Below are 288358 nucleotides of genomic sequence, written 5' to 3'. Positions count from 1 at the left end.
AAAGGAGAACATGCTTGCTTCTAACCCGGAGTGCTGCCTTAATGCTGATTAAACATGGCCTGCGCCTGTGAGTACAGGCAATACCGAGCAATGTTAGTGTCCCCCCGATCGGACAGGTTAAGCCCTGCCCACAACTTGGCGTAGTCAGCAGAATACGCCCTCTGCATGCACCAAACAACCTGTTAGCAAGGAGACCATGGCTTACAGAGAAGGACTTGCCTGACCATGAAGAAGTGTGATCAGCTCTTGATCACAGCCATCAGAGTGTGTGCTGCTTCTGTGGTTAGCTGCTGCAACATTGGGGGGCAGGCTAAATAAAGCCCCTGGGCAGGCCATCATGTCGCTGCAGGTGAAATTTCTGCCCTATATGTTTCTCGGGAAGAACTAGGTCGTCCGGACCAGAGTGGAGCATCCTACCTTGGACATTGGCCGTTGGTTTGAACTCTGCTTGGGACTGACTCATTGTCACTGCCAGAGAAATTACAGAGATCAGATTCAATGGCCTACCCAAGCCTTTGCTGTTGGATTCCTGCTACCATACCGAGCAAAGAGAAGACATGCATACCACTCCCTATGGCCCCAACCCAAACAAGTTGGCACAGTGGAGCTTGGATTCCCCTATGTTACCTGGGGTTGAGTCTGCTCATGAGGATTCTTTGTGGAGGGCTTTAAATACACATGGAGGCAACCTGGCTGGATCCCTGGGGTTTTATTTGGGAAAGTACAAGAGGGACTACAGTCACATGTAACTGGACTCTACTCTATGGTGGGTGCCCAATCAGGGTACCGAAGTTAGATTTTATTAAATAAATAAAGCTGGGTACATGCACTCAGTTTTTTTTTTTCGTTTAATCCAGTGGACTGAACTAAAAAGAACCGACTGATTGCCGTACTAACAAAACGATGCTAGTGCTATGATCTGCTCCACTGTGCTATTGTGTTGTAAAAGGGGGACTGTACTCCATCCCCCACTAGAACACACTGATTGGCTGCTGGTGAAATGCTGGTTTTCCAGCATGCCCGTTCGACAGATGTCAGTCATGAGACTGGCGTCTGTCAGACAGGCAGTTGTACACACATACCGAATGTTGGCATGCTGAATCGGCCAATATTTGGATTGTATATACCCAGTTTTAGGCTGCAGGTTTCGACTTACCTCTTGATGTAGTACACCACTTTCCTCAGAGAGACTGAGGAGCCTAAAGAGCAAAAGGCTGGCCAGAAGTACATAATAATCGAGTCAACTTGAGTCAACTCCCTGAACAGGGAAGGTCTATTGACTTTTTGCCCCTGTTTGGCAGCTAATAAGATTTTCTACTAAGTCTACCACTGAGGCCCTGTACACACGGTTGGACAAAACCGATGAGAATGGACCGAGTTTCAGTTTCATCGGTCCAAACCGACCATGTATATAGCCCATCGGTCTGTTTTCCTTCGGTCCAAAATGTTAAAACATGCTTCAAAACCGAACCGATGGACCGCTGCCCGATCGGTCCAAACCGATGGTTAGCACAGAAAAGCATCGGTTCAAAACCTGCGCATGCTCAGAATCAAGTCGACGCATGCTTGGAAGCATTGAACTTCGTTTTTTTCAGCACGTCGTGTGTTTTATGTCGCCGCGTTCTGACCCGATCGGTTTTTGAACTGATGGTGTGTACACACCATCAGGCCACTTCAGCGGTGAACCGATGAAAACGGTCCGTCGGACCATTCTCATCAGTTTTGTCCGACCGTGTGTACGGGGCCTCAAGGTTTGTTATTAATTGTCTGTGAGATATGAATAGTTTGGTGCATGTCTATTGTTGCAGAAAACCCCATTCTGCAAAGGATGTTTCCTCCAATGAGCTCACTTTAATATAGGGACAGAAAGTGTCCATAGTCCAAGACCACGGTCCTGGTTAGTATCAGGCATTCAGACACTTACAGGTTAACAAAGCAAAGCCAAGACAAACCAGCACCTTACCACTGGTATATCCTCTAGCAGCAGAAATAGCATCTTCTGAAATGTGCTGAATTGGACTGCCATATACACAAGAATTTGTGCATCAGCTACTAATCTGCGTCATAGCATAGATGGATTAGACTGCTGGCTGCACAAGACCTGTTGCAGTAAAAAAATGAATCCCCGCCAAACAGAGGTACTGAGCAAATTTAAGGAAGAACTCCACATTGTTAAGAAAAATAATATAACCTATTCACTTGCTACTCAGACCATCAATAAATTGAAAGATACTAAAAATTACATTTCTACTTCAAACTGCAGCCACTGAAGTTTTCCAAAGCAGTCAAAAACTTCAGAGCAATAAAAAATTTGCTTGTATGGTATGGAACTCCTAAAGGGTTAACTACTGCTAATAGGATGACAACACTGCAGCCTCCCATATCGGAGCTCTAAACTTTCACCAGATGGGTAATAAATCAGAACCTGTCATACAGAAAACAGGGCCTGCATGCTCAGAGGTTATAAAAGACATTCAAATTGGGCAGAATATGCCATAAAGCTGCACAGCCACCCTTGGAAACAGACCTGAATTTATTAGCAAGGGAATAACCCCAAACGCAAGCCACAACACCCATGCAAAGAGCATTACTTAGGGTTCCAGAAAGTAGGGTTTTCCACCAAGAGTAAGAGGCGGTCGGCTACAAGTCCATTGCAGCCAGGCAGGGGGGAGCTGTTTGCACATCTTGATCCTACAAGGTGAGGAGGACAAACTAAGAACATATGGACTGGATCAGCCCTAAAATTTATGGGAGAAGTATCGTATGGGTAGGAGAGAAGGCAAAGTCTACCCAAAATTATGCTGCCATGGAGTTAGTCTAGAAAATAAAACCACTGTTATTGGCTGCAACATTTACTGGAATATGAAACTTTCACAATGAGGACACAGTTATCAAAATAATCTGACAGAGGTTCTAAGGCCTCGTACACACGGCCGAGGAACTCGATGTGCCAAACACATCGAGTTCCTCGGCCAGTTCAGCCCTGAAGCCGCCGAGGAGCTCGGCGGGACGAGAGCTCCCATAGAACAACGAGGAAATAGAGAACATGTTCTCTATTTCCTCGTCGAGCTCCTCGTCGGCTTCCTCGGCCGAAAGTGTACACACGGCCGGGTTTCTCGGCAGAAATCAGCCAGAAACTCGGTCGCAAGCTGAATTCTGCCGAGGAAACTGGTCGTGTGTACGAGGCCTAACTCTTCCTCATACTATCAAAAACTATTTAAAAATGTTTTTGTTGGAACTGGGCTTTAAGTGAATTTACAGAGCTTCCCGTAATTAACTTTGTGTTCAGCTTCTGAAAGGGTCAGTGCTGAATGAAAAATGTTTCATAACTTTGTTTAGAACATACAATCTTTCACACCATCTCTCAATTTGTGTCTGAAGTTAGTAATTCAATATTGCAATAAAATAATTTACATCTAAAGTTCATTTTTCTTTATGGCCTCGTACACACGACAGAGTTTCTCGGCAGAATTCACTGAGAAACTCGGTCAAACCCGGATTCAGCCGAGAAACTCTGTCGTCTGTACACTTTTGGCCCGATGGAGCCGCCGAGGAACTCGTTGAGAAAATAGAGAACATTTTCTCTATTTTCTCGTTGTTCTATGGGAGAAGGCGGCACGCCGAGCTCCTCGGCGGCTTCATCCCTGAACTCACCGAGGAACTCGATGTGTTTGGCACGTCGAGTTCCTCGGCCGTGTGTACGGGGCCTAAGGCTCACGTTTGGACTTTTGGGATCTCGGGAGGAATCGCTGCGATTTTTCCCGCCATCTCAAATCACTCTTTTTTTTGTTCAATATATTTTTATTAGAAAATAAAAAATAATTGACAAACATAAATCAAGAAGATCAGCATGACCACATACAGTATTACAACAAAAATGCACACATCAGAATAGTTATACCGCTCAAATAACAAGCTTATCAGCATGGAACGGCTACGGCCCGGGAGCCCCCGGGTCCCACTGCCCCCAGCTCCGAGACGGAGTGAGCGGAATGGGCGGCTGATCCTCAACACATGCCTCTCAGTCATATGGGAACACTCAAATCACTCTTTAATCACAAAATGCAGGTCCGGGTGCCATTTATTTTCAATCGCACCTAAAACGCTCTGCGGTATTGCCACGATTATTGCATTTCCATCGCACGAAGCTTGTCGCCCAAAATAAGCTCCTGCTCTTTTTGCCACAAGAACCCAAAATGCCAAATGTGACTAGAGCCTAAAGATAAAACATTCCACGGCCTTTTATGCATTTTCTATTTTATACTTTGCTTTGATTACTAAAACTGGAGAAAAGAAAAAGCAAACATTAAAAAAAAGACGGAAGGTGAAAAAAAAAAAGTGGAGCGGTTGTCCACATCAACCAGTAAAAATTCTTAAATGAGAACATAACCGATAATTCCTAAACTTTTGTGTTTATTTTCTTTTCTCAGGTTTTAATAAATATGGAAGTTATTCAAAAACTTTGAAAGGTATTTAAAGTTTGGATGTTTCTGCTGTGCATCTTTCAATGATTCACAGACTTCTAAAATTATAAGCACAGTTCTAAAAAAAAAAGTTGGCTCGCTTACACATGAACTTTGAAACTGAAGATGTTTAAAAAAAAAAAAAGAGCCCTAAGATAAACCCTACGCATTGACTATCACATGAAAATTTCACGTGTGCTGTTAAGGTCAGAATTTTGACATCTAATCCCCAAGTAAGATGGCAATAATCAAGGTATGATATAATTCTTTTTTTGGAACTAATTAACCATGTATCCTTACAGACTCAAATGACTTAAAAAATAACATGCTTTGGTTGTTGTTGTCAAAGCATCTTGTGTTAAATTATGTTTGCATGATCCATTTTAACATGCATGGTTTATTCCACTAGTATAATGCTGGATATTGTTTTCACTGGGTGAAATCTTTCTAAAAGAGAGAGAAGGGCACAGACATTTCTCCACTTAGATAAAGGAGTAGCACTGAAGCGACACTGGCCCCAGCTATGGAATATCAGCCTTTGATACACAAGAGAAGTGGAAGCCGGGTAAGTGACAAATTATACTGTATAAGAGATGAGAATGAATGAGCGATGGTTGATCACAAGGAACTATTTACAGCTATAGCTGGGAGTCGAGTTGTGTTCATGGTAGACACTTGTTTATCTCATACACATGGATTGCTGAAAGTCTAGTCTTTAATACATTAGAGGAGAGGAAGCCGGGTAAGTGGTGGATATATACTGTATAAGAAATATGGATGAATGAATAATGGTTAATCACAAGGAACCATTTATAGCTATAGCTGGAAGTCAGATTGTATGTATTCTTTACCCGTGTTTATGTCACAATGTGGATTTCTGTCTTGTTCTTATTTTGTGTCTGGAATACGTATCCAAAACACGGTCATCAGTTGTTTTATAGGAAATCGGGGCAATATAGTTAAGGACTGTATGTAAGACCTTTGTTTCCAGTAGTGCTTTGAACAAGCAGAATGGAGTACACCTCCAAAAGCTTGTCACACAAAAATGTACTTATTCGGCTAACTACAATCACCTTACCCATAATAGTTTTGGAATGTCTGCAATGTCCTTACTCACTTGCTTACTGGGCACATATACCCCCCTCCTGCCCAGGTGAAATTTCAGCTTCCAGGACTGCGTCGCTTTAACTGACAATTGCGCGGTCGTGCGACGTGGCTCCCAAACAAAATTGACGTCCTTTTTTCCCCACAAGTAGAGCTTTCTTTTGGTGGTATTTGATCGCCTGTGCGGTTTAAGCGCAAAAGTTATAGCGCCTACAAAATAGGGGACAGACTTATTATTTTTTATTATTTTTTTTTTACTAGAAATGGCGGCGATCTGCGATTTTTATTGGGACTGCGACGTTATGGCGGACACATCGGACACTTTTGACAAATTTTTGGCGCCATTCACATTTATACTGCGATCAGTGCTATAAATATGCACTAATTACTGTATAAATGTGACTGGCATTGAAGGGGTTAACACTAGGGGGTGAGGAAGGGGTTAAATGTGTATACTGCTTAGTGTTCTAACTGTGGGGGGAGGGGGGTGACTGGGGGAGGTGACCGATCTGTGTCCCTATGTACAAGGGACACAGATCGGTCTCCTCTCCAGAGACAGGACGCTGTCTCTGTGTGAGCCGGCAATAAGAGATGATCTCATATGTTTACATATGAGATCATCTCTCATTGGCAGCACAGATCGCATCGCAAACGGCCACTCTGATTGGCCGTTCGCGGCGATCTGTAATTGGCTGTGTCCAAGGGACACGGCCAACACCAAAGGGGCGGACGTCAATTGACGTCTAGTTGGATATTCAGATCCGCACTGTAGCCGTCATTCGGCTATAGCGCGGGTCTCAAGCAGTTAAGAATCAGATTCAAGCTGTCATTTTCAATCTCAGGATAGAAAATGATAGCTGATGTTGGATTGGTAGCTACAGGTAACACAGGCACTATGGGGGGAGATTTACTAAAACTGGCGCAGCAGTGCATAGTAACCAATCAGCCTCTAAGTTTTATTGTCAAATCGTAATTGAACAAGCTAAAGTAAGAAACTGATTGGTTACTATGCACAGCTGCACCAGATTCTGTGTGCACCAATTTTAGTAAATCTTCCCCAATTATACATATTTTATTATGAACAATTTATATAGAACCACCATCTACTATGAAATCCTGCAAATCTGTGTAGCAAACACAAACAAAAAAACTGGGATACATTGGAGAATCTGTTTTTTTTTTTTTTTTATTGTAACTTTTATGTTAAAACCCATGCATTATATTCCATACTTGTATTTTGTGTAGGAATCATGTCAGCTTTTTTGGTGCATATATTAAAGCGGGGGTTCCGCGGGTTTTCGTTTTTTTTTTTTTGGGTGCTTCTGCCGCGCTTACCTTGTTCAAATAAGCACTCGTGTCTCCCAGTCTTTCAGCCCGCTGCATTGCATTTCTCCCGAAAACGATATGTTTTAAAATCCCGAGATGGACGTTTCCATCTTTACTGTGGGCACTGTGAGGCCCAGCAGCTTGTCCTTCCGGGATACGGTGAAAGAAATGGAGAATTCTCGTCGCCGCCCACGTCACATGACCCGCTTGCTGAGTCACGTGACCCGCGAGATATCGCGGGATTACAGCACAGCGCGTCTCCTGGGATTCTCATAACTCATTCCCAGGAGACAGCGCTGGTCGGGGGAAATTGTGATACACGCCCACTCCCGCGGGGAAAAGTGATTGACAGGACCCAACATGCTGCATTACAAAGGTAAGGATCGCGATTAAAAAAAAAAAAAAAACGGATCAGTTATTGTCGATGGCTGGTGGTTTAATACAGCCATAGTCAAAATTCAGGGTGAACCACCGCTTTAAGGAAAGTTCTTAAATTGTAATACATTCAAAGATGATCTTTTATTGCATACACTGCCTAGGTGTTAATTGTGTTTACAAGTGCTCATTGTGTAGAGATGTATATATTTCTAACTGAACAACTGACCTTTACAAAATAGAGAATTAATCAGCTGTTGCTTGGAGACTGGTTCACAGTTAAAATTAATTTCCTAGAAACTTAAAGCGGAGGTTCACCCAAAAAACAAGTATATAACATTACATTCTGTATACTTTAAACATGTACAGTATGCTGTTTTTTTTTGGGGGGGGGTGTACATACGGTATTATCGCTATTTTTCACCTGGCTTCCGGGTACTAGCTCCCGCGGGAGTAGGCGTTCCTATGCAGTGGCGCAGTGTCCTCTGGGACTTCGCCCAGATGATTGATGTGCCTGACAAAAACTACCCCCCGGCGGATAAGGCGCGTCACGAGTTTCCGAAACTAGCCGAACTGCGAGTCAGCTCTATACGGCGCTATACGGAGGCCTGTGCACCGACTAGAAGCCGTGTAGAGCTGACTGCGCAGGCGCCGTATAGAGCAGTTCGGCTAGTTACGGAAATTTGTGACGCGCCTTATTTGCCGGAGGGAAGTTGTGTAAAGCCCCGTACATACGGGCCAAATGCCAGACAGCATGGGCCAGTTCAATAAAAACTGGTCGAGATTCAGCCTGTGTGTAAGGCAGCCAGTCCCACAGAAGCCAGCTTCTGTTGGACGAGCGTGAAACCAGCAGCCGACCGCCTCCCAATCAGTGTTCTCAGCCATTGGAACGGAGTGTTCTGGATGGAGGGCCATCCCCCAGTCAGAGCACAAGAGCTCAACAGGGGAGATCGCTTTACTAACATTGGATCATTAGTACAGCGGCTCCGACCAGAGCTGACAGCTCACAGTGTACCAGGCTTTAATCTTCAATAAATGGGGATAAAACTAAAACTGGTGCACACAAAATCTGGTGGAGCTGTGCATAGTAATCGATCAGCTTCTAGGTTTTATTGTCAAAGCTTAATTGAAAAAGCTATGTGACAACCATAGCTCTCTCCATAGGTACAATGAAAACATGCGTGTAGGCATGAAGGGAAAGAAAGTGTGGTATTTTTAACCACTTGCTTACTGGGCACATATACCCCCTTCCTGCCCAGGCGAAATTTCAGCTTTCGGCACTGCGCCGCTTTAACTGACAATTGCGCGGTCGTACTACGTGGTTTCCAAACAAAATTGACGTCCTTTTTTTCCCACAAATAAAGCTTTCTTTTGGTGGTATTTGATCATCTCTGTGGTTTATATTTTTTGCGCTATAAACAAAAAAAGAGCAACAATTTTGAAAAAAACTACTACTTTTTAAAAATTAAAAAAATTCTCAGTTTAGGCCGAAACGTATTCTTCTACATACAAGTTGTAGCGCCTACAAAATAGGAGACAGAATTATAAAAAAAAAAAAGTTTATTTTTTTACTAGTAATGGCGGCGATCTGTGATTTTTATTGGGACTGTGACATTATGGCGGACACATCGGACACTTTTGACACATTTTTGGGACCATTCACATTTATACAGCGATCGGTGCTATAAATATGCACTGATTACTGTATAAATGTGACTGGCAGGGAAGGGGTTAACACTAGGGGGCGAGGAAGGGGTTAAATGTGTTCCTTAGGAGTGATTCTAACTGTGGGGGGAGGGGACTGACTGGGGGAGGTGACCGATCTGTGTCCCTATGTACAAGGGACATAGCATCGGTCTCCTCTCCCTGACAGGACGTGGATCTGTGTGTTTACACGCATCGGTACCTCAGTGACGCGGCAGGCACGCGCGTGCGTCTCAGGCGGCGATCGCGCGCCCCCCAGTGGCCGGAGGAGCCGAGGACGTCAATAGACATACTCCCGGCATTGTAGAGCCACCTTGTGGCCGTAATTTTCCAATGGCCGGGGCTCCAAGTGGTTAAGTTAATATAACCAGTTTTAGTAAATTCCCCCTGAACAATATCATCTGAACAATACAAACTGAACAACAAAATCAGCAGTCACATTTGCTGAAGTAAAACATTATTCCACTACTTACCTCCTTTTAGCATTTTAGTCATAATGTTGTGCTTCTAATGCTAGCAATATACTGTATGAAGTTATACTGTATATCTGTCACATACAGTTCTGCAGGTGAATTTCAGAGTCCTAACTTACTCTTACTTTAGCTAAAACACATGACACTGCATGCCCCTGCCCAGGAAATGCATAACAATAGTATACCAGTGGGTATGGCTCTTGAATTTGTATATGTTTACCTCTTGTTCAAGTTCTTGTGTCCCCAACAAACTGCCCTTATCGATATACAGCCCAAAAGGCAGCACACAGAATATAAAGGGGAAAAGCTGATATATATATATATATATATATATATATATATATATATATATATATATACACTGAGAAAAATTATAAACTTAACACATAGTTTGCCCCTATTTATCATGAGCTGAATGTAAAGATCTATGACTTTTTCTGTGTACACAAAAAGCCTATTTCTCTCAAATATTGTTCACAAATCTGTCTAAATCTGTGTTAGTGAGCACTTCTCCTTTGCCAAGATAATCCATCCACCTCACAGGTGTGGTCTATAAAGATGCTTCAATAAATGTAACCATATTGCTACACTTATGCCACGTACACACGATCCGAAAATCGGACAACAGATCGTCCAACTTTTTTCGTTTACTAGTCGCAAGTAGAAATTGAATAGGTTACTAAAGTCACAAAACTTCTCGTACGACAGAAAAAAAAAGTGATGTCATGTGTTGTAATGTATTTGTGTAGTATTTTCGGACGACAACTGTACTGACCAAATGAAAATTGTACGATCTGGTATCGTACGAGGAAAATTTTAGTGCATGTCCGATAAAATAATAATATCGGATGAACTAAAATGATCGGCTCGTCCAGCCCTGTACTAACGATCCGATTATCGGACGATTCTTCCTCGGACGACATTTTTCGTACAATATTCAGATTCGTGTGTACGTGGCATTAGAGGCGCCTCTCTTCTCTTTCATACTCACATTACTCAGTTGTGACATGACGCTACTCTTATATCAAGACGTGGCTTGTATATCAAGTCAAAATTTATATAAAAAAAAATAGCTTGTCTTGCAAAACGCTCTCAAACCAAGGTTTTACTGTAAATCTGCTTTTCGTGTTCCTCTAGACCTAAATGAGCATTTAAACCTAGGAGAGAAGGGGCAGGGAGCATTTTTACTTTCCCTGGAGTTCAACTTTAACTTTAAATGGGTATTTACAGTTCTGTGTAATATATCTTGCAATGGCAAACCATACACATGGGGCAAGGATTTTTTTTTTGGGGGGGGATCAAAGCAGGCCCCAGGCTGTAGTATTCAAAATACCTTTTAGTGCTGTAAAGTAAGTCCAATATAACAGACATTAGTCATTTTTGTTTTCTAAGTATGCGTGGTAGCTCTGCAATGAAAGCAGGAATTGTATTAGAATATTCACCATGGCCTTTTCCCTTCTGTACATGCAAAGGAAATGTTTCATTTTCACAGCAATTTAACTAATGTTATCTAACAAATAAAGTTCCCCGGTGATAGTTTAGCTAATCTGCCATAACACAGCCAGTAATTTCCTTGGAAAATACAATTAATTGAACTTACTAATATTTCACTGAAGTGATAGATTATTAGACGGTGTAAAATCTTTTTCTGTACCTCTACTTGCTGGTTTATATAACTGCAGTGAGTAATCCGTCAGGAATGTAGACATTACTTTTCATTTCTGAAATTAGACCAAGATCCTAGGATTAATTGCTTGAAACTATCACACGAGCGACTAGCCAGATGGAAAATGAATTGACCCTGAAGAAATATTGCTTTCTGTGTGTGTGCTTGAGGGATTGAGCTCCTTTGATAACCTCCATTTGAAATATAGAATGGGCTCATTAATAAGGGACCTGTCTGGATTAATGAATGCCAGTGTTTGTTGTTCAGTCCTTCAGAAGGAGGGATCCTGGCTTTCATTCAGATAACAGAAACATTCTTTGATACTCCCAATTCTACATCTGACATATGATGGTCACATTACTGTCATTGCCAGCTGCCTGGCAGTCACCGAACACTTACAAAATACCTCTAGTATGATGAAGCAGTCTTAAACGGCCTGTAAAGTGCAAATCCAGAAGATTTACCCACTGCTGAATCTTTACCTACCACTGAACATAGTGTCTATCATGCTGTGTGCCCAGATGTTCTGTGCACATGTAGCCAAATTCCATAAAACAGTGCTGCATATTGCATCCCGGGTGGTGACTGTCAGTCAAGTTGAACACCTTGGCCCAGATTCAGAAAGCACTTACGCCGACGTATCTCGAGATACGCCGCGTAAGTGTAAATTTGCACCGTCGTATCTGTGCGCCATACCAACAGAACTAGATACGTCTGAAAATAGGCTTCTTCCGACCGACGTAAATATGCTCCCACGATACGCCGGCGTATCGTGGGAGCATATTTACGCTGGACGCATCTGGCGCTCCCATTGATTTCCTATTCAAATATGCAAATGAGGGAGATACGCCGATTCACGAACGTACGTGCGCCCGGCGCAGGCTACGCGCGGTGCGCATAAGTTGTACGTCCGGCCTAAAGTTACCCCTCATAAAGCAGGTGTAACTCAGCAACAGACATGCACACGTCAGCTGGAGTGTAGCTGCAGCAGCACCGTTACGGACTAGCTGAGCAACCACACTTGCAGGACAACACATCCGCATGCCAACATGCCAGGGGCAGCCATGGTCATAGCATTACTTCGTCTACAGGCACGGAGGAGGGTACGGGAGAGGATATACCGAACGCACATGAACGTCTTTGGTATGGGGGAATCGGAGGTGTATCGCATCTTCAGATTCAGCCCTGATGTCATCCTGGAATTAGCCACAGCCCTGCATGATGAAATCACCAGACAGACACAACGCGCACATGCAGTGCAGCCACTGGTCAAGGTACTGGCAACACTGCATTTCCTTGTATATATATGTTAATTTGCGCTGAATATTAACTTAGAAAATGCAAATCGTGCTAATAAGTGATTTAAAAGAAACTATCAAGTGTCAAATTAATAGGCAAAAAACGATACAAATAAAGTCCAATTGCATAAATATACACCAGTGGTTTTCAATGAAACAACACCCAGATCAGTGTGATGATTAAAGGAAGGTGTGATGTGATCTCAAACAACGTGCTCCTGCTTCACAAGTAGAGACGCCTCTTCCACATTAACCACAGCTCATGGAAAACAAAAGAGAGATACTCTCATAGCGCAGCTGAGTGCAAAAACAATACAAAGAGGATAGATGGTCTCTAACAATGGCACACTCACGAATCCACCGATTAAAAGCCGCATATAGCAACAATACACCGATCCTTCATTAAGCCGCTCAGCTCATATGATGTTTCCTCTCCTCATTCGAATCCTAGATCGAATCCTAGATCCGTCCCGCTCGTAACTCCTCCCCCACGCGTTACGTCAATAGTCACTTGACTTAGTCATGGGTCACTCCCTGTCCGCTCTCTGCTGATGTTATTTATAGTCAGCATAGGAATCAGGCAGAGACGGGATTGGTAGTGAGGGAGTATTAGACATCTTACATCATTGCAAGCATATGGTCATGGTCATAGCATTACTTCGTCTACAGGCACGGAGGAGGGTACGGGAGAGGATATACCGAACGCACATGAACGTCTTTGGTATGGGGGAATCGGAGGTGTATCGCATCTTCAGATTCAGCCCTGATGTCATCCTGGAATTAGCCACAGCCCTGCATGATGAAATCACCAGACAGACACAACGCGCACATGCAGTGCAGCCACTGGTCAAGGTACTGGCAACACTGCATTTCCTTGCAAGTGGATCTTTTCAACGTACAAGTGGAGTCGTGGCTGGGATGTCACAATCCATTATGAGCAGATGCGTGCACCAGGTTTTCCCCGCAATCCTCACATGCATGTCCCACCACATCATCAAACCCACCCATGAGCATCTGCGGCAGAAGGCAATGCATGATTTCTACAGAATTGCAGGCTTCCCATGCACCGTGGGGGCCATTGATTGCACACATGTGGCACTACGGCCCCCCCCGTGCCACAGAGCACATATACCGCAATCGTAAGCATTGGCATTCCATCAACGTACAGGTGATAGCTGATGCCCAATGCCTCATATGGCACGTCCGTGCCAAACACCCCGGGGCCAGCCACGAGAGCTACATATACCGTCAAAGCAACATCCCAACAGAATTCAAACAGAACGTGTACAGGGACAGCTGGCTGGTTGGTGAGTGACATGGGAGTCAGGCATGACTGTCCGACCCCATTATGCAGACATCACGAGGGGCACATGCATGACTAACATCCTCCTGTCTTTTCCCTTCCAGGTGACTCTGCATATGCACTTGGGCCCCATCTCATGACTCCATACCGGAATCCCCAAACCAGAGGAGAGAGAAGATACAATGCTGCACACATACGTACCCGTGCAGTGGTGGAGCGCACATTTGGCATCCTGAAGTCCCATTTCTGATGCCTGGATAAGTCTGGGGGGACCCTGTTGTATTCCCCAAACTTTGTGTGCCAGATCATCGGTGCATGTTGCGTGCTGCACAACTACGCCATGAGAAAGGACTTGGAGATTGACATATGTGATGACCTGACCGCCGAACCAGACAGTCCCCCCCTGCCCGAGGCTACCCCGTCTGCTGAAGGAACAGCAGTCAGGAGTTGCCTCGTGGAACGTATCTTTGCACATTAAACACACACATTCATCATGGCACAAGGAGAATGCACGCATGCACACCACTGTAGTCCCTAGCTCACACACACCACTGTAGTCTCTAGCTCACACACACTACATCCACCTCACATTGGATTAGCCCAAGTCCACCATGCAGGACTTGGGAGCAGCAACACCACGTCAAGGCCCCAATGGTGTCGCTGTCCATTAATACCACATTCACACGGTCCTGGGGATAACCTCTCACCGACGACCCAGGGTGACACGACTTGCTGGCAGGTATGTCACCCCCACATTCACACACCAGTCACACTGTAGTCTGCACTACTGACCGTGTACAGTCACTACAAAAATAAAAAAAAATCATAACCTGAGCATAAAATAAAAAGGAAAAAACTCATAACCTGAGCATAAAATAAAAAGGAAAAAACTCATAACCTGAGCATAAAAAAAAGGGAAAAAGGCACTCATTTGCCCTGTCGTGGGCCAGGCATGGTGCCAGGGCTCCTGCTCCTCAGTTGCCTGGGGGGAGCCTCGGGTGGGGGGGGGCATCTGGAGGAGGATTATCCCCAGGTCTCTCCCTGGCTGGCTGCCTGCCCTCCAATGCCAGGGCAATGCGGGTGAAGACCGCATTTGTCTCCGCCTGCATCCGCAGCTGGCGGGTGGTGGTGTGCCGCTGGTGGCGCCCCCTCTGCCTCCCCTCCGCCTCGATGGCAGCTGAATTAGCCTGTATGGCCACTGCCAGGCTCCTCCCCTCCACCTCAATGGCAGCAGTGTTGGCCTGGACAGCCACTGCAAGGCTCCTGACCTCTGCCACAAGGCCTGATGTTGTGGCCTGCAGCTCCCCAAGGCAGGTCACTATAGCAGTGCAGTTGGCACTCACATCCTGCAGGCTGTCAGAGATGGAGGTACTCTGATCAGCCTGCTGTGTGAGGGCCTGCTGGACAGCCAATGTGCAGGCAGCCTGGGTCTGGGCCGAGGAGGCCTGGCTCTCTACCACACGGAGCAGGTCACCCGCTATAGCACCCATATGGTGGATCTGCCGGGCCTGATCCCTCGCCAGATTTTCCTCAAAGGCATCAGGATCACCCCTGGTCTTCCTCATAGCCTTCCTGGGGGCAGGAGAGGCTTGGGGCCGTCTGTACGGGGAGGCCCTTGAGGTGCTTTCCCTGATGGAGGAGGAGGATGAGGGGCTTCCCCTGATGGAGGAGGCCCTTGAGGGGCTTTCCCTTATGGAGGAGGCCCTTGAGGGGCTTTCCCTTATGGAGAAGGCCCTTGAGGGGCTATCCCTTATGGAGGAAGAGGTTTGGGAGGGTCCAGGGATGGGGATCTCCTCCATGAGGTATACACCTTCCTCTAGAGCACCGTGCTCCTCCTCAACTTCCTCTAGAGGAGAGGTGTGGGAACAATCCTCCTGGGATAGTGTGGGTCGCCAAGCAGCCGACGACGGCCCAGCTCCCTTCAGCCGACGACGGCCCAGCTCCCTTTAGCACATCTGTGGATGACACAAAACATTCACATGTTGGTGGACCCACACACTTGTCACATGTTCCCTTCCACCCCCTCACATGCTACACACCGGATAGGAGATAAAACACACTTACCTGTCTTCAAGGGCTGATCAATGGAGTCATAGCCCTCCAGGCCCTCTACCTGCTCCCTCTCCAGGCACCTGGCAATTACCTCCTCATCAGGAGTGAGGCTGATCTTACTGGCTGGTCGGCCTCCCGTGCCCCTGGCGTGCCTCCTCATCCTGGCCAGCTTGTCTCGGACCAGACGACGCAGGTCATTAATCTTTTTGGATATGTCCCTTGAGGTCCTAACCTCCTGGCCAAGGGCATTGACATGCATGGTTATCTCCTGCAGGATCTCCTCCTTCCGGACCTTGCTGGTCGTGCCCCTCTGTGCCCCATGGAGGCACACGTCGTACCTTGAGATGGCATTGATGATGATTGCCTTCTCCTCAGGTGTAAAGTTATTTTTCCTCCTCTTCTTCCCAGTCACCGGAGCAGACATGGCTCAGAAAACAGAAAACAAAAGTACCTACACCAAAAGCTGCTGGTGTACTTTTGCGCTCGACGGGCGCATGTCTGGGCGTATTTATGCACTGGGCGTAGGCGGTGGGCCGGCGTATCTTAGGGGTTACGCCGGGCGTAGTTGTAAACATGCGGAGAGGGGTGCGGGCCATACGTCCACGTTACAGCGCATGCGCCGTTTAAGATACGCCCGACGTAAACCACTGCGACCCGCTCGGACCATCATTTGCATGGGCTCACGCCCCTTACACTTACGCTGGCCTACGCCTTCGAAAATACGTTACGCTGGCGCATCTTGTTGAGTAATGGCTTTCTGAATACAGTGCAAGCCTCTCCGCGCTGCACCGGCATAGTGTAAAAAATATACGCTAGGCCAGGAATAAATATGCGCCGATGTATGTGAATCCGGGCCCTTGAGCCGAGCAGAATCCAAATAGATGCCAAAGGCAAATAGATCGTTTACTGAACGTAGATCGTATGACTTTTTCTATGTACACAAAGGGCCTAATTCTCTCAAATATTGTTTACAAATCTGTCCAAATCTGTGTTAGTGAGCACTTCTCCTTTGCCGAGATAATCCATCCACCTCACAGGTGTGGCATATCCAGATGCTGATTATACAGCATGATTATTGCACAGGTGTGCCTTAGGCTGGCCACAATAAAAGGCCACTCTAAAATGTGCAGTTTTATCACACAGCACAATGGAACAGATGTCACAAGTTTTGAGGGAGAGTGCAATTGGCATGCTGACTGCAGGAATGTCCACCAGAGCTGTTGCGCTTTAATTGAATGTTCATTTCTCTGCCATAAGCCATCTCCAAAGGCGTTTCATTGACAGGACACCCAGACAGCTGCTGCAACAATCGGTTTGCATAACCAAAGAATTTCTGCACAAACTGTCAGAAACCTCAAGAAAAAGCTCATCTTCAGGCTCGTCGTCCTCATTGGGGTCTCGACCTGACTGCAGTCCGTCTTCGTAACTGACTTTTGTGGGCAAATTCTCACATTCGATGGTGTTTGGCACTTTGAAGAGGTGTTCTCTTCACAGACTAATCCGGGTTAACACTGTACAGGGCAGATGGCAGACAGCATGTATGGCATTGTGTGGGTGAGCGGTTTGCTGATGTCAATGTTGTGGATCGAGTGGTCCATGGTGGCGGTGGGTTATGGTATAGACAGGGGTATGCTATGGACAACGAACACAGGTGCATTTTATTGATGGCATTTTGAATGCACAGAGATACCGTGACGAGATCCATTGTTGTGCCATTCATCCACGACCATCACCTCATGTCGCAGCATGATAATGCACGGCCCCATGTTGCAAGGATCTGTACACAATTCCTGGAAGCTGAAAACATCCCATTTCTTGCATGGCCAGCATACTTACCCATTGAGCATGCACCCATTTGGGATGCTCTGGATCGGCGTATATGACAGCATGTTCCAGTTCCTGCCAATATTCAGCAACTTCACACAGTCATTGAAGAGGAGTGGACCAACATTCCACAGGCCACAATCAACAACCTGATCAACTCTATGCGAAGGAGATGTGTTGCTCTGCGTGAGGAAAATGGTGGTCACACCAGATAGTGACTGGATTTCGGCCCCCCCCGACCCCTCCAATACAGTAAAACTGCACATTTTAGCGTGGCCTTTTATTGTGGCCAGCCTAAGGCACACCTGTGAAATAATCATGCTGTATAATCAGCATCTGAATGGTGGATGGATTATTTAGGCAAAGGAGAAGTGCTTACTAACACAGATTCAGGGCCAGATTAAGAACATCATGGGCCTGGTGCTGAGGATTTTGGTGGGGCCTTTTATAAATAATAAATAAATGCGTGGGAATGACATGAACGCAGCCCGGCCAAGGCAAGCGACCAATGGCACAGAACCCAGAAGGAAGACCGGGTGAAGATGTAAGCGCCCGGGCCCCGCCTGATTCATCACAGCGCAGCACTGGAGGGCTCAGTCTGAAAATGTAAGTGTACACTAATGTGCTAATATGCTGTGCATACTTGTACGTTGTGGCATAACCTACCCCTGGGCCTCTAAAAAGTAGTAATGTCAGGAAAGTTTACTACCGCTTTATTATCACAGGATCCCAGGAGCCTCTCATGGGGCCCCGTACTGACCCAGTGGTCCTTGGGCAGTGCCTAAGTGCACAGTTGCCAACATTTAAAAAATATTTTCAGGGACACTTTTTTATATAAGTGCTATATTTAGAGTCGCTGAGATCCCCGATGTTCCTCTATACATCATAGTAGTAATCACAAAATTAAAGGAGTACTAATAATGGGGCTGAACAAATATGAGATCTGAGATTTTCTTTAGTTGAACTAACAAAAGTGTCTCCATTCTAGAGCCGGTAACATTGAGGGTATTCAGTATAAGTTTTAAAGAACTGTTTTTGTGGGTAAGCGACATTGGGGAGGAGTATGGACGGTATATAAGTGGGAAGTATGTGCAGGTGAGGGAGAGGAATGTGGAGGGTCTAACAGTGGGCACTATGTACAGGAGAGGAGTGCAAAGGGTACGGCAAAAGGCACTATGTACAGGAGAGGAGTGTGAAGGGTATGACAATGGGTAGTATGTACAGAAAGAGTGTGGGGGTATGACAGAGGGTAGTACGTACCAGAGAGAAGTGTGGAGGGTATGATGGGGCAGTATGTACAGGAGAGGAGTGTGGAGGGTATGGCAGTGGGCAGTATGTACAGGAGAGGAGTGTGGAGGGTATGACAGTGGGCACTATGTATAGGAGAGGAGTGTGGAGGGTATGACAGTGAACGCTATGTATAGGAGAGGAGTGTGGAGGGTATGACAGTGGGCACTATGTATAGGAGAGGAGTGTGGAGGGTATGACAGTGAGCAGTATGTACAGGAGAGGAGTGTGGAGGGTGTGACAGTGGGCACTATGTACAGGAGAGAAGTGTATGACAGCAGGCACTATGTACAGGAGAGGAGTGTGGAGGGTATGACAGTGGGCACTATGTACAGGAGAGGAGTGTGTAGGGTATGACAGTGGGCAATATGTATAGGAGAGAAGTGTGGAGAGTATGACAGTGAGCACTATATACAGGAGTGAAAGGATATTTAGGGACTGCGTAGTGGTTAAGCGGGTCATACATGGATTGAAATTATGCCAATTATGCAGAGACCAGCCATAGTCGATCTATGTATGGGCTAGCTGGTTTTACACAAGTCAATCTATTAATCGACTTGAGTACAACCAGCCTGTTAGGTTTTTCCAAAAACAATCAGTGCTGCCAGCTATAGTTAGCAACACTGATCATTGTACTCACTGGCAGAACACAATAACACTGCAGGAGTGATTCCCCCATCCACAGGTCAGCAGGTGAGAGGGTGTGTGGGGACAGGCTGGGGAGAGATACTAGTCAGTGGCTGGGTAGGCACTGGTAGTATCAGAGCCAGATACACACAGGTTACATACGCCACGATTGTTAGAGCGAGAACAATAATTCAAGTACTAGACCTCCTCTGTAACTCTAAACATGTAACCTAAAAAAAATTTAAAGCATCGCTTAGGATACCAAAAAAAATTGTGCTTACTTTACATTACATTAACTAACTAGTGTTTTTTTTAATGAATAAAAAAAAAGTTTTTAAAAAAAAAAACATGTTTGAAGAATTGCTGCGCAAATACCGTGCTAGAGCTGCACAATTAATCGTTAACAAAATCGTGATCTTGATTCAACCCCCCTGACGATCTCCAATGCAGAGTTCGCCGATTCTTTCATATAACACGTGGAAAGACTTTCAGCTGTCAAAAGAAAATATCTGGGCAGTCTGCCAAGTTTTTAACAGGAAACATTGTAACTAACGCTTCCTTCTTAGATCAAAGGGATACACTTCTGTGTGTAAAGAAAAAATCTCGGCAGTCTGCGAAGTTTGTAAACAAAATGAAACATTGTAACTAACTAACATTGTAACTAAATTTAACCACTTAAAGTCCAACACTTGTTTCTTAAATTAAAAAGTTATATTATTTGCTAGAAAATTACTTGGAACCGCCAAACATTCTATATATTTTAGCAGAGACTCTAGTCTAGGCAATACAATGGCTATTGCTGCAATATTTTATGTCACACTGCATTTGCCCACTTCAATGAATAATAAAAACCATAAAAACAAAACGGTGAAGTTAGCCCATTTTTTTGTTTTAATGTGAAAGATGATGTTACGCCGCAAGAATCGTGAGAGAATCGTCATCTATCTTCTAAGCAAAAAAATTGCAATTCTCATTTTAGCCAGAATCGTGCAGCTCTATACCGTGCAACATAAAAAGACCACCATAGAGTAATTTTCTAGCAAAAAACAAATGATGATTTTTACATGTAGTAGAGAAGTGTCAGAATTGGCCTGGGTGGCAAAGGGTTAATTACCATGAGTAATATACAAATAATTATTATAAGCGCTGTGATCCTATCAGTCTGCTGTAGTGTGTCAGCTTGTATTTATATTGGCCGCTCTGAATGTAGCTTCTGACAGGCTGTGCAAGCAGGCCCGTATCTCCGGAACCATAAATGATAGCCATCCCATATTTTGACCAGTTGTGGGGTAGGTCTTCAACTGCCTATCCCCCAAATGTGGGGTTTCTGTGACCTCTGGTCGTCGAGCTACAACCCCCCAAAGTCGATCATTTTTTATTTTTGTTTCCTAATTTTTTATTTTATTTGGGCCTATCTTGAGAAAGGGGCCTGGAGCTGCAGCTCCATCAGCCCCCTTGTTAATCCGGCCCTGCACAGATTTAGACAGATTTGTGGACAATAATTGAGAGAAATGGGCCTTTTGTGTACATGGAAAAAGTCGTAGATCTTTAAGTTCAGCTCATGATAAATAGGGGCAAACACAAAAGTGTGGCGTTAATAGTTTTGCTCAGTGCAGATCTATTAATTAATGAACTACAATTCCTGTCTTCCCCCACAGCAGACACATTTTATATTTCTCATTTGGAACAAGAATGTGGTGTTCCTCCTTCCTCCAACTCTCTAGCTAAAGGCTTGTGCATTTTGCAAAATAAATACATTCACAGTATACTGTATGTGTCTTTTTTTTATGTATTTGTAAAAAATAGACCTAGCCTTTAAAAAAAAAAAAATGAGAGGTTGTCAGTTGCTTGAAAGTTAAAGCAAAATTTTTAGCTCTCCCTTCAATTTAGCACAACTGTACAGACTCCTATAATGTACTAAAGTTCCTCTAATTTCACTGCACTCTATGAGCTTCTCACAGTATGCATTAAAGCCCACAGCAAGTCAGATAGAGCCCACCTCATTTCCTGTCAGACGGACATTCATTATAATTTAGCTCTTTCCTCATTGGCCTGCCCCTTTAAATAATTGGATTTCTGTTCTTTCAATCATGGAAGCTCAGCATTACATATGGGTGTTACCAAAGCTTCCTTTTTTTATATAAAGCTATGCACAGCATTCCGTGCCCCTTTCCATCAGCAATTATCTGCTTGCATTGATAGACAAGCATAGGGAGTTAGTGAGGATATAACAAGGTCTAACATTAGGAATGTCATACAGTATGTTTGAGCATGTAGGCCCCTTACAAAATAATCTAGAGTGGGTGACTGGGGACAAAGAGAAGGCAAATTTATTAAATGTTTTCTTTAGCTCTGTGTATACAATGGAGCATGGGGGAGCTCATGTCCAAAATGGGGGTGGGAGTGACACAGCCCCAAATCCACAATGGCTCAAAAGTGATATGGTCCAGAAATATTTAGACAGAATAAAGGTGGATAAAGCACCTGGACCTGATGGCATCCATCCACGGATCCTAGGTGAGTTGAGCTCTGTCATTTCAAAGCCACTGTATCTAATATTTAGGGACTCATTAAAGACAGGAATAGTACCACTGGATTGGCGCAGGGCCAATGTGGTGCCCATATTTAAAAAGGGAACAAAGTCTTTACCAAGTAACTATAGACCTGTTAGTTTAACTTCTATAGTTGGGAAGATACTGGAACGTTTAATAAAAGACCACATGGATGAGTTCTTGCTGGAAAAAAACTATTTAAGCAGCAGACAACATGGATTCATGAAAGACAGAAGTTGTCAGACAAACCTGATTTCCTTTTATGAAGAGGTAAGTAAAACCCTGGACAGAGGCGTGGCTGTGGACGTGATATATTTGGATTTTGCAAAAGCGTTCGATACAGTTCCGCACACACGGCTCATGTGTAAGGTAAGGTCTACAGGATTGGATATATCAGTTTGTAAATGGATAGAAAACTGGCTGAAAGACAGAATTCAGAGAGTCATGGTTAATGATTCTTACTCTGAATGGTCCAATGTTATGAATGGTGTACCCCAAGGTTCATTGCTGGGACCCTTACTTTTCAATATATTTATAAATGATATTGGGTCTGAGATCAAAAGTAACATTTCTGTCTTTGCAGATGACACCAAGCTATGCAGTGGAATAACGTCCTTACAGGATGTCTCCAATTTACAAGCCGACCTCAATGCTCTGTCTGATTGGGCGACTAAGTGGCAGATGAGGTTTAATGTAGATAAATGTAAAGTTATGCACTTGGGGGCTAAGAATATGCATGCATCATACATACTAGGGGGAGTACAACTGGGGGGGTCTGTAGTGGAGAAGGATCTGGGGGTTTTAGTTGATCATAAGCTCAATAATGGCATGCAATGCCAAGCTGCGGTTTCCAAAGCGAGCAAAGTCCTTTCTTGTATTAAGAGAGGTATGGACTCCAGAGACAGAGATATAATTTTGCCCCTGTACAAATCATTAGTAAGACCTCATCTGGAATATGCAGTTCAGTTTTGGGCACCAGTTCTCAAAAAGGATATAGGAGAACTGGAGAAAGTGCAGAGAAGAGCAACCAAACTGATAAGAGGCATGGAGGAGCTCAGCTATGAGGAAAGATTAGAGGAACTAAATTTATTCACTCTTGAGAAGAGGAGAATAAGGGGGGATATGATCAACATGTACAAATATATAAGAGGTCCATACAGTGAACTTGGTGTTGAGTTATTCACTTTACGGTCATCACTGAGGACAAGGGGGCACTCTTTACGTCTAGAGGAAAAGAGATTTCACCTCCAAATACGGAAAGGTTTTTTCACAGTAAGAGCTGTGAAAATGTGGAACAGACTCCCTCCAGAGGTGGTTCTGGCCAGCTCAGTAGATTGCTTTAAGAAAGGTCTGGATTCTTTCCTAAATGTACAGAATATAACTGAGTACTAAGATTTGTAGGTATAGTTGATCCAGGGTAAATCCGATTGCCTCTCGGGGGATCAGGAAGGAATTTTTCCCCCTGCTGTAGCAAATTGGATCATGCTCCGCTGGGGTTTTTTGCCTTCCTCTGGATCAACTGTGGGTATGGAGTTGGGTGTATAGGATTTTACTGTGTTTTTTTATTTTGTTTTTTGTGGTTGAACTGGATGGACTTGTGTCTTTTTTCAACCTGACTAACTATATAATGTCATTAGCAGGGGCATACATACAGGGGGAGAAACTGCACCTGTGTGACCTCCTGTACATCTGGATAGGAGGGGAGGCGGGGACGGCATATAGAGGAACCAATCCCCTCCAGTTTCCTTTTACAGCTTTTTAGTGGCTGAAAATGGAGGGAATCGATTCCTCTACATCCCACTATGTCGTCCCTCCTATTCACCACCTGCTGTGATTTGGCTCCTGTGTACTCCCCCGTCCTCCCCTTATCTCCTGCAGCGCTGCCGAGTTCACCTCTCCCACCGGTTGCCGTGGGGGATGTCTAAATTAATTTGTACTGATCACTGACTCTGTTCATTCATAAGGTCAGGAGGCCCTTTATGGTTTCCTGCACTGGAGCCCTGTAGGGTCTAGTTACGCCTCTGGTCATCAGCATGTTGATCACGGGGGAAGAAGGAACCAGGGAAAACAAAATCTTTAAACTACCTAAAGGTTTATTACTACTGCCAGGGACTTTGATAGCAGGCTTCAGGTCTGCACACATGTCGCAACTGTTATAATAGGCTCCAGCTATCCCTGCTGCACTGTTAATCTATTGCATATCACAGAAAACGCTCTAAGGGGCATAAGAACACCCAAAACCTCTAATGCCCCGTACACACGGTCGGAATTTCCGACAAGAAAAGTCCTATGTCAGCTTTTGGTTGGAAATTACGACCGTGTGTAGGCTCCATCGGACTTTTCGTGTCAGAATTTCCACCAACAAAAATTTGAGAGCTGGTTTTCAAATTTTCTGATGGAAAAAAATCCAATCAGAAATTTTAATCGTCTGTAGCATGCTCGGAAACAATTCGACACATGTTCGGAAGCATTGAACTTCATTTTCTCGGCTTGTCGTAGTGTTGTATGTCACCACGTTCTTGACTGTCAAAAGTTCAGAGAACTTTTGTGTGACCATGTGACAAAAGCTTGAGCGAAAATCTGATCGTGTGTACGCGGCATAAGTGTGAGGGGTCAGCAACCATAGCAAGGAAGCACACCTCTCTTCTGTAGAGATATACAGTAAGAACCCAACAGGTGACACAATCTGCCAGGTTCCAAGCTATACCTATATTACTCTTGTGGGTTTACGTACCCTTTTAAAATATTTTCCATTTATATTATTATAGTATGAATCTTTTCCATTTCCAGTAAAGGATGGCAGAGATTGATGCAACCAAATGTGAGCAGTTCTGAGCACTCAATTAGCCTTAGGTGATTTTCTAGACACATATAACTGGTATACAATTACCAAATACAATTTATTCTATAAAATGTGGATGTTCAGACTGTAATATGACAACTGTATTTACTGGATCACTGCATTTGATGCCATTTTAATACACTAACATACAATAACACATGTGACCATGCAAGATTAGAAGTATAAAACCAAAAAAGAAAAGGGCAGCCTTTGGGTCTCCTCCAATCTGAGGATTTTACGTAATTTCTTTATGCATGCATTAGTGTTCATTCAATAATAAGAGCACAATAGCAGACATTTATATTAAAGTGTATTTAAAGCAAAAACGTTTCTTGCCGTTTTGGATAGAGTAATAGTAGGAAGGTTAGACCCTCCAGCACATTGTGCATCTACTATGATTTGCAGTTTGTCATGCTTTGCATACATTGGGAGCAGCACTATTCAAGAAAGAAATGCCCATTTACAAATTTTAGGACATATCTCCTTATGATGCCTAGGTCAGCTTTAATCCCAATCACTGTGGGGGGATTCTCCCTTGCAGTAGGGCTGCCTCATACTGCAAGGGTTAGATGCTGGCTTATGTCTAGGGCCCACGAAAAGCAATTTTTCTTACCCAACACACTGCCCCCCTGGCAGCTAATTCTTTCTTACAGTTAGGCAGTTGACATCCTTACTCCATAAATGAAGTTTGTCAAGCTTTGCATGCATCGGGAGCAGCACTGTTCAAGAAAGAAATGCCCATTTAAAAATTTTAGGACATCTCACCTTATGATGCCTAGGGCAGCTTTAAACCCAATCACTGTGGGGGGATTCTCCCTTGCAGTAGGGCTGCCTCATACTGCAAGGGTTAGATACTGGCTTATGTCTAGGGCCCACGAAAAGCAATTTTTCTTACCCAACCCACTGCCCCCCTGGCAGCTAATTCTTTCTTACAGTTAGGCAGTTGATATCCTTACTCCATAAATGAAGTTTGTCAAGCTTTGCATGCATCGGGAGCAGCACTGTTCAAGAAAGAAATGCCCATTTACTAATTTTAGAATATATCACCTTATGATACCTAGGGCAGCTTTAACCACCTAAGCCCCGGACCATTTTGCTGGTCAAAGGCCAGGCCACTTTTTGTGATTCGGCACTGCGGCGCTTTAACTGACAATTGCACGGTCGTGCAACGTGGCTCCCAAACAAAATTTACGTCCTTTTTCCCCCACAAATAGAGCTTTATTTGGTGGTATTTGATCACCTCTGCGGTTTTTATTTTTTGCGCTATAAACAAAAATAGAGCGACAATTTTGAAAAAAATCTATAATATTTACTTTTACTTCTATAATAAATATCTGTGTGCCCAAATCTATGTGAAAAAACAAACAGATTATAGTCTAAACTCTATAAGTACAATAGTGCCAAATGCCGTGGAAAAAAAAAAAAAAAAAAAAAAAAAATTTAAAAGAATGTCCAGCAAATAAATAGTTAAGTGCAAAATGGATCCAGTGTTGTATCAAGTCCAGGTGCAAAATGCAAATAATCCAATCCCAAATCGCAGGGAAAAGTGCTTGTGAATCTTCAAAATAGCCAAAGTGCGAGAAAGAAGTGATCCGCCTTCACCTATAAGTCACCAGAATAATAATGGATGGCTCCTTACCACACGGTGTTGACCAGATTACTTAAAATATGGTCAATCAGGCTTGTTTTAAATGAGGATCAGCAGGGTCTCATTGGATTCCAATGTCAGCGATTGCAGCAAATGGTGTACCAAAAAGGAGAAGAGATACCACCATAGTGTAAAACCATTTAATATACAAAAGTTAAAATTACAATGCCAGATGGCCTCTTACTGTTGCTGGTGCCCGTTCCCGGCACTGAGGCTGTAGGTGGTGGGGATAGTAAGACAAGATAAGAGATGGCCGCGTCCTGGTCCACTAGCGTGCGTTCCACCGCTAGTTGTCCATCAACCAGTGAGACCGGAAGTGCGTGGCTATGCGTGCGCGCTCGGATACCGCCTCGACGTCACGTTTCAGTTAAACCGTCTTCAGGAAGCCTCGGCCATCTCTTATCTTGTCTTACTATCCCCACCACCTACAGCCTCAGTGCCGGGAACGGGCACCAGTAACAGTAAGAGGCCATCTGGCATTGTAATTTTAACTTTTGTATATTAAATGGTTTTACACTATGGTGGTATCTCTTCTCCTTTCTTGGTACACCATTTGCTGCAATCGCTGACATTGGAATCCAATGAGACCCTGCTGATCCTCATTTAAAACAAGCCTGATTGACCATATTTTAAGTAATCTGGTCAACACCGTGTGGTAAGGAGCCATCCATTATTATTCTGGTGACTTATAGGTGAAGGCGGATCACTTCTTTCTCGCACTTTGGCTATTTTGAAGATTCACAAGCACTTTTCCCTGCGATTTGGGATTGGATTATTTGCATTTTGCACCTGGACTTGATACAACACTGGATCCATTTTGCACTTAACTATTTATTTGCTGGACATTCTTTTAAATTTTTTTTTTTTTTATTTTTTTTTTTTTTCCACGGCATTTGGCACTATTGTACTTATAGAGTTTAGACTATAATCTGTTTGTTTTTTCACATAGATTTGGGCACACAGTTACACTGTGTACTACTCAAACGCACATTGTGACACGCATCCACTATTTTGATATAGCGCCCCTCACCTCACTACACAATATATGCAAGTCAGTCACCTGATTTTATTTGGGAGCAGCTTCACTCAGTTAGTCACTTGATTTATCAAGTATATAATTTAGTGTAATTCACTTGGCGCGAGATTTATTTTTCCTGTATAATAAATATCCCCCAAAAATATATAAAAAAACATATTTTTTCCTTAGTTTAGGCCGATACGTATTCTTCTACATATTTTTGGTAAAAAAATCACAATAAGCGTTTATTAATCGGTTTGTGCAAAAGTTATAGCGTCTACAAAATAGGGGATGGTTTTATGGCATTTTTATTAATATTTTTTTTTACTAGTAATGGCGGCAATCAGCGATTTTTCTCATGACTGCGACATTATGGCGGACACATTGGACACTTTTGACACATTTTTGGGACCATTGTCATTTTTACAGCGATCAATGCTATAAAAATGCACTGATTTCTGTGAAAATGACACTGGTAGTAAAGGGGTTACCACTAGGTGGCGTTGTAGGGGTTAAGTGTGCCCTAGGGAGTGCTTCTAACTGTAGGAGGGATGTTCTGTGTTTGACAGGACAGTGCTCACCACTTCTGATTACAGGAAGCTGTGGTCACTGTCCTGTCACTAGGAATACTGGGGAAATGCTTGTTTAAATAAGCATTTCCCCGTTTTCCTCAGAGTGACACGATCGCGGGTATGCCCGCGGACAATGAGTCCGCAGGACCAGCGGTCGGAGTCACGGAGCTCGTGGCGGGTGCGCGCATGCACAATGCTGGCTTCTTAAAGGGGACGTATATATACGTCCTTTTGCCTGCCCGTGCCATGCTGCAGACGTATATCTGCGTGCGGCGGGCAACAAGCGGTTAAACCCAATCACCATGAGGGGAGGGGATTCTCTGTTGCAGTGGGGCTGCCCCATACTGCAAGGGTTAGATGCTGGCTTATGTCTCGGGGACCACGAAAAGCTATTTTTCTTACCCAAACCTCTGTTCCCCTGGCAGCCAATGCATTCTTACAGTCAGGCAGTAAACGGTCTCTTGACCTTACTCCATGAATCCAATGCAGGGGTTTGGGGCTCTGTTTTGGTGTTGATATTCTCAGAGGACATCCAACCACTAGAATGTAGCGGAGAAGAGGCTACAGAGGATTGGGTAAATAAAAGTGCTTTTTACGGTCTCCTAGACCTACAGTTGTGTGAAAAAGTATTTGGCCCCTTTCAGATTTTTTTGCATATTTGTCACACTTAAATGATCCAGATCATCAAACACATTTTAATATTACACACAGATAACCCGAGTAAATACAAAATGCAGTTTTTAAATGATGGTTTCCTATATAAAGCTGTCCAAACCTGCCTGGCTTTATGTGAAAAAGTAATTGCCCCCTAAACCTAATAACTGGTTGTGCCACCCATGGCGGCAACAATTGCAATCAAGCGTTTTCAATAACTGGCAATGAGTCTTTCACATTGCTGTGGAGCAATTTTGGCCCACTCTTCTTTGTAGAATTGTTTTAATCTTGCCACGGCCTGTGTAAGGTCATGATACAGCATCTCAATTTGATTTAAATCCAGGCTTTGACTAGGCCACTCCAAAACCTAAATTTTGCTTTGTTTGAACCATTTGGAGGTGGACTTGCTGTTGTGTTTCGGAGCATTGTCCTGCTCCTTAACCCAAGTGCACTTAAGCTTGAGGTCACAAACTGATGTGCGGACATTCTCCTTTAGGATTTTCTAGTAGAGCTCAGAATTCATGGCTCCATCAACTATGGTAAGTCGTCCAGGTCCTAAAGCTGCAAAGCAGCCCCAGACCATCACGCTACTACCACCATGTCTGACTGTTGGTATGGTGTTCTTGTCATGAAATGCTGTATTAGTTTTATGCCAGATGTAACGGAACGCACACCTTTCAAAAAGTTAGATTTTTGTCTCATCTGTCCACAGAATATTTGCCTAAAAGTCTTGTGGATAATCAAAATGTTTTTTGGTAAATGTGAGATGAGCCTTTGGCCTCATACACACGACCGTTTTCCTCGGCAAAATCCATCAAAACGGTGGTGTGTATGTTTTTCGTCGAGAAAACTGTTGTGGATCTCGATGAGAAAAAAATGGAGATAGCACATTCGTCACGCTGTAACAGACTGAAAAGCGCGAATCGTCTCTCATCAAACTTTTACTTAATACGCAGTAACATGACATTAGCAAAAGCAGCCCCAAGGGTGGCGCCAGTGGAATCAAACTTCCCCTTTATAGTGCTGTCGTACGTGTTGTACGTCACCGTGTTTGAGAACGACGAGATTTTGTCTTGACAGTGTGTATGCAAAGAAAACTTGACAAGATTCACGACAAGCCTGTCAAGAAACTCGTTGAGGAAAACTACGTTTCTTTTACGACGAGATTCGTGTGTACGAGGCCTTTGTGTTCTTTTTGTTCAGCAGTGGCTTTGGCCTTGGAACTCTCCCATGGATGCCATTTTTGCCCAGTATCTTTCTTTTTGTTGAATCGTGAACAATGATCTTACCTGAGGCAAGTGAGGCCTGCAGTTCTTTAGATGTTGTTCTGGGTTCTTTTATGACCTGGATGAATCTTCGTCATGCATTTGGAGTACTTTTTGTAGGCCGGCCACTCCTGGGAAGGTTCACCACTGTTCCAAGTTATCTCCATTTGTGGATAATGGCTCTTCCCGTGGTTCACTAGAGTTCCAAAGCCTTGGAAATGGCTTTGAAACCCTTCCTAGACCGATATATGTACATTACTTTGTTTCTAATCTGTTCTTGATTCTTTTTAGATTGTGGCATGATGTGTGGCTTTCTGTGATCTGTTAGCATTGCTTCACTTTGTCAGATAGCTTCTATTTATGTGATTTCTTGATTCAACAGGTCTGGCAGTAATCAGGCCAGGGTGTGGCAAGTGAAATTTAACTCAGCTTTCCAAAAAATTGTGGTTAATTCATGATTTAGCATTGGAGGGGGCAATTACTTTTTCACATAGGGCCAGGCAGGATTAAAAAAAAACTTTTTTTCGTTAATAAATGAAATAATAATTTTAAAACTACATCTTGGATTTACTCAGGTCATCTTTGTGTAATATTAAAATGTGTTTGATGATCTGAATAATTTAAGTGTGAGAAATATGCAAAATAAAAAAAAATCAGGAAGGGGCAAATACTTTTTCACAGAACTGTAAAAAAAAGCATTTCCTTGCAGCTAGAGGGCAAAGAGGCATTTTTGTTTTCCCTGGAGTTCAGCTTTAACTCATCATAATGGTTTTCACTGAAGGATATATGGGACTGTGGTTTTTATTATTATGCTGTGCCTCAGGCTTTTTGGGAAAAGACCAATTCCACTGCATGACTCTATTTAAACACCAGTCTGTCAGCCAATAAATTAGTCATTTAGATTCATTTGTGACATTTACACTTGTCCAGGCTACTGGTTATACTATGTATTCATCATCAGAGATATCAGGTTCTTTGCCATCTGTATACCTTCCCGTACTTCTCTGTGGTGACATGTCATTCTTCTCTTCATAAAAAACATTGTGCTTTGTATCCCCACCCTTAATAACATGAAATCCCATGTATTAGTAAGCATTTTATGTCCAGAATCAGCTGTTCTAAATTACTTAAAGAAAATCTAGTGAAAATTGAAGAATCTAATTTCATCATTCTGGGAAAAAAGAAATGTGTGCATGCTGTTGTCCCTCTGTCACATTTGGCAGGCAGTAATGCAGCCAAATGCAATCAGTTCAAACAAATGGGGCTGCATCATTGCTGCCCCACAACCATGTGCAATACACATGTTTGCTGCGTTTTGGCGTGGCATTTACAGGGTTAAAGCAAGTGATGAGGTGGCGTCATATAGCCTCCTGACCAATTGTGGATCACTTTTTAGGACATGGCAGTGACAGCCACATGTGTAAACATTGCCTTACACTCTTGTGAAAATGTAAAGTGAGTGAGTGAATAACTTGTATAGCGCTGCAAATGTGAACTAAATCGCCTCAAGGCGCTTATTTCCATCCAGTGTCATCCTGATCCTTCAGAAGGGATTAGTCTTAAGTTTTTTCCTGAAGCCCCAATGGTTTTCTTCCATGCGGATGTTTGTGGGTAGAGCATTCCATAACCGCGGTCCTTGGACTGCAAATCTTCATTCTCCCTTCGATTTGTAGCGGGAATTGGGGATGTGGAGGAAGTTTTGGTTGGTTGATCGGAGAACGCGATTGGGGGTGTAATGCTTTATTTTCTCACACAAGTATTGAGGAGCGTTTCCTTGTGTGCACTTGTGGGTAAGGCAGAGGGTCTTGAATGTGACCCGATCCTTTACGGTTAGCCAATGAAGGGTCCTCAGGGAAGGGTTGATGGATTCCCAAGTTTTTTTCCCCCAAAATGTAGGTACACCCATGGAAATTGTTGACTTTTTCTACCTATTTGAACAAGCAAGAGTTAGATCTTCATTTAACCACTTCAATACCGAACAATTTCACCCCCTTCCTGCCCAGGCCAATTTCCATCTTTCAGTGCTGTAGCACTTTGAATGACAATTGCGCGGTCATGTAACACTGTACCCATATGAAATGTTTATTATTTTTTTCACAAAAATAGAGCTTTCTTTCATATATCAATTCATAGGCGACCGCTGGTGACGTCACACACCATCTCAGCAGTGATCTAGAGTTCAGGGTATGTCGAGCAGTTGGGTGAGACGCTGATATATTGGCCCACTGGGAGAGGCGGGGACGATTGTTTAATGAGGAGTGTTGCGTGATCTTAAGATGTGTCATGCCCATGTTTTTAGTTTGTTTGTGCGTAGTTTTTATATGATCAATACATTTTAATCATTTATTACGGTAATGCACTATGGAAGCTTTTTCTGACATTTGAGGAATTTATGAATGGAAAATATCTGTAGCAAATGAAACCTCCAGGAACCAGATGCAATATCGGGAGTAATGTTTAACCCAAACGCTGTTTGCCAAGCATTTTATGTAGGACAAATTTGTCTGATGAGTTATTCCCACTAAGGGGGTTCAGTGGAGCACTTTGGGTAACTTTTGATTTTGAAATGGGAGATTTGCACGTTTGGCTTTCTTTGACACCAGCTTCACCAACCTTTATTTATTTGCTGGGACTTTTTGTTACTTGTTATTGAGTCACTTGGATATCCTATGCCTCTTTTTAGATTTTTTTCAGTGTATTAAGGTATTTAAGCACTGCTGTGTTTTGCTAAATAAATAAAAAAAAACACCAGAAATTTTGAAAAAAAAACATGATTTTTTCTGGTTTCTGTTCTAACATTTTGCAAATAAATAATCTTTCTTCATAAAACTTCATGTTTGGTAAAAATCACCCAAATCAGTGTACATTTAGTGTATTTAGTCTGTAGGAAAGTTGGCACCCACAAACTATGGTATACACGTATATATACCCGAAAGTTGAATAATCCTGATGTACTGATGGCCTATCTAATTTCTTGAGGCCTGAAAATGCCAGGACAGTACAAATATCCCACAAATGACCCCTTTTTGGAAAGTAGACAGTCCAAGGTATTTTGTAAGCGCATGGCAAGTTTTTTGAAGTTGTAATTTATTGTCACAGTTTTTGTTTTTTATTTTTACATAATTTCACCAGTACGGCGTCATTATATGACTGGTGTGGTGGTGATCAAAATGAATAAAAAACATATTTTTTTTATTTTTTTCAAAAAAAAATACATTTGTTTTAATACATACAGTGACAAGAGCAATACAGTGTTGCCATAGTAACACTGTACTATTCTGGGGAGGTGATCGGGATTTTTTTTCTTTTACACACTATGACTGCTTATAACTGTGAATTTTACAGTTATAAGCAACCATTTTTTCTGAATGAACTCTATACATTCAGCGTTTACTACTGTGATTAGCTGTGATTGGCCACAGCTAATCACATGGTGCAGATGGGCTGTGATTGGCCCCGTCTGACCAATCACAGATCTCATTACAATAGTACACAATGAAAGGCATGAATCAAAGCGTTTCATTGTGTACAACTGTCATGTGATTTGCTGTGATTGGCCACAGCAGTCGCATGGTTCTGGCAGAAGGCTGGTACAGTGATCTGTCATTGGCCGTGTCCAGTGGACACAGCGGGTGACAGATCATGCCGGAACGTGGCCGGATCCTGGTCATATGACATCCTCCCAACATATTAGGGCTCCTGCCTGGTTGTCATATTAGAATAGGCCACAAGGGAAAAGGTTAAATACTGTGTACAGATAAATGTGATATACTTCAAAAAAGTCACAAGGAAATTTTTCCTGATGAATGATTTATTCAACAAAATATCAATAGATGTAATTGTCTACTGTGGAAAAAGAAAGTACATCCTTTGCCTCAGAATCTGGTATTGCCTTTAGGCAGAAAACACTTCTTGTAGGCATTCTGCATATTTATTCACCACAGTCTCTGACACTGACATTAACCGCTTGCTAGCCACCCACAGTACATTTACTGAGGACTGGCTGCAGTTGCAGGCTAGGCAACGTAACTGTACATCCCCACCAAACTTACAGGTTTGCGGCACACATGCAGGACCAGACCTGTGCTGTGATTGGACTTAGCACGAGTTTGTCAGCAGGTTAGAGCCAATGATTGACTGTGGCTAATCGCAGCATAGAGTTCTGTTTACAAACACATAGAACTCTGTACACAGACAGCGATCTGGCTGTTTCTTCTCCCTGAAATCAACTGAGTTCAGGGAGAAAAAGCAGCCAGATCTGTGAGTAAGATCAGCACACATTACACACATTATACTTGTTAGGAGCACAGTTAATTCCTTGATTTCCCCTGGATGTTAACCTCTTCCCAGCCAGTGTCATTAGTACTGTGCACAGTGTAGAGAATTATCACTTATCACTGAAATAGTGTCAGTAGCAACGTCAGGATCAGTTAGTGTCCCTCCCAGCCAGTGTATGTTAACGCCAGATTGCCTGCCACACTATAACAGTCACACTATAAGTCGCTGATCACCGTCATTATTAGTTCAGTGTCTGTATATATTAGTATATTGATCACAATCAGAACTATACTAGTATAGTGTCCCCAAAAACGCAGTTTGGTTTTAACCAAAGACATGTAGCAGAAAACATTTTTGGCCCAAGTTTCTGAAGAAATTTGAATTTATTGGATATGTTTTCTAACAGAAATTAGAAAAAAAATGTTTTCATCATTTTCAGTCTAATTTCATTCATATAATAATAAAAACTAAAAGACCCAATGGTGATAAAATACCACCAAAAGAATGTTTTTTTTTTTTTTTTTTTTTTGCTTGCACTGTCTCTTTTGAATCATTGGGATTGAAAAAGGGGCTTTGACTAGACCAAGCCATAACCCTCCATTTCTTTTGTGAGCTTTTCCTTGATAGATTGCTCATGTGCTTCAGCTCATTATCAGTTTTCTGGTATACCACATCCCACTGCTCAATAAATGCTCTCAGCTATAGAATGGTACATGGTCACAAAGTGGCTGGTGAAATTACCCCTTCAGCATCAGGGCTAGTCTTCAGCGGCGGCCTGCCAGGCATGCCTGGCATGCTCTTTATGGTGGACAGTGGACCTATCCTTGCATCGGGAGATTTTGGAGATTCAGTGGGTAGTGGGGGGTGAATGCATCCAGGGAGGATGACAGTATACTGTTGTAGACAGAAGTGACTAAGTTGGGGCACAACAAGGGTATAATTTTGTCATAGAGATTGTCAGTAGCAGAATAGAGAGGTAGGGTTAAAGTGGTGAAGGTTTCTATGGGTTTCTTTTAGGCGATTGGAAGGAGAGTTGGTAGAAGACAGGGAGAGAGTGAAACCAATCAAATAGTGATCAGAGAGAGGAAAAGGATTGTTGAAAAGGTTGCATGGAGTGCAGAGATATGAGAAAACTAGGTCAATGGTGTTGAGTGAGTAGAAGCATGTATCCATTGCTTCAGGTCAAAAGAATAAGTTAGACTGAGAAGTTTAGAAGTAACAGGAGTGTTAGGCCCCGTACTCACGACCAAACATGTCTGCTGAAACTGGTCCGCAGGCCAGTTTCAGCAGACATGTTTGGTCGTGTGTGGGCGCGAGCGGGCCAAATTCCAGCAAACATTTGCCCGCCGGGCCTTTTCCCAGCGGACAAATATTCCTGGACTTGTTTTAAAACAGTCCGCTGGAATCCTGCCCGCTCGGACATGTACGGTCGTCAGTACAGACCTACCGTACATGTCCAGGCGCCCGCCGTCCCTCGCATGCGTCGAATGACTTTGACGCATGCGTGGAAGCATTTTAAAGGCGGGCCGCCCACGTCGCTGCGTCATTGTCGCGGCGACACCGCGTCATCGACGCGGCGACACCGCGGACACGCCCCGCGTATTGTTTACGCGCGGACTTCTGTACGATGGTGTGTACAACCATCGTACAGAAGCCCTCTGGCAGACATGTATGGTGAAAACGGTCCGACGGACCGCTTTCACCATACATGTTTGGTCGTGAGTACCCGGCCTGAGTATTAATAAAGATTTTGAAATCACCAATTATGGGAATTTCAGAAGAGAGAAAGTAGGGTAGCCAGGCAGAGAAGTCAACAAGGCAGATTGATACCAGTCCAGGGGCCCAGTTGATCACAGAAATTCCTAAAGAAACTGGAGAATATAGATGAATACAATGTACTTTAAATAAGGAGAGTGACAGAGAGGGAGGTGGGTAAAGAACCTGAAATGTGCTCTGTGGGGATAGGATTCCAACTCCACTTCCCTTCCATACACTGGATTTTGGAGAGAAAATCCAGAAAAGGCCACCATGGGAGAGAGAAGCAGGGGAAGCAGAGTCTGATGCATAAATCCAGGCTTTAGTAACAGCAGGTAGATTAAAGGTGTTAATGATAAAGAGGTGAGTTTGTTACAGACAGAGCAGGCATCCCAAAGAATGCAAGATGATAATCCTAGGCTCTGAGGCAGCAAAGAAAACTGAAACCTTAACATTTCTGCCATCATGCTTCACATTTGGTATGTGGTGCTTCTCTTGCAATGGTTTCTTCAGTTTGTGGCAAACACGTCTACTGTTTGCAGCGCTGCCCCTGCGGGAACTAATTGGTAAACTGGGTTCTTTGTTCTTTGGCTCGACCAATGTCGTCAACTGCCCATATTTTTACGTGCAGCATGTAAAAACAGGGCACTTTTCTCCTGCCTGTCAATGTCCGTAATAGGGGAAAAGTGCTTGTTACAGTAGCTGTGACCAGCTAGGCTTGGAACCATGAATGCGCAGTTCGAAGACTGCCCGAGACAAACCGATCCTGTATTCAGATGGCGCCGGCAGGCTGGTGAGGCGACAGGCGATTGATGTCATGGCGTATCTCGCCATCAGCGTCAGCCTTTAAAAACACCCTGAGCTAAAGGGCTTGAATGGAGGAGCCCTCGTTGTGGTCTGTTGGAGTGTCTGGACCATCCAAATTCCATGGGGACAGAGTCACGGACCAACTTGGCATCCACAGCACTGACGGATCAACCCAGGGCACACAAGCAAGGCAAGCCTGCGTTCTCAGACTTCATTAAGATATCAAATGATGCTTTCTTCATGTAGTCTTGCTTGCAATCAATTTTATGGATTTGCTCAATCACATAACATTAGACATATTTCTATACATTGTTCCAGTTTCTAAGCCCTACCTTACTTAGTAATGACGGGATGGAGTAATAAAGAGGTGGTGGAGGGATGGAGACAGGTGATGGAGGGATGGAGTTTTGGATAAAAGGAATGATGGATCAACAAAGGACAGAAGGATGGTGGGGTAGATTGATTGAGAAATATACCAGGGAAGTGGTGGAGATAGGAGGTGGTGGCAATGGGATGGAGACAGGTGGTGGAGCAGGGATGGAGACAGGAGGTGGTGGACGAATGGAGACAGGAGGTGGTGGAGGGATGGAGACGAGAGGGATGGAGACAGGAGGTGGTGGCGGGATGGGGACAGGAGGTGGTGGCGGGATGGGGACAGGAGGTGGTGGTGGGATGGAGACTCAAAGGATGGAGACAGGAGGTGATGGAGGGATGGAGACAGGAGGTGATAGATAGGGTGATGGAGACTGGAAATGATGGAGGGATAGAGACAGGAAGTGATGGAGGAATGGTGTGATGGAGACAGGAAGTGATGGACGTATGGAGACAGGAGGTGATGGAGGGATAGAGACAGGAGGTGATGGAGGGATAGTGTGATGGAGGTATGGACACAGGAGGTGATGAAGACAGAAAGTGATGGTGTGATGAAGGTATGGTGATGGAGGGGCGGTGTGATGGAGACAGGAGGTGATGGAAGGATGGAATAAAAAAATATAAAACGCCAAATTTCCATGCAAAACAATTGTACCGCTTTCAGCATCAAAAATCTGACATAATCATCCCATCAGGGAGGTTAAGAGTGTATATCTGGGAGTTGTAGTCTATCATTCTATATACTCTTACGCAAGATCCTCTACTCACGCTACATTTCCAGAAGTTCAGTGCAGCCTGCAATAAAGTCTCTCAAGTCCTTCATGCCCATCGGCTCCCTCTGCTGGATGGATGCGGAATGGCACTGAAAACCAGCATAAGAATCTTGTAATGGCACACAAAGGAGCTGCAGGACAATGTCTTTTATAGTGGCTCTTTCTCTAGCCAAGCACCTGGCTATATTATTATGACAAAACTCTATCTTTGAATCATCAGTCCATAACTTTACTGAGTTTTCATCAGAAAAAAATGGAACATTAGCAGAGAAGATACAAACTGCATGGTACAATACAAATTACAGCAAAGTAAATGCATATTCAATTCCAGATAAATTTATTTAACAGTTATTCACATTCAAAAGACTGAATGATTTTGCTCAAAAACTGTACTCTTGCCCCTATGTTTCTCCTATGCTGTAAATTGAAATCAACTCCACTTCTAGATTATTTTCCTTACAGCAAAAGTATTGATTTTAAATCATTTGCCAATCTTTTTAAAACAGTTGCTGGACCTATTAGTCCAGTATACCACGAATGTTGGACGGCATCAGCCGTCAGTACATGACAGCGGGCAAATCCATAGCTGCTATTCAGTCCAACAGCAATTTTAGAATCTGCCCAGTGCCATCTGTGGTAAATGACATGTCGGAGCAGAGAGGGCTGCCATAGATGCCGGAACGGCGTTCCGTGGCGTTCTGTGTCGTTCCGGAAGAAAAAAAGCCCTGAGCCTGAGCCCTGATCACTGTAAATCCTTACATTTTACAACAGTCAATACCACTCATGCATGTCCTGGAGATAACAATTCTATCTCTGTGTCTAACAATGTAATTCATGAATACAACTCTAACCAAGGAACCTAATTTGATTTGAAGTCTTGCATTCAAGTAAATAGTTAGCCTGGAACACCTAACATTCAGTTTTTGTCAATTAACTGCAAGTCATCATAACAATCGTAGAATCACAATCTTCACAATTTAAAACAACCCATGGGGGGGAAATATCAGTCACATCAAAATGTATGTCACCCTAAAAAATAAAGTTGTGTTTTATATTTATAGGTCCTATTAAATGTAGCCTGTATGCTTTTTTTTTTGCTAAATAACTGGTAATTTTGCCAGTTCCTCTTGGTTGATCTTTCAAACTGACTATGCTGGGCAAGGAAGAAGATATGTCCTAGCTTGGTCAGTTGGCATCCCGTCTCCTGAGCTACGGTATGCCAAGCCAATGTCTGTAGAACCAAAGTCAGATTCAGGTGTCATGTCCCTGTCCAGCCTTCACATAGTCAGGTTGAAAAGTCCATCAAGTTCAACCATAAGAAATAAAATAATAATAATATCATACAATCACATATAACGAATTCTATACCCACAGTTGATCCAGAGGAAGGCAAAAAACCCCAGCAAAGCATGATCCAAATTGCTTCCTTCCTGATCCTCCATGAGGCAATCGGATATTCCCCAGATCAACTTTACCTAAAAATGTTAGTACCCAGTTATATTATGTACATTTAGGAAAGTATCCATGCTTTTCTTAACCACTTAAGACCCGGACCATTATGCAGGTAAAGGACCTGGCCAGTTTTTGTGAATCGGCACTGCGTCGCTTTAACTGACAATTGCGCAGTTGTGCGATGTGGCTCCCAAACAAAATTGGCGTCCTTTTTTTCCCACAAATAGAGCTTTCTTTTGGTGGTATTTGATCACCTCTGCGGTTTTTATTTTGTGTGCTATAAACAAAAATAGAGCGACAATTTAAAAAAAATATATATATTTTTTACTGTTTGCTATAATAAATATCCCCCAAAAAAGATATAAAAAAACATTTTTTTCTCAGTTTAGGCCGATACGTATTCTTCTACCTATTTTTCGTAAAAAAAAACGCAATAAGCATTTATCGATTGGTTTGCGCAAAATGTATAGCGTTTACAAAATAGGGGATAGTTTTATTGCATTTTTATTAATATTTTTTTTTTACTACTAATGGTGACGATCAGCGATTTTTTTCGTGACCGCGACATTATGGCGGACACATCGGACAATTTTGACACATTTTTGGGACCATTGTCATTTTCACAGCAAAAAAATGCTATAAAAATGCATTGTTTACTGTGAAAATGACAATTGCAGTTTGGGAGTTAACCACTAGGGGTCGCTGAAGGGGTTAAGTGTGATCTCATATTTGTTTCTAACTGTATGGGGGTGGGGCTGGACTTGTGACGTCATTGATCGTGTTTCCCTATATCAGGGAACAGACGATCAATGACACTGCCACTGTGAAGAACCGTTCTTCAGCTCCGGAGGACCGATCGCAGGACACCGGCGGCGATCGGGTCTGTGGGTCCCGCGGGCGTGGACATGGAGCTTCGACCCCACGGCTGGGCTTAACGTATATCGGCGTGAAGGGGTCCTTAAAGCGGGAGTTCAACCATTTCTTTTTTTTTTCCTTAGCTTCCTGCTCGTTCGGTCTAGGGGAATCGGCTATTTGTATTAAAATATGATCCGTACTTACCCGTTTTCGAGATGCATCTTCTTCCGTCGCTTCCGGGTATGGGTCTTCGGGAGCGGGCGTTCCTTCTTGATTGACAGTCTTCCGAGAGGCTTCCGACGGTCGCATCCATCGCGTCACTCGTAGCCGAAAGAAGCCGAACGTCGGTGCGGCTCTATACTGCGCCTGCGCACCGACGTTCGGCTTCTTTCGGAAAAATCGTGACGCGATGATGCGACCGTCGGAAGCCTCTCGGAAGACTGTCAATCAAGAAGGAACGCCCATTCCCGCAGCCCATACCCGGAAGTGGCGGAAGAAGATGCATCTCGAAAACGGGTAAGTACTGCTCATATTTTAATACAAATAGCCGATTCCCCTAGACCGAACGAGCATGAAGCGAAGGGAAAAATGTGTAGGGTATGGGTGAACCTCCGCTTTAAGTGGTTAAAACACTTTACTGAGCTGGCCAGAATCACCTCTGCAGGGAGTCTATTCCACATTTTCACAGCTCTTATTGTGAAGAAACCTTTCCGTATTTGGAGGTGAAATCTCTTTTCCTCTAGACGTTTCCTCTTCACAGTTTGGTAGAAAGCAGAAGAGCAGATTAGTATTATCATGGGGCTTCTCATATGTCTTCAGCAGAAGCCAGGAAACATCTTCTGCAGGCTCTGCCTCCAGTCTTCTGAGCTGTGGGAGCGGAGGGGGCAAGCAGTTACATGACTGTGGCAAAAAAACAACATAAAAAAGATGTCAATTTTTTTTAAGGAATAAAAAAATAAAAAATAAAAATCACATCATACTATACCATTTCCCAATATGGAGTTTTTTTTTTTAATTCTATTGTTATACACAGAGATATAATTGTTTACCTCTTGCTCTCTAGCTCCCTCGTCACCTCTTTCCATACTTGCAGGGCCGCCATCAGGAATTATGGGGCCCCTTACACAGCTTCAGGCATGGGCCCCCTGGAGCAGAGAACTGGGGGGGTGCTGCCGCCTGAAATTGAGAAACGGGGGGGGCTGCCGCGAATTGAGAAGCGGGGGGGGGGGGCCCTTTACAAAAAAAAGAAGAAGAAATAAAGAAAAATATATAAAAAAAAGGGGGGTAGCCTTGGGGACCTCTGGGCCTCTCTGGGCCCTTTAATAAAAATAATAAATATATATATATAGACCTCTGGGCCCTATATATATATATACAAATTATTATTAATATTATTTTTTATAAAAAGGAATTACAAAAAAAGTGGGGTTGCCATCCGGGACCTCTGGGCCCTTTAATAAAAAAAAAAAAGGAACCACTGGGGCCTTTAATAAAAAATAAATAAAAACAAATATATATATATAAAAAAAAAAAAAAAAACATTTATAAAGAAAAAAAAGGGGGAGTTTATATATATATATATATATATATGAAAAGAACTAGAAAGAAAGAAAATAATATAAAAAAGGGGGTTGTCATCTGGGGCCCTGGGGATCTCCGGGCCCCTGGGGACCTCCAGACCCTTAAAAACAAAAAATTGGCCCTTAATAAAAAATCAAATAAGAATATATTTTAAAAAAATTGTTTTTTATAAAAAAAAAAATTAAAAAAAGAGGGGTTGCCATCCCGGGCCCCTTACAGGTGTAATGCCTGTACCCCCCTGATGGCATGCTTGCCTCCAGGACTTCTTCTGAGCCTCTCCCATCCTTTGTAATTCCCTACCCTATCTGTCCGACTATCTCCATCTCTATCCACTTTTAGGCATTTCCTGAAAACTTTTCTCCTCAGAGAAGCCTATCCTGCCCTCACCTAGCAACTGTACTTTCATTTTCTTCATCAGCTCATCCCTCACAGTTATTACCTTTTGTATTACTTGAACCTTCCTTTTAGATTGTAATCTCTAATGAGAAGTGTTCTCTGATTCAAATTGTAACTGTACAGTTTGCCCTAATGTTGCAAAGCACTTTGCAAACTGTAGGCGCTATATAAATCCTGTATAATAATAATAATAATAATAATAATAATCTCCAGGACATGCATGAGTTGTATTGACTGTGTAGGATTTACAGATAGTGATCAGGTCTCAGAAGGTTTATTGAGGAACCCTTGATTTACAGATAAGAAGTCCTGACACACTTCTCAGTGTGAGTTAAAGTCCTTTATAATATCTATATAAAAAAAGTCTACTTTTTTTTTTATGAACATAGGCAATTTTTTTTCAAAGTGTCCTAGTATGATTTGTACTTTGTTTACACTTTAAGTAAATGATAACTAATGTGAACACAATGAAAATACAGAATGCTACAATACATATTTTACAATACATCTTCGTATATTTCAAGCATTATTCCTTGAGGAGTTTTAGATTTCTGTCCAGCATGTGACAATCATAAGATAAATGAGCAGTGCCTCTCATCTCTGCATGGCAATTTGAAAACCGAGGCATTTAATTGGAACACTTAGTTGTCTGACGTTCACTAGCCCTAGGAATCCTCTCTTTGATTTTTTCTGTTCATCGTCCATAAAATTGGAAAGAAACAAACTGTAACAGCAGACAGTGGGAAGCAGCTTCAATTGTATAATTCTTTCCTAAGTGCAGCCAGTATTGTCCATGTTAGGCCAGGCTTTCCCAGCACACGCAGAGCTGCCACAAAATAGAAAAAGCAATAACTGCTGAAACACACACAAGGCAAAAAATGATCTTTGTGTATGGATGTTGTGTTCCTATGAAAGCTGTTCATTGGAATACAATTGAAAGGTCCTTTTTTTCTATACAGGAACTTTAATCCATCATTCCCTAGCAGCACATTTTTTTCATGTTTACATTGCTTCGGCCTGCTCTGTTCTGCTGCCGTGTAAGCAGCCAATTGCAACCTACCGTTTAAATTTGGGATACATTCGCTTTAGTCTGCCATCCTTTTCCCTCGCCCATACTATTTCCAGTTATGGGGGACAGTTAAAGGGTCACTAAAGGAATTTTTTTTTGTCCTCATTGTTCGTTTTTGCTTTGATGTGGCTGTAAATCCTCTCTGTTCTGGACACTTCCTGGTTGTCTGTTTCCTGATAACCACAATACTGGGAGATTTCTCACGGTGGTGAATAATCAAGGAGGTGTGATTACTGTGTGTAAAACGAAACTGGATTGGTGCTGAGGAGTTTTAGACAAAGTATCACTGCTCTCTATTGGCTGACTGCCCTCTATTGGCTCTCTGTACATCAGAGAACCAGCAAACAACAGCAAAAACGAAACTAAACTACAGGTACATTATATGATTGTTTTTTATCTGTTTTTAATCATTTTTAAAAGGAATCAATTAACTATTATGTCTCTATACCCTGTAAACAGTCATTTCAGCTAAAACATTTTTTTCCTTTAGTGACTCTTTAACCCAGCCTGTTAATGAGCCTACGGCCTGCAAGTTCTCTATTGCTGATGTCAACCTCTTTTGGATCCTGAGAGGGCCTCGTTGCTGAGCAGACAATTGGAAGTGTCCAGGTCTTTAAGGCAGGGACATGGACAGCCACAGAAGGAACCTAATGCAATAACAATAATAAGTCGTAGTGCTAGCCTGTGTACTGGTGGGCATAGCTCCCAACTGTCCCTGATTTCGAGGGACTGTCCCTGATTTGGAGCAATGTCCCTCTGTCCCTCATGCCTCCTCATTTTGGTCTAAACTATATAAATGTATATAAAATTAACTTTTTATCATCAAAAAGTGTTTTCCAGAACTAAACCTTTCATCCAATTTCTAAATTGCTGCATTTGTAAATTCCAAGAGTCAATATAAAGGAATAGTAGTGGTAAAAAAGCACTTGTGGGTTTAACCAATCTTGTTTTTTTTTTACACCTCTCCTTTAAGGGGGCGTGGCAAGGGGTGTGTCCTATGCCTGCATACTTTTGCTGCAAGGTGTCCCTCATTCCCATCTCCAAAACATTGGGAGGTATGCTGGTGGGATGTAGATAAAAGTCCTTAACCACTTGCTTACTGGCCACATATACCCCCTTCCTGCACAGGCGAAATTGCAGCTTCCTGCACTGCGTCGCTTTAACTGACGATTGCGTGGTCGTGCGACGTGGCTCCCAAACAAAATTGACGCCCTTTTTTTCCCACAAATAGAGCTTTCTTTTGGTGGTATTTGATTGCCTGTGCGGCTTTTATTTTTTGTGCTATAAACAAAAAAAGAGCGTCAATTTTGAAAAAAAAAAACATAGTATTTTTTACTTTTTGCTGTAATAAATATCCAATTTTTTTTTTTTTTTTTTTTTTTTTTCTCAGTTTAGGCCGATACGTATTCTTCTACATATTTTTGGTAAAAAATAAAAAAAAAATCGCAATAAGCGTGTAGTGACTGGTTTACGCAAAAGTTATAGCGCCTACTAAATAGGGGACATAATTATGATTTTTTATTTATTTATTTTTTTTACTAGTAATGGCGGCGATCTGCAATTTTTATTGGGACTGCGATATTATGGCGGACACATCGGACACTTTTGACACATTTTTGGGACCATTCACATTTATACAGTGAACAGTGCTATAAATATGCACTGATTACTGGCAGGGAAGGGGTTAACACTAAGGGGCGAGGAAGGGGTTAAATGTGTAACCTGGGAGTGATTCTTACTGTGGGGGGAGGGGACAGACTAGGGGAGGTGACCGATCTGTGTCCCTATGTACAAGGGACACAGCATCGGTCTCCTCTCCCTGACAGGACGTGGATCTGTGTGTCTATCGCACCTCTTGAGGGGGGAGGGGGTGAGCAGGCAAGTCAGGATGCTCTCTACTTTGCAGATAGAGAAAGGAACTGTGTGTTAGTGGGCGTCCTGACACTCCTGCTCGCCCCCTCCCCCCTCAAGAGGTTTTCTCCACACCAGGGAGAAAGCCTTGCATTACTGTGTGTAGTTACAGACAGAAGAACAGGAAGTGATGATTTCTCAGAAGAAATAAGGACATTTAAAAGCAAAATTGAAGGATGAGGTAAGTGAAGGAGGACTGCACTAAGGTAAAGGAAGCTATTTAGGGGGGAAAAATTACCTTTACAACCCCTTTAACCACTTCCCTACGGCCGTACGACTATTGACGGCCGCAGGGTGGTTCTAAATCTCTGAGCCGCCGTCAATTGACGGCAGCTCATTTCCGCGTTCCCCGCGCGCGCTCCCGAGCGCGCAGCGGGGAACTTCTATACTGGCCGTGTCCCTTGGACACAGCCAGTCACAGATCGCCGTGAACGGCCAATCGGAGCGGCCGTTTCCTAGGCGATCTGTGCGGCCAATGAGAGATGATCTCATATGTTTACATATGAGATCATCTCTCATTCCCGGCTCTCGCAGACAGCGGTGCTGTCAGGGGAGAGAGGAGACGGATCTGTGTCTCTTGTACATAGAGACACAGATCGGTCACCCCCCCCAGTCACCCCCCTTCCCCCACAGTTAGAACACTATATAGGGAACACACATTTAACCCCTTCCTCACCCCCTAGTGTTAACCCCTTCCCTGCCAGTCACATTTATACAGTAATTAGTGCATATTTATAGCACTGATTGCAGTATAAATGTGAATGGCGCCAAAAATGTGTCCGATGTGTCCGCCATAATGTCGCAGTCGCAATAAAAATCGCAGATCGCCGCCATTACTAGTAAAAAAAATAATAATAAAAAAATAATAATTCTGTCCCTTATTTTGTAGGCGCTATAACTTTTGCGCAAACCAGTCGCTTATTGCGATTTTTTTTTTTTTTACTAAAAATATGTAGAATACGTATCGGCCTAGACTGAGGATAAAAAATGTTTTTTTTTTTTTAAATTGAGCCATTTATTACAGCAACAATTAAAAAAAATTATTTTTTTTTCAAAATTGTCGCTCTATTTTTGTTTATAGCGCAAAAAATAAAAACCGCAGAGGTGATCAAATACCACCAAAAGAAAGCTCTATTTGTGGGGAAAAAAGGACGTCAATTTTGTTTGGGAGCCACGTCGCACGACCGCGCAATTGTCAGTTAAAGCGACGCAGTGCCGAATCGCAAAAAGTCCTCTGGGCAGGAAGGGGGTTTAAGTGCCCAGTAAGGAAGTGGTTAAACCTGTGGACTCAATAGGAGTTTGAATAGTGCAATAAGAAGGAGATAAGGAGGAGGGATGATGATGCTGGAAGTTGGGATCACTCGTACATTGGACGCAGCATCTACACCAGCCTCAGAACAAGGAAAAACAAATATAGCCCGGGGCGATGTCAACAAAAACATTCCAATTTTATTAGCAATAAAAGAGCATCCACGTCCAGCGGGCTTAGAGGAATTATTTTTATCTTTCATAAAATCTTAGATATTAAGGAGAACCAACTGAGATTAAGCGTATGTGTCATTCCATCTTGACGCATACCATAAGGTATAAATCTGGACCTTGAGAGAATTTAGAATTTTATGTTTTTTCTGTGTATTTTAAAAGTATCCCTTGCACATATTTCCTGATGAAGCCAGGATAGTGAAACATGTAGAAGACTATGTGTGAAGGGTATTTTTTCAACAAACAAAATCTGTATACAGGATATTGGCAGAATCCTCACATTAATGTTTTACTGTTTTAATGTAATTTCCCAAATAAATATTATGTCATTTTAATAGTTATAGAATTGTTGATGACTTTTCACGGAAAAAATCCCATCCATATAATCCCAGTTGGTTATAACTTCATTAAAATTGAATTAAATTATTTTGCTGCAATTCTTTTAAGTTGGATCATGTTTTCAAGTGTCTTACCAGCTGATGTTCTCTTCCAACTGATTCATGGATTCATGGGGTGACTGCCTGCCATAATTACATGATCTGTGTTGTAATAAGAGAATAACAGCAGGCAAAAGCATAGAGCCAATCAGATGAAATGTAAACTCTTTCTATTGTAGAAAATATTTTTTAATTGTTTTTTATACACATGAGAAACAAAATAATTTTTTTTCCATTCCTTCTTTAAATATTAATTTTGTAAACCTTTTTTATTATTTATTTTAAATTTTATACAGTAGATAACAGTTACAGCGGAGTTCCAGGCTTTTATGTTTATTAACTACTTGAGGCCCGCGCTATAGCCGAATGACGGCTTCAGCGCAGACCTGAAAATCCAGGAGGACGTCCGCCCCTTTCCTCGTTCCCCGCGCACGCTCCCGAGCGCACAGCGGGGAAATTCTGTGCTGGCCGTGTCCCTTGGACACAGCCAATCACAGATCGCGAGAGATGATCTCAAATGTAAACATATGAGATCATCTCTCATTGCCGGCTCTCACAGAGACAGCGTCCTGTCAGGGAGAGAGGAGACCGATCTGTGTCCCTTGTACATAGGGACACAGATCGGTCACCTCCCCCAGTCACCCCCCTTCCCCCACAGTTAGAACACTATTCAGGGTACACATTTAACCCCTTCCTCACCCCCTAGTGTTAACCCATTCAATGCCATTCACATTTATACAGTAATTAGTGCATATTTATAGCACTGATCGCAGTATAAATGTGAATGGTGCCAAAAATGTGTCAAAAGTGTCCGATGTGTCCGCCATAATGTCGCAGTCCCAATAAAAATCGCAGATCTCCACCATTACTAGTAAAAAAAAAAAAAATTCTGTCCCCTATTTTGTAGGCGCTATAACTTGTGCGCAAACCAGTCGCTTATTGCGATTTTTTTTTTACCAAAAATATGTAGAAGAATACGTATCGCCTAGACTGAGAATTTTTTTTCTAAAATTGGGCTATTTATTATAGCAACAAGTAAAAAATATTGTATTTTTTTTTCAAAATTGTCGCTCTTTTTTGTTTATAGCGCAAAAAATAAAAGCCGCAGAGGTGATCAAATACCACCAAAAGAAAGCTCTACTTGTGGGGAAAAAAGGACGTCAATTTTGTTTGGGAGCCACGTCGTACGACTGCGCAATTGTCAGTTAAAGCGACGCAGTGCCGGAAGCTGAAATTTCACCTGGGCAGGAGGGGGGTATATGTGCCCAGTAAGCAAGTGGTTAAATTCAGCAGCTACAAAAAGTATAGCTGCTGACTTTTAATAAACAGACACTTACCTGTTCCATGGTTCAGTGATGCGGCCGTCTGGAGCGTCACTCCTCTCCACCGGAGCCTCCATTGACACTCGTCTCACGTGTTCTAGAAGATCACCTAGAGGGAGGGGCTGCCTAGGTGGAGAGGAGGAGTCGCCTAGGAGGCCCGTAAGCAGAAGGAGGAAGTGGGACAGGAAGTCCTACTCCAAACGAAGACCCCACGCCCCCTCCCCCAAAAAATGGCATGTCAAATGTGGCATGTAAGGCGGCGAGGAGTGTTTAAAGCAGAAGTTCCACTTTTGGGTGGAACTCCGCTTTAACTATCGTTGACATACTCCTACTTAGGACTGACCCGGCTGAGTGAATCTGCCCGGATTCATTTTGAGAATCTTGCTTGAAGTTTGTTTATGTTGCAGTGAACCCCATTAATGATTATGGGGAGTCAATCTTAATACATTCTAACCATTTGTAGGGCCAATAACAAGCTATAGTCAAACAAAAGGCTCAGAAAGCTAGGCTGTAGCGGAAAACCTAAACCTCATCCCTACTATTAATTGATCATTCATAAGTATCATAAGTACTTTCATACTTATTTCATATTTTGCATAGCCATATTCACTCAAGCAAATAACCTTGTAAAAAGATAATGTCTACAGAATGAGCAGTCCAGCATCAGGAAGGGTAATGAACATGTATGTTATTGTGGATATTGCCGGATTATTTTGTTCTTAAATTTTAATCAGAGATCACCTTTTCATGTCCAATAATCAGAGACTGTGGTAATTGAGGTAAAATTAAAATATTTGCAAAATATATATTGAAATATATTTTCTATTCATTTTTATCTACTAGTGATTGATGTAGCCTCTTCAGAGTGTCAATGACAGCCATGTATGGTGCTTTTTAGCTTGGATTTGAATGTTTATGTAATAATAACGACATTGATTTTAATTATCTATGTATGAATTATTTGCTGAGATATCATACCTTAAAGGGTCACTAAAGGATTTTTTTTTTTTTGCTAAATAGCTTCCTTTACCTTACTGCAGTCCTGGTTTCATGTCCTCATTGCTCGTTTTTGCTCTGATGTTGCTGTAATACTGCTCTGTTCTGGACACTTCCTGGTTGTCTGGCTCCATATGAAAAAAGTCATGGGAGAGTTTAGTTTCGTTTTCCTAGCCATGACTCTCTATGGCACTGTCCAGCACAGAGGCATAAAATAACACGCAATGACTAAACTACTTTCAGTTTCGTTTTTGCATCTAAGAGGCACATTATATGATTGATTTTTATCTATTTTTAATCGTTTTTAAAAGGAATCAGTTAACTATTATGTCTCTATACCCTGTAAACAGTCATTTCAGCAAAAACATTTTTTTTCCTTTAGTGATCCTTTAAAGTAGAACTACAGGCAAAACTTTTTTTTTTTTCCATTTTGAATAGAGTAAGGAAGGATTATAACCACTGTAAGGTTTATTTTTGCCATCTTTGTCCTATTGGGGAGATTTTCCTTCACTTCCTGTCCCATAGCCAAATAAGAAGTGAGAGGAAATCCCTGTAAATTAAGGGAATTCCTTGGTGACCCTCAGGTCACCTGAACTAATGTCCCCATTGGAAGATTTCCCTTCTATTACTTTTCTGGGGACAACTCTTTTACTTTCACTTTCACTTTCAATGATAACAGTAAACAGGAAAAATAGAGAAAATTCATTTCCTCAACAGGGGCACATAAAAACTGACAGATGTTCTAATCCCTCTCTACTCTATACTTTAAATGTCCTGTTCTCTAATCTTTATTTTTTTTCCAAGTTCATATTGGGATGTGGACCCTTTCCAAAAGAAATCCCCATTATTTGACTATGAGGGATTAAAAAATCGTACGTTTTTCATTGCCGTCAGTGCCCCCCGTTAGGGAGATTCACCCTCTCTATTTGTCGTGTTTTCCAAGTGCAAGAAAATCCTCATTTTTTTTTAGGGGCGTGGCCAGCAGGGAATCTGTATGGAAGCTCACTGCTAGAGCTCCATGTTCTAATACCTTCCTGAAGCGGCTAGCAGCGACGAAAAGCGCGCCCGAGGACACAGTATCGATCCGGAGAGGACAGAGAACATCTCCAGCATTATGGAGAAACGTAATTCCCGCAAGAAACCCCGCAAATTGGGGTTGTTTATCAGTCCGGCTGAATCCCCTCAGGAAAAAGATGGCGCCTCCTCCCTCACACACACAGACCAGTTGCCAGGCAACTCTGTGAGGAGAAAGACACAGGCTCTGATGCTGCAGCAGCCTGAGAAGGCACAACAAAATGAAGCCTTTGAATCAGACTTCATCAGCCCTGTAAAACAAAGGAGAAAAGTGTCATCTGGAGATAAAGTAAGTGACATTGAAATAGACTGTGATTCTGATGCTGATATTAACCCCTATGAGGTAAAATTGGACTCCTTTCCCACCTCTGGCAAAGCAATGCTTGACACTGATATGAAGGAAATGCTAAAATCATTGCATGGAGCGATCCAACATGACATGAGAGCATTTATGCAAAAATCTAAAGCGGAAATAGGAGATTTGGGTGAAAGAGTGGACTATATTGAAAACAAAATGACTGACTTCACTGACGCCCATAATGAATTAGTTGATGACCATTTTGCTCTTGAGGAAGAAGTCAGACAACTGAAGCTTAAAGTCTCAGACCTCGAGGATAGGTCTAGGCGAAACAATATTAAATTCCGCGGCATCCTGAAAACGTAAAAAATAATGACCTAAGAATCTTTTCGCAAAAAATGTTCGTGGACCTTATCCCCTCATTGCAAAAACAAGATCTAGTGATCGACAGAGCTCACAGACTTCCTAAGCCCTCGCACATCGCAGCGAAACTTCCGAGAGATGTGATCGCCAAGATCCATTTTTTTCCAGACAAAAGACATGCTAATGCATTTTGCAAGACACCATGCACCACTACCAGACCCCTACGCGGGAATTATCCTATACTCCGATCTTTCCCAAGCTACTATCTTGGCGCGGAAAAACCTGAATCCGATCACCAAAATACTTCGAAACCACAAATTAATTTATAGATGGGGTTTTCCAACCAAACTATCTGTGGAAAAAGATAACATGTCTCATACAATACACACACTGGAAGATGGCCTCAAGATTCTGAAAAAATGGAATCTACTCCCAAATGATGAAAGTACCCAGATCGATGGAACCACCAAAGAAAAACTGACCGCTCCTTGGAATGTCAGTCATGGATGACACAACCGCCGGTATAAAAATTCTTGTCTCTTTTCTCTCCAGTTTATCATGGCCTAAGTTCCTCAGGCACATGAATCCCAGGGAGCCCCTATCCTGAACCCCTGATCTATGATTAACAAAGCCCCCACAACGAGAGTGCACACATTTATGCACACAAGAGTTGCTCGACAACTCGCTTGTTTTTACATGTTATTTTTTGTTTTTGTCTCTGTTTTTGACCATGATCCTAATTTCCTTCCCTCCCCCCCTCACAAGCAATATCATACAATCTTCTTTTTTCATGGAAGTTATGTAGTCGATGGACACGCTTTGCCTTTACTACATTCGATACATATACAATTCATCTATATGAAAATTATTCGCTATGCCTAATCTAAAACTACTCTCATTAAATGTGAAGGGCCTCAACAGCCCCTTCAAAAGAAAAGCCCTATGGAATGATGCCCTAAAATTCGGATGCGACATACTCTGCATTCAAGAATCGCATTTTGCAAGAGACAACCCTCCTCAATTTTCACACCCTAAATTCCCGCATATCTTCGCATCTCACAACAGTAAGAAAAAAAAAGGAGTCCTGACGATCATCAAGGATTCAATCTCCTTTCAACTTTTGGACTCAAAAATTGACCAACAAGGTCGGTATGTAATACTGGTTGCAAAGATTGAAAATACAATACTAACATTAGTCAATATCTACGCACCAAATAGGAACCCACAACAATTCCTTCAAAAAGTTATCACAATAACAAAGAAAATACAAAAAGGCAATATTATCTTATGTGGGGACTTTAATGCAACGATGGACCCTACTCTGGACACCACTAAAGGGATCCAATCCAAACGAAGAGGTTTGAAGAACATCTTCTCACAAGAAGACCTCCATGATCCTTGGAGGTGTCTCCACGCAACAGAAAAGGACTTCACGTTTTATTCAAATGTCCATAAATCCTATTCTAGGATCGACTTCTTCATCACTGACAGAGCTCTCCTCCAGAAAACCACAGATGCCCATATACATAACATAACATGGTCTGACCATGCTCCAATCTCTTTAATTATTGATCTAGCCCAACAAAATTCGAAGCATGTTCTTTGGAACAATACATATATTTTGTCACATAGAGGAGCTCTGGCAGAGATGAAGGAAAGACTAGAAGAATATTTTAAATTTAATGACAACGACGAAGTCTCTATCTCTAGTATATGGTGTATATGGTGTGCCCACAAAGCTTTCTCCAGAGGAATGCTGATACAATTGACGTCTAGGGGAAAAAAAAGGCGGTCACAGGAGGTAAATAATCTATTAGTGAAAATAGACAAATTAGAGAAGGAACACAAGCTAGCCCCCAAACACATCCTCCTCCTCCAACAACTTAATGAAGCCAGACACGAGCTTAGAGCGACTTTGATCTCTGATCATGAAAAATACCTCAAAAAACTAAAACTAAACCACTACTCCCAAGGAAATAAAGCGGGTAAGTTACTTGCCATGCAACTACGTATTAGACAGAACAAACAGAAAATCCATGAAATTGTTCACCACAAGTCAGGAAAAGTATTGTATAACCCACAGAGTATAGCTGATGCGTTTGCAGAATACTATGAGGGCCTATATAATCTAAAAAAAGATCATACTGTCACCCAACCAACCCTAAAAGATATAACCCAATTTCTTGATAAACTTAACATCCCTACAGTAGATTCCGCTACATTAGAAAAATTAAATGATCCTATAACAGTAAATGAAATCAAAAAAGTAATCTCAATGTTACCACTAAATAAAGCGCCCGGTGCAGATGGCCTATCTAGTGAATACTTTAAGGCATTTGAAAATATGCTTTCTCCATACTTGACCAGATTGTTTAATCAAGCTGTCAACACCCGCTCATTCCCTAAGGAAATGCTTGAAGCAATTGTCATCACAATACCAAAGCAAGGGAAAGACCCGACATCTCCAACTAATTATAGACCTATCTCGCTACTTAATTCTGATTTAAAAATTTTTGCTAAGGTTCTAGCTAATCGACTATTAGAAATTACTCCTTATCTGATTGAACCAGATCAAGTTGGATTCGTGGAGGGACGTCAAGGCCCGGATAGCACCAGACGGATGATTAATCTACTTAGCCATGTAGAGCGCGGTCGGATGCCTTCTCTGCTTCTCGGACTGGATGCGGAGAAGGCATTCGACAGAGTGCACTGGGGATATGTAGCGGAAACCCTTAAGAAATTTGGTCTCACAGGATTTATTTTTGAAGCCATAATGTCTCTCTATACTACACCATCTGCTAGGGTATTTACATCGGGAAGTATATCTAAACAGTTTAGTCTCTCAAACGGTACTAGACAGGGATGCCCCTTATCACCCATTATATTCTCATTAGCAATTGAACCACTGGCGATATCTCTCAGATCTAACCCCAATATCGTAGGGTCGGTCAAATAGAACATAAATTGGGATTATTCGCGCACGACGTTCTTTTAACTTTATCCGCTACCGACACACTACTAGAAGAGGTAACCGCTATCCTAGATAAATTTGGATCAGTCTCTTATTATAAGATTAATCATAGTAAATGTTTTGCACTACCTATGAACATCCCGCCAGACCTAGTTGATAAACTAAAACAACAATCTAGCTACAATTGGGACAACCCCTCCATTACCTATCTTGGGATTCAACTTACTTACCCACCTAATAAACTGTATGAAGCAAATTATCCCTCCTTATTAACTCAAATCACTCAAAATACACAGTCTATTAAAAAGACACAACTATCTTGGATTGGAAGAATAGCAGCCTTTAAAATGAAGACGTTACCAAAAATTCTATATTACTTCCGCTCCCTCCCCATCCCATTACCGACTAAATTTTTCACACAAATTAACTCGAAATTGAGCAACTTGGTCTGGTTGGGAAAGAAACCTAGAATTGCTTTATCTACTATGTCATTGGTTAAAGCTAAAGGAGGCCTAAACCTCCCAGATTTACGCCTATATTACTTCGCCTCACTCCTTGATCAAATGAGATACTGGTTCAGATATTCAAATGATAAATTATGGTTGAACGTTGAACGAGAAGTGTCTAAAGGGAAGGATCTATTTTCCCTTTCCATGGCCTGCTATGCTCTACCAAAAATTAATACACCCAACTTCCTAACAATTAGAGCTACTCTGGCAGCATGGAAGTTTGCTCTAACAAAATTACAGCCGACATGTAACCCAGTCCTAATGCCAATACCACTAGGAGTAATCGATTACTGTAAAGTAAGAATTACTACCACACCCTGGTCCAAACAGGGAATCAATTTTTTTGATCAGCTATCACCCGATGACATACATAAAATAACGAATAAACTCATAGCCAAACCGTTCAATAAAAACTTTGACCCAAAGAAAAGTGTGGAACTCCCTAGGGCGCTGTGGGAATTCTTCACTTCCTATAAAATAAGTGGGAAGAGAGGCATATCCCATATATATAAACTACTTTCATCTTTTCCAATTCAAACCAAAACTTTAAATATGATTAAATGGGAGAAGGATCTATCACAAACTTTTACGTGGGAAGAATGGCAAAAAGCCATCCATATTAACAGTTCTTCTTCTGCATGTGTAGAACATTGGGAGAACGCCCAGAAAATACTAAACCGCTGGTATTTGACCCCTTACAGACTATCCAAAATATTCCCTAGCTCCTCCCCCATATGCTGGAGATGTGAATCCCACACTGGCAATTTGTTACATACCCTCTGGGATTGTAAAACCTTATCTAGCTTCTGGAATAATGTATCCTCCTTTATCGCATCCTTCACTGGTAATCTAAAAATACTCACACCTGAATTAGCCCTACTAGGTTTAAATCTAGATGTCTATCCTCCTTAATTTAGAACTATAGTTGCCAACTTCCTTACAGCAGCGAGACTCACCATAACAAAACTATGGAAATCTACCTTAGCACCTAACTTATCTGATGTTGTCCAGAGACTCAATACTCAGGCTCACTATGAGCTAATGTTAGCACATAGGAAAGGAACCATAAGTAAATTCATTAAAAATTGGAATGAATGGATTACTCATCCTAGGGCCTCAAATTTTCTGAAGAATTTTAATAATTATTAAGTGTGTTCCTGAACGACTACACTCCTAAACTAGACCGGATGTAAAAGATAACTTCCTACTCACATTCCCCTCCCCTCCTTCCCTTGATACCCCTTTATGTTAATTTTGATTTTATTAAATAATATAAGATAATGAGCCATAATCCCTTGTTTACAGCATGATCCCGTTGGGGTAAACAGGGATTGCTAGTTACTTGTTTAAGCATCTGACCACTATCCAACTGGACTAAGGCCCTATATGGTTACTGTTTAGTAAAATGATAATTTGAAGCCTACCCAGGCACACTGTTGAACGCATAGTATGACTAAGAAACTGTTGTATTGTTATGACTCTTATTTGTGCTTTATTGTGTATCTTTGAAAAATACAATAAAAAACATTTGAAAAGAAAATCCTCATTTTATGTTGTCCTTTACAACAGTAAGGCTTCATTTCCATGGACGTTTTTACAGCCACTTTTCTGAGCGTTTTTTGCAGCTTAAAAACAGCTCTCCATGTTAGTCTCTGCCCTCATGCCCACCATGACATTTTTGAGCTGTAGATGGCTGATCCGTTTTTAAGCTGCAAAAAAAAAACAGGACCAGTGCATTCTGAAGCTCCAGCTTTAGAGCTGTAAAAACGCCAGACGTTAAAAAACGCTCAAAAATGCTCAAAAACTTGCAAAAACGCGCAAAAACGCTACCTTTTTTTTAAAACATGGACAGGCGTTTTTAAGCTGTAAAAAAGGCTAAAAAAAGTGGCTGTAAAAACGTCCATGGAAATGAAGCCTAATAGAAGAGAAATCTTCCAGTTGGGAAACTAGTTCTGATGACCACAAGAAATTCCCTCACTTTGGAGGGATTTCCTCTCACTTCCTGCTTTGTGACAGCAAATGAAGAAAAATCTCTGCGATGGGGTACTAATGGGTTATAACCCTCCCTTATGCCCTGTACACACGATCAGTTCATCTCATGAAAACGGACCGATGGACCGTTTTCATCGGACGAACCGATCGTGTGTGGGCCCCATCATTTTTTTTCCCATCGGTGAAAAAAAATAGAACCTGTTTTAAATTTTTCTTATGGTTAAAAAAACGATCGTCTGTGGGGAAATCCATCGGTCAAAAATCCACGCATGCTCAGAATCAAGTCGACGCATGCTCAGAAGCATTGAACTTCATTTTTCTCGGCACGTCGTTGTGTTTTACGTCACCACGTTGGACACGATCAGATCTTTAACCGATGGTGTGTAGGCAAGACTGATGAAAGTCAGCTTCATCGGATATCTGATGAAAAAATCCATCGGTTCGTTTTCATCAGACGAACCGATCGTGTGTACAGGGCATAACTCTATTCAAAATGAAAAAAGTGTGTTTTGTTGTATTTTAAATGCTGCAGCACATATTTTGTAACAGAAGGCCACATTTCTACTTTAACGTAATTACTGATTTTACTGGACTTGACTCGACTTCATTCCACCTCTTTTCTTAAAGTGGAACTAAACTCCCCTCTCCTTTTCAGGCAAGAAAGTTGCCAACTTAGCCTCTGTTTGATCTGCAGTGATGTGGTGCTGCTCATGTGATTAGACATGACACTAGCCCCTTGCAGGCTATACAGTTTGGTTGACAAAACAAGAAAATGTGACAGTTCATTTTCACAGCATGTCTTAAAGGGGAACTTTAGTCTTAACAACTTTATAAAAATAATGTTCTTAAACAAGAAACCTACATTCCACATTAATCATTTTTTTATAGCTAAATTTGTGTGCTGTAAGTTGCCTCCAGCATTGTTCTTGTTTCTTCTTGCTGCCATTTTGTTGAAGCCCAGAGTCACTGAACAGCAGTTAATCTTTAGGCTGGCAGCTGATCGGCCTCTACACACAGTGGGGCAGATCCACGTACCTTTGCGCCGGGCGCAGCATATCTAAGATACACTACGCCGTCGTAACTTTGTGCTTTTTTTTTCGAATCCTGAAAGAATTTGCGCCGTACGTTACGGCGGCGTAGTGTATCTTTGGCGGCGTAATGGCGCGCCATTCAAATATCTGTGATGGGGGCGTGTTTTATGTTAATACGTCGTGACCCGACGTAAACAATGTTTTTTTTTAACTGCGCATGCGCCGTCCGTGGGGGTATCCCAGTGCGCATGCTCGAAATTAACCCGGAACAAGCCTATGCTCACGTCGGTGACGTCATTCTACGGAAATCCCTATTCGCGAACGACTTACGCAAATGACGTAAAAAATTCCAAATTGTACGCGGGAACAACGGCCATACTTAACATTGAGTACGCCTCAGAACAGCAGCTTTAACTATATGCCGGAAAAAGCCGAACGCAAACGACGGCCGGTCGTACGTTCGTGGATCGCCCTAAATAGCTAATTTGCATACTCGACGCGGAATTCAACGGAAACGCCACCTAGCGGCCGCCGAATAATTGCAGCTTAGATCCGACGGCGTACTAAGACGTACGCCTGTCGGATCTAGCTGAGATGCCGTCGTATCTTGTTTTGAGGATACAAAACAAAGATACGACGCACAAAATTTGAAATTACGCCTGCGTATCAATAGATACGCCGGCGTAATTTCTTTGTGGTTCTGCCCCAGTGCCTTTTAAAATATAGAGCAACTGAGCATGTGCAGAGCAGGGTGAGACAGTGTATTACAGTATAGACATTTATTTTTTATGTTTTGCATAGCTATACCTGCAAAAAAAAAATCTAGCAGGACTTACTTTTCTAAATAAAGTTCCACTTTGAATGCAACTTCTTTTGGGAAACCAAACCATTAAATTGAAGGGCTTAGTTTCATTTTAACAGTTGTTGAAATAGATTAGCCATTAAGGAAATGCATTATTTTCAGCGTGTCTAGTAACACATATGGTGAGAAGAAGCAGTAAAACACAGCTATAAGCTCTGCAAAGCTTTTGTACATGGCGAGCAAACATGGTTTACTCCATGTACATTTATAATTACAAATTATTCATAGAAATTTTTTATTAAAACAATAAGCGAGAGACCTGCTCACTGTCTAAAGCTGGGTATACATTAGTAGATTTTGTGAATGAAAAATCTTTTAAAAATGCTCAGTACATTCAAAGACTTAACAAATGTTGTTTGAAAGTACTTAAAGATTTTGTTTGCTTTTAAAATTACATTTTGAAGTAAATGGACTTCACTGCATGAAAACTAACATTCTGTTAGAAGTTTGCCTTTGTGAGCAGTTGCACTATCTAGCAGCGCCACCCAGTGGTAACTTTTAATACCATTTTTTAAACTGTACAGGTCTGGGAAACCAATGTTATATGGACTTTATTGACTTAAAGTTACAGTGTGTTATATTAACAAACTTTCTTAAAGTTCAATTGCCGGCCATGTAATGCGAAGCAGTGGATTGCCTTGCACTGCGCTGGAAAAAGTGCTGCATGCACTACTTTTTTCAGAGCACACCATCTGCATATGTGGTGATTTTAAGCTAGCCATACAAAGCTCATACTTTGGTTGATTTGAGCAAAATTCAAGCTGTGTATGGCCTGGTCTGCACTACCCGGCTCATTAAAGGTTGATTTAAAGTGGTTGTAATCCTCAGACATGAAATATGAACAAACTATATCTCTCTATAGTGTGTACTTGACTCAATTAGGAGCCCTAAGTGCCATGTCTGTCTGTTGCTTCGTTCCTCTGCTATCAGCATCAGTCATTTTTGACAAGTTTTCCTGACACCAAGAGGTAAAAAGGTGGCAATTGTCGGATTTTCCACCAACAATTGTTGGATAGCATGCTTTAAAAATTTCAGACAACAAATGTGTGTTGTCTGATTATGCGATCGTGTGTACAGAAGTCAATCGGACAAAACTCTGAAGTACAAACACAACACTAGCAGAAGTAGCCCAAAGGGTAACATAGAGAGCTGAAAAAACACGTAGTTTCGTGTTTGTTGGCTGACAATTCTTTGCTGTTTGTATGCAATACAAGTTCATGGCCAACGCCCTTCGGACCAAAGTCCTACGCTTTGTCCAATGAAAATCCGATTGTGTGTAGCAGGCTTAAAGAAAATCGAACAACAAAAGTTGTATAGTGTGTATCCAGCTTTAGTTGTTGTCACAAAAAGCCTTAAAATGCATAATGTTTTGCCACATCTGTTCAACTAAAAGGGTAACCAGAAAAAAAAAAAACAGATTTTAGGAACTTGGTGCTAAAGGATAAGGTCACCCTTTGGAGCATGTTACACATTACACTCATATGTAGGATATAAAATGATCCAGTGCATGTCCTCCTGACCCAGCACCCGTCGTTACATTATGAAAACTGCCCATCTCTACGGGGCTATGCCCACTCATATTCGTTCACAGGAATCTGTGAATGCAAGAACTACAAGTCCTGTGTGATCGCGTGGTAGATGGCTTGAAGCTCTCATTGAACACTGATGAGCGTGCTCATGGTTCATTCACAAGCCCTCTAACGTTCAAACTGACAACCCATACAGAGTTATACATTCTATTGGTTTCTGTCAAAAGATTATAAATACCTTTTTTTTTTTCTTATAAGTGGGGGTGCGTGAAGCTTTCTCAACCCCTGGCACACAACCACATACATGACTAGAATCTCTTCTGATGCATCATACTGGGTGGCTGTAGGCAGTGTTCCTGCACAGCTTTGATCATGTGACCACTGAGATTGGTAATGACATAATCCAATATTATAATCATTGGGGTGGATTCAGTAAGCAATTGCGTCTGCGTATCCATAGTTACGCAGCGCAATTGCTTAGTTGCGCCGGCGTATCGACTGCTCCTGATTCAGAAAGGTCGATACGCCGACTGCAGTCATATCGTAGGCTGCATTCTTACGATGGCCGCTAGGTGGCGTTCCCGTAGTGGTCAGCGTAGAGTATGCAAATTGCATACTCACGCCGATTCACAACCCTACGCGCGCCCTGCGTACGCATTTTACGTTGTTTGCGTTCGTCGGGTTCCGAGTAAGGCTGCCCATGCTATTAGCAGGGGCAGCCAATGCTAAGTATACCCGTCGTTTCCACGTCGCGATGTTTGAAAATTACGTTGTTTGCGTAAATGAATCGTGAATGGCGCTGGACGTCATTTACGTTCACGTTAAAGCAAATCACGTCCTTGCGACGTCATTTGCCGCAATGCACGTCGGGAAAGTTTCCCGACGGAGCATGCGCACTACGTTAGGCGCGGGAATGCGCCTAATTTAAATGATCAGCGCCTCCTACGGGATCATTTAAATTACGTGCGCTTACGCCGGCCATTTTTACGGAGCGCCCGCGCAAATTACTGAGCTACTGCTTCGTGAATGAAGCATAGCGCACGTGATTTACGGAGGCGTAGCGTTAAAACGGTAAGAGGGCGCAAATCTACCTGAATCTAGGCCATTATTTATAATCCTGTATCAGGAGCTTTCCACAACATTTTAGTTACTGTGGTGTGAGTGCACTATCAGCACAGTAAACCACTCCTCATGAATGCATATGGCCACTCTGTGTTAAACCCCAGTCAGGAACAGGTTAAAACATATCTGAAAAATTACATTTTGGCTGCATACCGCCATAAAAGCAGAGTCGCCATGGGCTTTAGCTCTTCAGTAACTAGTTGTTGTGCGAGGAAGCAGGGGAAAAGGGGAGAAGGTGGGACTTTAAATGAAACAAAAGTGGTTGTAAACCTTAATGCCTAGTACACACGTATGGGATTCCCGGCGGTAAAAAGTCTACCAGGAATCCTGAGGGGAAAACCGAGAACCTGCTTGGTAAGTTTTTCCCCCTACACACGAGAGGTTTTCCCGACAGGAAAACTGCGATGGAGCTTTGGTCGGGAATCCCGGCCGTGTGTATGCTCCATCGCAGTATTTCATCGCAGTATTTCACATAGGAAAACTGCCGGGAAAAAGACCGCCGGGAATCCTGGCAGGAAAAAAGAGAGCTGGTTCTCTTTTTTTTTTTTCGCCAGTTTTCCTGTCGGGAAAAGTGTGATGGAGCATACACACGTCCGGTTTTCCTGGCCAAAAGCTCTCATGGCAGTTTTTCCATCGGTAAAACAGGTCGTGTGTACGAGGCATTACAATCCACTTTTTACTACACGCAGTGCCGATCCTGACCTCCCTGGGGCCCGAAGCAAAATGACATGGCACATTAAAAATGAGAAGCGGGGGGCGATGATGACAGTGACATGTCACATTAAAGAAAGTTGAGAAGCTGGGGGAGGGGGTGTTCTGCTGTCGGAAATTACATCTTACATTAAATTGAGAAGCGGGGGGGTGCTGAATTCTTACCTCTTCTCCCATGCAGCCAGCGAGTTGAGAAGCGGAGTGAGGGGGCGAAAATGACTCCTCACCAGGCGGAGCCTCTAGAAATTTGGGGGGCCCTTCGCAGCTTTGCAGGGCCCTAAGCGCCTTGCATAGTGAGCCTATAGGGCGGATCGGCCCTGACTACACGTAAGCTTATAATAAGGCTTGAACAAGAAAGGACAAGGTTGGGACTTTAAAGGAGGCATGCATTCCCAGGAGGTTACACGATGACAATTGAATATGGCAGGTACCTGATTCAGTAGAACTAAACACATAACATGAAAGCATTGCATGACAACAAATGACAGTCAGTTATTTAATAATATAAAAATATAGCAAATACAATAATAACATAGTATATCTGGTACAATAGTCAAAAAAAATTATATTAGATTAATTATAACGATTAATGGTATCAGAATAAAATAACATAACAATTATGTACTATTAGGAGCCAACAGATGCCCCCTTGGTCAATATATGACATTTTTATCATCAACCATTTTTTCCTATACCAATTGGATTGTACCAACGTATCAAGATTATATTTATTTATCAGGGAGATACGCTCCAATGAATTGGCCTCTTTTATTGTTTCTAGTATGAACTAACCATGTTATTTTATTCTAATACCATTAATCGTTATGATTTATGTAATATCAAATTTTTTTACTATTGTACCAGATATACTATGTTATTATTGTATTTGCTATATTTTGATATGATTAAAGGGGGTGTTTTTTTTTAAATCGAAGCAGTACTTACCGTTTTAGAGATAGATGTTCTCCGCCGCTTCCGGGTATGGTCTGCGGGACTGGGTGTTCCTATTTGATTGACAGCCTTCCGACGGTCGCATACAGCGCGTCACGAGTTGCCGAACGTCGGTGCGGCTCTATATGGCGCCTGCGCACCGACGTTCGGCTACTTTCGGAAACTCGTGACGCGCTGTATGGTCGGAAGGCTGTCAATCAAATAGGAACGCCCAGTCCCGCAGACCATACCCGGAAGCGGCGGAGAACATCTATCTCTAAAACGGTAAGTACTGCATTGATTTAAAAAAAAAACACCCGATTCTGCTTCCCGTAATTAGCCTCAATTTAATGTTAAAAATAGATTTTTTTTGGGTGAACCTCCACTTTAAATAACTGACTGTCAATTGTTGTCATGCAATGCTTTCATGTTATGTGTTTAGTTCTACTGAATCAGGTACCTGCCATATTCAATTGTCATCGTGTAACCTCCTGGGATGCATGCCTCATTTAAACTCCCAACCTTGTCCTTTCTTGTTCAGAATATTGGGGATGGAAGTTCTCAGCTTTATGCCCTGTGCCTCATTTAAAGTGCCACACTCTTAGTTTATAATAAGGCTTCCATGTAGCTACCGTGGATATCTCCTAAACCTGCACAGTTCAGGAGCTATCCCCTGTATCGGCACATGCACACTGAAGCAACGGTTCGTCCATGCCATTGCTTCAGCTGACATGCAGTTACCGGTGGCTCCTGCGTCTCCAGCCAATTACAGCGCCGAAAGCCACGATACCCGGAAATATCTCCTGGAGCAATGTCGCCAGCCGGAGCAGTGTGCCGGGACTGCTGCAGGGCTTCGATCTAACATGAGCATTTCATAATGAGCTAGTATGCTATGCATACTAGCTCATTATGCCTTTGTCTTTTTTTGTGGTGGGTTTACAACCATTTTAAGCCTAGTACATAAAAGTGAATGTGTACCTCTGCGCTACCTTTGTGCTAGTGTGGTGATCCAAGTAAATGTGTTATGGTGACAATAACGTATCAAATAAATCCACAGTAGACATACAAAGTAAAATAGAGTTGCTGCAGCCTCCCAATGTGTTCCCGCCAGTAAGATAATGTAATAATAATGAAAAAGTAAGTTGCACAAACTCTATTTGCACAACTTCATTTTTCATTATTATTACTTAAGCCTAGTACACACGGGCCAAATGTCGGACGACATCGCCGGTTCAATAAAAAAACGGCCAACATTCAGCCCGCGTGTATGGCAGCCAGTCCGATCGGCTTCTGTCGGACATGCATGCTGGAAAACTAACAGCCGTCCAGCTCCTGATCAGCGCTCTCGACCAATAGCAGAGAGCACTGACCGGTGTGTTCTGGCAGGGGACACAATAGGCCCTTTGTGGGGGAAGGCCCTCCACATTCCCTATTATATTAAAACGCAAATCTACTGACAACATATTAATAATGAGAATAGTTCTAAATAAATGGACATTTGATAAGGTATTTGATTTTTGTGCAGTGCACTATGTGGTTATCAGTCATCACACTGTATACTTTTTTTTTTTTTATCTCTTTTTTTTACTGTGTCATTAAATGCCATTTCATTCAACTTTATGCACTATAGCATGTTGTAACGTTATATGCAGTGAGGTGCATTTTGCTGACTTTTTTACACCAAAGCACATGTATTATGCAATCAATGGTGTGAACAAGCCCTTAATAAATCAACCCCAATGTCTCTTTTAGTGCACGTTACTAGATAACATTTAATTTGTTTCTATGACCACCAGCCAGTCATATTTATAGATTCTTTGTCTTGATTGCACATATATTTACCAATCAATGAAATATGCAATGTTACCATTTCTGCATTACAGCAGAAGTTCCTGTTTGGAAAGATGGGAAGTGAGGAAATATCTCAGACACATGGTGCCAGATTCAGATAGATCAGTGGATCTTTAGATCCGCGTAATCTATCTGATTTAAGATCCGCCGCCGCAAGTTTTAGAGGCAAGTGGGTAATTCACAAAACACTTACCTCCAAACTTGCAGCGACGGATCGTAAATCCCCCGGCAGAATTCGAATTCCGCGTGTAGTATTTAAATCAGGCGCGTTCCCGCGCCAATTTAAATGCGCATGCGCCGTCTGCAAATTTTCCCGGCGTGGATTGCCCCCAATGACGTCGCTAGGACGTCATTGGTTTCGGCGTGAGCGTAACTTGCGTCCAGCGCTTTTGTGAATCGACGTACGCAAATGACGTTAAACAAATAAATTCAACGCGGGAACGACGGCCATACTTAACATTGGCTGCGCCTCATAGAAGCAGGGGTAAGTATACGCCGGGAAAACGCTTACGTAAACTACGTAAAGTGACTGCGTCGGGGCCCGCGTACGTTCGTGAATTGGCGTATCTCGCTGATTTACATATCCTCGCCGTAAATCAGCGAGAACGCCCCCAGCGGCCATTTTTAAATTGCAGTTAAGATCCGACGGTGTAACACAGTTACACCTGTCGGATCTTAGGCATATCTATGCGTAACTGATTCTATGAATCAGTCGCATAGATACGACCGGCCTAACTCAGAGATACGACGGTGTATCAGGAGATACACCGTCGTATCTCTTTGAGAATCTGGCCCTCGGAGTTGATTTACTAAAACTGGAGAGTGCAAAATCTGGTGCAGCTGTGCATGGCAGCCAACCAGCTTCTAACTTCAGCTTGTTAAATTAAAGTGGATGTAAACCCCAAATTAAAGTGGATGTAAACCCCAATTTTTTTTTTATGTCACAATGTAGAAAATAAGATTTTCTATCATCTGTGCCCAGTCTTGCCACACAGAGTTAATCCAGCTCTGAGCAATCCTCTTTTATTGTTCGGTGAAAATTAACAGACTTCCAGATAAAACCCTGTCTAAATAAAAAGTCCATTCCTCTCTCCTTGCTTTGAGTGACAGGTTATTTACATGTCTAGTTTGGACATGTTTATCATATGTTATGTTATGTTTATCATAATATGAGGTGATCCACAGTATAAAAAGTGAGAAATCCACCCCTCCCCCCACATAACACATCCTGGTAATATACAGTGAACTGTGAATCACCTCATATTATGATAAACATAAACATGTCCAAGCTAGATATGTAAATAACCTGTCACTCAAAGCAAGGAGAGAGGAATGGACTTTGTATTTAGACAGGGTTTTATCTGGAAGTCTGTTAATTTTCACTGAACAATAAAAGAGGATTGCTCAGAGCTGGATTAACTCTGTGTGGCAAGACTGGGCACAGATGATAGGAAATCTTATACTCTACATTGTGACATCAAAAAAAAAATTGGGGTTTACATCCACTTTAATTTGGGGTTTACATCCACTTTTAGCAAATCTCTAACTTCAGCTTGTTCAGTTAAGCTTTGACAAAAACAAAACCTGTAAGCTGATTGGTTTCTATGCAGAGCTGTACTAGATTTTGTACGCTCCAGTTTTAGCAAATCAACCCCCATACATAACAATTACAATCTGACAGAAGTTCTAATAACAAGAAGTGTAGATTGTGTACTTCTACCTTTTTTGTGCTTAAAATCATTTCTAACATTTATGCTTATGTCCTTTTATATTTACTTTGTGTCTCCATAGCTTCCAATCAGCAAACTTTTTGGGGCCATATGCGCAGTAGGAATAGGAGGAACTTTCCAGTATGGATATAATCTATCAATTATCAATGCACCTACAACAGTAAGTGAAACAAACTGCAGGTGTGTTAAATGTTTTTACATTAAAGTGGAACTTTAATTAAAAAAAAAATGTTCATGTTGTTTTTGTAATGTAGAAGAGACATACAGTACTTTGCCTTTTCTACATTTTTTTGACCTGCCTGTCCACACAGTACACTGAGCTGTACACATGCAGTGCAATGTTATATTTTGGCATCTGATGTGATGAATGCACTCCTCTCAGCTCGGCCAATGAAACGACCAAAGATCAGAACCCAGAAGAAGACAGGCCAATACTCCTGGAACGGATTATGCTCGTAATCTGAGGTTTAACTGTATTTGGTGGTCCTGCCCCCGCCCCGTGGGATTTTGGTCAAGGGTCTTCGGACTCCTGTTCACTCTCTTCCACATGTCTATCCGCAAGGATGTCAAACTAGCATTGCTCCATTGTCTGATCCCGGGCCTCTTTTCCTATCAGCAGAAATTGCCCACTTACCTATTTATTGCAGCCAAGCGTGCAATAGCTAGGGCCTGGAAAAGGCCAGCTGTTTCTTTTGCAGAGGTGAAGAGCATCCTGGCGACCCTTATGATCAATGAAAAGATGACCAGTATCCTCCACGACATTCATGCTAAGTTTCTCAAGGTGTGGGCCCTGTGGTGGTATTGCGCTTTTCCAACCTTGCACCCGACCAGCCTAGACCTCTCTAATTAACCTTCTTCACCTCCCAGCCTAGGGGAGCTTTCCTTCCTTTCCTCCTTTACTCACCCTACCCCTCCTCGCTATTTCTCACTGTCTTCTTTAATAAATTTCTCTCCCACACTTTTTTTTTCCATTTTTATTTGTGTGTTTGGTTTAGGTTTTGTTCACCCCAATTTTAAGTGGACAGGTCTAATCCTCCTCACCAGGGGTCAAGTCCTGGGGAAAAAAGTGTGGGAAGATCCACCCAAGATCCACTTCCCCTACCAAACAAAAATAAATGATACACTCATATGCATAATTACTAAACTGCAAGTTCTTTCTAAATCCCGCGATAACTAACGGCAGACCTCCGCAATGTCTCCTGGGAACAATGACAAAAGCTCCCAGGAGACATTGCGGCATCGAGGAAGTGACGGAATACCCGCACACTACCCGATGAATCCATATACAGGAAGCGGCCAGTAACATAAAGAATTACTAAGGTTCGCCTGCCCCTGACAGTGACTCAAGCTGGGCATCGCCGCTTAGTGAAGGATTGGCTTGGGCGGCTCGGCTGCTCTAGTCCTACAAAGGGAACTGAGTTCCTGCTGTGAAAAAAGTGCAGGAACTCCGTTCCCATGCGTTCCCGCAGGACTTGAGCCCTGCTCCTCACCCACCCCAGCCCCGAGTCCTAGGGCTCAGGCACTCTGTGTTGAAACCTGTTAAAACCGCTGAATTTCATAGATTTATGTAGATTTATATTGGATCCTGTCAGTACTATTGTTTTTTTGTTTGTTTTTTTACACGTGATGAACTAAGTTGGTCCAACAAGAGGTATATAATAATGTAGCCTTATTTTCACAGAGGTGGTAGGCATCCTACCATCTTTCCTGCTCTAGTCTTTAGCTTGCCTGGCTTTTCCACAAAACTGACATGCTTTTATCACATCTCTGTTAGTTTGCCTTGGCAACAGAGTGTAAAAATATTAAATTTGATTACTCTACTTAATTTGTCACAATGCTAGAAGTTTCAGGCCAGTAAGACTGGGTAGGCTTGCATACGGCTGAATAATAATTAAAAATATATATATTTATTGCATAACTGTCAATAGCTTCAGACTAAAGACTAAAACTTTTTTATAAAAAGTTGTTTAATCTTTTTACAGCATATACAAAAGTTTATCAATGATACCTGGTATGCACGGTACGAGTCCCAATTGGATGAAAGTCTGTTGACGCTTATTTGGTCAATTATTGCTTCAGTGTTTACACTTGGGGGCCTTGTTGGAACACTTGTAGGTGGACACGCAGCAGCAAAGTTTGGTAGGTAAGTAAAGCTCTCAATTGTCAATTATTAGTTCTAGTACACAGAAGCAATTGTAGCAAATAGTGAGGCCGAATCTTCTACAAATGTAGCACTGACTCCTTAAGGAGCTGCTGCTGATTTTTGGGTCCTCCTGGGTCACCTCCCTAACTGGACCTTCCAACTCAGAGACACCAGTAAAGAAAAAAAAGATTTTATTAGGCCTGGGACAAGCCCAGCATCTAAAACCAATAACACAGGTCTTATCACACGGTGACCCCCAACCCATCCAGAGCCCTCCATCATTTCAATAAATATCAAAACATTTTTTGTAATTACTTTTATTTAACCAAAAGTTGCACTATACAAACCAAGGTTGGGGTAAAGCAAGATACATTGGCATAAGTATGCTGGTACCAAACAGTAAATATCAGCATCAGGACTACAAAGGCAGCTCGACAACTCGGAGCATACACAATGTGACAAATTCCAAGTCGGGCAGGTATACTCGTAACTGAGAGGGCGTAATGGTAAATATCCCCAAAGTTTCCAGCCCATTAAGAAAAGCCCTAACGTAGTAATACAACTCTGTGGGATATAGAGTGGAGAATACCAGAGTCAGGAGAGATCACCCAGCGGCCAATTAACCCAATAGGGGAGCGAGGGCTGCTAAACAGAATTATGTACATAAGAGCAGCAAAGAAACTGCAAGGGAGAGGTAAATGTGTAAAAAACAGAAAGGGAGAGCAACAGAAAAGGAAAGTTCAGTTGTATTCCAATACTTTTATTCTGTGAGGCCCCATACACACGAGAGGATTTATCCGCAGATACGGTCCAGCGGACCGTATCCGCGGATAAATCCTCTCGAGGATTTCAGAGGATTTCTATGCGATGGCGTGTACACACCATCGCATTGAAATCCGCGCTGAAATCCTCTGGCGATGACGTGTCGCGCCGTCGCCGCTATTATGACGCGGCGACGGGCGCGACGTTGTCATATAAGGAATTCCACGCATGCGTCAAATCATTACGACGCGTGCGGGGAATCCCTTTGGACGGATGGATCCGGTAAGTCTGTACAGACGAGCGGATCCATCCGTTGGAATGGATTCCAGCAGATGGATTTGTTGTGCATGTCAGCAAATATCCGATCTGCTGGAATCCATCCCAGAGGAGATTTCTCCGCGGAAAAAGATCCGCTGGCGTGTACACACCATAGGATCTATCCGCAGAAACCCATTTGCTGGGATTTATCTGCGGATGGATTCTATCGTGTGTATGGGGCCTGAGTATAAACTGTTTTACTGTTTGGGCATCAGTTTTGAAAGAAACCACTAGCCTAGTCAACACACAGGGGGTTATTTACTAAAGGCAAATCCACTTTGCACTACACTATACTGAAAGTGCACTTGGAAGTTCAGTCACTGTAGATCCGAGGGGGACGTGCAAGGAAAATAAAAAACAGCATTTTAGCTTGCATATGATTGGATAAAAAAATCAGCAGAGATTCATTTCAGATCTACCCCTCAGATTTACAGCGACTGCACTTCCAAGTGCACTTTCAAGTGAAATTTCAATTGCACGTTGCACTTGTATTTTGCACTTGTAGTGCAAAGTGGATTTGGCTTTCGTAAATAACCCACATAGTGTATAATCTATATGTAATCAATCATATTGTTATATGTTATCACAAATTAACACAGGGAGAGGTCCAGCAATAACACTAAACTTCTTAAGCCTCGTACACACGACCAAGGAACTCGATGGGCGAAACACATCGTTTTCCTCGTCGAGTTCCTTGTTAGGCTGTCGAGGAACTCGACAAGGTAAGTTTCTCCATTCCCGTAGAGAAGACATGCTCTTTTTGGCTCGACGTGATCCCCGACAGTTTCCTCTTCAAAAAATGTACACACGACCGGTTTCCTCGACAAAAAAAAAATCCCAGCAAGTTTCTTGCTGGTTTTTGCCAAGAAACTCGGTCGTGTGTACGAGGCCTGAGTAAGTACTGCTTGCATATTAATAAGGCCGCTTTAGGAGCATACATTGTTCAGCATTAGTCAGCCTGCACTCTAGTTAGCCAGGGTGATGATCACAATCCAAGTGTAACTCATGCACTCTAGTTTGTTTTTATCGATTTTAGTTAAAAAAAAATGTTTTTATTAAAAAGCAGCAATTTATTTACTGATAGGTAATTAAGATCATTTAACTTACTGCTGTAAAGTGGGACAGGAGGCCCATCATATTTAATAAAGGTCATTTTTTTGAAACCTTAAAAAGCTATTTAGCAATTTCTAAGACAGTCAGGGGTTTTGTCTATCCCAAGACATTTTAGCAAGGCTCAGCAGCACATGTCATCATAAAGCAACTATATCTATAAAACTAAAGACAAGAAGCATATAAAAAAATATATTAGAATTTCCCATACAACAGAGAACTTGATAACAGTAATTAGATGTTTGTACATTTATTCTTGTGCAGGATTCCTTGTTTAAAATGTGTGTTCTCATTTATTGCAGGAAGCAGACTTTATTGGTGAATAATGTTGTAGCAATTCTAGCTGCTCTTTTCATGGGAATTGCAAAACCAGCCAGATTATACGAGCTTCTGATAGTTGGGAGATTCCTTATAGGATTTAATGCAGGTAAATCACATATGCATGCATGCTGAACTGGCAGTGAAGGTATTTCATACACGAAAATACATTTTGTTCATAACTATCATTATAGTTTCAATTATATTTATAATGTATTACAGCTGTAGGGTAGTATGACTACAATAATACTGCTAATATGAGTGGGTGAATCACAAGAACAAAATTGAAAAAGAAGAAACGTGTGTTGTAGGAGAGGGCCGCGTCAGCACCAACCCCCCCACCCACTTACCATCTCGAGGCAGGAGAGAGAAGAGAAGAGATGACACTTTCATTACCACAACCCCCCCCCCCCCCCGCGCGCTTATCATCTCGCGGCAGGAGAGAGGAGGGGCCACCCTCGGTTCTCCGCTCCGCTCCAGGGGGGCCCTGCCAAAAGCTGTGTAAGGGGCCCCAAAATTTGTGATGGCTGCCCCTGCACCAAACCAATCTTCACCACTGGCCATCATGCCCATTCCGAACTAGCTGCTCTTCTGCATACTGATGATACACAAGCACTTGAAACACTCTTATTTAATTACACTTTGTTCCCCTCATTACAAGCACTGTGTTGGCAAACATGGGCTAATCTTTATCAAGCGACCAGATTCGTAGAATAAACAAACTTATTTTACCGAGTGTAGTTCAGTAGGTTGCACAAAGATGTTACATAGCTCTGCATAGTAGCTGTAATTTACAGTCAATTTCTATAAACAGATGTTCCACAATGAACCCCCTAGCTGAATGTAAACCATTCCCTTGAGGTAGCCTAAGCTGGAAAATTGTTAGACTATTACATCATGAGGCTGTACAATGGTGAGGCTATACAACAGTGAGCATACATTTTGGCTCAAACACATCCCATTTATTAAACTGGTTCTTTACACTCCCTGACTTTGGGTCCTGATATGAGTGGACTCCCTTCTCCACTAATGATCACATCATAGTATGTGTGGCTTCCCTTGCCTTCCCATCAGACCAAAAGTCTCTGTGCCCCAGGGAACACTGCCATGTATACCCTAGCAATGGGAATTGACCTTGTCTACAGTTGACATCCCACTACACATAGTAAAGCCACAAATACCAGGCAAAAATGCATACACAAGTGCAGTGACAACAGTGTTACCTGCCAACACGTGAATATGCCAAGGTCCAATAACAATGATGTTCATATATAGTGTGGGTACTGATACGCTGTAGGAATTTTGTTCAAAAACCCTAAAGTGGAATGTCATTGAGGAATCATAATGATTTAACCATCAAACTGGTAAACTGGTGATGCAGTGATCACATTTGCAAGGACCATGTCCTAATCGTATAGACTTTCTCTCAGGAATCTGATAAACAGAATTCACATTAGTGTTTGAACTCTATAGACCAATTGAGCAGGGTGCAGTATGTGTATTTGAGCTCTCGAGACTAATTGAGCAGGGTGCAGTATGTGTATTTGAGCTCTCTAGACTAATTGAGCAGGGTGCAGTATGTGTATTTGAGCTCTCTAGACTAATTGAGCAGGGTGCAGTATGTGTATTTGAGCTCTCTAGACCAATTGAGCAGGGTGCAGTATGTGTATTTGAGCTCTCTAGACTAATTGAGCAGGGTGCAGTATGTGTATTTGAGCTCTCTAGACTAATTGAGCAGGGTGCATTATGTGTATTTGAGCTCTCAAGACTAATTGAGCAGGGTGCAGTATGTGTATTTGAGCTCTCTAGACTAATTGAGCAGGGTGCAGTATGTGTATTTGAGCTCTCTAGACTAATTGAGCAGGGTGCAGTATGTGTATTTGAGCTCTCGAGACTAATTGAGCAGGGTGCAGTATGTGTATTTGAGCTCTCTAGACTAATTGAGCAGGGTGCAGTATGTGTATTTGAGCTCTCTAGACTAATTGAGCAGGGTGCAGTATGTGTATTTGAGCTCTCTAGACTAATTGAGCAGGGTGCAGTATGTGTATTTGAGCTCTCTAGACTAATTGAGCAGGGTGCAGTATGTGTATTTGAGCTCTCGAGACTAATTGAGCAGGGTGCAGTATGTGTATTTGAGCTCTCGAGACTAATTGAGCAGGGTGCGGTATGTGTATTTGAGCTCTCGAGACTAATTGAGCAGGGTGCAGTATGTGTATTTGAGCTCTCTAGACTAATTGATTTATTCTTCCAAATCAAATGCACCTTTGCACACTTTTACCGACTAGTATTCCAGAGTTTCTCTCCATCACTGAGCCAATGTAAACCCCAATTCTGATGGCGAGGGGCAGGGGAGGGTCAAATAAGAATGATGTGCATTCGATCAACATCCTTCTTATCAACCAATGACATCACTGGTTGTTGGAATGCCAAAAGCAATTGAGAAGCAGCTCTTAGCAACTTAAAGGCAAATTGAAGTAACGAAGAAGCAAGTTGAAGCCAATTAGAAGCACCTAAAAGAATGCTGCATTTGAATTGTTTATAAGTCTCATGCCATGTATTACACCAACCTTTATAGTTGTACATGGCTGAATATTTAATGAACACTACTATTATCATGAGGTACAATTGCCGATTTTATCAATCACTGTAAATATATTATTTTAAGAGTCATTTACACCCAAATCTGATATTCAGATGGATGGGTGGTTATGTGGTTGCCATAAAGGTGAGTCACGTGCCTTCCTCTATCTCTCAGTTACTCCATCAGGAAGATAAACCCGTTGGAATTCCCATTCCGCCCTAATTGACGTGACAATTGCAGAGCAATTATGGTGTTCTTATCAAGAACTAGGGGAAGTTTTTTTCAGCTCTTGCCTCCAAGAGATATGAACAGCTGGTGTTTTATCCCTTAAGTACCCACTGAAAACCTAAATATGTCTTGGGTTGAACAGACATATAATATATGAATATTTATGTGGAATTTGATCTTTCAGGCACACTAGAGTTGGGCTTTTCTAATATGCCTTGAATTCAAGCTGCTTATTTACAAAACTGAGAAAATGTTATGCTGGATTCACTATAAGGTCCCTTTTCCCATCCTAAACTTCGTGCCCCTTGTTTACCATTAATAAAACAGGCAGTTTTAATAAACCTGTCACTGGCCTGATAGCTTTAACATTTCACAGGCAGATATCCATTTTCAACAAAATCGTGCAGGTAATAGCTGTTCATTCCCAGGTTAAATATCCATTCCTTTTCATTGCCTGTTATGTAATCAGGGATTTTATTAGCTTTGTAATATTCAGTAAAGAGGACCTCTCCAATCTTGTTCACTGCTTACGTTTATGAAAGTATTTGAAAGCCAAATATCATGTCCAGGTACCTCTGTGTTGTGTGTTTGTGTGCAGTCCTAATCTGTGTTGTGTGTGTGTATGTGTGCAGTCTTAATTTGTGTTGTGTGTGTGCAGTCTTAATTTGTGTTGTGTGCGTGTGTGTATTCTTAATCTGTGTTGTGTGTTTGTGTGTGTGCAGTCTTAATCTGTGCTGTGTGTGTGTGTAGTCTTAATCTGTGTTGTGTGTTTGTGTGCAGTCTTAATCTGTGTTGTATGTGTGTGTGTGTGCAGTCTTAATCTGTGCTGTGTGTGTGTGTAGTCTTAATCTGTGTTGTGTGTTTGTGTGCAGTCTTAATCTGTGTTGTATGTGTGTGTAGTCTTAATCTGTGTTGTGTGTGCAGTCTTAATCTGTGTTGTGTGTGTGTGCGGTGTTAATCTGTGTTGTGTGTGTGTGTGTGTAGTCTTAATCTGTGTTGTGTGTGTGCAGTCTTAATCTGTGTTGTGTGTGTGTGTTTGCAGTCTTAATCTGTGTTGTGTGTGCAGTCTTAATCTGTGTTGTGTGTGTGTGCGGTGTTAATCTGTGTTGTGTGTGTGTGTGTGTGTGTAGTCTTAATCTGTGTTGTGTGTGTGCAGTCTTAATCTGTGTTGTGTGTGTGTTTGCAGTCTTAATCTGTGTTGTGTGTGCAGTCTTAATCTGTGTTGTGTGTGTGTGCAGTATTAATCTGTGTTGTGTGTGTGTACAGTATTAATCTGTGTTGTGTTTGTGTGTGCAGTCTTAATCTGTCTTGCGTGTGTGTGCAGTATTAATCTGTGTTGTGTGTAGTCTTAATCTGTGTTGTGTGTGTGTGCAGTCTTAGGGGCAGATCCACAAAAGGATTACACCGGCGTATCTATTGATACGCCGGCGTAATTTAAAATTTCCCGCGTCGTATCTTTGTTTTGTATCCACAAAACAAGATACGACGGCATCTGGGATCGATCCGACAGGCGTACGTCTTAGTACGCTGTCGGATCTTAGATGCAATATTTCGGCGCCCGCTAGGTGGCTTTTCAGTCGATTTCCGCGTTGAGTATGTAAATTAGCTAGTTACGGCGATCCACAAACATACGTCCGGCCGGCGCATTTTTTAACGTCGTTTTCGTTCGGCTTTTTCCGGCGTATAGTTAAAGCTGTTGTTATGAGGCGTACTCAATGTTAAATATGGCCGTCGTTCCCGCGTACAATTTTGAAATGTTTACGTCGTTTGCGTAAGTCGTTTGCGAATAGGGATTTGCGTAGAATGACGTCGCCGTCGGAAACATTGTTTTGTTCCGGGTTAATTTCGAGCATGCGCACTGGGATACCCCCACGGACGCCGCATGCGCAGTTAAAAAAACGTTGTTTACGTCGGGTCACGACGTATTTACATAAAACACGCCCCCATCATTTCCATTTGAATTCCGCGCCCTTACACCGCAAAAGATACACTACGCCGCCGTAACTTACGGCGCAAATTCGTTGAGGATTCAAAACAAAAAAAGTAAGTTACAGCGGCGTAGTGTATCTTAGATACGCTACGCCCGGCGCAATAATGCGCCGTTGTACGTGGATCTACCCCTTAATCTGTGTTGTGTGTGTGCAGTCTTAATCTGTGTTGTGTGTGTGTGTGTCAGTCCTAATGTCTAAAATAATCAGCGCAAGACTTATAAAGCATTAAATAAATTGATGGTTGGCTTGTCTGGGTCTACCCCTGTTTTACTCTGTGATAATAAATATACTGGGGCAGATTCAGATAGGAGATACGACGGCGTATCTCCTGATACGCCGTTGTATCTCTAAGGCCGGCCGGTCGTATCTATGCGCCTGATTCAGAGAATCAGTTACGCATAGATATCCCTAAGATCCGACAGGTGTAACTGTGTTACACCGTCGGATCTTAGGCTGCAATTCCAGGCCGGCCGCTAGGTGGCGCTTTTGTATCTTTTACACGTTGAATATGCAAATGAGGAGTTACGCCGATTCAGAAACGAACGACCGCCCGGCGCATTTTTTTTACGTCGTTTGCGTTCGGCTTTTTCCGGTGGAAAGTTACCCCTGCTATATGAGGGGTATGTGCGGCGTATCCTATGTTAAGTATGGCAGTCGTTCCCGCGCCGAGTTTTGAAATTTTTACGTCGTTTGCGTAAGTCATTCACGAATACGGCCGGACGTAATTTAGGTTAACGTCGAAACCAATGACGTCCTTGCGACGTCATTTGGAGCAATGCACGCTGGGAAATTTTGCGGACTGCGCATGCGCAGTTCGTTCGGCGCGGGGACGCGCCTGATTTAAATATTACACGCCCCCTACGCGCCGAATTTTAATTCGGCCAGGGGATTTACGCTACGCCGCCGCAAATACAGGCAAGTGCTTTCTGAATAAAGCACTTGCCTCAAAAACTTGCGGCGGCGTAACATAAATCAGATAGGTTACGCGGATCTAAAGATCCGCTAACCTATCTGAATCTACCCTACTGTCTTCAATTAAAGCAACAAACAAGGTAAAACTGTTGCTTCAGAAGCAATTGGATTGCAACAGAAACAATTTTCTCGCCTGCACCGAAAAAAAAAGACACCAAAGATTTAACAAGGCCTTTTCCTTTTATCTCAGTTCATTATTATAATACTTTTTTTTTACTTCTTTAGGTGTTGGTATCTGTGTGCAGCCATTGTATCTTGGAGAAATTGCTCCCAAGAACATCAGAGGCCTTGCAACAGTGGGCATTAATATTTTCTTAACTGGTGGAATCCTGACAGGACAAGTTATTGGTTTACGGTATGTAGAGTAGCATATTACAAATGTTACATTTATGTAAGAGTATTGCACTTCCTTTAAAGCAGTTGTAAATTAAAACTAAACTTTTTTTTTTTTAATATAATAAACATGCTATATAGTACTTACCTGCCCTGTGCAATGGTATTGCACAAAGTGGCCCCAAACCTCCTCTTCTATGGTGTATGGTCCATTGACAAACACAGCCACGCTCCCCAACCCCCACCTCTGTTCCCTCATCACTGTATTCGATTGACAGTAGTAGAAGTCAATGGCTCCCACTGCTGCCTCCATGTCGTGTGAGGGGAGCAGCGCTGCAGATGGTTCGAATTAGGACTTGGGTATAGTTCCTTTTCTTCCTGGTTTTCAGGGAGAGGTGCATGCTGGGCGATTTTTAGGCACAGTAATGCCCAGAGACTCCTGGGAAATGAGTGTCATCATTTCCCAGAAGACAATGGGGTCTTAAGACATGAAGTCGAACCACCTAGGACCAGGAACTAGGCAGATTACGAAATCTGCCTGGTAACAGCCAGATAGAAGTGAGTAAAAAAAAATTGTTTTCAATTTTTTTTTACATTAAAGGCAAGCTGTTAATAGAAAGTTCATTTTTAGGGTGGAACTTCGCTTTAAGAGGAGGGGGTTTTACAAGGTTGGTGTGACATTTTTTTTCATAAAACCAAGAGGGTCTTGTTTTAGTTGAGAATTCACCCAGGTATGTCTTTCTGTCTGTGTATGGGTCTGTTCATCCAGCTGTAAAATCCTATATAATCTGCACCTCCAGCTCTCACTAGTGCACCAGGCTGGGGAGGAGGTGGGCATGGCTAGCTTTGCCTGTTGGATTTCTGAGCTCCGGCTATGCCCTATCAGTTGATGGAGGGTAATATACAGTTTTCATCTAACTCTGAATCACAACAGAACAAAAGTACATGTACTTCTGTGACTTTTAAGAAAAGTAAAGCCAAAAAAGATTTGGCAATATTTCTCCTAAAATGTGCTTTGCTGGCGGGTATATGCAGAGGGGCAAGAGCAAAAACACATCTGCCTGTCTGGAGAACCTTAGAAGTCTGCTATGCTGTAGAGTGTAGTAGGAGAATCTGCTGCCAGTGCCAGAGGACATTGCATGGAGATCTCACTGTTTAACGTAATAAAGCAATATTAAACCCAAAACCAAAAATGTAATATATTACAGCATACCAATCATTTAATGTGGTGGCTGCATTATTTTTCTTTTTAACCACTTGCCAACTGTAAAACTTAGATATACTGCGCAAAGTGGCACGCCTGCGCCAGATTACATACATAGTACGTGATCCGACACTTCTGGAGCTGGGGCGTGCATGTGTACTGCCGGCGGCCCACTCCTGCTTTGATTACACACAGCGGAGCTGATCTGCGGCACCCGCCGATCCTTTGGTACAGAGAGAGCATGGCGGTCTGCCTATGTAAACAAGGCAGATTGCCGTTCTGTCAGTACAGAAGGCATGGATTCTGTGTTCCTGCAAAGCAGGGACATAGATCCATGCCTTCCCCTAGTACAAGCACCACCCCCCCACAGTAAGAAAACACCAGCTAGGCACGCAGTTAACCCTTGGAGCGCCCCTGATGTTAACTGCTTTGCAGCTAATATAATTAGTACAGTGACCGTGCATATTTTTTAGCACTGATCAGTGTATTCGTGTCATTGGTCTCCAAAAAATGTCCAGTATCCAATTTGTCCGCCACAGTCCTGCTATATGTCGCTGATGGCCACAATTACTAGTAAAACACACACATATATATACATTTTTTTTTACCAAAAAAGTAGCAGAATACAGATTGGACTAAATTTATAAAGAAATACAATTTTTTTTTTTTTTTAAATGTTGGTCTTTTTTGTTTATACTGCAAATAAATTGTGGTGATCAAATACCACCAGAAGAAAGCTCTATATGTGGGGGGAAAAAAGGACTTTTTTGCATGACCACGCAATTGACAGTTAAAGAAGTTGTAAAGGAAAAAAAATGTTTGCCTAAAATTAATGTCTGCAAGGTAGACAGACAGAATAGTGTAATGATTCTGTTAAAAAACTAGTAAATACCTATTAAATTCCTTCATCTATATCACCTCCAGCGTTCTAGTTTCTGTTTTCTCATTCACTTCCTGGTTTGCAGCGCTCGTTCATGTAAGAACTACATTTCCCAGTATGCATTGCGGCACACCCAGTAATTCACACCTCCTTTAAGTCTCTAACACGTAGAGAGCATCCTGCCGCAAACATGTAGTTCCCAGGAGGGGGCGAGCACGTTACTGATCACCGCAGTAAAGCCTCCCTTCACGGTGGTCAGTAAAATCAGACAAGCAGGAAGTGAACAGAACAGAGAAGAAATAGAGCAACATCTGAGCAAAAACAAACAATGAGGAAGTGAAAAGAGGAATGTCTGCAGGTAAAGGATGCCTATTATGAAAAATAAATATTTACTTTACAACCCCTTTAAAGTAACGTAGTACCGTATTGCAAGAAATGGCCTGGTCATGAAGGGGGTAAACCTTCCAGCGGTCAAGTAGATCCAAACTGAGCAGCAATATTCCATTTAACGGGCCTCTGTATAACTATTGATACCATTTTGTAAAACGCATGAAGATGAATAAATAGACAGAGTTGGAGCGTAAGTAAGATAAAAGTAAAATTATCGGGTTTTTTTCACCAATAGAATGCAAATCAATGTAGGTGAGTTGAGTGCAGTGTGTACATGTCATGTGCCTTGTTCATTATCAAGTAAGCTTTAACATTTTGCAAAAAAAAAAAAAACATTTAAAAAAATTGCAAAGGGGTGAAACAAATCAACCCTTTTATCCCATAACTATCCTATAAAGAAACTAGTACTGATTACTGAATACTTTATTCATGACTGAAGATTAGTAAGCATTTATCTCCTACATGTATTCATCAGGGAAGTACTTGGCCGTGAGAACACCTGGTCTTTATTGCTGGCGTCCACTGCAATACCGGCTCTTCTACAACTAATTGTCTTGCCGTTCTTCCCGGAGAGTCCCAGATACCTTTTCATTGACAGACATGATGAATTTCAATGTCAAAAAGGTAAACTGAAAAACATGCAGTTTAGGAATGCATTATCCTTTTATTGATCATTACCTAAAAAGTTAGAAACCGTCTATATATCCCACAGTGTAGTACTCCCTCACAGTCCACATATCTTTGTATTTCCCAGCATTGAAAACCTTATATGGTTCAAACCATTATCAGATGGAGATGGATGATATACAAAAAGAATCACAAGCTTCAAATGGTGAGAAACCAAAAAAGATGCTTGAGTTGTTCTTCGATCGGACCATAAAGTGGCAGCTTATATGTGTTATCATCGTCAACATGGGACAGCAGCTTTGTGGGATCAATGCAGTAAGTATGTAGAAGGATTTTATGCCAACATCTTATTGGCACCATATAAGGTCAACTTACTAAGGAGCTGTGTGATTGGGCTTTTATTTGCTTTAGTTGGGGTTCATGGGAATGCAAAACATGCTTGAAACAGGTCGAATGGAGGTCAAATACACCTGTTAATGAATTCTGAATGATCTCAGATGTGTCCCAAACTGATATCATTGATATAGGCTTAGAGCCCATTAACACAAGCCCTAAGGCCTCGTACACACAACCGAGTTTCTCGGCAAAAACCAGCAAGAAACTTGCTGGGATTTTTTTTTTTGCCGAGGAAACCGGTCGTGTGTACATTTTTCGATGAGGAAACTGTCGAGGATCCCGTCGAGCCAAAAAGAGAGCATGTCTTCTTTTTCCTCAATGGGAATGGAGAAACTTGCCTTGTCGAGTTCCTCGACAGCCTAACAAGGAACTCGATGAGGAAAACGATGTGTTTCGCCCGTCGAGTTCCTCGGTCGTGTGTACGAAGGCTAAAGGTTTATTGCACAGTTCTCTACCTTGCCAGACACTACCAGCTACATCTCCAGCCATATTATTTTGACTCCAACTTTAAGATCCATATGGTATGTCTGGATGATGGATACAACCATCTTTAACCCATGATGTTCTGAATGATTTGAATTTTTGATATACACTCTCTTTCAATCAGACCTGTTTCGAGGGGAAAGAACTACCTCTCCTCTATAGCTATGGTCTATATAGAGTTATACCACTTAGGCCTCGTACACACGAGGGGACATGTCCGATGAAAACGATCCGTGGACCGTTTTCATCGGACATGTCCGCTCGGAGATTTCGGTCTGATGGTTGTACACACCATCAAACCGAAATCCGCGCGGACAGGATACGCGGTGACGTGGCCGCGACGATGACGCGGCGACGCGCGCGACCCTGGAAGGTCAATGCTTCCACGCATGCGTCCAATCACTTCGACGCATGCGAGGGCTTTCGGCCGAGCGGACATGTCCGGTAAGTCGTACAGACGACCGAACATGTCTGACGGACAGGCTTCCAGCGGACATGTTTCTTAGCATGCTAAGAAACATTTGTCCGCTGGAAACCTGTCCGATCTGCCGGAAAATTGTCCAGTCGGCCGTACACACGACCGAACATGTCCGCTGAAACTGGTCCGCGGACCAGTTTCAGCAGACATGTTCGGTCGTGTGTACGAGGCCTAAGTTATACAATAAGACCATTCCACATTATACGGACCTCTGGCTGATTTCATTCACGTTTTCTGTTGCTTGTGCGCTGCTCTGACGGACATTTATTTTTGAGTTATGTTCTTCGTCTTTTTGGGTGGAGAATCAACATTTGGTATATAAGCCACAGATCTGGAACCCGCAGAAGATCTGCATCTTGTTTTTCGAAAACGTGTTGAAAGTTCTGTCTGTCTGACAAAGCTCTGGGCTTTTCCTTGCAGCTGGTTTCCATTTCTGTTCCCAATATTTGTGTTTGTTGCGTATATCCCCATGTTTATATAATATCAATGTGCAATACATTTTGAATACTTTTTTACTATCAAACTGTTTGTGGCCCGGGTTTAAAGTCCCAATCTGAGGAATTCGTGTTCTGACTCTATGTATCAGGGATGTGGTCCACAATCAGTTTAAGTAATTAGTTGCAGTAGAGCAGCTTGAGCCAACCTTTTGAAGAGTGAGGGCCACTTAAGTGACTTGGTAACCGGTCGCGGGCCCCAATGAGCAGAGCGGGTGGATGGCAGCCCATTCTACACTATAGAGCGTTTGTAAATGGACACAAGTCCATTTACATCTGCCACTCCTTAGAGGTGAATGGAGGGTCCAATTGGGTTGAACTGTGTGAAAGGGGCCTACGGCTGTTTTGACAACGATGTACTACCAACACGAGTGCAGCACATTTCCCCTGTGGCTTTCCTGCAGGTTAGCTGCACTTTGCCATAGACTTCTATTATATCCTGTAGGTGTGGTGCACTTTCAGAAAGATCACCACACTCTCAGTCTATGGCTCAGTGCAGGTAACTCGCAGGTGCACTGCTCTGCACCTGTAGATCAGTTTAAAAGCAGCCCAGTAACCACTGTAGAACAGATATGCCCATATATACACAGTGATTTTAGTAATAAACGTACCTTTAATAACAGTATTCTATTCTATTCCATCCCAGAGCAAGAGGTCGCGGGCCACATGTGGCCCCCGGGCCATTGGTTGGGCACCCCTACAGTAGAGGGTCTCTTTAAGGTTTATTGCACAGGTTTCTTTGGGGCTCTGTAAATGTATAGTGATGAATAACTTTCAGTTCTCAGGAAAGGATGTAAGCTGAATAAAGTAATTGGGGAAAAAAAGAGAAAATATCACAATTTCTGTCAGTAGTGATCAGGGCTGGGACAGGGGGGGGGGGGCAGGAGTGGAGGCTGCCCCAGGCTTAGGTGTCATGTGAGGTGGGGGGGCACCACTTGGAGCAGTATTTAGTGCAGAGCAGTGCTTGAGGGATATTTTGTTGACACATAGGGGTAGATTTACTAGGCAAATAGACTGTGCAGTTGCACTCTGCAAGAGTAGTTGCTCCAAAGCTTAGTAAATGTACAGAAGCTATGCAGACTTCAATTTTGCAATCATGTGCAGGCCAAAATGCATTTTTTTTATTTATTTTTTCCTTGCACGTGATTGGGTATTCTTTGCAAAGTGAAGGTCTACCTAACTTGCTAAGCTCTGGAGCAACTGCACTTGTAGAGTGCAACTTCACTTTGCAAAGTGTACAGTCCATTTGCCTTTAGTAAATCAATCCCATAAGGCTCATAGAGGGGCACAGTTTGGCATCTTCGCCCGGGCACTAGATGACCTTGTCCCAGCACGAGTAGTGATATTCATCTTTAGGGGGAGTTCTTATGCTTTAATCTAGGCTGCTCACAAAAACAAGTCCTCCAAGAAAGACGGCTTTCATGCAAAACAGACAGATGCCAAACACAAGATCGGTGAAAAAGGTTAACATTTTTCTTTTCCTTTTTATTTGCTCAGAATCTAGATTGTATGTCTAGTCAGCTCTTTCTCCAAAGAAGCTGGCTTTTTAAAACCCCAAATATGTAGTAATGTTTTATCTTGAAGAATTTGAGCAAGTAAAAAGGAAAAGAAAAGATTTCAATGTTTGACTTCTGAACCGTTGTCTTCACCACTCCCTCCTTCCATAGAACTACTAGAAATGTACAGTTTTACTTCCTATTATTTTTCGAATTACATTAATTTAAGAGAACAAACCCACCATGCTTGGTGTATTATTAGTTTGTTTACCTAAATTACCTTCTTGATCTAAACGAAATACATACCGCAAATCTGAAAAATTCTAAATGATATATATTGGGGGTTATTTATGAAAGGCAAATCCACTTTGCACTACAAGTGCACTTGAAATTGCACTGAAAGTGCACTTGGAAGTGCAGTCGCTGTAAATCTGAGGGGTACTGTAGATCTGAAATGAGGGGAAGCTCTGCTGATTTTATCAATCATGTGCAAGTTAAAATGCTGTTTTTTATTTTCCTTGCATGTCCCCCTCGGATCTACAGCAACTGCACTTCCAGGTGCACTTTCAGTGCATTTTCACGTGCACTTGTAGTGCAAAGTGGATTCTCCTTTAGTAAATAACCCCCATTGTGTTACTCCAATGAATGTAAAAGCGGTCACACAAAAACATTATATTTTAAACATGGTTTGTGTTCCTCCTCCTATTTTTGATTATTTGTGCATGTCTGCCTACTGTTACCTATCATTATGTATGGCACATTCTCCAAGACATTACAATCCAAGGTACTATAGCTCTCTCATAGAGCGAAAAGCAAATTCAAGTATTTCCCAGCGGCAAATAAATGATGAACATTGGAATAAAATTCTTTATACTATTACTAAAAAATGTGCAGCTTTTATTATCCGGTTTGTCTTTACAGATCTATTTTTATGCAGAATACGTATTTAAAAATGCTGGGATACCCGAACAAAACATTCCATATGTTACACTGGGAACTGGAGTCTGTGAATGTATCACAGCTCTAACATGTGTAAGTCACTTGTTTTATTATACCGATTTATTCTTCAACTTTAAACATATTCAAAGGCAATTCCATCCTAAATTTATATTTAAAATACAGGTTTCCTACATCTCACAAGGACTTAAGGAACTCGGCTCACCATAATTCTCCTTGGACTTGTGTTCCTTTCTACCCTTGGGTTTTCTCACTTCTCCTCCTGCTGCATTTTTACCAAATAAAATAAATCACCAACCCAGCAAATTACCAACCTCATCTTTTACTGGTGGTTTTAGGAATTCAAGTACAGAAATCTTGACCCGGGAGTATAGAAGAGCTGTAAAAAATGTTAGCTAGTTTAACTCTACAGCATCTACAAACATCTGAACTTTGTTATGTTCTTTACTCTCTCTAACAAGACAAACCTTTTGACCATAGGCGTGCGCATTGGGGTGTGGCGGGTGTGCCTGGGCACACCCTAACCACCCTGAGCGCAATAAGCACAGTGGCAGTTGGGTGGCCAATGCAGAAAGGAGATACAAGCAGAGTGGCAGCAGGAGCGGGCTCTGGAACCCTCTCCGTGTACCAACACCTGGCACAGGATGGAGTACACTGTTGGCGGCTGTTTTTTTTTTTACCATTGGAGCCTTCCGTTCCTCTTCCTCTAGTGTCTACACACACAAATCCCTCCCTGCTCTCCTTATACAACAGAGGAGGGGGTAGGGCGGAGTATCCACTTGGCCGCTTTAGCCTCACACCCGCAGCATCAAGAGAAGCCCGTGGCGGCAGCCTGACCAGCCACAGTAAGTTTAAGATTTTGTTCTGCAGGGGAAAGGAGAGCTGCTGTGGGTATGGGACAGGAAAGGTTGATCTCTGTTCACTCCTGAACTGTGCACAATGTGTGTAGCACACATCTGAACTCCGCATTCTGTGCATAGCGCACTCCTGAACTCTGCACAATATGTGTAGCTTACATCTGAACTCTGTACATAGTACACGCATGATCTCTGCTCACTCTTGAACTGTGCACCCTGTGTGTAGCGCACACCTGAACTCTGCACTCTACATAGCGTACTTCTGAACGATGGAACTTTGTAGCACACATAGCACACGCGTGAACTTTGCACCCTGTACCTAGCTTTTTCTCCTGAACTCTGCACTCTGTACATAGCGCACTTCTGAACTCTGCACTCTGTCCAAGCATGTCTCCAGACCTAAACCCTAATTAGCATCTGTGGGTCATTCTCAAGCAGAAGGTGGAGGAGCGCAAGGTCTCTAACATCAACCAGCTCTGTGATGTCGTCATGGAGGAGTGGAAGAGGACTCCAGTGGCAACCTGTAAAGCTCTGGTGAACTCCATGCCCAAGAGGGTTAAGGCAGTGCTGGAAAATAATAGTGGCCACACAAAATTTTGTCACTTTGAGCCCAATTTGGACATTTTCACTTAGGGGTGTACTCACTTTTGTTGCCAGCGGTTTAGACATTAATGTCTCTGTGTTGAGTTATTTTGCGGGAACAGCAAATTTACACTGTAATACAAGCTGTACACTCACTGTGTTCTCCCATGAAAGGATATAATAAAATATTTACAAAAATGTGAGGGGTGTACTCACTTTTGTGAGATACTGTATGTGTGTATATATATATATATATATATATATATATATATATATATATATTGTAAGGGGTTAGCTCGGTAGCGGGGGTGTGTGACCCCCTGGATGGGTTCACTACACACTGAACGATACAGAGAAACAGCCGAAGACTGTTGAAAACATTTGGTTTATTCTTCTATCTTGCTGGAAACAAGTGCAAGCATCCAAACAGCATAAACAAAATCAAACACAAAATAAACCCTGGCCACTTGGGGCGTCTACCTTCGGCACACAGGAACCTATCTATGGAGTCTGGCACAGCCTACTGCTGGGCCGACACTGCTGGTCATACAGCAGAAAAACAATAGTCTTTTGATTTTTTTATTACACAGAAAAATCAACAGCACCTCACCTCTTCAGAAGTATTTCTGCTCACTGCTCTCCTTCACTCAAAAAGCCTCAGGATGCAGCAATCAGTAGTAATTCTCTGGATTACTTATAGAGGCCTTAATTGCCTCATTCTGAACAGCTGAAGTTTTCCAACACCCTTAAACCTTCTGCAGCCAACACCTGATAATAATTGGTGTATTGTCTAAACAAGGCAAAAATGTATCTCCCGTCTGTGACAACACCCACAGATTTACCTGACTTCCTGTCACAATATATATATATATATATATATATATATATATATATATATATATATATATACACACAAATGTGGATCTACACTATGATGGTTGCTTGGGACAGTAGAAATATTTGTCAAACTGTGGCTACCACAAACTCTGAGAAAATATAAGAAACACCCATTATATGAGTTATATGTTCCACATTTATATATTGATATGATATGATACCTTGCACACCAGGACCCCAAGTAATAAAGGAGGGCTACTAGTGTGAGACTGGCAGTGCTCTATTACTCCTAATGCTTCCTCACACAAGGGAGAGCAGGGGGTGAACTTATCAGTGTGCTGCTGCTCTTTCATTGTTCAGTCAGCAAAGCTTGTATGTGGATTTTAAACCATTCTTCCCATGTACAACAACAGTGGTTCTCAACTCTCCCTGGCCTGGATCATCCAAAGGAACACAGCGCTTAATGGAAAATTACCACACAATGGTGCTAAAATGTCTCAATATAACAGTTCTCTGTGGTAAAATTCTGCCAAATAAATCATATGTTCAAACAATCCAAAATAAAAAATGTTTTTCAATTAAAAAATGGCATCATAAGCCTTGTAGGATAAAATAATTAAGACAGTAAACTAGCATGAGCCTGTATGGTGGGGGCAAATTCATAAGATGTTGCATACCAGCCCATAAAGGTGGAGGAAACCCAGGAGGACAGTTGGTGCATGATCCAAACAGTGATATGTCCAGGGGAACTTCAAGGGTGCTCCAAGGGGGGCTCTCACAGATGGTGGCCAAACACCGACCTGCAAACTGGAAGTGATGACACAGCAGACAGGAAGTGAGCTCAAACACACTAGGAGCAAGCTACCAGCTTACCATGGCAATGCGTTTCGAGACATTTTGCCACCATTTTGTGGCAAATTTCCATATAGCGTTCCTATTTGTATGTTTCTTTGAATTTATCATTCCACAACTCAGAGTGGAATAGTCTGAGCAGCTGGGTTAATGACCTTAATTACTTCTTTTTTCATCTACATACACTCAATTACAAGCTGGTAGCGCCTGGATGTTGGTAGTTTTTGTTCCAACCTAGACTATGCCCATCGATTGTCCACCTTGCCTTTGTACTTTCCTTAAATAAGAAGCCTATAACAGTTTTTTTTTGTATTTCTCCACTGGTAAGAATGGGTTTGTGCAATTAGGGCCTTGACCTTGCTGCTTATCCTTACATATTACAGCTGCTTGGGGTCCTAACTAGTTAGTGTTCATATAGTCCAGTTTTAATATTTAGTGCAATTGAGGCCGGGTACACCATTTATACTGTGACATATGGAGCCAGTGCATTTTTTTTCGTCATTTTTGTTGTTTAGTGTTGTGTTTTTTGTTTTTTTCTTTAAGTTGCATACACATTGCCACACAAACCAACTGCTGATGTGTGCATTTTTTTGTATGTAGATTACCCTCAGAAATATAATTTCCTGTTTGTATAACTGGCAAAAGTTAGCACAGAGCTTTTAGCAAAATTAGAAAGCATTCCGTTTAAAAGGCACAGCATTTTAAGACAGCACTTACATGATTTTTTTTTTTTTTTTTTTTAAAGACCAGAAATTTTATTTTGAAATAATGTTTAATCATTTCTGTTTTTGTATACAGGTTTGATTGAATAGCTGTCTTGTTTTCTGCAGTTCACTTAAAAGATTATTTTTTCAACACAAATGAATCACAGAGCATTTATTGCTTGGGCATAGCAGCAGTTATAGGGGTAGGTTGGCAATCTTTGTACCTGCTGACACACAAGACAGATCCTAATAATGGTATAACACAAAGGTGTGTACTTACTGCCTGTGTGTAAGAAACACTTTAAAGCGTGGTGGGGGATGCCAGTGAAATGCACATACAGTGTATTATTGCTCCATGACACGTGTTTTCAGGTTGAGGTGACAACGATACAGTATTTCGGAATGTGTTGGCAATAATGAAGCGAGTTCTGTATGTATAATTTATATTATTTTTCCCCACTTTTAGGGGCTACTCATAGATAGAGCTGGAAGAAGAGTCCTTATCATTGGAGGATACACTATGATGGCATTTTGGTGTATTTTAATGACTATAACCCTGACATTTCAGGTACAGGGTTTTCCAATAATACTAAATGATTATTGTCCTTTTTCTTATTATGTTTTAATAATTTTGGTATTCAGGCTGTAATCACTCTCTCTATTGGCTATTGCAACGGAACTCACAACCGTACCCCCCCCCCCACTTCTTTGTCCTTACCTGTCTCTCAAAATGGGTAGCTGTCGGTAGGTATGTGTAAGGTGTTCAAATACTAATATTTTGTACTGGCATTTTGTCAAAATTTTACAGAGTTAACTAACCCATTTTTCTGTGTTAAAAGAGAATGTAAATGTTGAGTTGATTTTGTTTACTTCATGCCCATTGCAGTTTGCCATCACATCTTTATCTCATGAGCAGCTTCTGATGGAAAGTTCTTATTCTACCTCAGGAGATTTCTATAACTGGAAGCAAAAAAGAAAAAGGTTGATTGTGTCTTTCTCAAGAGTGTACCACGTGGTATATGATAGGATAATGCAAACGCGTGATACAATAATCCTAGTGTGTCTTTTCTAATAATTCCTACTAAATGTACTAGTAAGAGAAAACATTAATGGGGCTCCTTCCATTAGTGCACTGCGATAACACTGTCAGGGTGAATAGGGATTCACATGCTTGCAAATCACAGGAGGAGCATGTGATTCTAAAATTATCCTAGTTTTGTGTTGTGCCTAATAATGCCACGTTATAAATGTACTATTAAACATTTACGGGTACCCCTTACAATAGTGCACTGTGAAAAGTCATGGGTGGATAGCAGTAGTGTATTTAGGTTGTGTGCTGCCCTAGGCCTGATTAAACGTGTGCACCCCCTAATTTAAATATGACCCACCCCTTCCTGTCAAAGCCACCCCCATTCTGTTTAAGACCTGCTCTGAAATTTTGGAGCCGGGACACTAGTTCTGAGAGCCTGAGGCAACAGATTCCCTTAATTTGCATAGATTTCCTCTCACTTCCTGTTTGGTTATGGGACAGGAAGTGAGAGGAAATCTTTGCAATGGGACAGGATGGTAAAAAATAAACTGACAGGGGCTATAACCCTCCCTTACTCTATCCAAAATTAAAAAAAATAAAAGTGTTGCCTATAGTTCTACTTTAAGCACAAATTTCTGATAGTTTTATGGAGAGGACTAAGAAGATATAACCATGCCAATGGTGTAGCAGAAAACATATAGCACAGTGAGGAAGGTTTGTGGTTCAGGCTGATAGGACAGTCAAAATTAGAAGCAACTTGCGTTACACTAAGTGTAGCACAAGCCGTCGTGGACTCTTTCCATGCTGCCCCCCTGCAAAGTGCTGCCCAAGGCCTGGGCCTTGTTGGTCTAGGCCAGGATACAGCGTTGATGGCAGGAATGCAAAGGCTTTCAATCCTCCAAGACCTATAAAGCCATCAAAGAACTGAATTAAACTTGGGTTAATAAATGACCCTTGATTCATTTTGAAAAGAAATGTAATGACTATGTGGCTCCTATTTCCTGGACATCTTGATACCCAATTTCCCCTCTCATTCCCCATCAGTTACCTACCCTTTCCCCTCTCTTACCAGTTCACTTCCCTTCCATTCTCTCTGGGTCACCCCCTTGGAGTAGAATACCAGATAATTATCTCTTCTACCCGATACATAAGACATTTAAAGCGGAGGGTGTACCTGTATTCTCTGGACAATATTGCGTGACACAAAGATGGGCGTTTTGGAAGTGATGCATTTTTCCCCTTTCTCTCATTATCCTCTCCCACTCCTGCCCCCCTCCCCTTTTTTTTCTTTCTTGTACAGTACACTTATACTCAACCAGAGAATTTGAACAATTTTGTCTTTATGCCACTACAGGATTTGCAGAATCAAGTACATTGAAACTTTAATCCCTACATGTAATGCCCTGTACACACGATCGGTTCATCCGATGAAAACGGTCTGATGGATTTTTTCATCAGATATCCGATGAAGCTGACTTTCATCAGTCTTGCCTACACACCATCAGTTAAAAAAACAATCGTGTCAGAACTCGGTGACATTTACACACCGATGTGCTAAGAAAAATGAAGTTCAATGCTTCCGAGCATGCATCGACTTGATTCTGAGCATGTGTTGATTTCTAACCGATGGATTTCCCCACAGACGATTGTTTTTTTCTATCGGTTTTTTAACCATCAGATCATTTTAAAACAGGTTCTAAGTTTTTTCACCGATGGGAAAAAAAACATCAGACCGTTTTCATCAGACGAACCGATTGTGTGTACGCGGCATAACACTTCTGCTTCTTGTCAAATGTTTCATTATATCTAACATGCTTAACCAACTTTCATGCAAGATCTTGTATTGTTACCCTAGCTTTCACTATTCATGTGTACAAGATCTCAATTGAACTTTCATGCAAGATCTTGTATTGTTACCCTAGCTTTCACTATTCATGTGTACAAGATCTCAATTGAACTTTCTGTGATGTTTCTTCCATGTATATGAGGAGTGATATTTTTAGTTATATTTCACTGTATACACTATTTTAAAATAAATAAAGGGGTTTAAAGGGGAATAACAAAGAATACCAACAGGAAATTAAAGTGAACCTGTACTACATCTTACACTTTTAAAAGTAAAAAACAAGTCCAAAGAGCAGAGACAGCACCACATTCTTAGAGAGAAATGTTCGTTTTGTGTCCCTTTTTAGATTTACTTTCACTTTATACTGGGATATGACTATTCTCAATAGCCACTGGGGAGGTCCTACTGAATGAATGAATGAATGACTTGTATAGCGCTACTCATGCGAACTGAATCGCCTCTGGGTGCTTTTTCCAGCCAGTGTCTGCTTGGCTGGTGCGGTCATTTTACCCCGTAGGATCGTGACACGCTTGGGACACACAGTCATACACACAGATATACATATATATACTGGGCCAATTTGGACAAGATGCAATTTACCTACCAGCATGTCTTTGGAGTGTGGGAGGAAACCGGAGTACCCGGAGGAAACCCACGCAGGCACAGGGAGAACATGCAAACTCCAGGCAGATGGTGTCGTGGTCGGGATTCGAACCAGCGACCCTTTTGCTGCTAGGCGAAAGTGCTACTCACTACACCTTGGACAGTGGCATGGCAGCCAGAAGGGATCATCCATGAGGTCAGGGTAAACAAGGCCCTAGTAAGAAGGGGGAACTTATTCAGAAGAGGCTTTTCTGACTAATAAGTATATTAGGCATATTGGTGTCAGCTCTTAGACAAGATTTGTACCTGCCCTAAAACCTAGGAACCTGCCCTAAAAACCACCTAACCTATTTGCTTACCTCATTAGGACAGCCATGACTTGTTTTGAATGGTTTGATCGTATCAGATCAATAATCCTCTTCACCACAGGCAATGCCTGCACAATGAACACTAAGGCCTCGTACACACGACCGAGAAACTCGATGGGCGAAACACTTTGTTTTGCTCGTCGAGTTCCTTATGAAGCCGTCGAGAAACTCGACAAGCCAATTTTCTCCATTTCCGTCGAGGAAATAGAGAACATGCTTTCTTTTTGGCTCGTCGAGTTTCTCGACAGTTTCCTCAACGAAAATGTACACACGACCGGTTTCCTCGGCAAAAAAATATCTCCCAGCAAGTTTCTTGCTGGTTTTTGTGTACGAGGACTTACAGGCTTGTAAACAGAGCATCTTCTGAGCATCTTCACTCCAGATCAGCAGGTCATGATTGTTAAAGGAGTTAAAGCAAAACTCCAGTCAAAGCTTTTATATATATATATATATATATATATATATATATATATATATATATATATATATATATATATATATATATATATATATATATATATATATAAACAAAGTGGGTAAGGGTTAGAATCGTTATGGCTGTTTCAGTAGCCATTTCGATTTTCCATCACATTATATGGTCACTGAAACAAGAAACAAGCAAATGCTAGGCATTTTCACTTCTACCGGCCGCAGTCCAGCCTCCCTAAAGCATCAAAAGCAGAGAACTGGCCCTTTGTTAAGAAAGTTTGATGGTCCCCTGCCACAAGGGATTGGGAAAGATTTTTTTCCCCCACTGGAGCAAATTGGACCTCACTTCATAAGGGTATCTTGTATTCCTCTGGATTGAAGGTTTAGGGTTTTGAGAATACAGGTATTTAATTTTTATTGTCTTTTTTTTGTCTTTTGGTTTAATTCCATGGACGAGTAATTTTTTAACCTAACCTTGTAACTATGTAACACACAGTAATTCACCTTTTCTAAAGTAGAGTGAGGAAGAGGGGGGGGGGGGTTTGATATATATGTCCGCATTAAGGAAATTAGAAAAGAACATGTACCAATGGAAGGAGCAAAAGACTAAAATATTAAAGAGTCCAACTTGATTCATTGATTTGCACTAAAAAGCAGCCAACGTGTTTCCAGACCAAGTAATACTCCCTTTTCATCTGGGCATCAGTTTTTTTTTCTCTTTTAAGTGTATTTTTGTGCGTGTACTCGAGAGAGGAGCCGGACTGCAGGAGTTGGGAGTAGGCAGGCCTCCCCCATCTGGGCTTCAGTTAGACCCCATGCACACTAGATGCCTTTCCTCCTGGAACGTGTTTAGGCGCGTCATACGTTTGGCCATGAATTCATTTCATTGGCCAGAATAATTTACGATCGGTTAGGTTAAAAAAAAATGTGCACAGAGTTCAATATATTTTATGCAGTATTACTGTAAAGTGATACAGAGTATTTTGCTGCAGCAAATAATAATTCTTTTTTTGCATTCCCATAGGATGCCTATTCATGGGTGCCGTATTTAAGCATGTCTGCAGTGCTTGCATTTATATTGAGCTTCGGTCTAGGGCCAGGTAAGATAAGCTACACATAAATTGCACTTCTTTGTGCTCTCTCTACTAGGATGCAGCATGAGAAACAGATACAGCTTGATTTTGTGTTGATTAGAGTGGCCCATTATATTACGGTACATCATCAAGATATTGTTCGCCTTAATTTCACAGGTGGCGTTACAAATACCTTAACTGCAGAATTGTTTACACAATCAGCACGAGCTGGAGCATTCATGATTGGTGGATCTGTAAACTGGATCAGCTTTTTTGTTATAGGAATGGTGTTCCCTTTCATAGTAGTAAGTATCATTTGTATGTGTTTCTCCTACAGTCACTTAAGTGCACATAGCATCTGGATTTTAGGTTGGTTTGACAGCCCTTGACCCTAGGGCAGGATTCATATGAAAGTAGTCTTGTCAGTAAAATCTTTAGGAATGTTTTCAGGCTTTATTCCAGTGCTTATATATCAGCATGTAAGTTGATCTGCCTTCATATGATCAGCCTCACCTGTTGTATTAGGAAACACTGAACCCCCAGCATATCTTAAAGCCTAGTACACACAATGAAATTATAGAAAGAATGATCATCCGTTTTTTTTTTTTTTTTGTCTTTTTGCATGCTAGTCTCCATATTGAAAACGAATAGGTTACTAAAGTATGAAAATTCTCGTACAACAGGATAAAAATTTGGAAGTGTTGTAATCAGTGGCGGCTGGTGCTCAAAAATTTTTGGGGGGCGCAAACAAAGGAAAAAAAAACATCAATTGCAGCCTCACTGTGCCCATCAATTGTTACCACTGTGCCATCAAACGCAGCCACTGTGCTATCAATAGTCGCCACTGTGCCCATCAAACGCAGCCACTGTGCCATCAATTGTTGCCACTGTGCCATCAATTGTCGCCACTGTGCCCATCAAACGCAGCCACTGTGCCATCAATTGTTGCCACTGTGCCATCAAACGCAGCCACAGTGCCATTAATTGCAGCCACTGTGCCATTAATTGCAGCCACTGTGCCATTATCGTCGCCACTGTGCCATTAAACGCAGAGACTGTGCCATTAATTGTCGCCACTGTGCCATCAATTGTCACCACTGTGCCCATCAATTGCCGCCAGTTTTCCCCGTAAAATGCCGCCAGTTTGCCCCATAAAACGCTGCTTGATTTCCCCAAAATACCGTCAGATTGCCCCCCCCTCCCTTTCTTGGGTCAGTCATCCTCCTCCACGATCCCTCGGTCTTCTCCAGCCCTCAATGTTGCTTCAGCCAATCAGGTGACCGGTATCCAGACCTGGTGAACCTGATTGGCTGAGACGTGTGTCAGTGTTAACCAGGAAACGCACAACCTGTGCGCCCTCTGGTTAACCATTTGGAAGCCGATTAGAGCCCACAGGCTGTAATCGGGAAGCCTATCAGAGCCACTGGCCCTGATAGACACTTCCAAAACACACCCACCGCTGTTATTCAGATGGCCAGCGCTCAACAGGGGGCCGGCCACCTGAACAGTGGTTGGCAGCAGCGACAATACATAGATTCATGCATTGCATGAATCTATGTATTGTTGAGTGACGGTGCAGGAGAGAAGGGGCGGCACTCTTGCGCTCACTATGGATGCACCACCACTGGTTGTAATGTATTTGTATTGTATTTTCAGACAAAAATTGTACTGACTAAACGAAAACGTATGATCTGGTATCGTCCGAGAATTGTATTTGTGTTTGTACGATATTCTGATCGAATGTACAGGGCTTTAGTTATGCAAATATCTGATAAAAGAATAATTTCCTGGTAAACAAAATAATTAAATAAGCTTTCTATCCCACTTGCACCACTGATGCCAGATTCCAACAAGACTGCTTGCATTGTGATCTCTGACTTATTACAGGCTTTTTAGGAGAGGCAGTGAGTGAATTAGAGGAGGAGGGAAAGTAGTAAACCAGACTATAGCTTGATTCCCAAATACACTATATTACCCAAAGTATTGGGACACCTGCCTTTACACGCACATGAACTTTAATAGCATCCCAAGTTCGTAGCGTTCAATATTGCATTGGCCCAACCTTTGCAGCTATAACAGCTTCAACTCTTCTGGGAAGGCTGTCTACAAGGTTTGGGAGTGTGTCTATGGGAATGTTTGACCATTATTTTCACATTTGTGTGGTCTGGCTATGATATTGGACGAGAAGGCATGGCTCGCAGTCTCCACTCCATACACACTATTAGATTTTCTGCAGATTTGTGTCTTCAGATTTACCAAAACCATATAATATGAGGTCAAACCTTAAGAGTTTACATTTATATATGCTTAGGAGAGAACTTCTGGCTCCCAGGCTGAAGAATCCTCTTGTATCCTCCTGTAAAGGGTACCATCCTGCTAAGTGAACACATGGCATCGGGTTGGGGACTCCCCCCTGATCCTTCTATTACCACTAGAAAACTATTGGCCAAGAAGCAGCTGCCTCAGCCTCTGAGGCAGGCGGTCTGGTGCTGTGCAGAATACACTAGCATCACTGCTAATAATGGATCCTGATGGCAGGGATCCAGTACAGCCTGTGGATACAGAGTAGCACCATGATGGTGAGTCTACCAAGGCCATCCTAGGGGCCATAGAGGCCAGCAAAACATTACCGATGGGGCAGGATTGACTCCCTGTCACTGGAGTGTGGCCTGATTGGACAAGACCTGAACAAGTTCAGGAGTCGTCTAACTACTGCAGAATCCCATATCTCTTATGTGGAAGATACCACTGCTACCACTTCTCATACTTTGACAGAACTGCAGCACACTGTAAAGATTAGAGATAGAGAACAGGTTGCGCCGCAATAATGTGAGGGTGGTGGGTCTCCAAGAGGCTTCAGAGGGGCCCAATACCGCTAGCTTTGCAGAAGCCTTCTTCAAAGATGTCCTGAAATAAACCCAGGTTTCTTCTGTCTACATTGTGCAGTGTGCCCATAAGGTCCCGCCGGGTCCACGTCCACAGAGGTTGCCGCCAAGGCGGTTTCTGGTTCGCTCCTTAAACTAGTGGGATCGGGACCTTGCGCTTGCTGCAGCCAGGAAACAACCCCAGCTCTGGGATAAAAATACCACCATCCACTTCTTCCCTTCAGAGGCATCGACGCACCTTTGTGGAAGTGAGAAAACGACTCCGGGAAAAGGGGCTCACCTACAGCATGCTGTATCCTAGTAAATTGCGTGTGGAACATCGGATTACGGTGAAATTCTTTGAATCTACTTTGGATGTCTCAGAGTGGCTGGATGCTCTGATTTGATGCTCCTGCTGTGGCATTGATGTGTGCTACCTTTTTGCCTATGAGATCCTACATGCATGGTAGACCCGGATTGCCGGCTCATTGAGGCTGTAGTCTGATTTTTTAAATTTTTGTTTTTTGAAGTTTTTTATTCTCTTTTCCCTTTTTTAATCTGCTCACCAAGACAGCCTTAATGTATTCCTGTGCATAAACGGACACATTCCATATTATATCCTGACAAGATATGTGGGAATTGGAGTTCTCTGTTGGATATATATATTTTTTTCTTTTGTTTGTGGACTGGAACTTTAAGACTTGAACTGTTGTTCCCCCCCCCCCTTCTTTCGTTTACTTGGGGGGACTTCAAGGTGTAACCCCATAGTAAAGTTTATTCAAGTTGGTTGTTTTGGGAATCAAGTCCTCCAACACAGTTCTCGTTTGTTTGAGAATACTATGCTGGCGAGACAGGGATTGACTTATTATTTTTTTAATCATGGGGATTTAATGAGTTAATGTGGAGTAACCACATTTGGCAAATTTTTGGGGGGGTTTTCTTTTTTTTTTTTTGTTTGTCACCCTCCTATGAGTGAATTATTTGCACTCTCACAGTTTCCGGTCTATTTATTAGAAACGGGCGCTCAGGCCCCAAAAGTTATTTGATAACACAATTTTTTTTCTGGTATATATGTATGTCTCAGCGTTGTAAGTGGTCGTGTATGGCTCTGGGCTCCATTTCTGTAATTAGGCTCCCATCTACTGGTTGCATTTGGTTACTACAGCCATGGCATCATGTCAGGGGACTCAATTCCAAATCTAAAAGGGCCTTAGTGCTGAAATATTTACAGGCTAGACATCCCCATATAATCTTTTTACAAGAGACCCACCTGTTGGGTAATAACATTTTAGCTCTAAAACGCCCTTGGATCCAACAAGCCATATTCTCCTCTTATGCCAGAGGAGTGTCCATCCTTGTACACAAGTCTTTACCATGCTCAATTGATGTTATAATTGATCCATGGGTCGGAGATGTATAGAGCTAAAATAATGCCATTGTTTGATGCTGAATTTAAAGTGTATTCCCCAGGTCCTGCCGTATTTGCCAGTTCTAAGCCCCGGTATATCTGCACCAGGAGCCCAGGGCTTATAAATCCTCACTCCAGTCTTGTGTCTACTCCATAGCTGACAGGACGGGCTATGCGGCTGCTGATTGGTCGGCGCTGACCAATTAGAATGCTCTAAAAGTCCCCCTAGAGGATTTCTAAGCCCTGGGCTCCTGACGCGGATGTACCAGGGCTTAGAATGTGCAATACAGGTCAGCAAGCCCGGAAGGGGACCTGTGTAAGTTTGCCTTACAGAGTTTTCCCTTTAAGCACCCATGATATATACTAGTATTATGTTCTTATTTTGAGCCTCAGAGTTATGCTGCGGGCCCAATGCTGACACGTGTTCTGAGTTTTATTTTTGGAATTGTTGGAGAGTGAGGTTTGGTATCAGACTGACTCAATTGTTCTGTGTTTGTTTTTGGTATGCTGTACGAAAATGACAATAAAAATTATTTTTCAAAAAAACATTCCCATAGACACACTCCTAAACCTTGTGAACAGCCTTCCTATAAGAGTCGAAGCTGCTATAGCTGCAAAGGGTGGGCAAACTCAATATTAAACCTAAACTAAGACTGGGATGCCATTAAAGTTCTGGTGCGTTTAAGGGCAGGTGTCCCAATACATTTGGTAATATAGTGTATGTTAATATAAACTACATATTTTGCTAAAAAATGATATAGTATGATGAAGTGTATTAACTACCACATAAGAAATGTTGTAAACTAATGTCATATGTTGCTTCAAATTTCTTCCTCACTGAAAAAAAAAAGTATAAATCTGCAAAAATAATTGCAATTCAACTTGTTTCCCCAGAGGGGATTGATTTTTATTCAACAAAAATGATGTTGCACTTTATGGGTATAAGTATGCCTTTTCTTGATTAGGGAAATAGCTGAGTGTTAAACAGTTTTGGACTTCCTTTTTAAAAATTTTGATCATCTTCCTAGAAAAAAAAAAAAAAAAAAAAAAAAAATATATATATATATATATATATATATATATATATATATATATATATATATATATATATATATATATATTTTTAATAATAAAAAATAATTATATATATGAGTGTAAAGTGTATTTAACAGCAGCTAATCATAGCTAGACAAAAGTCATATCATTGTGTGATGAACTTTAACTGCATTTTACTATACTGCTTTTTTTCCTTATCTTTCTAGAAAGGGTTAAATCAGTTTTGCTTCCTGTTTTTCCTCGTGGTGTGCATCTTAATAGCCACTTTTATTTACTTCATTGTACCAGAAACCAAGAACAAATCATTCCTCGATATCAAAGATGACTTTCAGAAACTGAACTTTGGTCAGGGGCACGAGAATTCCCAAGTGATAGCAGATGCCATGATGTGACATTTGTTCTTAGATACATTAAAGAATATTAAGAAACACTCGCTGTACAGATCTCTGAAGTGCCGTGCTTAACAAAACTACGGGGTACATGGAACAACAGCTGGAAATGTGTAGATTTAAAAGGAACCTGTAGCCAGGCTTTGGACATATTCTTAAATTCATCCTTAAAGTTTACAGAAGAAGCACTATAGTCATTCCTCTTCTCTCAACAGCCCGACTCATCCGGCTACGCCTCCCAGAGCTCATGTTCTATATTTAGATTAGAAGAATGGAAATCTACTAAGTTGGACCATCTAATTCTTTTACAAGACCCATTTTATTTAATATTCGCATAAGGTTGTCATCCACATATTTTTCATTGGCAGTGGTATTTTGTTTGCCCACTCTGGTTTTGTACACCTAAAACCAAATTTCTAGCAATTTATAGGGTTAATTTGCTAAAGCAGGGGCCCCCAAACTTTATAAACAAAGGGCAAGTTTACTGTTCTTCAGACTATAGGGGCTGGTGTTCTGTCAAAATCTCCACTTAAGTCAGTTCTGGTTTCTTTCCAGCAGAAGTAATTGCACATTTTGACGACTTGCCTCTTTTCAATGAACACCGGCAGCGTATACACTACAGTAGACCATATGAGTGAGTATTAGACAGCACCCTGGACCCCTTTACATTACATAGCACCGCACCTCTGGACCCTTTTACATTACACAGCACCCTGCACCTCTGGGCCCCTTTACATTACACAGCACCCTGCACCTCTGGACCCCTTTACACAGCACCTTTGGACCCTTTTACATTACCCTGCACCCCTTTACATTACATAGCACCACACCTCTGCACCCCTTTACATTACACAGCCCCCCACAGTTTGTTACACAGACACCCCCCTAACAGTTCTGGACAGGGATGGACTGGGACAAAAATGTGGCCCTGGACTTCATCCAGACCAGCCCACTTTGTTTTTGCAAACACACACAAAACCAGTATATAAACTATACGCAATTGCGCAAAAAAACATAAGTAAAACCCCCTGCCCCAACCTCTCACAAATAAATAAATAAAATTGGCACTGTGTAGCGCTCCTCTTACCTTCACTGGGTACTGTAGCTGTGACTGGCTCCTGAGTCCTGTTGGTGGGTGGCTGGCTGGCTCCTGTTGGTGGCTGGCAGGCGCCCTGCTGTGGCTGGTTGGCTCCCTGGTGTGGGTGAGTCACCATGGGTGGCTGGCTGGCATCCTGCTGTGGAAGGTCACCGTGGCCGGTTGGCTTCTGTGGCTGGCTGACACCTTGTTGTGACTGTCTGGTTTCCTGGTGTGGGTGGGTCACCGTGGGTGGCTGGCTGGCACCCTGGCTCTGCTGTGGGTGGGTCACCATGGGTGGCTGGCACCCTAGCCCTGCTGTGGGTGGGTCACTATGGGTGGCTGTAACCCTGGCCTTGCTGTGGGTGGGTCGCTGTGAGTAACTTGCTTCTGTGGGTGGCTGCCTGGCTCCCTGCTGTGGACCAGTGGGTGAGTAGTGGGTGAGTAGCTGGCATGGTGCACTCTGCTATTGGTGGCTAGCCTGGCTCTCTGCTTTGGGTCAGTGGGTGGCTGGAATGGTGCACCCTGCTGTGGCTGACAGAGAGGGGGACTGACAGAGAGGGGTGGGCGGACAGAGGCATGGGCTGACAGAGAGGGGGGCTGACAGAGAAGGGGTGGGCTGACAGAGGGTGACAGAGAGGGGGGCTGACAGAGGGGGGACTGACAGGGGGTGGGTTGACAGAGAAGGGATGGGCTGATGGGGGGACTGACAGAGGGTGGGCTGACAGAGGGGGGGGGGTGGGCTGACAGGGGGGCTGACAGAGGAAGAGGGGGGACAGAGAGGGGGCTGACAGAGAGGGGTGGGCTAACAGAGAGGGGTGGGCTGACAGAGAAGGGGTAGGCTTACAGAGGGGGGCTGACAGAGGGTGACAGAGAGGGGGCTGACAGAGCGGGGACTGACAGGGGTGGGCTGACAGAGAAGGGGTGGGCTGATGGGGGGACTGACAGAGGGTGGGCTGACAGAGGGGGGTTGGACTGACAGAGATGGGGTGGGCTGACAGGGGGGCTGACAGAGGAAGAGGGGGGACAGAGAGGGGGCTGACAGAGAGGGGTGGGCTGACAGAATTGGTAGGCTTACAGAGGGGGGCTGACAGAGGGTGACAGAGAGGGGGCTGACAGAGCGGGGACTGACAGGGGTGGGCTGACAGAGAAGAGGTGGGCTGACAGGGGGAACTGACAGAGGGAGAGGGGGACAGAGATGGGGGCTTTCAGAGAGGGGTGGGCTGACAGAGAAAGGGGTGGGCTGACAGAGGGCAACAGAGAATGGGGGCTGACAGAGGGCGGCAGAAAGGGTGGCTGATAGAGGGGGGACTGACAGGGGGTGGGCTGACAGAGAAGGGGTGGGCTGATGGGGGGGCTGACAGAGGGGGGGGTGGGCTGACAGAGATGGGGTGGGCTGACAGGGGGGCTGACAGAGGAAGAGGGGGGACAGAGAGGGGGCTGACAGAGAGGGGTGGGCTAACAGAGGGGGGTGGGCTGACAGAGAAGGGGTAGGCTTACAGAGGGGGGCTGACAGAGGGTGACAAAGAGGGGCCTGACAGAGTGGGGACTGACAGGGGTGGGCTGACAGGGGGGACTGACAGCGGGAGAGGGGGGACAGAGGTGGGGGCTTTCAGAGAGGGGTGGGCTGACAGAGAAAGGGGTGGGCTGACAGAGGGCAACAGAGAATGGGGGCTGACAGAGGGGGGTGGGTTGACAGAGGGTGGCAGAAAGGGGGGCTGATAGAGGGGGGTGGGTTGACAGACGGCGGCAGAAAGGGGGGCTGATAGAGGGGGGACTGACAGAGGCGGTGGGCTGACAGAGAAGGTTGGGCTGACAGAGGGGAGCTGACCAAGGGGGCAGGGCTGACAGAGGGGGGCTGACCAAGGGGGCAGGGCTGACAGAGGGGGTAGATGAGAGAGACCTCGGAAAATACACAGCGCACCAGGCAGAGAGGCGGAACTCCGGCAGCAAGTGGTCACGATCACCACCAAAGACCAGCCCCGCCTGGCCGCATCCACACGTGATCAGCTCAGAGCAGGGCGCTCCGTGGACTACAATTCCCAGAATGCCACAGCATGCGGCCACACACATGCCCCCTTTCGGCCAATAACATGCTGTTTATGTGGACTACGATTCCCAGAATGCCACCGCATGCACCCAGTCGCCGCTGCTGTGCCCCTGCCCGGCTGTTCTGCATATAAATTGGGACAGCTTGGGGGGAAATTGCCACGGAGGCGTAAGGGAATTATTATGGGAGGAGGCGGCCTCCTCCCATAGTAATCCCCTCCCGCCTACGGCCGTGAGTGACGTCACGCCGCTAGGACGGGGGCAGGGCTGTAAATTTAGGAGGAGAGAAGCGTCGAGTGATGATGGCTATTGGCTGGCGCTGCCGCCGGGTGCAGGGGCATTAGCATAAATGTGACGAGGCGAGAGAGAGACACTGACAGCCGGCCCACTGGGTAACTCCCGGTAGTCCTGATGGCCAGTCCATCCCTGGTTCTGGACCCCCTGCATGTTACACAGACCTCCCTATAGTACAGACCCCCTCTACAATACAGCCCATAGACCCCTCCTACATTACAGAGACATGACCTGCGGCCCCTGGGCCGTCGCAGCCCAACATATGCCCACTATGTCCTATGGCCAGTCCAGGCCTGTTGTAACCGACGTTTCGCACTGACTTAGTGCTTATTCATGGCTATGTAGCCATGAATAAGCACTAAGTCAGTGCGAAACGTCGGTTATCCTCCTGTTTCTGTTGCTGTGATCTGGTATGTTTTTGCTGTTCGTTTAAATAAAGACAACCTGTTTGGTTTGGAGTGCGGCCATCCATCCTTCATTTTACGCCAATGCTTGCCTAGTGCACTGCCAGCACCCTTGGAATCCTACACCTGTGTATGACCCTATAGCAGACCCACCTTGAGCGGTGATTTTCCTTCTTCTGGAGATTTTGATGAGTTGGCTCTTTTGACAGAACACCGGACTGCAGCCATTGGTGAGTAGAAAAGGTCCAACAGCATTTGGAAAAAACAATGCCCCATTTATGGTGTCAGTGGGAGGAATTGTACATCATCGTTGGTATCATTAGTGTAATTGGGCCTCATTGTTGGTGTCATTGAGAGGAATTGTGCCCCATCATTGGTAGGAATTGTGTCCCATCATTGGGATTCATTGTCAGGGAAAAGTGCCCCATCATTGGTGTCATTGGGAGAAATTGTACCCCATCATTGGAATCAGAGAGGGGAATTATGCTCCATTGTTGGTATCTGCAGATGAAATGGTGCCAAGGGCCGGATAAAAACAAGCAAATGGCTGAAGTTTGGAGACCACCGTGCTAGAGGAAAATGGGCTCTTCACTATACATAGGGATTTCACTTAGCTTGGTGAATAAGGTAAAGCTAACTTCTATCATGCAATCAAAAATACAATTTTCCCTGCAGATGATTGGGTCTTCTTTGCAAAGTGAGTTCACCACCTTCACGAAGATAAAGGAAAAAGGTCCTTGAAAAGTAAACAACCTATTTGCCTTTATTAAATTAATCTCAATGGCTTCAGTACTTTGAGTCACATACCCCTAGCAAGAATGAATTTTGAGAAAACCAGAGTTTGGTCACATTAGGTGTCGCATTGGGAATTTAGCCATGGTGCAAAACCCAGCAGCAGGAATTTATCAATTCCTGCTGCTGGGATTGACAGCTGCATGTGGATAGTAGCAGCCACTTACTATGGGTACTATTACTTGTGAACGGACTGTATTTACAGTCCGTTCACAAAGCCAGTGGTCACTGATGAGATTTGCACCATGTCTACATCTCCGTACAAATGTAGCCTAAGGCTCCATTCACATCAATGCGACAACGGCGTACGCGGCATATTTTGCCGCGAGTGTGAAACTTTTTTTTTTTTTTTTGACAAAACATTCCCATTGCTGTCAATGGGCGAACGCCAATGTCGCCTGAAAAAAAGGGTCCGGGACTTTTTTTCAGGCGACAGGCGTTCGGCGTCTATGAGATGTGAACCATCTCCATAGACAGCAATGGGAATTCTCCCCTCTAGCGGCAGAAGCGTCCGGCGTCGGGCGTTTTGTCGCATAGATGTGAATGGAGCCTTAAGGCAAAAGTCATCTACCTACGTGTTCCAGGTTAGTGACTCATTTTTTTATTTTTCATTTATGTGAAAGAGTTTAATAATGATCCAAGTACACAGAAGGAACACTTCTCTACTTTATCTCCCCACCCATCTTTATTTCTTGCATTAACAATAGAAGATTTGGTTACAGTGAGGAGTAACAACAAGACATGAACCCTGTTTACTATCACTACTATACACCACTAGATGATGTGGCCCCTTTCAGGTGTAAAATGTCTTCAGCACTCTAGATGGCACGTTCACAACTGGTTGATTTAGTTAAATGAAATACAACTGTAAAGAAGACATCAGAAACTCTGTACAAGGTGCGACTTTATTGCCGACATTTATATATAAAAAAAAAACATTTTTCAATGGGAGCCACCAAACAGAAAAATAAATGTATTCTTTAAGCAGTTTATCGGCATATACAAAAGCTTCGGGAACATTTTAAACCAAATATGTATCAAAAGAAACCTGCCACAAGAAACATACCGGTGTATAATTTCCCATTTCTTCACAAACTAGTACATGTTAGGGATGACTAAGTGCTTCAAATTCCGCATCTCGCTGGACATTCAGAACAATGCATCCCTAGAATTATAAATTTTGGCCTCCTGCTCAAAATGCTATTGACCTGGCTTTAAAACTTTTGCGTCACAGACATAGAATAAGCATGTTATACATTTTCAGGAACGTGTCAGAATGACTTATGCTTGCTCAGAATCAGTGGCTCAAACTATTGAAACCATTTGATCAGGCATCTAAAATTCTTAAAGGCGAGATTGGCTATGACAGGCGTACAATAATAAATTGTGTAAGCAAAATTCAGTGTTATTATGTGAGGTTACATATGGACACACTCTCCTCCAGTCCACACATCCAAGGATTTGGAGTACTTCCCTTCACCCCAGTGACCTAGAGCCAGAAGGTTTAGTTCTGAGTGGTGATCTTTATAAGTTGCATATAACTTTCAGTGTTTACCAAGATTCTTTAAGAGACCAAACATTTACAAAACAACATAAAACATCTGTCTATAAAAAGAACCGTTACGCTATTAAAGTGCATACTTGGCAAAGCAGCCAACAACTTGTACTATCTAACATGAAGGCAGATCCATTAATTTGAAATCGCTGTCCTGGTGTGACAAGAACAATCTGCATGTTTCAAGCATATCCGAATGCAATGGAAGAATTATTTTACATCATTAAAGCTATTTTTGTCAATGTCTTTCTGACAAGAAAAAGATGTCTGAGAGAGACAAGTCACATAATAGAAACATAGTGATAGATGTCATATTACATTATCTATGTCTAGGGAGTTATTTGCTTACATTACAGAAAGTGTCTGCGGGGGTGTAAGTGTTCTGATGTTTGAGATCGCTAATGATCCTTAAAGGCTTTGTCATGCCTCCACAAAGCAATCTTACTAGCATACGGGATACAGTAAATTGCTTTTATTTTGACAGTTATCCACAGATCCCATGAATTCAAGTGTATACGGCCTTACAAACACAGGCAAAAACTGCTCTCGGGTCTCATTTACACTTGTAGTTAAGGGGTAAAAACACTTTTTATTGCCCCCTCCTTTTTAAGATGCAAAGGCATAAGACAGGAGTGTACGTAGATCATGATGCTTTGCGTCACAGCAAAATTTTTCCCAACTGTTTATGCTTGTGAGCAGAATCACTCACTGAATGTGACCCGTATTAAAAGGATGGGGCTGCAACGCAACTGTGTGCAATGCATGTGGTTGTGGTGCAGATTTTTAGGGGTTATAACAGGAGGTGAGCAGATGACATAATACCGCCTGTCAAATTATGTCTGAAGATCAATCCACCACGGATTGCTCTTTAGAAGGCAACACAAGTGTAAACAAGCCCTTAGAGGCATCTGTAAAAAAAAACGTATGCCTCCGAGCATAGCTCTATTTAAACCAAAAGTGTCCATGCACATTGTCCCCCAAACCTGCCCTTGGAAAGGAGCTTTACCGACATAAACTGGGTGTAAACATGCATAACTGCATTCTGGTGGCTACAATAAATGAATATTCTAGGCCAATAAAATGAGTTTATATGCATAAACTTTTAAAATCCCAATGCGCCTGTAGACATACATATTTCACCTGGCAGAAAAATCCAGTATAAGAGCATGTTAATGCATAAGGCCTAAAAGGTAACTTGTAAACCATAAAAAGACAGATTTGTTGGAGAACTCTAGTGCCCTGTACACATGACTGGTTTTCCAGTCCGAATTTCCGACGGAAAAAGTCCGATGGGGTATACACAGGTGAGTCAAACAGACCATAATCCTCAAAGCATGCTGCAAACGGTGGGGTGCACGCCCTGCCACTGCCAGCAGAAAAAAACATGAAACAAAGATAATTGGCTGTACTCCCACACAATGCAATGTCGGATTTATTGTGTCAAAAATAAAAAAAACAAGCAGTTACAGGCAGGGGAGAAAAAAGGTTGACGCGTTTCACACGTGATTTGGACAAAACCATAAATCTTGTTTGAAACGCATCAACCTTTTTTTCTTCCCTCCCTGTAACTGCTTGTTTTTACAATTTTTGACACAAAGCCGACATTGCATTGTGTGGGATTACAACCAATTGTCTCTTTGTTTCATGTGTTTTCTGTTGGCAGTGGCAGGGCATGCACCCGTTTGCAGCATGCTTTGAGGATTATGGTCCGTTTGACTCACCTGCGAGCAGCGGTCTTCTTGCTACTGGTGCTTTCCTTGTTATCCTTTTTGTTTCAAGGAAAGCACCACCAGGTCTGTCCATGCAGGGGCTACAACTGACAACATAAGTAAATACAAGGCTTATAGGGTGGTGCCAAAGAAAGTGGACAACAATGACCAAATGTAAGAGGAAGGATCCACATAACTGGCAGATGCAAACCTGGGCCAAGGGGAATAGAGGCTCTGTGTCAACATGGGCGTCGGTCATAGACATCCCACACTAGTTGGAGAGAGAATAGGGAAGGCATACACCAAACAAGGTTCCAAATTTAAAAAAACACTTTTAATGATAATGGTAAATAGGACAAATAGAGAGGGTGAATATCCTTAAAGTGGGAGTAAATTCTCTTTGTTGATTTTTACCTATAGGCAAGCCTATAATAAGGCTTTAACATATAGGGTACAGTAAATATCTCCTAAATGTGCACCATTCAGGAGATATTTACTTTAGAATTGGCCAGTGAGCTCACCAGTACATGTGCATTGGGCCTTGAATGGTCCATGCTGTATGGCGGAAGAAAGACCGGGTAAAGATGGTAGTGCCTACAGAGGTGACAACACGCCGCCTGAGGGCTTCGTTTTCAGGTAAGTCTGTCATAATGTGCCAGTATGCGGTGCATACTATCATATTATGACTTAAACTGCCTGGGGCCAATTTTATTTCTGTGGTTTACAACTACTTTAATGGGGCACAGACAGCAATAGACACTGACAGGTGTTCTAATCTATCTCCACTCTGTCCAAATGAAAAACAGTTTTGCCTTTAGTTATACTTTAAGTTGCAAATAACCTAGTCCACTTTACAGGGCAGCCAGAGGAGCTTGTTATCTGTATTGATGGTTACAGTGCTAAAAGTGATGGCTGCATCGGGTAGCAATTATGTCACTTTAGGCTCAATTTACAAGGCTAACATACCAGGATAAGTATACTTATTTTCAAAAAAGTTTTCAGCTGACTGCAGTTTTGAAAATTATAGTCACATGGATGAATTAGAATGCCTTCTCCTTGTTTTCAAGCTTAGAGGATTAAGCCTAATCCATTGTATTCCCTTTTAAAAGACAACTGTTCTATGGAGCTGTATTTTTATGGGCTGTCTGGGAAGCAAGTCTGCATTTCTTCTGGAAGGTGTATACTGTGTTTTGCTGTAGTGCTGCATAAAGCAAATATGGAATACGAGACATTTAAGACGGAACTAAAGTCTTTTTTTTTTTTTTTTAATTGCAAGAAGGCAGGCTGTTTATTGCAGAAGAGGATTGCAATGTCTTTTCTGCACTAAAACAGACCTTAGATTATGTGATTTTCTTTCTTGCAACGCATGGTTGCAGGAAAGAAAATCACATAATCTAAGGTCTGTTTTATTGCAGAAAAGATATTGCAATTCTCTTCTGCAATAAACAGCCTGCCTGCTTGCAATTAAAAAAAAAAAAAAGACTTTAGTTCCACCTTAAAGGTCTCGTATTCCATATTTGCTTTATGCAGCACTACAGCAAAAATCGCTTGATTCCCCCATCAGTCAGTGTTAATGGGGCAATCCTTCCCGCGGAGCTATTTTGTTCCCCTGAAGGGGGGCGTGGGGATCCATCCCTGCTGGGAGAACACAGCGATTACTGCTAGAGGCTATAGCTGCAGGCTATTCGCATACTAAAAATCAAAAAATGCTGGTTGTACCCAAGTCGATTGATGGATTGACTTGGGTACAATCAGCCTGCCCATAGATGGATTGAACCTCAGCTGGTACCTGCTGAACTGGCCGAGTTTTAATCCATCTATGACCGGCTTTAGAGTGTACACTGAGCTGTGAATATCAGTAAACATTCTACCACTGTGCCAGGATGACTGCGTGGGAATTGCGTCATCCGTGCAGGTCAATCAAGAGACCAGGAAACACCCATGGAGAAGTCGCCAATGAGGGACCTTACTAGTGTTGGACCGCTGGAAGCCAAGGTATGCATCTTGGACTATAGTTCCGCTTTAAGATTAATATTTATCTGTTGGCTGTTGAACTTCCTATTCAGACAATTAAGTAGTCAGTGGACAGAAAAAAATTATTTTCTCTGGTGACTAGATGGAACAAGGTTTGTGATAATACACCAGAGAGGTTCCAAATAATTTATTATGGGACACAACAAAAAGCTATCCTTTTTTATTTTTACCAGTTGCTGAACTCAAAACAATATTGTATAACTATTTACAGACTAGAAGTCGGAAGTGTTTCAATTTAGTCAGAACAATGAATCTGTGTGGAAATATATATATATATATATATCACACACACACACACACACACATATAGCACTGAAGTTATCAATCTACTGTAGCTGAAGTCACATGCACTGTGAACAACAATCTCTGGGGAATGCAACTGTAGTGTGCAAAGAAGGGGTCAGAAACGCACAGCACATTGAGTACTGTATGTCACAATGCATGTATATATTGCGAGTTCCTGTATGAGGTGAGCATTCACATTTTTTTTATTGTTTCCTGAAAAGTCTGGAGGTGACTTGATTAGGGAGAACTGGCAATATGTGTGCATGATGCATTTTGCTCCTAAATGCAAGTCGGGGCCAGTGTCCCAACTGCTACATGTATGGCTAGCTTTATTCTGAAAACATTAACTATTTGCAGTCAGTGAAAGACTAAATGTACACATCTTATTTACACGACAATTGCATCAAACGGCAAACTGTAGTAATCCACAGTAATTCGAGTTAAAGGGTCAAATCAATGAGAGATTTCGGATTGAGGGCATTGAGTTATAGCACTTTGTATTACTTTACTTGGCCTCTCTGAATAAGCCCAGTGGTCTGTAAAAACTAATGCCTAGAACCACATTATACACCCTGTTAGGGTATATTTGAAAACATTATAAAATGGTCATAGATAAAAAAAAATTATACAAATTATATTTTCTAATTTATGAAGACTAAAAAAAATACTGGCTGAGGTTTAACAATAGATTTCTGATAAAAGAGAATATGTAGAATGAGAACTATAAAGGCAACTACAGTGGCTGTGTTTCGATAGAGACAATGCCACTAATTTGGCCTAGTAGAAATAATCAATTCCAACAGTGAGAGCCTTGATGTAAAATGGATATAGCCAAGTCAAATGAAGAACAGATTAAAGACAACCAGCCCTACTTCTGGATGGAATATCAAGTTACACATACAAGTCTTTTAATACTATGGAATGTTAAATTAGTGTTTTCCTATATCCTGTGTTATATAACTTAAAGTGGTTCTAAAAGCCTTATGTCTTTTTACTTTAATGCATTCTCGGCATTAAGGGAAAAAAAACATCTGAGTGCATCTTTCCACCCCCTTATACTTACCTGAGCCTGATCTCGATCCAGTGGAGAGCAGCGGGAGCCATTGGGGCCAGTGAGGATGAAGGGGGTGGGGCTAAGCCACGCTGTTTGTGTCTATGGACCAGACACAGCCGGCTTGGGAGCATACCTGCACAAGTGCCCACGTAGCAAGCAGCTTGCTTTGGTGGGAACTCGGTAGGGAGGAGGAGCCAGGAGCACAGGACCTGAGAATAGGAGAATCGGGGCTACTCTGTGCAAAACCATTGCACAGAACAGGTAAGCATAACATATTTGTTATAAAAAAAAGAAAAGGTTTACAATCACATTAAAATGTGGCAAAATTGGTACACTTAATGGTTAATGTTTAAAGCAGAACTAAACACACTGATTTAACCGTTTCTTAAACCAGTTATATTCAAAGCATGCTGTTCATGATAACTGTCACTGCAGGTTCTGCTTTCAACCAAACCGTCAAGCCATCAAATTGCTGGTGTCAAAACTGATCACATTTGAAGCACCATGGAAATTGTAGATTAAGCAGAGGCTAAGGTGACAGCTTCTTGGGCTGTAAAGGATATATGGGTTTAGTTACACTTTAAGTCCACTAGCCATACCTTTTCAGCCCTAACCTTTTCTAAACCAAACCCCACCTACTTATCTCTGTGTAATATCAGTGGTCTCCTCCAATGTTTATACACTTAAGCCCTTAATCCTCATTGTTGGACGCTCCGATAAAAAAAACACCTTAAAAACTTGTATGGTCCATACCTGTAGCATCCCTAGTTTTGGCATATGGCCAATTCAAGTCTAGGGGTAGGTAGTGAGCAGGTGTGGCTGATGTCGAAGATTGCAGGCCTGAGAAGGGGATTCTAGGTTAGATTAGAAGTTCAAGCAATATAGGTCAGTGGGTTTTGGTTTAAATATAGGCTTGTACTTTGAAGCATATCTCCATCTTTCTAGGAAATTTGATTTAATAAGGCATACTATTAATAATAAGTACTTATAAATCATAACATTCATTACCTAGTTTGTTTCCTCAACCATTTTTAGGTAGCTACTGCACCTAAAGGCTAATATGTTAAAATGTTGCTCATGGGCAATTAGGAAATGTAGACCCAACTGCACAAGAAATACTCTCCAATGATTCTCAGCTGTGCATGTGACAAACCCAAAAGGGTCAAACCACCTAAAAGTGATATTTTAGTGATAGGTAGACACTGGTGGGCAGAGTCAGCCCCAAAAATAAAATACATAAAAAAAATCCAACAAACCTGGGAACTCAGTGACAGATCTCACAATCAGAGTCCCCAAGATAATAAGAAACTATTAGGTATTTTAAATCTCCATAATCTACCAAAAAACTAATTATTTTGGGCAACATTGAAATAACGGTAATCAATATTATTTTCAAAGTTTATTTTTCCTAAGCCCTGATTTACAATTTTATTCTTGCTCGAGTGACATGATTTTGAGGTGGATGTTGACTGAATAGTGTATTTACAACAAAAACATGTTGATGTTCCTGGCTTGGACAGTGAACTACAGTAAGTGCCACTAAGTAACCTGAATGTTCACAACATCTAAGCAGCATTTCTTAAGAACCATACTTGGGTTTTCCATTCTACAAGACTGTACAGTATATCCCAGGTATTACACATGCCCAGTTCTAAAAATACACAATCCTTTTCATCAGAAAATATTGTATGTCGTTATAGTAACAGCTAGAAAAAATAGAGCTGCGCCAAGAAGTAATGCATAAAAAACAGAATTTGACAGTGGTATATACAAAAACCTAAAAAAACAAAAAGGTCACAGTGTACAACAAAAAAAGTCTTATTTTTTTGTCCTCTTTTCATGCTGGGTTGTTGTCTCCGAAAATGATGAAGTACTGGCTTCCGAGTCTGCTTCATGTACACGTTTGCGACTAACAAGGCTCTATAGGATAAACACAATGAAGAAAATTATTAGGACTTCAGGAAAATGTGTACTTCCCAATATTATATCAATGGTGGAAAAGGTAAGCTGCATTATACCCTGGCATATATTCAAACTGGTAACAACCAGCAGGTACAGGCAGAAACTCTTGTGTAGTCTATGAATTCATGGAAAAGGCAGGCTCCAAAGTTGAACTTTTGGTTAAAAAATATTTTGAAATTTACCATAGATGGGTAGATAATGTAGAAGGGAATACCTCACAAGCGTTTAAATATTTCTACTGTCTACCTTAGAACAAATGCATAAAAAAAGGATTTATAATAAAAATCCTTTTCTTCGAGTACATTGGACAAATGATTAATTATTCAGGTACATTAGATTATGACACCAAGGACAGCTCAGAATAACCCCTTCCCCACTCTCAGCCTACCTCAATTTTTTAGCAAGTAGCAGCAGCAGTGTGTCATAACAGGGGGGGGAACCTAAGACCATTAATGTAATCCAAGAAAAGCATTTTACACCAAGTAAAAAAAATGTATTTATATGTTAAAAGACACAGGATCATGTATTTAGGTACACTGGGATGTCCAAAAGCAGTCCAATTGAGAGTTGGGCGATAGCACCAAAATGATAACAAACCCACAATAACCAACAGATTAACAGAGTTGGCTAAATAGAGCCTCCTATATAACCTCGCCATTAAAGCCCGAGACAGCCGAGGCCTGACAAAATTCACCTGGTAAAACCCAACATAAGTGTGAACAGAAATCCAGGTAGCAGCAGCCTTGCATTTCTTTCAAATGCAGTTTTTTGGGGAAAAATTACTTTAATATATATATAAAAAAAAACTAACCAGTAAAGTTAGCCCAATTTTTTGGTATAATATGAAAGATTTTACGCTGCGAGAATCGTGATCTTTATTCTAAGCAAAAAAATCTTGATTCTCATTTTGGCCAGAATCATGCAGCTCTAATGCACGTGACTGTCCAGGGAGCCCGCAATATCTGCACCCGAAGCCAACTCGTCCCTCGGCTCCGGGTGCAGGCGCCGGCATCCTTACTAAGGGTAACAGGAAGTGAAGCCTTATGGCTTCACAGCCTGTTTCCTACTGCGCATGCGCGAGTTGGGGAGGAGGGACAGATATTGCATAGATCGCCGAACAAGATTGCAGTGATCTTTCCCTGGAAGTGGGAGCAGATACCTCGATTTAACAATTGAAAAAAATGTTTTTTATATGCTTGCTCATTTCTTGTTAATCCTTATGCATTGTCACAGAAGCTATGGCTGCTGGGTGGGCATTCTTGTTATTTCTTCTTAAAATAATAATAAAAAAAAAAGAATTGAACAAGAAAACAGATATCTACATGTCTCACATCCTATCAAAAATAGTTTATGCTTTAAAAGGAAAACAGCCAACTGTGCATCCAGAACCGCTTGTTTACATTACAGTAGCAGCCACATATTAGACCATATTTTTTTTTTAATACATTTCTGTGTAACTTACCATAATTTAGAAAACACAATGCAATTAAAGCATTCAGCTTGTAAATCAAGGGCAACAGTTACATGGTCAAACAGCCTTAAAAGTATAGCTAAAAGTTCAACTTTTAGCTACAGAAATGTATTAAAAAAAAAAATATGGTCACCCAAGAAGCTCCAAACGTTCCCCCAGTGGACGGGTGCCTGAGAGTTTTGTGTACCGGACGGCACATTAGATTCAAGGAGATTTTTTAACTGCATGATTGTAAGTGCAATTTTACTTTTTTTAATAAATTCTTTACTCATTTAATACACTATGTGGAGCTGTTACTGTTTCTTACATGGTGGGCACTGATGCCGGTGAAATTTCTTTTGAATGAGATCCATCAGGACCGTATATGTCTGAACTGCGAGATTGGCACCTAATACATGCTGTTTTTTATCCCCTGTCATAAGGGATCGTGGAAATCTGATAAGGAGCTAATCCATATATCTGGTGGAGGACACATCACTTTTTCTTTTGGACACAATTGCAACTAATCTGAAATGTGGCACAAATGCACAGGCGTTTGACATTTCACCTGCTAAATATTTATGGACTTGGGGGTTTGGGCGGAGGGAGGAGAGGGAGGGGGAGGGTCAATCTGGGGTGGGATATACTTTAGTCAGCTCTACTATTAAACGGCTGAATGGGGACAGGAAGGAGAGTAGACGTTGCTGGCAAGGGCCGCTAAAGGGGGAGAGAGAAGTTCAATATTATGTCAATCTCTATGTTTTTGGTTTCGCACTTTCTTTTTCCTTACTGTACACCAATTATTGCTTGGAGAATTAGGTCATGGAATATAAGAGGGATGGGCGATTCAACTAAAAAAGCATTGGTTCTGGCTTCAATGGAGGGGAGGGGACCAGGGATACTTTGTCTACAGGAGACCCATTTAACGAAAGATAGTATGACCCAAGTGGGTATACGTAAGTTTCCATATAGGTACCATTCGGTACATTCTTCGTACTCACGGGGAGTTAGTATACTAGTGAGTAAGGGACTACTATTCTCCTGCGAACAGAGCTGGATAGACGAACAGGGACGCTATATCTTTTTGGCTTGCACAATAGATAATGAGCCTTATATATTGGCCAATATATATGTCCCCCCCCCCCCCCCCCCTTTAACTTTTTAGTCCTACAGAAACTAATTGAGTTCATGATGGACAGGCCGGATGTCCCCCTGATAGCAGTGGGAGATTATAACGAAGCCCCTGACAATGCGTACGATAGATTCCCCCCGAGGCTGGACTCAAAGAGCGAAAGGGGAGGTCGCTTGGTCCAGTTTATGGAGGAGGCAGGGTTAAAGGATATCTGGCGTGTCCACCATCCAACGACCAGGCAGTTTTCGTGTTTTTCCAGCTCCTATAACACATTATCCAGAATTGACTTGGCCTTGGGTAATTCACTTCTAATAAATAAGGTAAAGGAAATAGAATATGGCCCGAGAGGGGTCTCAGACCATTCACCACTAGACCTAACAATCAGAAAAAGGGAGAGATTGACTCCAAAGGGGTGGAAAATCAGTCCCTATTGGCTTGAATTGATTGGGAATTCACAAGAGCTGTTGGATGATCTGAGGGCATACACCCAGATTAATACTGGCACAGCAGATGCTGATATGGTCTGGGACTCCCTGAAGGCATATCTAAGGGGCTTGTTAATACAAAAAGTTGCAAGATTACAGTGGGAATCCAGGCAATGGGAGGAGGAAGCGAGGAATGCCGTGATGTTAGCCGAGCAACGGTACATAATAGATCCCTCTCTAAACAGACAAAGGGAATGGCTTGAAAAACAACAGGCTTATAAAATGGTAATTAGGAGAAAGACCGCGAACCGCCAAATTTTTCAAAAGCAATTTCAATTTGGTGAACGGGAAAGAGCGGGGCAGGTGCTGTCGCTCCTGATACAGACTAACTCTCCTTCTTCCAATATTGGGGCCATTAGAAACTCGACAGGCGAAATTGTAACGGATGGCAGGGGGATAAGAAGTACGTTCCACGAATTTTATAAAACCCTATACAAATCAAGGGGCGAGAATGAGAATATGGAGGCTTTTTTTCAGGGACTATCTTTTCCAACTCTGACGGACAATGAGAAAAAAAAACTAGAATCCCCACTTACGTTGGAAGAACTGAGATGTGCTGTGGTAGAGATGGCCAATCATAAATCACCAGGCCCCGATGGGCTCCCAGCAGAAATTTTTTAATAATATGGTGATATATTATTGCCTGAGCTACTACATACGCTGAACCAGGCTTTCTCTAAAGGACATCTTCCTCCCTCTATGACGGAGGCAACAATCATTATAATCCCTAAAGAGGGAAAAGATCAACTCGACCCTGCATCATACCGCCCAATTTCGCTACTTTGCACGGACGTAAAAATCCTTGCAAAAGGTGCTCGCAACAAGGTTAAAAGGGTGTATTGAGCGTCTTATCCACCCTGACCAGTCGGGATTTATTCCCAATAGGTCAACAAGCCTTAATATAAGAAGGGTTTTTTTAAACATCCAGATCCCTACTGACAACGAGACACCTCTGGCATTATTGGCTTTAGACGCTGCCAAAGCATTTGACAGCCTGGAGTGGACATATCTATGGCGGACACTAGAAGGCTTCGGGTTTGGCCCGTCCTTTACTAGGTGGGTTAAGCTCCTGTATAATAAACCTTGTGCAAAAGTTAAGATCAACGGTGAAACATCAGATCTGTTTGAGTTGGAGAGGGGAACGAGGCAGGGATGTCCCCTGTCCCCACTTTTATTTGCGTTGGCCATGGAACCCTTAGCTTTAAAAACTAGATGTAAGGAAGATATTTTGGGATTTAAAAAGGGGCCTAGATGAGGACAGAATATCATTGTTCGCAGACGACATCCTTTTTTTTATTGGAGACGTCAATAACTCATTGATCCCAGTGGTCCAGATGATTGAAGAGTTCGGCGGGTTCTCTGGATTAACCATCAATTGGGACAAGTCGGCTTTGTTACTAATGGACGCAACCCGATCTGCTGCGACAGCTGACATGCCCCAATTGAAAATCCTGAAGATATTTAAGTATTTGGGGGTTTGGATCACTCGAGACGTCAGGGACTATACCGGAATAAACCTGGCCCCTCTATTGTCTAAGCTCAAGCAAAAAAAAAGAGATCTGGAGACGCCTCCCTCTCTCCACGGCTGGGAGATGCAGTTTAATTAAAATGGTCTGGCTCCCCCAGATACTTTATATTCTCCATAATTCCCCAATTTGGATTAACCAAGGGTGGTTTAAGAAACTGGAAACGCTATTTCGCGAATTAATGTGGAAAGGCAAGCAGGCCAGAATTGGGTTGAAGACTATGCAGCTGCCGGTCGGGGGGGGAGGGATGGCGGTCCCACACCCAAGAATCTATTTTCTGGTGTCCCAGCTCCAGCATATTGCGGGTTGCGGGAGCTTGGACCCCAGAGAAGATGGCTTCAAAATAATGTTGGCAGGGGCTCCACATAGAACGTTAATAGAAGTCCTGGAAGCAAATTCATTTGCATATAAATGCCCCACTATTGACCTACTCAATAAGGTGTGGAGGACAACAAAGACATTGCTGGGATATTTTGGTATATCTGAATTCACTCCCCTTTGGCATAATAAAAACCTTCCAGAAATTGAGGGGGTGGAGAGATGCGGTATCTGGGAGAGACAGGGAATCACACGATTGGTCCATTTGTACGAGGGGAATACTATGAAGACGTTCTCAGACTTAAGACTAGAATTCAATATCCCAAATAATACTTTTTTCAATTACCTTCAGATTAGACATGCCATTCAGACCCAGTTTAAGTCCTACCCACTAATCAGGGCCCAGACCCCTGTTCTCAATAAAATAGCCCAAAAAGTTTCAACAAAAGGGTTTATTTCAGAATTATACAATAACTTGGGGGGCAGGGCTATAAATCATAAACATATCCTTAGGAGCAAAGAAAGATGGGAACGAGACTTGGGACCGATAACGCATGAGAGATGTATTTTGACCAGAGGGGTATTAGTGTCTATTGCCCCTGCACAGACTGTCTCACCTCTTTTTGCTGCATAGAGTATATTATACCCCTAAAAAAATGCACCAATTTGGTTGGAAACCGGACGATCAATGCCCTAGATGTAATGCCACAGGTGACCTTGTCCATATGTTTTGGAGATGTCCTAAACTTTTTAGATATTGGACAGAGGTCATTAATAAGCTCAATAATGTTTTTGGGTCCTCATTGGTGGTAGAGGCTAGAACCTGTCTCTTGGGAGACATGGAAGACGATAGTCTTCCTCAGGGGACAATGGAGGGTGTGCTGAGAGGCCTATTTCAGGCATGTAAATTAATCGCCCAGCGATGGGAGGCACAGGACCCTCCAAGCACCAGGCACTGGACTGAAACAATAGATAGGTTAATAGAGAGTTAGAGAGTGGTATTTATCAAGCAAGGAAACCACAAAAAGCTAGAAAAAGTGTGGGGACCTTGGTTGAAAAGCATAGGCCTCCTGACGCAGAGGTAAAACGTTTGGTGGCACTGGTAACTTCCCTCTATCCATTGAAGCCGGGAAACCCCAAATAGCTAAAAACATCAACAAGCCATACCTGATCTAGATTTCCCTCTATAAAGGGAGAAAAAAAAAAAAAAGAGAAAAAGGAAGGGGAAAAAGAGAAGAGAAAAAAAAAAAAAGAAAGAAGGGGAAAAAAATAATATGTGATTACAACTTAGATCTGTATAACGAGTCTCTCTCCCCTACTTTTTGACCGCTTTTCTTCTTCCTTCCTTTCTCTTTTTTGTCTTGTCCAAGATGTTACGGGTGCGACCTGAGGGGGGGGGGTGGCGGGGAAAGGGAGGGGGGGGGGGATGGAGGGTTGGGAGGGGGGAGGGGAGCGAGGGTAAGATACTATATATACAAGCAATAGGATAACTGTCGCTTTGGATGTATGTACTATGCACTGTTTATGTTGACGCGATGATCCTTGTTTGTAACACACCGTATTTTGGAAAGAAAGAAATACAAAATAAAAATATTTATGGACTTTCATTTTGTCAACATTCTGGACTGTTCATTAATTAATTTATTTAGAGCTATAACCTAATTTTAGTTATATGTTTTTTTCTGATCAAAGTGTTATTTGGGTTTTTCCTTCTAATCACCATAGTGCACCCTAGTGGCCATTATACTCCATTGTTTTGATTTAGTAGTGAGCTTCATATATATCACCTACGGTACTTGTAAATGTTTAAATTTGTGTTTGTCAAGAAGGGTTGTAGAGGTAGCGCGATTTATATTTTTCTTATGTCCTTTTTCTTGTATTTATTGTTTACATGGTAATCGCAGCCCAGTGAATAGGCTGACTACGTTGCAGGTCTTTTTCCTCACCTCCTTATTTTCTGTTATTTTAGCGCAGTTTCTTTCCATATATATTTCAGGTTGGCGGAAGTAGTTAACAGAATTATTTGCATTAAAAGAATGACATTCATCTATCTATACACAAAGACACAAGTTTCGCTTCAAGAATTATCTCACATGGCCATCACCATGTAATCTAACTGGCAATAAAAAAAAATATTTACCTGTGAGGGAGGAGGCATTGGGTGAGCATCATCATACATTAACCTCTCAGCAGTCCTTTTCAGGTCATCATCCTGAGGAAAAATTAACATTGCAACATCAAATAATAATTCTGCACTGAGAACACGCTAAATGTAAAAGGGAAAGTTCCAATAGCTAAAAAGCTCAAAGAAAATATTCAGAGAGATTAGACTGAAGCACAAGATCAGTGTTTTGCAAAAGCTGGTTTGAAGGGAATCTCAAAAAACTATTTACATAATAAACAAGTGATTAATTCTTTAAGGCGGTTGTAAAGGCTTTTGTTTTTCCTTCTAAAATAAAAAACATGTTATACTTAATGGCATTACACAGAGCTAACCCAAACCTCCTCTTCTGGAGTCCCCCAAAGGCACTCTAGGCTCCTCCTCTTCTTAGTACAAAAGATTATAACAGCGCCCAAGATATATATGTGATGAAAAAATATATAAAAATATGCAAGTGATATTAGTAAGTCCCAAAAAATATTAATGATGGTAAGCGAGAGGTGAAATATTTCAATGATGTGAAGGCTAACCAAGCCAACAGTGTTCAAACAGTGATTCCCTCACCAATCTCACTGAAAGACCTTATCAGCTGGGACCGTGAGCCTTCCAATAGCCTCTGCTTTGCTCTGCTGTATTCAATCATTCCGATGTGCCATGGAACAGACGATGAATGAGGTGAAAAATAAAAAATGCTTCTCATAGAGTACCACAAATTCAGACAGGCATTTGTGAAACAAAATATCCACTCACATATTCCAAGTGCCCACACGGCACTTAGGAAAACACGATCAGCTAAGTCGGTGGTGGTGCTGCGGTTTTATCACACAACATGGGCTCAAACCACTCAAAAATGCGATACCGTCAGCGTCCCTGTCTCGCTCTACATCCATTAGGTCTATCAACATCTTCATGGAGTGGCAGCAAACTTCCTTTATTTATATTTTTTTGTACTTGCACCAATTCTACAATTTTGATGATTACATTGCAATTTGTTGCACAATTTTGTATCCATAAAGATCCATATGTGGTGTTTTGCACATTGTTGCACTTTTCTTGCTATTTATTTACTAGGCTAATACCATTTATTTAATTTTGATCTTTTATAATTCATACAGCATTGACATTCATACAGCATCAACACATTGCCTGCCCCGTTTCCATACCTTTGGCTACAAGACATAAGGGGAGGTGTTCAGTAATCTAGGGCAATGCAGTAGGAGCGGAACCCAGGGAGGCCTGATAACACTGCTAGGGATTTTAGTGCAGCAGGGGCAGTGTTTGCAGCTCAAACAGGAGCACACTGGATTTCTGGTGAAATCATCAGGTATTTTTCGATACTAACAGCGTTTTTAAAGAGGTAAACCATGGGGAAATGTGTTTGTATTGAAAAGATGTAGTGCTTTTTTAGCACAGAGATCAGTAGCTCAAGCTCAATTTTACACAAACACACACGAATGAAAGCCATAACTATTGCTAAGAATGAGGCTTTAAACTAGACTCAACCCAAAAGTACACAAGCATCGGCTGTGCTAATCCATAGTGCCTTGAAAATCCTGTGTTATATATTAATACGCTGATTTGTAAAATGATTATATAGCTAACAAAATAATCTAAAACACGGTTTAAACCGTATACACCTCTTTTTTTTACTCTGGATCCGGACATTGCAGAGCACGTACCTCAGTTGTCATATGCCCACTGTGCACATATATTAGATATGGTGGGCCTGGCTGATGAAAAATGCCAACATTTTCCTCTGCTATACATAGCCACCTACTCCAGAAGAAAGTATTCCTTTGCATGTAGCTGATGAAACATGCTGACAAAGGAAATCACCCTAGTCTGCATCTAAAAATGCATATTTTTCAAATATGTAAATTGAAATAACTCATTTCATAGTAGTCTTTGAGTACAGTTAATACTTTCCCTCCCATCTTCACTTTTCAGTGTAAATTATGATTTAGCATTGGTATTCACCAAACATTATTCAGGATAGCGTGCCTCCTTGTTTATTTTAATCTACAGTGCCACCATTTTGGCTTACTTAAAATGTATGTTCTTACCTGTAGCCAAGGGTGTTCCAAGGCTTCCCTTGTTGTCAGTCTCTTCTCTGGGTCAACAACTAACAGTTTCTTCACAAGATCTAGAGCTTAAAAAATATATTGTCTGTAAGGGGTTTGAGTTATACCATGGATTAAATCAATGCGAAATTAAGAAACCAATGAATCAAATCTACAAACCAGTAGGAATGTTTGAAATGATACTGACATAGCCCACATTATTTCACTATGGAAACACTGTGTAGAGGCTGGGGTACCCATGTTCATCTTCAAATCACCCCGCTATGCTTCCCTGTCATTTAATTGTCAACTGAATTAGTCTCTACTGCACACTGAAGTTATGGTGTTTAAAAGTTTGATGATAGGGGTGGTACAGTGCCAGGAAGAAGCAGGGTTTAATCTAGACCCATCCAGAAATCTAATTTTCATGTACATTATGGACCTAGAATTAGGAAGGTGCCACAGGAAACAATCTGAAGACTAAGACACAGGTACTTGCAGGTAGAATTTTTTGCCCTTCAGGCCTCGTACACACCCGAGAATCTCGTCAGAAAAAAACCGTCGTTTTCCCTGACGAGATTCTTGGCAAGAAACTCTTGCCGCCGGAGTGTACCAACTTTTATTTCAAAAGAACCGCGGTTCTCTTTAAAGGAAAGAATGCAGTGACGTCATCGCGCATGACGAGCATGCGCTTGTCACATTCGATGCCGTCGCCGCCATCTTGCTTCACGCTACCTATGCCGTGGAAGCTACCGTCCATGCGTCAAAGTCATTTGGAGCATGCGCGGGTTTCCACGGTGACAAGTATACACACTCTTGGGTTTCTCGTCGGGAAACAGGCCCGACAAGAATCTCAAAAAAAAAAAAAAGAAAGCAGGTTCTCTTTATTTCTCGTTGAGATTCTGGCCAGATTTCCAGACGAGAAACCTGAATGCCTCGTACACACGAACGGGAATCTCGGCAAGAAGCAGTTTTCTTGCTGGTTTTTGCCGAGAAACCCGGTCGTGTGTACGAGGCCTTAGTATTGTTTTACTGAGAAAAAGTTTAGGCAAGGTTAGGCTTAATTTAAAGTGGTTGTAAACCTCAAACATTAAAATTGAACAAAGCATATCCCTCTATAGTGTGTACTTGTCTCAATTAAGAGCATTAAGTGTAATTTCTGTCTGCTGCTTCATTCCTCTGCGATCAGCATGAGTCACTTCTGACAAGTTTTCCCTGACACCAAGAGAAAAATAGCAACAGGGGAAGGAGCTCCAGCAAATTGGCAGCCTTAGATCCATTCCTGTGAGATGTGTGAAGGGGGTGTTTTTCTTCCCTCCAGATAGCTATCAGAGCTCTCCTCACTGAGCTCTGCAGAGTGTCATTTCAGCTCTCCACCCACTTTTTTTCTGAATTCTCAGCCAAGCTTTAAAGAGGAAGCAAACCCTCTCCTAAAAAACAAACACAAAAAAAAAACCTGCAAGACAAAGGCATAATGAGCTAGTATGCATATAGATCATTATGAATTACTTTCCTGCGAACGAAGCCCCCGCAGCGGTTCTCAGACACCTCCTTTGTCACCGCCATGATACCCGGAGTGACTTCCGAGTATCGCTGCTCCAGCGATGTGACTGGCCAGAGCAGCGATGATGTCACTCCCGCGCATGTGCGTGGGAGCCTCCACTAACGGCATGATCGCCGTTAGTAGCGGCACGCTCAGTGCGCCGTTGTTTACGGCGCATGCGCCGTAGACATCGGTGTAGGCTTTCTTGGAAATATTTCCTTAACCATGTAGGTTAAGGAGATATTTCTAGCACCTACAGGTAAGCCTTAATCTAGGCTTACCTGTAGGTCAAAGTGGTGTGTAAAGCCCTGTACACACGATCAGTTTGTCCGATGAAAACAGACCGATGTACTGTTTATCGGTTTGTTTTTCATCGGTGAAAAAAAATAGAACATGTTTTAAATTTTTCCTATGGATAAAAAAAAGTCCATCGTTTAAAATCCACGCATGCTCAGAATCAATGGAAAATTATTCATTTTGTTTCAATAAATCGCCTATCAGAGTGCGGCAGTCCAGGAACATTTATTTTTTCCATGCTCAGAATCAAGTCGACGCATGCTCGGAAGCATTGAATTTCATTTTTTTCAGCATGTCGTCACCGCGTTTTGGCATGGTCGGATTTTTGACTGATGGTGTGTAGGCAAGACGGATATCTGACGAAAAAATCCATCGGACTAGATTCTATCAGATATCCGATTGTGTGTACGAGGCTTTAGGGTTTACAACCACTTGCAGCACTTTGAATGGATGCAAAGAACAAAGGACAGATAAAACAGATACAACTTATGTATGAGGATTTGTTTCATATCTGTGTATCACATGAGGCCATTCACTTCACTGGGGATATCTAAGGGTTTACAACCACTTTATTGGAGCCAGGGAATATAAAGCTTCATTTATCTCAGCAGATAAGGTTCAAAATGGTTAGGCACCAGCTTTAACTTTGCGGCACAGATTTGTGACCAAACTGAGATTTTAGGTCCTGACATTTAAAAGTTGACTGTGCATGTGAGATTCTAAAAGCTAGTACATTGGCACAGTCATTCATTTCCATACCTGTTTGTGATACATTCTGCCAAGCACCAGAAATAAATGTGTAATGTCCTCCTGTGATCTGATCTTTAAGTGGCATTTTATTATGGTTCTCCGAAAATGGTGGGTATCCACTAAGGCTACAATACAAAAATATAAGGGAGAACATAAATCACATCTGTCAACTGTTATTAGTCATTACTATGCAACAATAAAAAAAATGAAATATAACATCTCATTTGTTTCTACATTCAAATAATGAATAAGCCACAACATACTTACCATACAAAAAGAATGACTCCTAAACTCCAGAAATCCACTGCACTACTGTATCCAGCTGTGCCAGCTGTGTTTAGCACTTCAGGAGCTAAATAGGTAGGGGTTCCACATAGTGTCTTCATTAATAAGGTTTCGCCAAGAATTTTGGACTGGCCAAAGTCTGTGATCTGTAGAATAGCAGTAATATATACTATAACAGGACACTAAAAGACAATAATTTCAACCTTAAGTTAACTCAATGCAGCTATAAAGGATACAAATCAGTGCAGCTCTGTAATCATTAATACATCATTACATTTTATTTTTATTCTTTTTTTAAATTTAAGCGGTGTAAGTACCTCACTATGACCTAGTATCAGTCTCTTACAATCCAGTTCTGGAGTATGAAAGAAAGAAGCAGTAAAAACAGCAAATAATTTCTTCTGCTGACAAGAAGCATGGTGATTGAAAATTCTCATTGTCCAATCACAGGCTATGGTGGGTACTGGACAACCTGGGCTAAGAGAGTGGGTTAAACTCTGCTGGTCATCAGAGGACAGTGGGGGGGGAGCCGGTTTTGCTTCTTTTAACCACTTGGCTAGTTCGGTGAGGGCATCATATAATGTCCTCGGAGATCAGATTGAGTGAATCCTCCCAGTCAGTTCAGATAGCGTCACCAACTGACAGCTTAAGCATACCTGTCATGCAGTGTGGTGACTGGATCCCCGATGGTTCGTTTGGGCCTCCTGGATAACCTCTAATTCTAGGTTCTTCCCGAGCCGATACCCATCGCACAGCTCCCAGCCTAGGATCCTCTCAGCAGAAGGTTGGGACCCAGCAAGCCGCTGGGGCCCCTCTCAATGTCAGGGCGAGGCTCCGCATGGTGCTCAACCTCGGTGAAGTAGGCCACGGTGGCGGATCCCGCACCTGGAACTCAGGCCCCACACAGAACAGAACAACTAATGACGGTTGCCACAGGTATACCCCCCCTCCCCCAGCATGCCCAATGAGGGAAACACTCCTCTGATTGGCTGCTGGGAAAAGCGAGTCTGTCAGAACCCCTCTAGCGCCAACTGTCGCCCAGGGGTGGTAACGCACCCCTGGAGCGCAGACTGACCACACAGGACAGTCCTGAAATGACAAAAGCCTAAATTTCAATGAATTGTGAATGGGAGTAAACTAACCCTCCCATTCCCCACTAACTTTAGCGTAGTGCCCATACTGAAAGTAAGGGGGCGCTACATATAATTGCCCAATTTTTGGTCAAAATATTAAAGATGAGCTTGCACTGACAAAAAAATTTCAAGCCTTAAAAATTGTGTGCACCCATGGAAGCAGAGAAACTACCCAAAAGAGGCCATGTTTTAAAAGCCTTTAGAGCTTGTCAATATAAAGTTATCCATGAATGATGGTCTTAGAATTATTGCTTTCACTCCAGCATCGGTGGCGAAACCAAATACATGTGGCACAGTTGCCCCCAACATGTGGTTTTAGGTTTGTATGTGTCTGTACATGCGGGTCTTACCAATTTTTCTTTTTAGTGATTTTATTAAATTCACTTTCTTAAAAACGTTTTTACTTAAGGAGGAACTTTGGTCATTTATACAAAAATGAAAAGTCCAGTAATGTAGCTGCTGACTTAACAAAAAGAAAACATGAGCGCAGGATTCTCATTAGCATGACAGTATACATTTATTAAAATAAAAAAATAGCACACTTATGCTGAATTGCAATAATTTTAGCTGTGAGTGATAGGAATCACCAAGATGGATACAAAGCAAGGCTGTGAGCAGGAACAGCAGGCTTCATATCCCCTGGCCAGCATCACAGGGACATGCTCCGACATCTTTAAATAGACAGCCAATAAACTGCATTGGGTGACTATCTAATGACCTAATGTGCTGGTGGAAATGCGAATGAGGATCGCACGCTCTCGTTTTGTTGTTGTTTTGAGCTGCCTTGCATCATTCCAGATCTTCTCTGGAAGTTGTAGGACCCTTTTAGATGCCCCTTGATCATCCTTCTGATTGGAATGATATTTATTGATGCTACTGACATTGGGCATTGAAAGCTGGGACTTGTAGTCCTGGTTGGTGGATTTACTCTGACCTTAAAATAAACAGGAACAGTCCAGAAGTCCTGCGCTGTCATCACCCAGGCCTGTTTGTCAGTCTTTGGTTCACGTGCCCACATCTTGCTTGTCGGAAGCCGGCTCTGAGTTCACAGTTGGCTCCCCACTGTGTATTTGCGAGATGCACTGCGCTTTATAAATGGTCCTGCCGTCTCCTGGCACATGTGACATGTCCCAAGAGGTTGCGGGCGGGGAGCAACTTTCGCTCTTCTCGCAAGAACAGTAATAAAACCCTGGAAGCATCAGAAGGCTTTCTCGGCAGAAAGAGCCACTAAAAAATATAATCAGCGAAAGGTATCTGAGATGCAGCCAGTGTCTCCGACATGCTAAACTCTGATTTAGGAGGCAAAAAGGTTCTTGCAGAGAAATGAAGAGGCATTTTCATAATTATCTGTCCGAAATGTGAGCATCAAAGTAAAGTTATGACCTTATCAGATATCTGAAGCTCACAGAAAAAAAAGTACAGAAAATGTTGGCCTTTGGGGTAATAGATAAATCTAACAGGCAGTGGTCAAGTCCCATAGTGCTTATTTCATTTCTTAGGTGGATGAGTTGATAAAAGATTGTAGATTGAACAGGACACTACAAATGGTACAAGGAAAAAACTTGCTTGGACTGTTCCTGTCCCATGCATCTATATTATATAATAATAATCGTTTTTTTTTTTAAATCGATTAATCGACTAATTTCGATTAATTATAACGCACATACAGATCCAACTACTTTTAGCTGATCTCCTTGCAGGCTGATTCCCAGTGCAGCTACCAACCACTGGAAATATGGATAGCAGGATACATAAAAACACACAAAGGCAGCGCTCGATGGGAATAGCATTAAAACTTTTATAGTCTTCAAGTAGGTAACCAAATAAATATTGCACTGGAGATAAAATCGATGTAGCTACATAAACTGTAAAAATGGTGCGAGTAATACCAAACGGTACCAAAAGCAGTCATAAAAACATGTAGCCAAGTATGATACTGGTTTAAAAATGTGTACAATGATACCACTTCTGAATCCAGATGAGGAGAGGTTAACATCAGTCCGTCGGCATGTAGATGTCCCATAAAGGGAACTATCACAACTCCCAGTGGATGGTTGTAGAATCCCAGGTTGATAGAGGGAAGTGATAGGGGGAAGTGATAGAGGGAAGTGATAGAGGGAAGTGTAACAGCCCTTGCGTGTGGCAGATAGTAAGGTCCCGCCGGCATGCAGATATGAAGGCACAGCAAAGGAGCCCTTCAGATGGACACGGCAGGCCCCGCCAGTGTCCGTGACGTTACTGGATCTCAGACGGAACTCCATGAAGGCCCAGAAGCCGGCAGAGAGGCGAGTACCAATCAAAAGAATTTTAAATCGATCAAAAAGATTTTGATCGATCAAAAAAATTAAAGATTCATCGATTAATAAAAAGTTAATTTGCACAGCCCTAATATATATATATATATATATATATATATATATATATATATATATATATATATATATATATATATATCTGTATATAATGCTTCTTGCACACTACAGCTGAACTACAACAGTGTCTTAAATAATTAAAGGACTGACAAATTAGACCACAGAATTCCTTGCATAAATACAGATTCAGATTACTGATGACCAAAAGTTTTACACAGCTTGGAGGTCTGCTATACTCAAACATAGCCAGAATACAAAAACATAAGCAGGCTGGCCATGCCCCCTGTACATACTGAAACTTAAAGTGGTACAAAACGTTTTCTATCAATATTTTTAATTCTTGTTCTTTTTTTTTTTTTTTAATGGTAGATTTATTTTAACAGTGAGAGACAGAAGAAATATATCCAGAAAAATGCATTTCGAAAAAGTTATAAATTGATTTGCATTTTATTCTTCAATTCGTTTGTTTATTAGATTTTTGTTAGCAAAACAATTGTAAACAATTGATACATCAGCCTGCATGGCTATTGATCAGAGAGTAAAAAAATTTACAATCATGGAAAAGTACCGTATTTATCGCGGTATAACGCGCTCCCGCGTATACCGCGCACCCCTAAAGTTGCCCTCAAACCTGTGGAAAAAAAGTTTTTTTTGTACTTACAGTTTTGGTGTCTTGCGCAGCGTCCATCGGCGGCCTCGTCGGGTCCGGCGTCCTTCTGCGGCTTCGGGTGTCCTCTTCGTCGGGTCCGGCGTCCTTCTGCGGCTTCGGGTGTCCTCTTCGTCGGGTCCGGCGTCCTTCTGCGGCTTCGGGTGTCCTCTTCGTCGGGTCTGGCGTCCTTCTGCGGCGTCCTCCCCGCTTGTTTCCCGCGCCGAGTTTGAATACTGCGCCGACATATACAGAGCGCAGTACACTCGTGTATTGTCGGCAACTCTCGCGCTGACGTCCTGTACTTTCAGGATGTGAGCGCGGAAGGAGCCAAGACTGCCCGACTATACCCGAGTGTACTGCGCTCGGTATATGTCGGCGCAGTATTCAAAACTCGGCGCAGGAAAGCGGGTATCGGCGTATACCGCGCACCCACGATTTTCAGGGCAAAAAAAATTGCGGTATACGCCGATAAATACGGTAAGTCAGTTGTCATTGTTACCATATCGTAAGCTAAAACACAGCATTATGCATTTAAACACTTTCAGCTTGGAGTAAAAGGCAATGCCTCTGTGTCTACCAGTGTTTCTCTTCGCTAATAATCTCGGGTCCAAAACTTCCCAAAATATTGTAAATGTCCGAGTGACCCGATAGGCTTGGCTCCTAAACCTGAGTAGGCAACAACATCCCCATCGTGGGATCAAGCTGTAGGTGTGTAGTGTCACTCGCGGAGCACGAAACCCTAAGTCACTACGCCCTAGATTCTTTCTTCATCGATGACCAAGAATCTCCAGCTCAGAACAGTAGAACTGCGGACATGTATAGCCTAGAGGAGTCTACAGTATATATTAGTTCAAAACTATGCTTTTTATAAACTTGTAATCAACTAATCAACTGGGTTAGTCTTCTGCCTCTTGAGAGGGGGGATACAAGTAGCCCCCCCCCGTTCCTAGGCAGACTGTTGACTAATAAGAAAAGAGGAAAGTAAGTAGAGGCAGGGAGTTTGAGGTATCCCTGAGAAAAAAAGAGAGAGAGAGAAGGGGAGAGGAAAAAGGGAAGAAGTGGGAGTCCAGGGGTGTCTTAAACAGCATTTGCGGGACCTGGGCCGAGGCATATGCTACTATAACTTGCCCAGGGCTCCCATATGGCGTCAAATTTTGCAAGTTTATCCTGCAGTTTAGCAACTATTTGTTCTTGTGATATGATCCATGATATTTTCCTTTTTGCTGCTAAAAATGATATAGAAGGTTTTTCCATGCCCCTTCTAGCATAATCTTGGCTCCCAGGAGAATGGAGAAGACCAGTGCCTGCATGTGTTTGGGAATCTTTGTTACTTTGTGATTCAAGAGGGCCATTATGAGATTTTTCGAGATTGCAGCCCTCGTTATTTTCCTCAACATGCAGAAGACCTTATTCCAGTTTGACCTGATTTGAGGACAGGACCACCAGATATGGAACATTGAGCCCACCATATAACATCCTCTAAAGCATAAGGGGGGAAGTGTCTGAGTAGATCATGGCCAATCGAGAAGGGAAGTAATACCAACTAGTCAACAGTTTAACATTAGCTTAAATTAAAGATACATTCAGTATACCTTTATAACAACGCTGGAAAACCCGAAACCATTCATTTTGGTTCCAAGTATGCCCTGTGTCTAGCTCCCAAGCCTGGGCATAGGCATGCAAGTCGTCTCTACGTACCAGGGAGGAATAGATCATCGAGATACCTCCCTTCTGATCCATGATATTGGAGCACCATTGTTCATAAGGTGTGGCCTTAGGGAGTTCAGTCTTATCTGACCAGATAGAATTGAGGAAATGCCTAATTTGGGAGAATCAGAATTTTTCTGAAATGGCCATTTCCAGTTTACTTAAACAACATCCCAGTGAAATCGGTTCCATTGAATTAAAGAAATGTCCTATGCGAAAAGGGCCTTTGTCCAGCCACCAGCGAAAGGCTTGAATATTAATGCTAGAAGGGAATGATGGGTTGTGAAAGATGTGTGCAGGAAACGAAGGAGTGTTGTTTGTGTAGTGCATTGCATAGTGCTACCGAGTGAGAGTAGAGGGTTTAGATTTTGGAGATAATTAAGGGTATTTAAGGGAACTGCCTGCCTTTTCATTGTGACCCAATCAGGTTTAGGTCCCCTGGAGTATACTATTGATATTTAGGCTAATTGGGCTGCCTGGTAGTACCACCAAAAGGTTAGGAAGACCTAAACCACCTTGTGTTTTCATATGAAAAAGGGCCTCTTTGGTGCATCTATAGCCTTTGTTCCCCCAGACGAAGCAAATTATTTGTGACTGGACATCCAAGAGAAGTTTTTTCCTAATGGGTATTGAGAGGGACCTGAATAAATATAACAAGCGTGGTAATAAGGTCATTTTGACAACATTGATTCTGCCCAGCCCGGATAGACTACACTTCTACCACCATGCCAAGTTCTCGCCACATTTATGAAATATAGGAGGGTAATTGGCTGTGTATAGCTTGCTTATATTTTGCGTCAACTTAATGCCCAGGTAGGGGATTGAGTCCGAGGCCCAAGTGAAAGGAAAGTTGTTTGAGTTGGTCCACCACCACAGGGTGAATCAGAAGCGATTAAGGCAACCGATTTGGCAGTGTTTACTTTCAGACCAGATACTATGCCAAATACCCAGAATACTTTGTAGACATTAGGAGTGGATGTTAACGGGGAGGTGAGAAATAGGAGCAGGTCATCAGTGAACAACCCACATGTGTGTTCCTGAGTTCCGCAGAGGACTCCTTTAATATCAGGATTAGTTCTAATCGCAAAAGCCAGAGTTTCAATTGCAATGGGGAAAATTTATGGAGAAAGGTAGCACCCCTGTCCGGTTCCTTTTCGAATGTCAGGAGATTCGGAATATCTCGCTGTCGAGTAGAGAGAGTGAATAATACCCCTAAAAGTTGGGACCGAAACCCCATCTCTTGAGGATCTCAAAAATATATGGCCAGGAAACTGAGTCGTAAGCTTTTTATAAATCAACAGGGAGAGGAGAAAACCCTTCTGAGGAGGACCTCCATCCCATTGGGAGTAAAGCAATGAATCAATATCACTCGCTCTCCTGATTTGGTCTAGGCACTGTCTCCCGGGATGAAGCCCGTCTGGTCTTTATGGACGTATTTTACGATAAAACCAGATAAGTCTGGATGCTAAGATTTTTGTCAAAATTTTAAGATCGTTGTTGATCAGAGAAATCGGTCTATAGTTACCGATTTCACTTGAATCTTTCCCTGATTTGGGCATAACAGAAATATAAGCGGTATTGAGGTCTCTACCCAAGGGGGCTCCACCCCTGAACGAATTAACAAACTGAGCCATATAGGAGGATAAACAGGGTCCAATCTTTCAATAGTAGCCGGCTGAAAATCCATCCAGTCCTGGAGAAGTACCTAATTTAAGCGACTTAATTGTCTCCATTACTTCCTCAGAGGAGAAGGGTTTCTCCAATAGGTCTCTGTGGTTCTGAGCAATTATAGGTATAGGAAGGTCATTAAGAAAAGAGTCCAAGTTTTTGGAAGCAGTTGGGAGGGTCATCACCGTATGATTTGGAATAAAACCCTAGAAAGGCGTCCATAATCTTATGCAGGTTCTGGGTCAGAACCCCAGCTGGAGTGCATATTTTTGGGAAAGCTACAGTTTAGGAGCAAGTTTGGTTGCTAGCTTAAAACCCATCTTATCTTTTTGAGAGTAAGGTTGGTTCGGACAACGTCTAGTTGGGCTAGGGATGTGGGTTTGTGTTTGCGAGTCTTGGCTAGGAAGCGGAATTCGTCCATGAGCCTTTATGTGTCAGCTCTACGTTCACGTTTCAGCTTGGAGGCGATCTGTATGAGCTTGCCCGTCATCATCGATTTGTGTGCTGCCCATAGAGTTGCGGGCGGCACTGAATCATTATCATTGTCAAGAAAGTACTCCGTCAGGGCCTTTTCTAGTATTGTACATTGTATCAGGTCGCTCAGAAAGGATTCATTAACCACTTAAAGACCACAGGTGTTTTTCAGATTTGGTGTTTGCAAGACTAAAACATTTTTTTCTGCTAGAAAATTACTTAAAACCCCCAAACATTATATATTTTTTTTTTTCTAACACCCTAGAGAATAAAATGGCGGTCATTGCAATACTTTTTGTCACACCGTATTTGCGCAGCAGTCTTACAAGCGCACTTTTTTTGGAAAAAATTCACTTTTTTGAATTAAAAAATAAGACAACAATAAATTTGGCCCAATTTTTTTATATATTGTGAAAGATAATGTTACGCCGAGTAAAATGATACCCAACATGTCACGCTTTAAAATTGCGCCCGCTCGTGGCATGGCGTCAAACTTTTACCCTTAAAAATCTAGATAGGCGACGTTTAAAAAATTCTATAAGTTGCATTTTTTGAGCTACAGAGTAGCTCTAGGGCTATAATTATTGCTCTCGCTCTAACGATCGCGGCGATACCTCACTTGTATGATTTGAACACCGTTTTCATATGCGGGCGCTACTTGCGTATGCGTTCGCTTCTGCGCGCGAGCTCGTCAGGACGGGGCGCTTTAAAAAAATTTTTTTTTTGTTTTCTCATTTAATTTTATTGATTTTATTATTTTTTACACTAAAATATAAAAAAAAAAAAAAATGATCACTTTTATTCCTATTACAAGGAATGTAAACATCCCTTGTAATAGAAAAAAGCATGACAGGTCCTCTTAAATATGAGATCTGGGGTCAAAAAGACCTCAGATCTCATATTTAGGCTTAAATGCAAAAAAAAAAAAAAAAAAAGGAAAATTTGTCATTTAAAAAAATGACAGAAAAAAAATTGTCTCTTTAAGAGGCTGGGCGGGACTGACGTTTTGACGTCACTTCCGCCCAGCAGAGCTATGAGGACGGGTGGGGGCCATCTTGCCCTCACTCAAGTCCTCACACACAAGGCGGCAGCATCGGATCTCCTCCGCCGCTACCGACGGCTCCGGTAAGCGGCGGAGGGCGCGGAAAAGCGGCGGGAGGGGGGGGGGGGCCCTCTCCCGCCACCGATAACGGCGATCTCGCGGCGAATCCGCCGCGGAGACCGCCGTTATCGTTTACCGGACTGCCCACTGAAAACATGGATATCTCAGTTGTGGCAGCAGCTGCTGCCGTTACTGAGATATCCATGTTTAAAAAGAGGACGTATATATACAGTGGGTGGTCCTTAAGTGGTTAAAGGGGTTGTAAAGGTTTGTCTTTTATTTTCTAAATAGGTTCCTTTAAGCTAGTGCATTGTTGGTTCACTAACCCTTTTCTTCCAATTCTCTTCTAAATTTGAATTTCTCACTTCCCGTTTCTCCTCAGTAAGCTTTCCACCATCATCCGAGCGGTGGAAAGTCATTTAGAACAGCTTACTGAACACCTTACTGAGGAGGAACAGGAAGTGAGAAATTCAGAAAAAGGAAAACAAAGAAAAAAAACATTTAGAAGGGAAATTAAAGGAAAAGGTAAGTGAACCAACAATGCACTAGCTTAAAGGAACCTATTTAGAAAAAAGAAAAAAAAACCCTTTACAACCCATTTAAGTTGCCATTTGAAGGGGCCCCCCTGCTCCCGATGACCTTTGGGCAAGTAACATCAACATTGAGTGGTCTGATAGGGGTGTATCCTTGACTTTGGACGTCAGTGCCATCGGTATAGAGGAAGGCTGCAAGAAAAATGTGGTCAATTCTGGCATGAGTATTGTGCAGTGCAAAGAAGAGCGTATAGTCCTTATGGGGATTAAGTTCCCCCTGGATATCTACCAGTCCCGCCAATTGCAATAACTGGGCAATTTTATTGCTTTAATGTAAGTATTAGCGATTCAAAAAACTTTGCTTGGTCCTTGTTTGTGGTGTAGCAAGAGATAAACGTATAAGTCTCACAATCTATGGTATCCACTGCCAGGATAGAGTGTTGATTGGAAGCAGGGCTGGTGCAAGGATTTTTGACACCCTAGGCAAAACCAAATTTTGCTGCCTCACCCATTCTCCACCCTGACCCCACCCCCTTTGTCCTGCCCATGTATACCCCACCTTTTTAATGAAGTGCCAATCAAATGCAGCCCTCTAGCGCCCATCAAATTCAGCCTCACCAGCGCCCATCAATGAATGTTTGCTTGTTTCCATTCATTCGGAAGTTGGGACACAGATACAGTCATCCGCTGCGCCTCTGACACTATGTGTGAACGGAGCAGCGGCTGCCTGCTGATGCTGAGACTTAGTTGCTTGCTGCAGAGAGAAGAGAGTAGGAACACCAGTGGCCTGGTGCCCTAGGCAGCAGCAGTGCACCCTAGGCGGCTGCCTAGTTTTGCTAGTGGTAGCACGGGCCCTGATTGGGAAAAGTTTGTGTTTACCGAAGCAGATGGCTACTCCTTGTTTTGTTTTCCGCTTTTGCTAAAAAGAATTGTGTGAAGTGCTGATGTATAAACGTGAGATTATATAAAATGGGAACGTATGTTTCTTGAAGTAGTAGTATGTCAGCTATCATGGTGTGGTAAAGTTGGAACATTTTTCGACATTTGATCAGCGAGTTAAGTCACTGTGTGTTATGGGATACAATTTTTAAGGTGGGATTGGGAGATTTAGATTTTGCCATGGATCAGAGGTCAAAGTAACTAGATGATATATTACAACTCACCCAATGCAGAAGTACCTGCGAACCTCGTGGCAAATCCATGTCACATCTCTCCAGAGCAGATCAAATGGTAACTCCTGGAGAATCTAAAGCACAACAAAGTAGGGAAAGAAAAAAGAGAAGGGGGAAGGAAGAGAGGTTAAAGTGAGGAGACAAACAAAAGACAGATGGAGCAGGCTATAAACCCCTAACCCCACTCGGGATAGGAAAGGACCAGTCAATTCCCACCCCATAATCTGAGAAATTCGAAGAACCCTAAACATGGGATCCTCAGACTCTGGGAGGCAAATAAGCTTTCCTCAGAGAGTAATGGAGGCGCACTGCAACCGCAACGGTCCCCCTGCTAAACATAAATGTCACAGCCTCTGCCCCTCCTTGTCCCTTACACCCCAGAGAGCTGTCCCCTTTGCTGTGATCGTTTGGAGTGTGGTTGTATTCCACTGTTTGTGTCTTTCTGCCTTGGAAGAAACTTATATTATGGGATGGATGTTCATGTGGAGGGAGGGGGGACTCCTCCAGTATCCCCCCTGCTGATAAGCTTGAATACACCTGACCTGAATAGTTTAACCAACCCTGATTCCAAGGGTGGGGGGACGTGTCTCTGAGGCATTTATCTGTTGTAACATGTTCTGGGATAGGGGCAGTTGTATGGTTTGCCATCCTGGCTCCTGCTTTCTACATTGCCAGTCCTGCAGCCTCTATTATGTGAGTGGATTATCCCTGGCTGTGTGCCATCCTGGGAGTTAGATGGCGTCGCCCCTTCTGGTCCAATTCCTTCCGCCAGGAGACCCCGTGAAAACACGGGAACCCCCCTGAGAAGATCCAGAACCGCAGAGGGAACCCCCTCCCCAAGTCCCCCAGCATCGGGTTAAGGCAACAAAAGAAAACTAGCAGTCAACATATTCCTTGAAATATAAATGGAAGCCTGGGATGCCCATTGTGGATGTGGCAATCTAATGCCGAATGATCAAAGATAGGAATCATGGCGAAGAGACTACAATACATCTCTGTAAATAAACATGTTTATGCAAGTTAAGAATACATAGCAAAACTATAGGGCTTCATAATAAGCCCTCCCCCCCCCCCCCGGGAGGCTCCCAAAAGACTGTCCCTCTAGTTGCGGAAGAGGAACATAATTTGTTTGAAGAGCATGCATTCCCTGGGAATCAATTCAGGGAGAAAAGATTCCAGTTTCTGGCAGTCTAACCCAAGTGACATCCTATCGGCGGTTGAGACCCCTTTGAATGTTGCGTAAGTCAGTCAGGTTTGAGGGGACTAGCAGGCGGTGGGCGCTTTGATGAAGCGGAGTGTCCTTTGCTGTGTGAACCCGGTTGAAGTTCCAGCGTCATCAGGCCCAGGTGAAGAAAAAGGAATAAATGACGAAAAGCTGAAGCCTTTATTGCGATAAGAAACGTTTCAAAACTTTAAGGAGTGGTTTAAATGATCTCCGTTTTTGAAGTATAGGGTGAAAGATCCACAAAGATTTGTATTAAATGGCCCTGGGTGGTGAGATTATCAGCTGCTTGAGACCTTTTCATCACTTCATCATCAGAAATAAGGTTTAACAATAATGTCCCTGGGAAGACCATCAGACCACTGTGGGGTCTGCAAAGCTCTATAAGCCCTGTCCAGTTCCAGGCGGTGTTCTGGAATATCTGGAATGAGGTCCTTAATAAGGGCTCAGACCGCTGGCTGGACTTCTTTCACTGATTCCGGGATACCTCTGATCCTAAAGTTATACCGTCTGGATCTGTTTTCAAGGTCATCGATTTTGGATAAAGTAGTCTCTAATTGATCTTATACATCTGGAATTCTGGCAGAATTTAGGAGAATCCGGGCTACAGATTGATCAGCTTTCTTTTCAATTAGCTCAAACCTTGTGCCCAGTTGTTGGAAGTCGGCATGAATTGATAAGGGTTATCTGGGCAGCATTTTGTGCTAGGCCTCTGGACAGCATATTGGAAATAGCTGCCATCGTGGAGGGGAAGTCAGTAGGGGTGAGAGGGCAGATGTAAGCTTCACTATTACATGCATTTTTGCAGGCCAGGGGGTCACTCATAGGAGTCATGAGAAGACCTTCTACTGATCTCCCCATCAGGGACTCAGTGGAGGCTGGAGAGGGTGTCATCATGTGGGCGAGACTCACTGTGCCCTGTGGATTCTGGAGGGCTGTGTCTTAATCCGCTATGGAATCCTCTGCTGTCGTCTCTCTGCCTTGAGCAGCTGCGGCCGCCATTTTGGAATGGCTGCGGGGGCCTGTAATGGAGTTCAGCTGGCGTGAGACATCTCTCCTGGCCGAGCTCGCAGTCATCAGTTGTTCCTGGGATGTTCCCCACTCAATTGCCGGGAAGCGGTCCGTGGAGGAGCGCACTGTAAGCTGCAGCGGAGAATAAGGGACCAGAGCAGTGCAGAGCTTCAGTAAATCGTGGCCATCTTGGAAGCTACCGTGTATGCGCCTCGCTTATTTTAAATTTTTTTGCTACTAGCCTTAGCAAATGGGAAAGTATTATTATGATTAGAATTTTTTTTGATTTTTCAGTTGCTTCCTAGTTACTGGCCTATGCCAAAATAATGTCATACATCTCATTAATCTTAATAGGATTTTTGTTTTCCTTTCATCTATAGGAGGGCATTAAGTGCTATGTGAACCATCTGCCCTTCTACAGTGTGGATATTTTTCAAAGTGATTCCTCAACAAAATAAAGTAGAGAGACATGAATGGATGGGCGAGTTTGCTTTGAATATTAAAAATGATTTAGCCACTTGCTTACAGGGCACGTAAACACCCTTACCGCCCAAGCCAATTTTCAGCGCTGTCACTCTGAATGACAATTGCACGGTCATGCAAGACTGTACCCAAATTAAAAAAAAAATTCTCCCCACGCTGTCAGTGGGAGGGGGGAAAAAACCCTGATTGCGTTCTTCTGCTTACATCACATGATCAGCTGTCATTGGCTGACAGCTGATCACGTTGTAAGGGCCTGAGATAAGTAAGTATTGAACAAGTCACCATTTTTCTAGATAAATATATTTCTAAAAGTACTATTGACATGAAATTTTCACCACATGTTGGTAACACAGGGAAAAAGTATAGAATACGCCAACGAAAATTCATTTAATACTTTGTTGGTAGTGACAGCTTCAAGATGCCTCCTGTATGGAGAAACTAGTCACATGCATTGCTCAGGTGTGATTTTGCCCCATTTTTACATACCAACAGTCTTTGAATCTTAAAGGTTCTGTGGGCCTATTCTATGAACTCTGGGCCAGATTCATGTAGAAATCCGGCGGCGTAACGTATCCCATTTACGTTACACCGCCGCAAGTTTTCAGCGTAAGTGATTGATTCACAAAGCACTTGCCTGTAAACTTGCGGCGGCGTAGCGTAAAGCCGTCTGGCGCAAGCCCGCCTAATTCAAATGGGGCGTGTATCATTTAAATTAGGCGCGTTCCCGCGCCGAACGTACTGCACATGCTCCGTTTTGAAATTTCCCGCTGTGCTTTGCGCGAAATGACGTCGCCCCGACGTAATGTTTTGAACGGCGACGTGCGTTACGTACTTTCGTATTCCCGGACGACTTACGCAAAAAAAAATTGAAATTCGACGTGGGAACGACGGCCATACTTTAACATGGGCTGTCTAATTTTACACCACCTAAATAGCAATCGCAACTTTACGACGGGAAAAGCCGACTACCGACGACGTAAGAGAATGCGACGAACGCGTGTACCTTCGTGGATCGGCGTAAACAGCTAATTAGCAAACCCAACGCGGGAAAACGACGCAGACTCCACCCAGCGGGCGCCGAAGTATTGCATCCTAAGATCCGAAGGCGTACGAAGCCGTACGCCTGTCGGATCTTAGCCAAATGCCGTCGTATCTTTGTTTGTGAATTCAAAATAAAGATACAACGCGGCAAATTTGAAAGTACGCCGGAGTATCAGCAGATACTCGGGCATACTTTTTCTGTGAATCTGGCCCTCTGAGCTTTAGTTCTTTCCATAGGATTCAAGTAAGGGGATTGGCTGGGCCATTCCAGAAGCTTTGTTTGCTTTCTTTGAAACCATTTGATAGTTTCCTTGGCTTTGTGTTTGGTGAAATGTCCACCCTTCATTTTCATCATCCTGGTAGATGGCAGCAGGTTTTTATCAAGAATGTGTTCTTTCCATGCATCCTTCCTTCACAAATATGAAGTTTGCCAGTACTGTATGCTGAAAAACAGCCCCACACCATGATGTTCCCACCTCCAAACATTGTGTGCATTATGGCATCCAAAGAGTTCAATTTTGGTCTCAGTTTTTCACAGACTTGTCTAAATGTTGTGCAGCAAACTTTAAACGAGCTTCAGCAATGTAGTATTGATGAGTGTGCATACACACCATGGGGGTTAAGTACATTACTTATTGTTTTATTTGAAAAAATTGTACCTGCGAATTCCAGTCTTTCTGAAGCTCTCCACAAGTGTTCCTTGGCTCTTGGACAATTCTTCTGATAATTGTTTTTACTCCTCTGCAGAAATCTTGCGAAGAGCACCTGGTTGTGGCCTGTTTATGGCGAAATTATGTTTTTCCCACTTCCCGATTATGGCCCCAAAAGTGTTTACTGGAACAATCAGAAGTTTAGAAATCCTTCTGTAACCAATGTCATCAGTATTTTTGCAACCTACCTGACTGTACTTACAGTACTGTTATGAATACAGTACTTCACTATTGGTCCCCTTTCTTTTATTCTGAATCTGGTGGACATCCCGAATTTTATCTGAGAACCAAGTTGAGGAGTTTCAATGTTGGATTCTTACAACCCACCATTCCATATCAAGTGTGTTTGACCTCCAGACTGAAAAGCTGGGGGTCCATGAATTTCTGCGAGTAGGGATCCATGAGGGGTGTGCGTCACATGACAGCATGAGCTCTTTTGGAGCACGTCAGCACTTTTTAGAAGTTTATTTTATTTGCAGGTGATTAGCACGTTGTGTACAGCAGCTACAATCTTTTCGTATATATTTACTTTTTATTTTTTTCAACAGTGCAAGTTTATCTATTTATTGTTTCACACCTAAACCTTTGCACAGTACTGTATATCAGTATATAATGACGGATTATGTATCTGTGCAAACACATGGAATATGGAATTACAAGTATCAGAATAGTCTTGCATGTTTGCAAAACCTAAAGTATCAAATCAGCTGCCGAGCCGATCTGTGACACTAACCATTCATAAATGTTGCACAGGTTTTCCCTGTTGTACAGAAATAGCAATAGCAATTGAACACTGTATGCTTCTCACAGTGTGCATTAGATGCTGCAGCAAGTCAGATAGAGCCTGCCTCATACCCTGGCTGGAGAATGCCCAGCATTATCTAGCTCTTTCATTCCTAGCATGACTGTCCCTGGCCTGCCCCTTTCATTCACTGGATTTCAGTGAGAAGCTTGATATTACATTTGGGTGTTATTGAGGCAAATGATCTTGCAAATTCAGTCTGCCTGAGAATACCCAATTCTCCAGGCTGACGTGCAGCCATTTTAATATTCGCATAACTCCTCCCAAAAGCCAGCCCACCGTTTGTATCAGGGCTGAGGGATCTGGAGAGTAGTATCAAGGAAGGGTTAAGTCATGCTTTCAGGAATGTAGAGTACCCTGCTGGCATCTCGCAAAAGGCATGATCTGCCTGCATTAGACCCAGTGATAATGTTGAGTCTAAAATAAGGTATGTAATAAAATCAAAACTATTAGCATGTAGATGAGGGGGAAAGGAGAAACTAGGTAGTGCAAAATATAAGCAAATTAAACTTAAAGCGGGGGTTAACCCGTACATAACACTTTTTACCCTTAGCTTCATGCTCATTTTGTCTAGGGGAATTGGCTAGTTGTTTTAAAATATGAGCTGTACTTACCGTTTACGAGATGCATCTTCTCCGCCGCTTCCGGGTATCGGCTGCGGGACTGGGCGTTCCTATTTTGATTGACAGTCTTCCGATGGTCGCATCCATCGCGTCACGATTTTCCGAAAGAAGCCGAACGTCGGTGCGCAGGCGCAGTATAGAGCCGCGCCGACGTTCGGCTTCTTTCGGCTACTAGTGACGCGATGGATGCGACCGTCGGAAGCCTCTCGGAAGACTGTCAATCAAGAAGGAACGCCCGCTCCCGAAGACCCATACGCGGAAGCGACGGAGAAGATGCATCTCGAAAACGGTAAGTACAGCTCATATTTTAAAACAACTAGCCGATTCCCCTAGACAAAAACGAGCATCCATCTAGCATCCATCTAAGGGGAAAAATTGTTTTATGGGTGAACTCCCACTTTAAGCTTTAAAGGGGTTGTAAAGGTTCCTTTTTTTATTTCCTAAACATTTCCTTTAAGCTAGTGCATTGTTGGTTCACTTACCTTTTCCTTCCATTTCCCTTCTATATGTTTTTTTTTCTTTGTTTTCTTTGTCTGAATTTCTCACTTCCTGTTCCTCCTCAGTAAGGTGTTCAGTAAGCTGTTCTAAATGACTTTCCACCGCTCGGATGATGGTGGAAAGCTTACTGAGGACAAACAGGAAGTGAGAAATTCAAACAAAGAAAAAAAACATTTAGAAGGGAAATCGAAGGAAAAGGTAAGTGAACCAACAATGCACTAGCTTAAAGCAACCAATTTAGAAAATAAAAGACGAACCTTTACAACCCCTTTAAGCACTTTTAGGTAGATTCAGGTACATTGGAATATCTTTAGGGCGGCGTAGCCTAGCCTGTTTAGGCTACACCGCCGTAAATTAGCTAAGGTAGTAGTGATTTTTAACCTACTTACCTGCTAATCTACGGTGGCGTAGCCTCAAACGAGCGGGCGTAAGGGGCGCCTAATTCAAATTGGTTGGAGGGGGGCGTGTTGTATGGAAATAAGGCTTGACCTCACGTTTTTTGAAGTTTTCTGCTACTGCGCATGCGCCGGGCGCCTACATTTCCCAGTGCGCATTGTGGCTTAGTACGCCGTACGGGCCTATTGATTTTGACGTGGACGTAAACGACGTAACCCCGATTGGCGGACGACTTACGCAAACGACGTAAAAAATTCGAACCTCGCGGCGGGAACGGCGGCCATACTTTAACATTGTTATTCCACCTCATAGGTGGATTAACTTTAGGCCGCCTAAGGCCTTACGGAAACAACATAATTCGACTGCGGCGGGCTGGCGTACGTTCGGGAATCGGCGTACAAGCTCATATACATAATCTACGCCGGCCGCAATGGAAGCGCCACCTAGCGGCCATCCGAAAAATTGCAAGCTAAGATAGAACAGCGCAAGCCGTCCTATCTTAGCTTTGTTTAAGCGTATCTCTGTTTGAGCATACGCTTAAACATACGGCGGCGTAGATTCGGAGTTAGGTCGGCTTATCTACTGATAAGCCGGCCTAACTCTTTGTGAATCTACCTATTTGAGTGGCAGTGAAGTACACCATGGCCTGAACATAGAAAACTGAAGGTGTTTGCCAGATTTTATGTATTACTGTGTCTCTGTGGGAGAGGACTGAAAACCAACTGACTGGTTGCAATGAACATAAACTTTATTTTTCTTCTACCTTCTAATTTACCAGAGGAAATATGGTTAATAATGCTCACCTTTATACAGCATTCTTCATTTGTGGAGGATAGCAGCACATTTTCAAGCTTTAGATCCCTATGTATGACTCCGTTGTCATGAAGGTACTAAAAAATAAGACATTATTATTATTATTATTTTTTAGGTACTTAAATAGCGCCGTAAATTTACGCAGCACTTTACATATACAATGTACATTCACATCAGTCCCTACCATCAAGGAGCTTACAACCCAAGGTCCCTAACTCACATTCATATACTAGGGCCAATTTAGGCGGAAGCCATATAACCTACCAGCATGTCTTTGGAGTGTGGGAGGAAACCGAGACATGTTAAACTTTCTACTATGCAAAAAGGTTTCTGTATATGTAGAAAGGACAAAACACATATACAGCCCTCTGTATACATATACAGAGGGCTTTCACACTGAGGTGATGCGCTGGCAAGACGTTAAAAAATGCCCTGCAAGCAGCATCTTTGGAGCGCTGCGTATACCGCTCCTGCCCATTGAAATGAATGAATTGCGAATGGTTTTAACCCTTTTTCGGCCGCTAGTGGGGGTTAAAAGCACCCCGTTAACGGCCGAATACCTTAGCAAATACTACACTAAAGCGCCTCTAAAAATAGCGCTGCTTTACCGCCGACACTGCCCCAGTGTGAAAGGGCTATTATGATTAACAATTATACTGGATACTTGATAATATGAAAACAAAAAGGATGAACGTATGACCAGGGTGAGAATTTATCATAACAAAAATGCTTTATCAGACTGACAGCTCAAAAAAAAAATATATCGATCTTCAGAGCTTTTTTTCCCACCATGGTTTCCAAATCATTCAGAAAGAATGCGGACTGTATTGTCCAATATACAAAGGAGTCACTACAGACATAGATATTTTAATCTGTGTATGAGTAACATTCATAAAAAAAAAAAGAAGGAAAGCAAAATGTGAAAATTGCATTGAAAACTCCTTTTTAGGCAAACACAGTAAGTATTCTCTAGCACTGAACAGCTTACTGTAACGTCAGTCTTTTTTCTCCAGGCTAGAACATATTACAGGTCTTAAACATAAATGAGGCAAAATATGTAACCACTGCAACCTCTCCATTTTACAATTGGCTGTCTGAAAAAAATGCTGCATGGTAATTCTATTTCAAGCCTTACTTTGGAGATTTCACCATATATGAATGATTAACATGGCAGAACAGGAAGTTACTTCTGTGTGGCTTTTAAGTGCTATGAAATGTCAAACGAGATTTATGGCTGTGTATATAATGCAGAAAAATAATGTCATCGGCTTAGACCTGTAGTAAAACATTGTTGTGATGTGCTCAAGTTTTATAAATGACCTTTGTTTTGAAATAAACAATTTAAAATTAAAATCACTGGGTTGATTAGTTTTGCATTGGGGGGGTTAATTTTTATTTTATTTTTAGAGAGAGAGTATCAAATCTTTTCTGGAAAAATGTATTTATTTTTTGAGAGCGCCTATTGAGCCTTTTCTGGAATTATTTTTAATTAAATATTTTTTTTAGTGAGTAGATCTAGTCTTTTCTGGAATATTTAAATCAGTCTTTCTCAAACTTTTAACCCCAGAGGAACCCTTAATTGTGTTTTGAAGTCTCAGGGAACCCCTGCTAAAATCTATTTATTGGGGGAAATGGAAGAATATCCCTTACAGTGGTGGTTACAATGCCATCCCTACTGACAGCTAAAGATCTTTGATATTAGGTCTAGCTCTGCTACATGGAGTTGCCAGATGTGAGGTCAATCACCCATCGCTTAAAAGAACCCCTTGCAACCTCTGGAGAAACCCTAGTTGAGAATGACTGGTTAAAGGGATTGTTGAACTAAATACAAGTTTAACATACAGTATGTTTTTACATTGGGTATGTGTAACCTGCTGTGCTCTTTATTGGGCTGTTTTGGCTTAACCAGACTTTGCCCAAATCGAGCAGCTAAAACACTGTCAGTTGAAACTGGACATGCTAAGGAAGACAGCAGGACACAACAGAGAACAAAAAAAAAATGACACAAGCTAAAATGATCAGAATCTGGTTCTTGCAATTATTAACATTTGATAATGGACAATCCAGTGCTAGCCATCAGTGAAGGACCCAATATTTTAGGTCTCTCTCTAGTTGAGGACTATCTAAATAAACTAAAACTTGTTAGTTTATAAAGACAGTCACATGATCCTCAGATCTAATGTTATCCTGTGTCCATTGGCAGCTTACATCTGTGTGTCCTACCTATATGACATGTGTGTGTGTAACGGCCCTGTGCTCCTGAGGAGTATGTCCGCTGTATGACCTTCCCTTGCCTGGTACCAGCGCGATTCAAGATCCCTCAACTCACCCAGTCAATTGTCTAAACAGCAGTGCATATTATTTTATTTTTTTATTTTTACTTCTCTCCACCTAAAAGATCTGTTTGCTGTTTAACGGAGTTGTACAGTTTATAGGTGACATTAAAGGCGGAAAAATGTGTGTTTTAAAAATGGCTGCACAAATATTGTGTAACACAAAAAATTGCAACAGCCACCATTTTAACCTACAGGGGCTTTGCTTTCAAAATAAATAGAGTTGTAGAGCTGCTGAGATCACTTGTACAGAAAAGCCCATCCCTTGCTGATAAATTTGGTACCGGGATGATGGCTGCAGTCACTTCAACCTGAGGATAAATCCTAAAGGGTTGAAGTGGTTAAACAAACATTTATATTCCTATTATTATATCAAGCTGATCCATTTTACATGCATATCCAAAATGATTAAAAAAAATATATACATTCCTTTTAAATACACTGAAGATTAAGACACTGAGAAATTAGAAAAAATAAAGTGACCATCGCTTTTTAAAAGTTACACATAAATAAATTCTGCTTATCTTCTGGCATTTTTTTTTCTTTTCTAGGTAAATCAGTTTAGTAGCTAAAGCATAAAACAAGTTTACTGTAATACATTGTAACACTTTTGCATCCTCTAGTTTGGCTGTACTTTTCCTGTGGATCAGTTCCTTCTGCACTCCTGTGACCCGTTTTCAGCAGACAGCGGGCTGAAGCGTCACTGAGCCGGTCCAGGCTTGAGCAAGATCGCGGCAAAGAACTAGGGATCTGCCCACATGCCAGGACCGGCACCCAGCTCAGCCTCTCAGAGAGCTGCTGAGAGCCTGAGCCGGCCGCTCCTGCCCCCTCCACAGCTCACTGTTCCAGTGACCGACTCTCCACTCGGGGAGCTACGAGAACTGAGCGGTCAGTGCTTTTTGATCGCTCAGTTCTCAGTGTTAGACGGTTAGAGGGGCTGGGGGACATTTTTAAGACTCATGCATCTACCTACGATTCGTATAAAAAATAAAAAAACACCACCATACATCTCTTTTAAATTTGATGTTACCTGAACAGCTAGCAGCATCTGATAAAAATAAAGTTTTGCAGTTGATTCTTTAAGCCCGGATGTTGCCAATACCCTGTCAAATAATTCTCCTCCTTCCATCCTGAAAAAAAAAAAAAGAAAAACAAGTGGATCACCAGATTACTACATTACCCATCTAAAGTGAAGAAGTACAAAGAGAACATGCAATTTTATGTTACCCCAACATTTCATATTCCTGATATGGGACTCTTACCATGTACTTGTTCTAAAATGTATCCTGTTCTCCTTGCATTGCTTCCTATGTGTGAAATTCCTGGTTATCCTACCAATCCCCCTGCTTTCCTACTTCAAATTGACCATGCTGGGCATGGAAGCTCCTGCCTGTTCTCTACTGGTCAGACTAGTGCTGAAACGCCCCCCACCTTCAGCTAATCACTGGGAAGATCAGTGTCTTGCTGTTTCTCTGTCTCCTGCTGACATCCCCCCTCCCTCCCTAAGGCCCTTATGCAGCTGAGAACAGATATCATGTGATCACTTATAATAAAAAAAAAAAAAAAAAAAAAAGGAGAGAAAAAAAATGTGAGGTATTTTAGTATTTGAAACCGAACACGGTGTTTTACAAGGTTAGGATTCACTTATACTTTAAGCCAACGGCTTTACAGAACCAATAAACAAAATCAGGATATCCTGGTTTGCTTGGAAGATAAGTAAAACTGTCTGGTGAATGTGTCTTGAATGTTTTGTTCAGAATAGTCTGAATTACAACAGTTATTTGGCTTATGTTGTTTTATTTTTACGGCAAAATACAATGTTTTTAGTAAGGCGTAAGAAACATAGCTATTGTGATTGACAGAACACTGGTCCAATGTCGGTGGCGGAGGCGGGACGTGTGTGCGATGTCAGAGCCGAGTAAACAGGACACGACGGCTCGGTGATTCAAGCGGCACTTGTCTCCCTCCTTCTCCTCCGAGGTACGCCATCGGCATATAACACGCACCCGTGATTTCCCCCCTATTTTCAGAGAGAAACGGTGCGTGTTATACGCCGATAAATACGGTATATAATTGAATGTGTGCGAAACTTATAGCCTACAAACTATGGGCTATATATGGTATCTCACAAAAGTGGGTACACCCCTCACATTTTTGTAAATATTTTATTATATCTTTTCATGTGACAACACTGAAGAAATGACACTTTGCTACAATGTAAAGTAGTGAGTGTACAGCTTGTATAACAGTGTACATTTGCTGTCCCCTAAAATAACTCCACACACAGCCATTAATGTCTAAACCACTGGCAACAAAAGTGAGTACACCACTCAGTGAAAATGTCCAAATTGGGCCCAATTAGCAATTTTCCCTTCCCAGTGTTATGCGACTCATTAGTGTTACAAGGTCTCAGGTGTGAATGGGGAGCAGGTGTGTTAAATTTGGTGTTAATCGCTCTCACTCTCTCATACTGGTCAATGAAAAATCAACATGGCACCTCATGGCAAAGAACTCTCTGAGGATCTGAAAAAAATAATTGTTGCTCTACATAAAGATGGTCTAGGCTATAAGAAGATTGTCAAGACCCTGAAACTGAGCTGCAGCACGGTGGCCAAGACTATACAGCAGTTTAGCAGGACAAATTCCACTCAGAACAGGCCTCGCCATGGTCGACCAGAGAAGTTGAGTGCACGTGCTCAGCGTCTTATCCGAGGTTGCCTTTGGGAAGTAGACGTATGAGTGCTGCCAGCATTACTGCAGAGGTTGAAGGGGGCGGGTCAGCCTGTCAGTGCTCAGACCATACGCCGCACCCTCATCAAATTGGTCTGCATGGCTGTTGATGCACAAGAAAGCCTACGAACAGTTTTCTGAACACAAGCAGACTAGTAAGGACATGGATTACTGGAACCATGTCCTGTGGTCTGACGAGACCAAGATAAACGTATTTGGTTCAGGTGGTGTCAAGCAGGTACAAAGACAAGTGTGTCTTGCTTACAGTCAAGCATGGTGGTGGGAGTGTCATGGTCTGGGGCTGTACGAGTGCTGTTGGCATTAGGGAGCTGGCAGCACTCATACAGCCCCAGTTGCGTGTAGTTATTTTGAGAGGACAGCACATTTACACTGTTATACAAAAGGCATACACTCACTACTTTACATTGTAGCAAAGTGTCATTTCTTCAGTGATATACATTTTTTTACAAAACTGAGATACTATATTTAAAACTTGTTCAGATGAGACCCTAACATGCCAGACACTAGTATGACATCTTATGTTGTAAAGCGCTGCCTAAACTGTTGGCGCTATATAAATCCTGTATAACAATAACAATAATAATCAGGGTGCTAGTATAAAGTATGGCCATGATCAGGATGCTGGTATGGCATATGGGTTGATCATTGTGAGCACAGGGACAGGTGGCAGGTGCTGACTGTATTTTTTATTATGACTACACTGGGGCAGTGATCAGGAACACTGGGGCAGGCTGGCACCGCAGACTGAGAATGAACATGCTGCCTGACAGAAGCCACCAATGCGGGGTGATGTTAACCTGCATCCGCGCTGCTTCCCGTCTACAGTTTATAGGCTATGGGTGGACAGAAAGCGGTTAAACACAGACTATAGTGAATATATTCAGTGAGCAAATATTTTGAATTATGAGAATTATTGAATTATGTCCTCCGGACCGTATCCGCGGATAAATCCTCTGGCGGATTTTGATCTCCTGGTTGTTCTAACCAAAAGATCAAAATCCCCGCGGAATTCCGCCCGCGGTGACGTGTCACGACGTCGCCGCGATGATGACGCGGCGACGCTGTCATATAAGGATATCCACGCATGCGTCGAATCATTACGACGCATGCGAGGGATGTGTTCGGACGGATCGATCCGGTGAGTCTGTACAGACCACCGGATCGATCCGCTGGAGCCGATTCCAGCGGATAGATTTCTTAGCATGCTAAGAAATTTTTATCCGCTGGAAATCGGTCGGCCCGAAATATATCCGCGGATAAATATCCGCTGGATCGTACACACCAGTGGATCTATCCGCTGAAACCGATCCGCGGATCAATTTCAGCGGATCGATCCTCTCGTGTGTACGGGGCCTTAGGCCCCGTACACACGGTCGGACAAAACCAATGAGAATGGTCCGACGGACCGTTTTCATCGGTTCACCGCTGAAGTGGCCCGACGGCCTGATATGCGTACACACCATCGTTCCAAAAACCGATCAGGTCAGAACGCGGTGACGTCAAACACACGACGTGCTGAATAAAACTAAGTTCAATGCTTCCAAGCATGCGTCGACTTGATTCTGAGCATGCGCGGGTTTTGAACCAATGCTTTTCTGTACTAACCATCGGTTTGGACCGATCGGGCAGCGGTCCATCGGTTTGGTTTTGAAGCAGGTTTTAAAATTTTGGACCGAAGGAAAACAGACCGATGGGCTATACGCACGGTCGGTTTGGACCGATGAAACTGAACCTCGGTCCATTCTCATCGGTTTTGTCCGACCGTGTGTACGCGGCCTTACATGTAATGTCATATTTTAATATTACACATGTGTGAAACAATATGTAGATTTGAAGATGGTTCCCTGTTTTTTACATCAATCATTTAGACACCTTTTTTTAAATTTACGGAGATAAAATTTGTAGAGATATGAGCAGTGTTTTGCATCCAATCAGTCCACAGACTTGTAAACAAACATTGTGAGAGAGGGATGGAAAGGCACAACCATTTGGCAGCACTACTAAGCAAGAAGCACAACCTGCAAAGTAAGCAGCCCATGTGACCAAAGCCTTTATACCAGTCAAAAATTCTCTGCTGTTTGGGCGGAACTGATTTAATCGCCAGCTCAAGTGAACAGAAATACCTTGTACTTATGGTTATGGAGAGTAGATGATTCAATCACATTCCACTCACAACGCATCACTGGGTGCATGATTAACCAATCACCAAGTAGCATCCCGATCACATGGGGGGTGTGAAGAGTCCTAAACCCTGTATAAGCTTTAACCAAAGCAATTTAGCACTACCACAGGGCATCTGCATTCCCACAGATGAAGAGAGCAGTGGGGGAGCGATGACCAAGTCATAGAGCAATCCCACTGGTGGCTAATCTATTGAGCTTTTATTTTTATCCCTGTTAAAAAAAAAACAACAACACAGCTTTTGCTGCAAAATATGGAGCTTCACTGAATTCACTTTCATTAGGCCCAGGTTGTCACCGATCCACCTCAGAGTCATCATGCAGCCTGGGCTCACAGTACTCCTTGACTGAGCACCACTCACACATAAATGCAAGGGGGAAGGACAGCCCCCCAGCTAGGAAATGACCGCTGACATTGCACCGGTCTGAAGATTGCAGGAAAAAGATGTTAAAAGGTTTTTAAAAACAAATACATCAGACGAGCAGAACCTAGAGCTGAAGTTCATGTTGATCCGCTGACACCCGCAATCTCATAGGGATCATGTATGTCCCTTTTTCATCCGTACACGGATGGATGAAAAAACGGACACACGGTCCGTCAGTGTGAAAGAGCCCGAAGGCTGCAATTGCTGACCTTCAGCTGCTCGATACTTTGTATTCCTGTTCTGAAAAATGTATGTACTATAGGACTTCTGACTTCACTAATCTGTATACTTGTTCAGAAAAGCTAGTAGCTCGGTATGACAACATGGCAATGTGCATTTTTAAAATGTGATCAGTATTGGCCCCTCATATTTCACTCATAATTGGTTTACTTCAGTACCATACCATAATTACATGAATGAGTAAGCTTGTAAATGATGTGAAAGTCAAAGTAAATACACAAAAAAACAAAACAAAAAAAAGCTCAGGGGCTCACTGAAAATTAAAGGGGTTGTAAAGCTGTGTGTTTTTTTTACCTTAATGCATCCTATGCATCAAGGTAAAAAAATACCTTGCACTCTCGGGCCCCCCAACCCCCCCCCCCCCCGTTTTACTTACCTGAGCCACGAAACTCCGTGGGCGCGATCCCGACAAGCTTTACCCCAGCTTAAGGCAGCTCTTAATTGGAGCTTTATAGCAGCGCAGCCATTGGCTCCCACTGCTGTCAATCAAATCAATGACCCGGCGTGCAGGGGGCGGGGCAGTGAGATACACTTGGCGGCTATGGCCGCCACTGTATCACATGGGAGTGCGCCCACAAGCTAACCCCCTTGGGAGAGTGCTTCCCAAAAGGGGGTTAGCTCTTGCAGGGAGGAGCCAAGACAGCCGCCCGAGGGACCCCAGAGGACAAGGATCGGGGCCACTCTGTGCAAAACGAACTGCACAGTGGAGACAAGTAGGATATGCTTGTTATTTAAAAAAAATACCTTTACAATCCCTTTAGCTATATTTTTACTTAAAATTCTTCAGATCTGGAGCATTATGGATAACATCCTTTACATAAAATGTTAGATCGCTCTAACTAAAAATGATTAAGAAATATTTAGTGCATTACTCACAACTCCAAAACGATGTAAAAATAGTCCTCTGTGTCAAAGAAGTTTTCAATCTTAATGATACAAGGCTGAAAAAGATAAAGAATTTTGTATAATGCAAACTGAATTAGCGCTTAATACATTTTTAACTTGTTTATGTCATTACATGTTTCTTCTAGATTATGGAAAACAGCATTTCCAGTCCTGGCATGTGTGCCAGCAGCCGTTCAGGTTTGTGGATAGCCACAGCAGGAGATAAATAACATTGCTAGGACAATAAGGTGTCCATTTGAACAACACCTGTACTACAGGGAGGACTTGAGGAAAAGGTTAGAAAACCTTGGTGTGAAGAATTTAGTACACCATTAGATATTTAATGATGTCACCTAAAGTTGAACTTTACCCATATAACAAGGAACATACATTCCACATTAATAATTATGCTACCAAAATGAGTGTGTGCTGTAAATTGCCTCCAGCATTGCTCCTGTTTCTTCTTGCCGGAGGCTGCCACTTTTGCTGAAGCCCAGAGCCCCTGAGCAGCAGGAAAATAATAAAGAGGAACTAAGCCCATCTATTTAACACTTTAAAAAAAAACAGTTACATTCCTGGAAGGTTGGGATTGCTAACGGGCACATTTGCTTGTGTCCTCAACCAAACAGTCAAATCATCAAATGGCTGGTGTCAGAACAGATTACATGTGCAGCACCATACAGATCAAACAGAAGCAGCTTCCTTGGCTGTAAAAGATAGGAGAGTTTAATTCCACTTTAAGGCTGTCAGCAGATCGCCTCTACAAACTTGGCAGTGTCTAAAAATGGAGAGCACCTGAGCATGTGCAGAGTAGGACGAGACTGTGTATTCCTACATTTTAAAAACAGTATTGTCATTTCTTTTTAATGTTTTACATTTGCTATACCTGCAAAATGGGGCAGCCTGAAGTGATCTAGCAGGACTTAATTTTCTGACTAAAGTTCCACTTTAAGTGTGCATTGAATATTATCACCATCATAAAACAAACAAGAAAATGTATGTCAATACGTTTACTTACATGACTAATTTTTTTTAGAATTTCAATTTCTGTGCCTGCGGAAATGGTGTGGTTCTACAGAAAAGAAGATTTACATTTTTTTTAGTTCATGTCCTAAGACAGGGGTCTCCAAACTTTTTAGCCCGAGGGCCACATTTTAGATTTTACAAATATTCGCGAGCCTAAAAAATTGGTTATTTATAAATAAATGAATAAAATCATAGCCTTTCCACTTGTCTGTTTACCCGTCAGAGTCTCATTGCACATTGTGTCCCCATCAGAGCATTTCCACACATCTGTGTCCCCATTACAGCCTTTCTGCACCTCTGTGTCCCCCATCAGAATCTCCCCAATATCAGTGTCCCCCATCAGAGTCTCCCCATATCTATGTCCTCCATCCATCAGAGTCTCCCCATATCTATGTCCTCCATCCATCAGAGTCTCCCCATATCTATGTCCTCCATCCATCAGAGTCTCCCCAGTATCAGTGTCCCCAGCAGAGTCTCCCCAGTATCAGTGTCCCCAGCAGAGTCTCCCCAGTATCAGTGTCCCCAGCAGAGTCTCCCCAGTATCAGTGTCCCCAGCAGAGTCTCCCCAGTATCAGTGTCCCCAGCAGAGTCTCCCCAGTATCAGTCTCCAAATCCTCAGTGTCCCTGTCAGCAGTGTCCCCAGCAGAGTCTCCTGTATATGTACGTTTGCCTCGAGCAGCTCTCCTGCCCGCTGCTACACACATGGAAGAATCTCTAATACAAACAGCGGGCGGGATGCCGGAAGGTGCCACCCTGATGATGTCAGTCGTCATTGGTTGCTAGGACAGGCAGTCCCAGCAGCCAATCCTCAGCGCAGCGTGGCAGTATGGGAGGGTGTGGGGGAGCGGCATTGTTTGCGGGACCTGCCAGTCATATTGACAATCTGCTGCTTTTAAAGGCAACAGATCAGCAATGCTATAAGTGTCGGTGAGCCGCGGGCCAGGGAAAAGGCACAATCAGCCAGATGTGGCCAGCGGGCCGGGGTTTGGAGATCCCTGTCCTGAGAGACCAAGTCTCCAAGCCAACCAACTGTGCAACAAATGTTGGCGAGCATAGCAGATAAAATACAAAAAGATGAAACCAACACAGCATGCTTGATTTTAACAAACTATAGCATTTTGTTTGAGGAATTAGAAAAACAAAAACAATTTTCACACAATTTCTATAAAACTAAATGCACCAGAAAACTAAATCCTACTTACCAAAGAAGCAGAACTCATCCGAAATGAGCGCTTACTTATCATTTTCACAGCCACTTTCTTGCATGTTAATTTTTCAAAGGCCAGTTTGACTTCACCACAAGCCCCGCTGAAATAACAGAAGAACGTAAAGCTGAGACCAGAGCTCCAGAATAAAGACACACATGAAACCCCTTCATAAAAACTAAAGTGCAAAAGTATAACAAAATCTTCTAAAGTCAGGTCATGCAATCACATTGCACTGCTTTCCATTTCAAAGGCTGCAGCCTAGGAGAAGGGGTTGCTGAAGAGGCTGTATTAACTTGCAATAAGTAACATATGCTATATTACCAAAAGTATTGGGACACCCACCTTTACAAGAACTTTAATGGCATGTTTTATGTTAATGTATCGTGACCCGACGTGATTGACGTTTTTAACGAACGGCGCATGCGTGCGCATGCTCAGTATCACGTAGAATTTTCAAATTAAATTACGCCCGCTCAATGCCTAGTCGACGTGAACGTAACTTGCGTCCAGCCCCATTCACAGATGACTTACGCAAACACGACGCTGTTCGTACGTTTCCGACGTCCATACCCAACATGACTTACCCCTGCTTTATGAGGGGTAACTTTACACCTGCGTATGTCTTATGTAAACGACGTATCTTGATACGCCGGGCGCACGTACGTTAATCGGTGTATCTAGCTAATTTACATATTCGACGCGGAAATCTACGGAAGCGCCACCTAGCGGCCAGCGTAAATATGCAACTAAGATACAACGGCGTAAGAGACTTATGCCGCTCAATCTTAGCCAAATTTATGCGTAACTGATTCTAAGAATCAGCCGCATAGATACGACGGTTCTCATTCGGACTTACGACGGCGTACATGGCGCTACGCCGTCGTAAGTCCTTTGAGAATCTGAGCCTATGTATCTGCAGACTTCACTTCCATTACAAGCCCAAACATAAGGAGGTTCATTTCTCATACTTGGATAGTAGGCAGAGCCATACAGATCTTACTGGGACATCCAGAACTGCTGGTTTACATGATAGATCAAGTCTATTATTTCAGAGCCACTGCTGTTTAAAGGTTGTAAACCTGTGCCAAGTGAAATCTGCCAATACACAGATATAGGAATATGCTATAAATACGCCAATCTTCTCACTTTAATACTATGAATCGCTAATCATAAACAAACATGCAACAAATTAGGTCAGTTTGTAGCCAGATTTCCTGACTTGCATGCATGCATGTTTCTGGTTAGTAATTCAAAAGCATTGAAGTCAAAGGATCGGCATAATAGAAAATGAACTGATGGCTACAGAAAAAGACATCAGTTTTTCTATCTTTGGGCTCAGGTTTACATAAAATTCCAGTTGAATACATAGTCTATTTGTCTGATGTACCGCTGTAATAATAATAATAATAATAATAATAAAAAACTAAGGCATACAAAATGCCATTGTACCCTACCTTCCTATGGTTTTTGATATGATGTATCGGTCTCTAATTTCCTTAGGATAAACAGATTGATCATCAACCAACAGGTCAGAGAACACAAAAACTGCAAAAAATAAAAAATAAACTGTTACATGCAATTAAACAGTGCTATATATGAGCAAGAGTAAACAAAACCAAAGTCCCTTATATAACACATATCGTTTACAAGCATTTTTTAATAAATGGTTTGTTAATCCATATAACTCAAACACCGCCAGACCCTCTATTAGAGCCTGGCATAGCACACTGCATTAGTCTTTTAGAAAACGAGCGTTGTAAATACCCATTTAGAGCTGTCTTCAGGTCGGTCACATGACTCGTGGCCGCTGTACAGCTCCAATGGATGGCTTCTGCAGGAGGGGCCGTGATCTTCCTATGACGTCAGCCAGGGATGATCACATGGTCGCTTAGTCTCTCCTGCAGTAGCCATGAAAACCGACCGAGAGTCACATGAATCACGCTTAATAAGTATTTACAATGCTCATTTTTATATAAGCCTAATGCAGTGTGGTATGCCAGGATATAATAGAGGGTCTGGCAGTGAGTATTTAAATTATATGGTTCATATATGAATTTCACCAATAGCGGGGGGGGGGGGGGGGTTTCAGGGGCAGAGACGGGGACATGAGCTGACAGGCAAGGAGGAGGGGGTGGCGAGGGGGAGAGAGGAGAGCAGAGAGGACAGCTGCATATGACGGAGGGCCGCACTCTGACCACGGTGGTCAGGGCTCAGTAGCCCTGATTTTCATGGTCAGTACAGAAAGGGGATAAAAGGAAGTGGCAGGTTCAGGGAGGTTTTTTAGAGGGGGACAGATTACACAGCACAAGCACTGTGCTGTTTAACCTGCTTTAAGGGACCAGGAAATCATATATATATATATATATTTTTTTTTTTTTTGGGGGGGGGGGGGTTACTTAAATCTATTTAGAAAATACTGTAAAGGAGCGGTCACTAATGAAAATCGCACCTGTTCATTCGTGCATTTGTGTACTTAGACAAACCTATGAACTCACTAAAGGGCGACTGATATTCAGGGATTATGGATTAAAGAAGACAAACCTTTTTCTTCCATTTTGGTTCTAGTAAGGGAGGATTATAAACCCTGTAAAGTTTTCAAGTTTGTTTTTTTGTAGGCCATCACTGTACCATTGGGGAGATTCCCATTTATAAGGACACGGAGATCAATAAAAACAAACAAACAAACACACACACACACACACACACACCACCACACGTGACAGGCGTTCAAATCCCTCGCCACTTAATTAAAAAAAAAAAAAAAAGGCTGGCCATACATTATAAAATGTTCTTGTATACTTTTCCTTTACCAAAACAATATAATAGAATATAACATGAGGTCAAACCTAAACACTTTCAACGTGTATGCAATCAGGCAGGCCCTTGCACTAAATAGTTGAAGGCAAATTTAAAAGAAATTGAAAAATATTCAGTTCTACTTTCGGGTCAAAACACTTCAGTTTATCATTCAGAATGAAAAGACAGGCTTTTACTGCCATCTTGTGACAGGATCATGTGTGAAATTAATCTATATTTTGGGAATATGCCATTATACCTTTGGCTCAGGAAACTCTTGTATTAATAGTATGATAGTATGATAGTATGAGTTGCAATATTAAAAGCATTCCTTCCCCCCCTCCCTTTTCTTGTATTCATCTCCCTCCCCCACCCCTCCCCAAATCCAACAGGGGTTATCCTTTTCCCCACATACTCCCCTCACCCTCCCTCCCCACTACTTTCTCTGCTACCACCCTATCCTACCATCCAACCCCTGACCTGTCCAGAACTAGATTATGTGCAATTGGGACACCGAATCTTTCCCATCCCACCCTCCCTCTTCACCCAAGAATAAAAAAAGTTTGATGTGCAGTGAAATCAGTTACCAAGCAGCGCTAATCACCACTTCAGTTATACAATCACGGCACCAAACCAAGTTGTTATTGTATCTACCTATATATACACACACACACACACACAGTATATTCTTACATGACTTCACCATTTTACCAGAGTATATTTTGCTCATTTCCACAGTCTGTGCAAATGTGAAGGAGAGAAAACAAAAAAAGAAGTTGTTCTTCAAATCTTGTACTTCTCTCCCACAGTGTAACCCACATATCAGTATTATTTGCCTTCAGTTCCACTCCAAAGATCTTAAGGATCCATTCACACCATGCGTTTCATCATACTTTTTGCAGAAATGCAAGACATTTTTTTTTACATGGGTTCCTATGGAACATGTTCACATCAATGCATTTTTGTACCTCTGTTTCCCCGCCCCAAAAAAAACACACATGCACCATAAAAAAAACGTACAACGCAAATCGCGTCAAAATGACACAGAAAGCATTGCAGAAACATTCACAAGTAACATGCATGTGAATAGAGCCTGATGCCGCGTACACACGATCATTTTTCAGCATGAAAAAAAAACGTCGTTTTTAAAAAACGTCATTTAAAATGACCGTGTGTGGGCTTCAAATCATTTTCCGGGTTCTGAAAAAACGAAAAAAAAAACAAAAAAAAACGAACATGCTGCATTTTTTAACGACATTTAAACGATGTCGTTTTTCGGGTTGTAAAAAATTATCGCGTGTGGGCTAAAATTACGTTAAAAACCTGCGTATACTTAGAAGCAAGTTATGAGATGGGAGCGTTTGTTCTGGTAAAACTACTGTTCGTAATGGAGTAAGCACATTCATCACGCTGTAACAGACAGAAAAGCGTGAATCGTCTTTTACTAACATGGAATCAGCTAAAGCAGCCCCAAGGGTGGCGGAATCCGCATGGAACTTCCCCTTTATAGTGTCGTCTTACGTGTTGACGTCACCGCGCTTTGCTAGAGCATTTTTTTAAAACGATGGTGTGTGGGCAACATCGTTTTAATAATGAAGTTGGAAAAACTTTGTTTTTACTACATGCCGAAAAACATGGTTTTTTTTTAATGCCGAAAAATGATCGTATGTACGTGGCATAAGACATCATTTGAATGTGCAATTTGCCATGCTGCGAAACCAGAGGCAAGAATCTACTGATTCCTGGTCTTGGGATGGACAGCTGTATTTGAATAGCTGTGGTCGATGTGCCTGTACACTGCAATGACAGATTGGAGGTGGCTGCAGCTAATCGTGTCCATTTTCGATTATCAATGATTATCTGCAGTGAAAAGCAAATGCAAGTTTTTTGCAGGTAAAAAAGTGCATCTATTTGTTTTCTTAGTAGCCTGCAGAGCATTGTACCCACAATCAGCAGAATGTGAGTGCAATGTCAGGCTCCTACAGACTCTCAGTACAGCAGTCCGCCAGTACCTCCTGTACAGGCAGGCAGTTACTGAAATTCAGGAAGAATCAAACTACTAGAACGCTCACCAGCACCCTCGGAATTAATTGAGAACTACAAGCCTTCTGCTGCGGTGGAAGATACGACTTGTAGTTTATTAATTCACAGAACTCTGTGAATGAATGCTGAGGCATTGTATTCAAATTGTGGCAGCGGGTGCAGGGAGAGGATCCCCCACCAGCAGTCACTGGGGGGGGGGGGGGGGGAGCAGATTAGGGTGGTGCAAGGCTACTGCTTCACAACAGACATGTATCAGAAATATGAAATGTTGGGGGTAACTTTGAAGCAGATTGATGCTCATTTACAAGTGTTTAGCCATGTTTAGAGAAACTACTTGGATCCTGGACAGAATTTTAAAAATGTTAAATGCATCTACAATGACTACACCGAATCACGGATAACTGCACAGTGTGAATGGCACCATTGAAAAATGAATATATGCATTTAGAAATGTTCTCTAAATGCATATAAACACAGAGTTGACAATGCCAGCATGAATGAGGCCTACATGAAGCTGTGGTGCATGTGCCTAATAGACTCAAGGCCTTGATGGTAATTTTTCTGATCAAAGGCTGTGTGGCTCTGGCCTGGGATGGGCCACAGAGTAAAGATCTCTGGAGAGGGTCAAAGATAAGTATGCGAAGATGCAAGTTGCACTTTACTAACCATGAAGTCTCCCTCAATTTAAGGCAATGGCTTAAGAACATTGAGTACGCTTGAAACATGTGAAAGTCAAAATATGCAGCCTGCGACCCACTGAGGAGATATTCTCTCACTTCCTGTGAGGGAAGTGAATGAGAATGTTTCCAATGTGAGGACAAACAGCAAGACAAGTACTAATCAGAACAGTAAAAAAAAAAAAAAAATAATAATAATAATAATAATACCATCTGTGTCTCGAGATTCCGCTGCCAGTGGACATTGTCCTGGGCAGGGACCCCCAAGAAGCTGATCTCCCAGTTCTACGCCTATCTTTTGGCGCCCTCGGCCGCTGCCACCGCCCATCAGTTGAAATCCCGTTGGGAACCTGATTTGGGTGAGGTGTCGGCTGAGGACTGGGAGGAGGCTCTCGCCAATTGTAGAACTGTCTCTCCCAAAATCTATGACCGCCTCACTCACCTATATATCCTTCACCAATCGTGTCTGACGCCCTACCGCACCTCTAGGTTCAGACCCAGGATACAACCCCAACTGCCCCGGCTGTGGCCATTCCAGTGCCACTTTCTACCATCTCATCTGGACATGCCCCTGCGTACAGGGGTTCTGGACCCAGGTGGTCCGGTTCCTCCACGACCGCATGGGCTCCCCGCTGTCTCTCTGCCCCTAGAGTGTACTGGGGCTCCTTTCACTCCCCGAAGCCGAAAAGTACTTGAACATATTTTTACAGAAAACATTATTCCTCGCTAGGCTTCAGATAGCTAAGACATGGATGAGGGGAGGGGACAACCCCCCCCCCCCCTACGCTGCAGCAGTGGATCAGAGCTGTTAACGACACTCTACCCTTCGAAAAGCTACTCTATGTCCATAGGGGATGCCTGGACAAATACCACAAGGTTTGGGATAGATGGCTGGGGGATGCCTCCACCTGTGATGTGCCTGACTAGTTGCTCTCCTCCCTGGCGGCCCCAGGGGATTCCCCCCTGCTGTCCCTGCACCACTCTGCCCTCTTCTATGCTATAATATGTATTCACATGTAATGGTATTCTTTGCCATGCCTGTATGTACATCAATGGGTTTTATCCGTAATTGTAGTGCTTGTTGCACTAGATACTCGTTTGTTTGTATATTTTCTCTATGCTCAATAAACGTTGTTTTGATCAAAAAATAAAATAAAAAATAATACCACCTGTGTCCCTGTTTGATATATTTCCCCTATTTCCCCACACATTTCTGTCAAAACAACCAGCAATGAAAAACTGCAAAATTAAAGGTTCCGAACCTTTCCCATTCTACTAAAAAGGACATTTTAAGAAAAAAATAAACAATAACTGCCACAAGAATAAAATACCTCTGTTGGTTGGTAATGAAAGTGCAATTTCAGCATTATTTGTTAAAGGCATAGTTTTCCCTCGTCCAATAAGCTGCTTGTTAAGAAAAGTTCCATTGCCACTTAAATCTTCAATGTAGGCAACAACCGACAAGCCTGATACAGCTTCCTACGAGAAACACAAAAACAAATTTTATTTTTTGCTTTTAAAACCCCTCAACATTGAAAACTTTTCATACAGTCTATTTTACAACTCATTTGAATGAAAGAAAATAGTACAATATAAATAGCATTATTCTGGTACTCACCCTGAAAATCCGAAAGTGCTTTTTGCTGTAAGTTTTGTATCTCTCAGTTTGATTTATTATTGGTTTATCAAAAGTATAATTACAGTGCTTGTCCCTTCCAAATTCATATTGTTCATTAATACAATCTGTTCAAAAAACAAAATATTTAGAGGATGTTTGCTCTAAATTAGATTTTCATCAAACACAGTCATTAGTATTTTTATACATTTTACTGAAAGCAGTACTCCAGAACAGTTCAAATACCTTACAGCACAGGTGTCAAACACAAGGCCCGAAGGCCGAATCCGGCCCTCCAGGCCATTTCATGTGGCCCTCGCACCTCTCCTGCAGCCCCAGCCCTCCTCCAGACCCCTACTTTCTCCTTTCAAGCAATGCATCCAGCTTCTTCCCAGCAGCAGCAGAAGGAAAGGGGGTTCATTTACTGTGATGTAAGGGAAAGTGGGGGACTCAACTTCTGATGGTGGGGTGGATCTTGACATCTAATGTAAGGGGAGGGAATGCGCTGGACAACTAATCTTACAGATACAACCGGCCCTTTTGAGGGCAATCATAATGCTGATGCGGCCCACAATGAAATTTAGTTTTGCACCCCTGCCTTACAGTGTAACTCTAAGGCCCCTTTCACACTACCATGACTTCAAAGTCACGCTATTTTGCTGGTCTATGAATCTGTACTCGCATCAAAGTCTGACTAAAGTGGTGCAGGGACTACTTTGAAGTCGGCATGACTTGAAGTCGTATCAATATTAATGGTTGTCATTGGAAATGTCGTTGTCATTGGAAATCATGGGGAACGACTTGTCAAGCTACTTTGCAGTCCCAAATAGTGGGACAAGTCATACAAGTGTGAAAGGGGCCTTAATGTTATGGATGGAAACACTTGTCCCAGGATCGTCTTTCTTTCCCTTTAAATAGATTTAACTTTATTTTCTCATGTGTCTCCAGGACAGAAGCCAAGGAGAAATTTTCCCAGTGTGGGAACAGACACCTTTCTCTACTCTGTCCAAAGTGGGTGCACAATCTATTCTTACCACTAAGGCCTGATTCAAACCTATGCATTTTTAGTGCATTTTGCAGTACAATCCATTTAACATGATTTCCTGTGGAACACTTTCTGTAGTGCATATCTGCAAAATGCAAAACGAAGCACTAAAAATGCATAGATGTGAACCAGGCCATAAAGTGGATGTAAACCCAATTCATGAAATTTGAGCTGGGCACATATCTGCAGTGTTTGGTTACCTCTCTTCAATGAGCCAAGTCCCATAGCTCTCTCCTAACTCGTTCCTCTGTTATTAGCCTGATAACTCCTGACACATCAGATAAAAGCAGCCTGAAATTTCTGTCCTGGGAGGGTTGCTAAAAATAGATTAGCAGGCAGCTGGCCCTGTTACAAAACACCTCTGAGAGTCTTTGCCTATGTGAAGAGGGGGTGTGTGCCATTCCTCCAATCAGCAACGTAACTATCTTGGCTGTATGCCCAGACATCACACTCTGTGTTAAACAAGAAGAGAAAATCTAACATGATCTGAACTTTCTAAACAGTACAGTGAAACCTCGGATTGCGAGTAATGCGGTTTAAATCCTGACTCGGTTTGCGAGTGTTGTCTCGCAATATGAGCAGGATTCAAGCCACAGCGGTGTGCAGTACCGCATTTGGCCAGAGGTGCAGGGGTGCCGAAGCCCGAACCATTCGGAAATACTCTGTCCCCGAGCCTGAGGTTTTCCCGAGTTCAGCCAAGCTGTTTGGATTACAAGCATTATCCTGGAATGGATTATGCTCGTAATCAAGGTTCCACTGTATATAGATGTGAAGACAGCAGATATTGATGTAAAACGCCAGGCCAGGTCGCTAATTCTAGTTGCAATTGCGACCTGGCGCCCGGGGTTTGTGGAACCCTGGGTAAAAATATTTTTTTTCAACAAGAAAACGTCTATGTGTTCTTTTATTAAACTTTCCAGTATCTTCCGAACTATAGAAGTTAAACTAACAGCTTTTTTAGTTACATGGTAAAGACTAGGGTTGTCCCGATACCACTTTTTTAGGACTGAGTACAAGTACCGATACTTTTTTTCAAGTAGTCGCCGATACCGAATACCGATACTTTTTTTAAATGTGTCCCCAAATGCAGCCATGTCCCCCCACATATTGCAGCCATGTCCCCCCACAGATGCAGCCATGTCCCCCCACAGATGCAGCCATGTATCCCCCCATCCAGCCATGTCTCCCCCCCATCCAGCCATGTCTCCCCCCCATCCAGCCATGTATCCCCCCATCCAGCCATCGTCTGCCCCAGGGGTCAAGTCCTGGGGAAAAAAGTGTGGGAACTCCCACCCAAGATCCACTCCCCCACCCAAAAAAAAATAAAAAAATAAAGATACGCTCATATGCATATATATTTCACACCCTTTTACATTACATAGCACCATGCATCACTGGACCCCCTTTACATTACACAGCACCTTTGGACCCCCTTTTCATTACACAGCACCTCTGGACCCCCTTTTCATTACACAGCACCCTGCATCACTGGACCCCCTTTTCATTACACAGCACCCTGCATCACTGGACCCCCTTTACATTACACAGCACCCTGCATCACTGGACCCCCTTTACATTACACAGCACCCTGCATCACTGGACCCCCTTTTCATTACACAGCACCTTGCATCACTGGACCCCCTTTACATTACACAGCACCCTGCATCACTGGACCCCCTTTACATTACACAGCACCTCTGGACCCCCTTTACATTACACAGCACCTCTGGACCCCCTTTACATTACACAGCACCTCTGGACCCCCTTTACATTACACAGCACCTCTGGACCCCCTTTACATTACACAGCACCTCTGGACCCCCTTTACATTACACAGCACGGTTAAAACAGGATCAGGAGTGGGTACACTTTACATGCTGTAACCTCACAGCAGTGAGGTAACGGGCCACCCATTCACTATCTCACAGTGTGGATATTATAGAGAAGATACCGTCACCACATTCAGCACATATCCAATGGACTTTCACATTTTTGAATGATTGCTATATACTATATCATGAAATAAGTTATTTTGTACTGCATCAGTTGGATTGCCACACATGCTTTGCACAGTTGTTTTGGCACTTTTATCATATTTAGCATTTGTGTTATTAAGGACTTGTTTGTTCTGTATTTTCACTTTACCATTGCTATAGTACTTGCTGGCAAGTTAAGTTACTATAATAATAAGGTTTGCACATAGCACTTTTTTTTGTTCCACATTTTTTTTAGCAACAGCACATAAGATTTGGAACTTTTGGCTATTTTCTTGCACATTGCACTTTTTACAACAGCTCAGTAACTCAAGGGTACCTCTGTTGTGAGAAGTCCTCCAGTCGAGTGTCTGAGCGCGTTCGTGTGTTCCCAAAGAGGGTACAGCAATGCAGCAAGGACCGCAAAGGGACCTGGACCGGGCGGGAGGCGATGGAAGTAGCTGAGCTGGGCACTGGGCAGGAGCCTCTGCGATGGATGTGTAGCAATTGGCGGGACAAGCCGGGCGCACTCGTATGACGTCATCGGGAGCGTGGGTGTTGCCGTGGTGACAGAAAAGGACGGAAGGAGACAGGAATCGGGTACAGTTGTAAATTCGCTGCCTGTCACAATGCGTCTGCTCGAGTCCTGCAACAGGAACGACGTGTGCGGGGACGTCGTTCCCGCAGGACTCGAGCCCTGGTCTGCCCCCATCCAGCCATGTTCCACTTACCTGCATCCCCGCTGCCGCCGACGACTGTGTAATACGCCGGGAACGTTACAGTTTTGAATCGCTGTAATGATTGGCCCCGCGCTGCGTATAGACACTCCCCCTTGCTCGGGATTGGACAGTTCACCCGAGCAAGGGGGAGTGTCTATGCGCAAATCATTACAGCGATTCAAAGCTGTAATGTTCCCGCCCGTATTACACAGTCGGCGGTAGCGGGGATGCGGCGTAACGGCGGCGGATTGCGGCTTCGGTTGCGGCGGTCGGCGGCGGTCGGGGACGCAAGTATTCTATTTAGGTATCGGGGCGGGGTATCGGCGTCTGAGTACCGCCGAGAAAACTCGGAATCGGTCCCGATACCGATACTAGTATCGGTATCGGGACAACCCTAGTAAAGACATTGATCCCTTTTTAAATATGGGCATGACATTGGCCCTGTGTTTTTTTAGGATCCGTGGGTGTATGCCATCTGGTCCAGGTGCTTTATCCACCTTAATTCTGTCTAAATATTTCTGGACCATATCACTTTTGAGCCATTGTGGATCATTTGGGGCTTTGTCACTACCACCCCCATTATGAACATGAGCTTCCCCCATGCTCTTTGTATACACAGAGTTGAAGAAAATATTTAATAAATTAGCCTTCTCTTTGTCCCCAGTCACCCAATCTAGATTATTTTGTAAAGGGCCTACATGCTCAAACCGGACCTTTTTACTATTAATACACTTGAAGAAAGGTGAACTTATCCCTTAAAGCGGTAGTTCACCCTCACCCACATGATTTTACCATCGAGACAGGCATTGTAGCGCGAGCTACAGTATGCCTGTCCCGATTTTTTTAACCCCGGACTCACCTCGTAATCGTACATTGTAGATTTCGGCTCCCGCGGGGAATGGGCGTGCCTATGGAGAGGGAGGATGATTGACGGCCGGCCCTGGCACGTCACTCTCCCCGAAGACAGCCGGAGTAGGTCTCGGCTCTTCACGGCGCCTGCGCACAGGCTATGCGCAGGCGCCGTGAAGAGCCAAGCCTATTTCGGCTATTTTCGGAGAAGCGTGACGCGCCAGAGCCGGCCGTCAATCATCCTCCGTCTCCATAGGCACGCCCATTCCCCGGTATCTTCGATGTACGACTACAAGGTGAGTACGGGGGTAAAAAAAATCGGGACAGGCATACTGTAGCTCGCGCTACAATGCCTGATTTTATGGTAGTAGAAAAAAAAAAAAAAAATTTCGTTCATAGGGTGAACCCCCGCTTTAAGAAAGTTAGTTTTATAGGCCAAGGCCATTTAAAACTGAACCGGATTATTAAAGGCCAAGGTCTACTGTTTTACTATTTCCCCACTGCCCAACTAAATCCTAACATGCAGCTGGTGGGGACACAGTACACATGCCAATGCAGCAAACTTGCGCGCTGCAGCAAATTGAACCCAGCTTGTCATGTTGACAAGCAGCACCAATTAAGCCTTATGTGGAAATCCTGTGAAAACGGGCCGCCTGTCCGTTTTCACCCAATCATATACGATTCGCCAGACGGATGGAAAATAGGACCCCCATCAGTCTGAATTTGGCAGACAGGATCGATTAGCACCACTCCATAGGGGTGAATGGATAGTTCAATCAGCAAACCTGATCGTACAAGCCCTGTAAAAGGGACCCAAGTCTAATTCAAAGTTAGCTGCTCTCTGAAAAGTGATCCACCTCTGCAGTACGAGCCTCGCCTAAGAGCATTTTTTTGAGGTTCCTTGTGGATATTACATTTATTACATTTATAAGATAATTTATTAGCCTGTTTCCACTGATATTACCTTATTGTTTTATGTTACTGCCAACACTTCAGAGAAAATGATTGTTCGTGACTCCGCTGAATATTGTCCGCTGACAATATTTGAATTATTATTGATACGGATAAAGGAAAGTGTTGCAATGCTTTCTGAATTCACCATAAACTAGAAAGAAGCCTGCAGTGACTAGTAAAAACATCTCAGTTACATTTGTAGATAGATATATCTGAAAGTTTATAGGGCAAAAAAAACAAAAGAACATACCATGGTTCAAGAAACCTTTTCCTAAAGCCCACAAACGACCCCAAGGCTGTGGAGCCTGCTCATCCATTTCCACATCTTCTGGAATAGAAGCCAAATCCTGTACTGGAACCGTGTCTAAAGAGCTCAGGGTACCAGAGCCAGAAGAGGAAGACTGACTGTATGACTGAGGAGCACTGGACGATGAACTAGATGTGCCTTGAGATGTGCCTTGAGTGGTGCCTTGAGATGTGCCTTGAGACGTGCCTTGAGATTGCTGTGAATTTTGGGATTCACCCTTCGTGTCACGGGACATAGTGAAACTAAATGAAAAGAGGAAAAAAAAAATTGACATTATATATATATGTTGTCTATAGGCAGATAGAGATGAATATCATACCTTAGTTACTTATCTTGTGCTCTGGGCTATTGCCACTTGTCTAAATCAAATAAGTATTTGCAGTATATCAAATTGGAAAAGTGGGTGTATAACTTTTCAACAAGTGTCAGCCACATGAGATAACTGGTAGCAACTTATAAGACAGGACCAGGGATCTTGTTGAAATTCATATCACATACCAAACAACATAAAGGAGTGAATGGAACTGAAGGTAACAGCTGTCTTATGTTGACTTCGCTACAGAACAAGTCAAAGGTCCTTTCCAGACCTTCACATACCAGCCATGGCCACCTCCCTCTCACTGTGAACACAAATAGGTTAGGCTGCACACAGCTTCCGTCTTCATTTAAAAATGTATAAAGCAGGGCTTGACAAATTTGCTTGGAATCTGGGAGCCAGCTAAACAAAAAAGTTAGGAGCCAGAAACGCGCCCCGTCCTGCCGAGCTCGCGCGCAGAGGCGAACGTATACGTGAGTAGCGCCCACATATGAAAGCGGTGTTCGCGAGTTATCGCCACGATTGGTAGAGCGAGAGCAATAATTCTAGCCCTAGACCTCCTCTGTTACTTTAAAACATGCAACCTGTAGAATTTTTTAAACGTCGCCTATGGAGATTTTAAAGGGTAAAAGTTTGTCGCCATTCCACGAGCGGACGCAATTTTGAAGCGCGACATGTTGGGTATCAATTTACTTGACGTAACATTATCTTTCACAATATAAAAAAAATTGGGCCAACGTTACTGGTGTCTTAATACGGTGCGACAGAAAGTATTGCAACGGCCGCCATTTTATTCTCTAGGGTGTTAGAATAAAAAATATATATAATGTTTGGGGGTTCTAATTAGAGGGAAGGAGATGGCAGTGAAAACAGGCAGGGGAAGCTCTATTAGCATTGGTGGTTGTCTTACCTACGGCCACCACAAGATGGCGCCAGATAACAGAAGGAAACATAGGCCTGGAGAAGGCCGCAAAGCCGCGGCCTCAATTACCAGCCGGTTCGGCCCGATGCAATTGCGCGGCGGGGGAGCACGGAAACGCAGGATACCCCAGCTGTGCCGCCCCAGGTGCCAGGTCGCTAATTCTAGTCGCAATTGCGACCTGGCACCCGGGTCAGGGCTGTGGAGTTCGTAGATAAATGTTTTGACTCCTAAATGTTTTGACAATCTAAATTTAGTAGGAGTCGGAGTTGGAGTCGGTGCATTGTTTGCTGACTCCGACTCCAGGTACCCCATATTTCCTCCAACTCCAGGTACCCAAAATTACCTCCGACTCCACAGCCCTGGCCTGGGTTTCGGCGAACCCTGGTATAAAGGATAAGTTCACCTTTCATAACATGTTACACCTATATTCGGTATATAACATGTTATTAATGCACCGGCCCCCAATTTCAATTCAGTTTTAGTTATATAGGTGGATTCAGATGGAGTTAGGCCGGCGTATCAGTAGATACGCCGACCTAACTCGGAATCTGCGCCGACCTAAGTTTAAGTGTATTCTCAAACTGAGATACACTTAAACCTATCTAAGATACGACGGCTTCTGCCGTCGTATCTTAGGGTGCAATATTTAGGCTGGCCGCTAGGTGGCGCTTCCATTGCGCTTGGCGTAGAATATGTAAATCGCTAGATACGCCTATTCACGAACGTACGCGCGCCCGTCGCAGTATCGATACGTCGTTTACGTAAGGCATTTTCAGGCGTAAAGTTATTCCATCAAATAGCTGGACTAGTAATGTTAAGTATGGTCGTCGTTCCCGCGTCGAAATTTTAAAATTTGACGTTGTTTGCGTAAGTCGTCCGTGAATAGGGCTGGACGTAATTTACGTCCACGTCGAAACCAAAACGTCCTTGCGGCGTACTTTGCCGCAATGCACACTGGGATATGTACACGGACGGCGCATGCGCCGTTCGTAAAAAACGTCAATCTCCCCCCATTAATATAAAACACGCCCCCTCAGCCTAATTTGAATTAGGCGTGCTTACGCCGGCCGCATTTACGCTACGCCGCCGTAACTTAGCAGGCAAGAACTTTGTGAATACAGTTCTTGCCTAGCTAACTTACGGCGGCGTAGTGTAAATACGCTACGCCGCCGCAAAGATGCGGCGGTCTATTTGAATCCAGCTAATAGTCTTTTGACTAAAATACCATTTTAATTGTAATCATTGTTTAGTCATCTGAATTGTTTTGGTTATATTTTAGTCTAGTAAAATCTCCAGGAAACATTTTAGTAGACTAAAATTGAATGGGTTTAGTTAGATTTTAATGCATTATTTAACGATTCCTTTAGAATTGACAAGTATATGCTCCTGGAGTAAAAATGTTTATTATTCCTGGTATTACGGTTTGAACATGCACTACAAACACAGATTTAGCCATTGCGATATAGAACGTCTTAAAGCGTCACCTAGCGCCCCCCCCCCAGTTGTGTTCTGGGAACACTCGGCTACCAGAGCACAGCGGGAGCCAGTCAGCAGGCGCAGCGCGACTCGCGCATGCGCCGTAGGGAACCGGGCAGTGAAGCCGGAGCGCTTCACTTCCTGGTCCCCTCACGAGGATGGCGGGGGGCAGCAGAGTGAAGAGCGATCGCTCGTCCTCTGCTGCGGATGGCGCTGGACTCCAGGACAGGTAAGTGTGCCGATATTAAAAGTCAGCAGCTGCAGTATTTGTATTTGTAGCTGCTGACTTATAATATTTTTTTTTTCAGCGGACATCGGCTTTAATAAATAAAACAATGTTTCATTAATATAAATGTGGCTTTCTGCAAACAGAAGTACAAGTTGAAAATATAAAACAAAAACAAAAAACTGTACACTCTGTTGGCTGTAAATATTATTGTATTTATTATTATTATTTATATTATATTATTAATGCCATTTCACATATTATCTAAATATATTAACATCATTAAATATAAAAAATAAAATAAGAAAAGCCTTTTTCTTATTTCTTTTTTTCTTTTAGCAGCTTAGTAGAACCCCCAAACATATTCTTACGTGGTACTGCTGTGTTCATTTTGATGTCAAATTTCAATTTAGTTTTAGTCATAGTCTTTTGACTAAAATACCATTTTAATCATCTCAATTGTTTTAGTTTCAGTCGTATTTTAGTAGACGAAAATATTTTAGTAAACGAAATGAACACTGGCTACAAATCCTGTAGCTGCTGACTTCTAATAAATGGACACTTACCTGTCCAGGTATTCAGCATCATCCTCACCTGAACTGCTTCTTCGTATGTCTTCAGGTCCTCAGCGCCGGCATTTTTACTGTGGGCAGCTGGCTCTTACTTCTTGCAGCTTTACAGCCAGCTGCCCACTGTGCATGTGAATGGTCCAGCAATCTTCTGGGACTTACAATGTGTCCTAGAGGGATGAGGGCAGAGGAAGAACTTCTGGGGGATCGCCATGGTGATCTAAATTGAAGTGTGAGCGGGTACCTGTCAAAACCAGGTACACTTTTCCTCCATTCTAAAAAAAGGTGCCAAACCGGTTATATTTCTTAAAGTGTATGTCTGAGCAAAAGTTCTCCCCTGCTGAACTATAGAACACCTCCACCTTATGTTAAGACTTATGACTAAGGGTGTTCTTTAGCCCAGCAGGGTTCGACAACACTGATTTCAGTGCAACAGGGGCAAATATGTCAGCTCAAATTTAAAGCGGAGCTCCACCCAAAAGTGAAAGTTCTGCTTTAGACCCCCTCCCCAAATGGGACGTGTGTACGTACGTGTGTGTGTGTGTGTACCTGGTTTTGACAGGCACTTCCGCTCGGATCACCTAGGCGATCCGAGGAAAGTTTGTCCCTACCCGCAGTTATCTGGGACACATCACAAGTCCCAGAAGACTGCTGGGACCTGTGGAGACCGTGGTTTAGGTGAGCCCAGAACTGGATCCTGGGACAGCCGTGTGTCTGTTTATTAAAAGTCAGCAACTAAAGTTTTTGTAGCGCCTGACTTTTCATAAATACAAATATGCCTGGAGCTCCTCTTTTAAGACCTCATGTACACTGCTGCCGGTAAACGGACGTTTAGGAGCGACTTGCAGATGTCTATGCAAGTCGCACATGAAATTACCAACTGTAGTGCAACAACTACTTTTTCAAATTGGTACGGCACCGCAAAGTTGGCATTGCACTGATTTGAACAGTGCCATTGTTGACAATAGGGTGCATCTTGTCATGTGATTTGACCTGTAAAATTACATGACAAGTTGTTCCAGTGTTATTGGGATAATTGTCAAATCTTAATTAACCACTTAAGCCCCCGGACCATTTGTCTGGTTAAAGACCTGCCCACTTTTTGCGATTCGGCACTGCGTCGTTTTAACTGACAATTGCGCGGTCGTGCCACGTGGCTCAAACAAAATTTACGTATTTTTTCCCCCACAAATAGATCTTTCTTTTGGTGGTATTTGATCACCTCTGTTTTTTTTTTTTTTTTCGCTATAAACAAAAAGAGAGCGACAATTTTGAAAAAAAAATGCAATATTTTTTTTTTTTTTTTGCCATAATAAGTATCCCCAGAAAATGTAAAAATATCTAAAAAAAATAATTTTCCCCTCAGTTTAGGCGATACGTATTCTTCTACATATTTTTGATAAAAAAAAAAAACGCAATAAACGTTTATTGATTGGTTTGCGCAAAAGTTAGAGCGTCTACAAAATAGGGGATAGTTTAATAGCATTTTTCATAAAAAAAAAAAATAATAATTGTTATTACTAATGGCGGCGATCAGCGATTTTTATCATGACTGCGACATTATGGCGGACACATCGGATACTTTTGACACCATTTTGGGACCATTGTCATTTTTACAGCAAACAGTGCTAGAAAAATGCACTGATCACTGTAAAAATTACACTGGCAGTAAAGGGGTTAACCTGTAGGGGGCACTGAAGGGGTTAAGTGTGTCTCATGGAGTGCTTGTAACTGTTAAGGGGTGGGGTTTGCGTGACACGTCACTGATCGTTGTTCCCGATGACAGTGACAACACGATCAGTGACAGTGTCACCTAGGCAGAACGGGGAGATGTTGCGTTTACACTGACATCTCCCCGTTCTTCAGCTCTGTGCCCCGATCGCGGGACACTCGTGGCGATCGGGTACGCGGGCGCAGTCACGGAGCTGACGGCGGCAAGCGTGCGCACGAACACACAGCTCGCAAATTAAAGGGGACGTACCTGTACGCTAGAGCTGCACGATTAATCGCCAAGAATCGTTATCGCGATCTTTTTCCCCTTGCAATTCTTGCCACAGGGCTTCATGATCTTTGACATGAAAAGAATTTTCTCTCTGCACTTTGGTATGCAAAGAATTTCCTGTCTGTTCTCAGCCAAAAGTCAAAGTCTGGGCAGCCTGCCAAGTTTTGAAAACCTTCTTTATCAGTGGAAAGTTAAGTCTAAACATTGATATCACATCAAAGAAATAAACTTCTGTATGTAAATTAGGAACGTTTAACCACTTAAACACCAAACCTTTTTCTGACAGCTCTTTTCAAGTTAAAATCATTTTTTTTTTTTGCTAGAAAATTACTCAGAACCCCCAAACATTATATATTTTTTTAGTAGAGACCCTAGAGAATAAAATGGCGGTTGTTGCAATATTGTATGTTGCACTGTATTTGCGCAGCGGTCTTTTTAAATGCATTTTTTTTTGGAAAAAATTACTTTAACGAAATTAAAAAAAAACTAGCCAGTAAAGTTAGCCCATTTTTTTTTTTTTTTTTGTATAAATGTAAAAGATTTTACGCCGTGAGAATCGTGATCTTCATTCTAAGCAAAAAAATTGTGATTCTCATTTTGGCCAGAATCGTGCAGCTCTACTGTACGCCCATTTGCTCAGCCGTGCCATTCTGTCGACGTACACGGTCGTGCGCCGGTCGGGAACTGTTTAAACAAGCTGAAGTTAGAATGCCCAGGAGGTGGGAAGATCTGATTGATCATGTGACCACTGCCATTGGCGATCACAGTGGTCACATGATTGGCAGCCGGTGACTCCTTATCAATACTAGAAACCTGGAACTGTCTTTGACAGATTGGTCACTGTGCTGGGAGCGCAGGAAACTCTGACACCCGTGTGTGTGTTAAATTCCACCCTCGTGGGTGGCAACATATTAAATGAGATTGTACAATCAGATTATATAGTGTATGATCAGAAGAAATCCGATTATATAGTGTATGATCAGAAGAAATCAGATTATATAGTGTACGATTAGAAGAAATCCGATTATATAGTGTACGATTAGAAGAAATCCGATTATATAGTGTATGATTAGGAGAAATCAGATTATATAGTGTACGATTAGAAGAAATCCGATTATATAGTGTATGATTAGGAGAAATCAGATTATATAGTGTATGATTAGAAGAAATCAGATTATATAGTGTATGATCATAAGAAATCAGATTATATAGTGTATGATCAGAAGAAATCAGATTATATAGTGTATGATTAGGAGAAATCAGATGATATAGTGTATGATTAGAAGAAATCAGATTATATAGTGTATGATTAGAAGAAATCAGATTATATAGTGTATGATTAGGAGAAATCAGATGATATAGTGTATGATTAGAAGAAATCAGATTATATAGTGTATGATTAGAAGAAATCAGATGATATAGTGTATGATCATAAGAAATCAGATTATATAGTGTATGATTATAAGAAATCAGATTATATAGTGTATGATTAGAAGGAATCAGATTATATAGTGTATGATTAGAAGAAATCTGATTATATAGTGTATGATTAGAAGGAATCAGATTATATAGTGTATGATTAGAAGGAATCAGATTATATAGTGTATGATTAGAAGAAATCTGATTATATAGTGTATGATTAGAAGAAATCAGATTATATAGTGTATGATTAGAAGAAATCAGATTATATAGTGTATGATCATAAGAAATCAGATTATATAGTGTATGATTATAAGAAATCAGATTATATAGTGTATGATTAGAAGGAATCAGATTATATAGTGTATGATTAGAAGAAATCTGATTATATAGTGTATGATTAGAAGGAATCAGATTATATAGTGTATGATTAGAAGGAATCAGATTATATAGTGTATGATTAGAAGAAATCTGATTATATAGTGTATGATTAGAAGAAATCAGATTATATAGTGTATGATTAGAAGAAATCAGATTATATAGTGTATGATTAGAAGAAATCAGATTATATAGTGTATGATTAGAAGAAATCAGATTATATAGTGTATGATAGGAAGAAATCAGATTATATAGTGTATGATTAGAAGAAATCCGATTATATAGTGTATGATTAGAAGGAATCAGATTATATAGTGTATGATTAGAAGAAATCAGATTATATAGTGTATGATTAGAAGAAATCAGATTATATAGTGTATGATTAGAAGAAATCAGATTATATAGTGTATGATAGGAAGAAATCAGATTATATAGTGTATGATTAGAAGAAATCAGATTATATAGTGTATGATTAGAAGGAATCAGATTATATAGTGTATGATTAGAAGGAATCAGATTATATAGTGTATGATTAGAAGAAATCAGATGATATAGTGTATGATTAGAAGGAATCAGATTATATAGTGTATGATTAGAAGAAATCAGATGATATAGTGTATGATTAGAAGGAATCAGATTATATAGTGTATGATTAGGAGAAATCAGATTATATAGTGTATGATTAGAAGAAATCCGATGATATAGTGTATGATTAGGAGAAATCCGAATTGTATAGTGTAAAGTTAGAATAAAGGGGACTGTACAATGAGATGGGCACAGCCAGCATTGGCTTTGCCATTCCTTCTATGGTAGGACTATTCCCCAGACAGGCCTGGCACTACACAGTGATTGGTAGGCCTGTAGGAGATAGTAGGAGGAGCGGGGGGGGGGGGGGGGCCGTATGTGGAGAGCAGTCGTTCCTCTGGGGGTCATGTACTCTCTCCCCCATACACACACACATGGAGAATAGAGTGAAGTAGGGGTATAGAGGGTGAGTGCCCACCCCGGTGCCCCCCACATACACTTATCCAATGACACGCTCTCACCTCACCGCAGCCACATAAACAGGAAGACGATCCTCGTCCCCGTTGCCGCCATTCAGAGTTAAGCCCGGCTGACCAATCACAGGTGCTGATGTCAGCAGTGGGCGGTCCGCACTCACCTTTCACCCCTGGGAGCCGTACGGCATGGGTTTGCGGGGCTCGGTGCTCCCAGGATCGTCTTCCCCTCTGGAGGAGTGAGCGGGGTCCGGGTGTGCGCCAGTCATGGAGTTGGGATGCCGGGCGGTGTGGAGGCGCTGTGCCGGGAACTGGAGGACTTTTATGGCTGCTGCAGTGACTCCAGCCAAGGTGACCCGGGGGGTGATGTGTGTCCGGGATCCCCCCCTCCTCTCCCCGGCTCCATGGATGAGGAGGAGGCTGTGTATGAGCGCTCGGAGCCGCCTGTGCTGGAGCTGTCAGTGTGAGATCAGTACATCGGAGCTCTTCTGTCCTTCCTGCCGGTCACTGCAACCTCCGGATCTCACCAAGGATTACTTCTACCTCCTCCAATGGTAAGACGGCATTCACCTATATTTATTATAATTGCCATCACCATAATCGTCACCACCATTGTAATTACCACCATCAAAACCATTGTAATCACCGCTGCCATCATAATCGCCACCGTCCTCACCATAATCATCACCAACATAATCATCATAATTGCCGCCACCACCACCATAATCATCATAGCCACCACCATGAACTCAAACGTGGCCACCACTATAATCATCATAGCCACCACCACCATAAAAGCCACCGCCACTATAATTGCCATAAAAGCCGCCACCGCCACTATAATTGCCATAAAAGCCGACGCCACTATAATCGCCATAAAAGCCGCCGCCACTATAATCGCCATAAAAGCCGCCGCCACCACCATAATCATAATCGCCATCACCACCTTCATCTGTCACTGCTCGCCCAGGGTTAGTGCTTGTTTTTTGACATAATTTGACAAATTAGCAAAGTGGCGGCGGCTTTTATGGCGATTATAGTGGCGGCGGCTTTTATGGCGATTATAGTGGCGGTGGCTTTTATGGTGGTGGTGGCTATGATGATTATAGCAAAATGACTTCTGTATAGAAGTCGATGCAAGTCGCCCCCGAAGTCGTACAAGAACCTTTTTCTAAGTCCGAGCGACTTGCACCGCTCCTATTAGAACGGTTCTATTCACTAGAATGGGACGCGACTTGTCAGGCGGCTGCGTCGCCTGTAGAGTCGCCCCAGTGTGAACCGGGTCTAAATCTTTTTCTGACACTTGTTTCTTAAGTTGAAATCAATATTTTTTGCTAGAAAATTACTTGGAACCCCCAAAAATTATATATATATATATATTTTTTAGCAGAGACCCTAAGTAATATAATGACAATTCATTGAAAGGGCTCTTGCGCTATCTGTGCTACAACTAAGGGGGCACTGCTGCAGTTACCTGGAATCGGTCCTAGCCGGGAAAGTGTGAATGAGATATATGATAGTGACTGCGCTGTGTGGGGAAGGGGGAAGTGCAAAAACAAAATAGAAAAGCAAATGGAAAAGCTAAATGCCCCACTATTGGACAATAGCTGAAATGCAACCTAAGTTAAAAGGGTGGGGAGTCTGGTAAATAAGTGAGCGACATAACATAAATTACTAATTACTACAAATACATAGTAGACATAGTTTTACATGGAAAACATGTGAATCCAAGCTGCTATTATCAAAATACACAAAAAACACAAAATGGTGATGTGAAAAGTGGTGCAAAAGTCCAAATGCAACACAATCCAAGTGCTGTCCCAGAAGAGGAACACAAATAAATGAAAACGTATAAAAATAAAGACTCGAGTGTCCAGAAAATATTAACAAATACAGTCTTAAAGTGCGCTGTGAGCGATGATAGGGGCCCAGGAGGGTATCCAGTGATGGGGCAGCAGGCTTCGGTGCACACACCTCAAGTGGTATAAGAGGCTCACCTCAGGGCCGTAGCACGGACAGCCCAAAAACACTTAGACACTGTATATTCAAACGCTCAGCAGGGGTAGAGGTGACGTAATGATCTCCACATCAGATGGTCATGTCAAAAATGAAAAACAAGGGCAAACATGGCATGATACTGTAACTGTAGGTGAGAAAGGTAATGAATCGCATGCACTCACATGGAGGCCGTGAGCAGTGGACCTATCTCCTACGAACAGCGAGTTTGTGCGATCTGGTCAGGGTTCTTGATAGGTGCACTTCCTCTGGTTTTCGTTACCACCTGGGCATCCACTGGGTGTAGGGTGCTCGGAGGGGTATAGGGACAAAGAACAAGAGGAAGGCAATAGTACAGCTCCGCATACAAGGTTTATTATAAAAGTAAAGTAAAAAACTCACATTTCCAATGACAAGGTATTTCCAAACAAAACGAGCGCCGCGCTCGTGTTCCTCCCGTCAGAGTGTGTGGGGTCTAGTACTTCCTGTCCCTACGCGTGGCGTCACATCACGTGACTTCATCAGGGGATACATGATAGGTGTACTAGTGACAATTGTTGCAATATCTTATGTCGCACTGTATTTGCCCAGCGGTCTTTCAAATGCAATTTTTTGGGGAAAATACACTTCAATGAATAATAATGAAACCGTAAAGTTAGCCCAATTGTTTTTGTTTTAATGTGAAAGATGATGTTACGCTGTGAGAATATTGAGAGAATCGTGATCTATCTTCTAAGCCAAAAAAATGGGATTCTATTTTAGCCAGATTCGTGCAGCTCTAATATTAATAAATAAAAAGTATTGAGTAATTTGTAGATCAAAGCTAAAAAAAAAAAAACAATCAACATCCAAATCCCCATGTATTACAATGGTGGGTATTGACATATCCGCACTCAGTGCCCGGGAATCCAAAACCTACATGAGCTACTTCTGAGGTTAAACTGGCCATTTTTGCCCCATAGACTCAAACAAATCAAGTGTTTTCTTGCTCATTTTCCAGGCACTCCTCCATGTGGTTTCCATTGGCTAAAACAAAAATAAGTGAAACTTGAAAACACTTCTAAAGTCATAACGCACAAACCTGCTAAAAGAAAAATATGCCTGAAGCCACATTGAAAATTGCTAAAAAAAAAAAAAAAAAAAAAATTCCCAGTTAGTAACCCAACAGTCTTGTTGGCGTGAGCATTTAACATTATTTTATTTTTTTGCATCCCAACAACAAAAGAATGTGAATTGGACGTTTTCCTACCAGGCTTTCAAAGGGCCTACAGGTTTGGCAGTCCCAATTATTGAATATTGTACAGAGCTCCATAACTTTTTATTACCTACTGAGGCCCCTTGAGCTCTATCCGTCTTAAGAAAAGAAGAAATGATATAACAAAGTGGTAGCAGTGGCATCTCACTTCCTCATTATTCCAGGCATGTGATCTGGGTACAGTCATGACACTTGATTTCCTAGTCTCTACATGCAGCTGTGACCACACCTTCAGACAGTTTTTTTGGCTGGTCTTTTTTTCTTCTGTAACTTGTATGTAGAATAATGTGTCACGTCTAGTAAAACTATGATAACTATTGATATCTTTTTTTTTTTTTTTTTTATGTCTGTTTCTTACAGTGACCGATCGTTTGATGTTAATGTCCCGGAACTGCAGAAGAAATACAGGGATCTCCAGAGGTCACTTCATCCAGATTACTTTAGTCAGAAGCCACAGGCATGTTCCACAACTCAGCAAGAAGTACTATAAAGTCCCCCTTTTTGGTTTATATACCAAAAACTGAAAAACATAGAGGCTGCTATTGCTGACTTTTCTTTCTGAAAATGCTAGTTTCCTGGCTTTCATGCTGCATGACGTTGCAATGACATTGAGTCTGAGACAATAACGAGGAAGATAATCCTAGCTCTTAACTATTTTCTAAAATGTTTCCTACCCATCCTGCATACCCTTTTCAGAGAAAAAAAGGTTTGTTTGCACTTGTCTTAATGCAGTCACATGACCCTATGGTGTTAATTTACTAAAACTGGAGAGTGCAAAATCTGGGGCAGCTCTGCATAGAAACCAATTGTCTTCCACGTTTTATTGTTAAAGCTTCATTGAACAAGCTGAAGTTAGCTGATTGGCTACCATACACTGCTGCACCAGATTTTTCACTTCAGTTTTACTAGATCAGCTCTCCTGCTGCAGGGGAGAGTTGGAAGCGCCAACAATGGCTGGGTCATGGGATCCCACGACATCATGGCTTCTGGAATTCACAGCCGTTGGCATGCACTCCCTTACACAGCTGCAGGATGGGCTGACAGAGCCAGATTAAGAAGGTAAGTACACAGATACACCCCCCCTTCTTTTTTTTGGGGGGGGGGGGGGTAGGTAGGAGGAGAGGTGAGGGGAACATTTTGAAGAATAGTAAGTGTCAGGCTTTACCACCACTTTAGATTTTGGAGTTCTACATTTTCAAGCTAAATGCTTGTTGCAGGTTTGTCACTCAAAATGCATTAAAGCCAGGGACAGCCAGACAACTAGCATTCACAGAAGAAAGTCTTCAGTGGAAGCCCTTATCTAAGACCCACTTCAAGTATAACTAAAGGAAAAACATTTGCATTTTGTATAGAGTGGAGGGGGGATTGGCACATCTGTCAGGGTTTTATTGCTGAAAATCGAGAAAAGGCCAGCACACAATCCATAGATGGGTGTATACTTCAGCGCCAATATTATATATCTGAAATTAACTCCAAATACATTTTAAAGCTGCTCCTCTGAAAAAAAGTAGTATATACTTGATTGCAATTGTGAAAATGTGTAGATGGAGGGCGCTATACTACAATAGTGGGCTTGAAATTACCAATCCACAATAAATATAGTGAAAAAATAACAAGTTAGCATATAGTTATATGTGCCAAACCTATGAAAATTCTATATAAATAGACCACCAATGGTGCTAGAAATAAATATAGTCCCAAAATGAGTGTCCAAATGAATCCACCAACAGATTCTCTTGATAACTTGTGAAATAGTTGTTTGTAGGGCTGCAACTAACGATTATTTTAATAATCGATTAGTTGGCCGATTATTGTTTCGATTAATCGGATAATGGACAAAAAAAATTTATTTTTATTTTTTGGGGGCCAATTTGTTGTTGGGCAGATTACAAAACACAAATTGCCGCAAAAAACACATTGCATGCTTTTCTGCAGCTTCTCCATTGAAGTATATTGAACCAAAAAAAAACAAAATAGCACCGTTTTGCGTTAAAAAGTCATTGCCTTTTCCAAATAAGCAGCAGCTGAAAAAAAATCATGGATGTGAACGTGTCCCATAGGAAAACATGTAAATGAACTGTAGTGTGTTTCTGCAAAAAGCACCAAAAAAACAGAGGTGTGACCCCAGGCCTGAGATGTTTAGTAACATAATGGGGTTAAAAAAATAAAATAAGTACAAAAAGAGCAAATAATCGCTACTGTAAGGGGTTCATTTTTTACTGTGGGACAGTGAAAGTAATATTTACAGTAGTGATTTGCCTTTTTGTACTATAAAGGGTTAATTTTAGTTTTTTTAACCCCATTATGTTACTGGCCGATTAATCGATTATGAAAATTGTAATCGATTAATTTCATAATCGATTAGTTGTCGATTAATCGATTAGTTGTTTCGGCCCTAGTTGTTTGCTTAAAGTGATGTCATTCCTCCACCAAACGTTAATGGTTGCCGTCACCCAAAGTGCTCAAAACTGAATGCGCTTACCAGAGCAATCTGACCTCTTTGATTAAAAAGAAAGTCAGATAGAGCTTTAGCAGGATTGTGCCTGCACACATGCCAGAAAGAACAGGAAATTGTTTCGGTAACCTCTCCCTCGGATCCCCAGGTTAGGTATATAAAAAAAACTTGAGGAAAATCCATAGCATAATACTGTTTTATTATATTAAAAAAATCTTTAAAAAACTTTTGCCAAGTGGCCTCTTACATAGCAGGTGCCTACCCGACACTGGTGCTGCAGACTTTACTGATTTGTCCTGGGTTCCGCTGTCTTTCCACCTCCTTGGTAGGTGCGTTCCTCCAGAGCAGAGAACATCCACAGCGCCGGAGATGGCGTCGGGTGAGCACGTGACCAGTAAGAATGAGCTCTGGCGTGTTAGCATAGTACACGTGCAGAGCCCGCCAGGAAGTCTGCACGGCGCTGTGCTAATCACAGCCAGGGAGACATTGTCCCGATGCTCGGCTGTAGAGATCGGGAAATGTCTCCCTGGCTGTGATTAGCGCAGCGCAGACTTCCTGGCGGGCTCTGCACATGTACTATGCGAACACGCCAGAGCTCATTCTTAGTGACCAGGTACTGCCGCCGACGTACGTTTCGTTGGATTACATCTTCAGTGAGTGTACCTGGTCACTAAGGATCATGTTCTTTGTAGTTGCGTGTAAGATTTCATTGGAACCCAGACGGAGTTCGAATGGCCAATCGTATAGCAGCCTCTGTGCCGGTTAGCTTAACAATTGCATTGCCATATATTAGAGACTTTTAAAATATCCTCACACTAAAAAACACTTAAAAGACTGCATTATAATCAACAATGTTCCAATGCATTAGATATGAATAAGGTATTAATAGGATCCCCAGCTGGATCACAATAGACAAACACTAATGTTATGAAGATTTAGGGCTGCTTACCACAACATCACTGGGAAAGACAACCATCTATTAAACCAGGGGTCTCCAAACTTTCTAAACAAAGGGCCAGTTTACTGTCCTGAAGATTTTAGGGGGGCCGGACTGAGACCATTGGGGGTAGAAAAGGCCCCTACATCAGTGGGAAAAATAATGCTCCATAAATCCGCACCATTATTGTCAGTGGGAGGAATTATGCTCCATTGTTGATGTCATTGGGAGGAATTGCACCCTATTATTAATGTCCTTGCCTTGGCCCCATCGTTGGTGTCATTGGGAGGAATTGCACCCTATCATTGGGAGCAATTGTGCCCCCTTCATTGGTGTCAGTGGGGGAAATATGCCCCATTGTTGGTATAAGTGGATGAAATGGTGCTCCAAGGGCCGGATAAACATAAGCAAAGGGCCGCATCTGTCCCCCGGGCCGCAGTTTGGAGACCACTGCATTAAACCAATGGAGATATAAAATAAAACATAAAAATATACTTAGAAATTAAATGAATGAAAGGTGTCACCCCTCTTTGTCCCTCCCGCTTTTAGATGTACAATGATGGATGCATCATTACATATAGCGGTTCCCCACTTTATGAATCTTTATACTCCCCCAATTGATTGGTTAAATGGTGTAGTAATTATATGGCCCTTCTCCCACTAATGGTCTATTGAATTGTGATCAATCATTAGCCAAAAAAACTATTTAGATCCAATTCAATGTTCCTACCCAATGGCTGCATAGTTCTAAGTCTATGCAACCATTTGGTCTTGTTTTGAGAGATACTTGTGGTCATGTGTGTCCCTCTCCAATGCTTGGAGATTTTGTCGATCCCATAAAAGGTGCATAGTCTGGGATCACTTGCGTGATGGCTTGTAAAGTGTCTGGACACACTATGATTTGGAAAGCTTTTCTTCATATTCGCCAGATCCATAGATCGTGATACAAAAACACACAATACACCAACATTGGACAGAGCAGACAAGTATGACATGTTTATTATTTTACAAAGTTTGCAATCACTTGCATTTATTACTGCATGCATCTCAGAGCAGGAAAGAAATGAGGACAGAGTGCCCACAGACTGTAAAAAAAATGTCCCACTACATCCATTAGATTATAGCAGATGTAAAAAGAAGCAGGTTATTCCCACGGATTTCTTCTAAGGCTGGATTCACACCTGCAGATTTAGTGCTTTTTGCATTACAGTCCCTTTACCATGGTTTCCTATGGAACATGTTCTGTAGTGCAAAATGCTAAAAGCACTAAAAATGCATAGGTGTGAATCTCGCCCATTTAGCAGTGAATGACTATTGCACAATTTTTTGAACTGCTTTAGAACAACAGTATTGTGATACTGAACCCGATCCCAGGTGCTCCCTTATCACGACAAAGATGTTAACACATTTTATTTTTTTATTCTGTATATTTATTTTGCATCAAAACACCTACCCTGTGTTTTTAAATAAAGTTTTTCTGCTTTCTATTTTAGGTTGAGCGGGATATTTCTGATCAACAATCTTCTTTAGTTAACAAAGCGTACAATACGTTGCTGTCTCCATTAAGCAGAGGAATTTATCTGGTAAGTTTATTGCAGGAGTCATCAGTCTTTTTTTACTTTTAATTCTGACAGGGTTAGAAATGTTCATCATATGTAAGAATTTGAGCTTCATCTCTTTCTTCTAAAAGCAGTAGATCCAATATCTACATAAAACTGTAAAAGGCATATAGGCTTAACGTGGATGTGAACTTTCACATCTTCATACCATCCCCTCTGAGTGATTTAAACTCTCCTGCGCTATATATATATATGTATATGTATGTATATATAATTTCCCGCTCACTGATTGGTTGCTAGAGGTTACTGCACAATATTACCACTCAATGATTGGTTGCTAGAGGTTACTGCACATTACCGCTCACTCATTGGTTGCTAGAGGTTACTGCACATTATTACTGCTCACTGAATGGTTGCTAGAGGTTACAGCACATCGATACCTCTCACTGGGTAGCAGGCAGTATTGTGGTGTATAATGCAAGTACAGTTGGTTGGATGCAGTTTGGGGTGATGGTGGCAGCATTGGTGTGAGGGGCAGAGATCATATCTCCCCTATAATAATTGGGAGTAAGGTGATAAGATGCCAGAGGTGGGGTACAGGAGGGGTGAGGCTGATGACAGGAGGCAGGGTGGTAGGATGCCAGAGGTGGGGTAGAGAGGGGTGATGGAAATGTTGCTGACAATGAGTAAGGTGGTAGGATGTCAGCATAGGGGGTGATGGATGGGTGGAGTTGTAGGAAGCTGGCAGTGGTGTACAGAGGGGATGAAGAGGAGTATGACCATGGGGGTAGGGTGGTTGGATGCTAGAGGTGAGGTACAGGGGGAACATGGGAATATTGATGACAGGGGATGGGGTGGTGGGATGGCAGGCACAGGGGGATGATGGAGGTGATGGTGACAGGTGGTTGGATGCCAGGCACAGGGGGATGATGAGGATGGAGGTGATGGTGACAGGTGGTGGGATGCCAGGCACAGGGGGATGATGAGGATGGTGCATGGAGGTGGTGACAACATATGCCAGATGGCATAAATATCGTCGGTGCTCTGTGTGTGTGTGTGGTCACAGTTCACAGGTGGCTGGCAGTGGTGATTTTGCTCGGGATGCTGTCGATGTCGGGCAGCAGGACTGAGTGTATGCAATACCTTGATACTTTGGCCGACTGGCTCCTCAAGGATTGCTGGGTGGCGCGGTCCATCCTGGTGAACAGACCAGGGAGCTGCTCGGCGGCTACAGCTGTGGCCATTATCTGTGCTCTGCACATGGCAGTGATCTGAGGAGCGCAGCAGAAGAGGAGGAGCCGGGGGAGTCTACAAGGGGGGGGTCTATGTTGTTCTTCATAGACCCCCCCCTTGTGTATGTGAACATAGCCACCCTTTTCTGCTGGCCCCTAAGTTGGACTTTACATCCATGTGCAGATGCATTCAGCTCTATAAGAATTGTAGTACATATGGAGCGAAACATGTGACCAGAAATAATGCAACATGCTTGCTCTAAACTAGTAGCAGTGTGGTGCATCGGGAGGATCGGCAAAAAAAGCCTGAAAACAACAGTAAGAGACTTTAGGGGGGGGGGGGGGGGGGTGTCACAAGTTCCAGAAGGCTGCGGGATCACCGCACAGAGCAGGGTCGCTCATGTGCAGTGAGCAGCCAGCTGTGGAGCCGACATGTTTAGTATGGGCAGCCAGCTGTGATTCCTTGCAGCTCCACAGCTGGCTGCCCATTGTAAACATGTCCGTTCGGGTGAGCACAGCTCTTGGACAGGTGAGTGCCCTTTTTAATAAGTCAACAGCTATAGTATTTGTAACTGCTGACTTTTTTTGTGGTAACCAGTGACACGCAGCTTGCATTGTTGATTCCTGTACATATACAAAAGTGCAGCGCTAAGTTTGGTATAAAGTGAACCTGTGCATAGATGGCATTGTATGCAAACTGTATAATAAAAATTAGCTAAGTGACAGATGTCAATTTAAGTGCAGTTATGCAATAAAAATAAATGGTAAAATATGTAATCCAAGAAAAAAAGTGCAAAAATATATATAATTGTATTTTTTCGCTCCATGAGACACACCTAGGTTTAGAGGAAGAAAAACAAATATTCTGAACCAAATGGTGTCCTAAAATATTTACCATTGCCCATGAAGTGCAGCCTGACCATTGCCCATGAAATGCAGCCTGACCATTGCCATCGCTCGGGCTGCTCTGTCTTCTATCTCAGCAAGTGTCAGGACAAGCTGGGAGATCGCTTGTGGGGGCTTGGGATGTATTTACTCCACTCTCCTGCCTCTCTTCCGGTACTAACATGGCGGGGGCGGTGGCGGTGCCTGATGTACAATCATTTAACGGTTGGAGTGAGGGGCGCTAAAATTATATAATGAATTATGTGTCGCAATACGATTGAAGTGATACACAATCTAACCATATACCCAAATCTATGTGAATACATTACAGATAATAGCAGTTGATATGTAAATACAATTGTGCCAAATGATGTGAAATAAAAAGTCCAACAAAAAACATTAAGTGCAAAATTCATTATTTAATTTTAGCGCCCCTCACTCTAACCGTTAAATACATGTAAGTCAGTCACCTGATTTTTTTTTGGGAGCAGCTTCACTCAGTTAATCACTTGGTATATCAAGTTTTAATTAGTGTAATTATTTTGGCGCAAGTTTTCTTTTCTTCCTGATGTACAATCGCTTCATAAGACGCAGAGACATTTTCCCCCATATTTTTTGGGGGGGAAAAAAAGTGCGTCTTGTGGTCCGAAAAATACAGCTGTGATACCCGTCACCACAATGGGATAAAAAGTTTGCCATAAAGCCAGCGACCACCCTTACTCAGGGAGGTCAAACAAGGCTTTTAGAAGAATCAGAGATCCACTAGCAAGAAGCACCCCGACGTTCCTCTCCAGGAAAAATCCACAGACATCAGTTGGGAGCCAGTAATTCTGTTTTTCAGAGCTCTTTATCACGGGCACACCTGGGAAAGTAACCACCCAACTGCTTTCTCACATGTTACTCCTGAATAATCTTCCACAGTACAGTCATGTCCATTCACTTCCACAACTACCTTCACCCTGTTCTTGATTTCTGTACATAGACAAGATATAAAAACTGATGTTAATGGATGCTTTTAGTTTTATTTGGCCACAATTCTGAGATGATAGTTGCTTGATTTAGTCATTTTCAGACTAATCGGGAAACTGACATTATTTCTGTGCTGTGTCTGCTTGCAATGCTTGCCTAGTCTTCTCCCACCTCTTTATATTAACTTCAAGCAAATTCTCAGCCAAGGAAGTTGTCTGTGGCATTGTTGGAGAGTGGTCAGATCATGCCATTCTATGTCTGTGGGCATTCTTAAACATCACTCTGGTTTCTTGTGCTGTTTTTTGAAGTAGTGAGTATATAGCATAGGCCTTCAGGCTTATGGTTCAGAGAAAATAATGATCTATATTCTATGAAATCCTTATTGCTTGTCCTCTTTGTTTGGTACAGTTAGGTCTTCATGGCATTACTTTTACAGAAGGGACAGAGGAAGGCATAGATGCACCGTTTCTGTTTGAAATCCTGGAAGTCAATGAACAGCTTAATGAAGCAACTACTGATGCGGAAATTGAAGAAATAGGAAACGTTGTACAAGGTTATTTTTATTTTATTTTTTTAACAGTGACTTGCAATACATATTATTTTATAGTACAGCTAAACAGTCTATAGAGGTCTGATTAATGCTAAAATTCACACAGGCTCATATTAATAAATACTGTAATATTTTATTTTTTTGTAATCTTTGCTTGCTTAGTAAAGCATATTGATTATTCATTGCGATAAAATATATTTTAAAGACCGATACAGACAGTAATAGGAATCTCACATAAGTTCTAACTTTTCCAAACTGTACTTTAAAATTAGTGTGTGTTATCCCCACAACAGGAAGTGAGGGGAAATCTCTCCAGTGCAATAAATCCTGTAGGCATAGCTACTTTGGCACAGTACAAGCTCCTGTGATTCCAGATAGGTGATAAGGGTGGGAAATTTGGCGGAATGGCTGCTGATTGGACCCGATTTCTCTAAAGTACATACTGTGTGGGTGAAAGGAAAAACCACATGGGCACTTACTCATACATATATACACACATTTATTTTCCCCACAAGTTCAAGACCACAATATCATTTGAGGCACACCACACCTGCCGTGGGTGCAGGCCACTAGTCATGGTGCAAGTAAAGTCAGCATTCAATGGACTTTAAGTGACTTTTGCACCCTGCCAAATTCCTCAACCTAATTTGACAGTAAGGATGAGCTCAAGCGTGTTCGCATAGTTCACGTGCAGAGCCCGCCAGGAAGTGTGCACGGCGCTGCACTAATCACAGCCAGGGAGACATTTCCCGATCTCTGCAGCCGAGCATCGGGACAAGGTCTCCCTGGCTGTGATTAGCGCAGCGCCGTGCAGACTTCCTGGCGGGCTCTGCAAGTGTACCATTCGAAGACACTGGAGCTCATCCTTATTTGACAGCATATCCCAGTGCACCACAATGTACATATTGTGTGTTGGGGTGCATTAAATAATCGGGCCATTGGCATACTTTGACAGTCCATACATTATAAATGATCATCCTTAAAGTGGATGTAAACCCACTCTCATCCTTTCTAAACTACTACCATAGTGCTGATCTATAAGGATATAGATGCCTCCTGCATGTATCCTTGCCTGTGAAATGTCTCCCCTCTGTTATAAGAACTGAAAAACTGCAGATTCTGTGGGTGGGTCTGTTGTCTGGAGCTCTGTGGGTGGAGTCGTGATGTCGGTAGACTCCCCGCCCTCCTCTACACTCCCCTTGTCAACATGCATTTTCTCCTATGCATTCCTTGCACTAAATTCTGCTGTGATCACTAACACCCAGTCAAAATCCAGAAAAGTAACCATGACTTCAGAAAAGGAGTGGGGGTGGGAATTAAAAAAAATAATGCCTGTCTCGGGCTAGTGCATGAGATATGTAAATAACCTGTCATTCACAGCAAGGGGGAAGAACCGACAAAAGTTTTCTCCTGTTCGGCCATTTAGCTCGCTGAAAAAGGAAAAGAGGATTGCTCAGAGCTGGATTAACTTTGTGGCAAGACAAAAAAAATAAGAAATTCAGGTTTACATCCAATTTTAAGACCATGCATGTTGACAAATGACTGTGTACTGCAACACCCAGATAAATATTATTAAGCCTTTACAGAAGAGTCAAGGGTTGCAAATGTCATTTTGACCAAAAAAGGTATATAAAATGTAGAATAACGTGGTGCTGTACTGCAACTGAAGGTAGTCTATATTAGTAAAATGAAGCATTAGAACCTTATCCTTATTTTGCTAGGACTGATGACTGTTCTAACTATCGAACAAGCCTCCCTAGGACATCAGCAAGTTTAAAGTACTGCTGAAGGTGATTGGAAGCCGCCTAGCTTGTTTTATAGTCAGCATTCCTATTTTGGGCTGTGATTAACTTCCTCAATTGGAGCGGAAGCTGTTGAAAGCTTGCTAATTAATTGCAATGTAAAGGGCTTGTAAAAGCTTCTTGTACACATTGCTATTTATACAAGATGAAATCTGTTAGCGCAAGGCTTTAGATTACATGATTTTATACGTGGACACTGCCACATAGCGCTTGCTTCTCTCAGACAAGTTTGATGACTAGCCCATTTACTCTAGTTTTATAATTAAAAAAATGGCTATATACTTGGTAAAAAAATAGCTACATGTTGGCTTTATGTGATGTTGTTGCAATTTATTTATTTTTTTCCTTCTTCTCTTAGAAAAATGTCAGATGTTGACTGAAAATGTCAAAGAAGCCTTTCAGAAAGGTAATGATGAATTTAGTGTAATTGTATCTTTTAAAAGATTTTCGGGATTAAAAAAAAAACACAAATATCATACTTGCCTAGGTGGATGCAGCATCCGTCCACTGTCGCCTCCTAAGACTGAGAGCCGTGTGATCAAAGGCTGCTGATCACTTAGTTATTGGTCTTCAGTGAGCAGAGAGTGGTGACTACCAGTCTGTGGTGGGGGGGGGGGGGTCTGTTTCAGGCTCTCGGGGGTGCTCTGAAAGGCTGAGCCAGTCACTCTGTTGTAGGGGCAGATGGGATTTGTAGTATTTTTTTTCATTCACAGATCCTTTGCATAAATGATGTGGCTCTGCAAACAGAACCACACAGAGGTACAACATTTTTCAATTGTAGTGGGTGTTCCAGGGAGAACCCCCCCATTCAGTAGGAGGAGAAGGGGGCCCGTGAAGACTGCGACTATGTCCCCGCATGCTCCCTGAATGTGGCACAGACTTTCGCAACTCTACATCCTCTTACGGGTTCATTATACGCCAGCCAGGCTGGCACGAATGGGATTGGGGGTAGACCCCTGTTGCACCAGGTGCTGCAGGGACCATGGAGATCTCATCCACCTTTTGTGGCGCTGCCCGAAGCTCTATCTATATTGGACGGGGGTGGTTGACACGATTAACGGGGCCTTTCAAACCCAGGTTCCCTTGGAGCCCAAGGCGTGTCTCCTAGGGATTACTGAGGGTATCCTAGCGGAGGATATCCCCAGACAGGCTATAGGCAGGGCCCTGTTCCAGGCTCGCCTGGTGATACTGAGACACTGGAAGGACACTGAACCACCTACAGTGTAGGAATGGATTAAGCAGATGGGGGTCACTTTTAGGTTGGAGAAGGTGGTTTACCAGAGAAGGGGGACCAGTGGCAAATATGAGAAGCTGTGGGCCCGGTGGCTTGATGTTCCGGGGCTTGCCCCGATAGATCTTGTGTACGACAGGTTATTCTAGGTTTGCTTCCAACCGGATTAGGAACGCTTGTACATGCCCCGGAGGGGGAGGGTGGGTGATGGTTGCAGGGAAACTTACAATGATGCGGGGATTTGATTGTAGTGAAATGTTCTGCTATAAGTGTACTCTCCCATGTGATTTTAAATGTGATTATGCTTTGGAGTTTGTAAGCTGTTTTTTACATTTGCTCAATAAAAACCTTTGTTTGAGAAAAAAAAAGACTGCGACTGTTTTATGTTACACGTGTATACATGGGTGTAACATGAAACGTGGTCAAAAAGGCGAACTTTGCTTGTAAAAGATACTATTCATTTAGAGCACATGTATCAAACACAAGGCCCTTGCAGCTGCGGAAATCCCCTTGTTTCTGCCCCCACCTTGTTGCAGCAGAAAAGAGGACAAAGTTTCTCAAGGTCCTGCACGTCTACGTGCAGGTACAGAGGCTTCTCGCTGCTGATCTCCTCCTCCTCCTCCCCCCCCCCCCCCCCCATCTCAGAAGTTGGCAGCAGAGAGGAGGACGGAACTCCTTCTACAGATTCTCTATCTTCCCGGGTCTGACCATTTGGCAGACTCCAGTTTTTCTCTGGTCCTCCTGCACTCTCTGCTTTCCAGATCCACTCCTTCTTCTTTTTTTTTTTTTAATAAGATAAGGGGGGTGCACTGTGAAAGGAGGATGGGGTGCACTGGATATCTAGTTTTACAGATACAACCGGCCCTTTGAGGGCAACTCTAATGCTGTTGCGGCACTCAATGAAATTGAGTTTGACACCCCTGATTTAGAGCGACCCATTTACTTTAAAAAAAATCCAGGCAGCTCTATCCTGGCATAGCAGGGGCAGAATACTTACCTATTTGGCAGCAGTGCAAAACCTCTATTTGCTGTGATAGTAGGTATTATAATAGCTACCCTTTTTCTGTTTCAGATGATCTTGAAGGTGCCAAGAAGTTCTTGACAACAATGAAATACTATACGAATATTCTTGAGCAAGTAAAGAAGAAAATACTTCCATAACTGCTTTTCACCAACGCCTGCAACTTAGAAAATGGAATAATATTCTTCAAGCCTTACACTGCGCTTATTGGAAACGGCGACTGTTTTAGCCCCAATCGCTGCCTGTAATGCATAGTAGATTGTGCTGATCTAGAAGATTTATAATGGTACGTGGTAATGGTACAGTCACTGTTCAACAGATTTTAGTACTGTGGACTGGTTGATTAGCCACCCTTTTTGTAGTAAAAACTAACATGCAGCATTTTTTCCAATGCAACGTGCTACATGGCACGGAACTGGTGGTACACTGCAACACGCATGCATCAGAAGTCTTGCCTTAGCATGTTGTGGCGACATCCATTTTGAATGACACCCCAATGCACTAATGCGTTTAGCATAACGCAATTGGGAAAGTGTAAATGAGCCCTGAACTGTTTAGAGAGTTGCCCTATTATGGGCAATGTTATTGTAGAAAGTTCTATCCACTACAAGAAAGCTACCTTTTTACTATCGTTTGTTTGTTTTTTATTTATATGTGGTGCAATAATATATAATTAAATTTATATATTTTAAGACAATTTGTTTTTTGTTTCTTATTGGCATTTTTATGTTTCTATCTCAAACTGCGCACAACGTATAGACATAAACTGATTTTGTGGTACACAATACCACTGTTGTAATGGGTATCTAGGAAACTATTGATCATCCTAGACTGGGGTTTCAGTTTTCAGTAAATGCTAGCGATTTTTAAACTGTTTTATAGTTCTTTATCTGAGGTACTCCTGCATGTGTTCCTGGGCTAGTTTATCTTAAATAGTTGACGCCCCCAGCTATATCATTTTTTATTTATTTTTAACCCTCTTATGCTGCATACACACGATCGGAATTTCCGATGACAAACGTTCGATGTGAGCTTCCGACCGTGTGTAGGCTCCATCGGACATTTCGGGAATTTCCGACAACAAATGTTTTAAGAGCTGGTTCTCGATTTTTTTTTTTTCCGACGGCAAAAGTTCTTGTCGGAAATTCCGATCGTCTGTATGCAATTTCCGACGCACAAAAACCCCTACGCATGCTCGGAATCATTGAACTTCATTTTTCTCGGCTCGTCGTAGTGTTGTAGGTCACTGTGTTCTTGACGGTCAGAATTTCCGACAACGTTTGTGTGACCATGTGTATGCAACACAAGTTTGAGCCAACATTCCACGGTTTTGTTGTCAGAATGTCCGATCGTGTGTACGCGGCATTAGGCCTCACGCGCTCATACATACTGGGAATTTGCCCAGCTCGTCTGAATGCCTTTTCTACTGGCAAGCCACGTTTTGCAAACTCAATTAAGGGCAGCAAACTTTTTGGGTGTTCGCTCATTCCATTGGCCAGAATATTAATTTACTATAGCCATTGAAATGAATATATGCTTAAAGGGGTTGTAAAGACAAAAATATTTTCCTCTTAAATTAAAGTCTGACAATAGCTGATAAAGTAAAAAGTAATGTTTTGCATTATAACTAGTTTGATACCTGTTGAAATCGAGCTGTTTTTATTCACCTCCGTCACTCCTGAATCATTATTCTCACTGACTTCCTGGTTTGCGGTGCACATTCATTCTTGCTACATCACGGCCTAATGGGAACTACAGTTCCCATTAGGCTTAGCCTCCATGCCTGTGAGGGATAAGAGCATCTTCACGCAGGGCTGTAGTCATAGGGAGGGGGTGAGCACATTCTGCTTTCCACCATGCAAAACGGCTCAGATGCTGGTGGAAAGCAAGAAGAGGAGAGACAGGAAATGGCATTTTCAAACCTGGATTACTGTATTTTGGAGGTCAAAAGGAAAAACGAGGTAAGTGATATTTAAATGCTCTAGCTTACAGCAATCAATTGATCTAATAAAAAACGAACCTTTAGTGTTCCTTTTAAGCACTAATTGCTTCTAGGTGTCTTTTGCACCAGTTTAGGCAAATCAAGTTTTCTTTATCGTACATCACGGGACACAGAGCGGCATTCATTACTATATGGGTTATATGGAGTACCTTCAGGTGTAGACACTGGCAATCTCAAACAGGAAATGCCCCTCCCTATATAACCCCCTCCCATAGGAGGAGTACCTCAGTTTTTACGCCAGTGTCTTAGGTGTTAGTCATGGTTTAGCTTGCCTCCGCATCCTTGGGATTAGGTGAGCTACCGGTTCTGTCCAAAAAAGCCTCAGCGCTAAAGTGGTCAGTAACCGGACCCCAAGCCCTTGGGGTATAGCCCATAATGCTTTTCTTTTTAGAGAGCTGGACCCTGGGCCCAGAACTTAGAAACCTTTGGGTACCTAAAGTTTTCTGTTGCCAGGGTGCTATATGGGCCCAGGACAGTGGATCCTTCATAGGAACCCAGGGCCTGAAGGTCTAGACATCCCCACGGAGATGGGGGAAGATTGGGCCTCTTGCTTGGCAAAGTCCTGCGGCATGGAGCAGGTAAGTGAGGGGAAAACTTGCGGAACTTGGTTCTTAGCAGGTTTTTTTCTGGGGGGTCACAGGGGACATGCCTAAAGTTATGCACTGCATCTGGCAAACTAGTCACATATCATAAAGATAGGATGGCTCTCTATGTATTATTCCCCATAAGATGTGACCTCCCTTGTAGTGTTGGAAAAGCATTGAGTGGGGCCTGTGTTATATAAAAGTATATGTGTGTGTCAGAGAGCTTTGCTTACCTGCAAGCCTCCAGGCGATGCTCCATTCAGTCTTCCTCCTCAGAGCCTGCAAGCAGGCAAAACGCTGACCTCCTCATGGTTCCAGGCTGCAGGCTGCAGTTTGCTGGAACAGAGAGGTCCCTTCCTCCCAAATCCCCCCCCCTCCCCCTGTCGGGAGGGGCATTTCCTGTTTGAGATTGCTGGGGGGGAAGGGCGGGTCAGTGGCTTAAAGGAAGGGGCGGCCCTTCCTTGTTTGTTCCATTCAATACTTTGGAACTGAGGAGAAAGACCAGAGCGGCAGCACGGGGCGCCGAGGACACACAGTGGCCAGAAAGGATATTGCAGTCTTCAGAGGACTGTTTTTCAAGCCTAGAAATAGGCTGTTTCTTTTCCATCTCATAGTTTTTCTTTGCAATACTACTCAGGGGGACAGAATGTTTTTTCTTTCCTGGATTTGAAACAAAAACGAAAAAAAAAAAAAAAAAAAAGTCATCTAGGGGAGAGGAAGCATTTTTTATCCCCCAAACAGGTGTTTGGGCAATTAACTTTTATAGTTCCAAATACCAATAGGTAGCAGGTGTACCTCGGTATTGTACCATGGCATCCGGGTCAGAGGGTACAAGAGGTGGGGATTCCCCCAGAGAGTCTGAGGTCTCAGACAAAGCTATGCCGCTGCTTTCCCCACAGGGAGCCTTGGGGCCATCGGGATCTGGGGCTGGAGCTGACGCGGGTCAGTCCAACCCTAAGATGGTCACGGAGGAGGTATTACCTCTTTAAAAGAGATGCAGAAAAGCATGGGTAAAATGATAGCCGCAGCTATGCGGGGCAGTAAGCGGAATAGATCTCCGTCGCCCGAGCGCGGACCCTCAGAAGAGGAGGTCCTTTCCTCAGGGGAATTGGACGACCTCTTGGACAAGGACCAAGTAGGTTCAGGGATCGAAGATCCGGATACAGAGGAGTCTGGGGCAGTCTCCCTGAGGGAGAGCTGGTGGATTCAAGGATTGTCGGACTTGGTCCATAGGGCATTCAACTTGCCAGTACCAGATCTCCAGGTATCGACGGTTTCAGCTTTGGGCTCACTGAGGGCGCCTCAAAGCAATGCTGTGTTTCCGATCCATCCTCTATTAGAGGGAATTTTGTTCCAAGATTGGAACAAGCCAGATAAGATCTTCTTACCACCTAAAAGGTTCTCTGTCCTATATCCCATGGAAGAAAAATTTTCCAAAAGATGGGCTACTCCTGCAGTGGACGCAGCCATCTCATGTGTTAACAGATCGTTAACATGCCCTGTAGAAAACATACAGGTGTTCAAGGATCCAGTTGATAAGCGCTTGGAAGCACTACTTAAGAACTCCTTCACTACTGCAGGGGCAGTAGTACAGCCAGCTGTGGCTGCGATTGGGGTCGCTCAAGCATTATCGGATCAATTTAAGCAGATGCTTAAACTTATTCCGGCCCAGCAGGCAGAAAAATTTTCGGATGTCCCTAAGGCCATATGTTTTACGGTAGACGCAATCAAGGATTCTATCCAGCAAGCGTCACGTTTATCGTTATCCCTTATCCATATGAGAAGACTCTTATGGTTAAAAAGCTGGGAGGCTGAGCCCCCATGCAAGAAGCTCCTGGTAGGGTTCCCCTTCCATGGAGGACGACTCTTCGGAGAAGACCTAGATAAATACATTCAGACCATTTCAAACGGCAAGAGTACTCTCTTGCCAACTAAGAAGAAGGTTCAGGGACCTGCGTTTAAACGACAGTATTCCCCTGGGCAGGGGCCCTCTAATGCCAAGCAGTATCGACGGCCTCCTGCAAAAGCAAACTTCGGCTTCAACAGCAGATCACAAGGACAGGCTGTTAGAGGCAAAAGGCAGTGGTTTCGCAAACCAGCAAAACCAGCCCCCAAGCCAACCTTATGAAGGGGCGCCCCCACCCACGAAGGTGGGGGGAAGGCTGCGACTCTTTTCAGAGATTTGGGAAGCCAGCATTCCCGACGAGTGGGTACGGTCTTCCGTGGCCACAGGCTACAAATTAGATTTCCTAAGGTTTCCTCCTCCTCATTTCCAGAAGTCGAGGATTCCAAACGATCCGGAAAAGGGAGCCGCATTAAGATCGGCATTAGATCATCTACTTTCCCAGGAAGTAATAGTAGAGGTACCAGTCCTGGAACAGGGGCTGGGTTTCTACTCCAACCTATTCATCATCCCAAAATCCAATGGAGATGTCAGGCCAATTTTGGACCTAAAGATGGTAAATGCATATCTAAAGATCCGCTCATTTCGGATGGAATCCGTGCGGTCAGCAGCTGCCACACTCCAGAAGGACGACTTCATGGCGTCCATAGACATAAAGGATGCCTACCTTCATGTTCCAATTTATCAGCCACATCAAAGATATCTACGCTTCATGGTGGCTTCGCGTCACTTCCAATTCGTGGCGCTTCCCTTCGGGTTGGCTACGGCCCCCCGGGTGTTCACGAAGGTCCTAGCTCCAATCCTAGCCAAACTAAGGATCCAAGGGGTCACGATCCTAGCATACCTGGACGACCTCCTAGTCATAGATCACTCGTCTCCCGGCTTGGAGCGAGCAGTGGCCCTCACGGTCCAATACCTCGAGAGGTTCGGCTGGGTCCTAAATCGAGAAAAGTCAGCTTTCCAGCCCACAAGGCAGTTGGAATATCTCGGCATGAGATTAGACACAGAACAACAAGGAGTGTTCCTACCTCTGAGGAAGGTAAAAGCCATCAAGGAATTAATCCTACTGGTTCTAAGCAAGAAAGAACCGACTATTCGCCTATGTATGAGGTTACTAGGCAAGATGGTGGCCACATTCGAGGCGGTACCATACGCCCAGAGCCACACTCGCATCCTACAGGCAGCCATCCTGTCAGCATGGAGCAGAAGGCCACAGGCCTTGGATATCCCGTTGCCGCTCTCATCAAGAGTCCGACAAAGTCTGTGTTGGTGGTTAGACCCTCAGAATCTACTGAAGGGGAAGTCTTTCAGCCCAGTGGCTTGGAAGATAGTGACCACAGACGCCAGCCTGACGGGCTGGGGAGCAATTTTGGATGGTTGCACTCGCCAAGGTACTTGGGCAAAGCCAGAGAAGCAGTTGCCCATCAACATCTTGGAGCTCAGAGCTGCTCGACTAGCCCTCAGGGCTTGGACGTCAAAATTGCAGGGGTTCCCGGTGAGAATTCAATCAGACAATGCCACGGCCGTGGCATACATAAATCACCAAGGGGGAACCAGGAGTCAAGCCGCTCAGAGAGAGGTGAGCTTGATTCTCCTATGGGCAGAGGCTCATGTGCCCTGCATATCGGCAATATTTATTCCAGGAGTGGACAACTTTCAGGCGGACTTCTTAAGCCGCCAGACTCTATGGCCGGGGGAATGGTCTCTGCATCCACAAGTCTTTCAAGCACTCTGCCAAAGATGGGGAGTGCCGGACGTGGATATCATGGCATCGAGACTCAACAAGAAACTAGACAGGTTCATATCCCGTTCAAGGGATCCGATGGCCTGCGGAACCGATGCGTTGGTTTGCCCTTGGCATCAGTTCAAACTTCTTTATGCGTTTCCCCCGCTCCAGTTACTACCCCGCCTGCTGCGCAGGATCCGGGTGGAGCACATACCAGTCATCCTGGTAGCTCCAGCATGGCCCAGAAGAGCATGGTACTCACTAATCTTAAGGATGGTAGTGGGAGACCCGTGGACTCTTCCTCTACGGCCAGACCTGCTATCGCAAGGTCCGATCCTCCACCCTGCCTTACGGCATCTAAATTTGACGGCCTGGAAGCTGAATCCCTGATTCTCAGGGGTAGAGGTCTGTCTCAGAAAGTAATCTCTACCCTAATCAGAGCCAGGAAACCGGTCTCTAGGGTGATTTATTACAGGGTCTGGAAGGCCTATGTAGGCTGGTGTGAGTCCAAGCGATGGCTTTCTCGCAAGTTTACCATCGATAGAGTATTAAGTTTTCTCCAGCTAGGAGTGGATAAAGGATTGGCATTAAGCACAATCAAAGGACAGATTTCTGCTCTGTCAGTGTGGTTTCAGCGGCCGCTGGCCACCCACTCGCTGGTTAAGACCTTCCTTCAAGGGGTCTTACGTATTAGACCTCCAGTTAAATCCCCGCTTTGTCCGTGGGATTTAAATCTTGTTCTGTCAAGTTTACAGAAACAACCGTTTGAGCCGTTGGCTGATATTCCTTTGGTTCTACTGACAAGGAAGTTAGTATTTTTGGTTGCCATAGTTTCCGCAAGAAGAGTTTCGGAGCTGGCAGCCTTATCCTGTAAGGAACCATATCTTGTTTTTCATAAGGACAGGGTCGTTCTCCGCCCTCATCCTTCCTTCCTACCGAAGGTCATATCCAGTTTTCATTTGAACCAGGATTTGGTATTACCATCCTTCTTCCCTAAACCTACTTCCAGAAAGGAAGGGTTGCTGCATACCTTGGATATTGTCAGGGCCATGAAGGCCTATCTTAAAGCTACAAAGAAGATCCGGAAGACAGATGTGCTGTTCATTCTACCGGATGGGCCCAAGGAGGGGCAGGCAGCTGCAAAGTCCACCATTTCTAGGTGGATTAAGCAATTAATCACTCAGGCCTACGGCTTGAAAGGGTTGCCTCCTCCAGTATCATTAAAGGCTCATTCTACTAGAGCCATGGGCGCCTCCTGGGCAGCACACCACCAGATCTCTATGGCTCAAGTTTGCAAGGCGGCAACCTGGTCTTCTGTCCACACGTTTACAAAATTCTACAAGTTGGACGTAAGAAGGAATACTGATACTGCCTTCGGGCAGGCAGTGCTGCAGGCTGCAGTTTGAGACCCTCGGATTCCGGGGGCTCCTCTTGTTTGAGTTAAATTTAAAAATTTAAGATTATTTTTCTCAACTAAGTTGGATTTATTATGATTTGAGTATATCTCTAAATTAAATCCTTTTGTCTTGGAGATGTTCTCCCTCCCCTCATTGTAAGCATTGCTTTGGGACATCCCATATAGTAATGAATGCCGCTCTGTGTCCCGTGATGTACGATAAAGAAAAAGAGATTTTTAATACAGCTTACCTGTAAAATCTTTTTCTTGGAGTACATCACGGGACACAGAGCTCCCACCCCTCTTTTTTGAGGACCATTTTGGGAGGCATACTGCTTGCTACAAAACTGAGGTACTCCTCCTATGGGAGGGGGTTATATAGGGAGGGGCATTTCCTGTTTGAGATTGCCAGTGTCTACACCTGGAAGGTACTCCATATAACCCATATAGTAATGAATGCCGCTCTGTGTCCCGTGATGTACTCCAAGAAAAAGATTTTACAGGTAAGCTGTATTAAAAATCTCTTTTTTTTAATTTCTCTATTTTATTTAATATTATAATAATACTTTATTTTTATTTTTTTAACCTCTTGATGCTCCTCATATATATGCCTGTAAATACCTAGGCCAACATAGAGGGGTGTTTTAGGGGCTGAATAAATGAGTCAAACGCCTGTAAAAGGTGTGTTTTTTTTTTTTTGTGTGTGGGTGTGTTTTTTTTTTTAATGAGGCCTTAAGGCTGCATTCACACCTGAGCCTTTCGTTTTCAGGCTGAAAGTTGTGCTTATTTTTTTCCAGGCTTTTTTTAGGTCAAAAGGTCACTAATGTAAAAAGCAAAAAAAAAGTTACAAAACAGAGGTGTGAATGGGGCCTGACTGATCTTCCAGCACGCCCTAAATTTTTTTGGACATTTTTGTCATCTCTCACAGTCCCCAAGTTTGCTGATGACACCTGCAATGGTTTTCACAACCAAACAAGTTGGGATGTGGGGGCTGCCAACTAGGAGTTTTTAGCCAGGCTTATGAGGGGACCGGAATGGCCCACATGTAAAACAATAAAATTATTGATCATTTTACAAAGCGGCACAGAGTTTTAATATCTACTGGGGCCCCTTGACTGTGACGTGGACTCTCACTGTATTGTTCATTTAAACAGAAGAGACTCCATTTTGTTCACACTGTTGAAATGTGTTCTGTAACCTCACCTCACACACAGACGCATCTTCTGCTAGAATCTCTCTGTCTCTACTCACCCTTCCCTCGCAAGGTTTTACTTTTGCAATTGTTCTATTCACTAGCTTTTAATAATATAATCCTATTTGTTCGTTTTTAATAACATCTCGCACCACCCCTTTCTTATCTATGTATAAAAAAAACATGTAATAATAAACGTTGGCACTGAACGAACATTTTAAACACGGTGATTGCATCCTGTGTATCTGTTCCAGTATTAACTTCTGTTTTTAGAGTCCCAATCGGAAACAATTCCATAACAACTGCATAGGTGTTTTTCTGGAAAAGGTGCACTGAGCTTTAAGATAAAGGGGTCAATTCACTAATGTTTACTGCATGTGATAAGGGTATCCTGTTACTAATTTGCATATATTATTACGTAGGGAGCTGCGGTGGCTCAACGCGATTGGCACTGTGCTGATAAGCCATTCACCTCTGCAGCTAGAGGTTCGGATCCCGGTCTCGGCTTCATGTGAATTGAGTTTGGTGGTCTCAGCCCGGCTCCCGGTGGGTGTGCTATGCAAGGTAAGCCTGTGCTTAGTACGCCCACCCCCCTCCCACAAAAACCACCACACCTACACACGCACTCTAAATTGGGTTAACACACGCACTTTGACCACGCGGTCTCTAAAAGAGAGGCGAAGGACTAACGGGGCTGGTTGAGCGGGCTAATCCTCTCACTCCCTTATAGGGAGTCCCTCTGCCCCGTTGGGCTTCAAAGCGGAGCAGGTAGGGCGGGCTGTGTGGGAGGACCCCCTCACACACCCGCCATTGCCACCCGGGGCATGGAGAAAGATGGCAGATTGCCTCTGGGGGAGGCCTGCCTACTTCCAACTCCTGCAGTCCGGCTCCTCTCTCGAGTACATGCACAAAATACACTTTAAAAAAAAAAAAAATTTGCATATATTATTGTATGCGGTAAACCAAGTCCAATTCACAAAAACAATTATGCAGTATTTACTGGAAATATTTACAGAATTCATCCTGTTTTTCAACTGAGTTAGGCTCTATTCACACAATGCGTTTTTTCATGCGTTTTGCAGAAATGCAGGATTTTTTTTTTAACATGGGTGCCTATGGAACACGTTCACATCAATGCATTTTTGTGCCTCTGCGTTCTTGGAAAAGCATAAAAAATGCAACTCGCAGTAAAATCCTGGTTAAAAAAAAAAAAGGGAAAGCACAACAAAAAGCACTGCAGAAATGCTCAAAAGCAAACTGCATAGGTGTGAATGGAGCCTTTACAGCAGTCTGGGGAGATGTAGTTTACAGCTGTATGTGTTGTGCCTCTACTCTGATGGGCAGTGGTTTAGCTGAAAACTCACTTTACATTTTTTTTTTTATGATCCCTATTTTGATGTGTTTTGTGAATCTTAGCCTTCGATCTGTTAAACTAAAAAACTGCCAACACAACCTAGAGGTGCTTGCATCAACCTTAAACAGCCTGCTCAATCCTAAAACTCTGTGCTCCCAAAAACAAATCCTATCCAAGCTGTTATTACAAACTATATTAGCCAGTGACAATCCTATATGTGTGCAAAACCCTGAGATCCAATAAATGAAAGGGACAAGCTAGGCTGGGGAGTAAAGGGCTAGAGAAGGAATCTCCAAACTTTCTAAACAAATGGCCTTCAGGCTTTAGGGGACCTGGACTATGGCCAGTGGGAGTAGACATTTTCCTGTCTTCAGTGAGAGTAAACTATGCCCATTCTTTGGTATTTGAGGAGGGGGGGTGGATAGTGCCCCATCATTGGTGTCAGTAAGAGGACTAGTGCCCCTTTGGTGATGTCAATGGCAGGAATTATGCACTATTGTTGGTGTCAGTGGGATGAATATTCCCTCGAGGGCTGAATAAAGGCAAGGGTTGCATCTGGCCCCCTTGACACATTTTAGGGGCCACTGGGTTAGAGCATAGATTTGAAACAGAGAAAACTGCTCTGGCAGTTTTCTCCAGATCTTATAGATGGCCTGCAGCGTGTGTGCCCAGGTGCACACAGCTCATATAATGAGGGACTGGTCAGAGCAGAAGTGGAGGAAGGTGCAGTTGGAGCAGTAGCTGCTAGAGAGTGTCTCTGTGTGAAGATAGATGCTGTGTGCATCAAGAAGTTTCAAGCTGTGTGCGTTTAAGAAGCCCAAAGCTGTGTGCGTCCAAGACTGAGACTGGAAGATCTGGTGGTTTAAGGTACCAGTAACTATAGCAGCAGTGCTGTTGAAGAGTAGCCAATACCTGAGTCACTCCTCTTGTATCTAAATTCACTAAGTGGAGAAAGTATCAGTGGTGGGCTCCCAATCATCCACCATTTATTTATTTATATATATATATATATATATATATATATATATATATATATATATATATAATCTCAGAGAAGAGAATCTGCAAATTCTTTACTTCAAAGTAGTTTCCATAATGGTTACAAACAATGCCCCACAGTTGCTCAGTAGGGTTTAGGTCTGGAGACATGCTTGGCCAGTCCATTACCTTTACCCTCAGCTTCTTTAGCAAAGCAGTGGTTGTCTTGGAGGTGTGTTTGGGGTCGTTATCATGTTGGAATACTGCCCTGCAGCCCAGTCTCCGAAGGGAGGGGATCCTGCTCTGCTTCAGTATGTCACAGTACATGTTTACATTCGTGGTTCCCTCAAAGAACTGTAGGCTTCCCAGTGCCGGTGTTGTGACGAGAAAGGTCCCCCGTTGAATGATGCCCACCCTGTACTGTGCAGCGATTGCACTGTACGGAGCCACCGAAAGTCTCCGGCACCTGTGCACAGCAGACGACTTTGTGCCACTCGCTCCCGCATGCTCACAATGCTCATGCAACTCTGCAAGGGGCGGATATAATGTTGATTAAAGCGTGTGAGAGACGGATGCCTACAGAAGAGGCTGTATTTAATAATGATGGGCTGAGCTGATAAATTGGGGATGGATTTCTTACTAAACTACACAGGCTTCTCAATAATACATCCGCCCCTTTGAGAAATGCACACCCCATCGTATGAGCTCTGCCCATCATGTTACAATATGGCCTCTTTTGTATGCATATGCCCCTTGCAGAGTTCAATGAATAATACACCCGCCCCTTACAGAGTTGTACGAGCATCAGGAGCGTGCGGCAGCGTATGGGGCAGGCGCCCCATACTACTGATCAACAGTAGTTCATGTTCATAGACATTCGGCGGCTCCGTACTGCACTGCGCCTGCGCAGTACAGGGCGGGCATTATTCACTCAGCAGCACTCATCCAGACCACGACACTCCCATCATCATGCTTCACTGTAGGCAAGACACACTTGTCTTTGTACTCCTCATCTGGTTGCCACCACACGCTTGACACCATCTGAACCAAATAAGTTTATCTTTGTTTCATCAGACCACAGGATATGGTTCCAGTAATCCATGTGCTTAGTCTGCTTGTTTTCAGCAAACTGTTTGCAGGCTTTTTTGTGTCTCGTCTTTAGAAGAGACTCTTCCTTCTGGGATGACAGCCATGCAGATCAATTTGATGCAGTGTGCAGTGTATGGTCTGAGCACTGAGAGGCTGACCCGCCCCCTTCAACCTCTGCAGCAATGCTGGCAGCACTCGTACATCTATTTCCCGAAGACAACCTATGGATATGACGCTGAGCACGTGCACTCAACTTCTTTCGTCGACCATGGCGAGGCCTGTTCTGAGTGGAACCTGTCTTGGTAAACCGTTGTATGGTCTTGGCCACCGTGCTGCAGCTCAGTTTCAAGGTCTTGGCAATCTTCATATAGCCTAGGCTATCTTTATGTAGAGCAACAATTCCTTTTTTTTCAGATCCACAGAGAGTTATTTGCCATGAGTTGTCATGTTGAACTTCCAGTTACCAGTGTGAGAGAGTGAGAGCGATAACACCAAATTTAACACACCTGCTCCCCATTCACACCTGAGACCTTGTAACACTAATGAGTCACATGACATCGGGGAGGGAAAATGGCTAATTGGGCCCCATTTGGACATTCATTTAGGGGTGTACTCACTTTTGTTGCAAGCTGTTTAAACAATAATGGCTGTGTTGAGTTATTTTGAGGGGACAGCAAATTTACATTGTTATACAAGCTGTATACTCACTAATTTACATTGTAGCAAAGTGTCATTTCTTCAGTGTTGCCACATGAAAAGATATATTTACAAAAATGTGAGGAGTGTACCCACTTTTGTGAGATACTGTATGTATCAAAGAAGAAGGGTACAATCTCCAATCTGCAATTTCTTTACTTCCTGCTGCAGCTGCTACATTGTTTGTAACTATTATGGAAACTCTACTTGGAAGTAAAGAAATTCCATATTGGAGATTGTACCCTCCTTCTTTGAAGTGGTTTTGAAATCCTGACTGGACGTCCTGCAGGATTTCATGCCGGCGCGCGCCCGTCTCACACCCTGCATCTCCGATCTCGGTAAAGAGCCTCCAGTGGAGGCTCTTTACCACGTGATCAGCGGTGTCCAACCACGGCTGATCACGATGTAAACAGGAAGAGCCGTTGATCGGCTCTTCCTCACTCGCGTCTGACAGACGCGAGTAGAGGAGAGCCGATCGGCGGCTCTCCTGACAGGGGGGGTTTGCGCTGATTGTTTATTCCCCCCTCAGGTGCCAACACTGGACCACCAGGGAGTGCCCCCCGGTGCTCAATAGAGCAAAAATAAATAAAAAACACCAATAAAAAAAAAGAAATTAAAGTGGTGGTTCACCCTAAAAAACAAGTTTCTAGCATGCCATTCAGCATACTAGCGCGAGCTACAGTATGCCTTTATTTTTTATTTTTTGGCGCCGTACTCACAGTTTAATCGCGTAGTAAAGTTTCAGACTCCTCGCGGGGAATGGGCGTTCCTATGCAGAGGGAACATGATTGACGGCCGGCTATGGCGCGTCACGCTTCCCGAAAATAGCCGGAGTAGGGCTTTGCTCTTCACTGCGCTATACGGCGCCTGCGCACAGACATCGGAGCTGACTGCGCAGGCGCCGTGAAGAGCAAAGTCCTATTTCGGCTATTTTCGGGAAGCGTGACGCGCCATAGCCGGCCGTCAATCACGTTCCCTCTGCATAGGAACCCCCATTCCCCGCGGGGAGTCTGAAACTTTACTACGCGATTAAACTGTGAGTACGGCGCCAAAAAAATATATAAAGGCATACTGTAGCTCGCGCTAGTATGCTGAATGGCATGCTAGAAAAAAAATAGTTTTTTAGGGTGAACCCCCGCTGTAACACAATCGATGCCAATCAGTGCCCACAAATGGGCACTGACTGGCAACATGGGCACTGGCTAAAATGCCCAGCAATGTCATCAGTTCCACCCCTCAGTGTCAATCAGTGCCACCTCTTAGTGCCCATCTATGCCCAGTGCCCACCTATCAGTGCTCATCTGTGCCACCCATAAGTACCCATCAGTGCCGCCTATGAATGCCCATCAGTGCAGCATACCAGCGCCGCATATCGGTGCGCATCAGTGCCACCTCACCGGTGCCCATCAGTGCCGCCATATCAGTGCCCATAATTGAAGAAGAAAACGTACTTATTTACAAAAAAAATACAGAAAAAAATAAAAACTAAATTTTTTTCAAAAATGTTGGTCTTTTTTTAGTTGTGCAAAAAAATTAAATTTGCAGAGGTGATCAAATACCACCAAAAGAAAGCTCTATTTGTGGGAACAAAATGATAAAAATTTCATTTGGGTACAGTGTAGCATGACCGCGCAATTGTTATTCAAATTGCGACAGTGCCGAAAGCTGAAAATTGGCTTGGGCAGGAAGATGCGTAAGTGCCTGGTATGGAAGTGGATATAGATACATATATACATACACACACATATATACTATTCTAGGCTCCTGGAAATGTTAGCAGGCTCACAGCTACACTGACCCCCTGCTTCTGATAAAGAGTCCTATGACCTGGAAGTACATCTAGGGGATCACATCACAGGTTCTTATCTGGTTACTTCATCCAGACCATAGACTGATCCAGGAGGACCAACATGACAGCTAGTTAGCTGCTATTAAATACAGGGATGAATCTGGACAGCCTGATTGTAGATTTCCTCTCAATACCCCATTGATGTCACTGAAAAGCACTGTCCTGTGTGCTCTATTGATATTTGGAAATCACAGCAGAGCAGAGACCGTCACCATGACAACACTACAACAAGCTCCGAGAAGCCCTTGGCACTAGATCCCGCCCCTGAAATTGGATTGGCTGGTTTTGCATTTCCAGCGCTCTGATTGGAAGCCCACGTTGTCACTCACCGTGCAGGTTGCAGTTTAGTTGAAACGTGCAGTAAAATCAGAGGGACAGGTGAACTGTGTGCAGATCCTGGGTGTCCATCCAGGGGCTCCTCACTATGGTACTGACCAAGAGGTTCTCTAAGGACATCGGCTCCATGCTTCCTTCAGTGGAAGAGGCCAAGGATGCGGAGGAGGAGGAGGAGGGGGCCCGCTCCAGTATGGGGGGCATCTCTAGCAGACCCCCCAGCAGACCTCGCCCATCTCTCAGCAGAGGAAGTGTGGACAATAAGGTAATTCATGTGCATGGCACCCAAATTACAACTTGTTTCTTTTATTGTGGAGGTGTTGTTTGCTATCTGTGGCCCTTTCACTAGATTTCCCTCCACTTCCTGTCCCATAACTAAAACAGGAAGTGAAATGGAATCCTTCAAAGTGATTGTCACAAAAACTAGTGTCCCCATTGCCAAATTCCCTTTCTATTACTGTTCTGGTGACAACCAAAACTGTGGGACAATCTTTCATTAGCACATGTTGATAATGTTACAAAATGACAAATAGAGGTGGTGACTCTACCTAATGGGGGCACAGACAGCTATTAAAAACCTGGCAGGGGGCACAGACTGCAATAAAAACCTGGCAGTGGGCACAGACTGCAATAAAAACCTGGCAGGGGGCACAGACTGCAAAAAAAACCTGGCAGGGGGCACAGACAGCAATAAAAACCTGACAGGGGGCACAGACTGCAATAAAAACCTGGCAGGGGGGCACAGACAGCAATAAAAACCTGGCAGGAGGCACAGGCTGCAATAAAAACCTGACAGGGGGCACAGACTGCAATAAAAACCTGACAGGGGGCACAGACAGCAATAAAAACCTGGCAAAATGGGCACAGACAGCAATGAAAACCTGGCAATGGGCACAGACAGCAATAAAAACCTGGCAGGGGGCACAGACAGCAATAAAAACCTGGCAGGGGGCACAGACAGCAATGAAAACCTGGCAGGGGGCACAGACAGCAATAAAAACCTGGCAGGGGGCACAGACAGCAATGAAAACCTGGCAGGGGGCACAGACAGCAATGAAAACCTGGCAGGGGGCACCGACAGCAATGAAAACCTGGCAGGGGGCACAGACTGCAATAAAAACCTGGCAGGGGGCACCGACAGCAATGAAAACCTGGCAGGGGGCACAGACTGCAATGAAAACCTGGCAGGGGGCACAGACTGCAATAAAAACCTGGCAGGGGGCACAGACAGCAATAAAAACCTGACAGGGGGCACAGACAGCAATGAAAACCTGGCAGGGGGCACCGACAGCAATGAAAACCTGGCAGGGGGCACAGACTGCAATAAAAACCTGGCAGGGGGCACAGACAGCAATAAAAACCTGACAGGGGGCACAGACAGCAATGAAAACCTGGCAGGGGGCACAGACAGCAATAAAAACCTGACAGGGGGCACAGACAGCAATGAAAACCTGGCAGGGGGCACAGACAGCAATGAAAACCTGGTAGGGGGCACAGACAGCAATAAAAACCAGACAGGTGTTCTCCATACAAAAAAAAAAAAAGATTGCCTTTAGTTACTTTTAAGAGTCTCTTTTAGTTCATGAAATCTCTACCTATAAGATTATATCAGGGATCCTCAAACTACGGCCCTCCAGCTGTTGCTGAACTACACATCCCATGAGGCATTGTAACACACTGACATTCACAGACATGACTGGGCATGATGGGAATTGTAGTTCCTGAACAACTGGAGGGCCGTAGTTTGAAGACCCCTGGATTATATGTACATGTTATGTATTGTATACATGTCATTGTGTATTCAGTTCCAGTAGAAGGAACATGTTGAAAAATGTTCCATCAATTAAATGCAGAGGCAATGAACTGAAGCCACTGATCAGTGTATTCTGACATTGATGGGTGCCACAGTCAGAAGACATTGGGGATTAATTACCAAAGGTAAATCCACTTTGCACTACAGTGCAAAGTGCACTTGAAATTGCACTTGGAAGTGCAGTCGCTGTAGATCTGAGGGGAACATGCAAGGAAAATAAAAAACAGCATTTTAGCTTGCACATGATTGGATGATAAAATCAGCAGAGCTTCCCCTCATTTCAGATCTACCCCTCAGATCTACAGCGACTGCACTTCCAAGTGCACTTTTGGTGCATTTGCAGTGCACTTGTAGTGCAAAGTGGATTTGCCTTTCGTAAATAACCCCCAATGTCTCAACTTAGGACAGGAATGCAGCCACCTCATTAAGGATCGGTAAACTGTAAGACTCCTTTTACACAGAGCAGAGATCACTCTAATTAGCAGAGGATCCGTGAGCTGTATCAGAACTGAGCGGGACCGATACCATTTTTTGACATCCATGCCCGTTCACTCTGTGCCAGGCGGACACAGGCAGACCTGTGACAGCTCTATGGGAGGTTGGATGTAAACAGACTCCACTGTCCTACCTCCGATCCGTCATGTTTAGGTTTGTAATAATGGAATAGTGCGTAGGCTTCAGGCACCTACCTCCGACAGACTCGGAGGTAGGTGAAGACCTGGACAGACTCGGAGGTAGGTGCAGACCTGGACAGACTCGGAGGTAGGTGCAGACCTGGACAGACTCGGAGGTAGGTGAAGACCTGGACAGACTCGGAGGTAGGTGCAGGGCTGGACAGACTCGGAGGTAGGTGCAGGGCTGGACAGACTCGGAGGTAGGTGCAGGGCTGGACAGACTCGGAGGTAGGTGCAGACCTGGACAGACTGGGAGGTAGGTGCAGGGCTGGACAGACTCGGAGGTAGGTGCAGGGCTGGACAGACTCGGAGGTAGGTGCAGACCTTGACAGACTCGGAGGTAGGTGCAGGGCTGGACAGACTCGGAGGTAGGTGCAGGGCTGGACAGACTCGGAGGTAGGTGCAGAGCTGGACAGACTCGGAGGTAGGTGCAGAGCTGGACAGACTCGGAGGTAGGTGCAGAGCTGGACAGACTCGGAGGTAGGTGCAGACCTGGACAGACTCGGAGGTAGGTGCAGGGCTGGACAGACTCGGAGGTAGGTGCATACCTGGACAGACTCAGAGGTAGGTGCAGGGCTGAACAGACTCAGAGGTAGGTGCAGGGCTGGGACAAGGGGTGGGCAGGAGGAGAAGCTGGCCAGGGCATAGCATCGCAGGCAAGCTCCAGATCAGTGTCTAGCAACCAGCAGGCTGCGGATTCATGCCTGCTCTGACAGCTACTGCTATCTAAGGCTTCATGTACACTGATGCCGCGTACACAGTCAGAATTTCCGATGGAAAAAGTCGGATGGGAGGTTTTTCCGTCGGAATTTCCAACAGACTTAGAGAGCAGGTTCTCAATGTTTCAGACGGAAACAATTCCTATCGGAACATTCGTCTGTATGGAATTCCGATGTGAAAAAAAAACACGCATGCTCGGAAACAATTTGACGCATGCGCGGAAAGCATTGAACTCCATTTTTCTCGGCTCATCGTAGTGTTGTACGTCACCGCGTTCTTGATGGCCGGAATTTGGTGTGACCGTGTGTATGCAAGAGAAGCTTGAGCGGAATTCCTTGGAAAAACCACGAACGGAGAATGCGTTTGTGTGTACGCGGCATAACAGCTCCCAAGCCCAACTCCATAAAAGCTTCATGTCCATGTACACACAGGCTTTTATCAGGTGGGCTTCAACCTCCCTCTCCTGGAAGAATCGCATTCAGGATTGAAACGTTTTGACCGCCAGCCGCAGGAAACTGCAAAACCGTGGTAAAATCACAGCGTCATTTTGCAGCGTTTTGCATTTTCCCGTGGCTGCAGTAAATGACAGCCAAGTGTACATGCAGCCTTACAATGTTACAACATGCCCACTCTTCACCCCTGTCCCACAGCTGACACAAAAGCACACTGTGCATGTGCAACTAGAAGGCATGCAATTGGCCACACATGTGCAGTACAAACTCAATGCCAACCATGCACAGTGCCAGCAAGGGTGCAGAAAATAGGCACAGGACAGTTACCAATCTACGGCATGTTGCGCTTTTTGGGCGCTAGCCGGGTATTTTTAACCCCCACTAGCGGACGAATAAAGGGTTAAAAGCACCTGCAAAGCGCCGCTGCTGAGTCGCTTTGGCGGCGCTCCCCACTGATTCACCTCTCCTAAAGCGCTGCAAAGAAGCTGCTTGCAGGACTTTTTTTGATGCCCTGCCAGAGCAGCGCCCCAGTGTGAAAGCCCTCAGGCTTTCACACTGGGATTGCAGATGAGGCTTTTTTCAGGCCCTTTACAGGCGCTATTTTTAGTGCTAAAGTGCCTGAAAACGCCTCCAGTGTGAAAGGGGTTTAAAGCTGAGCTCCGCCCAAAAGGGGAAGCTCCGCTTGTTTGCTTCTCCCCCCTCTGCTGCCATATTTGGCACCTTTTAGGGGGGAGCGGGTACCTTTTTGATAGGTACCCGCCCCCACTTCTGGGAGACCTCACCGTGGCGAGACCCCCGGACGTTCGCCCCCTCTGCTGCCATATTTGGCACCTTTTACAGGGGAGCGGGTACCTTTTTGATAGGTACCCGTCCCCACTTCTGGGAGACCTCACCGTGGCGAGACCCCCGGACGTTCGCCCCCTCTGCTGCCATATTTGGCACCTTTTACGGGGGAGCGGGTACCTTTTTGATAGATACCCGCCCCCACTTCTGGGAGACCTCACCGTGGCGAGACCCCCGGACGTTCGCCCCCTCCTCCTTCCATTGCCGCCGCTCCTTTTAGAAAGCACAGCACGCTTTGCGCATGCACAGTAGGGAACCAGCTATACATACGAATGTCGGCGGCAGCACCAGAGAGCCGATTTAAAAATCCACTGGGGTGCTGACATCACGGGATCCCTGGACAGGTAAGTGTCCTTATATTTGAAGACTTCGGGCCAGATTCAGAAAGGACTTACGACGGCGTATCTCCACGCCGTCATAAGTCCGAATGTGCGCCGTCGTATCTATGCGCCTGATTCATAGACTCAGTTACGCATAAATTTGGCCAAGATACGAGCGACGTAAGTCTCCTACGCCGTCGTATCTAGGGTGCATATTTACGCTGGCCGCTAGGGGCGTTTCGTATATTTCCGCGTCAAATATGTAAATGAATTTACATGGGGTCACGGCTCATTGTAATAAAACACGCCCACTGCCTGGATCATTTGAATTACGAGGGCTTACGCCGGCCCGTATACGCTACGCCGCCGTAACTTCGGGCGCAAATTCTTTCTGAATACGGTACTCGCCTCACTAAGTTACGGCGGCATAGCGCATATGAGATGCGCTACGCCCGACTAAATATACGCCAATCTTTCTAAATCCGGCCCAGTATTTGTAGCTGCTCTGCTTTAAGCTTTTTTATTTGCTGTGTACAAGTGAGGATGTAGATGTGATGTTTTGCTTGCTGTTAGACCCCTTTCACACTGAAGTGTTTTTACAGCGTTTTAGTGTTAAAAATAGCGCTATTAAAACGCTCATAAAACATTCTCCATGCATCTCAATGGACCCTTTCACACTGAGTCCTGCAATTAGCATCTTTGGAGCAGCTTTTGGGCGCTGAAAAAAACGCTCCAAAAACGCCCCTCTCCATTGAAATGAATTGAAAGCGCTGTAAAAACGCCTTACCCTTTCACACTGAGGCACTGCAAAAACGCCCTAAAACGTTAGGGTCTTATGCCGTGTACACACGGCCGTTTTTCGGGTTCTAAAAAATGACGTTTTTTTTTTTTAATGTCATTAAAAACGATCGTGTGTGGGCTACAGAGCATTTTTCACGATCTAAAAAATGGCCATTAAAAATTTCGAACATGCTCTATTTTTTTCACGACATTTTTATTGTTGTCGTTTTTAAGGTTGTAAAAAATGGTCGTGTGTGGGCTTTAACGACGTGAAAAAAACGTGCATGCTCAGAAGCAAGTTATGAGACGGAAGCGCTCGTTCTGTTAAAACTAGCACATTCATCACGCTGTAACAGACAGAAAAGCGCAAATCGTCTTTTACTAACACGAAATTAGCAAAAGCAGCCTCAAGGGTGGCGTCCGCATGGAACTTCCCCTTTATAGTGCCGTCGTACGTGTTGTACATCACCGCGCTTTGCTAGAGCATTTTTTTTTCACGATCGTGTGTAGGCAAGGCCGTTTTAATGATCGGGTTGAAAAAAAATCGTTTTTTCTAGACCCTTAACCACTTAAGGACCGCCTCCTGCACATATACGTCGGCAGAATGGCACGGCTGGGCACAAGCACGTACCTGTACGTCCTATTTAAGTGTCCAGCCGTGGGTCCGCGACCCGGTCCGAAGCTCCGTGGCCACGGGACCCAATCGTCGCAATCGGTCCCCGGAGCTGAAGAACGAGGAGAGCTGTGTGTAAACACAGCTTCCCCCGTTCTTCACTGTGGCGCTGTCATCGATCGTGTGATCCCTGATATAGGGAAGCACGATCAATGACGTCACACGTCCAGCCCCGCCTTCCTACAGTTAGAAACACAGATGAGGTCACACTCAACCCCTTCAGCGCCCCCTAGTGGTTAACTCACAAACTGCAATTGTCATTTTCACAGTAAACAATGCATTTTTATAGCATTTTTTTATGTGAAAATGACAATTGTCCCAAAAATGTGTCAAAATTGTCCGATGTGTCCGCCATAATGTCGCGGTCACGAAAAAGATCGCTCGAAAAACGCCCCAGTGTGAAAGGGGCCTTAAGATTGCTACATTGTCCAGACTTTGCATGTAAATTCTGTTCTCTGATGTAAAAGGTGATGTCCTTGGAAACAATGTGCTGAATAAATGGATGTTCTGCTGATTTGTGACATACTGTGTGTTGGTATAGATTGTACAAAGGTCATCTTCAGCGAGATCCAGGAATAAAGGAGACATCGACAATGAAATAATGGAGGTCTCCAAGTCTAAAGAAGAGGTGGTGGAGAAGACACCAGAGCAACGCCACGAAGACTTTGCAGGACGAAAAGAAAATGAGGAAGACTGCGACACTGATTTAGAAATAGAAGGTTTGTTACTGAAACTGATAAATGGCTCATTTTCTCTGCCAAAGCCACGTCCCGGTGATCTGCTGGTATGGTTCCGGCTATCGTGAAAGTTCCTGCGCAGGCGCAATCTGATCTGCCGATATGGTTCCGGCTAACGAGAAAGTTCCTTTAAGGACTGCGCAGGTGGAAATCTCCGAACCTCGGCCGGCATCCAGGACGATCTGGATTTCGAGGAAAGTGGCCAGTCGGCCTCACGCCCTCGCTTCGCTCGGACGGCTCGCTCCGCTCGCTCGGCCTCCTGGCTCTTTTTTTAACATCCTCCAATCCACGGGGATGTTAAAGCGGGAGTTCACCCAATTCCTTTTTTTTTTATATTTTCCCCTTAGATTCCTGCTCGTTGTGTTTAGGGGAATCGGCTATTTGTTTTAAAATATGATCCGTACTTACCCGTTTTCGAGATGCATCTTCTCCGTCGCTTCCGGGTATGGGTCTTCGGGAGCGGGCGTTCCTTCTTGATTGACAGTCTTCCGAGAGGCTTCCGACGGTCGCATCCATCGCGTCACTCGTAGCCGAAAGAAGCCGAATGTCGGTGCGGCTCTATACTGCGCCTGCGCACCGACGTTCGGCTTCTTTCGGAAAATCGTGACGCGATGGATGCGACCGTCAGAAGCCTCTCGGAAGACTGTCAATCAAGAAGGAACGCCCAGTCCCGCAGCCCATACCCGGAAGCGGCGGAGAAGATGCATCTCGTAAACGGGTAAGTACGGATCATATTTTAAAACAAATAGCCGATTCCCCTAGACAAAACGAGCATCCAGCTATGGGGAAAATGTATAAGCTATGGGTGAACCTCCGCTTTAAAGAATGAGCCTGGATGCCGGGCGAGGTTGGGAGATTTCCGTCAGCAAGTTTGCGCCTGCGCAGTCCTTGAAGGATCTTTCCCTTTAGGGGAACCTTAAGGACAAGTCACCGGGAGTCTCAAGAATTCATTACACTGCTTATTGTTTCATCTACTGATTTCTCTATAGTTACTGTGAGCCTTCGTGTTTACTAACTGCTTAGCAGCATATAGAAAGAAAGGATGCCTCATTACTGACCTTTAGACATGTGCAATTAGTTTAGTTTCGAATTCGTTTCTTAACAAATTTTGACAAATTAGTTAATTCCGAAATTTTCGAATTTTTCAATTTCTGAATTTTCGAATTTTTCAAATTCCGAATTTTTCAATTTACGAATTTTTCAATTTACGAATTTTCGGATTTCTGAAATTTTTAATTTTCTAATTTTCAAAAAATGCAAAAAACGAAAACAAGATAAAACACATTTTTTGGCAGTGCACATGTCTACTAACCTCCTGAAAATTCTAGGTAACTGGCCCTTAGGCCGCGTACACACGGTCTGATGGACCGTTTTCATCAGTCCAAACCGATCGTGTGTGGGCGCCATCGGTTATTTATCCATCGGTTAAAAAAATGCCAACTTGTTTTAAATTTAACCTAACCGATAGATCGTTTGTAGGCACGTCCATCGGTTAAAAATCCACGCATGCTCAGAATTAAGTCGACGCATGCTTGGAAGCATTGAACTTCGTTTTTTTCAGCACGTCGTCGTGTTTTACGTCACCGCGTTCTGACGCGATCGTTTTTTTAACTGATGCTGTGTAGACACGACTGATCATCAGTCAGCTTCTTCGGTTAACCGATGAAAACGGTCCATCAGACTGTTCTCATCGGATGGACTAATCGTTTGATCAGGGCTTAATGCTGACTCCCTGGTTTCAATCTTTTAGGTGTCACTGACCCACAATACATATACAGGTAGGGAAATTCAGCGTCAAGTGAGAAATACTTAAAGAGGAACTGCAGTCTGCTCACATAATTTGTGATAAAAACATCTTTGCCATTCTGAAGCTTCCCTCCAACCACTTTGCATATTATTTTATATATACTGCTGCAGAAATCTCCCTCCACTGAGTCTGGCTACAGCCATTTTAACTGTGGGCAGCTGAAGCTTCTGCCTATTCACTTCCTGGATTTACACAGACACACAGAGGCAAACCTGCAGCTCTCATTGGCCCTTGTATGACTCATCCCCCTTTCCTTCCTGGCAAACTCTCACAAGAGAGAGAGAGAGCTGTGCATGATGTCATAAGCCTAGGACCTAGGCTGATGACCAGACAAGAAACAGGAAGTGGGCTGCATAAGGTATTTACTGGCAGAAAAATGTTTTACTATCTAAAGTTACAACAAGGACAGATGATTTAATAGATGCAAAGTTGAAAATTATTGAAGTTTCGCTTTATAGTAGAACTATAGCCAAAACTTCTTTTTTTTTTTGTTTTTCATTTTGGATAGAGTAAGGGAAGGTTATAACCACTGTCCGATGTTTTTTTTTTTTTTTCCTCATCCGTGTCCCATTGTGGAGATTTCCCTTCACTTCCTGTCCCATAGCCAAACAGGAAGTGAGAGGAAATCCCTGCAAATTAAGGGAATTCCTTGGGGTCCCCCCAGGACATCAGAACTAGTTTCTAAATTGGAAGATTTCCCCTCGATTTTACTTTTCTGGGAACCACCCAAAATTTGGGATTTTATTTTACTTTCACTTTCAATGATAATGATAAACAGGACAAATCGAGAGAGTGAATCTCCTTAATGGGGATACAGACAGCAATAAAAACTGGCAGTTGTTCTCATCCCTCTCCACTTAACTAAAAACTTAAAGATATGTGTTGCCTTTAGTTATACTTTAAAGCCTCGTACACACGATCGGAATTTCCGACGGGAATTGTGTGATGACAGGCTGTTGTCGGAAAATGTATGCTCCATTGGACAATTGTTGTCGGATTATCCACCAACAAAGTACTCCAAAGTACAAACACACATGCTCAGAAGCAATGCTCACCATAATACAACATTAGCAAAAGTTTCCCAAAGGGTGGCGCTAAAGAGCTGAAAAAACATGTGGTTTCGTGTTTGTTGGCAGACAATTCTTTGCCGTTTTGTATGCAATACAAGTTAATGGCCAACGCCTTTCGGACAAAAGTCCTACGCTTTGTCCGTGGAAAATCCTACCGTGTGTACCAGGCTTAAGGCTGCATTCACACCTGAGCGACAAAACGCCCGACGCCGGACGCTTCTGCCGCTAGAGGGGAGAATTCCCATTGCTGTCTATGGAGATGGTTCACATCTCATAGACGCCGAACGCCTGTCGCCTGAAAAAAAGTCCCGGACCCTTTTTTCAGGCGACATTGGCGTTTGCCCATTGACAGCAATGGGAAGACTTTGAAAAAAAAAAAAAAAAAATTGAAAGTTTCACACTCGCGGCAAAATACGCCGCTACCGCCGAACGCGGCTGTCGCTCAGGTGTGAATGGAGTCTAAGACTTCATGCACACTGGAATGATTATGCAGTCACTCCTAGACACCTTTCCTGCTGGCAACAGTGTTTTGGAAGAAAAAATGCTTGATGCTTATAAACACATGTAGCGCATTTAGGCATGTCAAGCACTTGGACATCGACCAGAATATTTTTTTTTTTTTTTACGGCCAAGCACTAAGGCCCAGATTCTCGTATATGGGCGTAAAACTGTGCGGGCGTAACGTATCTGATTTACGTTACGCCGCCGCAAGTTTTACAGGCAAGTGCTTTATTCACAAAGAACTTGCCTGTAAAGTTGCGGCGGCGTAGCGTAAATCACCTGGTGCAAGCCAGCCTAATTCAAATTAGCCGGGTAGGGGGCGTGTAGCATTTAAATTAGGCGCGTTCCCGCACCGAACGTACTGCGCATGCGCCGTCCGGAAGTTATCCCAGGGTGCATTGCTTCAAATGACGTTGCAAGGACGTCATTGGTTTTGACGTGAACGTAAATGGCGTCCAGCCCCATTCACGGACGACTTACGCAAACTACGTACATTTTAAAATTTCGACGCGGGAACGAAGGCCATACTTAACATTGGTTGCCCCTCATATAGCAGGGGCAACTTTACGCCGCGCAAAACTAACGTAAACGTCGTAACTTCACTGCGTCGACCGCGCATACGTTCGGGAATTCGCGTATTTTGCTTATTTGCATACTCAACGGGAAAAACGATGGAGGCGACACCTAGCGGCAAAAAAAATTTAAGATCCGACAGAGTAAGAGCCTTACGCTGTCGGATCTAATGGATATCTATGCGTAACTGATTCTAAGAATCAGTCGCATAGATACGACGGCCCAGATTAGGACTTACGACGGCGTACACTGCGTTGCGCCGTCGTAAGCCCTTTGAGAATCTGGGCCTTAATGCATTGCGTTTACACATGTTTACAAACGTCAAGTGTTTTTTCTGCCAAAATGCCACTCTTTCAGGGCACACTAACAGTGGGCTTTTAATGCCTCCAAGCTCCTCTAAACACCTATGTGTGCATGAACAGAGGGGCTAATATTCAGGAGCGTTTTGATGCAGAATAAAAAAAAAACGCCTTATGCCCCTAAGAGCAGTGTCAAAAACATCCATCGCACACAAGGCCTCAATTTCATATGTCTGGGTTGAGTATTAGACAGCATTGGCAGACTCCATTATTTTATTGTTATCTGTGTCACTGTTGGGGAGATGTGCCAACACTTCCTGACTCAGTGACACAACAGGAGGTCATGGAAAATTTCTCTCACACAGGCAACAATAAAATTAATGGCAGAGGTTCTAGTCCTGCCTTATTCAATCACATTTACTTCCTCACCCCGCCGCCACCAAAAAAAATTGCATGGAGTTGCACTTGATTTATTTTAGGTTATATAAAGTGAAAATAAAGTCCACTATAGTCACCTCTCTCTGGTGATGTGATGTCCATGCTCCCTCTCCGACATCTTTGCCTGGTCTTCTGTCGGGTTCGGCATCAAGCAGTGTAAGTTCCTGAATTTCACTGAGTATAAGCCTATTACTGGCCCTATACAGCAGCACTCAGACTAGGGAGGGAGAAGCAGCCCAAGGATCCAGAATCAAGTGTACGGTACTACACAGAGCATGCTTATAGGAGGAAAGATCAGCGTGGCTTAGAGATGGTGGGGAGGGTGGAGAGGAGACCTGTAAGTGAAAGTAAAATTGCAGCAGAGAAATAGGTTCCCTTCCCTGCCAGGCAGGGCTGTGCTGTGTAAATCTATGGACTGGACAGACAAAAATACATATCCTTTGGCAGTTTCTTTTCTCTTATAGTGATACTGACCTATAGCAGCGGTCTCCAAACTGTGGCCCAGGTGCTGAATGTCCCCCTCTTGACACCATCAATTGGGCACCATTCCCCCTCTTGACACCATCAATTGGGCACCATTCCCCCTCTTGACACCATCAATTGGGCACCATTCCCCCTCCTGACACCATCAATTGGGCACCATTCCCCCTCCTGACACCATCAATTGGGCACCATTCCCCCTCTTGACACCATCAATTGGGCACCATTCCCCCTCTTGACACCATCAATTGGGCACCATTCCCCCTCTTGACACCATCAGTTGGGCATCATTCCCCCTCTTGACACCATCAATTGGGCACCATTCCCCCTCTCGACACCATCAATTGGGCACCATTCCCCCTCTTGACACCATCAATTGGGCACCATTCCCCCTCTTGACACCATCAATTGGGCACCATTCCCCCTCTTGACACCATCAATTGGGCACCATTCTCCCTCTTGACACCATCAATTGGGCACCATTCTCCCTCTTAACACCATCAATTGGGCACTATTCTTCATGTTGATACCAACAATGGGCATCCCCCATTCCTCCACTGAAATCAATGATGGGGCACTGATGTCAGGGTAAGTTCTACTCCCACTGGCCACAGTATGGCCCCCCTAAAGCCTGAAGGACATTAAACTGGCCCTTTACTCTGAAATATTGGTCCCTGACCTATACCGTGTTTCCCCGAAAATAAGACCTACCTCGAAAATAAGACCTAGCGTTATTTTCCAGGAGGTCTGCAATATAACCCCTACCCGAAAATAAGCCCTAGTTTAAAATGCTTGTAAAATCTTATAATCCACTCTATTACAGTATTATATAATGTACAATGTATGTGTTTCTGTAATAAAATTGCATTTTACATGATATAATACTGTAATAGAGTGGATTATAGGATTTTACAAGCATTTTAACTCAGTTCACACTGGAGATACCTGTCAAGCAGGGAGAGAGAAGACAGCACATTTCATGGTGAGACCTACCCCCAAAATAAGCCCTATTGTGTCTTTTGTTTCCAAAATGAGACCCAGGCTTATTTTCGGGGAAACACGGTAGTAATGGTTACCTACAATACATTGTGATGGCTATGGCAACTGAATGATCATTTCATGAATGAGAACCACTGTAACTTTAGCATGTCTGCACACATTTTGAATCCATGCATCTGATAGAAGAGCAACTTGTACAAATGTTGAAAATGAAATCATTTATCTTCCTAGAATCCCATACTTGTGGGTCAACATATCAATTTCCTTTTGCAGAAGCCAAAGATGCCTATGATCCCTCTGGTAAAGCCAGATACCTATCTGCCTGCCAGGTATTTGGTGTTGTGCCAGTGTCATACTTCTTGCGTCACATGGGCGATTCTAATCTTGTGATGAGGCATCATGGGCTAGGTGCACAGGTAAGCAAGCTATTATATATATTTATATATATATATATATATATATATATATATATATATATATATACTGATCTGTGTGGGGGGAATGGTATTGCTATGAACGTTGTTTGTACTATAGAGTCATATTAGATGACACTGTAATCAATGTGTCTCAGAATGGTGCGATTTTTGGAAAAGGTTCCTGCACTACTACGATTTACAGTCGCATCAAAGGTACGGTACATAATTGCACTGTAAAGCACATCAAAGTCACATCTTAGTAATGCCAACCTAGCCTTATGCCCCGTACACACCATCACTTTATGTGTTTTTAAAAACGTCACTTTAATTGACAGTGTGTGGGGGAAAAGGTCGTTTTATGTCTTGTAAAAAACGACCCAAAAAAACGTCGTTTTTTACTTCACAGAAATTGACCGTGTGTAGCAAAAAACGTTGTTTAAAAAGACGTTTTTACACCCGCGCATGCCCAGAAGCGAGCTTCAATGGAAAAAGTGGTGAGAACGTAACCTCGCTTTGCTAGAACAAAAGCTAGAACATTGCCTCTCGGAAGTCTTCCGAGAGGCTTCCGACGGTCGCATCCATCGCGTCACTAGTAGCCGAAAGAAGCCGAACGTTGGTGCGGCTCTATACTGCGCCTGCGCACTGACGTTCGGCTTCTTTCGGAAAATCGTGACGCGATGGATGCGACCGTCGGAAGCCTCTCGGAAGACTGTCAATCAAGAAGGAACGCCCAGTCCCGCAGCCCATACCTGGAAGCGACGGAGAAGATGCATCTCGTAAACGGTAAGTACGGATCATATTTTAAAACAAATAGCCGATTCCCCTAGACAAAACGAGCAGGAATCTAAGGGGAAAATGTATAAGCTATGGGTGAACCTCCGCTTTAAATCTAACTACATTTTATAACCTACAAATTCCAGACATCTGCACTGAACAGGGTTGTTGTAACCTTTGTCAGTTTTTTTTTTTTTGCTATGTACTTATTTGGGAGATACAACTTTTTCACTGTTTCAGTGACTGCTTGCATTATGGTCATTCGTCCCTGGATGTATACCTCCTTAAATGTACATACTGCTCAGTGCACCGCCCAGCTCCTTCCAGCCACAGCAACCGTTAGACTCTTATAGTGTTTGACAGGCAGCCAGCAGCGGGGATCAATGGCGCACCTCTGCCCTCCAGTGGCAGCTAAATGCCAGAGCCTCATACACCAGGCTAAACACCTAGCTTTCATTAGGTCATAGTGGTTACAGGGCCAAATCTAGGTGGGTGTTAGGGTGGGCTGCGCACCCCCAGATTTTAGTTGTGCCCCCCAAGTCTCTGAGAGTGCATCCACTGATCAATAAGCCAGTCTGATCCATGTAAGAGGGCACTCCGATGGAGACACCTGATGTAAGGGGGCACTCTGATGGGAATAGCTGATCGTATGAAAGGGGACACTGATGGGCACAGTTGATGTAAGGGGGAACGCTGATGTACGGGGGCATTTTGATAGGGACACCTGATGTAATGGGGAACTTTGATGGGAACCCCGATTTAAGGGGGCACTCTGATGGGGGCCCCTGATGTAAGGGGACACTCCGATGGGGATAACTGATCATATGTAAGGGGACACTGATGGGGACAATTGATGTAAGGGTGAACTCTGATGTAAGGGGGCACTCTGATTAGAAATCGGATGTAAGGGGGCACTCTGAAGGGAATAGCTGATTGTATGAAAGGGGACACTGATGGGGACAGTTGATGTAAGGGGGAACGCTGATGTACGGGGGCATTTTGATAGGGACACCTGATGTAATGGGGAACTTTGATGGGAACCCCGATTTAAGGGGGCACCTGATGTAAAGGGGGAATCTCATGAGTAGTCATGATGAAAAGATGGAATGATATAAGTGGGCACAGATTCTGTTTAATCACCCTAATCTAATAACAACATAATACATAATAGTGTTTCCCAGGACGTGACAGATTGTTAGTGACTCACATAGTGTGTAAACGGGCCCTTATTACATTGATGTACAACACGCCTTTTCCCTGTACAATGTATGTTGGTGCTACATGAGTTACAAAAAAAAAAAGAATCCCTTGCCTTGTCTTCTGGTTTATTTCAGGCTGCAAAAGCAATTGCTCTCTCTTTAGTAACCAACACTTCGATTTTCAGTCTAAATCTCAGTGATAACTGGATTGAGGGAGATGGTGCAGCAGCCATCGCAGACATGCTTAAGGAAAACTGTTACATTTCAGGTATGTAATCCTCTTCACAAAACACTTCAGTCAAAAATAATGTATTTCAAGGCGTTCTAATAAGCTGTGGTTGTAATACTATTATTATTATTTTTTTCATCTCTTTTTTTTTGCTCAGTCAGTCTGTGACTGCTTTACACTGAAGTCTTTTTAGATTCCTATTTCTGAGGCCACAATTATTTCTCTAGACATGACTGCTGAGGCGCAATGCTACCAGGTACCCCTTACTACACAGCTCTTCCCAGCGCGCTTCCAAAGGACCCAGAATTCCCTGGGGCGATCCCTTTTATCGGAGCTCCGGCCCAACCCAAAACACCCCAAGTAGCCAATCCCACCATGACCACCGCCTTGTCCAGTACCTGGTCATGCCCCCATCAGTCAAGGCTCTCTTTCCCTAGGGGGGCTCAAGAGGCCTTCATTGCCTCACCAACACATGCTGCCCTGTGTATAAACTGAGAGGCTGCCTGAGCACCTCCTATACCCATCTGTAAATCACCCCCGTTCTATTACTTGTTTACATTTTCAAGAATGTATGGGTCTACCCAAGTCGGCCTGAAATTTCAGCTGGTGTGCACAGAATACTGGGGATATAACCATAGGTGTGCGCAGCCTATTGCATTAAGGTGTGCAGGCCAAAGCTCAAACATATATGCGTGTGTTTATACAATATATACATTACATATACATATATATATATATATATATATATATATATATATACACACACATACACATACACAAACACACTCTCTCCCTTATAAATAAATGTGAACAAACATTTTAAAATATATTAAAACATGGTTGGTGTCAGTAGGACAGAGGTTGGTGTCAATAGGGCAGTGCATGGTGTCAGTCAGTAGAGCAGTGGATGGTATCAGTAGTTTGCTATTTTTATTATTTATTTATTTTTAATAATTTTGTTTTATGATAATAATTTCATTTGTTTAATTTTTTTTTTAAATATTATTTTCTATGTCTTAAATCATTTTTAAGAGCCCTGTGGACGGGCTTTGGTGAAATATCAGGGGTCTAAACAGACCCCTCACATCTCTCTTTTGAGACAGAAAAGGAGACTGAAGATTCCCAGTCCCTTTCTCTGCAGCCTCAGCTGCACTGGACTGTGAATGAATTGGATGTACTCTGAGCGTAGTGGCTTCCTGTTCATTCATACACTGAAGTTTTTGTTGTTATATTGGGGAAAACAATCGGATAGGGTATAGGGATTATAGGATGCCCAACTTGATTTGAAGAAAAACAGATGAGGACAAACTTCCTTATCCATGTAAACAAAAATGAAGATCTTGGACTGTACTCCCTTCAAAATAATCGCAGTCTCTATGGATCAGTGGTAAAGTTCTTAATGAACCAGGAGCTCTAAGTCTCCTTTATTGAAATAGCAAAAAATCCTAAACTGTATGCATGGGGTATCATGTCTCATCAGTAGAACCTCTCACAGTTCTGATGCTTGTAGATACTACCAGCCCACCTGGCTTCTCTAAAGAATGTCCCAGGACAAGAGCTTGGCATTTAGCACAACGCCGTCCCTGGAAAGTATGCTATGTCTGGCAATCTCTCTCCTTGTATGCCCCTGGGTGTGCTGAGATACTCACACTGTCCCTTGCTTCCTGCTGCACTGGGCAAGACTTCTCTTCAGGCCTATTACTGTCCAGATCCTCCTGTGCCAGCCAGGATGTCTTCCACAAAAGACCCAAAGGTAATGGAGATCCCTCTCTTGGGTTTCCTCTCCTTAGCTTCAGCCTAGAGGCAGAGCCCCCAAGTCCTGAGGTCCCCTCCCAGGCCACACAAAAGCAACATCAGCACTCCATGTTCCACCTGACTCCGTTCCTGCTGCTCAGGCTCCACCATATTTAAAGCGGAGGTTCACTCAAAAAGTGAACCTCCGCTTTTTGGGTCCCCCCCTTTCAGGTATTTGCACCACTTCCGGGTTCGGATCCCCACGGGGAATCCAGCCTGTGACGTCACCTCCCCCCCCCCGCTGTCTTCTGGGAAACACTGTTCCCAGGAGAGAGCGGGGACCAGTGACGGCGCGCCGTGATCCTCGCGCATGCGCAGTAGGCAATCGGGCAGTGAAGCCGCAAGGCTTCACTTTCTGATTCCCTCACCCAGGATGGCGGCGGAAGCAGCCGAGGACCGAGCGATTGCTCAGCCTCGGCTGCTGACATCGCGGGCGCGCTGGACAGGTAAGTGTCCATTTTTTTAAAGTCAGCAGCTGCCGTATTTGTAGCTGCTGGCTTTTAAAAAAAAAAAAATCGTCCGAACCTCCACTTTAAGGGCTGACCCAGCCACCCTGCCAGTGCCTTCTGCCTGGGAATTGTACAGATTCCCTCAAGTATGCAGATCGGGACCTACTACCCTCTGCTCACTAACTTCCAGAAGCTTTTCCAAGCTTTTAGTGCAGCAGAGGCAGAGTGCACAAGTACCGGCAAACTAATTTGATTTATTTTACGATTAAGAGTTATTTCAGTTGTACTTATTGACCAGATACAACAAACATTCAATGGTATATGTAAAATGGACCTACAAAAAATGTTTTTCTTTCTGGATAGAGAAAGGGAGGGTTACAACCCCTGACAGGTTTTTTCCATTTTTTTTGCCATCTGTGTTCTATTGGGGAGACTTCTCTTCACTTCCTGTTCCATACCTAAAACAGGAAGTAAGAGGAAATCCCTTCAAAATGAGGGAATCCCTGATTCAGTGGCGTCACTATGGGGGTGCGGGGGGTACGGACTGCATCCTAGGTGTATTGATTTTAATGGGACACACAAAGGTGTCCCGGGCACCAAGGCAGATCACGGACAGCAATGCCACCAGTGCCCAGCGTAGACTGTGTCACATCGGGGCACTCAGTGATGAACTCAAGCAGGCTGAGAGTCAGGACGCTCACTATCACACAGCTCCTTTCTCTATCTGCAACGTAGAGAGCGTCCTGACTCTCCTGTAGTCCAAGGGAGGGGGCGAGCACGACACTCCACACCAGGGAGAAAGCCTTGCATTACTGTGTGTAGTTACAGACAGAAGAACAGGAAGTGAGGATTTCTCAGAAGAAATAAGGACATTTAAAAGAAAAATGGAAGGATGAGGTAAGTGAAGGAGGACTGCACTAAGGTAAAGGAAACTATTTAGGAAAAAAAATTGTATCTTTACAACCCCTTTAAGGGGTTACATACATTTAAACAACACTTGGAACTGTGACTTTTTGTGAATATGAACAATAATGTAATTTTTCACATTTTCCAGAGCTTCACTTGTGTGATAACAGACTTGGGCTGAAAGGTGCCAAAGCGCTCTCAGCAATGCTCCTGGAGAACGTTCATCTGCAAAAGGTGTACCTATCTGGGAATGAGTTTGATGACCGAGCAGCTTCCTGTCTTTCTAATGCTCTAATGAATAACCAGAAGGTGGAATGTATGGACCTCAGCCATAACAAGTTTGGAGATGGTTCAGGTATTGCCATTCTTGTAGTGACCATTTTTTGTGATACGGCACTGCATTACTTTAACTGTCAATTGCACAGTCGTGCGACCCTGTACCCAAATAAAATGTATGTCTTCCCCCCCCCCCCCATGAATAGAGCTTTCTTTTGATGGTATTTGGTCACCTCTGTGTTTTCTTTTTTTTGTACTTTAAACCAGGGCTTTTTTTCTCAGGGAATAGGTGCAGGAACTCCACCCTTCCGAGTCACACTTCATCTATGCCCCCTACCTGTCTCTGAAAACCAACCCTTGGTTCCACCCCCTACCCACCTCCCAGTACAGCACCTTTCAGAGAATACAGAACCAAGTATTTTGTGCTACTCTAATTTCTATGAAATTTGGTAATGAAAACAAGAAAGATAGTAAAACAGATCGCTTGCAATGAGCAACAATAGACCCCACGCCAGCAACAATAGACCCCACCCCAGAAACAATTGACTCCACCCCAGAAACAATAGACCTTCTGCAGCAACAACAGATCCCCTTTAGAAACAATAGATCCTCACACAACAAAAAACTTTTCACCCATGTACCCCCCACAACAAAATACCACCCCAGCAACAATAGACCCCTAGCAGAAATAACAGATTTCTCAGCAGCCAGCAACAATAGACCTCTCCCTCAACAGTAGATCCCACCCAGCAACAATTGACCCCCCCCCCAAGCAAGATAAGACCCCCCCCCCCACCAGCAACAGTAGACTTACACAGAAACAATAGACCCCCACACAAAAACAGATCCCCGCCAGGGACAATAGATACCCCAGCAGTCAGAATCAATAGACCCTCCAGCACCCCTTTCCAGTACATACATTCAGTGCTGGAGGTGCCGGAACTGCGTTCCCCCGTGTTCCCGCTGAAAAAAAGCCCTGCTTTAAACAAAGAACCACCATCAATTTTGAAAAAAAAAAAAATATTTTCTACTTTCTGCTATAAAACATATCCAACATATAAAAAGGAAAAAATCTAATTTAGTCGTACAATTTAGGCCAATTTGTATTCTGCTACATTTTTCTGGGTAAAAAAATCCCAACACGCGTATATTGATTGGTTTCCTCAAAAGTTATAACATCTACAAACTATGGAATATTTTTATTTATTTATTGATTTACTAGTAATGGCAGCAATCAGCGACTTATTGCGGAACTGCGATATAGCGGTCGACAAATCGGACACCTGACTGACACTTTTTTGAGGACCAGTGACATTATTTTTTCTGCTTTACAGAAACACAAGATCCATGTCTCCTGTACTGACAGAACGGCAATCTGCCTTGTTTACATGCTCAGACTGCCATTCTGTCAGTGTACCGAAAGATCAGCGGGTGCCAGCAGACATCGGGTCCACAAGACCTGCTGATCAGCTCCCGCTGTGTAAAATCACAGCAGGAATGAGCCGCTGGCATCACACACTGGTGCTCAAAACCCAGAAGTGCAGAATCAAGTTTTATATACTTGATTCTGCACAGCGCGGCCGCCCTGTAGCAGCAAATGTGCTATGGGGTAGTCAGCGTGGTGTTTGTTTATTCCCCTACTTGTTACATATGCATTGACAAGTTGATGTATAATTTAGAACTACCCGGATTTCAACCTGAATGACTTCTAAAATGCAGTCTGATTTTGTCCCTTTTCAATCATTTTTTTAAAAACCCTCTATTTTGCCCTGCCTGGATCTCCCCTGCATCCTTTCAAGCATGGCCTGCATCAAACTTAACCAAACTTCATGAACTGACGTCTCCCTCCTCAATCAAATCATTCCCCACTTTATGTGAAAAACCATGGACTTCTGAAATCTGAACTGTTCTGTTAGGCCCCTTTCACACTGGGGCGGGAGCCGCAGTGGCGTTATAGCGCCGCTAAAAATAGCGGCGCTATACCGTCGGATTTTCCGCGGGATTCGGCTGCTAGCGGGGTGGTATTAACCCCCGCTAGCGGCCGATAAAGGGTTAATACCGCCCGCAATGCGCCTCTGCAGAGGCGCATTGTGGGCGGTATTGCCGCGGTTTCCCATTGTTTTAAATGGGAAGGAGCGGTGAAGAAGTGGTATACATACCGCTCCTCTCACCGCTCCAAAGATGCTGCTGACAGGAGATTTTTTTCTTTCCTGCCATCGCATCGCATCAATGTGAAAGCCCTCCGGCTTTCACATTGAGGTTGCTGGGCAGGAGTTTTTCAGGCGGTATAGCAGCGCTATTTTTAGCGCTGTCCCGCCTGAAAAACTCCTCAGTGTGAAAGGGGCCTAATCTTCAGATAAAAATCTTTTTTACACCATATATCCAAAACGGAGTTCATTTATCTCAATTTGAAGACATATGTAAATGTGATCCTTATACAAAAGGACTGATTGCGACTCTCTACACCCAACTCATTGATAAACCTGATGCTGAACCACCTAGCTATGCAACTAAATGGGAGGCTGACCTTGGGCTTAAGCTGGAAACAACTGATTGGAACAAAATCTAGGTAGCAACAAAACCATCCTTCCATTACAAATTAAAAAGTGCGCGTTGGTACTTGGTCCCTGCAAAAATTGCGAAATATGCCCCCAGCTACCCTGTGTCCTGTTTTCGAGGGTGCACCGCTATTGGGTCACATTCTCATATTTGGCGGGACTGCTAGCTAAAAACATTTTGGAAGGAAATATTCCATATTCTTTCTATCCTGTTTGAGGAATCCATCTCTCCTGATCCCTTTGTGGCACTTCTAATTTTTAAACTGGCTAACCTTACCCGATCCAACTTTAAATTCCTTCTACAAATCACAACGGTCACGAAACACCAACACCAAGGCTTGGAAATCACTGATGCTAGTATTAGCTCAAACCAAACACAGAGTTAACCAAGCTATAATCCATGGAAAAATAGAAGCTATCACTTATGACAAAATTAGTAAATCCTTATTGATGCCTTGGTAACATGAAATTATACTGATGCCGCGTACACACGATCGGACTTTCCGTCGGAAAAACCTTGGATGTTTTTCCAGACGAAATTCCGCTCGAGCTTGGCTTGCATACAGAACCAGATCTCAATCTTTTGTTGTCGGAAATTCCGACAGCAAAAGTCCAATGGAGCATACGCACGGTCAGAATTTTCGTTCAAGAGCTCACATCGGACTATTTCTATCGGAATTTCAGATCGTGTGTACGGGGCATTACACTCAGGGCCGATCCTAGGCAGGGTGCACAGGGTGCATTGCACCCAGGCGCCTGCAGAGGTGGGGGCGCCGAACATCTAACAGACTCTCTAACAGAAGCCCTCTCTGTGTCCATCACAGAGGCCCCCCTCCAGGTCCCAATAAAGTACTCTGCTTCTCGTCCTGTATTTTGTTTATTGTTAAGAGATCATGTAAGGATCCCAGATTAATGAAGATTTCGTGGGGGAGCATCTCTGTGGTTGAGTCATTGCCATAGAAACATTTGTAAAGGGGATGAGTTAGTAAAATAATGACGCCCATGTGGGGGCGCCAGAAATATTTCTGCACCCAGGCGCCTGTGACCCTAGGATCGGCCCTGATTACACTTCTTATATGTGTGTCTGGTGCTTGAAGTTGCATTCTACCCCAGGGACCATTCCTAATCCTATTCTTATTCTTACTTTATTCTTATTCATGTTCTTATTCTTCTTACTTCTCCTTTTCCCCTCTTTCCCTTCCTTTTCTTAATTTTCTCTCCCATTTCTCCAAATTTTCTCCCTGTATTTTATCCTCTTGGTTCAGGTAGCAACAATTGTACCCATAATTTCTATATTTGTAACATTATAATTTTGAGCTCTAATACGCTTCATATTCTAGATAGATCTCCAAATACATTTTTCATGTATATGCAATGTGTGATTTTCGAAGATCAATAATCTCTTGTTTAATACTAAATTTGTCTTCTTTAATGGATTTTGATCTTTTCCTAACACTTTTAAGAACAAATTCTCTTAATTATTATGCCTATTTTTGAACTACAGGCCCGGATTCACAAAGCACTTACGCCGACGTATAACAAGATACACCGACGTAAGTGCAAATGTGCGCCGTCGTATCTGTGTGCCGGACCCACAAACTAAGATGCGCCTAAAAACAGGCTTCATCCCGCCGACGTAACTTGCCTACGCCGGCTTGGGGGGGAGCACTTTTAGGCTGGAAGCATGGTGGCGCTCCCATTGATTAGCCATTCAAATATGCAAATGAGTGAAATACGGCGATTCACGAACATACGTGCGCCCAACGCAGTGCGCGTAAATTAACTTTACACGCCCGGTGTAAAGTTATTCCCCATAAAGGAGGTGTAACCCAGCAGCAGACATGCAAAGGTCTGCACCAGGGAACACAAGCCGGTGTATTTTACGTTGGACCTGTCTGGCTGGGCGTAGGTTACGTTCACGCCGTACGCAGTGATCCGGCGTAGTTTAGGCAGTTGTTCCGACGTGGTTGTGAGCATGCGCAGGGGGATGCGTCCACGTCTCGGCGCATGCGCAGTTCGTGATACGTATCTGTCTGGTGCTCGGCCCATCATTTGCATGGGGTCACGCCTCATTTGCATGGCTCATGCCCACTTCCACCTACGTCGGCGTACGTCTTCGAAACCCAGCGCAGCGTAGGGAGCACTGGCTTGGTGAATTCCATGCTTGCCTCTCTGCGCTGCGATGGCGTAGCGTACATTGTTTGCGTTACGGCGGCGTAATGTGCGCCCGCTCTCTGTGAATCTGGGCCATAGAGTATATATCATCTTATATTGTGTATTGGAGCTATCTTCACAATTGTACTTTATGATGTTACTTCTTTATTTTTGCATCTGTACCTGATTTATATACATTTTTAAGATCTAATAAAACTAATTTGACAAGAAAATCCTGGTATACTGTCCAAAACTGCCCTTTATTCGCATGTTGTGTGGGCAAATGATACAATCCAGTAGCACTGTGTGTTTCCAATCTCCTCATCTGCCTCCTCTTCCTCAATATAGCTAGCTTAATCACAAAGATTAGGGCTGTAAGAGCCGGTTCACACTGGGGCGACCTGTCAGGCGACACAGCCACCTGACAAGTCGCGGTCAAGAGTAGTCAATGGAACCGTTCTAATAGGAGCGACGCAAGTCGCTCCGACTTAGAAAAAGGTTCCTGTATGACTTTGGGGGCGACTTGCATTGACTTCAATACTGAAGTCATTTTGCAAGTTGCCTCTCAAGTCGCCTTGGGATCGCCTTGCCGAGTCGCCCCTAAAGTCGTGCCGCCTGTGTGTGAACCGGCTCTTACACACTAGACATCCCGTTTGTCAATGTCTGTTCAAAACAAAGTCTAATTTTATTATTTTCCCTCACTTCTTCTCTCAACCCACAAACATAAATATGATGATCGGATGAAATAACATGCAAAATGCATAGCAGTTTAATTCTATGCATAAAAACGCTTGTTAAAATGTACGTCAACCTGCATAAAAAAATGCATGTCCATGGCACATCCATTTTTTTAATACATTTTAATGCATGTTTGTGTGAAGAGGCCCTAATCAGTCAGCTTGCCTTTTTATGCCGCGTACACACGGTCGTTTTTTGTGATGAAATAAAACGACGTTTTTTATCATGAAACAAAACAACGTATTTCAAACTTCATTTTAAAAAATGTTGTTGCCTACACACCATCGTTTTTTCAAAATGCTCTAGCAAAGCACGGTTACGTTCAGCACGTACGACGGCACTCTGTTCCATTCAAGCTCGCGTCATAACTTGCTTCTGAGCATGCGCGGGTTTAAAAACTTTGTTTTAAACGTCGTTTTACCAACACACTATCATTTTAAATGACACAAAAAACGACGTTTTGAAAAACGACACAAAAAATTGAAGCATGTTCGAATTTTTTTTTTTTTGTCGTTTTTCAGAAGACATAAAACAATGTTTTCCCTACACACGGTCATTTTAAATGACGTTTTTAAAAATGTTGTTTTTTTTTATCACAAAAAACGACCGTGTGTATGCGGCATCAGAAGGAGGTCAGCAAAAGCAGCCCCATATCTCTCTCTGGAAAGCTTTACGTTATATTATATCTTGTCTACACACTAATTGTGCTTCTTTCTTGACACATTTAGGTGAAATTTTGGGAGCTGCCATTGCTGAAAATACAGGCATGTTGGAGATGAATCTTAGCTGGAATCAGTTTCGTTGGAAGGAAGCTGTCGCCATTGCCAAAGGCTTAGGGGTAAGAAAAATAAATGTTCATTCAACAGGCATGTCGATTGTTTTTTAAACAGAATGAGACACTAGTTGTTCCCAATGATACACTTCCATTGAAAATGTTGTAACTAAATGTTTTGTTAAATATTTCATGAACCCTTTCTGAGGGATAAATATCGCAAGTTACCATTATTTCTATCATTATCCAAGCAATGTTTTTCTGGAATTACATATTCCTCAGTAGACATTTGGCTCCCTGTAGATTCACTGCAGCCCCAGTTTCCTTTGAGTCAGACGTGCCTGATCTAGAGAATCCTGCATTCTAAATTAGTATTCTAATAAAGCTAATGAGCCCTGTACTGACCTATACAGTGAGGCCACAGACACACAGACACACAGCCCATCTCAGCCCCGTCCCCCTGCTCTCTGCTCACAGCATTTGATTGACAACAGCAGGAGCCAATGGCTCCTGCTGCTGCCTGATCCTCCTGTGCTGGATCAATATAGGACTGATGTAAGTGACAAAATGTTTGTTACCCTAATGCAGGGAAGACGTTAGGGGGAAAAATGTTTTAGCTTTAAGACCAGTTCAAGATTTTCAAAGTAACCGGTAGGTATTTTTACCCAGATCAGTGTTGCCAACCGTCTGTATTTTTATGGACAGTTTGTAAAAACGGGCACTTTTTTCCCCCGTCCGTAAATGTCTGTGGTTGCGGGAATGTGCCAGTAAAAATAGCCGAGATCGGTTCGGCTTGGAACTGCGCATGGAGATTGGAGGCAGGGGGTGATGGTGGCTGCGGTGGCACCGCAGAGGGGGATGGAGGCAGGGGGAGATTGGAGGCAGGGGGTGTTAGTGGCAGGGGGTGATTGAAGGCAGGAGGTGTTGGTGGCACCGCAGAGGGTGGAGGATGGAGACAGGGGTTGTTGGTGGCACCGCAAAGGGGGATGGAAGCAGGGGACGATGGAGGCAGGGGGCCTGGGGGAGATTGGAGGCAGGGGGAGATTGTGGCACCGCAGGGGGTGTTGGTGGCAGAGGGGGATGGCGGCAGGGGGCATGTGACTAAATAATTTGCCCTTATTATATTGAAGATAACAAAAATATGTTTTTTTACCTTAATATGTACCTTAAATCACATTGCTATTTGCCTAGCGTACTTGTTTGTAGCCTAAAAACTGAAATTTGCAACTAAAAATGTAATTTAGCAATTTTTGTGAAATGCCAGTAAAAACGTGGCTGCACCAGTAAATTTTGGGTGTCATGCCAGTAGATTTCAATCTGGTAGGTTGGCAACACTGACCCAGATACATTTTAGTTATTTCATAGGATGCCATCTTATAAGTCTCAGAATTTCAAGATCATTTGCCTTCTGATAATCAGTGTTATTAGATTAATACAAATTGCTTTAAACATATGGTAAATACTACACTGTCCAGAAGGCTTAGGAACATCATTTCCATTAGTAGGCTATACATTATATTATTTGAAAAAAAATATTCTGTTGGGTCTAAAAGGTGCCAGTCTGTGCTAGTGGAAGTACATAATTATTTTTTTTTATTTCATACCCATTGCCATCATCTGTATTAATCTACAATATTGAACAATGTACCTTTCTATTAGCTGCCTAGCCTCCCGGTAGCAGCATAACATTTATCAGCCACAGTGTTTCTCCCATTACAATCTGGCACTTGCTCCTTTGAGAAGACAGTGTGTACCTACAGAGCAGTTTATTTATTTAAATGGTATGCTAGCTATAGTGAATATTATTTATTAAACTTTATTTGTTTTAATGCATGTGCAATACTTTTTGGCTCTATAAATGACTAAAGTAAATAAATCCCCTAAAATATATGGGCTTTTTTTTTTTTACTGTGAAATAAGAAGGAAATCCTATTTTAATGCTAGGGTAACAGTTATTATTCATTACCAACATAGCTGGCTGACTGTAATGATGCATTAGGAGGATTCCAAAAAACTTCCCTTTGACTTTGCTACATTATCCTGTTGATAACAGTTTATCTACTGCTAACATATCAAAGCCACTGGCTGTGTTTCCTTCTTTTTTAACTAAGATAGATTAAACGTATTTATCATCATTTGTGCCTGTAAGTATTTGCTTTGGAGGGATACTTAATATATTTCCTTGTAGGTGGCAGGTGCCTAATTTATGGCTCCTATATCTTGCCCGAAGCTGAAGAGACAGATTTACTTTCAATTTGTAAATAAATTTGGGACATTGTATAAGAGCACCAATAATAATGTATGTGAATTGCAAAATATGTTGTTCCAGGAGGCATCTCATCAGTCCCAAATGTAATAAAGGTTTTCATGATACTTGATTCATATTTGACCTGAGCGACTATCAGTCAGGTACCTTTTAAATTAAGTAAAATAATTGTACAAAGATGTAAGCTGCTGTTCAACAACCAGGGCTGTGGATAAGGGGGTACCACCGGTCCTCCTGTACTAGGCCAAGGCCAGCAGGGGGGCCCAGGCAACAGGGTGAATCATACGTAGGCAGGGAGGGCGAGCAGCAGCTGACAGCTGGCTTCTTCTCCTTTTCCCCCCACCCACTTTCAGCTGCTGCAGAGAGAGCCATACAGAGCATCTGTTCCTGTAATTGCCCCCCCCCCCCCCCAAACCATACTGATTACCCTCACTCTGCACCATAGATTCCCTACTGCTACCCAGGGTCCCCTGTGTACTTCACTCCCACCCCTGCAGTGCTGCCATCTTACCTCCTCTCCTTCCTGTCAGCATCTGCATGCACACAATAGGATCCTTCAGGATGGAGAGTGGGGAAAGGGCCCAGTAAATATGTCATATGTACCCTGGTACACATTTTATTTCTACATAAATAAAATATTTTTTCCATTCAGTTTTATGTAAATTCCAGTTTGCAAGTGCTCCAGTTGGTGAGTCCTCACTCCTCAACAACCAGTGACGTCACCAGCCCTATTCACCGACATGGCTGGGAATCCCCGGCAAGCAGCAGATATGGCCATGTTCATATTTGCTCAGTGATGTTACCCCCACTCCCTTGTGTATAAACATAATGGCAGAAATTGAGAGCTCTATTGTGCGACATAAGCAGACAGATCAGCCTATAAATGAATTCTATTCTTTTGATGATCAGTGGGTGGTGTTCATCATAATCAATGCCGGATTTTTTTGGGGGGTGGGGGGATTTTTTTTTTTTTTTTAATATAGTATTTGTCAAAAACCCCTTACTTGTTTAAAAGTAACCCTGGATATCTGGGGGCAGATCCACAAAGAAGTTACGACGGTGTATCTATTGATACGCCGCGTAACTTCTATTTTGCTCTGGCGTATCTTTGTTTTGTATCCACAAAACAAGATACGCCTGAAGCTGGGTTAGATCCGACTGGCGTACGTCTTAGTACGCCGTCGGATCTAAGGTGCATATTTACGCTGGCCGCTATGTGGCGCTTCCGTCGAATTCCGCGTTGAGTATGCAAATTAGCTAGATACGCGAATCCACAAACGTACGTCCGGCCGGCGCTTTTTTATGTCGTTTCCGTGAGGCTTTTTTCGGCGTATAGTTACCCCTGTTATATGAGGCGTACTCAATGTTAAGTATGGCCGTCGTTCCCGCGTAGAATTTTGAATTTTTTACGTTGTTTGTGTAAGTTGTTCGCGAATAGGGCTTTGCGTAGAATGACGTTCACGTCGTAAGCATTGGCTTGTTGCGGGTTAATTTCGAGCATGCGCACTGGGATACCCCCACGGACGACGCATGCGCCGTTCAAAAAAAACATCACTTACGTCGGGTCAAGACGTATTAACATAAAACACGCCCCCATCACATCCATTTGAATTGCGCGCCCTTACGCCGCCAAAGTTACACTACGCCGCCGTAACTTACGGCGCAAATTCTTTCAGGATAAGGAAAATACGCTGTAAGTTACGGCGGCGTAGTGTATCAGAGATACGCTACGCCGGACGCAACAATGCGCCACGCTACGTGGATCTGGCCCACGGGGGTTACTTTATATTAAGAGGGCTTCCAGATTTTGATAAGTTCCTGCTGCACCCCCACAATCACCGGACCAGGATTGTGAGGAAGAGGCACTTATCCTCATCCCCTCCCCTGCCATGTTTTTCCAATCCCTTGGCTATTTAGTCTTAAAAATGGAGAAACTTAATTTTACAGATTCAGTACCCAATGACTTCAACAGGGTGTGGATCTGGCACCCAAACGTTTTATATGTTTAGTAGAACCTCCTCCAACCAAACCCAAACCAAAAAGTGAAAGTAAAAGAGAATCCCAAATTTTGGGTTGTCACTTCCTTTTTTGGCTATTGGACCGGAAGTGAAGGGAAATCTCCCAGATGGGACACAGAAGACAAAAAATAAACCGACAGGGGTTATGACCCTCCCTTACTCTATCTATGAAAAAAAAAAAAAGTTTTGCCCTATAGTTCTTCTTTAAAGTATAACTAAAGGCAAAACTTGTTTTGTTTTGGACAGAGTAGAGATAGATTAGAACGCCTGTCAGTTTTTATTGCTGGCTGTGTCCCCGTTAAGGAGATCGACCCTCTCTATTAGTCCTATTTACCGTTATCATCGAAAAAGAAAGAAAAATATATAAAAAGTTGGGGTTGTCCCCCGAAAAGTAATGGAATTCCCTTAATTTGCAGGGGGACAAAATGAAAAAAAAAAAACAAAAACATTTGCCTATAGTTCTACTTTATGTACTTTCCTTTTCATTTACATACAGTATTATAGAGTATTATTCATTCTCTTTTGACAGGCAAATATTTTCTTAAGAGTTCTGGATCTTTCATACAATGGATTTGGCAACGATGGTGCCTCTGCTCTAGGAGAAGCTCTGAAGATTAATAATGTTTTAGAAGAGCTAAATATAAGGTAATTAATAAGCATAAACAATTATACGAATTTTGGGGCTATGCGGGTTTCCTGATCAGACCAAACTGAACATGTCTAGGATTCCTTGCCCAAACCAGTGGATGTACAGTGTTAGCATAACCACGTGTTCAATTTAAGACGGCAGAAAACTGCATAGAATGGGAAGTTCTTAAATTTGTAAAGCTTCCCCCCACCGACTGGTATGTTGTTGGATGTTTTTTTCCTCCTAACCAGAGCACTATAGTCAAATAAATGAGCCTATTGTGGACAATGGAAAAAGAGGCGATAGCTGTGTGTATACCAGGGGCCGACTGACCATTGGGGCTCTCGGGCACTGCCCGAGGGCCCCATGCCACTAGGGGGCCCCATCAGGGTTGCCAGGCTCAATAAAACCAGGGACAGTATGTAAAACTCTGTGTGTTTTTTACATCTGTCCCTGATATGTCTGAAACCGACATGCTTTTGATGTGAAAATCCAGAGATTTTAACTGCACTGCCTCCTGGCATGGTGGCCATCTGTAAGCCCGGGGGCCCCATAGTCTTCTATTGCCCGGGGGCCCAATGGGTTGTCAGTCCGCCCCTGGTGTATACTGTCCTAGCAGTGGGGAAAGTAATAATAATTATTATGTTCCCAAGAATGCTAGTTTATATTAGTCATGTGCTACCTGACATTGCCCAATAGAGGGCAAAATAAGCCCTATAGGAAAATGGTAGGCTTTTTTGTGCTCTTCTTTTCCAGGCAGACTACCATGAAAAGAAAAATAGATGAAGTGTAATTTGCACATTAGATATTTTAACCATTGAGGTATCTGGAAATCCTCTTTTATTCACACTTGGGGAAATGTTTGGAGGAGTTTGGTCCAATTTACTTATTTGCTAATATTTTACTAAGCTCTGCATGACTTTTCTGTGTATCTTGTGTTTGCAGCAACAACCGTATTTCCTTACAAGGAGCTGTACGTTTTGCATTGTGTCTTAAAGAAAACAAAACTTTAAAAGTACTAAAGGTAGGAAAAGTCTGTACATCGTATATAGTGACAAACTGCATATGTATTTCTAAGAATATAAAGTTACACATTTAACTTTCTGCTAATAAAAGTACCTTTTTTCTCACACAACTGCACAGGACACATTTTTATGTAATGCAGACTGTAGGATTTAGATTTAGTTAAATATAATCATTTTTTTTTTTTACTCTCCCCTTGTATTCTTACATAATGGGGGTTATTTATGAAAGGCAAATCCAGTCACTTGAAATTGCACTGAAAGTACACTTGGAAGTGCAGTCGCTGTAAATCTGAGGGGTAGATCTGAAATGAGGGGAAGCTCTGCTGATTTTATCATCCAATCATGTGCCAGCTAAAATGCTGTTTTGTATTTTCCTTGTTTGTCCCCCTTGGATCTACAGCGACTGCAATTCCAAGTGCACTTTGCATTTGTAGTTTGCACTTGTAGTGCAAAGTGAATTTGCCTTTCGTAACTAACCCCCAATGTCTTCTGTGCCTTTCAGGAAGCATCCATTTTTTTTTTATAATTACAGAACGCAATTTAATTATCAGAATCTTTGAGAGTGATTGTCCAAAGAATGAATCTATAGGTCTATTTCAAATGATTTGAAAATGTAAATAGATAAAATGTTGTGTTAACTGAAGATGATACTACAATTTGTGTTACAACCGTTGTTTGCAGATGGCCAGAAATCCAATGCAGAGTGAAGGTTGCTTTGCCATTCTAAAGTCTATCCAGGCAAATTCAGAGTCGGCTGTAGAGTCATTGGATTTCTCTGTAAGTATGTCGATCTGATTAATATAACATGCTGGAATCCATTGTGATCAACACTGTGGATTTTGTGATTTTCCAAGGGGTCCTAACATCATAAGTTTGGATTATTATTGAAAAGTGAAAATCGGTTATTGTTTGACCAACATATTGAAGAACTGCTTTACCTAGCCGCGTTCTCTTTTTCACCACTACTCAATCAATTCACCTGTGTTCAAATGTTTTTCTCTTCACTGGAAAAACAGACTTCACGATCATGGGCATAGGGGTCCTGGAAGACCACGTTTAACAGACTTCCAGATAAAACCCTGTCTAAATAAAAAGTCCATTTCTCTCCTTGCTTTGAGTGACAGGTTATTTACATATCCAGCTTGGACATGTTTATCATATGTATGTTATGTTTATCATAATATGAGGTGATTCAGAGCCGGTTCACACACAGGCGACCCGACTTTGGAGGCGATCCGGCAAGGCGATCTCAAGGCGTCTTGAGAGGCAACTTGCAAAATGACTTCAGTATTGAAGTCAATGCAAGTCGCCCTGAATCGCCCCCAAAGTAGTACAGGAACCTTTTTCTAAGTCGGAGCGACTTGCGTCGCTCCTATTAGAACGGTTCCATTCACTACAATGGGACGCGACTTGTCAGTCGGCTGTGTCGCCTGACGAGTCGCCCCAGTGTGAACCGGGTCTTACAGTTCACTGTATATTACCAGGATGTGTTATGTGGGGGAGGGGTGATGTTCTCACTTTTTATACTGTGGATCACAAAGGACTTTTGTTGCTGTTTGCAGAGCGAACATTTGCTCGACGAAAACTGAAAAAGTTTGTCCGATGGAACGTACACACGGTCGGATTTTTTTTTAAAACCTGCTCATTTTGAAGTTTGTTGTCAAAAAGTCTGACCCTGTGTATGGGCCTTAAGTCTGCGTCTGAACATACTGGAAGACTGACCAGACTGCACAAACCAGTCCAGCTTGGCAGCAGACACTGAAGACATTTTTTCTACCTGAGACAGCAGACTGAGCTGTGGAACAAAAGGCTAGTTGGATGGAAATTCTTTGTTGCTGCGTCACGTGTATTTATTCGTATCGACTTTTAGGCCTTTTATAAGCAAGAAAGAAAATAATGAGGAAAATTACTGTTAATCAACCTGGTGTAGAGGAAGGATAAGCATTAGACAAATTTGCATATTTGCATATTCTATGCCGAAATCAACGGAAGCGCCACCTAGCGTCCAGCGTAAATATGCACCCTAAGATACGACGGCGTAGGAGACTAACGCCGCTCGTATCTTAGCCTAATTTAAGCGTATCTGGTTTCCAGAATACGCTTAAATTTACGACGGCGTAGATTCAGAGTTACGACGACGTATCTACTGATACGCCGGCGTAACTCTCTCTGAATCTAGCCCAAAGTGTTTTTACCAGGGTTGTTTAATTAAATTATGCTGTATGTAATGATGTATTTTTATGTCTTGTAGGATATTGTAGTGAATAAACAGTTTGATGATCTGCATGCTGTTGTGAAAACAACTCTGCCAAATTTGACAGTCAAACTTGGAGGGAATTCTGACATGTTCAAAAGAACCTTCCCAAAGGTGAGCATTTATAAATGAGGCAATTATCTGCAAGCTTTTGGTATTATTTTAAACAGATATAATTCTCTTTTCTTTATTGAGATCTAAAATATACAAATGATCCCCTGTTTTACCTCTTATGCCGCGTACACACGACCATTTTTCATGACGAGAAAACTGCCATTTTTTAGATTGGTCGTGAAAACCGGTCGACGAGAAAACTGCCGGCAAAAAAAAATTAGAACCTGCTCTATTTTTTCTCGTCGTTTTTCACGTCGTTCTTTTTCTCGTCGCGAAAAACGGTCGTGTGTATGCTTTTCTGAGGAAAAAAAAAACGTGCATGCTCAGAATCAAATATTAGATGGGAGCGATCGTTCTGGTAAAACTAGCGTTCGTAATGGAGATAGCACATTCGTCACGCTTCCACCTGACTGAAAAGCACGAATCGTCTCTCACCAAACTTTTACTAACATGAGGATCAGCAAAAGCAGCCCAAAGGGTTGCACCATTTGAAAGGAACTTCCCCTTTATAGTCCTGTTGTACGTGTTGTACGTCACCGCGCTTTGCTCGACCGTTTTTTTTTTTCATGAACGTTTGTATGCAAGGCAGGCTTGAGAGGAATCACGACGAATCACGTCAAGAAAAACATTTTTTTGCAGGACAGGAAAAACAGTCATGTGTACGTGGCATTAGTCATTTTAGCAGCCCAAGGAGCCTCCCTTATACAGTATCTCACAAAAGTGAGTACACCCCTCACATTTTTGTAAATATTTTATAATATCTTTTCATGTGACAACACTGAAGAAATGACACGTTGCTACAATGTAAAGTAGTGAGTGTAGAGGCGCTTGTATAACAGTGTAACTTTGCTGCCCCCTCAAAATAACTCAACACACAGCCATTAATGTCTAAACCACTGGCAACAAATGAGAGTACACCCCTAAGTGAAAATGTCCAAATTGGGTCCAAAGTGACAATATTTTGTGTGGCCACCCTTATTTTTCAGCACTGCTTTAACCCTTCTGGGCATGGAGTTCACCAGAGCTTCACAGGTTGCCACTGGAGTCCTTTTTCCACTCCTCCATGATGACATCACTGAGCTGGTGGATGTTGGAGACCTTGTGCTCCTCCACCTTCCGTTTGAGGATGCCCCACAGTTGCTCAATGGGGTTTAGGTCTGGAGACATGCTTGGCCAGTCCATCCCCTTTACCCTCAGCTTCTTTAGCAAGGCAGTGGTCATCTTGGAGGTGTGTTTGGGGTTGTTATGTTGGAATACTGTCCTGCGGCCCTACCTCCAAAGGGAATGGGATCATGCTCGGCATACAGACTCGGCTATCCGGGACTCTCCCTCCTGATTGGCTGAGACAAAAGCAAAGCGTCATTGGTCCTGATCCTGTCCATCAAAGTAAGTGAGCCAATGGGGAGAGAGAGAAGGGGCGGGCTTCGGCTCCATGTCTGAATGGACACTTGGAGCTGCGGCTTCGGTGCCCCAAAGCAAGCTGCTTGCTGTGGGGGCCCTCAACAGGAGGGCAAGGGACCGAGAAGAGAAGGATCTGGGCTGCTCTGTGCAAGACCACTGCACAGAGCAGGTAAGTATAACATATTTCTTATTTTTAAACAAGATAAACATATATACGTGATCCTGCGCAGCTCGACCGCCCTGTAGCAGTAAATCTGCTATCAGGAGATCAGCAACTGGTTAACATCATCAGCATGATGATAACTCACTGGCAGCAGGCACTCTATCATGGCTCTGACTGGCTCTGTCACATTGTGTTACATAACATTGCTGCTGGATGCTGATTTTGTTAACTTATGACCAATAAGTTAACAAAATCGGCACCCAGCAGCCATGTTATGTGACACACTGTGACAGAGCCAACCAGAGCCATGATAGAGTGCCTGCTGCCTGTGAGTTATCATATCATCCATGATATGTATTAGTCTAAGTGCATACAGGCAATGTGCAGAAATGGGAAGAACATTCCATTTGCTAGCCTAAATATTCAGGACCCAGGAGGACTATATATACGTGAGCAAGGAGGGACCAGTGCATTAGAGCCAACAGACAGCGTGGTTTGTACTTATGTCAGTGACGCACAAAGCAAGTTACTGGGCCAGCTCAGCACTTGTATGTTTCAGCTCAATAGACCTTTACAACACCAAAATGTAGATTTAAACAAGCTGTTAAACATTTCCACATAGGTTGGACTTGATGGAATTTTTTTTCAACCTCACCTACAATGTATGTGTGTATGTAATATATATATATATATATATATATATATATATATAATATTTTTTTTTTTTTTTTCAGAACAGACATACTTATACTTATATTAAAAACGCTAATCTCCTGTGGATTTGTTATCCACAGTTTGAGCAATATTAGGCTAATGCTTACATCCTCTATCTCTTTTAATTATAGGCACGTATGGAGTTTTTTTCCCCAATATGCCTGGTTCAATAAAAACCAAGCAACATTCGACCCATGTGTACAGCAGCTGGTTCCAGAACTAAACCCATCAATTTCATTGTTTGCCAAAACAATTAGATTTAAGGCATGCTTTGAATGATAACTGTCACTTTCGCTTGTGCTTTTAATAAAGCTGGCAAGCCACCATCAAATGGCTGGTGTCATAACTAGGCGAAGATGGCACCTTCGTTGGCTGTAAAGGATAGGAATATTTAATTCTGCTTTAAGCCTAAATACTAAAAAAAATAACAGAATAAGGAAATCAACAACCTGTTTTCTGCCCCTCTATATGTATTATTATCTTGCTCTGTAATGTATGATCTGTATTCTATCCCTCAGGCAGATCAAATTAAAAAACTTAGACAATATGCAAAGGCGAGCAACCTGCAGCTGTCTGAATTATTCAGCCAAACTGATGAGCAGATTCAGATGACTCATGAAGACTTTAAACAGAAATTAACAGTAAGTTCTTCTGTATAAGTATTTATAATTTGGTTAATTGGGGAACTTTTTTTTTTTTTATGTTTTGCACTGAAATTAAACATTCTTAAGAATTTCCCTTTATAGGCATGGTTTTTAGAGTGACACACAACTTTAACTTGGATTGTTGTGGATGACTTTGTATGTTGTTGCTAGTATTTTGAATTCAATTTGCTGGGCAATCAGAAGCCAGTGGGTAAGGACAGTTGGTAAGGTAGTTGAAGCGGAGGTCCACCCTAAAAATAAATAAAAAGACATAAAAATGCTCAGAAATGGTGGTTGCTAGGCAGATCTTCCTAATCTGCCTCTTCCTAGTCCGTGGCTGGTCTTCCTCCTCACTTTGTCTTCTGGGAAATGGGGCGCGCTGTCTTCTGAGAACTGTGTGTATCCCAGAGAGCAGTCGCCCAGTCATAAAGTGCCGCAGGACTCGCGCATGCACAGTAGGAAACGGGCAGTGAAGCCACAAGGCTCCACTGCCTGTTTCCCTTAGTGAGGATGGCAGTCCCGGGACCTGCCACGATTGAGGGACCGGCTTTGGGGGGCCGACATCGCGGACGCCTAGGACAGGCAAATGTCCTTATTAAAAGTCAGCAGCTACAATGTTTGTAGCTGCTGACTTTAAAAAAAAAGTTGCGGCTGGGACACCGCTTTGAGTTTGGCAGCAGCATTCATGATAGACTAAAGAGGGGATAGCCTATAGAGCCAATGAGAAGGGAGTTGCAATAGTCAAGGTGAGAGATAACAAGGGAGTGAATAAGTAGCTTGGTGGTTTAGTTAAAAAGGGGCACATTTTAGAGATGTTACAGAGGTGAAGTCTAAAAGCTTCCAACAGTGATTGAAGAAAGAGCGCTGTGATACATAGGAGGAGAACCCGGAAAGAGCAGAATTTTGGAGGTCAATTTAGGAAATGTTGAGTAAAATTTTTGACAGTTACATAAATAAAGAAGAAGAGAAAAGAAAGAACAGTCGAAAACCAATACATAAACAATGTCAAGATCATAATCGGTCTATAATGATATGTAAAAATTGGTCTGAAAGGCCTCGGTATTCATCATAACAAATCCCATACAATTTTTATAAAAGGAGCGAGATGAGTAAAACAGCCAAAAAGGAAAAAGATAAAAAAAAGAGAAGAAAAAAAAGGGGGGGGGGGGGGGGTTAGGGAATGATTAAGAAATGGGGTAAACATATAAAGGGCTACTTCTGCTTGACAGTTTATCGTGAAGTAAAAGAATATACCTGTAACGGCCACCACCGTCTACGACCTTCCATCAACCCACGACAGCTTATCGGACACTCCAACCATCCAACAGACATCAGACATCCCATTTCCCAGAATAACTAAGACACACAGCTCTGGGTTCTGGTTTCAAATGAAAGACATCTTTAATGGTTAGCTCTCAAGTTTATATACAGTTTTCAAGGCATGTAAGGAACAATCAAACTCTCCACCCACACATCACACCCTGGGGGGGGGGCTTCAATACACCTTCAGATGGCTAATTACTAACCATTTCAGACATTTTGGCGCCGGTCTATAATTAACATGACCTAATCACTCCACCTGAGAAGTCACAGTCCTTCATTAACAGAATTAAAACAAAACACCATCACACAATGATTTCCCCTCAATCCACATCTTTAGACAGACGGTCTGTCTCCGACAGAAAGGTATTCACACCTGAGCATTAATAGGCTTTAAACAGTGTTATCACACAATGAAAGGCCTTTCAGGAGCCAGCCTCATTTAACAACTCAATAGCCTGGGCTAAGCATTGAATGAGTCATTATTGACCGGTAGGGTCAGAATATTCTTTGCAGACATTAAGGAATGTATGGTGGATTACTGTCCATGCTAAAACAATCCAACATATGTCCCTTATCTCCTGGCTCAATCTGTGCCCAAAAGTGACTCCTGTTACAATACCTTTACCTAACTTTCATAGAATTTGCCATCTTTTCTTCATCCGTTTAGGCCGTGCGTCCCTTGGATAAGTATTTGGAAGCCGATTACAGCCTGATGGCTATAATCGGAAAGCTTATCAGAGCCGCTGGCTCTGATAGGCACTTCCACAGCCAACCAGCTGCTGTTATTCAGATGGCTGGCACTCGCCAGGGGGCCCGCCATCTGAATAGTCAGCGGCAATACATAGATTCATGCAATGCATGAATCTATGTATTGTATCAGTGGCGGTGCGGGCCCTCTATGGACGCACCGCCACTGAGCGGTAGTGTCTGCCACACTTGTAATGAGCCCTTACTGAGAACAGGTGTTGATTTATAAGCTAGCTTACTAATAGTCAGTGAAAATGCACCATTCATTCATGCACCAAGGGTCTCCATAACCAAACATCTTTAGGGCTCGTGCACACAGGCCCTTGTAACATAAATTCCAGCATATTTTCCTGCTTGAAAAGCCCAAGTGCTGCCCAATGGCCTGTGGTTGAATAAAAGAAAATTGCATAATGTAGGGCCTGCTTTTGTGGTGTAGCAGCAAGAGAGTGTTCAGTGGTTCCATTAGGGCTAGTTTTACACTTGCTTAAAAACGAGGCTTCAGACAGGCTTTGTTAAAGCTCTCTGAATGCCAGTGAAAGCTCCTGTCACTAAATAAAATGGTTGGCTTACAAGTCCTGTTTACACCTTGCGTTTGCTTTGCTTCAAAAATGTATACCCCATGTTGCTTTAAAGCCTCCAAAAAACTCTATAACAAAGCTCGCTTGAAGCACCCAAAGCTTTTGAGAGGCTTTAATTCAGCTTTAGCCTCGCTTTGGAGAAATTGCAGGTATGAGATATACACACACAGTGCACCTGCCAAGCTTCAAAAGAGCATCACCGAAGCATCATTAAAGCCTCATCGAAGCATCAGTGAAGCTTCACCAAAGCACCACCGAATTATCATTGAAGCATCACCGAAGCATCACTAAAGCTTCATTGAAGCATCACCGAAGCATCATAAAAGCATGTTGAAACATTAGGCACTTTAATGTGTATTGATCCCGAAGCAAGTGTAAATGAGCCCTTAGTGAGTCAGGGCACCTCTGCAGACAGTTATTTATACACATTTTATTTTCAGTAAAATTTTCTGTATCGTTATTATGAATCGTCATTTAATTGGACACATTTCCCAATAACCTTCTCTGAATATAACAACTTTCCAGACATAGGGCCAGATTCAGGTAGGACTTACGCCAACGTATCTCTAGATACGCCGCATAAGTCTAAATGTGCGCCGCCTGGTGCCACGTCTCTGGCTCCTCACTTGCCTGGGGGGAACTTCAGGTGGGGGTGGGGCATCAGCAGGAGACTCCTCCTCAAGTCTGCCACTCCTGGCAGGTTCTGGCTGCCTGCCATCCAACGCCAGGGCTATGTGGGTGAGCACCGCATTGGTCTCTGCCTGCATCCGCAGCTGGCGGGTGGTGGTCTGCTGATGCTGGCGCCTCCTGTGCCTCCCCTCCGCCGTATTGGCCTTTACAGCCACTGTGAGGCTCTTGACCTTTGTCATGAGGCGTGCTGTCGTGGCCTGCAGCTCCCCAACACAGGTCACAACAGCTGCACAATTGGCATTTATATCCTGCAGACAGTCGGGGATTTCTGTCGAGGAGGCCAGGCTGTCTGCGAGACGCCCCATGTCCCGGGCAACATCACCCACATGGTGGGTCTGGCGGGCCTGATCCCTCGCAAGGGTTTCCTGGATGGCCTCAGGAACACCCCTGTTTTTTCTGGTGGCCTTCCTGGGGGCAGGAGAGGCTTGGGGCCGTGTATATGGGGAGGCCTGTGAGGAGCTTCCCCTGATGGTGGAGGAGGGTGAGGATGGTCCCCTGATGGTGGAGGAGGGTTGTGAGGGTCCCCTGATGGGGGAGGGGGGTTGTGAGGGTCCCCTGACGGGGGACGAGGGTTCGGAGGGTCCCCTGATGGGGGAGGCGGGTGAGGATGGTCCTCTGATGGTGGAGGAGGGTGAGGATCAAGGGAGGGCTGGCAGGGTGGAAATCTCCCTCCAGGCTGGTGACACTATGCACAGCCACCGGCCGCCACTACCAAATGCTGTTTTTGCAGAGCAGGAATATGCCTGCTGGAGCTCTGTTAACACAGTTCACGGCCGCTGCTCACCTCCCACTGGTGGACTCTGATGTAAGGGGGGCGTCTGTGCGGACTCTGATGTAAGGGAGGCCTCTGTGCGGACTCTGATGTAAGGGGGGCCTCTGTGTGAACTCTGATGTAAGGGGGGCCTCTGTGCGGACTCTGATGTAAGGGGGGGCCTCTCTGCGGACTCTGATGTAAGGGGGGCCTTTGTGCGAACTCTGATGTAAGGGGGGCCACTGTGTGGACTCTGATGTAAGGGGGGCCACTGTGTGGACTCTGATGTAAGGGGGGCCTCTGTGCGGACTCTGATGTAAGGGGGCCTCTGTGCGGACTCTTGTGATCATGAAAAATCTTAGACTGTTTTCCTCGATCCATCACTTTTCCACGCTCTATGGGCCACTTGACTGGACTTGCCCCCCAGGCCTAAGGCTGCCAGCCCTCCCCTGGTGAGGATGGTCCCCTGATGGGGGAGGAGGGTTGGGAGGGTCCCCTGATGGGGGAGGAGGGTTGGGAGGGTCCAGGGTTGATGGGATTTTCCTCCACGATGTAGAACACGTCCTCCAGCTCCCCGTGCTCCTCCACTACTTCCTCCAGAGGAGAGGTGTGGGCACTCTCATCCCTGGATGGCGTGGGTCGCCCTGCAGCCGACGACGGCCCAGCTCCCTCCAGCACATCTGTGGATGACACAAAGCATTCACATGTTGGTGGACCCACACACTTGTCACATGTTCCCTTCCACCCCCTCACATGCTACACACCGTATAGGAGATAAAACACACTTACCTGACCTCAAGGACTGGTCAATGGAGTCGAATCCCTCCATGTCCTCCACCTGCTCATGCTGCAGGCATTGGGCGATCATCTCATCCTCCGGGGTCAACCGCACAGTACAGGCTGGTTCTCCTCCCGTGCCCCTGGCATGCTTCCTTATCTTGGCCAGCTTTTCACGGACCTTACGTTTTAGATCATTTATTTGTTTTTGGACATCCTCTGGGCTCCTGGTCGCATTCCCCACGGCACTGACCTGCAGGCTGAGCTCCCTCAGATCTCCTTCTTCCGTGCCTTATTAGTCTGATGACTGAGGGCACCATGGAGGTATTTATCATGTTCCACTATGCCAGCAACAATATTAGCCCTCTCCTCTGGGCTAAAGTTTTTCTTCCTCCTCTACTTCTTGCCTGTATTTGCTGCAGCCGCCATCGCTTTGCAAAAGTACCTTCCCTAAGGGGGGGGGGGGACAGGATGTACTTTTGCGCCGGACGGGCGCATATCTGGGCGTATTTATAGGCTCGGCCTAAGCTGGTTGGCCGGCGTTTCCCAGGAAGTTGGGCCGGCGTAGTTGTGAGGATACTCCGTTCAGGATACGCTGGGGGTATATCACTACTCCACGTTCGGACCATCATTTGCATAAGGTCACACCCACTTACACTTACGCTGGCTTACGCCGACGGAATTAAGTTACGCCGGTGCAACGTTAGGAGCAAGTGCTTTGTGAATACTGTACTTGCCTCTCTGAGTTACGTCGGCGTAGCGCATATGAGATGCGCTACGCCGGTATAAAGATGCGCCGATCTACCTGAATCTGGCCCATAGTGAGCAGCAATACTCTCAAATGACAGAAGATGGCAGCAAACATTTCTATGTCTAGTAACTATGCCGTGTTTTTATATACTGAGAATTTTATATGTTCATCCTTTAAAAACTACTGGCTGCTTTTTAAAAAGTAACACAGGAGTCATCATTTCAATTATATATTTAATTTTATAATGATAAGTACAATATTGTTATATTCATGTGCGGCTTTTGATTTTGCATTTTTAACTGTAGGTTACTGGAATTAAAATGCCAGAAGAAGAAACACAACAACTAATAGACTTTCTGGACAAGGACAAAAGAGGCTTTGTTGATTTCAGGTAACATTACTTGCATTTAATTGCATTACTTACAATTAAAAATCACAAGCAGCAATTTTCCAAATGGACTAAACAGTGAACAAATGAAAAGTAAAACGTTTGTAGCTGGGTCACATGTTGGCTTTCACCTATTTGCACCAAATACAGCTACTTTCACACTGGGGCGTTGCGCCGCCGGCGATAAAGTGCCGCTATTTTTAGCGGCTCTTTACCGTCGCTTTTGCAGCGCTATTCGGCCACTAGCAGGGCTTTTAACACCCGCTAGCGCCCGAAAAAGGGCTAATACTGCCCGCAAAGTGCCGGTGCAGCTTTTGGTTTGGCGGCGCTTTTGGTTTGGCGGCGCTGCCCATTGATTTCAATAGGCAGGGGCGCTTTAGGAGCGGTGTATTTACCACTCCTACAGCGCCTCAAAGATGTGGCTGGCAGGACATTTTGCCAGTGCACCGCTCCAGTGTGAAAGCCCAGGCTTTCACACTGGAGTGAGAGGAGCGGCTCTTTCAGGGCGTTTTGCACCTGCAAAGCGCCCCAGTGTAAAAGTAGCCTAAGGCCCCATACACACGATAGAATCCATCCGCTGAAAAATCCCAGCGAATGGGTTTCAGCGGATAGATCCTATGGTGTGTACACTCCAGCGGATCTGTTTCCGCGGATATTTTTCCCCTGGGATGGATTCCAGCAGATCAGATATTTGCTGACATGCTAAACAAATCTATCTGCGGTCTGTATAGACTCACCGGATCCATCCGTTCGAAGGGATCCCCCGCATGCGTCGTAATGATTCGACGCATGCGTGGAATTCCTTATATGACAGCGTCGCGCACGTCGCCGCGTCATAATCGCGGCGACGGAGCGACACGTCATCGCCAGAGGATTTCGGCGCGGATTTCAATGCGATGGTGAGTACACTCCATCGCAGAGAAATCCGCTGAAATCCACGAGAAACGGTCCGCTGGACGATCCTCTCGTGTGTATGGGGCCTAAGGCTCAGCATCTCCAGAGAGCAACGAGGCCACCTCCTGGTGTCTCATTTCTATTTTAAAAAAAAAGGAAAGTATATCCTAAAGTAAACCTGATAGAAATTCAGACATATGATGGAAAACTAGACAAAGGAAGCCTACCTGTGCACACCTTACGACGCATCAAAATGCGTGTCACTTAGAATCCCAATTATTTTCAATGCTTCTGGTGAACATATATGCGCTGCATTGTGGTATGTCATGGGAAATTGTTCAGGTACGTTTTTCATCTGATAGTGTGCATCAGGAGGGATATAGAAGGCAGTGGGCTCATGATACATGTGTTTTAATGCAATGCAGACAGATGGATAGTAAGACCCATCCCTGGCAACAATCCATGTGCTCCTGGTCTACATTTGGAATCTGGTAGGCTCTTCTTACACCTCTAGATGCTGTGCTCATAATTTTAATAGGGTAGGCTGCTGTCATGCCCAGTAGGGAGGCAGGGTGATAGTGGTTGTAGGCGGGGCAAGATCCATTTTCACTGGAAAAGTTGAGAATTCATAGCATGATTGTTTTTTTTTTTTTTTTTTTGTTTTATCGGGCCAGATTCACGTAGCTCAGAGGATCTATAGATCCGCTCGATCTACGTGATTTAAGATCCGCTCACGCAAGTTTGAGAGGCAAGTGGCTAATTCACAAACCACTTACCTCCAAACTTGCGGCGGCGGATCCTAAATCCCCCGGCGGAAGTCAAATTCCGCCGCTAGGGGGAGTGTACTATTTAAATCAGGCGCGTTCCCGCGCCGATTTAAATGCGCATGCGGCGCATTTCCCGGCGTGCATTGCTCCCACAGACGTCACTAGGACGTCAGTGGTTTCGACGTGAGCGTGACTTGCGACGCGCGTGTTTGTGAATCGGCGTACGCAAACGACGTTAGAAAATTCAAATTCGACGCGGGAACGCCGGCTATACTTAACATTGGCTGCGCCTGATAAAAGCAGGGGTAAGTATACGACGGGAAAGCCGCTACGGAAACGTCGTAAGAAGACTGCGTCGGGTCCGCGTACGTTCGTGAATTTGCGTATCTCGCTGATTTACATATTATTCAAGGTAAATCAGCGGGAACGCCCCCGGCGCCATTTTTAAATCGAAAATAAGATCCGACAGTGTAACACATTGTAACACTGTCGGATCTAAGCCCTATCTATGCGTATCTGATTCTATGAATCAGGAGCATAGATAGGACCAGTGTAAGTCAGAGATACGATGGTGTATCTGTAGATACACCGTCGTATCTCTTTGTGAATCTGGCCCATCGTATTTAAATTTCCAACGTTTTTAGCATATTTACTTAAAAAAAAAATATTGCCACCGCTAAACTTTTCCCCACAACTTTGGAAATTAATAAAATATGTTTGAGAAATAAAAAGGTTCTATTTAGCAAAAATAAACTATATTTATAGCACAATTATGTATGTGTTATGTGATTTATCTCTCCATCGAAGGCTTTTATAAAATGACTTCTAGTATCATGTTATGCTATACTGTATATTGTAACACAACTGATTGCCTCTTTTTTCTTTTGGTTTGCAGTGCATTTCAGAAAGCCCTGTCTTCTTGATCTGGAAATACAGACATTTAAATATTCATTCTGAAAAGTCACCTCCTGTTGCAATGTGTATATTTTAAAAATATTATGTTGTCACTGTGGATTTTACTAATTCAGTTGCTTATGTAGCAACTGTATAACAGAACAGTAAATAATATATAGACCTAATGTTAAATTATTTTGTGGGGAAATACCTTCCTCCCATCTTCTCTATAAAATAAATGTAAATTAATGTGCAATCACATATTTAAACTGCCGCATGATTTTTACCCTAGCTATAAAAAAAAAACAAAAACAAGCTGTAGTTCTGGAAGATAATAACATCTACATCAAGCTCTGCTTTAATGTACAACAAGTCACAGATATTTACTTAAAGGGGTTGTAAAGGAATTTTTATTTTTCATAATAAGCATCCTTTACCTGCAGACATTCCTCTTTTCACTTTCTCATTGTTCGTTTTTGCTCAAAAGTTGCTCTATTTCTTCTCTGTTCTGTTCACTTTCTGCTTGTCTGATTGTTACTGACCACCGTGAAGGGAGGATTTACTGTTGCGGTCAGTAACGTGCTCACCCCCTCCTGGGAACTACATCTGTGCGACAGGACGCTCTCTACGTGTTAGAGACTTCAAGGTGTGAATTACTGGGCATGCCGCAATGCATACTGGGAAATGTAGTTCTTACATGAACCAGCGATGCAAACCAGGAAGTGAATGAGAGAACAGAAACTAGAACGCCGGAGGTGATATAGATGAAGGAATTAAATAGGTATTTACTCATTTTTTAACAGAATCATTACACTACCTTGCAGACATTCATTTTAGGCAACATTTTTTTTCCTTTAGTGACCCTTTAAAAGAATACTTGGCAGGTCTTGGGTAATCCATTGTGGATAATATACATACAGTAGCTTGTGATTAGCTGTCCTCAACACCAGAGGAGGGATATATTGTCTTAGCATAATGCACCATATGCTATAAAATATAAAGATATGGCAAAACAATGGAGAACAAGTACAATCACAAACTGGCAATTCTTGTACTTGTAAAGGTTAAAGGGTTTGTAAATAAAAAAAATTTTTATCTTAATAGCTTGCTTTACCTTAATGCAGTGCTGTTTTCATGTCCTCGTTATTCGTTTTTGCTCTCAAGTTGCTGTAATTCTTCTCTGATCTCCACACTTCCTGGTTGTCTGTTTCCTGATAACCACAGTGCTGGGAGCTTTCTCTCTGTGGTCACTAATCAAGGAGGTGTGATTACTGTGTGTCTAAAACCCCTCAGCACCAATCAGTTTCATTTTCCAAACCATCACTGCCCTGTATTGGCTCTGTGGCTCTGTACATCACAGAGCAGCAAATAACATGCAAAAACGAAACTAGAAACTGCAGGCACATTATATGATTGATTTGTATCTATTTTTAATCATTTTTAAAAGGAATCAGTTAACATCATTATGTCTCTATACCCTATAAACAGTCATTTTAGCAAAAAAAAAAATTCCTTTACTGCTGGAAATCTAACTGTATTTCTGCTGGCAATCTAAATCATAGGCTTGCTTTTTACATCCCATTCATTTTTGGTGGAGATGGCCTTTATAGGAAATCTGTGATTAAAAATTGTGGAGGATGCAGTTGCTAATTTGTCCTTATAAAAAATGCTTGTTGCCTGGCAGACGACCTGAAAGTCCAGCTTTAATGCTTGCAGTCACTGACCTAATAAAAGTAAACAAAAAGGTAAGGACTGCTGATTTTTTTTTAACTTTCCAGATATGCATACTACTCTTTTGGGTTAGTGACTTAAAGGGGTTGTAAAGGTTTATGTTTTTCCACCTTAATGCATCCTATGCAATAAGGTAAAAAAACACCTTGCTGTCAGGGGCCCCCCAGCCCTACTGTTTTACTTACCTGAGCCCATTCACCTGCTGTGTGCATCCCCCGGTGTCCTCTTCTCTCGGTGTTGATTGGATAGATTGATAGCACCGCAGCCATTGGCTCCCGCTGCTGTCAATTAAATCCAACGATGTGGCCGCCGGGGGCGGACCGATGCGGCCGCCGGGGGGCGGGACCGAATCATACACCAGAGGGGGTAAGCTATTGCGGGGAAGAGCCAGGATAGCCGCCGAGGGACCCCAGAACAGGAGGATCGGGGCCACTCTGTGCAAAACAAACTGCACGGTGGAGGTAAGTATAACATTTTGTTATAAAAAAAAAAAAATACTCTTTTTAGGGTGAACTTCTGCTTTAAAGTGGTTGTAAAGGTTTAAAGAGTAATGCCGCGTACACACGCTCAGAATTTCCGACAACAAATGTTCAATCGGGGCTTGTTGTCGGAAATTCTGACTGTGTGTAAGCTCCATCGGACATTTGCTGGTTCTCAAATTTTTTCGACAACAAAATCTGTTCTCGTAAATTCCGATTGTGTAGTAGACCATTCCGATGCACAAAATTCCATGCATGCTCTGATCTCACCAAACTTCTACTAACACGACTGGTATTAAACTTCCCTTTAATACTGCCGGTGTACGGTGTCGGTGTACGTCTTGTAAGTGACCGCGTTCATTGGTGTTTGGAATTTCCGACAACATTTGTTGCGACCGTGTGTATGCAAGACAAGTTTGAGCAAACATCCGTCGGAAAAAAATCCACAGTTACGCGGCATTAGGATCAGGGAAATCAGAATTCCCCCAAGAAAAGAGAATAATCCCTCTGGATTAAAACAAAAGGGGGGGGGGTTATGTGATGGTGGGAGTTCCTGCCTTGGGAATATTACGTTTAAAAAAAGACACAGAGTTTGCATGTCTGCTGACTGCAGAGCTACAGCGCAGTTATTTTGGGAGGAGAAAACTGGCGGCTTTCTCCGGATATTGCTATGTGTGTAATTCGGCTCTGTATTTTGGAGATTCTCAAGAGTCTTGGGTGGGACGGAATCTCCAACCCTGTGTCCGGGTGTTATGGACAACCAGCAGGGTGTGTGCCCAGGTGCACACAGGCCATATAACGATGAGCTGGTGAGAGTAGGAAGTGGTGGAAGTTGGAGTGTGAGCAGTTGCTGCCATTTGGATTCAGGGCCCTTTCAGAGAACCTGGTGGTATCTTTCTTAGACTGCATCCTTGGTGAGTGGAACTTCTTGCCTAAAGGATAGGGAAGGTTGGGACGGCTACACTGGCCTGGGAGACCAAAGTCCAAGGGGGCTGGAGAAAGTCTTGAGGTCTTGGGGAGAGTAAGAAAACCCAGGGAGGCTGGAGAATCCTGTTAAGGCCAGGAGTAGGCCTGTGCAGCAAGGAACTGCAAGTCAAGGCAGAGTAAGCCTAAGAGCCCGGTGGCACTGTATTTTTTTCGTTTGTTGCATTTATTGGAGAAGAATCCTGTGTGGGCAATACTGGGTATGAACTTTTATTTTGTTGCTTTTAATAAAAGCGGCTGCCACACCCTTAAATCTGATAGCTGACTGCCATGGACTCACTGAAAAAGCATCTATCACTGAGCTAAACACCCCCCAATATTACACTACATATAATTTAAAAATGAAAAATAAGAAAGATGCCCCTTCATTTGAATAAAAACATCTATTTTTTTTTTTGAGAGATGTAAGCAAAGATAAATAGAAAGTGAATCAGGGAGATCATTTGAATAGACAGGAAAATTAGGTATTGGAGGATCCTCAAGGCATAACAGAAATAATTGTGAAGCTCAGTGATAAAAATAAGGGGAGCAATGTTGTCCTCCTCACTGAGGAATACTATATTGAGGAAATTGAAAGACAACATGCAGACACCAACTGCCATGAGAGAACAGAAGGCATACCTTTTCCCTTCTAGTGTATTAATTAATAAAAAAAATGACAATGGGCATTCATGAAAGGTATATAATATAAGCCTTTTTATATACCACCAAATGTACATAAATATAATGGGCCTCTACATAAACACCCTATTTCTGCCATAGACTGTTTGGATAGTTGAGTATGTGGATAGAATGTTAAAATATCTTGTCACTCAACTCTCTTTCTATGCTAAAGATGGTAAGGACATACTCATGCTGCGTACAAACGATCGGACATTCCCACAACAAAACCGTGTATTTTTTTCCGACGGATTTTTGCTCAAACTTGTCTTGCATACACACGGTCACACAAATGTTGTCGGAAATTGCGAACGTCAAGAATGCGGTGACGTACAACACTACGACAGAGAGAAGGGAGTTTTTGGGACTTTGAATGAGATGTCCCACTACGACGAGCCGAGAAAAATTAAAGGGGTTGTAAAGGTTCGTCTTTTATTTTCTAAATAGGTTCCTTTAAGCTAGTGCATTGTTGGTTCACTTACCTCCACTGTGCAGCTCGTTTTGCACAGAGTGGCCGGAACCTGGTCTTCTGGGGTTCCTTGGCCCCCCCCCCCCCCCCAAGGACTCAACACCTTCATGCGAGCTCGGTGTTGAGTTTTTGCGGGCGTGCTCCCGTCATACAGCCGGCAGCCATAGAGCTGACTGTATCACTCAGCCCCGCCCCTGGCACGCTGCATCATTGGATGTGATTGACAGCAGCGCGAGCCAATGGCTGCTTTCAATCAGCTAATGAATGAGCCGAGAAGACGGCCGAGAAGCCTGCGCGTTCACGACACAGGACTTTCGATTGGTCAGGTAAGTAAATTGGGGGTTCGGGGGGCCTCTAATCTAAAAAAAATCTCTAATCGGCCGAGATGCCTGCGCGTTCACGGCGCGGGAATTTCGAGGGGTCAGGTAAGTAAACAGGGGGTGCTAATCCACAGATGTTTTTTCACCTTAATGCATAGAATGCATTAAGGTGAAAAAACTATTACCTTTACAACCCCTTTAAGTTTCATATGAAAGAATTATGTGGTCTTTATTTATAGAAAGTCCTAAAAACCTTAAAATGTCATACAGTGAAGAATGAAAATCTTTTTCTCCTGTATTCTCTATAATGAATAGTGCTAATAAATCTCCTTATATTTACACCCACTGAAAGTGGCTTTGTATTGTGTCTTGGGATCACAATAGAAAGAAACAGAACCCGGATCCCAGCTATTATTATATTACCATTGATCACACGGAAACCTGTGTCACCGCTTAACGCGTATCCATGCCAACCTCCCTTATGGAAAGATGACTCATTGAATATCTGTTTGCGTGTTCAATTACACAGGCCATCTCACAGAAGAGCTACAATAGAAATATTCCATCTGCAAGCAAAGATGCTGAAGACTCAGTAATCAGTAGATTATATATGTTACTTGACAAGTAGCGGACACAATATTTAGAAATGTACTATTTGCAGAACTGAAAAAGCATTAAACCTTTTCAGCCAAGGAAGCTGCCATCTTGGCCTTTGTTTGATCTGCATTTGTCATTGTACTGCACATGTGATCAGTTATGACGCCAGACATTTTAATGCATACAAATTATTATCACTCTGTGCCATCATCAAATAAAGACAAAATTGTATGGAACGATGTATATAAGTGAATCAGTGTGCCTTATTACATATAATGCCAATCACACCTATATATTTATAAGCATCACAAAATAATCAAAATTGTGTGCAAAATAAAACCTTGTGCACAAACGTTTATAGTGTCCCAAATGACATGCCAATTCAGAATGTGCTATGGTATTCTAAATATAGTGCCTTGTAATACAATCCCTGTGTATTGTGAGTTTATAATCGATTCCACCTCCGTGTGAGGGAAGCTGGCCTTACCAGGGGAAGAAAATAACTGTGTAGAATACAATGGCTCAGCAGGAGGGATTCCCCTGTCTGTGTTTATGTGGGAATCGTGCAAATTCCTTTCCTGCAACCCATCAATGGCCTGCCTTACTTCTATGAGAGCGTGGTCAAGTCCAGGGCCGATCCGAGACGGGGTGCACTGCACCCAGGCGCCAGAGGGAAGGGGGCGCCAAAGTGTCAGGACTCGTCCTTAGGTTTTGGTAGGATTTTCCGGAACAGCTTTATGCCACGTACACACGATCAGAAATTCCGACAATTTACGACAGCAAAAATTTGGGAGCTAAATCTAATCTAAAGAGCAGCTCTTATATTGCAGATTTTATGTTTTTTTTTTTTATGTTGCAATACATTTATATTTTATATTTTTTTACAATTCAAATATTGTATTCTGGTTGTGTAGGTGTGGGATATTAGATCCAGAGCAATAGGTGTCTCCTTGGCTTCTTGTTCTTCTCTATTGGGAGAGAGCTTGTGTCAATGCAGTAGAACAAGAAGTAGTAGCGCCGCGTAATGCAGGGCGCTGCTCCCCTTAACCACTTAAGACCCGGACCTAAAGGCAGCTAAAGGACCCAGCCAGTTTTTTGCGATTTGGCACTGCGTCGCTTTAACTGACAATTGCGCGGTCGTGCGACGTGGCTCCCAAACAAAATTGGCGTCCTTTTCCCCCACAAATAGAGCTTTCTTTTGGTGGTATTTGATCACCTCTGCGGTTTTTATTTTTTGCGCTATAAACAAAAATAGAGCGTAAATTTTTTAAAAAATTCAATATTTTTTACTTTTTGCTATAATAAATATCCCCCAAAAGTATATAAAAACAATTTTTTTCCTCAGTTTAGGCCGATACGTATTCTTCTACCTATTTTTGATAAAAAAAAAAAATCGCAATAAGCGTTTATCGGTTGGTTTGCGCAAAATTTATAGCGTTTACAAAATATGGGATAGTTTTATTGCATTTCTATTAATTTTTTTTTTTTTTTACTACTAATGGCGGCAATCAGCGATTTTTTCGTGACTGTGACATTATGGTGGACACTTCGGACAATTTTGACATATTTTTGGGACCATTGTCATTTTCACAGCAAAAAATGCATTTAACTACTTCCCGACGGCCGTACGACTTTGTACGGCCGCAGGGTGGCTCTACTTCTCTGAGTGGCCTCCTGTGACACGACCCATCTGGGAGGAGTTGTCTGCCACCCCCCAAAAAAATATATCACTAGCTGCCACTGACAAGGTATATAGTGTGATACCATAAAACAAAAAAAAATATTTATAAAAAAAACAGGAATTACACTTGCGTTTTTAAAGCGTAAAATAGCGCTTATCTAGAAAGTGACAGTTGTCTCAGCATGTCTTTCTGATGCATTTTGACTTATGAGTCATCTCATGACGACTCATAAGTCGAAACACTTCATCTTATGATGACTCATACGTCGAAACGCATCGGAAAGCCATGCTGAGACCACTGTCACTTTCTAGATAAGTGCTAGTTTACTCTTTAAAACGTGAGTGTAGTTTTTTTTTTTATAAATAAATGTTTTTTACGTTATCACACTATATACCTTGCTTCTTCTTTTAATGGTGGGGCTGAATGCTTCAACGGAACCCATTTACTTCCAACATCTATCTGAGGTTATATCCAGATCGTGTACCCGATACCACTGGGGTATTTTATACCACAGAGCCTGATTGACTCACTAGGTGTACACCTACCTGAGTTCAATCGTTCTGGTAAACATATCTGCATCTCCAGTGGTAGACCTTCTATCAAACTGTCACCATAATACATATGAAGTCAATGATTGTCACTGATCAGTTTTTGGACACTGCACTTTGGAATTTTTTCTTTTATTCCTTTCTTTTATGGGCACTTTGCATCACAATTTTAAACTGTTAAATATGGGTGTATTTAGTCTACAGCACTAGATCACTTTAATCAATTTGAAGTGATTTATTTATTGGTCACTTATTAGCGCTGCACATTTCATACTGTCTGAGGTTTGCCAATGAACATCTAATGATTCAGAGAAGGATTGGGAGAAAGTGCTGTGGTCAGATGAGACCAAAAAATTGAGCTCTTTGGCATTAACTTGACTCGCTATGTTTGGAGGAGTCAGGTTTTGCTTGGGGATCAAATACTTATTTTACTCACCAAACTTTTTGGGGATTTTTGGTTGATATTATGTGTCTGTCATTGAAAATACATCTTCTTCTTAATTTCTTTGTAAAAGGGGGGCAAACTTACAAAATCTGCAGGGGATCAAATTATTATTTTACCCACTGTACTTCCCTATTCTCAGAGCGTTCCAGTCTGGTCATGTGATCTCCCCAGCAGATGGCTTCAATGGAGAGGAGAGAGTGCTGACAATGGATGTATGCCTGGGCAATGATGTCACCCATAGGTTGCTGGTTTTTGCCGAGAAACTCAGTCTTGTGTACGAGGCCTGAGGTAAACTTAAAGTGGTTGTAAACCCACTATTTGGACTTTTACCTACAGGTAAGCCTACAACAAGGCTTACCTGTAGGTAAGGAGAATATCTCCTAAACCTGCACGGTTTAGGAGATATTACCCCCGCAATGCGGGCGGCGCATGCGCAGGGGGGAATCCACGGCTGAAGGACCGGCATCGCCGGACCCTGCCGATTTTAAATCTCCCGCGCGCACGCGCGGGAGTGACGTCATCGCCGCTCCAGCCAATCACAGCGCTGGAGCGGCGATACCCGGAAGACACGCCGGAGCAAGATGACATCCTGCTCGGCGTGGACCAGGTAAGTGGTACACACCTCGTTCCGAGGTAAGTATTTCATAATAGGCTAGTATGCGGTGCATACTAGCCTATTATGCCTTTTGCATTGCAGGTTTGGGGGGGGGGGGGGGGGAAGTTTATGCGGTTTACAACCGCTTTAACTGAACTCGGATGTGCAAACTGATGTAAACCGAATCAATTTTTTCTTTGAAAAAAGCATGACTGAAAGGATGACATCCAGATGGGAACCGGCCCTCAAAGGTTTAGTTACATTTTATGGCGTAAAGCTTCAGTCACATAACTTACTTCTAATGAAGTAAGTCCACATCATGCTGACTGCTGCTTATTGGGGCTAAGTTCACACCTATGCAAGTTGCCGTTAGTGAATGCATTTCTCCGGTGCAATTTGCAATTGACAAGCGTTTTTAGTGCATTTTTCATAGGTGTTTGTTGTCATGCAGGAGAAAGTAGGGGAAATGCATCAAAAATGCAAGCATTTAATTTTTCATGTGCTTTTGATGCGTACATGTTTTATTTCTATTAAAGTCTATGGAACTAAAAAACGCAACTTGCAAAAAAGTTCTCTGACCTTTTCCAAAAAAACTCAGAGGTTGAAAAAACACAGTCAATATGACCCATAGAAAAACATGTTAATTGCACTGCAAAACACATAGATGGGAACCTAGCCTGAAGCTGCCACTTTACTAATTAGTCTCGGTTCGCATATATGTGAATTGGATGCGTGACGTGTGAACCAAACCAGTTTTCTATGGAGTCCGTTCACATATCTGTGGGCCACCGCAGTGCGTTTTTCAAAAGAGTCCTGTATGACTTTAGGTCTGGTTCAGGTGCGATTTCAAGTGTAAAATTCGCACCCGAATCGCACCTAAACCGGTGAACGAAAAACCTCACCGGACTTCTTTGAAAAAATTGCAATGAAACTGTGCCCAAAACGTATGTGAACGGAGTCTAAAGCCTTGTACACACAATCAGATTTTCGGACGACCGTTCGTCATTTTTTTGTGGCATGCTAGACTCATATCAAAAGAGAAGAGGTAAAAGAGTTAATAAACTGCCTAATCTTGTGGCTCTTACCATCAACCCCAACTACATATTTTTTTCTGTGGCACATGTATGCGCAGTTCCCACAGTTACTACTCCTGCACATATAGCTGCCTTTTTGATCAAAAATGGCAGTCCAAGGATTATTTAGCCCTCTATTCCTACTCTTTTTCACTCTACTCGGGGCAATAATACTCCTTAGGTCTCCTAAAAACTAGATTTGGGTGTGATGATAGTCTAGTTTTCAGGAGCGGATTTGATTCAAGACTCTTCCAATTTTTCCTGAAGATTTTTTGTATTATGGTGACTTTGTTGTTAAATCTGGTACAGAACCTTACTTGTGGTTGTTCATCTCCATCATATTTCATTTTTTTTCTCCTCCTGCACAGACATCGTCATACAAATGCAGAGATTTTTAGAAGGCTTCTTCGATGTGCTCCTGTTCGTACCCCTTCTTCTTAAATTTGCTCTTTAGAATCAGGCTTTGTTCTTCATAGTGCTTTTTTAGGGTACAAGTCTGCCTAAGTTTACAGAACTGGCTGCAGGTGTCAAGGGACGCAGTCCGATCAATTGACAAGCCTTGTTTCATGCTAATTTGTGAGTATATATATTGCTTTTTTATCTATTCTTTATCCAAAGTGCCTTTAAAGTCTGACCCAGGGCTGTCTTTTGCCCTTTTTTCCTTTTTTTTAATAGTTTTGTATGTATTCTTTCGTTTCTGAGAATGCGTAGTCTTGCTCTCACGATTTTAAATAAATATTTAAAATAAAATCGGACGTTGTGTTCACATTCAACAAAAATTGTATAGCTTGCATATCCAGTTTTTGTCATATGCAAAACCGCAATCGGCAGTTGAAAGCACCATACTAACGATCTGAAAATCGTCAGACAAAATTTTTTTCCCCCAATTTTCTTATCGTGTGTACAGGCCTTTACAGTTAAGCCATGGTTACATTTGAAGACTTCAGTCCTAGATTTGCACATGCTGGAACTATAACAATATTCCCCATTTTGTTGAATTTATATGAATAGAGCAAAGGCTCCACCGACCAGAGTGGCAGATTATCTGCGCAAAAAATAAATAAAAAAATATGTTGTATGAAGCATAAGTAAGTTCTGATTTTATCCCTCCTCGTTACAGTGAGGCCTCGTACACACGACCTAGAAACTCAACGGGCGAAACACATAGTTTTCCTCGTTGAGTTCCTTGTTAGGCTTGTCGAGGAACTCGACAAGCTTGCTTTGCGTACACACGTAACAGACAAAATCTCCTCGTTCTCAAACGCTGTGACATACAACACATACAACGGCAGGGGAAGTTCGATTCCACTGGCACAACTCTTAGGGCTGCTTTTGCTAATTTCATGTGTTTGCGTGTTAAATAAAAGAGACGATTTGCACTTTTCAGTCTGTTACAGGGTGACAAATGTGCTATCTCCATCACAAATGCTACTTTTACTCCCGTCTCATACTTTAATCTGAGCAAGCGCGTGTTTCTTAGCATACAAACGTCCGAGTTTCTCGTCGAAAACCAGCCCGTCGAGGATTTCGACGAGCCAAATCAGACTCCCGTCGAGGAAATAGAGAACTTGCTCTCTTTTTGGCTCGACGAGGTTCTCGACAGTTTCCTCGACGAAAATGTACACATGACCGGTTTCCTCGGCAAAAAAATATCTCCCAGCAAGTTTCTTGCTGGTTTTTGCAGAGAAACTCGGTCGTGTGTACGAGGCCTCAGTTGTCAGAGCCCCACAGTGTATAATCCGTGTAGCTACCCAATACTTTGTTTTCTTCTTGTTTTAGGACTGGCTTCTTAGCTATCAGAGGAGGTTTTATTTTCCAGAGATGTGATGTTTTTGTGTCTTCTGTGGATTTCTATCAAATGTGCACATGTCGTTCCCATGGAAGCATCTATCTAGGCAATGTGAGACGTCTGCTGGTCAGAGACTATTTTCTACATAGCTTGATATGGTTAAAGATCTAAACTAAACATGCAGCATTCACTTGTGGTTTCCTGTGGTCTGAGATACGACTGGGTGTTTGTTTCCTACAGATCATTATTTTATACTATAATATTAATATAACAAGTAGATCTCTTTACTAAGACATTACAAAGACCAAACTTGAAGTGAGAAGTGCACTAAACACGAACAACCAGACTTCCCTCTACTGAAGACTGGTCAGTGGCCAATGAATTATTGAAAGTTGTGGGTTAGTGCATTTTGCATTCCCGACTATGACTATCCATAGCAGCCTTTATCAACCATTTTAACAAGGGGTCTTGGGGGACCCTTAAAGAAACACTAAAGATACTTTTTTTTTTTTAAATAACAAACAGGTTATACTTGCCTCCACTGTGCAGCTCGTTTTGCACAGAGTGGCCCCGAACCTGGTCTTCTGGGGTCCCTCGGCGGCTATCTCTGGTCCTCCCTGCAAGAACTAACCACCTTCATGTGAGCGAGCTTGCATGGTGGTTAGTTCTTGCGGGCGTGCTCCAGTGATAATAGAATGCATTAAGGTGAAAAAACTTACCTTTACAACCCCTTTAATAAAACCAATTCATCTGGGTCAATGGGAAAAATTGAAGGAGCCAGGTGGAAAATTATTGGCCAAAAAGTAGCTTTATCCAATCAAATGCAGTCACTGACCCACTCTTTTGACAGCCAGCGGTGCAGCTAACAAAATACATAGGCACAATGTGAGGTTCATCCATCCACACTGTATAGCTTGGATGAAAGAATCAGTAATATAAAATCCCAACCATGACACTACCTGCCTTCAGTTCTCCCTGTGCCTGCGTGGGTTTCCTCCCACACTCTAAAGAGTGTAAGCTCCTTGAGGGTAGATACAGAAAGAAGGTTTATGGAAGGGACATTTGGAAAGGCCAAAAAACTAGTGCTACCACTAAATTAGAATTCAAAAATTCTTATCTAAATGCCCACCAAAAAACTAGTGTTACCACTAAATTAGAAATCAAAAATCATTGAGGGTAGGGACTGATGTGAATGTACATTGTATATGTAAAGCGATGCATAAATTGACAGCGTTATACAAGTACCTGATGCCCTGGGAACCGTTGGGCCCCTTTAGGTGCAATGCAAAAAAAAAATTAAATAAAAAAAAATGGGAGGGGGGCCAGCTGGGACCATGGGTTTAATGCAAAAAAATGTGAAAAAAAAGGGAGAGGGCCAGCCGGGCCCCTTACAGGTGTAATGCCTGTATCCCCCTGATGGCCGCCCTGCCTGAAATAAATAAAGTTGGCCATATATTGCATACACCTGCAGGCTGAACATAAAAAAAAAAAACATTCATCCATCTTTGCTATACAGTGCAGGCCATAGATGAGTCTTTTTTTTTTTTTTTTTTTCATTCAACCAGCAGGTTGAGTGCAAAAAAATAGGATTTTTTGTACTCACCGTAAAATCCTTTTCTCTGAAGTCCATGGACGGACACAGCTCCTTAAATCTTGACAAGTGGGTTATGTTCCCTGTTTACAGGAGAGGACTAGGCAGAAACATGTTAAATAGTTAAATACATGTTACATTAACAGAGTTGAACAGCCCCGCCCAGGGGGCGGTCCCTCCAGACATAACCCTCCTCACTGCAGCTTGCAGCCTCAGTTCGTAACAAGCAGTACAAACCTAAAAAGGAGGGGTGGGAGCTGTGTCCGTCCATGGACTTCAGAGAAAAGGATTTTACGGTGAGTACAAAAAATCCTATTTTCTCTTATCGTCCATGGACGGACACAGCTCCTTAAATCTTGACAAGTGGGACGTCCCCAAGCAGTGTCAAAAAACGAGGGGTGGGAAATATATCAGTAAAAACAATTTTAACTTCACCCCAAAACAAGCAGAGCTCCTCAACGGAGGAGGTGCAACTTTAAACAGCCGCCGGCAAAAACTAGCGGCTGAAAAAAACATCATAAGATGCACTCACAGCAACCATGTAAATTCTGGAAAAAGCGTGAACGGACAAGCAAATCGCCGCCTCGCACACCTGTGAGACCGACGCATGATGTCGGGAAAAAAAAAAAAAAAAAAAACCAGGAAGCACCAATTGCCCTGGTCGAAAGTGCCGTGACCGGAAAGGGGGGCCCGCCCTTAGGAGCATAGGCCTGTATGACGGCCTGCCCGATCCACCGAGAAATGGTGGTCGACGAGACCGCCAGGCCCTTTTGTGGACCAGACACCGACACAAAAGAGAGTCAGAAGCTCCGAAATGGAGCCGTAGTAGGCTGGTATACCCGCAAAGCGCGTACCACGCCTAAAGTATGAAAGGCCGAAACCTCCTTCGGAAGAAGGGAAGGTCGCGGGCGCACCATCACCTAATCCTTATGGGGGATCAAGCATGGCGGCTTGCAAGACAAGACCGCCAACTCAGAAACCCCTCTAACAGAGGTAAAGGCCACTAAAGGGGCCACCTTCTGAGATAGTGTCAAGAGAAAATCTCTCTGATGTTTCCAAAAGGAAGGTTCCTGAAGAACCGAGAGCACCAGAGTCAAAACTCATGGGGGAAGAGATGGGCCAAGAGGGGAAAGTATATGACAAACCCCTTGCACACAAAAAAAGGGGACCCACCAGGGAACGGGCCGCAAAAAGGCCACTAAAAGAACACAGCCAAGGCTGAAATCTGCCCCCAAACGGTGCTTTAAGCAATTTTTAGATCCAATCCAAGCTTTAAAAACAGCAGGACCCTGGACATTGAAAGTACGCCCGTGGACGTCACTCCATCCCTTCGCACCAAGAGAGGTGCGACGGTAGATCCTCCGGAAGAAGACTACGGTGCCCTGTTGAGATGACCGAGTCAGACAGACCCTGGTCACCTAAAGTCTGGCTTCCAATAACCATGTTAAGCAAGTCAGTGACTGTACAACAGGAGGAAGTATGGGACCTTGAGACAGGAACCTCCTGCCCTGGCAATCGCCAGGGTGCCTCCGCTACCAAGGACGCCGAGATTAATCTGGAGCGATTAGAATCATCGGGATCTCCTCAGCATCCACTCTGTGGAGCGGCCGAGGAAGCAACTACCATGGAGGAATGGCAAAAAATCACCGATACAGACAACACAGGGCCACCAGTGCGACTGGCGCGTCTGTACAAGATCACTAGACCTGGCCACTAACTGACACCCTTGCGGCGGAGACAAGCTGCCAGGAGATCCATGCCATGTGAGGCTCACCTCCTGCAAGGGAGCCGAAACACCCCAAGCACAAAGACCAGTCGCCCTGGTCCAGCATCTGGCGACTCCAGTAGTCTGCCTGCCGGCATACCTGATGGTAGACTGAAGCCACGGCCGTGGCGTTGTCCGGCTGAAACCAGATTGGTCGACCACAAGGAGAAGCATAGCCTGATCGCCTAAAATAGTAGGACAATGAACAGTAGACAGCACCTGGTATTCCCAGGCGGTCTTCCACCAGGCACTAGCCAGGCCCGACCCTGGGTAGCTACCGAGACCAGACACATTCAAGGAGGTGTGGTCATAGGTCCACGCAAGTCCAGCGACTCAGGGCCGACTGGACCCCCCAGTTTTGTGAACCTCCAGGTTCACAACCCGTGAGCTGGCATTCGTCGTAAACACCGACCACTGGAAGGAAGGAACAACTTCCCGGACCGAAGAGTCGGGAATCTCTGTCACCAACTCAGAGAGACTCTGACTAGGTGGCGCACAGGAATCTAATGATTTCAGAGACAAGAGATTTTTACCACCTGGACAGTAGTTCCACTGGAAAACCAGGGTGTGGAACTGGGCATACAGTACCACCTTGAAGGAGGCTACCCACAGACCCTGAACCAGCAGGCGCCCGGAGAGAAGACCGATTGCGTGATGCCAATACCTTCTCCGCAGACTGAAGAGTCTGCAATTTCTCCAGGGGAAGAAGGACCTTTGCCACTGAGGAGTCTGGATCAACACTAGATACTCCAACGCTGAGTCGGAACCTAGCATGCCCATAATTTGAACCCTGGGTCGCACACATGTAGGGCAGGCTTGCTGCCACTGAGCTACACTTTCTGGCCTAAACGTTTAACATCCACCCGAATCTTCGGAGGGTCTGAATGGGAATAACCCATCCACTAGGTCGGAGACAGAAGCTGCTCTCAGAAGAAAGTCGTCAAAGTAGCCAATGAGGCAAAGCCTCGCTGTCCCAACAAAATTCAAATAAGTGCGAGCTCCTAGCTGAAAACCCATGGTGCTGACGCCAGATCAAAAGAGAGGGCCACAGGCTGACAGAGACCCTTCTCTCATCACGAAGCACAGAAAAAAACACTGTGACATGTGCAAAACGGGACATGCATGTATGCGTCCCTGATGTCCGAGGACGTCAGGACATCCCCCGGATGAAGCGCAGCTACCACCGAACAAATGGATTCCATGCGGAACTACCCGACGTTCACAAAGGTATTTAGGGCCTGAGGCCCATAGAAAACCCCAAAACTCTCGTCCTGCAGGAAAGGTAAAATTACCTTGCAGCTTAGCAAATCCCACACTGCCCAAGGCAGACCGACGTGCCGGGAGGGGAAGACACAAGGACAGAACTTTGTTCTGTGGATAGGAGGAAACCCTATCTAGTACTCCGAAGAGACCACCTCGCAGACCCACTAGTCGGAGAGCAGGGAGGTTTCACTGAATTGTGAACCTGCAAGCCGCCCCTCCCACCTAGAGACAGGGAGGGAAGGCTATATACATTGGCAGGATTTGGGTGCCGGCGTGATCGGCTTATGCACCCAGGGACAGATTAGTCCCCCAGCTGGGCCTTTGACGGCCTGGGAGGGTTGCCCCTAAATAATACACACACATAGTGTGTATGTATATTATGTAGGTGTATGCACACATGTCTTTGGAGGAAACCGGAGTACCCGGAGGAAACCCACACAGACACAGGGAGCGACAATGCAAGCTCCAGGCAGATTGGCGTCAGTGTGCAGATTGGCGTCAGTGTGCAGATTCGAACCAATGACTCTTTTGCTGCCAAGTAATGGAGTTAAGCACTACACCACCGTGTGCATAAAACCATTCTGAAACAGACGCCCTGGATAACAAGGGCGCAGCATTCAATGAAGCATCACAGACCTATATGAGGCCCTGGACCAGCTGGTCCGCTAGGCTAATAACCTCAGGAGAGAGTCGGTGCTCCTCCACTGTCTGGTGCAAAATGCTCACTCTGTGAGTTGTATACAGCACTAGGGGTCAGGACTACTCCAAGATGGCCGCCGAGCGTTCAGAACGCGGCCACAGGAAAAAGGCCAGCACAATGTAAGCTGCGCCATAGCGTGGCTACGACAAAATGGGCGCCAATGGGAGTTTTCAATGTAATTGAAAAATCTCCCAAAAAATAGCGCCAGCGACCACTGAGACCCCAGTGTAGTGGCCACAATAGGCCGCAAGCCAGACCCCAGCATGGTAAACATGGAACGGGTCAGTACTTCGGATCTTCTCTCAGTCAGATCCATACAAGCGGGGGTTCCCGCCAGGCGGTGAGGGACTACAAAAGCCCTCAGTGGCTTTTCTCATTCCGCATCTCAGAAATTATCAAAGAAGGGCACAGAAGGAAAAAACCTACACAGCGGTCTGATTTGTGTGATCCAAAAAAGACCGAGCCCTCAGCGGAAACCCAGCTGCACTATGCAGCTTAGGAGAGTCCCTTGCAGCAGTAAAAAGCGCACCCATAAATGCCTTATTCTGCCTTTTTTTTTTTTTTTTTTAACTAGGTACCTAGTCCATGGCTCCATAACAGAGCATTCCCCAGGGGATAACGGGGGAAGGGGGCACTCTTTTACCGCCCGCCCGCAGTCCACCCCCACCCTGGCACAAACTGTGTCCAGGACTAACAATAAAAACTCTGTGGGAATCCCAGGTGCTAACACCTGCTGCCACCACCAGCATGTGGGGAAGGACCCAGATACTGACTCCAATATTTACATATAGTGTGTATTATAATATGCACACCTGTCCATACAAATAGACAAAAGCTCCTAGAGCCCTATTCAGGGCCTCTCACCCACTTGCTGCGCTGACCAGGGGTAACCAGGGGACTCCCTCAGGAGGAGACTGCCCAGTGCTGTCTGTGAGAGGAAAAGAACCGTGAGGTAACTTTTGCAGGGACCTGTGTTTAAACAGGAAAAGCCTCCTAGGGCTGTTTTATTTAAGGATAAGACACAGATACAGCATAAAAAGCAAAACCATTACAGGTGTCACCAATCAGTCAGCGTCTGCTGAAGTATAATCATAAACATCTGTGCTCATCACAGGGCTTTTTACCTCACAGGAAAGCCCAATACAAAAAAGAAAAAGCACAGGCCAGATAACACAGTCCCCTCAGGAAGGCCCCCTCCCCCCTGACAGCGGCAATGTTAGCAATGCAGCAAGGGAAAGGAGCAGGGAAGTAAGGGGAAGGGACCCCCGAACCCCAGGAATGCCCAGCTGTACCAACCCACCGAAGCAGGAGGGACTGTACTTACCCGTCCAAGCGAGGACTCGCTGACGCATTCCTGACAGAACTACAACCGAAATGGAGGTAGCTGTCGGCCCGGTCCACTGTGAGTGAGACAACACCACAGCCCAGTCATATGTGGACCTCGGAGCAAAGCTCACCGGCCACCTCAGGAGTCATGAGGTATGGCGTGGCAGACCAAGCCTCTTTGCAAAGGTGTGCCCACGCTTGCTGGTCGGACTGAGTAGACTACAAGGATCTATAATATCCAGCCTGTCTCTCAGCCAACAGTTGAAAGAAGATTCTTCAAGAAAAAGTAAAGTAAAATAAAATAAAATTTCTCCTCAGGGCGCTGGGCCCAAAGGGAGCCATACGTCCTTCTCCTTTGCTAGGCAGAACGAAACTGAGGCTGCAAGCTGCAGTGAGGAGGGTTATGTCTGGAGGGACCGCCCCCTGGGCGGGGCTGTTCAACTCTGTTAATGTAACATGTATTTAACTATTTAACATGTTTCTGCCTAGTCCTCTCCTGTAAACAGGGAACATAACCCACTTGTCAAGATTTAAGGAGCTGTGTCCGTCCATGGACGATAAGAGAAATTTACCCATTCCTCCCTTTACACAATCAAGGTGGATGGAGAAATCCTCCCTGCTGTGTCATTGTACTTTGACAGCCCAACTGTTGGAATAGGCAGATCAGCACTGCAGTTTATAGCCTGCAGAACCGATCGAATGTTCTTTTTCCAACAGGGCAGTTGAACAGCCACTGTGGCCATCCATGAGTCTAAATTTGGCCTGTCCCTGCCTATGAATGGTCAGTTTAGGCGATCGATACTCTTGTTTTACACAGCTGAAGCGACCACACCAAGTACACTATCTGCTCAGAGATTTCAGGTGTATAGACATTTGCCCCTAGTGCAAAATACAGTAAGAGTCGGTTCACACTGGGGCGACTTGGGATCCGACTTGAGGTCGCCTCAAGTCACGCTGTAGAGAAAAACAATGTAAGTGAATGGGAGCGGTGTTAATACACACTACTCAAGTCGCTCCGACTTCAGAAGAGGTTTCTGTACTATTTCAATCCGACTTGTAGGCGATTTGTACCCATTGATTTCAAAGGAAGTCGCCTCCAAGTCTGATCACTGTCTTAACTGAAGCGACTTTCCAGGAAGATAACATACATTTCTCAGGCAAACCTCTCCCTCCCTCCCCTAGAGCTGATTGTTTGATTGGCCACTGGAAAGTCTCCTGTCCTGGAGACGACTTCAAGTCGTGTTGTAAATCGCCCCAGATAGCCCGGTGGTTCATGCTCAAGTCGTGTCGGAGTCGCCTCTGAAAGTCGCGCTGGAAGTCGTGTCGCCCTAGTGTGAACCGACTCTAAATGTAATGCTTTCTACCTAAATTGGCCCTACAGTGTGTGCATTTTGAGGAAGAATTTGTGTATAATTGTGGTAGGGATATTAAGAATAAAGCATCTTTTAAAACAAGGACTTATGTGAATAGTCTATGTATTTTGAAGAACATAGCAGGATCACTGATTACTTTCAGACTGTCTTCATTTAAAATGTCATATTGAGCCGAGGCAGGAGTCACTGCTCTGACTTATTCCATTGTGTCTGTCAATAATTTAATCAAAGCAGATAAGAAAAACCCCTGCAAAAAGCATGTGGAGCCTAAAGAGCCACCTGAAAATTAAAAACGCTAAATATTTATATGCAACATTTCATACATAAATTTCCATCACACTTTTCCTAAAACCAGGTTTCTTCCAGCTGGCCACATGATAAGAATGTATCTTCTCTTCTTCTCTGCCGTTGGGTGGTTCTCAGTGCTGCAAAGTGCAGAAATGTGACCCTGTGATGGTTTAGTGATGCTCTATTCAGCATTATTTGAACCAAGGCTGTATTATGACGCAGCCCCAAGGATGTGTCCGTGATGACCTGGGCTCACAGAAAGTGGGCTGAATGATACTGAGTGATAGCAAGAGGCAGAACAGACATGGCTGCAGCGGACAGCACAAGGGAGAAGGCGAGTATTCCATTGAAAATCGCCTGTTTTATTGGTGTAAACGTATATGCAATTTCTTCTTTTTTTTTACGTAAGCAGATCTTACAGCTATGGTGCGCTTTTTTCTCCTAGTTTAAGAGCAACATAAATCAATAAAGAGTGAGCTAGTATACTTACTGTACCTTTTCTGTGGATTCTTTTGCCAACAGTGTCTAGGCCAAGATGACAGTCTTCCTGGTGCAATCTGGGAAATGCACAGTAGTCCAAATGTCATGGAGAAGATGCACCCAGCGGTGTTTTGTAGCTACTTTTCACAAAATGTGAAGTGCTCACCATTCTCTGCAATCTCATTGGCAGGAGCATGACATTACTCCTTGCGCACGGAAGCTGGAGGAAAGGCAAGTACATGATCTATCCCCCCTCCAGGCATTTAAACATTTACACTGATCCAACACGTTCAGGCAACACGTTCACGTCCAAGAACTGCACATGCCGCATACTGCTGTAAATACAAGTGAATGGCTATAAGACACACCCATGCTCAGCTAAACGCCACACCCATGCTCAGTTAAACGCCAATGGCTTCTGCCTTTGGGAAGAGACCCTGTATACACATGTAAAGGTAACCGCCAATGCAGAAGCCATCAGCATGTCCCCAAGCACACCTGCATACTGCCATCTACTTGTATTGGTGGCTTTATGTGGCACAAGCAGCTTCCCAGGCTCCTGAACGCACCAGGAATTTTTATAATCCAGCACACCAGACCTAGTAAACTTACATGTGCATGAGGACTAAGTGAGAGGAAGTGCAAAGTCAGCTTTAGGCCGGGTTCACACTGGTAAGACAAACGCTCCGACATTGAGAGCTCATGTCGCATGACGTGTGAAAATTAATGTTTCCCTATGAGAGCAGTCTTAACTGGTCCGACACATGTCGGTCCGACTTTGAAAATGCTCCCTGTGCTACTTTGGTCCGACATTGATCCTACTTCAGCCCATTGAATATCATTGAAGTCGGATCAAAGTAGGATCTTTGTTCTAACCATCTGAATTTTGACATCCAACATGGTTATTACAGCAGCAGGAAAAGGAATTTATGTTACACTGGAATTGTTTTGGATTGGTCAAAGGACAAGTCAGACTATCACAAAGTCGGACCAAAGTAGTATCCTGTTCATTCAAGTCAGATGGATGTAGGACCGATGTTGCAAAATAGGATGACTGTCGTGTAGTATCAGTGTGAACCCAGCATAAAAAAAAGTGTCTGTAAAACCTTCCAAATACCCAGTGAAGTGTCTGGCCTAAGGTGATACACAGAGATAAAACAAAGCTTCCTACCTAAGTTGTACCTGTTTATCTGCGGTCTTGTCTACAACCAAAGTGCTGAATTATAAAGCTTGTCTAAAAATTTCAGTAAAAAGGGGGCAGTGTGCTGAAGTTACACTCTGCAGAGCTCAGTGTAGAGAGCTCTGAGATTTGATTGAAGGGAAGGGACACATCCCCTAACACAGCACACAGGAACAGAGCTGAGGCTATCAAATCAGCTGGAGATCCCTCCCCTGTCACCTTATCTTCTCTTGGTGTCAGACAAATTTGTCAGAAGTGATTCATATTCTTAGCAGAGGAACAAAGTAGTAGACAGAAATAACACTTAGAGCTCTTAAAGCAGAACTACACATCATCTGAGCACCACAAATGAAAAACACTATTTGTTCAATTTTTGTTATTCAAAGCAAGCGCAAACATCCATCCATCCATCCATGCTTTATTTTGCAGAGAAATTGCCCGCTAGCATTTCTGGCTGTGGTTACCTTGAGTAAGGGCAGATGATCCATGTAGCATTTACTTTTTTTAAATCCATCTGCCCTTAGCTCAGGCATACATACAGGAGGATGTGTTTAGTTTAACAAAGCCCTCCTTCCCTCTTGAAGACTCCTGGGTGGTATGACATTAGAGCTGCACGATACTGGTCAAAATGAGAATCACGATTCTTTTGCTTAGACTAAAGATCACAATTTTCAAAAACAATGCCGGAACCCCCCCCCCAAATAAATAAACAAACCTGTGATTTATCTGAAAATATATAAAAAAAAACAGACCAGTGATAGGTCTATAATGTTAAAGACCATATAACTCCTATGAAAAAAGCAGAATCAAACTTTGGTCTTTTTTATAGATCAGAAGCAATACCGCCAGCAACCATTGGGTGGCGCATGGATACACACAGTTGTACAGAACTGTGAGAGAAACCCAGGCATCTATCCAGCGGCGCAGGCTGCTGACGTCGGTTCCGATATCGTCGCCATTTGCTTTCCACGCTGGTTACGTGGAACCGGCGGTGACACAGAAGAATCGCGGGCCATCCCTCGGGTAGAATCAAAATCGCGATTCTCTCCGCGATTAATCGTACAGCTCTATATGACATAATTTTCCTAGCGCTGGAAACCAGGAAGTTACTGAAGAAATATAAAAATAAAAGTTTAACAACTAAATAGGAGTATATCATATCTATTTACTAATGCTAGCAGCATAAGCATTACAAATAATCAATGATTGAGAGAGTGAAGTTCAGCTTTTTTTTTTTAAAGTCAGCAGCTACAAACTCTGTAGCTGCTGACTTTTAATAAGCACACTTACCTGTCCAGGGTGCCCACAATGTCTGCCGCCCGAGGCCAATCCGTCCTCCGGATCGTGTGCCAGTGCTGCCATCCTAACTAAGAAAAACAGGTTTCTCTGCCCGTTTCCTGCGGCGCTTTGTGAATGGGCGGCTGCCTTCTGGGACACACAGGTCCCAGGAGACAGCGCGCCCCATTTCCCAGGAGGCAACGTGAGGGGGAGAAGAGAGAAGATCGCCGCAGAATAGAAAGTGGCAGATTAGGATGATCTGCCTAGCAACAGCCATTTCTGGCAAGTATAAGAATAATTTGAAAGAATTTATTTTTGAGGCTTTTTTTTTTTTATAGGGTGGACCTCCGCTTTAATTGAGACAATAGTAGGTTATGCTTTCTTCATATTTCATAACCAAGGTTTACAATGTACTAAAGAACTTGACATGTATTGTATGTACAATATTTTAATAGGTAAACATTTACTGTATTCATTTAAAGACACACTCGGTTTTGCATCTCTAAACATTTATTATCTATTTTTCTTTTCCTTAAATAAATACGTCACTGTACATTAAAACCAAACAGGAAAACAAAAAAACAAAAAAATTATAGCAAATAGAGGGATTTAAGATAAGCACTTTTTTTTTTTTCAAAAGAATGTGAAAGAAGTGAATACAAAAATACAAGCGCCCCCCCAAGTTGCCATAAGCACTGATAATACAATAAAACAACTGTATGATTCGATTATGGTGATGTTGAAATCACATGAATAAAGCCAGTTCACAAGTTCATTGCGTACACAGTCCTTTCTATACCAGCTAGAGAAAAAAAAGCTTTGAGTACCGTATTGGTTGCTGAATATCAGATGCGCAATCAAATATCAAACCGGCAGAAAACGTGAACAGATATTTCTACAGTTCTTTGAAGGTTGGTAACATGCAGTGAGTGTAATATCAAGATTTTTCTTCAAGATACATCTGCATAGCCAACTGTTTTGGTCCCACTTCACAGTTAGAATTCTTATGCTGAACCCATATAGAACATACACGAACTGTGATATTGACATAAAAGCACACACCCACACCGGTTGAACTGGATGGACCAGTATTTTTATTTACCAACTATGTGATCCAAAATCAACACAGACCAGCCACAACGTTATGACCGCCGACAGGTTAAGTGCATAACATAGATTGTCTCTTTACAATGGCATCTGTGATATATTAGGGAGCAAATAAACATGTTGCCCCCTGAAAGAGGTTGTAAAAAAAAAAAACAAGCTCATTATGAAATACTTACCTTAGAACGACGCCCTGCAGTGCACCCTGCACTCCGCTCCCACGGCCAACATCTTTCCCAGAGTTACTTCCAGGTTCGCGGGCTCTGACACTGATTGGCCGGAGCCGCGATGATGTCACTCCTCTACGTGCGTGGAGGTGCCGCCGGTCACGGCACGGGTCCTGAAAAAACTTCATGAGAGGGCCATTCCTTCAGTGCACATGGCTTCAACGTATATAGTAAATATCTCCTAAAAACAGTGCAAGTTTAGGAGATATTTACAGTACCTCCAGGTTAGCCTTACTATAGGCTTACCTTTAGGTACAATTAAAGAGGAAGACTTTAGTTCCTCTTGAAGTTGATGTGAAAGTAGAAAAAAATTAAACAAATGGACATCGCAGTTTGCCGTTTACGGGGCTGCATAGCTGCTGACTGGTTAGGGTGCCCATATGGATCCATGTCCACAGCCAAAAGTGTCTACCAAAGGCTTGCAAGTATCAGAACTGGTCCACAGAGCAATAGAAGAAGGTGGCCTGGTCTGATGAATCATGGTTTTTCTTTAACATCATATGGAGGGCCAGGTGCATGTGCTTTGCTCATCTCGGTAGGAGATGCCACCAGCATGCAGTGGAAAGAAGGCAAGCCAGCAGAGGCAGTGTGATGCTTTGATGCAAAGTTCTTCTGGGATTGGGTTCTACCATTCATGCGATTGTTACTTTGACATGTACCATCTACCTAAAACATTGACGCTGACCATCATTTTGTGGAAATGGTATTCCATGATTGCAGTGGCCTAATTTAACAGAATAATGCACCCCGATACATTGCAAAAATGGTTCAAGGAACACAATGACTGTATACCTGACCTCCAGATTCTCGAGAGCTCAAACCAATCAAACATCTGTGGGATGCACTGGAAAAACAAGTATGATCCATGGAGGCCCCACCTCACAACTTACAGAATTTAAAGGGGTTGTAAAGATAAAAATTGTTTTCCTTAAAAAGCTTCCTTTACCTTAGTGCAGTCCTCCTTCACTTACCTCATCCTTTGATTTTGCTTTTAAATGTCCTTATTTCTTCTGAGAAATCCTCACTTTCTGTTTTTCTGTCTGTAACTACACACAGTAATGCAAGGCTTTCTCCCTGGTGTGGAGAAAGCCTCTTGAGGGGGGGAGGGGGCGAGCAGGCAAGTTAGGACACTCTCTACTTTGCAGATAGAGAAAGGAGCTGTATGTTAGTGGGCGTCCAGACACTACTGCTCGCCCCCTTAAGAGGCGTTCTCCACACCAGGGAGAAAGCCTTGCATTACTGTGTAGTTACAGACAGAAGAACAGGAATGTAAGGATTTCTCAGAAGAAATAAGGACATTTAAAAGCAAAATGGAAGGAGGAGGCAAGTGAAGGAAGCTAATTAGGGGAAACATTTTTTACCTTTACAACCCCTTTAAAAGGATCTGCTACTTGGAGCAAGATACCGAAACATATCTTCAGGTCTAGTGGCATCCATGCCCCAATGAGACAAAGCGGTTTTGAGGGCAAAAGGGGGACTTATTCAATATTAGATGAGTAGTCAAAGTTATGGCTGATCAGTGTATAGGAGCACGTATGAAAAGTGTGCCAATATTCCTTGATTACTAAAACAAGTATACTGTCTACAGCTAGCCATATACTATACAAATTTTGCCCGGTTCCTGATGAAATTGACAGAATTCACTGCTAGGGTTGACATGTTGCCACCTTTCCACCCAACATCCCTGAAAAAAATTGAAGGAGCAGGGTGGAAAATTGTCAACCAAGCGGTGGCTGCATCTGATCAGATGTTTGCTGCTCTTGGAGTATTTGACAGCCAGCTGTCAAAATTACAAGGGCCACAGCTGGAAACGTGTCCTGAATAGCATGGATAGAGGGTCAGATAGATTTTTTTTGTACAGCCCGAAGGCTTAAAAACGAAAAAAAAAAAAAAAAAAATAGCTATATGTGCATAGCAAATTTTGAGTCTATGTCATGTAACAGCAGCATATGGATGAGCTATGACCAAAGAAAAAACAGTGATATATACACAGAAATGGCAAATTCTTTCTCCCCTTTCTTTACAGATGGACACACCAGGTTAGATTTACTAAGGGTGTAAAGGCCTTTCTTCGGAATGCGAAAGTTCACTTCGATTAGTAAACAGAGTCAAGTTATTAGAACACCATTAATCCAATCGTATTTGGTTTTGTTAGATATCCCTTGCACATGATTGGGTAAGCAAAGTCAACACAGATTAACCTCATTTACCAAGTTGAGTGAACATACATTTGCAATCAAATAGCTGGATTCAAGTAGCCCGCTGCATCTCTGCAGCGGCGTATCATACTTACACTACGCCGCCGTAAGTTAGCTAGGCAAGTACTGTATTCACAAACGGCATGCGCCGTCCGTGTACATATCCCAGTGTGCATTGCGGCAAAGTATGCCGCAAATACGTATGGGTTTCGACGTGGACGTAAATTACGTCCAGCCCTATTCACGGACGACTTATGCAAACGACGTAAAATTTTCAAATTTCGACGCGGGAATGACGGCCATACTTAAAATTACTAGTCCAGCTATTTGAATAACTTTACGCCTGAAAATGCCTTCCGTAAATGGTGCATCTTTACTGCGACGGGCGGACGTACGTTTGTGAATCGGCGTTTCTAGTGATTAACTAATTCTACGCCGAACGCAATGGAAGCACCACCTAGTGGCCAGCCTAAATATCGGACCCTAAGATAGGACGGCGCAAGCCGTCGTATCTTAGATAGGTTTAAGTGCATCTCAGTTTGAGAATACACTTAGGGCTCTTTCACACGGAGCGGATCCGCATTGATCCACTCCGTTAGCCCGTTTGGCTCAGCGGGATTCCTCCGTTAATCCCCGCTAAACTGTCGGCTGACAGGGCGGTCCCCGCACACAGTGCAGAGACCGCCCTGTCTCTCCTCCGCTCTCCCCTATAGGGAATCGGATGAATACGGTCCGTCTGTTCGTATTCATCCGATCCGTCATACCGAAGAAAAATAGGGTTTTCTTCCGTCTGAAAAACCGGATCCTGACGGAGGCGGGTGATTACGGACGTTAGCGGATGCTCCATCCGCTAATGGCCGTGATCCTATAGGGAACTATTGTAAGTCCGTAAACGGACTTCTGAAAAGCGGACCGTTCGTCCGCTGGTGTGAAAGGGCCCTTAAACTTAGATTCCGAGTTAGGTCGGCGTATCTAATGATACGCCGGCCTAACTCTTACTGAATCTAGCTAATAAAGTCTGATTTAGTAAATCAACTCCATGGGATTGCAGCGTAATGTGAACCTCGAATAGGGTTTGCCACCTAGTCTAGTTGAACAACCCTAGCATAACCCTAAATGCAAAACAGCATGGCTCAAATTTCACTCAGTATGGTCACATCCCAAAAGTGATGGTCAACAATGGTAGTTAAAGTCTAGGGTACCAATAACAGGTTTCGGGGTCTGGGGTTGGTTACCAACATGCCTTGTCATGCAAAAGGAGAGATTTAAATGACTTCACTTTATTGCCACAAGAGCACGGGGGGGGGGGGGGGGGGGCAGGATCTTGTGTTTAATCCAGAGCATCCCACTATGCTGATTTGCAGACATGCCCACACCTCTCCCCAGGTGTTAGGCTGTGAGTTACGATGCCCGCAGGTGGATCAAGCAAAGCCAAACACTGACTGGACTGAGGAGAAGGGTTCCTACCTGTGACAACACTGCAGCGATTTCAATCAGCATTGTCACCCTACTGAAATTCTTAGGCACTAGTAATATCACCGGGTATTTATGTACAGGAGTATAATCCAATCCTTTATTTGTGGTTTAGACAAGTCAGATACATATAGGTATCTATATTGCTCCTAGTCAAAATGGTCATGAATAAATATGCCATTCAAATATTTGCTATACCATTTAACATGCCAATGACCATTACAATCATCTTTCACTGGAACTATACATTTCTTGGAGGGAATAGTTTTATCTTGTTCATTAAAACGGTAAATGTTCAAAAAACACGTGACTTATAACTGTATCTTTCTCTGAACAAGTTTCCGTTCAGTACTTCTAGGTTTGGTAATGGCAACATTCTGATGGAACAATGACAAACTCCAAAAAAGAAAAAAAAGAAAGAAGTTCTACAGCATTTCATTTATGATCTGGTAACATTTACTTAGCATAATACCCATATATTCTGCTATAATGAGAAGCACAACTTGTGGTCCGTAACACGTGGACCTCTAAAACCAACAAAGAACAATGACAAATCCTAGCTGTACAAAAGGCAGAACTCCGAAGTCATTATCACTGTTAATGTCTTACACGTAGATATATTGAGCATTCTGCTGAATATAGTAGAATTTCAAGTATAAAATGATCACTGTGCACCATTTGTTAAATGACAGAACACTTGACAACAGGGTTTATGCTTTACTTCGCACTTTGCTTCATACTGACCTCAAACAGAACCCATATGAAACCCTTCTCTGTAAACTGATTGAAGAAATACTTTGCAGAGAGCGACAATTAACATTACACTTTTTTACTGCAATTAAATTGATGATAGCAAGGGCTTGGAAAACCCCAATTCATTTTGAAGCGGTCAAAATGAACGAAATTATGGTCAACGAAAAGCTAACAGCCATATTGTCAGACACTCATTGGAAATTTCTCCAGGTGTGTCAATCTTAGATTGCCCATGTTCAGCTGTCTTGGTCTTTTATCGCTCTAGAAACCCTGCGTTGCGATTGCCTGAGACTCCTTTTCTCCTTCCTCTCTTTTCTACTGCTCGTTTTCTCCTTGGTTTCCTCCGTTTTCACCACTTTGAACGGTTACTATGAAAGCCCGGCCCTCAGGCGTAGGCATGGCTTAGATAATTACGATATGTACAATCTTTACTTTTGGTACTGAAACAAGCCTTAAACATTACACTTCTAAGTCTATGCATTTGTATTGTTAGAACCATTGTTTAATTCTGATGTTGCCAACATTTTTATGTTAACTTTAAAACTTCTTTATTTTATACTATATGGCTCAGTACATTGGCTATGTGGGCTTTTCATGCTCACATTTTTTCATTGTTGAATATAACTGCCCAATTTCTGGCTCTGTTAATTTGACTGATTAACAACAACAATCCCTTGTAAAAGTGGAATTAAACCCTCCTATCCTTTACTGCCAATGAAAACTACTACTACATTTCATCTGCAACTGCCATAGTGGTGCACATGTAATCGGCTACGACATCAGCCGGTTGATAGTTTGGTTAAGGACACAAGCAAATGTGACAGTTAGCAATCTCAGAATTATAGGAATGTAACTTTTTTGAAACTATTAACAAAAAAAAAAAAAACTATGGATTTAGTTCCTCTTAATGATGGTAATGGGCTCTGGCCTTCAGCAAAATGGTGGCCTTCATCAAGAAGAAACAGGAGCAATGGTGGAGGCAGTTTACAGCACACACTTATTTTGGTAGCATAATTATTAATCTGGAATGTATGCGCCTTGCTAAAAAAAACATTTTTTAATCAAGCGTTTATGAGTAAAGTTCTGCTCTGAATCAATTTTGCCATGGCCTGTCCCATGTCCATGCGGAGAAAGAAAAAAAATGTGCCAACCTCCCAAAATTCAATAGCTACTTTAGAGACAGCAAGAGAAAACATTCAAAAGATACAACCCATCCAAGGCCAACTGCTGAATCCTGAAAGGCACACAAGCCAACCAACATCCCTAGAATTCAGCAGAGATTAAAAAAATAAGCATGAGCCAAAATTCTCTTAGTGAATGTATAGCAGGATCTTCCTTGATACCGCAATAAAACCTAATGCTCACCCGGAAATGTTGGTGGTTCCAAGCCGATTTCAAAAGCAAGAACACATAGCTTACTACATCAAGGTAATTTTGCCATCGAGAGACAGAGTGATTACTTACATAGGTCTTGTGGTTGGTTACTTATGTGCAAGCTTATCTTGGTATTGACAAAATATGTCAAGTACAGAACTGTTCGTACCTTAACCTTCATCAGTTGAAATGATACAGGTATTTGCTAATTTGTGACCATCAAATGTGTTTTTGTTCTTCTTAATTACATAACCTAGTGGTGTACATAACTCATGTATAAATAATAATCATAATAATAATAATAATAATAATATAGAAATGCAATTTCCATATTTTTTTTAAAACCCAAACTAGGCCCAAAACAAGCAATTGTTCTGGGATGACTAAAAACTACAATTCATTAAAACATACCAAATCTATATAATACTCCCCCATAACACCAGTAGGTCAGATATCTGGATGTTGAGGTCCTGATTAGCTTGGCCTAAGGTGTCAAAAGCTTAGGACTGTCGTTCAAATATAGAGAAGGTTATGGGGCAGAGGACTGTCTTTCCAACATAAAGACGGTTGTGGGGCTCAGGTCTGTCTTCCCAATATAGAGACATATATGGGACACATTACCCATGTAATTGTATGATATGACCAAAACATTATCCTTGTGCAGTTAGATATAGCTTGTGAGGCTTCTTTACATACCAAAAGATACAAACTGTAGAAGAAACATATCTCTTGATTATGTTCTCTGTGCTTTCTTGTACAAGTATACAAGACTTGTTTAATGTGATTTTCAGTGCAAATGGTAATTTCCTTCCAGGGAAGGAGATTGTACAACATAAGGGTTTCCTAGCTTGTTGGGTCAGAATAGACCTTTTTAGGTATCATCTCTTCTGGATTTCGTCATCTATGACCTCTGCCCTTCCCATGGTGTCCTGAACATTTGGCTGGACCTGCTGAACGGTTTCTTCAAGGCTGCTGTTTGGAAACACCACATAACGTGCGGTGACCCCATGGTTCTTCGGTCCTCGCAAGTTCTCTTTACTGTGCCAGATGCCATAACCAAAGTAAACAACGAGCCCTGCAAATAAGCAGAAAGAAAGGAGGAGGATTTAGGTTTATTCCTGCATAGATGCCAAGGCGTTAGTTGGTACCAAAACCCCATCTGGTTTCTAGCATAATACTGAGAATGTAAAAAAGTGAAACTCCTGCGCTGTCTGTGAATGTCGGACATGGGGGGGTGGAGAGAGTGGAAGGGGCACTGCTGCAAAACCTAGGAAGGTCTACCTCGATAGACAAAAGTAATAATGGAACAAGTAAAAGGTGTCTGCGCTGTGAAACACACTATAAGTGAATATTAAATGTGTAGAGGGGGGGACCGGGCACAGGTGACAGGGAACATGTGAAATAAAACGTGATGTTTACAATAGATGGCAATATATTGAACAATACCTCAGTACATATTGGACATACACATATATATAAAACTAATAAGAGTCCAGAGAACAGAAGAAAGCAAAATCTCAAAAAATTTCTGGTAAGTCTGATGTTAAAAAGTAAAAAAAAGTGTTCAGTAGAAGGAGACCCCGCAGCCAAATATGGTGAAGAAAGATAAGCCTTGAGAAAGTCCACAAACACCTAAATACATAAATGTATGTATTTTAACTAGTGCTGTCAAGCGATTAAAATTTCTAATCGCGATTAATCGCATTAATGTCATAGTTAACTCACGATTAATCGCGCGATTAAGGAGGTTCACCCGTTAAAACATTTTTTTTTTGTTTTCTTATTTATTTTTATTTTTTTTATAATATTAAATTGTGTTTTTTTATTTTTTTACATTTTGATCACTTTTATTGCTGTCACAAGGAATGTAAACATCCCTTGTGACAGCAATAGGTGGTGACAGGTACTCTTTATGGAGGGATCGGGGTCTAAAAGACCTCCGAGCCCTCCTTTGCACTTCAAAGTATTCAGATCGCCGAAAACGGCGATTCTGAATACTGTGTACTTTTTAAAATCCGGCGCCATTGGCAGCCGAGAAACCCGGAAGTGACGTCATGATGCCGCTTCCGTGGTTTCAATGCGGAGACTGAATCAAAGCCGTTTACGGCTTAGTGTCAGTCTCCGCCTGGACACAGAACGCGGCGGATGGAGGATCGGGTCTCCCGGTGGGACGGGAGGCCCGGTCAGAGCGGCGAAAGGCGGCGGGAGGGGGGGGGATGTCCCCTCCCGCTCCTCCGGCATAACAACCGAGCGGCTTTTAGCCGCATCGGTTGTTATGTTTGGATAGCCGATCGCCCGATCTAAACAACGGTAACGGGATGATGCCTGCGGCTGCAGGCATCATCCCGGTATAACCCCCGAACGCCGCCTCGTTCGGGGGTATATATATATATATATATATATATATATATATATATATATATATATATTTTTTTTTTTTTTTTTTTGAGGATATTTATTATAGCAAAAAGTAAAAAATAATCGATTTCTTTTCAAAATTGTCGCTCTGTTTTTGTTTAAAGCGCAAAAAATAAAAACCGCAGAGGTGATCAAATACCACCAAAAGAAAGCTCTATTTGTGAAAAAAAAGAAAGACACCAATTTTGTTTGGAAGCCACGTCGCACGACCGCGCAATTGTCAGTTAAAGCGATGCAGTGCCGAATCGCAAAAAGTGGCCTGGTCTTTGACCAGCAAAATGGTCCGGGGCTGAAGTGGTTATTCCAACCTATACTGTGTAAATTTATGATAAAAAAGATGCTTGTAAATACATTATCTTCGATCTTTTATGGCCCGTCTCATGGGAGGAGCTGAGATGTCGGATGGGTAGGTCACAGGACTGCTGTGTTGGTCACGTGACCAGCCAGAACAGGAGCGGAAATACGTTTTTTACTGGCATCATTTAAAAAAAAAACATTTACATAGTCTAGGATAGATTGATAGAAGAGAGGGGCTGGCAGTAATTATTCTTTACTTTTACTGCCAGCTACTAATAGTAGCGAGGGGACACACACACACACACCCACCCACGAATTGACAGGCAGGGAGGGAGGGGGAGAGAGGAGAGCAGAGAGATGACGGAGACACGTAAACCAGGATTCAGCAGCTCCGATTACTGTAGTCAGCACACACAGGGGGGTACAGGAACAACTAGTTTTTTTTTTCTTTATAGCTTAGAAAGGGGAAGATTCGACAACACAAGCACTGCTACAAAGAACCTTTTTTAGGGATTACAACCACTTTAAACCTGTCTATACATAATATTTATAGCCACAAAGGTTTAGTGTAATTACACAAAAGTTTATTATGTTGTTTTTTTTTTTTAATGCAGTTCGATTATCAAAATTAGGAGGATTGGTATTTACTACTGCCCATAATAAAAGGACATTTGTTTAGTATGTATGTCTGATTCACACAGAACAAAATGTACATGGACCAAGACACAGCCATATCTTTAAAATAAGCCATTTTTCATCACAGAATCACTCACTTTAGACCTGAATAGCTGAATAGGGATCAAAATATACCTGGGTTGTATTAAAAAATAAAAACCTGAATAAAAAAACTTACCAACAGCAAGCCATACTGCGAACCGCACCCATGTCAAAGCGCTCAGCTTAAGCATGAGATATGTGTTTAACAGGATACTCAGAGCTGGAATCAGTGGTACAAGTGGAACCTATGGGTTGAAGGTTGACAAATACTTATTAAATAAATTGGTATTTAGGTTAGTATTTTTTATGCACATGCGAAATTTTTAATAAAAGTCAAAACACTTTGGGCCGGATTAAGGTAGATCGACGCATTTTTAGGCGGGCGTAGCGCATCTCATATACGCTACGCCGACGTAAAGCAGAGAGGCAAGCACCCAATTCACAATGCAAATGCTCCCAACATTGCGCCGGCGAAACGTAAAATCGTTGGCGCAAGCCCGCCTAATTCAAAGTAGGTGGAAGGTGGGCGTGATCCATTTAAATGAACCGTGACCCCATGCTAATGATGGACCGAATGAACGGGACATGCGCCGTCCCGTGGACGCTTCCCAGTGCGCATGCTCAGAATCACGTCGGAACGAACACCTAAGATACGTCGAATCACCGAACGTAACCTACGCCCAGCCCTATTCACGTATTACTACGTAAACAACGTAAAATACGACGGCTGTTCCGTCGTCCATACCTTTGCATGGGATGCGCCTCCTTTATGTGGAACAACTTTACGCCGGACGTACGCCTTACGTAAAACGGTGTATATTTCTGCAACGGGCGCAAGTACGTTCGTGAATCGGCGCATCTCCCTCATTTGCCTATTTGCAATGAGGCGGCCAGCATAAATATGCGCCCAAGATACGCCAGCGTAGGAAAGTTATGTTGGTCGGAAGAAGCCTATTTTCAGGCGTATCTAGTTCTGTGGGCACGGCGCACAGATACGACGGCGCACATTTACACGCGGCATATCTCGAGATACGTCGGCGTAAGTGTTACGTGAATCCAGGCCTTTGTATACAATGTTTAATGCTTCTAGGCTCCTGAAAGCTCAGTTAGTTCAGCACTACCCTTTTCCTGTCTACAATGTTCCTTATTTAGTTGGTAGAACTGATGTATCAATTGGATTAACAGAAAGTAGAAATTTTGTTTACTGACATTTGCCTTTATATATGTACAGGATTATGGTAAATATAAAAGGTTTGGCCCCTGGCTGCCCTAGTGACACTGTGCAGTACATCTAGTATCTCACAAAAGTGAGTACACCCCTCACATTTTTGTAAATATTTTATAATATCTTTTCATGTGACAACACTGAAGAAATTACACTTTGCTACAATGTAAAGTAGTGCCCCCTCAAAATAATTTGACACATAGCCATTATTGTCTAAACCGCTGGCAACAAAAGTGAGTACACCCCTAAGCGAAAATGTCCAAATCAGTCCCAAAGTGTCAATATCTTGTGTGGCCACCATTATTTTCCAGCACTGCCTTAACCCTCTTGGGCATGGAGTTCACCAGAGCTTCACAGGTTGCCACTTGAGTCCTCTTGCACTCCTCCATGACGACATCACGGAGCTGGTGGATATTAGAGACCTTGCGCTCCTCCACCTTCCCTTTGAGGATGCCCCACAGATGCTCAATAGGGTTTAGGTCTGGAAACATGCTTGGCCAGTCCATCACCTTTACCCTAGCAAGGCAGTGGTCATCTTGGAGGTGTGTTTGGGGTCGTTATGTTGGAATACTGCCCTGTGTCCCTGTCTCTAAAGGGAGGGGGATCCTGCTCTGCTTTAGCATGTCACAGTACATGCTGGCATTCAAGTGGAAGGAAATCCCTGCAAATTAAGGGAAATCCGAGGGGACCCCCGGTCACCAGAACTAGCATCTCCATTGGAAGATTTCCCCCTTATTACTTTTCTGGGGACAACCCAAAATTTGGGAATTTTACTTTCTCTTTCAATGATAATAGTAAACAGGACAAATAGAGAAGGTGAATCTCCTTAATTGGGTCACACTTCATATTCCCATCGCACACATTCCTGGATGAGCTCTCAAAATTTGGGTGCTGCAGCAACAACCAGCCTGATACTGGTTCAAGTCACAATGAAGATATTTGCCAACACACCATGGAAACGACATGAATAGCGTCCAAATGGATAATTTATTGCATGATCACAACACAAGTAGAGTGCAACGTTTTGGAGTCACGCAGCACCCCTTCATCAGGCATATGAAAAATGTGGGGTAACAGTGAAAAGAATTTAAAATAACCAACCAATCAGAAAAAACATCTGTTTTTTCTGATTGGTTGATGGTTATTTAAATTAATTTTCACTATTACCCCACATTTATCACATGCCTGACGAAGGGGTGCTGCGTGACTCCAAAACGTTGCACTCCACTTGTGTTGTGATCATGCAATAAATTATCCATTTGGACGCTATTCATGTTGTTCCATGGTGTGCTGGCAAATATCTTCATTCTCCTTAAAACGGGGGCACAGGCAGCAATAAAAACCGAAGGGTGTTCTAATCCATCTCCAGGAAACAAAACTAGTCATTGCATTAGCGTACATATAGGAGCTGAAAAAGGCTTTGTGTTCCATGATTACCTGAAACGTATTTATTTTCTTTTGCTGTTCATGGACCCAGATTAAGAACAGACTGATTAGGTACCCAATCAGGAAGATCACAAGCAGAAGATAAAAACTCCATGTAGGAAGGTGTAGCTGATTGCTTCCAAACACCAAGATGCAGCACATGCAGATGGCGGAGACCATCATTGTCACAACTGCAATAGTGACCACCTCTCCAGGGTAACAGTCACTCAGGAACCGGAGGTATGGTTCAAAGGCAGCTTTCAAGTGTCCAGTTTCTCTACGCTCTTTGGCTTTTTTCTGACTTTCAACCAGCTGAAGCTTATCAGAGAAAGACTCGTATTCCTTCATTTCCTCCCCAAGGATCCTATCTAAATTGACTTCAGGCTCTCGATGCTGAGGACTTTGCTCTTGATCACTTGCAGCCGAAGCGTCACCTTTCTCCTGCTGAAATCGCAATACGATGATACTAGCTGCAACAAAAGTATAGGCCAGCAATGTGCCAATAGACAGAAACTGCACCAGGGCTTCCAGGTCAAAAATCAGAGCGAGTAGAGCCATCAGGATACCAAATACCACAATTCCAATGACTGGTACTTTGGTGGTTGGGTTTACTTTGGCGAAAAACTGAAAGAAAAGTCCATCTTCAGCCATGGCATAAACAATTCTCGGTAGGGAAAAGAGGTTACTTAGCAGAACCGTATTCATAGCTTTAAAAGAAAACAAAAACAGGAGGTTAATAGCATTGTACTTCACATGCTCCCCATAAATGAACTAT

General features: G+C 43.2%; 5 protein-coding genes across 7 annotated transcripts in view; 3 read left to right on the top strand and 2 right to left on the bottom strand.

The window, feature by feature from the left end:
* The first annotated feature begins 4618 nt into the window (after positions 1-4618).
* Positions 4619-99615, top strand: LOC120937483 (solute carrier family 2, facilitated glucose transporter member 11-like). Of its 2 annotated transcripts, none has more exons than XM_040350756.1 (12): positions 4619-4716; positions 66574-66672; positions 68495-68655; positions 71148-71272; positions 77161-77290; positions 80218-80366; positions 80497-80684; positions 84638-84748; positions 88972-89073; positions 93806-93881; positions 94032-94159; positions 99389-99615. In XM_040350756.1, the coding sequence occupies exons 1-12, from the start codon at positions 4702-4704 to the stop codon at positions 99572-99574; spliced, it is 1470 nt and encodes a 489-aa protein (XP_040206690.1). In that variant the 5' UTR covers positions 4619-4701; the 3' UTR covers positions 99575-99615. The 2 variants fall into 2 exon arrangements, with proteins under 2 accessions (XP_040206690.1, XP_040206682.1); XM_040350748.1 differs by lacking the exon at positions 4619-4716 and adding an exon at positions 4891-5028.
* A 12593-nt stretch (positions 99616-112208) lies between these two features.
* On the bottom strand, positions 112209-175784 carry CHEK2 (checkpoint kinase 2). Of its 2 annotated transcripts, none has more exons than XM_040350728.1 (15): positions 175697-175784; positions 167170-167468; positions 161383-161507; positions 161096-161243; positions 155703-155793; positions 154243-154348; positions 153033-153086; positions 152006-152070; positions 146564-146663; positions 143191-143277; positions 124774-124937; positions 124516-124631; positions 121920-122005; positions 119836-119907; positions 112209-112742 (listed from the first exon to the last, which is right to left on the bottom strand). In XM_040350728.1, the coding sequence occupies exons 2-15, from the start codon at positions 167459-167461 to the stop codon at positions 112641-112643; spliced, it is 1608 nt and encodes a 535-aa protein (XP_040206662.1). In that variant the 5' UTR covers positions 167462-167468; positions 175697-175784; the 3' UTR covers positions 112209-112640. The 2 variants fall into 2 exon arrangements, with proteins under 2 accessions (XP_040206662.1, XP_040206653.1); XM_040350719.1 differs by lacking the exon at positions 175697-175784 and adding an exon at positions 175581-175677.
* On the top strand, positions 175710-192120 carry HSCB (HscB mitochondrial iron-sulfur cluster cochaperone). The gene is made up of 6 exons (XM_040350740.1): positions 175710-176086; positions 179143-179239; positions 183668-183757; positions 187228-187372; positions 189530-189577; positions 191475-192120. Exons 1-6 carry the CDS (start codon positions 175800-175802, stop codon positions 191561-191563), a joined length of 756 nt encoding a protein of 251 aa, XP_040206674.1. The 5' UTR covers positions 175710-175799; the 3' UTR covers positions 191564-192120.
* A 14417-nt stretch (positions 192121-206537) lies between these two features.
* Positions 206538-252025, top strand: LOC120937455 (leucine-rich repeat-containing protein 74B-like). The gene is made up of 13 exons (XM_040350711.1): positions 206538-206790; positions 213342-213519; positions 219978-220120; positions 222229-222361; positions 225620-225826; positions 231926-232035; positions 236783-236898; positions 237827-237905; positions 238588-238683; positions 240158-240274; positions 243071-243193; positions 249119-249204; positions 251758-252025. The coding sequence occupies exons 1-13, from the start codon at positions 206617-206619 to the stop codon at positions 251783-251785; spliced, it is 1590 nt and encodes a 529-aa protein (XP_040206645.1). The 5' UTR covers positions 206538-206616; the 3' UTR covers positions 251786-252025.
* Positions 252026-279794: 27769 nt separating this feature from the next.
* The window catches only part of LOC120937442 (cationic amino acid transporter 4-like), a 36254-nt gene continuing 27690 nt past the window's right edge, over positions 279795-288358 (bottom strand). The window contains exons 3-5 of the mRNA XM_040350694.1: positions 287596-288290; positions 285070-285178; positions 279795-282576 (exon numbers count right to left, since the gene is read on the bottom strand). Coding sequence (XP_040206628.1) covers positions 282380-282576; positions 285070-285178; positions 287596-288290 — 1001 coding nt within the window. The 3' untranslated portion in view covers positions 279795-282379. The remainder of the gene's footprint in view (positions 282577-285069; positions 285179-287595; positions 288291-288358) is intronic.

The sequence above is a fragment of the Rana temporaria genome, chromosome 1 (genome assembly GCF_905171775.1).
Source record: "Rana temporaria chromosome 1, aRanTem1.1, whole genome shotgun sequence".
Classification (NCBI taxonomy): Eukaryota; Metazoa; Chordata; class Amphibia; order Anura; family Ranidae; genus Rana; species Rana temporaria.
The sequence above is the reverse complement of the archived record's forward strand: the minus strand, read 5'-3'. Positions and strand labels throughout refer to the sequence as shown.

Excerpts from the sequence above, each read along its gene's own strand:
- LOC120937483 (XM_040350748.1), top strand. The coding sequence starts at position 4,987 with ATGGAATATCAGCCTTTGATACACAAGAGAAGTGGAAGCCGG. Across the intron at positions 77,291-80,217 it reads GGACAAGTTATTGGTTTACG|GGAAGTACTTGGCCGTGAGA; the intron begins GTATGTAGAGTA and ends TGTATTCATCAG. Across the intron at positions 84,749-88,971 it reads GTATCACAGCTCTAACATGT|GGGCTACTCATAGATAGAGC; the intron begins GTAAGTCACTTG and ends CCCCACTTTTAG.
- CHEK2 (XM_040350728.1), bottom strand. The coding sequence starts at position 167,461 with ATGTCCCGTGACACGAAGGGTGAATCCCAAAATTCACAGCAATCTCAA. Across the intron at positions 155,794-161,095 it reads TTCATTACCAACCAACAGAG|TTTTTGTGTTCTCTGACCTG; the intron begins GTATTTTATTCT and ends TATTTTTTGCAG. Across the intron at positions 112,743-119,835 it reads CAATGCCTCCTCCCTCACAG|AGCCTTGTTAGTCGCAAACG; the intron begins GTAAATATTTTT and ends TTTATCCTATAG.
- HSCB (XM_040350740.1), top strand. The coding sequence starts at position 175,800 with ATGGAGTTGGGATGCCGGGCGGTGTGGAGGCGCTGTGCCGGGAACTGG. Across the intron at positions 183,758-187,227 it reads TAAGCAGAGGAATTTATCTG|TTAGGTCTTCATGGCATTAC; the intron begins GTAAGTTTATTG and ends TGTTTGGTACAG. Across the intron at positions 187,373-189,529 it reads AATAGGAAACGTTGTACAAG|AAAAATGTCAGATGTTGACT; the intron begins GTTATTTTTATT and ends TTCTTCTCTTAG.
- LOC120937455 (XM_040350711.1), top strand. The coding sequence starts at position 206,617 with ATGGTACTGACCAAGAGGTTCTCTAAGGACATCGGCTCCATGCTTCCT. Across the intron at positions 243,194-249,118 it reads ACTTTAAACAGAAATTAACA|GTTACTGGAATTAAAATGCC; the intron begins GTAAGTTCTTCT and ends TTTTAACTGTAG. Across the intron at positions 249,205-251,757 it reads AGAGGCTTTGTTGATTTCAG|TGCATTTCAGAAAGCCCTGT; the intron begins GTAACATTACTT and ends TTTGGTTTGCAG.